Source organism: Saccopteryx leptura, chromosome X (genome assembly GCF_036850995.1).
Source record: "Saccopteryx leptura isolate mSacLep1 chromosome X, mSacLep1_pri_phased_curated, whole genome shotgun sequence".
Taxonomy (NCBI): Eukaryota; Metazoa; Chordata; class Mammalia; order Chiroptera; family Emballonuridae; genus Saccopteryx; species Saccopteryx leptura.
This window is the reverse complement of record NC_089516.1, coordinates 40,231,968-40,503,079: the sequence shown is the minus strand read 5'-3', so window position 1 is coordinate 40,503,079 and position 271,112 is coordinate 40,231,968. Positions and strand designations below refer to the sequence as shown.

Sequence of the window (271,112 nt, the reverse complement as noted above, 5' to 3'; positions counted from 1 at the left end):
TAATGCATTTTTCCTTGAAGTCTATTTATCTTCTATAATAGCACAAGCTTTTCTTCTTGTTAGGATTTATGTGATATATAATTTTCCATTCTTCTACTTTTCAACATTTTCATGCCTTTATGCTTTAATTGTATCTCTTGGGAATGGCATATAGCTGCACCTTTTTTTTTTTAAAGCTAATCCAATGACCTGCTTTTCTTTGTGTGTGTGACAGAGACAGAGAGAGACAGTGATAGGGACAGACAGGAAGGGAGAGAGATGAGAAGCATCAATTCCTCATTACGGCACCCTAGTTGTTCATTGATTGCGTTCTCATATGTGCCTTGACCGGGGGACTACAGCAGACCGAGTGACGTGACCCCTTGCCCAAGCCAGCAACCTTGGGCTCAAGCTGGTGAGCCTTGCTCAAACCAGATGAGCCTGTGCTCAAGCTGGTGACCTCGGGTTCTGAACCTGGGTCCTCCGTGTCCCAGTCTGACATTCTATCCACTGTGCCACTGCCTGGTCAGGCTGATGATCTGCTTTTTAACGGGCAAGTTTAAACTGTTTATATTTGTTGTGATATATTTGGACTTGTTTCTACCATCATACTTTTTTATTTCTATTTCCTACCACCATCTTTTCTAAGCTTCATTCTTTTCTTGCTTGCTTTTTTAGTTTTGAGATTTGTTGTTTGCTTCTTATTTGATCTTTTTCCTCCCTACATTTGGAATTTACATTTTTTTCCTATTTTTTCTGTGGTTATTCTTGAAATTTTACCATGCATGTTTAATTTATAAGTTCTAAAATTAAACAGTATTTTAACCTCCCTCTTGAAGAACACAGGAACCTTCCACTATAGACATTTATCTCTTGACCACATGCTCTTGTGTTGAGTTTGTTTGGTCTTTTTTTTTTTTTTCTAATCTCATAAATCTTATATCATTGTTAGTATTTTTGTGTTTGGATTTACATGCATACATTCTTGCATCTGAGACCATCATTCTGGGATCATTTTCCTTCGTTATGAATACAGTGTTTAGATTAGATGCTCTTGGTTTTAAATTCTCTCAGTCTTTGTTATATGTAAATGTTGTTTTATCCTCATTCTTTAAAAGTAGTTTATTATAGGTATTTTAGAAGTCTGCTATCAGACTAACTGCTGGTTTTTGTTTGTTTTTTAGTTTTAGATTTTATTCATTTTAGAGAGAGGAGACAGAGAGAGAGAGAGACAGAGAGAGAAGGTAGGGAGGAGCAGAAAGCATCAACTCCCATATGTGCCTTGACCAAGAAAGCCCGGGGTTTTGAACCGGCGACCTCAGTGTTCCAGGTCGATGCTTTTACCCACTGCGCCACCGCAGGTCAGGCTAACTGCTGGTTTTTGTAGATGTTTTTGTTTTCTTATATTCTGACTACCTTTAAGATCTTTTCTCTCTTTTTTGGGGGGGGATGTGCAGGGGGCTCTTCAGTTTTATTTTAAGATGTTTAGGCATATATTTCTTTTTCATTCTATTTTGGAAATGTGCTTGCTTCATCCCTCTGGATTTTTTTTTTCATAATTTCTAGAAAATTCTTCACCTTTCTTTATTTAAATGTTGCCTTCTCCCATTATTTATGTATTTTCTTTCTCAGAATCCAGTTATTCAGATTTTTTACCTCCTCATTATCTCCTCCATATCTTGTAACATCATTCTGATATTTTCTGTCTCCTCGTCTTCCCTCATATCATTCTGGGAAATTTCTTCAGATATATCATGAATTTATATAAAAATATATACAGCAAAGGATATATATCAGCTCAGACATAGCTGTTCAATCTGTCCACTGAGTTTTTTATTTACATTTTATACAATTTTTGTTCAACCAGTAATCACTGTTTGCATAAGTATGACATTGTAAATATTGTTCACATCTAAGCCACATAGTATACTCTGACTATATATCCTTTGCTGTATATATTTTTATTTTCCTATTAATTTTCTGGCTCTTTGCCTCATATTGTAATACCTATTAATAATTCTTCTCTGAAATTCTTTTTAAATTCTGTATCAGATGTTATCCCTTCTCCGCTCAAAATTCTCCCATGGTTCCCAGCTCCGTCAAAATAAAAGCCAAGCTCTCAGCATGCCCAAAAGGCTCTATACAGTCTGGTCCCCTTCCCCCTCTCTGACTTCATTTCCTGTTGTTCTCACATCGCCCACTCTTCTCCGGTCACACTGGCCTCCTTGCTGTGATTCAAGCATGTCAAGTACCCTCCCTCTTCAGAGGCTTTTTGTACATGTTGTTCTCACTGCCTGGAACGCTCTTCTTCCCAGGTATTCTGATGACTTGCCCACCCACGTCCAGTATGCTCAAATGCCACCTCCTTAGCAAAGCATTCCCTGACCGGCATATCTAAACTAGTTCCATTCACCAGCACTTTCTATCCCCTTATCTTACGTTTTGTCTTATGTTTTTCTAAAAAGCACTGATCACTGCCTGATGTATTTCGTATTTATTGTGATTAGTGTTTGTCCCTCTCTAATAAACTGTAAGCTCCTCAAAGCAGGGATTTTTGTTTTGTTCACTGTTGTATCCCAGTGCCAAAAGCAGTGTATAATAATATTTAGCAGATGCTCAATAAATAATTGATGAATAAACTGAATGAATTATTTAATGTGAATGTTAGAGAAATGCTTTGAGAATGAGGCTAGGCATGAAGGCCTTTCAGGCCATGCCAAGGAGCTTAGATGTCATTGTTCAGAAGGGTGGGGGGCTATGAAGAGGTAGTGAGGATAACTCCTGAGTTCTCTCAAGAAGCAAGTTCAGCCCTGGCTGGTTTGCTCAATGGATAGAGCATCAGCCTGACATATGGACGTCCTGGGTTCAATTCCCCATCAGGACACACAGGAGAAGCCACCATCTGCTTCTCCACCCCTCCCTCTTCCCCTTCTCTTCCTTTTCCTCTCTTGCAGCCAGTGGCTCTGTTCATTTGAGCACTTGCCCCGAGCTTCAGCTGGAGCATCAGCCAGAGCATTGGCCCTAGTGTCAGCCTGGGCGTGGAGATAGTTTGGTTGGAGCGTGGCAGCCTCAGGCGCTAAAATAACTCAGTTGATTCCAGCATCGCCCCAGACGGGGTTGCTGGATGGATCCCAGTCAGGGCGTGTGCAGGAGTCTGTCTTACTATCTCCCCTTTTCAAAAAAGAAAAAAAAAGGTAAAGAAAAAAGGAAAGAAACAAGTTCACAGTTGGTAGGCTGGTGACAAAGCCCAGGGTTTTCTATGACCTGATCTATACCCTGGAGCTCATGAAGCTGGACCTGCCTCTGTCTCAAACTGCCCTCAAACTGCGCCTCTGTAATGCCTGCCTGTTATTTGGTGAAAAGCAAAGCCTTCCGAGTCCAGTAGGATCCCCCTTTCTCCTGCCCTCTGAGGAACTGTTTCTTGATTCACAGACCAAAGAGATCACCCCATTATACATTTTCTGTGGTGCTTGGTGGGGGTGGGGTAAAGGAGCTGGTACAAAGCCTGGCACATAGTAAATGCTTTTTTTTTTTTAAAGATAACACTATATTTACTTAGTGGATATACAACTGTTAAAATACATTTCCCTGAAGACTTCAGAAACACCAGTCGATGTCTGATGTAAGCGTAAAGAGGAAAGAGGCTCTGGGATGCCAGGCGTACCCACACACACCGGGTGCCTACCAATGCCTGCGTCTATGCCTTCCTCACCATCAGAACCCCAGTTTGGTTGAGGAAGCCCATTTCCCAGACTCCCTTGCAGCTAGGGGTTGGTCCTAGGACACAATCCTGGCCAATGCAGGCAGGAGTCCTTGAATAGGCTGTCCAGGAAAGCTCTTTAGAAAGGAGCAGCTCTGTGGGCACATGTCTCTGTCTGTTGCTCTTCCTCTTCTTCCTGTCAGGAGGGATGCCAGGGGTGATACTGGAGGTAGGGCAGCCATCTTGGAACCATGAGGCACCTGCCCCGGGCTCCCCACAACACAACACCTCCAAGAGCCTCTGCGTCTGCATCTGCGTCAGCGTCAGCGGCGGAAGTCAAGCATCGTAAATGCTTTTATAATGATGGACACCGCAGGAAAGTACGTTTTAGCTTTAAAAACTTTTTTTCCACTGTTAAGGCTGCAACAGACTGTGAAGATAGTCCTGACTTTTCCCCTAAGGTCCTTGTGGACTAGCATGGCTCCAGTGTTTCTGCCTGTCCATGGCTGTTCGGATATTAATTTTGTTGTCTAACATATAACCTACTCCCATAGTTTTTTGTCACCCACTAATTTCATCAGAATGCCATCAATATATACAGGGCCCTATGGCACACCACTAGACATCTCCCTCTCCCGGCCAACATCAATTCATTAATCATTACTAGTGTAATCCAACTAGCTATAAGTTCAGTCGAACAAAATTATCCACCTATTATGTATCAGGCCTCCTGCTCTGCACTGAGGACACAGAGCTGAACAAGGTATGTTCCCAGACACAGAACCAGAATTTCAGTGTGGCTTGTGCAGGAACAGTGGTGGGCACAATAGACTATGGCCCTGGTCGGCAAACCGTGGCTCGCGAGCCACATGCAGCTCTTTGGCCCCTTGAGTGTGGCTCTTGCACAAAATACCATGTGCGGGCGCTACCTCAATAAGGAATGTACCTACCTATATAGTTTAAGTTTAAAAAATTTAGCTCTCAAAAGAAATTTCAATCGTTGTACTGTTGATACTTGGCTCTGTTGGCTAGTGAGTTTGCCGACCACTGGACTATGGGATCCCCTAAGAAAAATACAACCCACCTCGGGGCCAGGGAAGGTTTCTTAGAAGAGATGGCATATAAATTTAGTCTTAAAATGTGAGAAGTAGTCCTCTGGATGACAAACAAGGGGAGAAGATGGCAGTCCGTGAGCAAAGGCCCAAAGACAGAAAGCAGCATGGAGTACACCAACTTACCTCATTATACTCACCGCTTGCCTGTTTGTCTGTGAGTTCATCCTAGAAGACTCGGGCACATACCCAAAGCCAAGCATGAGTTTGTGGCCTCCCCTAATACGCTAATCTATTAATTCTTCAGAGGGGTAATGAAAAGTTGGACAGACATGACTGTCCATGATCTTGTTCACAGTGCTTTCAATGTCCCTGGCCATGGAGTTGATGTGACCTGTTTCCTTTAGACCTACCTAGGGCTGTGGTTCTGGAGGGTATGGAGTTTCCCTCAGCCCGACGTGTGGCGAGCTCCTTGTGGAGAGATGTTTCGCTGACTTCCAACACCGGCCATGGTGTAGAGAAGCTCATCTTTCAAGGAATGGACACGGCCTGCCCATCTTGTCCTCAGACACTGGTGTTCATCTCCTCTTGGCTCCATTCACACCATAATAATCTAGGACAAGTGAGCTGTGGAGTCCAGCAGGCCTGTTTTCAAAGCATGGTGCCCCTATGTCTTGGTTGTGTGACCTTAAAACCATCCTCTCTAGGCCCTGGCAGGTTGGCTTAGTGGTAGAGCGTTGGCCTGGCGTGCCGGGGACCCGGGTTCGATTCCCGGCCAGGGCACATAGGAGAAGGGCCCATTTGCTTCTCCACCCCCCCCTTCCTCTCTGTCTCTCTCTTCCCCTCCCGCAGCCGAGGCTACATTGGAGCAGGGATGGCCCGGGCGCTGGGGATGGCTCCTTGGCCACTGCCCCAGGCGCTAGAGTGGCTCTGGTCTCGGCAGAGCGACGCCCTGGAGGGGCAGAGCATCGAACCCTGGTGGGCAGAGCGTCGCTCCTGGTGGGCGTGCCGGGTGGATCCCGGTCGGGCACATGCGGGAGTCTGTCTGACTGTCTCTCCCCATTTCCAGCTTCAGAAAAATACAAAAAAAAAAAAAAAAAAAAAAAAAAAACCATCCTCTCTAAGCATCAGTTCTCTCAGTAACATGAGTCTAATGCCCACTTGAATGATTGTTGGAGCTGTTAAGAGTATTTGTAAAGTACCTGGCCTCTGGCCACCATTTACTGAACACCTACTGCTATCCCTATTAAAGGGAGAACAGCCTAGCGGTTAAGAACATGAGCTGTGGGCCCTGGCCAGCTGGCTCAGCAGTAGAGCATCAGCCTGGCATGTGGAAGTCCCAGGTTCGATTTCTGGTCAGGACACACAGAAGGGACCATCTGCTTCTGCACTCCTACCCCCTCTTCCTCTCCTCAGCCATGGCTCCAATAGTTCGAGCAAATTGGCCCTGGGTGCTGAGGATGGCCCCATGGCCTTGCCTCAGGCACTAAAATAGCTTGGTTGCAGAGCAATGGAGCAGCATCCCTAGATGGGTAGAACATCGCCCGAGTGGAGGCATGCTGGGTAGATTCCAGTGGGGGGTGCAGGTGGGGGTCTATCTCTCTGCCTCCCCACCTCTCATTTAATTTAAAAAAAAAAAAACATGAGCCAGACCAAACTCAATTTGAGATGGCAGCTAAACTACTTGCTAGTATTGTGACCTTGGTCAAGTTTCCTAACTACTTTTAGCTTTTGTTTTTTTTTTTTTTTTGTTTTGTTTTTGTTTTGTATTTTTCTGAAGCTGGAAACAGGGAGAGACAGTCAGACAGACTCCCGCATGCGCCCGACCGGGATCCACCCGGCACGCCCACCAGGGGCGACGCTCTGCCCACCAGGGGGCGATGCTCTGCCCCTCCGGGGCGTCTCTCTGCCGTGACCAGAGCCACTCTAGCGCCTGGGGCAGAGGCCAAGGAGCCATCCCAGCGCCCGGGCCATCTTTGCTCCAATGGAGCCTTGGCTGCGGGAGGGGAAGAGAGAGACAGAGAGGAAGGAGGGAGGGGGGTGGAGAAGCAAATGGGCGCTTCTCCTATGTGCCCTGGCCGGAAATCGAACCTGGTCCCCCGCACGCCAGGCCGACGCTCTACCGCTGAGCCAACCGGCCAGGGCAAAGCTTTTGTTTTAACATTTATAAAATGAGGTTAATGTGCCTATCTCAGAGTTGTGTATATTATTATAGCAATGTATTATATGTAAGGTGAGGGCCTTCACAGTCCTCAGGCCCTGCCCCAGCTTGCCCTCTCCAGAGACTCCCTTCCCCAGAGGACCTACCCTTTCCCAGCCTCCTCCTCTCTCTAAGATAGACAGGACTGAACTGCCCACTCAGAGTCACAGAGCCACCTTGTCATGGGAACTTTCTAATGTTAAACTACTCTTGCACCTGACCTGTGGTGGCGCAGTGGATAAAGCGTCAACCTGGAAACGCTGAGGTTGCCGGGTCAAAATCCTGGGCTTGCCTGGTCAAGGCACATATGGGAGTTGATGCTTCCTGCTCCTCCCCCCTTCTCTCTCTCTCTCTCTCTCTCTCTCTCTCTCTCCCCCCTCTCTATAATGAATAAATAAAATCTTTAAAAAAAAACAAATAAAAACAGGCCCTGGCCAGTTGGCTCAGTGGTAGAGCATTGGCCTGGTGTACAGGAGTCCCAGGTTCGATTCCCGGCCAGGGCACACAGGAGAAGCGCCCATCTGCTTCTCCACCCCTCCCCCTCTCCTTCCTCTCTGTCTCTCTCTTTCCCTTCCGCAGCCAAGGCTCCACTGGAGAAAAGTTGGCCCAGGCGCTGAGGATGGCTCTGTGGCCTCTGCCTCAGGCACTAGAATGGCTCTGGTTGCAACAGAGCAGTGCCCCTAATGGGCAGAGCTCGCCCCCTGGTGGGCGTGCCGGGTGGATCCCGGTCGGGAACATGCAGGAGTCTGTCTGACTGCCTCCCTGTTTCCAACTTCAGAAAAAGAAAAAAAAAACTACTCTTGCATTTCTGGAATTAGACCCCACATTTTCATGTTATATTAATTTTTTTCTACTCATCCTGGACTTGGTTTGCTAATAAATTGTTTAGGGTTTTCACATCGTTTGTCATCTATCTATTTGATCAAGATTTTAGTGGGCTCATCCAATAAATAAATGAATTTTCTAGGAATTAGTCCACTTCATCTAACTTTAAAATTAATTGTATCCTTATTTTAAATTTCTGCTATATATTTTACGTTGCTCATATTATTTACTTGTGCCTTTTTTCTTTTTCCTTGATTAGTCTCTCCAGAGATTTTTTTTAGTGGTTTGTCTTGAAATCTTGCCATACATATTTAAAAAGTTCAACATTATAATCCCCTAAACAAATAACATAAGGGCTTTATAAAACATTGTCTCCCAATTTACGTTATTATTGTCTACTCTTTTAGTTCTTTCTTTTCTTTTTTTTTGTTTTTTGTTTTTTGTTTGTATTTTTCTGAAGTTGGAAATGGGGAGGCAGTCAGACAGACTCCCTCCCGCATGCGCCCGACCGGGATCCACCCGGCATGCCCACCAGGGGGCGATGCTCTGCCCATCTGGGGTGTCACTCTGTTGCAACCAGGGCCATTCTAGCACCTGAGGCAGAGGCCACGGAGCCATCCTCAGCGCCTGGGCCAACTTTGCTCCAATGGAGCCTTGGCTGCGGGAGGGGAAGAGAGAGACAGAGAGGAAGGAGAGGGGGAGGGGTGGAGAAGCAGATGGGTGCTTCTCCTGTGTGCCCTGGCCAGGAATCGAACCCAGGACTCCTGCACGCCTACCATGATGCTCTACCACTGAGCCAACCAGCCAGGGCAGTTCTTTCTTTTCTAAGGAAGTCATTGACATACAAAGAAAATAGGCATTAATATTATTTTATGCAGACAGCATTTGTTTAATTTTAAATACTTGTTTACTATTTTATTTGTTCACCTTCTTATACCACAGACCTCATTTTTTGGGATGATTTTCTTTCTGGAAATACATACTTAGGAAGACCCTTTGGAGCATATGTCTTAACAGGAAACTGATTCAATCTATATTTATCTGTAAATACCTTTATTTCACTCTATTCTTAAAAGATAGGTTTGCTGGGTACTCAATTCTAAATTAGCCTTCTAAATAAGTTACCCTCTTTTGCTTAATAATTAGAAGATATTATGGCAATGTCTTCTGGTTTCCATTATTGCTGTTGAGAAGTCTGCTGCCATCTAATCGTTTGTTTTTATGGGTTTTTTTTTTTTTTTTTTTGCTGTTTGTTTTTTATTACAGAGACAGAGAGAGAGTCAGAGAGAGGGACAGATAGGAACAGAGAGGCAGGAATGGAGAGAGATTAGAAGCATCAATCATCAGTTTTTCATTGCGACACCTTAGTTGTTCATTGATTGCTTTCTCATATGTGCCTTGATCATGGGGCTACAGGCAGGCTGAGCCAGCGACCTTGAGTCCAAGCTGGTGAGCTTTGCTCAAACCAGATGAGCACGCGCTCAAGCTGGAAACCTTGGGGTCTCGAACCTGGGTCATCCGCATCCCAGTCCGACGCTCTCTCCACTGCGCCACCACCTGGTCGGGTGTGTTTTTTGGTGTGTTTTTTTTGTAGGTGTTCTTTTTCTCTGGCTGTTTTGAGGAGCCTTCTTTGATTATTGTTTGACTCTAAGAGCATTTTTTTGTTGTTGTTCTCTGAATGTTTCTGTTTGTAGCTTCCTGATCTTGCTTCATAAATGCTTTTTTTTTTTTTTTTTTTGGTCAATCTGAGGACAATAAGTGTTTTTTTTTAATGTGTTATTTTTCTTGCATAGTTTTTTAAAAATCTTTTTAACAAGTGAGAGGAGGGGAGATAGAGAGGTAGACTCCTGCATGCGCCCTAACCAGGATCCATCTGGGGTCATGCTTGCAACTGAGCTATTTTTAGCACCTGAGGTAGAGGCTCCACAGAGCCATCCTCAGCACCCAGGGTGATGTGCTCAAACCAATCAAGCAATGGCTGTGGGAGGGGAAGAGAGAGGGAGAAAGAGAGAGAAGAGGGGGTCAAGAAGCAGGTGGCCGCTTCTCCTGTGTGTCTTGACCAGGAATCAAACCTGGGACATCCACATACCGGGTCAATGCTCTACCACTGAGCCAACCAGCCAGGGCTCATAGTTTTGTTTCCAAATACATATATTTGGTTGTCAATATCAGTGAGAAACTCTCACTGATGCCAGATTTGGCCAAAGGCACCACAGATACAAAAGATATAACATATTCTGAAGCCTCAAGGTTTGTATAGATAGTGGGGATGAGGAGGACAGGGCTTTTCTACTAATGTGCAAGCAGGGGTCAGTGCTACACTGTACATGAGAGCAGGGTAGTGCAATGGACTCTGGAAATAGACTGCTTGGGTTCAAATCCAAGATCTGCCATTTCATCGCTGGGCAAGTCACTTCAGCTCCACAGTTCCTTAGTTTTATCTTCGGTAATAACGATAATAACAATAGCACTTATTTCACAGGGTGATTAAGGATATTAAATATGTTAATATATACTGCTCACAAAAATTAGGGGATACTGTATCGCTTCATATTCATTTTGAAATATCCCCTGATTTTTGTGAGCAGTATAAATAACATGTTTAGAATAGGGTCTGGCATGAAGTAAGCTCTCTATATTTGTTGTTAGCATTTTTACTTTTGTACTGACGGGATTGAAAGGAAAAGAGTTTCTGCAGTGCCATGCAGAAAGCACAGAGGAAGGCCATCCTTCCCTGTGTCTTCTCCCAATATCTTGGAAACAAAAGCCAATTATTTATTTATTTTTATTTTTTTGTATTTTTCTGAAGCTGGAAACGGGGAGAGACAGTCAGACAGACTCCCGCATGCGCCCGACCGGGATCCACCCGGCACGCCCACCAGGGGTGATGCTCTGCCCACCAGGGGGGATGCTCTGCCCCTCCGGGGCTTTGCTCTGTTGCAACCAGAGCCACTCTAGCGCCTGAGGCAGAGGCCAAGGAGCCATCCCCAGCGCCCGGGCCATCTTTGCTCCAATGGAGCCTTGGCTGCGGTAGGGGAAGAGAGAGACAGAGAGGAAGGGGGGGTGGAGAAGCAAATGGGCGCTTCTCCTATGTGCCCTGGCCGGGAATTGAACCCGGGTCCCCCGCACGCCAGGCCGACGCTCTACCGCTGAGCCAACCCACCAGGGCCAACAAAAGCCAATTATAATCTCTGTTCTAAATTCCCTTGGGTCCTTTCTGAGTTTGGAAAAAGTCCCAGCCTCAATAACCATCGCAGACATAATTCATAAGATCATTGCAATAAATGCAGAAAAGCATTTGACAAAATTAAATACCTTGTTCCTGATTTTAAAAAAGAAAATACCTCTTGGCAAACTAGGAATAGAAAGGAACTTCTTTGAGCTGACATACAAAAAGCCCACAGCTAACATATTTAGTGGTGAAGAGCTGAACATTCCCCATCTCTACCAAGATCAGAAACAAGACAGGAAGGACTGCTGTCACCGCTTCCATTCAGCATTGTACTGAAGGTTTTTGCCAGTTCAATCAGGCAAGAAAAGGAAATAAAATGCATCCAGACTGGTAAGGATGAAGGAAAACTGTATTTGAAGATGACATGATTATTTAAGTAGAAAATCCAATTAAATCTACCAAAAACAACAGCAACACCACCACTACAACTAACAAGTAAATCCAGCAAGTTGCAAGAAGGAAAATCAATATGCACCAAACAATTGTGTATATCAACTGTGTGTAACAATGAAAATTGGCCATAGAAAAAAATTTTAATTCCAGTTGTAATAACATCTAAAAATGTGAATTAAGAATAAACCTGGCAGGCCCTGGCCGGTTGGCTCAGCAGTAGAGCGTCGGCCTGGCGTGCGGAGGACCCGGGTTCGATTCCCGGCCAGGGTACATAGGAGAAGCGCCCATTTGCTTCTCCACCCCCGCCCCCCCTTCTTCCTCTCTGTCTCTCTCTTCCCCTCCCGCAGCCAAGGCTCCATTGGAGCAAAGATGGCCCGGGCGCTGGGGATGGCTCCTTGGCCTCTGCCCCAGGCGCTAGAGTGGCTCTGGTCGCAGCAGAGCGACGCCCTGGAGGGGCAGAGCATCACCCTCTGGTGGGCAGAGCGTCGCCCCTGGTGGGCGTGCCGGGTGGATCCCGGTCGGGCGCATGCGGGAGTCTGTCTGACTGTCTCTCCCCGTTTCCAGCTTCAGAAAAATACAAAAAAGAAAAAAAAAAAAAGAATAAATCTGGCAAAAATAAATCTGATAAGGTGACCCTAAAATTTATATGGAAATAATAGTGCTTTACACAGAGTTTGGAAGCCGGGTTAAGGGTCCAGCCTTTCCACAGAGTCAGGACTATCAGTGGAGCCCACATAGGAAGGAAAAACAGTAGGGAGGGGAACTCCACATATAGGTCTGCAAAGTATATGTACAAACAATTTCCTGAAGTAAAAAACCCAAAAAGCTAACAGGCATAAAAAAATAATGTTCAACGTGGGATCATAGACATGACCCTATGCTCTCTGGTTTGAAGCCCAAGGTTGTTGGCTTGGGCCCCAGGTCACTGGCTTGAGCAAGGGGTCACTGGCTCGGCTGTAGCCCCCTGGTTAAGGCACGTATGAGAAATCAATCCATGAACAACTAAAGTGCCACAACTATGAGTTGATGCTTCTCATCTCTCTCCCTTCCTTTCTGTCATCATCAAAAGATGCTCAAACGCATTGGTTATCAGAAAAACACAAAATAAAACTACAATGAGATTTCACTTTAGATCTTATCAATGAGCAAAATTTTAAAAAGTTGAATCATGCCAAGTCCTGTAACAGGAATGCGGTGGGCACAGGGAGCCCCCCGTGACCATTCCAGAGATGAATGTGGCGGTGTGTAGTTCAATTCAGTCTCCCCATGGACCCTCTGAAGAAGTTCTCACACAGATCCAGAAAGCGTCATGTAGGAAAATGTTGATTATGGTGTGGTGTGTAACAGTGGGGAGTTAGAGACATTTTGGGTGCCCATCACCAGGGGAGTGCACAGAGAAATAGCAAGGGACACACTCCATAGTCAGCCTTCCAGCACTTAGATCAGTGAGTGACATGTACACACAGTACCACTGATGATCTTTAGCAAATAGCACTGACCAAAAAAGAATAAGCTGTATACAAAACACTATTCACAGAACTTACAAATGCATGCTCATACACACCAGATAACTCAAACAAGGCCCTGGCCGGTTGGCTCAGTGGTAGAGCGTCGGCCTGGCGTGAAGAAGTCCCAGGTTCGATTCCCGGCCAGGGCACACAGGAGAAGCGCCCATCTGCTTCTCCACCCCTCCCCCTCTCCTTCCTCTCTGTCTCTCTCTTCCCCTCCCGCAGCCAAGGCTCCATTGGAGCAAAGATGGCCCGGGTGCTGGGGATGGCTCCTTGGCCTCTGCCCCAGGCGCTAGAGTGGCTCTGGTCGCAACAGAGCGACGCCCCGGAGGGGCAGAGCGTCGCTCCCTGGTGGGCAGAGCATCGCCCCCTGGTGGGCATGCCGGGTGGATCCCGGTCGGGTGCATGCGGGAGTCTGTCTGTCTCTCCCCGTTTCCAGCTTCAGAAAAATACAAAAAAAAAAAAAAAAGAAAGAAAAAAGAAAAAGAAAAGAACTCAAACAAAAGGATATAAGTTAAACATATTCAAAAACATACTTATATGGCAGAACTTGGGGAGGGATGATAATGTGGATAATGTGGAATAAGCAGAACATGAAAGGGAGAAAGAAAAAATAAAGTGTATATTCCCCTGTCTTAGGTCACCCATTCCATGATAGTCATCTTTTAGTACCTGCTCTTCGCTAAGGAGGAAACAGCCCCACCTGTCATCTGCTGACCTGAGGACAGAATGCCCAGGTGAGTCTGCCTCACAGTGTCTGTACTTGGCTAACCTTGATCACGCGCTGCCGAAGCTCCTGCAAGCCCTCCATTAAAGCACTGCAGCAGCCTGGACCGCGGAGGGACACACATTCCACCCCACAGAAGTTATCCGCTGTCATCTACTCTTGGCCGGCAGGGGGTCAGGGGTATTAGAAGTGGACAGAGGGGCCCACTCCTTATCAAACCGCACTGTTACCAGACAGCTCACTCCCGGTCCACACAATAGTCCTGCAGGTGCACTGACTGTGGGAGCCTCGTGTTTATTTCCCTGGACTCACACATGACCTCACCCACTGACTTCCCCAGAAGCAGCGCTCCTGAAGCCTTTGGGAAGCTGAAGCCAGACTAGGACTGAGAAACTCTGTTCAGCTGCTTGTCTCCTGGTCTTCACCTAAGAGTAACTTCAGTAACCAGTAGGCTGTGTGCTTGCTACTCAGGTTTTCAAAACAAAACCATTGGAGAGGGTTGGAAATGGGAGTGGAGAATGAGAGATGGAATCGATGAGTGAATAAAATATATACATTCTACTTATCAAAGAATAATGTGACCATGGAGAATAGTTTCCTCTTCCTTCTGCACCTGAATATTGAATGCGATAAATAAGCTGAGTTTCATTACATCAAATTGGTCCAAAACCAATAGGTGCAAAGCCAACTCGCATGACTACTCCTGAGATTATGATAATGAAGTAAGTGGTTGCTACAGAAGGTTTTCCAAGGTGGATGATTCTGAAGGCCCCACACAGTGGTCTTTTCTCCAAAGTTTCATCTGCCCAACATTCCTGAAGGATTACAAATGCAGCCCTTGGCTTATAGCTCATTTCACAATAAAACTCAAAAGCCAGTGGAGAGGTTACCATAGGGAAGGGGGTCTTGGGAGGTTGAAGAAGGTAAAGGAGGTCAAATATGTCTTGATGGAAGGAGACTAAACTTTGAGTGATGAGCACACAATGCAATATACAGATGATGTATTATAGAATTGTACACTTGGAACTTATAATAATCTTATTAACCAATGTCACCCCAATAAATTTAATTTAAAAAAAAACAGTGGAGAAAGCAGGACACTTAACTGGCATTCCTACAAGAGAAAAAGTTCAAATCCTCATACCTCAGAAGAAATACGGTCCCAGGTTTTTTTGTTTGTTTGTTCATTTTTTATTGTTTTTTTTTGGGGGGGGTAGCAAGAGAGAGAAAGAGAGAGGGACAGACAGGAAGGGAGAGAGATGAGAAGCATCAACTCATAATTGCGGCACCTTAGTTGTTCATTAATTGCTTTCTCATATGCCTTGATTGGAGGCCTCTAGCCAAGCCAGTGACCCCTTGCTCAAGCCAGCAACCTTAGGCTGCAAGACAGAGATCTTTGGGCACAAGCCAGTGACCATGGGGTCATGTTTGTGATCCCCATACTCAAGCCAGCAACCTTGCGCTCAAGCTGGTGATCCCGTGCTCAAGACGACCACCTCGGGGTTTCAAACCTGGGTCCTCAGCTTCCCAGGCCGATGCTCTATTCACTGTGCCACCACCTGGTCAGGCTGGAAACTGCCCCTATAGTTTAAAAACAAGAAACAAAAATCTAGCTGTTGGAAAAGTGAGTGCTTGGATAGATCTCAGCCATCCTCGGCCTGGAAAAGAATCAGAGGGTTTACACTGAGTCTACTCAGATCACCCCAGCCACACTATGCCTCCTTTTGTCCCCCAATCGTAGGCGTTCCTGTCTTTAGTGATGGGCAAGTGGACATCTCCTCTTCAACACAAAGACCATCCAACCCTCCCTGTCTCCCCATGCTGGGTTTGACTCATCAGATCTTGTAAATCACGATCAAGCCAAATTTCTCTTATTTTGTAAATGGCTCTCTATTACCATGGGATGCCTCAGTGAGATATGTGCCTTGCCTAACCCTTGTGTGTCTACTAACATATCAGGTAGAAATATTCCTTGCAAATTAAACATATTAATATGCTGTAGGCCAGCTGGAGTATAACTGGACTTCACCAGGCCATCTGTAACCACCTGGTTTGACCCACAATAGCCAACGTTCTGAGTTGGGCCTTTGCAGAAGTCCCAGTCAGCTTGTGCACAGGGGAGCTCCCTTAACAAGGGAGGCCAGCTGCTTCTGACATTCCCGTTAAAATCAAAATTTTATAGCACACGTTGCCACTTTCCTGTCCCAGTGTCCATTTTCAAAATTGGTGGAAGACAGAAGAGAATCTGTCTTCAATGTCCTCCTCAAACAGGGTATCTTAATGTGCACTCAAGAATCTATATAATGGTCCCATTCTCCTGGTAAGAAAGTCAGGCTAATTCATTTCTAAAAGCAGACAGTTCTGCCACCACGTTCAGGAACCATACCACATTAATATTAATGCATATGTCACTTCTTTATCCCAGAATTCTGAACCCACCATCATCAGGCTTCTTTGAAGTTGATCTAACTGACATGTTGTTTCTCTGTTCAAGCCACCCCCAATTCCTCCAGACTCTGTCTTCTCCCACCATCAGCAACAGATTATCTGAACTTTCCCTTTATGGACCCCACCATCTCTTAAGAAACTCGACAGTGCTTCAGGTCACCTGAGAGCAGTGAGTCTCAACTCATCAGACCCAATGTACCTTTTACTATCCCGACATGGGATTCAGTAGTAATGGCACCCACCTACTCAATAGTTCTTTTAAGAACTTCTTCCTTTTTTTTAGATTTTATTCTTTTATTTTTAGAGGAGAGAGAGAGAGAGCGAAGGGGGAGGAGGAGCAGGAAGCATCAACTCCCATATATGTCTTGACCAGGCAAGCCCAGGGTTTTGAACCGACAACCTCAGTGTTCCAGGTCGATGCTTTATCCACTGCGCCACCACAGGTCAGACCCATGATAGCTCTTAAAAATCAAGATAGTGCAATAACCTCAACATAAAGGGAATATATCAAGGGAATATCCCACGGTAATAGCCATTTCACAAAATAGGTGCTTTTCCTGTATCATTTGAGCTAATCTTGTGACTTATCCTTCAGATCATTTATATGGTAAGTTTTGACCATTGAACTATTATAACATTCTTATATTCCTGGTCATCATCTGCACTTTTGAATACAGTGTTAATGTCTGTTAGCTAACATTTTATTTGGAATTTCTTTTTCATACATGAAATGGCCTTAGGATTATTTTTCATGATTTCTTCTTATGTGGCTTTGCAACCCAGGTTACACTAGGCTCAAAAAATTAAATGGACAGGTTTTTCTCATTTGTTACTACAGTATGTACAAGATCAGAAACTTGAAAATTTGCTATAACTCACCTACAAAACTAACTGCGGTTTTAATGGAGGGAGTTCTTTGACTACCCTTTGTTTCCTTATTACTCACTGGTCTATTCAAGACCTTGCTTTGGCCTGACCAGGCAGTGGCGCAGTGGATAGAGCATAGGCCTGGGACACAGAGGACCCAGGTTCAAAACCCTGAGGTCACTGGCTTGAGTGCAGGCTCATACGACTTGCGTACAGGCTCACTAGCTTGAACACGGGGTTGCTGGCTTGAGCGTGGGATCACAGACATGAACCCATGGTCAATGGCTTGAGCCCAAGGTTGCTGGCTTGAGCCCAGTATGAGTTGATACTTCTCATCTCTCTCCCTTCCTGTCTGTTTGTCCCTGTCTGTTCCCTCACCCTCTCATTCTCTCTCTCTATCTCACTGTCTAATGCTTAAAAAAAAAAGATTTTAAGAATGAAATAAAGTACATATAAAACCCTAAAGTCTCAGTTAAAAAACTACTAGACCTGATAAATGCATTCAGCCAGGTGGCAGGATATAAAATCAATATTCGGTAATTAGTGGCATTTTTATACACCAATAATAAATGGTTGAAAGAAAAATTAAGGAAACAATCCCCTTCAGTATTGCAACAACAACAACAAAATAAAGTAACTAGGAATAAATTTAACCAAGGAGGTAAAAGATTTGCACTTGGAAAATTATAAGACATTGAAAAAAGAAATCAAGGAAGATATATGTACAATGAATGGGTATGTATTTTGCTTCCATATTTTGCCTACTGTAAATAATGCTGCAGTGAACATATGGATGCATATGTCTTTTCAAATTAGTGTTTTGGGTTTCTTCAGGTAAATATGCAGAAGTGTAATTGCTGGGTCCTTCTTTGTCTCTTGTTATCACCTCTGTTTTAAAGTCTATTTTGTCTGGTATAAGCATCACTATCCCAGCTTTTAAAAAATTTTTATTATTGTTTTTTTGGTTTTCATTTTCATGAAATATCTTTTTCATCCCTTTACTTTCAGTCTGTGTGTGTCTTTCAATCTGAAGTGAGTTTCTTGTGTACAGCATACATATGGATCTTTTTTTTATCCGTTCAGCCTCCATATGTCGTTTGATTGGAGCATTTTAATCCATTTGCATTTAAAGTAATTTTTGATTGACATGTACAAGGTGAGGCAAAAGTAGGTCTACAGTTGTGAGTATGCAAAACAGTTTATTCTTGTATTATTCTTTATTAATTATTGTTTTATGTTCCATAAGAACAACTGTGAACCTACTTTTTCCCCACCCTGTATTTATTGGCATTTTATTATTCATATTTTTATCATTTTCTTCTTAAAAGAGATACTTCTCTTTTATTATTATTAAGTGAGAGGTGGGAAGGCAGAGAAACAGTCTCCTGCATGTGCCCTGACCAGGATCCATCTGACATACCCCTTACCGATGATGCTCTGCCCATCTGGGACCGTTTCTCCGTTGCTTGGCAACCTAGCTATTTTAGTGCCTGAGACCGAGGCTATGGTGCCATTCTCAGCTCCAGGGGCCAACTTGCTCAAATGAGCCATGGCTGCAGGACAGGGTGTGGAGAGAAAGAGGAGAGAGAAGGGAAGGGGGAGGGGTGAAGAAGCAGATAGTCACTTCTGTGTGCCTTGACCGGGAATCGAACCCAGGACTTCCACACGCCAGGCTGATGCTCTACTGCTGAGCCAACCAGCCAGGGCAAAGGAGGCACTTTAACATTTTTTGTTGATGTTAAGTAAGTTAACTCATTTATTAAAGGCTAGCAGTGTTTCAAATAGTAAAGCCCCTACTGGTTGTTCAATTCCTTTAGTCTTCTGATGGCAGACTTGACTGTGACTGAAGAAGTGGTTTATATACGTTTAGGCACCAATAGCTCCTGTTTTCATGCAGGAACCACAAGGCCAAATTCTCATAGCTCATCTCTTCATCATGTTTTACCACAGAAGGAGCGAGTTTATTCAGTGTGACAGCTGATTTAAATTTTCTTCACCATTTTCTTAAGGGAAGTACCATAATGAGTTCCATTTTTGCCAACAGTCCCAACCTCCTTGCTGCATTAGCCATGCTGCTGCGAACCAGGTTGGAACCCAGAGAGCCCTTTACATTTCTTATAGTACTAGTTTAAGAGTGCTGAACTTCTTGAGCTTTTTCTTGTCTGGGAAGCTCATTTTCTGTCATTCAATTCAAATGACAGCTTTGCTGGGTAATTTTGGTTGTAGGTCCTTGCTTTTCACCACTTTGAATATTTTGTGCCAATCCCTTCTGGCCTATAAAGTTATTGTTGAGAAATCAGCTGACAGCCTTATGGGAGCTCCCATGTAGGTAATGAACTGCTTTTCTTCTTAAAGATTTTAATTATTGATTTTACAGACAGTAGAAACAGAGACAGACCAGGGGGAAGGAGTGGGAAGCATCAACTCATAGTAGTTGCTTCTCATGCGTGCCGTGACTGGGAAAGCCCAAAGTATTGAACCAGAAACCTCAGCGTTTCAGCTCGACCCTTTGTCCACTCTGCCACCACAGATCAGGCATAACTGCTTTTCTTTTGCTGCTTTTAAGATTCCCTCTTTGTGTTTAACCTGTGGGCCTCTTTGGGTTCATCTTGTTTGGGACTCTTTGTGCTTCTTGGAAAGTTTTCTGTAATTTTTTCAAATAGGTTTTCAATTGCTCTCTCTCTTCTCCTTTCATCATCCTCATGATGGAAGTGCTGGTACACTTGATGTCCCAGAGGCCCCTTCAACTATATATTTTTTGGATTCTTTTTGCTGCTCTGGGCGTTTTGTGCTGCCTTGTCTTCCAAATGACTAATCAGTCCTCTGGTTTGTCTAACCTACTGTTTATTCCTTGTATTGTAGTATTCATTTCAGCTATTGTATTTTTTATTTCTGATTGGTTCAATTTTTATGGTTTCTATGTTCTTTTTATTTTTTTTTAATTTTATTTATTTATTTATTTATTTATTCATTTTAGAGAAGAGAGAGAGAGAGAGAGAGAGAGAGAGAGAGAGAGAGAGAGAGAGAGAAGGAGGGAGGAGCAGGAAGCACCAACTCCCATATGTGCCTTGACCGGGTAAGCCCAGGGTTTTGAACCGGCGACCTCAGCATTCCAGGTCGACGCTTTAGCCACTGCGCCACCACAGGTCAGGCCATATATTCTTTTTCATGCTGTTAAAGTTCTCACTAAGTTCATTGAACATCTTTATAATCATTTTTTAAAAACTCTATTTCACTTAGCTTTTTCTCTGGATAAAACTTCAGAAAAGCATGAAGCCTGAGCGCCAGGAGAGCACTGAAGAGGAAGCAGTGGGGAAGCGAGGAGAAGGAGAGGTCCTTCTGTCCTACAGTGGCTTCTGTCAAGTGATGGCCATGGCCCTGGGGCTCCTCCAGAGTCTAGCCCCTCCCTCACCAGCTTTAGCTCCAAAACCCTTCCAGAATAGAATAGATTTTAAAGGTTAGCTCTTGGACCTCCCACCACGTTTCTCTCACACAGAGACTCCTGCATTTATCTTGGCTGCCTTTCTCTACTCCTGTTCTTTTTTTTTTTTTTTTTTTTTTTTTACAGGGACAGAGAGAGGGATAGATAGGGACAGACAGACAGGAATGGAGAGAGAGAGATGAGAAGCATCAATCATCAGTTTTTCGTTGCGACACCTTAGTTGTTCATTGATTGCTTTCTCATATGTGCCTTGACCGTGGGCCTTCAGCAGACCGAGTAACCCCTTCCTCGAGCCAGCGACCTTGGGTCTAAGCTGGTGAACTTTTGCTCAAACCAGATGAGCCTGCACTCAAGCTGGCGACCTTGGGGTCTCGAACCTGGGTCCTCAGCATCCCAGTCCGACGCTCTATCCACTGCGCCACCACCTGGTCAGGCTCTACTCCTGTTCTTATTTGAACCACTTCCATTCTCCCACCCCAGCACCCTACAACCTCCAGATCTAATCGTAGGTACTCTAGGGTATCTTTTCTGAGTCCAGGTCTCCTTCTCCTTCTCCAATTACCTTCTTTCCCAGGAGAGAAAGAAGAGACCTTTTTCCAAGTGCCTAAGGGGAGGAAGGTGGAGCTAGAGCATAAAGTGGAGGGGTGTCTGTTCACCTCAAAGGACTGAGTGTCCTGCAACACTGACCTGAAGCTGCCATCTTTCCGGAGGTCACCACGGCCCACAGAGCTCTCATGTCTGGGCTCTCTCACCCAACCCCAATGAGCCTGGCTCTGTAAAATATAAAGCCTTGCCCTGGCCGGTTGGCTCAGTGGTAGAGTGTTGGCCTGGCGTGCAGAAGTCCCAGGTTCGATTCCCAGCCAGGGCACACAGGAGAGGCGCCCATCTGCTTCTCCACCCCTCCCCCTCTCCTTCCTCTCTGTCTCTCTCTTCCCTTCCCTCGGCGAGGCTCCATTGGAGCAAAGATGGCCCGAATGCTGGGGATGGCTCCTTGGCCTCTGCCCCAGGCACTAGAGTGGCTCTGGTCGCGGCAGAGCGTCGCCCCCTGGTGGGCGTGCCGGGTGGATCCCGGTCGGGCGCATGTGGGAGTCTGCCTGACTGTCTCTCCCCATTTCCAACTTCAGAAAAAAAAAAAAAGCCTTGCACTTTCCCATTTTATCCCCCTCCTGCCCTACTTCTGGTGTCCCAATCTCTCCTAGTAGGACAAGCTGGACCCTGCTGTCTGGTCCCCGGGCTTTACGTCCTACTGACTCCCCCACATTGATTCTTCTTTTTCTCTTCATGATCTGGCAACTCCCGCTCTTCTCTTCACACAGCTCTTCACTACCTTCTCTATGGGTCTTCTATCACCCCTTCCCTCAGGCACAGGAAAGTGGAAATATTAACTATAAATATATATTTGTATATATCTATATACATATGAAATGAAAAACACAATAGATGGGTAAATAGTGGGTTGAATACAGGTGAAAAATGAATAAGTGAGTTGGAAGATCAGATAGAAGAATTTGCCTAGAAAGCAGCAGGAAAAAATAAAAAATATAGAAACAACTTAAAAACCAAGAGAAATGGAAAATAAAAATGCCAGTACCTTGATAATACTCTCGGAGAAAGCATAAGAATAAACAAATAAATAAATAAATGAAAGGGAAAAATTTATTTGAAGAATGGAGATAAGTATCCCAAGATATTGAAATGTACCATGATGTTTTTTTGTTTGTTTGTTTGTTTTTACATAGAGAGAAAGTCAGAGAGAGGGATAGATAGGGACAGACAGACAGGAATGGAGAGAGAGATGAGAAGCATCAATCATCAGTTTTTCATTGCGACACCTTAGTTGTTCATTGATTGCTTTCTCATATGTGCCTTGACCACAGGCCTTCAGCAGACCGAGTAACCCCTTGCTCAAGCCAGCGACCTTGGGTCCAAGCTGGTGAGCTTTGCTCAAACCAGATGAGCCCGCGCTCAAGCTGGAGACCTCGGGGTCTTGCACCTGGGTCCTTCCGCATCCCAGTCAGACACTTTATTCACTGCGCCACCGCCAGGCCAGGCAAAATGTACCATCTTTAGTGGGTACAAAATCAGTTTACAAAGATCACTGTATTTCTGTATACAAGCAGAAACAGTTAGAAAATTAAAATTTTTTGAATTGTCATTTAAATGCTATGAAAAATCAATCACTTAGAAGTCCTAGAAATAGATCTATCCAAGGACATGTAATGTAAGTCCTTTATAAAGAAAACTGTAATTTTTAAAAGAGAGATTAAAGAAGATGTGAATAGCACTGGCCAGTTTTCTCAATGGAAAGAACGTCGGTCTGGCGTGCAGGAGTCCTGGGTTCGATTCCCGGCCAGGGCACACAGGAGAAGTGCCCATCTGCTTCTCCACCCCTCCCCATCTCCTTCCTCTCTGTCTCTCTCTTCCCCTCCCGCAGCCGAGGCTGCATTGGAGCAAAGATGGCCCAGGCGCTGGGGATGGTTCTGTGGCCTCTGCTTCAGGCACTAGAATGCCTCTGGTTGCAACAGAGCGAGGTCCCAGATGGGCAGAGCATCGCCCCCTGGTGGGCATGCCGGGTGGATCCCGGTCGAGCGCATGCGGGGGAGTCTGTCTGACTGCCTCCCCGTTTCCAACTTCAGAAAAATACAAAATAAATAAATAAATAAATGCTCAACTTCTTTAGTTATCAGGGAAACACCAATTTATGCTACATGAAATATTTCACACTTCTCAGATTGGCATTAGTTCAAAATTAACTAGTACCAAGAATTGATAAGGATGTGAAACAACAGGGCCTCTCATACTCTGCTGACCCTAAAGTTGCTCTAAAAAAGTAAAATCTGTGTTAAAAAACAAAAAACAACAATCAAGAAATCTGTTTATTCATCTAGTTTCAGGACTGAGGTGATCTGAAACCAGACATGAAGGCAAACCCTGCAGGTTGAATTCACAAGATCTTGTGTGAAATCACAACGCCACCAAGTGGAAGAAGAGTGGGCCTTTGGGAACTGGAACAGGAACAGCAGGATTGCTTTGGTTAGATCAGAGTTCCTTGAACCCCAGACCCACAGAGCCTCTCCTGGCGGCAGAGGCGAGCCCTTCTTCCCCAGTCTAATGGAGCTGGATCGGTATGACTTGGGAAACCCTCTGATTTGGCTTATCATTCTCAAGATCCACTATAGCACCTTTTGATTCTTGCATACCCTTTACTGGATTCACTCAGATGCCTGCATGTCTCAGGGGAAGTAGAGTTGGGCCTGTGAAGAGAAAGCCTACAGATACACAAAAATGATGAGATGTAACAATTTATATTGGTAGAAACCTCAGTAATAACTGTAGTAATGGCTTCTACAGATGATATTATAGAGAGAAATAAAATGTAACTTTATGGCTCTACTGAGTAGCTCAGTCTTACTGCCCTAGGCTGAGGGTTTTATCCCCAGTCAGGGCACATACAAAAAGCAACTGATGAATATACAACTAGGTGGATCAACAGATGGATGGTTCTTTCTCCCTTCCTCTCTCTCTCTTTATTCTTTTTTATTTTTATGTTTTGTGACAGAGACAGAGAGGGACAGAGAGAGGGACAGATAGGGACAGACAGAAAGGAGGGGAGAGAGTTGAGAAGCATCAATTCTTTGTTGCAACACCTCAGCTGTTCATTGATTGCTTTCTCATATGTGCCTTGACCAGGGGCTACAGCAGACCGAGTAACCCCTTGCTCAAGCCAGCGACCTCGGGGTCTCAAACCTGGGCCCTCAGCATCCCAGTCCGATGCTCTATCCACTGCGCCACCACCTGGTCAGGGTCTCTCTCTCTCTTTAGATTTGAGCAAACTGTTTTTATTCTGTTAACATATATATAACATAAAATTTGCTATTTTAACCATTATTGGGTGTATAATTAAGTGGTATTAATGACATTCACACTGTTGTGCATCAGCATTATCTGATTCCAAATTTTTTTCATCATCCCAAACAGAAGCTCTGTACCCATGAAGTAACAGTTACCTATTTCTCCTCCCCCCAGCTCCTGGTAACCTCTAACCTACTTTCTATATCTATGAATTTGCCTATTCTAGATATTTCATAAAAGTAGAGTCATACAGTATTTGTCCTTTTGTGTTTGGATTATTTCACTGAAAATATTTTCAAGTTTTATCCACGTTGTAATATGTGTCTGAACTTTATTCCTTTCCATGGCTGAATAATATTTCAGTATACGTATATACCACATTTTGTCCACCTGTTAATGGACACTTCGGTTATTTCCACCTTTTGGTATTGTAAATAATGCTGCAATGAACATTGGTCTACAAGTATCTCTTTGAATTTCTGTTTTTAGTTCTCTTGGGTATGTATGTAGGAGTAGAGTTGCTAGATCATATGGTAGTTCTCTGCTTAAGTTTCTGGTAAGCTGTCAAAATGTTTTCCACAGTGACTGCACCATTTTACATTCCTACCTTCAATGTACAAAGGTTTCAATTTCTCTACATCCTTTCCAGTGTTGTTCTTGCTGTTACTGCCATCTAGCGGGTATGAAGTGGTACTTCATTGTGGTTTTGATCTTTATTTTCCTAATAATTAATGATGTTGAGCAATTTTTATTTGCTTGTTGGTCATTTGTATATTTTCTTTGGAGAACTGTCTTTTCAAATCTTTTTCCCATTGTTAATTGGGTTATTTGTCTTTTTGTCATTGAGTTGTATGAGTTCTTTATATATCCTGGATTTTAAACCCTTATCAGATATATGCTTTGCAATTTTCTTCCATTCTGTAAGTTGTCTTTTTACTTTATTGATAATGTTCTTTGATATACAGAGATTTTAGTTTTGGTGAAGTCCAGTTTATCTATTTTGTTGCTGTAGCTGTGGCTCATGCTTTTTGTGTCATACTTAATTATCTGTTGCCAAATTCAAGGTAATAAAGATTTACCCCTGTTTTCGTCTAAGAGTTTTATGAGTTTAGTTCTTGTTTTTACTCTGATGATCTATTTTGAGTTAATAGTATATAGTGTGAGGTAGGGGTCTAACTTTCTTCTTTTGCATGTAGTGATATAGTTGTTCCTGCACCATCTGTTGGAGAGTATCCTTTCCCCGTTAAATGGTCTTGGCAACTCTTGTCAAAAAACACTTGGCCATTTGACTTTGTTCTGCTTTTTCGAGATTGTTTTGGTTATTCAGGGCCCCTTGCAATTCATATTAATTTAACAATTGGCATTTCCACACTTTGTCAAAAAGGCTGTTGGAATTTTGTGTTAATCTGTAGATTGCTTTGGCTGGTATTGACATGTTAACAATATAAAATCTACCAATACGTAAACATAGAGTGTCTTTCCATTTATTTAGGTCTCCTTAAATTTCTTTCAGCAATGTATTATAGTTTTAAATTTTTGAACAGGTCTTTCACCTTCTTGGCTAAATTTATTGTTAGGTATTTCTTTTAGATGCTATTGTAAATAGAATTGCTTTTTAAAATTTTTAATTTTCTATTTCATTGCTAGTATATGAAAGCACATCTAATTTTTATGTTTCTCTTGTACCCTGCAACTTCGCTGAATTTATTAGCTCTATATGTTTTCTGTGGAAATGTCTTTTCTGCATCAACTGAGATGATTATGTAGGTTGTTTCCTTTGTTCTATTAAAAGTAGTGTGTAACTTTTGTTCAATTAAAGTAATGTATAACCTTGATCGATTTTTCTAATGTTGAACAAATATTGCATTCTGGGGATAAATCCCATTTGTTCACAGTGTATAATCCTTTTAATATGCTCTTAGGTTTGGTTTGCTGGAATTTTGTTAAGTATTTTTGCATCTATATTCATAAGGCATATTTGTCTATAATGTCTTTATCTGGTTTGGGTACAGCCAAACTTTTCAATATGGGTGCTGTAATCAGCAATTTTGATGTACTGTGTTAGTTGAAGCTACTAGGAGCATTTATAAGATTTATTCTATTGATTGAAACCTGGGCTCAACATGTGCATTGTAGAGAGAGGAATCCAAATGTTAGTGGTGTTGGTCATATATGGTAAGTGATATAGCCTTCCAAATGTTTAGGTTAATGAGAATGTTGGAATCAATTCATCATGTGCAACCCGTATATCTCACTCCCTAACTATGTGGACACTCCTTTCACAAGGGCTTTGAGAATATATTATGCAGTGTGGCAGAGACTGGCTAGGTGGTCACGAAGGCTGTTTTCTTTTCCTCCTCAGAACAAATTTAGACTACATTTCCCAGTGTTCCTGGTAGTTGGGTGTTCCCTCTGTCTGAGTTCTAGCTAATAGAATGTGAGCAGAAGTAATTCCCACTACATCCAGGCAAAGCTTATGGAAACCTCCCACATGGACTTTTCCTTTTTTGGTTGTCTGGGATGGAGATGACAAAAATACAATGGTGATGGTGTTTTGAAGATGGCAGACCTTAATCTAGACTCTAGACAGAAGGTGCTTAGGGCCCTGAGTTAGAAGAGGGAAGCCCAACTGTTAACACCTTTTTTGAAATATCACAGCAGCAAGAAGTAAACTTTATTGTTTTAATTAACAGAGTTTTGGGTTTGTTTTTTTGTTTGTTTGTTTTTTGGTTTCGGAAGCTAACTTTATTTATTTATTTATTTATTATTTATTTATTTTTGTATTTTTCTGAAGCTGGAAACGGGGAGAGACGGTCAGACAGACGGCCGCATGCGCCCGACCGGGATCCACCCGGCACGCCCACCAGGGGGTGACGCTCTGCCCACCAGGGGGCAATGCTCTGCCCCTCCGGGGCGTCGCTCTGCCGCGACCAGAGCCACTCTATCGCCTGGGGCAGAGGCCAAGGAGCCATCTCCAGCGCCCGGGCCATCTTTGCTCCAATGGAGCCATTGGAGCCCCGGCTGCGGGAGGAGAAGAGAGAGACAGAGAGGAAGGGGGGGGTGGAGAAGCTAATGGGCGCTTCTCCTATGTGCCCTGGTCCTATGTGCCCTGGCCGGGAATCGAACCCGGGTCCCCCGCACGCCAGGCCGACGCTCTACCGCTGAGCCAACCGGCCAGGGCGTAGTTTGTTTCTTTAAGTTTCAGAGATCTACAGGTGAGGAAAAATAGTACTTAAGGAACCATACTCAAGGAATACACCCAAGGAGCTTCGTTCACCCCTGAGATTCAGGACTTTGAGGAAATGCTGAAATAGAATGAGACTTTTACAGACCTTGGGAAGGGGTAAATGTATTTTGCATGTCATGTGGAAGGGACGTGAATCATTGGGGGCCGGAGAATGAAGAGTATCAGTCTCCAGGATGGCCCCCAATGACCCGCACCTCCCGGTAGTCACACCCATGTGTAATCCCCTCCCCTCAAGTGTGCTCTGGACCTGCTGACTTACTTCTAATGAGTAGAAAATTGCAAAAGTGATGGGATATAACTTCAGAGGTTGGCTTATAAAGACTGTGACTTCCACCTTGCCTTATGCACAATTCCCTTCTCTCTCCTCCCCACCTCTCTCTCTCCTCGTCTGACTGGTCTGATGAAGCAAGCAGCCATGTTGTGAGCTGCCTGATGGAAAGTTCCACATGACAAGGAAACTGAGGGTGACCTCCCACCAACAGGTAGAAAGAAACAGGCCCTCAGTCTAACAACCCACACGAATCTTGCCAACAGCCATATCAGTGAGTTTGGAAGCGGATCTTGACCCCCTGAGTGCAGCTTTTGAGAGATCCTGAGATGGAAGTCCAGCTAAGCTGTGCCCAGATTTGTGACCTACAGCAACTGTGGGATACTTGTTGTTTTGTGCCACTAAGTTCTTTAGAGTCATCTGTTACACAGCAATACATGAGTATAGGCCGGCATGGAGGTCATGCACAAGTGCAGGAATATGGAGTTGTTCTGCCTACCAAGGCCAATGTGGCTGTAGCACCACTGAGTTCCCACCTGCCGCGCAGACATCTCCACTGAGCCCTGCTGTGAGTGAGCCCTGCAGGCTCATTACTTTGGACCCTTCTGTTGCGCAGCACAGGCTGTAGGTTCACAGACACTTGGTGGGAATCTCAGCTCTGCCTGGCTGATACGCCTTGGCCAGGCCTGTTCTTCGAGGGGTCTGTTTCCTGCGTGTCTGACAGGAACCTCGTTAAATATATCACATGGAACGGCACCCAGGAGGGCTTTGCCAGAGGATCCTCCCTTCCCTTCCCTGGAATGCGAGTGTCCCGGGAGCAGGGGCCTTGTCTCTCTGCCTCTCAATACCTTTTCTCCCATCACACCAATTTCAGGACTTCTGGGAAGCATGGTCATTGTCCCTTCAGGACCCCAGTGACTACAGACCTCAGACCCTAGACCCCACTCCCATGGGGTGGCAACCTTGCCAATGAGCTTTATGCAACGCCAAGGGAACAGAGTTCCCATGCACAGTGTGGGGTTCCAATTGCTCTCCTGAGTGCCCCTTCTGAGCCCGGACTGTGCAGGCCCCTGGCTGGAGTGGAGACAGAAGACTGGGGCCTGGGCCTTGCCTTCCCTCCAGCAGCTCCCAGTACGCAGAGCTTGGGGGTGGGAGAGACAGACCTATTAGTCCTAGAGTGTTTCAGATGCCACATAAGGCACAGTGGAGGCACACGTGAGCGGGAAAGAAGGACTTGCTTGGGCTTGAGAAGTGGTTGGGAAAAGTCATTACAAGTGATGTCTCTTCCCATCCCCTTGTCACCTGCGACTCAGGAGCTAAGCTGGGGGGTGTGGCAAACTAAGAATGCAGCAGCAAGGTGGTGTCTATAGTAGACAGACTTGGAAGTGAAGGTACCCTCTGCTTCCTGACACTTCCTCCCCACCTCCCACTACCCGCTGCCCCTCCCCTCCATTCCAGCCGGTCACTCCTCTTTCTAGGGGTTTCTGGGGAAAAGGACCAGATCTGCAATCAGAGCATTTGACCTGGGTCTTGCAGGATGGGGACAGGGCCTCGCCTGCAGAGCTCATGGGAATGCATCTCCACTGTGCGGGTTGGGGCAAGGGCGTTGCCAAGATGGAAATGGCTAGACACTGCCGAGGGCTGGGTCCGTAACCTGGACCCCAGCACAAGCCCATGTAGCACTCCTTCAGCCTGGGAACTGCTACGTGTCGGAGACACCCTCTCTTCCTCCCGCCCAGCCACTTCTTCCTGCTTGCGGTGGGGAGTGGAAGTGAAGGGCTGCGCCTGAGCCCCTTCCTGTCCCCACTCTTATGCCTGTCTCTTTTTTTTTTTTTTTTTTTTTGTATTTTTCTGAAGCTGGAAATGGGGAGAGACAGTCAGACAGACTCCCGCATGCGCCTGACCAGGATCCACCCAGCACGCCCACCAGGGGCGTCACTGCCACAACCAGAGCCACTCTAGCGCCTGGGGCAGAGGCCAAGGAGCCATCCCCAGCGCCCGGGCCATCTTTGCTCCAATGGAGCCTTGGCTGCGGGAGGGGAAGAGAGAGAGAGGAAGGGGGGGTGGAGAAGCAAATGGGCGCTTCTCCTGTGTGCCCTGGCCGGAAATCGAACCCGGGTCCCCCACACACCAGGCCGACGCTCTACCGCTGAGCCAACCAGCCAGGGCCATGCCTGTCTGTTCTTAAAACATCTCCTCCAACCCCCTTTTCAGGATCAGTTCCATACAGGTGGGTATACGAAAGATGAGCTTTCTCCCCTGGACTGGGGCCTGGGGTCTAACTGGGCCCAGGACAGAATTGCCCAGGGATCCCTGCCCTCCTTACTTGTGCAGCCCGGTGCCTCTGGACAGTAAGATGGAGTAAGGCAGGGCTGAGTCCACGCTCCTGTCAGTCAAAGCTGCCAGAAGAGGTGAATTTTCTGTCATCACTAGGTTCCTATCACATGGAAATCAGGAATGGGAAGTGGAACAAAACCAGCCAAGCTGTCAGACGAGTAGGCAAAGTGGTAGTGCTGGGCTCCCGGGCTAGGTGGGCACCAGGGTCTGTCCTTTTGCTTTAAGCTCTCGAGTAGCAGCCCCTGTAAGACCAGGTGAGGCGGGAAGCGACGGGAAGCCAGGGGGCTGCCCCACAGAAGCAGCTTCAACGCTCCCATTTCCTCCTGTATCCTCATGCACAGACTGAACAGAGTATTCAGGACCACAGTGGTTTTTGCCTTTGGAGGGACAAGGGTCCCTTTATGAATCTGATGTGAGCTGGCTAGTGTTCCTGCCAGAAAAACATGCATGCAAACCCCCACAAATGTAAACTAACTCCTGTGACGATCCCTGACCTAGGCCAACACATTCACTCTGGGGCCCGGAAGGGGGAAAACAGTCTGCCCAATATAAAGGCACCATTAATACGTACATCTAAGTGACTTTGGCTTCAAACCATTATGCTAAGTGAAAGAACAGTCAGAAAGGATCACGTATTGTATGACTCCATTTATATAAAATATTCAAAATAGGTGAAATCCATGTAGATTAGTGGTGGCCTAGGAATGGGGACCTGGGAGAGCGGAGTGATGCCTAGGAATGTGGGTTTTTTACAATGATGAAAACATTCTAAAGTCTTTTGTGGTGATGGTTGCACAACTAGAATATACTACAAGCCATTGAACTGTATACTTTAAGTGGATGAATTGCGTATGTAAACTATATTGCAATAAAGCTATTTGTAAAAACTGCACTCCGGTTGCAAATGACCACACATCTGAGCTTTAGTCCCCATCTACAGAGGCAGAAAGAACCCTCGAGTGGAGAAAAACCAGGGAAGGCTCCGACTGGCATGATGGGACAGACAGAAAGCATTCTAGAAACAGCGAGATTATATAAATATATACTCTTGGTCTTCAGGGCAACAAAGCATCATGGACAGCTTTAAGCAACAGAGTGACATGATCAGATCTGCATTTTAGAAACAATTAGTTTACTGAATTGTACATTTAAAACAGGTCAATTTCATGGTATGTCAATTATACCTCAAGAAAGCCAAAAAATCACGCCCGAGGCTTGAGGATAGACAAGGGCTGCTGCAGGAGTCAGGGAGAGGGTCAGGGCCACCTGCGGAGAGGTGGGGAAGACTGCCGCGGGGGGTAGGAAGACTCAGGGCTGTCCGCCTCCAGTTAAGGAGAACCCGGGGCGGCTCCGGAGCCGAGCCCGAGCCCAGAGCCCAGAGCCCAGAGCCCAGAGCCCAGAGCCCAGAGCCTGAGCCCAGAGCCCGAGCCCAGAGCCCAGAGCCCAGAACCCAAGCCCAGAGCCCGAGCCCCGAACCCGAGCCCAGAGCCCGAGCCCCGAGCCCGAGCCCAGAGCCCCAAGCCCAGAGCCCGAGCCCAGAGCCCGAGCCCCGAGCCCAGAGCCCCGAGCCCGAGCCCAGAGCCCGAGGGCTTCAGCCCCAGTGCTCCTGGCAGCTGGTCCGCTGACAGGCGATGGAGGCACTCACTGTTCTCCCCCTTCGAAGAGAAATGCACTTCAGAAACATGTTTCCAAAAAATGTTGCTAAGGGTTTTATTTCTAACAAGAGGAAAATAATAAAATAAAATTAAAATAGGCTTCAGTTGGAACCAAGTTTCTTGTTTTGCTTTTTTTTTTTTTCTTTTGAACAAATTAATTACACACCAACAATCTTGTTTTATTACAACATGAACCCAGGAGGAGGAAAGGAGATAGGGCAGAACAGGGGGGAAGGTCCAGGTGGTTGTGAGGACAAGCACCGAAAGCTTTCTTCAGATTATGGGGAACCGTGGTCAGTTCCCCAACGAAACCATTTAAAAGAAACTGTGAGCACAGCTATGTGAAGTTTCCTCCTCCTGGGTGGACCAGTCAGGAGAAGGGAGGAGAAGGGAGAGGGAGGCAGGACGAGGGGAGAGGGGGAGTGAGGGTGGAGGTGAGGTTTGTGTAGCCCGGCCTGGCCACGGCTAGAACTGGGGCGAGGAAGAGGAGATTCCCCCAGTTTGCATACGCACTGGCCTTGTCTCTGGAATGGTGCTGGCCCAGGCCCAGTCACACCCGGCCCCCTGCCCATCATCCGTCTGTCTGTCTGCCTCAGGTATCTGGGAATGCTGGTTCGAGGCTACTAGGGAGGGGGACTCCAGGGGCCGGCCCCCAGGAGCTGAGGTCTGAACAATACCTTGGAGTCAGAATATAAAAGTCAAGGGACTCAGGGGTGGGCTGGGGTGGGGGGTGGCCATCCCCCCTACTCGCCCACCTCCCAAGAAGCAGGCTTGATGGTCAGAAAGAGGATCCTTGAGGCCAAGGGGGGTCTCTGTCGGGGTCTGTGCCAGGCTCAGCCATCGTCACGACTGTTGCTGAGGTGGCTGCTGTGGGCAGGGCACATGAAGCTGGGGAGTCAGAATGGAGAAGGGGGCCGAGGGGCCTGAACTGGCCTCTGGGGCTGGCTCCAAGCCATCCTGGCTCCCCTGGGTGCTGGGGCTGCCGGTGCTGGGCAACGGCTGGGCGGGGCCCTCAGCCACGGCCTCCTCCTCCAACTCCTCCTCCTCCTGGGCCTCCTGGGCCTCCTCGGCCTCCGGCCCTGAGCTCCGGACCCTCTTTGGCTCTAGCTCCTCTCGGACTGGGTCATCACCCTCCCCACCCCGATCCACCTTCCGCCGCCGACGCCTCTCCAACGCCCGGCCCCGGGCCCGGCTCCCATGGCGCTCTGCCTTCTCCAGCTGTGATCACAGATAGGCAGAAAAAGGTGCGGGCTGGTGGTCAGGCCTGGGCTCCTGCCTTGCCCGGCCTGACCTCCTGGCCCTGCCCACAATCCCTTCCTCACCTCTAGAAGTGTGCGGATCCGCTCCAGGTCTGGAGGCTGCCCAGCCTGTAGCAGCTGCCAGATGCTGTGGTTCTCATCCAGGGTAACCTCGAGTAGGTCCCCCTCCAACATGAGCTCCTCCAGGGGGGCCCGGGTTGCCTCGGGCAGCTCCAACATGGGGCCAGTTAACTGTGGCAACAGCGAGGACAGCAGCTCCAGGTCTGGGGGGTCGTGGAGACAGGCTGGGTTAGAGGCTCCGCCGGTTGCCTCCCCAGCACCACAGCAGAGCCAAGGACCGTGTGGGTCAACTCTGGTGACAGCCAATAAACAGCCTGCCCACATCTAGACCTACCTCTCTTACCTGAGCCTTCCCCTGGGGCTACCTTCTCAGGACTGGTCACGCTGTCTCCATTCTCTAGCAACCCTTGCACCTGCCAGAGAGCAAGAATGGGGAACGGTAACTGAAGAACCAAGCCCTGTTCTTCCCTCGAATCTGAGACTTGGAACTCCCCACCTCCTGAAGAAGGGCGGACAGGCTGCCAGCAGGGACCAATCTAGGAATCTGGACAGAATACAGAATGGGGCAGGGAGAGTGGGCCAAAGGAAATGGAAGGTCAGAGACCACAGAGAGGGCTGGAGCCTAACAGGGGTGGGGGCTGGGAGACAGGAATGTGAAGACAAGAGCTGGGCTGGGCAGCTCACCTTAGGCATATCCTTGCCACTGCCTTCTCTAAGAGGATCAGAGGCCGGGGCTGAAGGGTAAGTGGGCGGCTCCTCAGGCCTGGGTTCAGCCTGCAGCCTCTGGCGAAGTTCAGCCAGCCGTCCCAACAGAGCAGTCACATCCTCAGAGGCCAGAGCCTGCCTGGCGCGGCCTTGCCAGCTGATGGCCCTCTCTGTGAGGCACTGCAAGGCCTCGCCCTCGGGCAGCCGCACAGGCAGTCTCTGCAGGGCTACCAGCAGTGCCAGGATGGTCTCCAGGCGTGGGCGCCGCGAGCGCATGCACAGCGGACATAAGAATTTGGTGTCCCACTCCCACCAGGCCAGCAGTGGGGGTGAGGTGGGACTCGGCCTCGGGGAGCTGAGGAGGCGGGGCACCGACACGCATCGCCCATGGAACCAGTCCTGACACAAGTCACACTGCAGAGCTCCCACCCCGGCCGGCACCTGCCCACACACACAAATGGAGGTAGCAGACGAGGCCGTGGTCGATGATGCCAGTGGACTGGGCTTGGCGGAGTTGGTACGCCGTAGCTGCAGGATACCCTCCTTCTCCTTCTGTTCCCCTTCCTTGAAGGCCACGATCTGCCGTGCCCAGGATGGGGAAGAGGAGGTCAGCAGCCCATCTCTTTCCTTGTCTGGTGCCATAAACACCCCACCCCCAAACCAGCAGAGGTGAGGCCCAGGGAGCAAGTGATCTGCCCATGGTCACCCAGCTTAGACACTCCTGTCACCACTCTTCTCCCCATCTGGCCCATGCTCCTTACCACAGAGCCTGGGTCCCTGAGGTCCTGCGCAGACAGCCCCAGTAGCTCTGTGTCAGACTTGTACAACCCCAGCTCCTTCTCCATCCACCGGCTGCGCTTGGTGCTGTCGGAGCCAGCGTCTGCACACGGGCAGAGCACCTGAAGGCAGACAGAGGAGGGATGACAGGCTTCCCTACCAGCCACCATCTCTCCTCCCCTCCTCAGCACCCCCAAACCCTCACGTTTTTATATGAGCCATCTCACAATAGCCAGGCCACAGGCTGGAGAAGCTGAGGCTCAGGCCCCGCCCTCACCTCCAGCAGCGTGTAGCACGAATTCTTCTTGAGGAAGGTCTTGGAGGCCTTCTCCCTCCAGGAGTGCGCTGTCAGTACCTGCAGCTCTAGCTGTCTCAGCTCCTCCAACCCCACGGGGAGGTCCCGGCCTACGGCCACCAGACCCTCCAAGTCATCCAAGCAGGGGTAGTGGTCACCATTCTGGGACAGAGGCAGAGAAAGCTCAATTCAATAAGCCAACATCTAATGATGTTCCTCTGTGCCCAGCCCTGAGCTGGGAAGGCAGACTGGGCTCAACGATGAGGCAGAAATAAACAGGGATCGTCCTAAGCACACCCACCTGGCTCTCCCCGCAGTTCCTACATCCACTGGTTCAGGCCCCAGGTACCCAGTCAGTCTGCAGGCCCATCAGACAAGTTACTGTGCTGTGGTCTGCCCCTTCTTCGCTCCCTACCCCATTCTCACTCTCACCAGCACCCTCTCCTCCCTCTAGCCGCCTCACAAACCCTCCTCACGCTGCACATCGTGCGTCTTCCGAGTTGTGTCCCAGTCCTCCAGCCAAGCCAACCCAGCACAACCCAATGTCTGTTAGCTCCTCTGGCTGGACTGAAGGTATGGGATGGAGATGGGGGGGGCGGCCCAGGGTCCTCACTTGGATCTCATCCACATCAGCAATCCAGGCCCGGGCCTTAGCAAGAGCCTCCTTGAGAGCCTGGATGTTGGGCAGGTGAACAGGGATGTTTTCTGCCTCATGGATTATGGCCTCGAGTGTAGCTGGTGGATGCTTCTGCCTATAGGTAGGGAAAAAAGAAGCCTCAGTCTGGGGTGGTCTACCTGACCAGAAACCCAGCCTGACCACCAGATATATTGGCATGAGCCCCTGGGGCTGCCACGTGGGCCTACTTGCATGTATTCTGCCTACGGGTGGCTGCCAGTCACTGCTTGCTCCAGACTGCACGCACCCAACTTCTGCCAGAGCCCTCGAGCCTCTGCTTGTCCGCCAGTCTGTCAGCCTGCTGGCAGTGCCTACACACACAACCTGAGGTATTAATCCTGTGCTGCAGTTTGTCAGATTGCCCTGTGCGTAATGTCTTTCTACCAACATCTGTCCATCAGCCTGTTGTTACTTGTGCTCATGTATGTGCACACCTGTCAGCCTGTAGAGCTAGTCTTCTATACACCTCTGTATCTGTCCAGCTGTTTCCCCACAAGCCTGTCTCTGCTTCTATGTGTGTATGGAGTTTAAAAAAAAATAAGATAGGGAACAAGCAAGGGAAGGAGAGTCAACACACCCAACATGGGAGTCTGCTGCCCAAGCCACCCATGGGAATCATCTTCAGCTTCCCCACTAAATCTGAAGGTTGGGGTAGGGCAGGGAAGAGGCTACACTTACCTGGCCTCCAGGCAGAGGTGGGCCTTCTCCTCCCAGCGTTCAGCAATGGTCAGCAGCTCCTGTAGCTCGGCCCGGGCCTTATCCACAGCAGAGCTAGGGGCTACACTGGCACCCGCGACCAACAGTCCCCGCATGACAGCCAGGGTGCCCCTTCGGGCTGAGGGGGCCAACGTGCGTTTCACCTCATCCAGCCATCGCGCCTGTTCCACCTGCCGCTGGAGCTGCTGGGCCTCAGGCACCTCCACCCCCAGCTGCCGCCCCCTTTCCAACAGGGACTGCAGTAGCCCTGGACTGGAGGGCAGTGAGGCCAAGGCCTCACGGGCCTCAGCCTGGTAGGCCTCCACCTGTTCCAGAATACCCTACCAGGACACAGATGAAGAACAAACTCTTCAGCTGGGCCCACTCAGGTCCCACAACCAGATCCCCTTGCCCCACCTACCTTCCCCCCGTTCAGTATCTGGGCTCTCCTCCCTCACCATGCCCTAAGACCGTGGTTCCTAACATTTACTGCCTATTAGAATACCCTGCTGAACTTGTTAAAATGCAGGTTCCTGGTCCCCACTCCGAGAGATTCTTACTAGGGTTGGCCAGGAGTCTATGCTTTATTGAAGTCCCCAGAGGAGTCTGATGCATAGCAGCAGGACTCCCTCCATGCCCGGCTCTGCTTGGCCTTCTCACAAGCCCCTACACTCACACCAGTGTCCACGGCCTTTTCCACTCACTTCTCTACCTTCCTTAACTTGATTCAGCTTCCCAGGCCCACAAACACCCTTGTAACTTTTTCCTTTTCCTCTTTGACTCCATCAGGAAACATTCCCTTGACCGTGCCTCCTGTACTTACACCCTTGCCACCTGTCCCTCAAATACCATTTCTAAGATGCAGTCACAAGACCTTTGGCCTCCTCCCTCCCGTTCCTTTCTCACACGTGCATCCTGTCTTGCCTAAATATTCGACACTTTCTGAGGGAGCCAAGCGTTGCTCAGGTCCCCCAACCGCCCGGTCCCTCAGCAGCGCTCCAAGCCCACCTCTACTTACCTTAACATCCCCAATCTGGTGCATGGCACAAGGCAGGTTGTTCATCTGGTCCAGAAAGGCCTGGAGCTCAGCCAGGGTCATCTGAGGACCAGCTACCCTGTGGGGACTATGAAGTGCCACATGTGGGGTTTCAGGTCCAAACCCAGTCCCCACCTTCCCTGTCTGTCCTGAGACCCAACACCTTCGCTCACAACTTCCCACTTTGATCTCTCATGCTCCACAGTTCTCCCAGCCTCCCAGGGTAGAGGGGGGTTCTAAGATACAAGTACATTAATATAAGGGGAGAAAAAAAACCTGAGAAAAATATAGGATATATATGGGAAGGGGGGACTTAGAAATTAATTGACAGTGACAGAAAATGACTTTTCAATCTATCAGGTTTATGCTTCTATGTCCTTTTCTTGCCCCTAAACCTTCCACAACTCCTCCTTGCCCACAAAATCCTTCAGCCTGTCTAAACTCTCCTCTAGGTACTAATAAAAAAGACATTTCTTATGGACTCTAATTGATCAATGTCACCCTTTTAAATTTAATTTTCTAAATAATAAAATAAAACATTTCTAGCTTTCTTAGGACAGAGATACCTTCTCCACTATAGCTGCCTGGTCTCTGCCTTCCCCTGTGCCTCCCAGGCCACCTCACACTGCCGTGCTTGTCAGCTTCTTACCAATGTCATCTGCCCAAGGTATTCAGAGTCCACCCCTTGTTGTACTTTTCCTAGGTGCCGTCTCAATAAGCTACCCGTGCCAACACCTCATGCTGCCATACCCAGCTTCCTGGCCGCTGACCAGTCCCAGGGCCTGGGACACGCAAGCCTCTGCCTCGCTCAGGCAGCTCTTCAGTCGCTGCAGCAGCTCACTGTTAGGAAACCTCCGCTCGCGGGCCTCAGACTCTAGTGCTCTCAGCTCTTCAAGGCCTGGAGAGAGAATGAAAACAGCAAGGATTAGGCAGTATTGAGTCAAGCAGAGGAAGAGGGTGGGGGTACAGAAGAAAGGGGAGTAGAACTTGCCTGTGGAGTCCCTCCGTTCCCCCCCATCACTCACTGCGCTTCCGCCCATCCTCCACCTCCAGGGCCACTCGCACTTTGTTGGCCCAGGTGTCAAAGGACTCAGCCCGAACCTTCAGCTTATGCAGCATGGCAGGGAGCTCATCCAAGGTATACCGATACCTGGAGGAAGAGGGCAGGGAAGAGCACCTCTGGTCCAGCTCTTGCATCTCCCTCCTTGGCCCACTTCCTCCAGGTAGGCCCCCTGCTCACCGCAGGTACTGCCGGCTACTGGAGCACTTGCACAGGTCATTGATGTGGGAAAGGCAGACAAGGCCGTCTGGGCAGTCGTAGCAGGCCAGGGCTGAGAGGAAGCACGTGGTCTTACACTTGATGCACTGGCGCTCATCATCTGGGAGCAGCTCAAAAGCCTCTCGCTCAGCTTCCGTGATGCCCTGGGGGCGTTCGACCACGCACATTACATAGAACCAGAACAGGGACACAGACACCGCAGCTCAGCCACCACTGAGCCCCATGTTATTAACAAATCTGTGCTGAGAGCTGTGGGGGAGATCAAACTTCAAGGAGCACCCTGCCTCGATGAAGTCCAGACTCTCACAGCTCGCGCAATCACACGAACCAGGGCAAGATCATGTGGGCTGAGGAAGAAAATTAGCTACGATTCAGATCAGCTAAAAGGGTCTTTTGTGTGGGAGAAGGTAAGGTAAGTGGTGGACCGAGCACCAGAGGTGCGGCAGGGTGTGGGAGTAGCCAAGAGAAAAGCCATGTCGGAGAACAATGCAGGCTTCTAGTCACTGGGCGCCACTGTGCTCCAGGCACCGTGCTGGCTGCTTAGCAGGCAAGACACACTGTGTGCACATAGATAGTTACAGATATAAAACTATAGGCCCGTGTCTACTGTTTAAAGATACCATTACGTATATTTACACATAAATTTTTTTTTAACAAGATGGCTTCCAAACCTAAGCAATGACTTCATCTGCTGCTCAGATGAAATGGCAATCCATTCCTAAAGTGGAAGACAAGCTGGCTTTGTGGGAGGAACTGAAAGATAATACACTGCTACCACTATGGGCAAATTTGGGGATTTTAAAGGGATATTTTGAGTCTTAACAGTTTTTATCTGCTCTTTCGACTTTAACACCCAACCTCTGCATAAGATATGAGTCCAGTGCACATTACAAATCCCACTTCGCCACTTATTAGCTGTGTGATCTTGAATAAATAAATAAATAAATAATTTAAACCTCTCTAGGTTTTAGTTTTCCTACCTTGTAAAATGGAGATAATGGTACCATCCTCAATGGGTTGTTACAAGGATTAACAAAAGATAAAGCAACTAAGAACTCAGAAAAGTATCTTAACACTTACTTAGAATAAGTGGAACCACACAAGACCCAAATAGCCAAAGCAATCTTGTGAAAGAAGAACAAAGCTGGAGGTAATCACCCTTCTTGGTTACAAACTATACTACAAAGCTATAGTAATCAAAATACTATGTTACTGATATAAAAACAGACACACAGACCAATGGAACAGAATTGAGAGCCCAGAAATAAACCTCTACATATATTTGGTCAACTAATATTTGACAAGGGAGCTCAGACTACTCAATGAGGAAAGGATAGTCTCTTCAATAAATGGTACTTGGAAAAGTAGATAACGACTTGCAAAAGAATGAAACTGGACCCGTATCTCACAGCACGCACAAAAATTAACTTGAAATAAATTAAAGATGTAAACATAAGATCTGAAACCATAAAGCTCCTAGAAGAAAAAAAAGGAAAAAAACCTTGATAATGGTCTTGGCAATGACTTTTTTTTTGTATGACACCAAAATCACAAGCAAAAAGCAAAAACAAGCAAATGGGACTAAATCAAACTAAAAAGCTTCTGCACAAAAGGACAAAAAAAGAAAAGCCAACCTATAGAATGGGAGAAAATATTGTAAACCATGTATCTGACAAAGGGTTAATATCCAAAATATATAAAGATATAAATACATAACTAGCCTGACTAGTGGTGGCACAGTATAGTGTTGACCAGGGACACTGAAGTCACTGGCTTGAAACCCCGAGGTTGCAGACTTGAGTGTGTGCTCATCAGCTTATGTGCAGGGCAAAAGTTGCTAGCTTGAGCCCAAGGTTACTGGCTTGGCTTGAGCCCCCTGGTCAAGGCACAAACGAGAAGCAGTCAATGCACAACAAAAGTGAAGCAACAAGTTGATGCTTTTCACTCTCATCTCTTTCTCTCCTACCATTCCATTCTTGCTTCAAAAACAACAACAAAGCCCTGGCCGGTTGGCTCAGCGGTAGAGCGTCGGCTTGGCGTGTGGGGGACCCGGGTTTGATTCCCAGCCAGGGCACATAGGAGAAGCGCCCATTTGCTTCTCCACACACCCCCCCTTCTTCCTCCTCTGTCTCTCTCTTCCCCTCCCGCAGCCAAGGCTCCATTGGAGCAAAGATGGCCCGGGCGCTGGGGATGGCTCCTTGGCCTCTGCCCCAGGCGCTAGAGTGGTTCTGGTCGCAGCAGAGCGACGCCCCGGAGGGGCAGAGCATCGCCCCCTGGTGGGCAGAGCGTCGCCCACCCCGGTCAGGCGCATGCGGGAGTCTGTCTGACTGTCTCTCCCCGTTTCCAGCTTCAGAAAAATACAAAAAAAACCAACAACAACAAAAAAAAACCCCACACAAAAATTATATAACTCAATGACAATAAACAAACAATTCAATTTCAAAAATGGACAAAGGACCTGAATAGACATTATTTTAAAGGCATACAAATAGCCAAAAGATACATAAAAAGATGCTCAACATCATTAATCATTAAGGAAATACACAGCAAAACCACGATGAGATTATCACTTCACACCTGCTAGGATGACTATATAAAAGATTAAAGTATTGGTGGAAATAAGGAGAAAAGAAACCCTTTGTGCACTGTTGGTGGAAATATACACTGCTCACAAAAATTAGGGGATCAGGGAACGAGCAGATACTCTAATACTTTTAGCCTTTTGTATAGTGCATTTTCACCAACGAATAAAAGTTGGTTTTGCATCTCATCTGCATAATCAAACAACTTTCTTTGACTTGTTTGCTTTTCTGATATTCTTGTTTAATAAAAAATCAAATGCTTCTTTTTATCACTTCATCTTCATTTTGAAATATCCCCTAATTTTTGTGAGCAGTATAAAATGGTGCAGCCATTCTGGAGATTCCTCAGAAAATTAAAAATAGAGCCACCTTATGGTCCAGCAATCCCACTTCTGGGTATTTATTTGTCCAAAGCAATAAAAAACACTAATTCACAAAGACATATGCTCCCCTACGTTCATTACAGCACTACACTATCCAAGATATGGAAGCAACCTTTGAGTGATGAATGGATAAAGATGTATATACAGTTGAGCCTTAAAACATGGGTTTGAACTGCATGGGTCCACTTATGTGTTGATGTTTTTCAATAAGTATACAGTCAGCCCTCTGTATCCTTGGCTTCTGCATCTGCAGAGTCAGACAAATACCATGTGATTTCACTTATATGTAGAATCTAGAAAACAAACCAACCAACGGACAAAGCATAACAGAAACAAACTCACAGATAAAGAGAACTGATGGTTGCCAGATGGGAAGAGGTGTGGGGGTGGGTGCAAACTACCAGTTACAGAATAAGTCACAGGGATAAAATGTGCAGCACAGGGAACACAGGGGTGGGCAAAAGCAAGTTTACAGTTGAAATAGAAATAAGTAAAACAAGAATATATTTGTTTCGTGTACTCATAACTGTAAACCTACTTTTGCCTAATCACTATGTTGCACACCTGAAACTAATATAACATTGTATATCAAGTACTTTTAAAAATAAATTAGGCCCTGGCCGGTTGGCTCAGTGGTAGAGCGTCGGCCTGGCGTGCGGAAGTCCCGGGATCGATTCCTGGCCAGGGCACACAAGAGAGGCGCCCATCTGCTTCTCCACCCCTCCCCCTCTCCTTCCTCTCTGTCTCTCTCTTCCTCTCCTGCAGCCGAGGCTCCACTGGAGCAAAAAGATGGCCCGGGCGCTGGGGATGGCTCCTTGGCCTCTGCCCCAGGCGTTAGAGTGGCTCTGGTCATGACAGAGCGATGCCCCGGATGGGCAGAGCATTGCCCCCTGGTGGGCGTGCCAGGTGGATCCCGGTCGGGCGCATGAGGGAGTCTGTCTGACTGCCTCCCCGTTTCCAGCTTCAGAGAAATAATAAAAAAAAAATTAAAAAAATTTTTAAAAAAGGATAAAAAGTTGTTTTACATACACAATGGATTATTATTCAGCTATGATAAAGAAGGAAATCCTGCCATTTGTGACTACATAGAAAGATAATGAGGACATTACACTAAGTTAAATAATAATAGGATATCAATTATATGTGGAATTTTAAAAAGCTGAACTCATAGAAAGGGACAGTCCATTGGTGGCTGCCAGGGCTGGAAGGTGAAGGAAATGGGAAGATGTTGGTCAAAGTTAAAAGTTAGTTTTGGGGATCTAATGTTTAGTATTGTGACTATAGGGGAAAAAAAGAAGTGCTTCAACAAATATTTACTATGAGCTCTAATTTTCAGATAAGGGTAACTATATTTCACAGGCCTATGTCATTTGACTAAGGAGGAAGCTGAGTCTCAGAGAGAGTTACTACCTTACTCAATGTGAGGATCTGACTGCAGTCAATTTTGACTCCGAAGACAATGCTCTAAGGATGAGACCCCTAGGTATTTTTGGATCATGGACTTCTCTGAGAATTGGATGCCAACTATGAGCCCTCTCCTCAGAAAAGGGTGTGAGCGCGCGCACGCGCACACACACACACACACACAGTCTTTTATATAATGTCAAGACTGGGGGTCCAGAACAGTTCTCTAAGATAAGGGCCAAGTGTAAAGAAATCCGAGTGGCAGGATGAGAAGGGCTAGTCTTCCCACCTTGCTTTGGCCTCTTCCAGTAGTCTGGAACAGCCCCAGGGTCATCAGCTAACAACAGTGTTGAACAGAGAGAGAAAACCACGCCTGGAAACAACCAGGGGTCGCCGATGCCACAGAGTGATAGGCCCCAGACTTCTAACACTTACTGTTACTCCCATTCTTCTTACAGTCCATGCTCAGAACAAAGTTATAAATGAACTTTAAAACAAGAAAGGGTTACCCTAAATGGGCAGTAAGGGATCCCTTCAGGACTAGGATCCTTTGTAATTCTATGGAGGACTCTAAGTTAATACCTTAACTGGGCAAGTGTGGAGTTTTAAGAAGGCAGCTGAACTACAGTCATCTACACACAAAACTGACACATGCTTATGAGAGATCTATTAAGTAGGATTGCCTTCTACTTGGTAATATTATCTCAGTGTGAGCTACTCAACTATCTGAATGTTAAAAAATGGCATTCCCTAAGAAATGTGCCATAGTTCAATACTTTTTCTTCATGTATTAGTATTACCAATAGCAGCTGCTATGATGCAATGCAGTAATAGATGCTTTGACATTAATCATCTTACTCCAGTTTTACCACCGCGCAAGTTAAGTATTTATTTCCATTTTACAGAGAGGGAAAGTGAGACTATGAGAGGTTAAGTGACTTGAAAAGGTCATCCAGCTAATCCGCATATGCCAGTCTGCTTTGTTGGGTTATTTAAATAATAATGAATAGCAACTATACTAACAACTGCTATGGCTCAGTTACTTAATAAACATCTCAATTTACTCAACTATTCAAAAAGATAAGCACTATTATAATCCCAATTTTTCAGTCAGGAACACTGATATGCAATAAAGTAAATTAATTTGCTCGTAGTTGTCAGTAAATGGTAGAGCAGGGAACGGAATGTGGTTTCCCACCCAGATGCATCTATATAGTTCTTTTCTTTGTTCCCCAAGAAGAGAAGTTGCATCCACTTCTTGGGGCTGTCCCTTCCTCCTACCACCTCTGTCATGCTAGGGTGCCTGATCCAGGGCCCTCTCCCCATCACTCACCTTCTCCAGCAGAGCCTTTCGTAGACGCCGCTCCTCCTGCACCATAATGAACATCTCCTTATGCACAGCTGCCGCCAGGTTCAGGTCCAGCTTCTCTGGGCAGGCAGCCATCTTGCATATGAGCTCCTCATGGGAGAAGACACAGTATCTGCGAAGCCGGCGGTAGTGCTCAATGCACTGGCGCCCAGCTGGCAACTGTGGACAGGTTCAAAGTTGAGTTTGGCCAAGTCTGGAGGCCATGGTGCCTCAGCCTCTCCCTTCCAGCCCACCACATGCCAGACTCACCCAGTCAGCAGTGCAAAAGTTGACAGCTTCGGCAAAATTGTAGCCTTGGTTGAAGCCACTGTGGTAAGCACGAGGGAAAGTAATAACGAATTCTCCTGCACACTGGTTTGTGCGGACAACCTGAGGAAGAAAGGCCAAGGTCATTGAGACAGAGGTTTCCACAGTCTGCAGAAACCTGATCTAAGAGCAGGGTTCTTAAGGAGACAAAGGAAAACTTCAGGGAATAGCCTGATGAAAGATTCCCAGGCCCTCAAACTCTGAAAGATCATAGGTCTCTGCTCTCAAGGTTGTGTATTGACAGATGACAGTAAAATCTGAGTCAAAAGTAAGAAATGGACACACCAAAATATTTCAACTTCACTAGAAATTAATTTTTTTAGCGAGCAAGAGAGAAACAGACAGACAGGGAGAGATGAGAAGCATCAATTCGTAATTGTGTCACTTTAGTTGTTCACTGATTGCTTCTCATACATGCCTTGACGAGGAAAGGGGTGCTCTAGCTGAGTCAGTGACCCTTTGCTCAAGCCACTGACAACAGATTACTATGTCGATGATCCCATGCTCAAGCCAGCAATCCTGAACTCAAGCTGGTGAGCCTGCGCTCAAGCCAGCAACCTCAGAGTTTCGAATCTGGGACATCACCATCCCAGATCGATATTCTATCCACTGCACTACCACTGGTCAGGCTTCACTAGTAAGTTTTATAAAAATTTAAAATATCACCTTTCATTAAGCCAGTCGAGGTTTCTTCATCAATAATTATTTTTATCAGTCATACATGTTATTAAATCAGTAGGCCCTGTCATTCTCCACTCCTCAGAACCAATCACTTTAACCTCTTCCAATTATTTTGGCATTTACCTTAACACAGAGTAACATGCCCCTAGACTATATAGTAAAAGCAGCCTACTTCTCAATTTGCTTAATTTTCTATGCATGTATTAGTTACTTTAATCCCCACCTTTCGGACAAGTGCCAATTGTGTTATCAGTTTTCGCCTTTCTATACAGTCTCTCGTGGAGCCTTATGACGATCTGGACCAGCCATCCTCCCTAGATCACCTCTCCCGTGACAGAGCACCTGTGTTCCCAGATCCCATGTTTTCCTTTCTTGATTTATTCGTTTTGCAGTGCTTGAGCACAATTCTCTTAAGGCTTCCTGAGAAACAATGGGAAGACCTTTTTTTTTTAATTGCGTATAGAATTCTAAGTTGAAAATCATTTTGAAGGGATGTCTTTAGGCTTCTAGATTTCAACGTTGCTTTTGAAAAGTTTGAAGCCATTCTGATTTCTAAAGCTTTTAATTTAACCTGTTTTTTCTCTCTCAGGAGGATTGTAGGATATTCCTGGTGCCAGTGTTTTATAGGAAAATCCAGATATACCTTGGTGTGGAGCTATTTTCATTTGTGTTCTGGGTAGACCGTTTGATTCCAGACACTCAGTCTTTGATTCAGGGAAATGTTTTCCATTAATGATTTGATCCTTTCAGTTTTCATCAATTTTCTTTTCAGAATTCCTATTACTTGAATATTGAATCTACTAAAACAAATTCTCCATCTTTACCTTTTTATTCTATTTTTTTTCTGGGAGATTTCCTTAACTTTTCATCTTCTAACCTTTCTATATTTAAAAATTTTCAGTTTTGCTAGCATAATTTTACTTTCCAAGAGCTCTTTTTTGTTCTTTGTATGCTCTTCTAAAATAGTATTTGCTCTTGCCTGACCAGGTGGTGGCGCAGTGGATAGAGCGTCGGACTGCGATGCAGAGGAAGCAGGTTTAAAACCTGGGGTCATGCCTGACCAGGTGGTGGTGCAGTGGATAGAGCGTTGGATTGGGATGCGGAGGACCCAGGTTCGAGACCCCGAGGTCGCCAGCCTGAGCGTGAGCTCATCTGGTTTGAGCAAAAAGCTCACCAGCTTGGACTCAAGGTCGCTGGCTTGAGCAAGGGGTTACTCACTCTGCTAAAGGCCCACGGTCAAGGCACAAATGAGAAAGCAATCAATGAACAACTAAGGTGTGGCAAAACGCAACGAAAAACTGATGATTGATGCTTCTCATCTCTCTCCGTTCCTGTCTGTCCCTATCTGACTCTGACTCTCTCTGACTCTCTCTCTGTCTCTATAAAAAAACAAAAACCTGGGGTCACCAGCTCAGCTGAAGCTTTCCGGGTCAAGGCACATATGAGAAAGCAATCAATGAACCACTAAGGCGCTGCAACGAAGAACTGATACTTCTCATCTCTCTCCCTTCCTGTCTGTCCCCCCCTCTCTCTGTCTCTGTAATAAATAAATAAATAAATAAATAGTATTTCCTCTTATTTTATGTTTGCGACATATGCTCATCTCTGAGGGTATTGAGGTTACTGTTCCTTTCCTTTTTATATTTTTATTTTCATTTAATTTTTGAGAGAGGGAAGGGACAAAGGGAAAAGAGAGATGAGAGGTATCAACTCATAATTGCTTCCCTTCAGTTGTTCACTGATTGCTTTCTCTTATGTGCCTTGACCTGGGTATTCCAGCTGAGTCAATGACCTCTTGCTCAAGCCAGAGACCTTGGGATCATGTTGATGATCCCACGCTCAAGCTGAAAAGCCTGAGCTAAAGCTGGGGACCTTGGGGTTTCGAACCAGGGACCTGAGCGTCCTGGGTCAACCCTTTATCCATTGTGCCACCACTAGTGAGGCTCCTCTCCTTTTTTTTTTTTTTTTTTTTGTATTTTTCTGAAGCTGGAAACGGGGAGAGACAGTCAGACAGACTCCTGCATGCGCCCGACCGGGATCCACCCGGCACGCCCACCAGGGGCGAAGCTCTGCCCACCAGGGGGCGATGCTCTGCCCCTCCGGGGCATCACTCTGCCACGACCAGAGCCACTCTAGCACCTGGGGCAGAGGCCAAGGAGCCATCCCCAGCGCCCGGGCCATCTTTGCTCCAATGGAGCCTCAGCTGCGGGAGGGGAAGAGAGAGACAGAGAAGAAGGGGGGGGGTGGAGAAGCAAATGGGTGCTTCTCCTATGTGCCCTGGCCGGGAATCAAACCCGGGTCCCCCGCACGCCAGGCCGACGTTCTACTGCTGAGCCAACCGGCCAGGGCATCCTTTTTAAAGTTTATTTCTCCCTGTCTATGCTCTGTTTCTCCAAGCCGCTTTTTCTCCTGTTCGGTTCTGTTTTGTTTTCTATAGCTTCCTTGGTTGTATGTCAATTTATGGCTACTTATATTTAAAGAGTAAGAAATAAAAAAGATGAATAGAAACTGCAAAGGTGAAGTCTGTCAACTGTGAGCTTCACTGTAGGGTGATCCGATTGAGCCATTTAGTTTGGGAAACTCTAGGTTTTTCCTTTTGGGCCAGATTCCCCAAAGTCTCCCATTTTTTGCCTGAAGAAAAAAGGTCTGACTGCCAGTGTTCTCAGAGCCAGGTGGAGGAATATGACTGGGAACACTTCAGCACCCACAATAACGATTCCTACTATACTGCTCACAAAAATTAGGGGGATATTTCAAAATGAATATGAAGTGATAAAACATCCCCTAATTTTTGTGTGCATTTTCACTGTACCTCTACCCTCAACTATACCTAGAAGACCTCAATCTAGAGATCTTCTATTTTAACTTCTTCAAAAGTAAATTTCCAGTCTTCTGCTAGAGTGAGGAGGGTCATATTTTCAGCAGCCCAGCATGGGAGGGTATCTCACAGCTTTTTTTTTTTTTTTTTTTTTTTTTTTTTTACAGAGACAGAGAGAGAGTCAGAGACAGGGACAGACAGACAGGAACGGAGAGATGAAAAGCATCAATCATTAGTTTTTCGTTGCACATTGCGACACCTTAGTTGTTCATTGATTGCCTTCCCATATGTGCCTTGACCGCGGGCCTTCAGCAGACCGAGTAATCCCTTGCTCAAGCCAGCGACCTTGGGTCCAAGCTGGTGAGCTTTTGCTCAAACCAGATGAACTCAAGCTGGCGACCTCGGGTTCTTGAACCTGGGTCCTCGGCATCCCAGTCTGACGCTCTATCCACTGCGCCACCGCCTGGTCAGCTCTCACAGCTTCTTATATAGACATGAGCCAATCCTTATTTTCACTTCATTCTTCTTTATCCCCAGAAGGTCTGGTGCCACCAATTATATTAAACCTTTGGGGGATTCTGAGGTATATATCAGGCTGGTTCTCAGATGTACCAGTACTTGCTTAAGGTTCAGCTTTCTTACCGTTTTCTAGTTTCAAGCATTTTGTTTATCACTGCCTTTTCGTTTTTCCATCTCTGCTCTTTTACTTTAAAAAACAAAACAAAACCCTTTATGCCAATTTAGTGAAGTTTCAGTACTGAATGGAAGTATCCATGGGTATACTTAATTTTATATATGTGAAAACTGAGTCACAGAGAAGCCTCAAGTAGCAAAGTCAGAAATAGAACTCAATGCTCCTGTCTCAACCTACCCCCTCATTTTGGCAAGATCACCATTTTTACCGAGAAGTCTCATAAGTTTTCTAAGATGAATATTCAATGTTGATGAAGTCTAGGCAAAACAGGTACAGTGTCAAAAAGGGACCAATACCTTTACTCTCCAGAAAGCAAAACTGCTAATACATGTCAAGAACCTAAGATGTTTATAACCTTCAATCCAACGATTCCTCTGCTAAGATTATATATTAATGCAGTAAGAATTAACATCCTAACAGTACTCAATCTTCCCATTCATGAAAACATCTACACATTTATCATCCATCAACTCCCACCTCCAAAACAGTTTCTTCTCAAATCTATCCCTAATTAGAGGTAACATCAGCATTTCTTGCCTGTATTACTGCATTGAGCCCCATTACCAACCAGTAGAACTGTTTCCTAAAAATGCATATCTGAGCCCTGGTTGGATAGCTTGGCTGGTTAGAGCATCGTCCCAAAGTGAAGAGGTTGTCAGTTCGATCCCTGGTAGTAAGGACACATACAGGAACGAAGTGATGTTCCTGTCTTTCTCTCTCCCCCTTCCTCTCTCTCTAAAATAAAAAAATAAATATATATCTGACCCTACTGAGGAGTCCTCACATGAATCTCCAAGTGCACATGATAAAGTCATAGCCAGACAGGCAAACTCTACTCTTCCTTCCAGAGTCATTTCTGCAAATACTTTCTTGACAACTTCACACCCCTTCCTAAGGACCCAGTCTATTGTTCTTTTGTAACACCTCTAACATTTTATTCTAACTGTTCACTTACCTCTGTCCTCCACCCATCTGTCAAACCTGTAGGCAGGGACACGTTTATTTACCTTTAGGGTGATGACCAGAGACCTTGCACAGAAGGAGTTCTAGCAATATTTGTTGAATGATCTAGTTCCAGCCTTAATTTTATATATGTGAAAACTGAGTCACAGAGAAGCCTCAAGTAGCAAAGTCAGAAATAGAACTTAATGCCCCTGTCTCAACCTACCCCCTCATTTTGGCAAGATCACTTTACTGTATCCTACACAGTTACCGTATTTTAAAAAGCTCTCCTCACTTTCTGCAGCTGTTTAAAAAATGACCCAAATGTCCATCAACTGGTGAATAAACAAAATGTGGTCTACTCATACAATGGAAAATTATTCCATTATAAAAAGGAACGAAGGTCTGACACAGGCTGCAACATGGATGGACTTCGAAAACATTACGCTAAGTGAAAGCCAGACACAAAAGATCACATATTATCTAATTTTATGAACTGTCTACAAAAGGCCAATCTATAGAGACAGAAAGCAGATTAGTGGTTGTCTGGGACTAGGAGCTGGAATGGGAAGTGCCCGTAAAAAGGCACAAAGTACCTTTTTTGGGTGATGGAAATGTTCTAAAACTGGATTTTGGTGATGGTAGCACAATCATATAAATCTGCTGACTATATACTTAAAATGTGTGAATTTTACGGTATGTGAATTATACTGTAATAAAGCTGCTTTTTCAAAAGACTTGGTATTTTTTAAAAAGTGGTTATAAATAGTTCATAGTCAGGAAACAAAGATCATCCTAGACCAGCACTGTCCAGTATAATGCCAGCCACATATGCTCTTATAAATTCTCTAGTAGCCACATTAAAAAAGTAGAACAGGTACAATTAATTTCAATATATTTTATTTAACTCAATGTAGCCACAATATTATCATTTCAATGTGTAATTGTTATACAAAGGTATTAGTGAAATCTTTTATATTTTTTGTTTTGTACTAAATCTTGAAATTCAACATGTGTTTTACCTTTTAGCACATTTCAGTTAGGTCTAGCCATGCTTCAAGTGCTCAGTAGCCACAGGGGCTAGTGGCTACCAAAATGAACAGTGCCGTTCTAGCTCGTTAAACTTACAAAAGAGATTATAAAAATCCACATAGTGATTAATACTATGTCAAAATTTACATAGAAAAACAACAGGTGGAAACATTAAATGTGAAGGAAATTAGGATGACCTCTCTATTTCCATTTTTTGGAAAGGGGGCATTTTTCTTTTATAATGAAAATAATACTTATACTAGTATATATCTATAAAAAGAAATGGCCTTCTCTCACCAAAGATGAAGGAGGGGGCAGGCTAAAGATAGCTCTGGAGGAGCTCCAACTGGCTAAACTGCAGCCTGTCAACACGAGAATATGAAAATCACAGATGCCTTGGATTGAGGGATACTGCCATGAGCAAGAGAAATGCTGTGGAAGCAAAGAGCACATGTTTAAAAGTCTGCGATCAAGTTTTTAAAAAAGAGATAAGGACTAAACAGCTACGTATATATGCATTTTAGCTGTCTGAAGCTTAAGAATTCTCCTCTACTCCTACAATTTTCCTTGACATTGTAGGCAAGTTTTGAGGAAAGGTCAGACCTAATGTCTAATTGTGAAGAGAACTGGAAGGGCCCTTAATCATCTTAACATCTCAACTCCAGTAATTTTTAAATAGGGTGAGGTGGAGATGGAAAAGGATACTCCATCTCTAAGTGGAAGAAGGCTGCCTGTACTATTGCAGAATGCTTCCTCTAATTCCTTAGATATATCAATCCTTGGTTAAATACCACTAAAATGTATAATAAAAAATATAACTCAAAGGGTATATAGTATATCAAAACAAGGTGAAGACAAGAAGAAATTTGGCTGAGAATCACTGACCCAGTCCAAAGTCCTACCCAGGGATCTCAAGGAGACATTAATTCAGGAAACACTGACTGCCTATCATATCCCATGCATTAGACTAGGTGACAGGGCAGGTAAGGGTGGGGAGTGGAAGGGAGTAGGGAAGAGTACAAAATAAGACTCTAAGCAGAGGTGGTAAATGTACTGATCCCTTTTCCTACAGGACTGGTGATCAGGCTGTTTTAAGAGCCACACCAGGCCCTGGCCAGCTGGCTCAGTGGTAGAGTGTGGATGTCCTGGGTTTGATTCCTGGTCAGGGCACACAGGAGAAGCGACCATCTGCTTCTCCACCCCTCCCCCTCCCATTTCTCTCTCCCCCCTCTCTCTCTTGCTTCTCCTCCCATAGCCATGGTTTGATTGATTCAAGCACACTGGCCACAGGTGCTGAGAATAGCTCTGTGAAGCCTCTGCCTCAGGCACTAAAAATAGCTCGGTTGCAAGCATTGGCCCCAGACAGGGGTTGCTGGACGGTTCCTGGTCAGGACGCATGCAGAAATCTGTCTCACTATCTCCCCTCCTCTTACTTGGAAAAGAAGAAAAAAAGACCCACATTGGAAGCTAGCTGACTCTAATCAATGCTGGGAATTCCCAGGAATTTAAAGTCCCTTATAGGTAAAATGTTTTATAGGGTGGGAGATGTCCACAGAGGAGGATAGTATAAGCTAGGATTCTGGGTTCAACATTTTTTTTTTAATGTTGAAAGAGAACACTTTTTAAAAAGTTACTACCCTCTTCCGGCTTTACTGGGATACAAAACATCATGTAAGTTTAAGGTGTACAACAGATTGACTTGATAGACTTACAAAACACATATATACTGCAAAATAATTACCACCATTGAACTTTTGACCTGTTAAGTAAAAGATCTACACACTGCTCCAAGGGTTCTAGTATGGATAGTATGTCAGAGCCTCCTAGCTGTCCCGATATTCTCTCACCTTCTTTCATAATAATATGACCTCCAATTTGTACCTGGTACATAACCATCCAGAACAAAAATCACATTTCCCAGTTTTCCCTGCAGCTAGATGTGGACATGTGACTAAGTTGTGACTAAGAGGAAATGAATGGAAATGATGTCTTCTCTTAAAAGTAAGGAGATCTGTCTAGCCCTGTCCTTCCCCCATTTCCCTCTTCCACGGGCTAGAATGTAGATGTGATAAGAAACTATCCCTAAGGTGTTGCCCTCAAACACCTGGCTCAGAAGGTTCACCATCATATTGTATAATCACTATTATTTTGGGTCCCTGTTAAAGCTGTCAAACCGACAGCTCAACTGAGATACAACAGGAATGAGAAAGAGGGAGGAGTAAGTTCCAAACAATGACCATCACCACTACAAAAGACATCACTAAATCATTCCGACCCCTTGTCCGTGTTTCCTGGGGACTCACCGGCACGCCATGGGACATGAGGGTATTGGGATTCATGAGGGTAACAAGTTGGTGCAGGAGGTCAGGCTGGCTATCAAAGAGCTCAGGTGTCAGCTTCTTCATCACCTCCTCCAAATGTTCTGCTGCAAGTGAGGGTACTCCATACCAAGTCTTTGGTTCACCCCTGTCCAAGTCAAAGGGGAACATACAGAGTGGTCACACCTGTGGTCCTGAGGGAGTCCACCCTGCTTTCCTGGCTCCCTAGGGCCCCACTCACCAGTGGAGGTAGTTGATGGAGTAACTCCAGTGATCCTCAATATGCCAGCAAAAGGCTGAGAAGACCATGCCTACGTAGAGCCAGGGCACCTTCATGCCGGAGATATCTGCATTGATGTGGCACAGCACAGACTGTTCCAACACTGGCATCACATTCAGGTTCCAACCACTGGTAGCATACTCCTGTCAGATCAAGGATTTGTGGAAAGCAGATAAGGGTTATAAGGAGCTAAGATCTTGAGCCCAGGGAAAGTTTTGAGGTCACAGACTCTTTTGAAACATCTAAGAAACAGCATAGATATTCTTCTCTCCACAAAACTCATAGACACAAAACTGCAATTTAATTCAATTTCAGGAAGGCTGACAGATACACCCACCCACCAAAATACCTGTAAGTTAAAAGACCCTGCTCTGAACCAAAGTGCTTCCCCTTCCCTTGAGGCAGGCCTGGGCCTTCCTTCTTTGCTGCAAATACAATCTCAGTCCCTGAATATCTTATGAACGAGCCAGGTACCCTGCTAGGCATTTCACACACCTTCTCATTTAATTCTTATAACAAATCTGTAAGGCAGATACTATTCTCATTCTACAGACAAGGAAATAGCCAATCTCATGACTACAGTTGCCATGCCAGTATTAGGTTATGTTCTTTTTTTTTTTTTTTTGTATTTTTCCGAAGCTGGAAACGGGAAGAGACAGTCAGACAGACTCCCGCATGCGCCCGACTGAGATCCACCCAGCACACCCACCAGGGGGCGAAGCTCTGCCCCTCCGGGGCGTTGCTCTGTTGCTACCAGAGCCACTCCAGGCCCTGGGGCAGAGGCCAAGGAGCCATCCCCAGCGCCCGGGCCATCTTTGCTCCAATGGAGCCTCGCTGCGGGAGGGGAAGAGAGAGACAGAGAGGAAGGAGAGGGAGAGGGGTGGAGAAGCAGATGGACGCTTCTCCTGTGTGCCCTGACCGGGAATCGAACCCAGGACCCCTTGCACGCCAGGCCGATGCTCTACCACTGAGCCAACCGGCCAGGGCCTAGGCTATGTTCTTTACACAAGTATCATCTCATCTAAACCCCACAGCAACCACAAAAGGCAAACACATTTATCTGCATCCGACGGAGCCACTGAGTCTTTTAGACATTAAATGACTTGCCTAAGCTCACAGAGCTGACATATAATCATGACTCATCCACTCACCTCCTCTTCAGGGGTTAGGTGCCGCTTACTGTCACTGACAGGGAAACCGCTGCCAAATTCTTTGGAATGGATGTCAGCCCCGTACTCAACCGTCACATCTTCCTCGATGCTATTCACAAGCCGCCAGAACTCCTTCTCCACAAGTTCTGTGGGCACCATCTGGGGAACAAGGGGAGTGTATGACTGTGGCCCATCAGATCCTAGCCCCACTGACCTAGGAGAGCTAAGACCATCACCTATGACCCTAGCGCTGCCCCTGCCCCAGCCCTCCATCACCTACGTGCACAGGCATGTTGAAGTAATCGGCTTTAAAGGAGTCAGCCATCTCGCCAAAGCTCTGCAGAGTATATTCCCGGGTAGCCTGCTCAAAGCCAAAGGCTTCAGGAGGGCGCTTACACTCCTGAAACCCAAAGGAGAACATGTCACCAAGGCAGAGGTAAAGAGGTGGAGATGCCTCGAAAGCTGGAATCAGGGTAGGAGTAGGGAGGAAAAATAGGCCTAGGCCTGCATTCAAGGCCTCCGAGGCAGACCTCATTGATAACTCCACCTTTACTCCTAGCACTTCAGCTTAATTAGTCTTTTCATTTTCCATGTGCTCACTACCATGCTCTTCCTCTTTGCCTCCTTTTAGACTTTACTATCTAAACCATGGGCTCTGACTTTATGCTACTCTATGCTCTCCAGCCACCATTTTTTCTCTCAAGCTAAAATATGAGTTTATGCTATACAGGGTATTTAGGAAACTTATTTTTATGCCCAGACTGGAATTACAGGCCTGAGAAAACGGCAGTGAATATTCTAGTAGAGTGAAGGGTAGGAAACAAAGGCACTAGCTTTACAGTGCCAAACTCTACACTGTTCCTGTTCTTCAAATTGTCTCAGAAGACTGGATGCAGGTCAACCTCACTTTGTACCTACACTCACGGTTCTAGAGGAGAACTAGGTGTGCCCTATAGTCTGACACACACTCTTCTCATGTCTGAAAAACAAATGTCAACCTAGTCTGCTGACCTACAACCACTTAAGAGAGCCAAGCAGAGGCTGAGAGTCTTTGCCACCTATGATACTGTTGGTATCCAATGTACTCCCCAAAGGAATCTCCACCACTACCAAGGCCACTCATTATGCCCTGTCCCGGTCGCTTTCCTCGTCTGTGTATGTGCACATGCACACTTGGTCTCTACGACCACAGCTGAGTCTCTAAGATAAGGCTAGAGAGTCTATCAACATCTGCTTTCCAGAAACCCAGAGAGAAATGTAGATAGGCACCAAGAATTTGAGAGAAGGTGGGAAGCTCATGAAACCGACCTGGCACTTGCCAGGCCTCTTAGCCCTCACTGATGCTTTCGCTGCTCTCCTTACTGCCCCTCTTGCACCAGGTACATTCTCCCTAGACACCCCTGCTTCTGCATTCCCCCGCTCCCCAGTCTAGAACTCCTGCTCACTCTTCCAGGGAAAGTTTATATCACCGCAAAACAATTTAATTATCACAAGAGAAGACAAACAAATTTTATAACCGTATCATGGAACCCCTATAGGAGATAGTCATTAATAAATAATATAGAAAAATAATAAATAAAATTATACAATAAGATAACTAAACTTGTTAAAAATAATTATATATATGCAACAACAAAAAGATGAGAAGAAAATATACCAGACTATTAACAATGGTTGTCTCTATGTGGTGAGATAATAGGTGATTTATCTAGTTTCCAAGCTTTCTAAAAAAGACAAATAATAAAACCTTGAAAATCAAGAGAGTAATTTTTTTCTTCATATTCATGTCCTTCAAATCTACCCTTAGCCAATTTCCTCTCTTTAGAACTTCTATACCTCCAAGTTTCCAATACACAATTGAGCATTTGATTATACCTCATTACACAGTTCGTTTAACCAGTACTCTTATCTCCCCAGGTAGTCTGGGAGTTCCTAGAGGACACAAGCAAAAGCCGAGTCTCCTCCTCTTCCTTTTTCCCAAAACTCTTCCCAGCCTAGCCCCACCCCAAAGACCCGAAAACATAAAAATGTGGCTTAGCTAGGAAGCTGCTCTCAATAAAGCCAGATAAGGAAGGCAAGGATACCCTATACGGCAGACACGGACTACGGCTGGGGAGGCCTTACCGCCATGACACACTTTGGGCATCGCCAGACACCCTTGGGAATCTCAGGCAGAGGAGGCAGGAGGCAAAAGATATGGTAGTTGTCATCACAGCCATCACACAGCAGCAGTTTGTCGTCTTCATCCCCTCGGGAACACATCCGACATACATACGACTCGATCTGCCAGGGTAGAGAAGCAATAGTTCATCTATTTAAGCCCTGACCAGCCTTCATACAGAAGACTCCTCTGGAAAGGACCCAGGTTCCCAGAACTCTGCATCAGAAAGCCGCAGTACTTGCTAGCTGGACTGCTCATGGCGCTGTACAGGCTAATCACGCTAGGTCTGGAGTTAAACTGCATGTACACATCATCTCCCCAAATAAACCGGTCGACTTGTGAAAGTAGTCTTGATTATTCAATATTGAATCCTCCATTTTTATTCATTCACTAAGCACTTACTGAACACTTGTGTGTTCTACAGTAAGATGGCATGGCATCTGCCTCCTAAACACACACAGTACTCCAGAGACACGGGTTCATAAAAATAACAGGGCCGTGTATAAACTGCCAATAGTGGCCCGTAAAAGGTACTGTGGGAGCCTGACCTGGGTGGCGCAGTGGATGGGACACTGACCCGGAATGCTGAGGTCCCAAGTTCACAACCCTGGGCTTGCCAGGTCTAGGCACATACGAGAAGCAGAAGCAACTGCTGTGAGTTGATGCTTCCCGTCCCCCACCCCCTTCTCTCTCTCTCCTCTAAAATCAATAAATAAGATCTTTTAAAAAATTAAAAAATAGAGAGACTTAGGGTTTCTTTTCATTTTAAAGAAACAAAGAAATAAACAAATAAAAGGTGCTGTGGGAGCCTAGAGAAGGAAGCACTCAAATCAGCTGGAAACAAGGAGGGTCACCCTTAAGGAAGGACTTCACTGAAAAGATAACACTTGAAACTGGAACCTGAAAGCAAACCGCAATGGGGCAAAGTGCAGGGGGAAACTCTTCCAGGCACAAGAAACAGCATGTGCAAAGTATGGGGCAGCAAAGAGCATGGTGTGTCGGGGAAAACACACACACAAACACCTACAAGTAGTTCAGTGTGGCTATGGCAGAGGAGTGAGGGGGCAACGCTGCGGAATGAGGCTAGAGGCCAGCAGGGCCTGGATCATGCGTGGTAACGAGGAACTTGCTGGCCTTTATCCTGAAACAATGGAGGGAGTCTCCTTTTCTGGACCCTTCCGCACTTCATGTTGACAGTTTCACCACCCTTTCTTGTTCTCTGTTCCAGGTAAGCTGGCCTGTTTCTCCAATTCAGTGAGCTACCTGAGGGCAGGGCCCACCAGGCCCACACTTCCGTTTAATGCAACCTGGTCCAGTGCCATGCTGGGGAAACGCTTGTTGAAGAGTTAAGAAGCGGAGCATTAGGAAGTCAGGGATGGGTCCTTACAAACTGGGCATTGCTGTGGTTCCTCCGCAGCCTCATGGTCATCTTGGTGCAGGGCTCTGGGCTGTGACTCAGCTCCTCCTTGCTCTCTATGAAGGTCTTGGGTGAAGCTGACTCCACCTTCATGTCCCCGCCTGACTCCTCCTTCACCACTACCGTGGGGGGACACTCAGGCCCTTCCTTATCTGGAGAGAGCAGAACAGCTCTAAAGCACAGTTCTGGAACAGTCAGGGCCTCGCCTCCTCTCCCAGGTGGGGCCACCCTTCACACCGCCCCAGACTTTCAGGCCTCACCTTTCTTCCGCAGAGTCTTATCCTTGGCCATGAGGCCCAGACCCATCATCTTGGGGCCTGCCCCATAGATCTGTAGCTTCTTCAGCTCCGGATTCTTTTCAATGTCTTCCTCCGTGGGTTCCGGCTGGAAGAAAGAAGGAAATAAATCAAGACTGCTACCTGGGGCAGACTGCCCTATCCTGAAAGAACAATAGCTAAGAGCAGGCGTCCCCAAACTACGGCGGGCCGCAATGCTGCCCCCTGAGGCCATTTATCCAGCCCCCACTGCACCTCTTTCATTGGTGGTCAGTGAGAGGACCACTGTATTTGGCAGCCCTCCAATGGTCTGAGGGACAGTGAACTGGCCCCCTGTGTAAAAAGTTTGGAGACCCCTGGCTTAGAGTCTATATCATCTGAGCTTACGCCAGGGGCTGAAGCATAGGTGGGCTAGAGCAAGAATTCAGAGCTGCTTTTTGGAGACTGAGGGTAAGAAGGTCCCTCTCTTGGAAATGAATTAAGACAGGATCTCAATTTTCTCACCTCTAAAACTGAGAATGAGAATATTAACTCCTACCTTAAAGTTATAAGGGGGGGTTGGGGATTACAAAAAGAAAGAAATCTAACAGTGCTTGGCACTGCCAATAAATGGCAGTGACTAATAGGATCTGCTAAATAACATGCTTTGGTGAGTCCAGGGACAGTGTCTATCTTGTTCTCTGTTGCATTCCCAGTGCCGAGAAGAATGCCTGTCATGTACGCTTTGCCTGAAGCTGAGATACAGGTGTAAGGAGAAAGAACAGTGCTGCACCTAAGAGCAGAGTGCGTCAGGAAAACAACATGGCAGGCAAGAAGAGCAAACCTAGAAAAGATAACTGCATGGACAGACTAAGAGCCAGCTTAGAAGCTCAGCCGAAAGTGGAGGGAAGAACAAGAGCGAATTCAGAGAGAGGCACACTACTGTTCAGAACTAGAGAACCGAGAGAAGGGAGAGTGGAACAGATAACAGTCTTGGCCACAGGGAGGGAGAGGACTCTTTCTATCCCAAAGCCTTAAGTTAGAAGGAGGGAAGTACTCACATCAGGCTGCAGTCTCTTGGCCCGCCGGCCATAGCTGTTGAACTTGGAAGGCTGCACGGACTGTCGAAGGGGGATGCTGTGGGGTTTGTATTCCTTGTCCTTCTCCTCATTATCAAACGGACGTGTGTTACACTGCTGGGGACAAGTAACGAGTAGAGGTTAGGGCATGGTGTCCCAGCCCCCAACAGCAAAAACTTCCCTCTATCCTCACCCAGAGGCAACCAAAGCTGTGATTACACCTCCCTGACCCACACCAATAGGCCCTGCTCAACTGGTCTTTACCGCTTGACACCAGCATACACTTTGGGAATGCTTCTCATTCTTTTGTTTATGCCATTCCTCCTTCCAACCACCTCCCCGACTAAATCAGACTCCATCTCTTCCCAGACCTCTCTTGCCCAAAAGATCTCTCCCTTATCTGAATTCCTCTATCCGTTAAACCTTAGTCACATAACAGACAGTAGGCTGGCCCTGCAGATAACTAAAGGCACTCTGACCCTGGGCAGTGTGGGAAGAGAATAAGCACCATTAGAAAAAGATGAGTCTAGCTCCTAGGTCTCTAGTCCACTGAACCAGTTTCATTAAGAGCAAGTGTGAAAAATCTGTGTCTGGGGGGGAAGCCTCCTTCCACCGCGGCCTGGCATCCTTACCACCAGGTTGGCTCCAGACTGGTACATCTCATAGGGATAAACGATGCGTTCATAGTGGGAGCGTAGCAGGGAGCCAATGTTTTTGCCTGGTGGGTAGTTGAGGCGCTGGGCCACCCGGGCCCACCGACGGTCCTTGCAGATGGCTTCATAGCCACCTTCCTCCACCACGATCTGCAAGGACAAGCAGGAAGGGACGTGGATGTGCTGTGTGCATGTACATGAGGGAGTAGGCCTGCAGGAAAGGCATGAGGACAACTCCAGCCCCTCACTGCACTGAGGGCTACCCCCTCCTCCTACCACCACCACGAAGACTCAAATTTCAACAAGAGATGTCCAGAAGTTCTGATGACAGCTTGTGTGCTATCAGGCTGTGCCCTTCTATTGCAGTCTAGAGATACAATATCCAAACCAAGGGAGCCCCCAGAATACCAAGGATATTAACGTGTGGGGTAGGGAGGGTTTTGAGATAAACCTGTTCTTACTTTGCTGAGGCTGTAGAGGTCCAAGATCCGCCGTTCGACATTGGGAATCTTTAAGGAGGAGCCTTGGATTTCCCAGAATTTGGCAATCTGGTCCAAGTAGTTCAGTTTCACTCTCGTCTGGGCCTGGAAAAGAAATGGTTCAAAGAGGCTGACACTTCCACTTGACTTCTGTCTTCTGGACTAATCTTACGGGAGGAGGAAGGGTACAAAGTGGCTCACTACCCAGGGCCTCTCACAGTGACTGGATCTCAAACTCGAGGAAATGGTTAGCCCACCTCTCTCTCATCTCTGTCACCTTCTACTTATTAGGCTATGCCCAAGGTCCCAAAATGAAAAGGGTTCAGGTCACAACAGCCAAAACTTTACATATACTCATTCTCAATCTTTTGAGTATCATCACCTCTTTTATAGAGAACCTGTATTTCCTCATTCACAAAGCAGGCACCAACAGATCTGAACGTCAGTATAACAATACAATGATATACTATAACGTGTAATGGTATGTAACATAGTACCGCTACATCAGCAAAATGGTTTTTTTTTTTAATTTTTTATTTATTCATTTTAGAGAAGGGGGGAGAGAGAGGAGGGAGAGGAGCAGGAAGCATCAACTCCCATATGTGCCTTGACTGGGCAAGCCCAGGGTTTTGAACCGGCAACCTCAGCGTTCCAGGTCAACGCTTTATCCACTGGGCCACCACAGGTCAGGCCATCAGCAAAATGTTTTAATATATAAATGAATCTGGTAATATGCTGTGGGTACACCTTAAAACTTATACAATGTTACATGTCAAATTTACTCATAAAAAAGAGTGATCTGAATGTCAAATAACAAGTTTCAGCTTTTCCTCTGCTACTGATTTGCTGAACAGCCTCGAGAAATCAGTTTTATTCCCTGGATCTCCATTTCCTAATTATAAAAGGGAAATAAAGTAAGTGCTCCATCCATTTACTCCAGAAGGGTGAACCTATAAGAGGAACAATGATGGCCCTCTGGGAACTCCAAAATTCCACCTAAGCTCTAGGCATGTTCCAGAGAATGAAGGCACCAAAGGAGCACACTCATCTCTTCTACTGCACCACGAAACTTGTTTCATGGCAGCTGAAGGGTAACAGTGCATGCTGGAGACAGAATGGCCTCAAGAACAAAGAGATGGTGTACCAAAGAGCACTGGCACCCGGCCAATCCAGGACCCGAAGTGAGCCAAAGATCCTAGGAATAAAGCATGTATCATGCATCCCTGAAATCTCAGTGACCCAAGTCCATGACCACCTCACCCTGGTCAGAGGGCATGATTCTAGAGTGATCTAGATAAGTCACTACTATTTACTACCTTGCTCTGATCCTATTAAAGGAAACAGGGACAGGTCTACTTCATAGATGAGGAAAACTAAGGTCTATTTGTATAAAGAAACAGCCTATGGCTCCCTAGATGTTAGAACCCCTAGGAAGCCAGGAACTCTACTCCCTCCATTTCAATCCCTTAGCTTTCCAACCCTGGCCTCATCTCTGCTCTTCCCCCTCATTCGCCAGCACTATCTTTCTAGAAAACCTGCCTTTGTCCCGTATTAGGTGACAACTTGCCCTTGCTATGCCCCCACAGATCTGGTCAGATCCATTTCTCTAAAAAACCTGTATGCCTTATAACAGATGAGTTTTGCCTAATCTGAACAGTACCTAGATTGACCCTAGAACACTGATTCTCAATGAGGGGCAATTTTGCCCCCCAAAGCCACAGAGCAATGCCTGGAGATATTTTTGGTTGCCATACCTGGGAAAGGGTACTAATGGCATCAATGGGTAGAAGCCAGGGATGCTGATACACATCTTGCATTGCACAGGACAGTTCTCCATGACAAAAAAATTATCTGGGTCAAAATGTCAATAGTGCCAAGATTGAGGAACTATAGTCTAGAACAGTGGTCCCCAATGTTTTTTGGGCCACGGACCGGTTTAATGACAGAAAATATTTTCACAGACCGGCCTTTAGGGTGGGACGGATAAATGTATCATGTGACCGAGACAAGCATCAAGAGTGAGTCTTAGACGGATGTAACAGAGGGAATCTGGTCATTTTTAAAAAATAAAACATCATTCAGACTTAAATATAAATAAAACAGAAATAATGTAAGTTATTTATTCTTTCTCTGTGAACCGGTACCAAATGGCCCACGGACTGGTACCGGTCCACGGCCCGGGGGTTGGGGACCACTGGTCTAGAAGACAAGTAAGATTTTAAGTCATGGGTATTCAGCTGTGTCTAATATCCCCCCAGGACATTAATAAGAAGGGTGGTAGCACACTTCTAAACTACATCTGCCATGGGAAACTCTACGATCTTACCTGGAACTGGCTTCAGGGCACCCATTCATTTACCGTGGGGACAGTCTCAAGCCCCTAATGGAAAACCTCACTTACCTAAGCAAAGGGCTTGGACTTCCTGTACAGAATGAAAGTGAGAGGGAAAAGTCTACCTGCCTGACTCTCTGCACAAATCTGTAATCATATAGTCTCCACACAGACAAGTTTTTGTGTTGTTCCCACCCATCCACCCCATCAAACACCATGGAAGGAAGGTAGGATACACAGGGCTGTGGATGAATTGGATAATGAAGCCATATTCAGCTGGCCAAGCAAGAAAGGGTGTCAGCCAGCCCCACACTTCCCTTTTGTTAAGCCAGGTAGGGAAGGTCAGTTGATAGGGGAACTTCAGAAATAGCAAATCTTTATGGTTAAGGGAAATCCCCAGCATTTGGGCTACCATATCAGAAATGATAAATGCCTGTGTTCTTGGTTATATTCACAGTCCTAAAGGTTTCTCTATGCAACTTCACAGAAGAGAGAATAAAGGCCTAATCAGTAAAGTAACTTAGCCACAGAAAGTATCAGAGAAGAGGGATAAGAGCTCAGGTATTCATTCTCCCAACCCCATCACCAGCTCCTTAGTCTTCTCACCTCTAGTTCATTCAGCCTCTGGATTCGGGGAGTAAATCTGAAGTTGTCCACTTCTACAGCAAAGGGTGGCTGCCAGTCCTGAGGGGGCACAGAGGGGGAAGAGAATTAGGTTATTCCAGCATAGTGCAAGATACTCCATTCACACCTTCCCAGATCTTTAGCCACCCCAGACCTTTTAACCTGGCAAACACCCAGCCCACTACACCATACACAAACTCACAAGAAGTCCTGGCAGCCCCTCAAGTCCACCCTGAATGCCACATGCACAGGCCCTTGGAAACTTCTCCCAAGTCCCTCCCCACAGTTCAGTGCTCAGATTTCAAGAAAGAGAAAGATGGGGCTCAAAACAGTTGACCCCAAACTCTCCCTACACCCACATTAACCCTTCGCTCCCTTGCATGTGCTACAGGACACACAGTCTGAAAGCACCGGAAAGCACACAGGACTTGGGAGTCAGAAGACCTAGGTTCACGTTCTAGCCCCACCACTTACTACCTACAGGATTTTATCTTTCTGTACATATTTCTGCATCTATAAGGCAGAAATATAAACTCTTGCTCTGGCTTCCCAATAAGACCAACACGGAGAATTAAATTGGTTTTCAAATGGAAATGTTATTCAAAGCTGCCATCTTTAAGATTTGACATCCAAGGCTGACCCCAATACCAATACAGATGCAGGGTAGATCAGCTCTGATTCTGGCAGGATTTAAAGGTCTGGGCCTTAGTGTCCGCTTTCTCAGTTTAAAGGGTTTGAGACAGACACAGCAAGGAATAGGGAGCAAGAATCTACACCACTCACCTAGACGGCTCCTTGGGTCCTCCCTCAAATACCTACCTGGTACAGGAAAAGGCTGGGAAGGTGGCTTGGGGTTGGGTGGGGGGTAGGGCGGGGGTAGCATATAAGGGCAGGGATGTCCAACTACAGTAGTTGAGAATGGGAGGTTTGGGGATGAAGAAAGCCAGAGAAAGATAATAAAAGTGGGAAATGCTCTGCCCTGTCAAGCAGAGCTTGTTGTGTCCTGCCCAGAGTGGCTGTGGAAAGCCCTCTTCCTGGTGCCCTGCCATACAGTCCTCTCCTCCCCAAAGCCCTGGCTCTGCTGGGGTGGTGTCAAGAACCCAGAGAAGCCTAGACCAATGCCCTCATTTTACTAATGGGAAAGAAATGTGACTTCACCCAAAACCATATACTGAGTTAATGGTAGATCCAAGACTAGAACGTATGTGCTCTGACTGCCAGCCCAAGGCTCTCTGCAGGCTATCAGTGTTCATGTACACATGTATACGTATGGGGGAAGGGGCGAGGGATGGTAGAAGAAAAGAAAAAGCTGTGGGCCTCCTCTGCATGCACATTTCTAGAAAAGGAGTCAGAGGACTCATACTTGTACCCACACATACTCCCCCCACTCTCCAAGCAACTAGCAAACACCTAGGGCTCACTGAAGCAGGGGCAAAAAAAAAAAAAAAAGAAAAAAAAGAAAAAAAAAAAAGAAAAGAAAAGACTAAAATGTTATGGCTCAAGCCCAAACTTCCCATGCCCTCTTGCCTCCCATTAGCAGGACATTCCCTCAGTGCAGGTAATCCAGGTAGAAAGGTGCTCCAATCCCAGATTCCAGGCACCTTTTTTCCCTGTTAAATCAAATTCTAGATAACAGTAAGCACACCAAGCAACTGACAGGAGGAAATGGCAGAGCCAAAATCCTAGAGCAGGAGCTGTGGGTGCAACAGATAACTGGGGGGAAGGCCAGCAAGCCTCCCTGCCTGGCTCTTCCTGGACCTACGAGCTCCCTCATCCTGCCTTCAGTCCCACACTCCTGTATGCCAAATACTCAGTACGTCAGTATCACCAGGATGGTGCTAAAAAGGTTGGCTACCTGATGCAGGAAGCAAGACCCTCTCAAGGTCCCCTGGGTCTACTCCAGGATACCAACACTCTCCTCCAAACCCATGTTCCCCAAGAGTAATACACTGTTTGCAGAAGTTAGGGGATATCTTACCTCTTCATATTCATATTGAAATATCCCCTAATTTTTGTGAGCAGAGTTACCTGTTTAGCAATTCAGAACCCAATTCGCCCGTCCCCAGGCAAGACTCAGTTTCCAAGCACTCACCCATTACACAGGTTCCCACCCAGGGACCAAGCACCACTTGGGTAACTGCTTCAAATTCCAGCCAGAAGGCTTGGCTACCTAAAGGGGACCTGGGGGCAGCCTTAAATGAGGAAAAAAAACCCAGAACAAAACCAGAAAGTCAGGTCTCCTGAACTGAAGAGAAGCACACTGCTGAGGTAGAGAAGAGAGGCCTAACAAAGGATGCCCCCTCCACATGTCACACACAGACTAGGGACATGTCACTATTCCCCTTCTGCCCTCCTTCCCCAACAAAGAAGGGTAACAAAATCTGCATAAGGCCAGGCTGCCCAGACAAATCCAAGACAGAAAAAAATGGAAATTCAGGCCTCAATCACCCCGTATGTCATATGCTGCCCCCTTGAAGCTGCCCAGGAATCCTGCTTCTCCTTTCGGCTAGCCTTCCTGACCTTTCACTAACCACTGCCACTCCCTCATCATGGATTAGGATACCTCAGAGATCTGTGGCCAAGCTCCAACAAGGAAGAAATTAGCTTACCCAACACCTCCCAGAGGATCCATTTGAAACCAGCCTAGATCTGTGGCAGAGCACCAGAAAGCACCAAGTTGAATAAGGCTTGCGGTGCCCTCCTCAGGTGGCAGTGAGGCTTCCCAACCCACTTCGGCCAGAGACACCTACTCAAAAACACCCTATGCCAGACAAACTCAATTCCTGCCCTTAGAATCCCCAGTGGTGACTGAACACACATATCTCATTTCTCTTCTACACCAGCCTATCCTAGTCTTTGGGGGACTTCTGGCCTGAAGCCAGGCCTAGAAGCAAAGATATGCCCTTTGTCGCTGACCTCTGGGAATCAAGTGTTCCAAAGGAGGCAGACCTCCATAGTTCCATTCTGTTTCTGGGAGTCCAAGAATACCCTATCCTCTGGGACCTCCTACATCCTGGGACAGAGCTGAGTTAAATCCTCTGTGGACTCATACACACACACACACACACACACACACACACACACCCCCAGTCTGACTGGTCCAAGTCTCTCCATAGAAGTCAAATCTGGGAAGGGGTGGTGTGCAGGAGAGGCCTGGATACTGTTTTCAATTAAGAAAAGGGGACAATTCTCTGAACCCATCTCAGGGGAGCCAGATAGAGCATTCCCTGGGAGACTGATTTCCTAACTGATCTACCAAGCTAGGATATTATCATAGAAGGACTGGCCTGGCAGGGTGTGAGTAAATATGAGTCAACTCACAAAGAAGCAAACCAATGACTACATCAAACACCTTCGCAGTTACAATAATTACCACTTATCTAGTGTGTACTCCATATAGACTCTACCTACTTTAATCGAATTTTTGAAAGAACTATTAATGGGACCCATTTCACAGGCTTGGAAAAATTATGTTACTTGTCCAAGGTCACATAGCTGGAAAGGTGCAGAGTGGGGTTTTGAACTCAGGTCTGCCTCCCTTCAGAGATGTGATCTTCCAAATACAACACGCTGCCTGCCTTAAGAGAAGATGCCAGTAGATGGGAGAAAGACCTTATATAGTGCAACCTTAAGGGTGGTCCGGGGTAACTAAGAGATATGCATGTGCCTCTCTGTGAACTCTCCCCGGCCCAGTAGGCACCCCTGTCTAGATCCCTCCCAGAGGTGAATCGAAAAGGCGAGGTGGGATTGGGGGTGGGGTTCTGAACCCAGGTCACTTGGGGGCCTCACATCAGGAGAACCCCTGGCCCCAGCATCCTTTCTCAGACCCGCGCCGCATCTACAGCGGTCCCAGTCACCCCATTTCTCCACATCTAGAGCTGCCCGGAGCCCAAGACTCCCCCGCCGGCTACCCTAGTTTCTCATCCCCGGCCTCGCCGGCCCCGGGCCTTACCGCGGGTGGGCGGATCTTGCAAATCCCGGACTTCTCGGCGATGGGCCGGATTTTCGCGATGTAGCCAAGAGGGTCTCGGAACTCGGCCCAGCTAGGTTCGAACACAGGGCACTCCGGAGGCGGTAGGAAGTCGTCAGACCCCGGCTCCATGGTGGACCCTAGGACTGGAGGACTCGGACAGCCCTTAAGGACTCATGGCGGATGCCGCTGTACGAAACCGAGGGACTGCTCGGAGACTAGGCCCTAAGCGGGACGGCCGCCGCCCGCGGAGGGCTAAGGGGACGTGTGGAGTGCCGCGCTCTGAGAGACACAGGATGACGCTACTGCTGCCGCCTCTTAGTCCTGCTCCGTTCCTTCCAAACTCTGCCGCTGCCCCCCAACTCCTGCAGCCTTCACCACCACAGTTATTTCCCAGCCGCCGCGGCCTTCATCGCAGCCGCCGCCATCTTGGTTTGTCAGCGTCCTCCCCCTTCCCACACCACAACAAACCGGATCCCTCCGCGGGGTGTCCCTCCAAGCCTCATATATCTTGTGTGAGGCCAAGCCCAAGAAGGCCTTCACCCCGTGAAGACCGAGCAGAATCGGTAGGCGTAGGCTCCCTATTTAGAAGAGGGAACTCAAAAGTGGCTCTCAGACTGAGGTCAAATAGTTCCCCTCAGCTGCGGAGGAGCAAAATTGTAATTAAACTGCCGGATCCTTTTTTCCGGATGAACCAGCGGTGCACGTTTAAAGGCCAGTGGTGCGCATGCGCGCTATGAAGACAGACCGGAAGAGAAGCAGGGGTTGGTGGGCGGTATGCTGAAACTGGCACCCCTCCTTCTCGATGACCTCAGCCCTGGCGGGAGCCCCGCCTTAACATTCTCTTCTCCCGGGTCTTTTCGTTGTAGGCCATTGCGAGCGGCCACTTCTGTTATCCCGCGGGTTTTAGGGAGATGGAGTTTCCAGGTCTAGGTGCTAACACCTCTGGAGCTTTGAGAGAAGGAAGGCAGGAGGCTGCTCATTCCCAGGGATTATGGATTTTTAGAATCCTGGGACCCAATAAAAGGAAGAAAATGTTTATTTTGAACGCAGACTTGATGGGGTGGTGAACACACAATACAGTGTACAGAGGATGTGTTCTAGAATTGTGCATCTAAAATCTGTAATTTTTTATTGTGTCACCCCATAAATTCAATAAAAAGGAAAAAGTATATAACAAATAAAATGAAAAAATATTTATTTCATCCACAGTTATGCATAGAAGCCTCTCAAAGATGGGGCTTTCATTCTTACCCACAAAGAGTTGTAAGTCCGCATTTTAATGAACACTTTTCGACTGTTCTGTGTGTGCTTTTATTGTGTGCATATTTGTGGCATGTACTCCTACAAAATAAGCCTGAGTGTATATATGTATTTTAACTATTGGATATTTAGCAACAGTTTATTTATCTGTCACCTATCAGTCCCTCCCATATGAAACACTGTATTTGTGAGCTTACAGTGTACTTATCAAAAATCTGTAAAAGTGGGTTGTATTTATAGTGTATAGCCCCTGTCATATGCATTTGAATACCTACTCTGTGTACATCTACTCCTATTGTGTACATGTTCACTGAGCAGTTTTCTGAATAGGCTTATTGCAACTACTTCAAATGAGTATCAAACCAGTACTTTGCCCATATGTTAGGCATCTGCTGCATTTGAGGATCATCTTTGTTAGTCAACAATGGTGGGCTTACTGCATACAGTTTGAACACCTGCTGTGCGCATATTAGAGTACTTGTATACATGCTGATTAAGTGCTTGTTTGCATTGCCCCATCAGATTGAATTCCTTAAGGCAGTGGCCTTACAGATCCTTAACACTTAGCATAGCAAGCAGTAAATTAATGTTGAATAAATGAAAGAAAAATGAATGTATACTTCTGAGCAGCTTTAGTGTATATTGACTGAAAATAATATAAATTCTTTGCAAACACTTTCTGTGTATACTGTATAAAGCACCTGCTATATGCTTGAATATGTTTGAGAGGGATAGGGAATGGCATTCCTTCATTTAGTTAGTTGTTCCTAATCACATACCATGTTCCAGTTAGGTACATCATTCTGCATTCTTCAGGACTGAGCTAAGGGCAGCCTACCTGCAGGAGCTCACACTCCGGGGTCAAACAGGTCCAACTTCTAGCCCCACTAACTCTCTGCCATCTTCTAATTATGTAACTTTGGGCAAATCCTAACTTCTGAAACATGGATCTTATAATACCTACCTTGCAGGACTGTTGTACTGTACTTGGCACATAGAAGGCCCTTGGTATCTGTTAACTGTTATTTTTATTTCTGAGAGTCAACAACCAATATGTCAAATCTCATTAAGGATCTCTTTTGTTCCAGGCATTGTGCCTAGTGATTTTATACTTTTTATCACCTGAATCTTTATATTACCTTGAATGTTTGAAATCTTGATTTTCACTTGGCTTGTGAAGAAACTTGTCCCAAGTAATACAAATAGTAAGTGGCATCTTTCTAGTTTTCTAGGTGTCAGGAGAACCTCAGCCTCTTTCCACCAGAAACACAGGTGAATGACCCAAGTGAACAACTGTCTGAATGGGAAACAAAAGCTCGGTGAGGTGATACTAATAACAGCAAAATTACTAGCCTCTCATATGAGTAAACATCGAACAGCCGACATAGCTCTTTCATACCAACTATTTCCTCTAATCTTTGCAACGAACTTGGGAAAGATGTAGGTCAATTTACCCATTTTGTAGATGAAGAACCATGTTCCAGAAAGATTGAAAAAATTTGTTCGTTGTTACATAGGAAGTGCTGACTATTGGCCAAATGCTCTTCCTGTCATTTGCTCTCACCAGGAATAGAACTGGGCAGAAGAGTGAAGAGAATGAGGAAGATGGGAGAATATGCCAAAATCTAGGCTGAAGGAAGTTCAACCTTTCCATGTGGAGGCAGCTCAGTGAAGGACAAAGAGCATGAATCAGGAGTTGGGAGACCAGGTTTGATCCAATTCATTCATTCACAAATATTTATTAAATTCCTACTATGCACCAGACATTTTTCTGGGCCCTGGGAATGTAATGGTGACCAGGATAGTCGTGGTCTCTGCTTTCCTGAAGCTGACATTCACCCACTGAGATCGGCCAGGGAGTACCTCATCTCCCTGAACCTTGATTTTCTCATTTATCCAGTGAGGCACCATAATCCCTTCCTCACAGGGTAGTTATGATTAGAGGTAATGATTACTGTTATTCATCAATGGCCAGGTGCTGTTATCCGCGTTTTACAGATAAGGAGCCTGGAGCTCTGGGGTATAAACTTACCCAAGTCACATGGCTACTAAGCAGTAAAGCCCAAATTCAAACCCAAGTCTATCTGACTGCTATACTGCTATACAATTCTGTCTGTAAAAGTCTCAGATGGTGCCTACCCCCCCCCCCCCGACAGTAAGGTGCTCAGGAAATGCGTTCCTTTTCCAAGCCTTAGGTCTTGCTGAGGACCAACCCAAGTTGGGGCACTGCAGGGTTAAGAACTAGGAAGCACCAAGGAGCTCACCTTAAACTGGGGGCTGGACACCTCCCCCCAGGAGAGAGGGGCTGGCATGAAGCTGCTGCAGAGCTATAATTAAGGCTCAGTGGACTCTTGACCACACTCACCCCATTCGTGTTTTCTGGATGAACTGGATGAGTGTGACTTTAAGTCTTACTTTTTTGATTTTTAAATAGGGTATCTTCCAGTTCTGAAGTAGGTGTGAGCTATGAGTTCTGACTCCTAAGAGTTCTAGAATCCATTTCCTCCTGCCATGCCATTTTCTAATCTTCTTCCCCTGTGAGAATCATCTAGCCTGTATTAAAAGAGCCTCCTCAAGATATCAGGGTATCGGCCCTGGCCGGTTGGCTCAGCGGTAGAGTGTCGGCCTGGCGTGCAGGGGACCCGGGTTCGATTCCTGGCCAGGGCACGTAGGAGTAAGCGCCCATTTGCTTCTCCACTCCCACCCCCTCCTTCCTCTCTGTCTCTCTCTTCCCCTCCCGCAGCCGAGGCTCCATTGGAGCAAAGATGGCCCGGGCACAGGGGATGGCTCCTTGGCCTCTGCCCCAGGCGCTAGAGTGGCTCTGGTCGCGGCAGAGGGACGCCCCAGAGGGGCAGAGCATCGCCCCCTGGTGGGCGTGCCGGGTGGATCCCGGTCGGGCGCATGCGGGAGTCTGTCTGACTGTCTCTCCCCGTTTCCAGCTTCAGAAAAATACAAAAAAAAAAAAAAAAAAAAAAAAAAAAAAAAGATATCAGGGTATCTGTGTGAACTCATGATTGCATATATATGGAGAGAGAAAAAGAGGAGGGGAATATAGATGCATATTATGTGCTTAATATATACATATAACAAGAAAAAGATATATTCAAAATAATGATAATTTTAAATGAATTGTAATAGTGGAACAAAATTAAAATCCATAATGCCACACTGATATAAATAAATAAAATGAGGGAAAAGCTCTTTCTTAAAGGAATGATGGAGTTAGAAAATCATCAATAGATTCTCACTTTTTTCAAATGAAAAAGCAAACTTTTAAATCAGCTATAACACGTAGTGCCCAAATCTTGGTTCGCAAATGCTATTCTCAATCTAAAAGAACAAGGACTTCTTGGAAAAAATGGCTGATGCCAGGGCTTGGGCAGGGAAACAACAAGATGAGACTGGAACATCTTGTGGTGCCAACAGAAAAGCAAGTGTTCAGAGAAAAACTGGGTCCTGCCAAAAAGAGCACAGTAATCAGCTTGGAGCACCTCTGGATGGTCAAATGTGGAGCATTTAAACACCAAAATAAAGAATGATATTAACCTGACCAGGCGGTGGCACAGTGGACAGAGCATCAGACTGGGACGCAGAGGACTCAGGTTCGAAGCCCTGAGGTTGCCAGCTTGAGTGCAGGGTCACCGGCTTGAGCATGGGATCATAGACCCCATGATTGTTGGCTTGAAGCCCAAGGTCCCTGACTTGCACAAGAGGTCACTGGCTCGGCTGGAGCCCGCCACCCTGATCAAGCCATGTATGAGAAAGTAATCAATGAACAACTAAAGTGCCACAATTATGAGTTGATGCTTCTAATCTCTCACCCTTTCTGTCTGTCCCTGTCAGTCTTCCTCTCTAGCTCACTTGCTAACAAACAAACAAACAAACAAACAAACAATTCCCTGACCTAACCCACCCCACTCCAATTTGAGTTTCCCCCTTCTTTGTGCCCCCAAGCATGCTGTGCTTATTTCTGGGCCTGTACTTATTATAGTGTATTGGCATAGCATCACTAAGCTGTCCATGTGTGGCTATTTAAATTTAAAGGTAAAACTTTGCTTCCTCAATGGCACTAACCACATTTCAAGTAGCCACCTGTGACTAAGGGTTACCGTATTAAACAGTACAGTTACATGAACATCTCCACCATCACAGAAAGACCTATTGAACAGCACTGGTCTGGAACAAAGGTAAGAACTCTGATATTCTAAGACCTTTGTTCTTTGTTATGTGTTGTCCCTCCCCGTCCACATCCCTAAAGAGATTGGCAGTAAACCCTTTGATATGAGGACAGCCAATGGGCTTCTTGACTTCAGGTACTCAAAGAAATCAAGGGAGGAGCTGAACTACCCCTCCACAGTCTGAGGAATGAGCTTCCCAGGGAGAGGGGGAAGGCGAGGCAGGGATAGCCCAGTGCTAGGACTGCAATGAGGAGGGGAGGAAGAAAGCTGAAGGAAGCATGAGGATGTTCCAAAGGGTCCCAAAATGTTGGTATACAGGAGTATCAGTTAAGTCAACCAAAGATAAATTAGAAAGAACTACTCATTCATTCATTCATTCAAATTAGCCAAATTTTAGTGTCATTTGTGCTGTACTAAGCACTATGCCGGGCAATACTCTGGACAGAAATGATTCAGACCAGTGTCACCCTTGAGCCACTTATATAGCCTAGTGGGGGAGATAATGATGTGAGGGATCTCAGAAAATGTGACCAAGGGCACATTGTGTGAGGGATGGGTCCTTTAAGCCAGTGGTCCCCAACCCCCGAGCCGCGGACCAGTACTGGTCTGTGGGCCATTTGGTACCAGTCCACAGAGAAAGAATAAATAATTTACATTATTTCCGTTTTATTTATATTTAAGTCTGAACGATGTTTTATTTTAAAAAAAATGACCAGATTCCCTCTGTTACATCCATCTAAGACTCACTCTTGACGCTTGTCTTGGTCACGTGATACGTTTGTCCGTCCCACCCTAAAGGCCGGTCCGTGAAAATATTTTCTGATATTAAACCGGTCCGTGGCCCAAAAAAGGTTGGGAACCACTGCTTTAAGCCCATCTCACAAGAGTGAGAAAACCTTCATCAAGGATGTTGAGGATAGATAACCTATCTGGCAGGGGAAGGCACAGGTAAAATACAGTTGACGCTTGAACAATATGAGGGACAGGGGTAAGGGTGCTGACCTACTGCAGATCAGAAATTTGCATATAAGTGGACCCATGCAGTTAAACCCGTGCTGTTCAAGGCTCAACTGTAGCCTGACCTGTGGTGGAGCAGTGGGATAAAGCGTCAACCTGGAAATGCTGAGGTCGCCGGTTCGAAATCCTGGGCTTGCCTGGTCAAGGCACATATGGGAGTTGATGCTTCCTGCTCCTCCCCCCTTCTCTCTCTCTGTCTCTCCTCTCTCCCTCTCTCTCTGTCTCTCCCTCTCCTCTCTAAAATGAATAAACAAACAAACAAACGAACAAGGCTCAACTATACTGAGTTTGGAAATTACACACAGGCTTTTTCAGGGAACAGTGAATGGAAGTCCGACATGTGGGCATAAAATGAGTTAGGACTACAAGAAATCAGCTGGGGCCACATGGTCGAGAACCCCCAATGTCAAGACAAGGAGTTTACACTTCTTTCTGTAGGTGGCCGAAAACAGCTCATTGTGTGTCTGGCAGGAAGGAGGCATTCTACTCACAAGTGTGTATTAACAGTTGTCCTACAAGATTATTATCCTTATTTTACAGGTGAAAGACCAAGCTTTGAGGGGCTAGGTAACTTGCTAAAGGCAACACAATCAAGTCTGTGACTGAGCCAGGATTTGAGTGCTAGAATTGAGCTTTGGGAAGACAAAACCAGCATCAAACTGAAGGTGGAAGAAGTGGCAACTTAAGACAGTGAAGCTTGGTCTACCAGGGAAGAAACAAAAAAGTGCTGATTGGACTTAATTCCTGATTCTCTGGGTCTAACCTCTTCAAACACTTAGGTCTGGTCCTCAAGGAGGCATTAAATGCTTAGCTGGCCCCAGCTGATGCTTTTGCTCAAATGTGTCTATGAGGAAGGAAACAAACATTGGTTCAAGATGCTAAAGAGTAGGGCCATCCAAAGCATGCCCTTTCAAAAGCCATTCGAGACTCTTAAAAAGCACTAAAAATCTTGACTGCTGCTTCCAGGGGCCCTGCTGACCTTAGCCAAGAGTGATTGCTTTGCCCCATTCCTCTTGGTTCTTCCAAGGCCTAGGACATAATCAGTGGTGCTGGAAACATTTCCACTTCATAGGGAAGCTGTTTGTGTGACTGGAAAGGGACCTAGCCTAGAAGTCAGAAACCCCCATCCAGGCTCGCTCTGTGGCCTTGGGAAAGATCCTTCTCTTGTCTGGGCCTGTCCCTTCCTCTGTAAACTAAAGGGAGTTCAGCTGTTTGTTATCCAACTTTCTAATACTATACACAGAGCTTTTTTTTTGAAGCTGGAAATGGGGAGAGACAGTCAGACAGACTCCCGCATGCGCCCGACCGGGATCCACCCGGCACGCCCACCAGGGGCGACGCTCTGCCCACCAGGGGGCGATGCTCTGCCCCTCCGGGGCGTTGCTCTGCCGCGACCAGAGCCACTCTAGCGCCTGGGGCAGAGACCAAGGAGCCATCCCCAGCGCCCAGGCCATCTTTGCTCCAATGGAGCCTTGGCTGCGGGAGGGGAAGAGAGAGACAGAGAGGAAGGGGGGGGGGGGTGGAGAAGCAAATGGGTGCTTCTCCTATGTGCCCTGGCCGGGAATCGAACCCGGGTCCCCCGCACGCCAGGCCGACGCTCTACCGCTGAGCCAACCGGCCAGGGCCACACAGAGCTCTTATAATGTACCTAGTCCCTGGCTTTCTGGCCCAGTCCCCTCCCCCCAAGGACAGAAATATAGCCAGCTATGGAGAGGGGAGAGGACTCCAGGGCAAAGCCAGGCCAGCCACAGGAAGGGGAAGTATAGATGCCATAAGAGTAGAAGAAAGTACCCAGCCTGTGAACAGAAGAGAAGGGAACTACCTTGCTGAGCGCCTACTCCACACTGTCTGTTTGATGTTTGTTACTTCTGTGTGGCAACGGTTCATCACCCCAAGTTTTAAACTGAGACACCAAACTCAGAGAGGGTATCTTTCCCAAGTGCACATACCTAGCAAGGAAAAACCCACAGCCCAGAGCCTCCACACTCTTTCATGCAGACTGTTAATAAAATGATAGAAAAACCTCCCTCACCCCAAAGCATTCCACCAGTCCAGCTACCTGAGCTTCTCCCGTTAGTGCCTCCCCTCCCGGGGCTAAGGGCCTCTCTCTCCACAGGCTCCACCACGTCGGCGGGGGGCATAAGGAGGAGGCAGAGGCGGGAGGTGAGCACAAGGTCTTTTATGAGGCATCAAATATACATTCTTATATACATGGAGGAAAAAAGACAATGCCTGAACCCCAGCTCCTCTCGACACAGCCCCTCCCGCTGCTGCCCTCCCCTGCCCCCAGGCCCCACAGTCCCTGGCCCTTCATACGGCCAGTGTCTGTCAGTTTCTACTGTAATCCATGGTGGAGAGGGAGAAGGAGGCAGGAACTGAGAAAGGAGCTGGATACGTGGGGCAAGAAGAGGAGCTGGGGTTTGTAAAAAATATATTTATAATAAATAAACAGGGCTGTAAAGGGGCTGGAGAGGCAGCGGAGATTCTGATGGACAGAAGGATTCAGGCATCCTGGCTCCCAGCCCCCACTCTAATGGCTTCAATCTCTACCTCGGGAGGGGCATCGTGGGTTCATGGTGACCCTTTGGGAGCCTCTCACCTCAGGGCTGATGCTGGGTGCCCTGCCCCAGTGAAGTGTGTGTGGGTGATATCTGTAAAGTGCATCGCCTTCGGTTGTAAGTGGGGCAGGTATAAGGGAATGGGGGGCATGCAATATGGGTGAAGGAGGGCAGTGCCCTTCTCATCCCAGACCTGAGCCCCCCCCACCAAACCTGCGTGGACTTTGATGAGAATAAGAACGTTGCCAAGAGATGCAAGGTCCTGCAGCTGAAGAGGTCTGGGCTAGGGCACAGACTGGCTCCGAAGAGGAAACACTGCCCCCATCTGGGGGGCAGCATAAGTGGGGCCCACCCACATAATGCACGAACAGTCTACGTCCTCCGGCTGGCGGAGAGACACGTGGAAGTGTGTAGCCAGACCCTGAGATCAGAGAGAAGGCCGAGCCCTAAGGTTTGGCCACAACTCTACAGAGCTCCCTCTTAAGCCCCACATGGCCAGAGGCGCCCTCGGGAAGCCTTTGCCTTCACTCCATTTGATACCTGCCCTTCCCTACCAGCCAGAGCTGACAGGAAGCTCACACTGGCGCGGAGGTCTGAGGCTACCCCGTAGACCTAGGGTGTGGGGGGAGAGGATGAAGAAAGGAAAAAGAGGAGGATCTCCAAAAGGTCCTCACCACTCCCCAGGGCTCGAGCCCTGTGTCCAGGCTTCAAGTGTCAAGGATCCTCGAATCTGGAAGGAAACCCCATGGCAACTGTTGGGTTTAGAGGAGGGGTCCTGAGGCAGGGAGGAAGTGGGAAGGCGGATATTTGTATGTGTATATATATTTTGGAAAAACTGAGGAAGCAGAGATGGTGCAAGGCCCCTCTCCTGTGGATTTCCCAGACCTCTCTAGGCCTCAGCTCACTGTCTTCATTCATCAGACCACGGTGCTGATCCGACTTGGCTTGGCCTTAGGGTTTGCAGTGGGTGGGTTGGCCGTTCCGGCGGGCCCAGAGGCGTGCAGTGGGCCGTGGGGAGAGGTGGGCGGCAGGGGTGAGTGCGGGGTGTGGGGGGAGGGTGGGGGCAGAGGTGGGTAGGAGGGGTGTGGTGGAATGGGTGAGTGCGGTGACAATGGTGACTGAGGATGGTGGGGGTGGGAGTAGGAGCCCCCTGGTGGCCGAGATCCTGGGCCTCCAGAGGCCCCCGCTGCTGGCATCATCTGTGGGTGGTGGCTGAAGATGAAGTGCTTGGGACCTTGTTTGTGAGCTGGAGGGTGCTGGGGAGCAGGACTGTACAGGGGCAATGGGGATGTGGGCTGGTGCAGGGGGTGGCGGCCATGTGGCACAAACTGAGGGTGTCCTCCAGCCCCCCGTCTGGGAGCTCTGCCTGGCCGGCCCAAAGTATAGTGCTGGGGGCCTGGAAGTGGGCCATGGGTGTGGAAGTGGCGATGTGGCCCCACAGGTGGGGCTGAGGCGGGAGGTGGTGGAATGGAGCCCAGTTGAGGCAGGGGTGGGGGCTGCTGAGGAGGTGGGGGGAGAGATGGCTGCTGGGGTGGGAGGTAGGGTGGCGGGGCAGGGCCTGGTCCTTGGCAATACTGGGCATGCAGGGCCTGGAGCTTGGACTGCCCATCGGGCAGCACCCCCAGGCCACCGTGGCTGTGACCATGGTGGTGGTGGTGGTGGTGGTGGTGGTGGGTGGAAGAAGCAGATGAAGAGGAGGCAGAGGCCTGGCCTGTTGTTGGTGGTGGCATCTGGAAGGGCCCCTTGCCCCGCTTGCTTCCAAATAGGGACCCAAGGAAGGATGAGGAGTTGGAGATGGGCCTCTGGCTCTTGTACTCCTCTGGCGGCGGGGGTGGGGGCGGAGGTGGCATCCTCTGGTGAGGGCGTGGACTGCTAATAACGGACCCCTGGAAGGGGGAGGGCTGAAGTCAGGCCAGTGTGGACGTCCTAAATCCCCAACCCTAAACGCCCCCTGCACCCTGAGGACGGCAGCTGGGGAGACAGGAACCGGCACAGCATCGTGAGAACCGAGTCACAGTCCTGTACTTGTACACGAAGCTCCCCAGCTTGCAGAGCTCTGCTGTCACTTCTACTATCTCATCTGAGCCTCAGCTGGGGGAGGAGGATTAGCGCTCCCTCCTCCTCCTCCCCATTTTGCAGGCAGAGAGAATGTCAGGCCCAGACAGACAGAGTGATTCGCTCAGGCTCCAAGAGCAGGACTTGGAGGTAAGAGCTCCTGGTGGCTCAACTCCAAGGGCCTCACTACTCAGAGTCGGCCCAGGAGTTGAGAGGGGGCTCGAGAGAGTGGAAGACAGACTGAGAGACAGGCAGAGCGAGGACAGGCAGAGCTGAGGACAGATGGAGAGAGCGCTTGGCTGGGAGAGGGAGCTGCAGGGTTCCCACAGGGAAGGGGGGAGCAGGACCCCTCCTCCGGGGTCCACGGCAGGGCAGGGCTCATGCACAGGATGAGTTGGGCAGGAGCTGGCACTTACTTCGATGGTGCTGTCCAGCGATCCCACGCTGTTACGCCGCCCCCGCTTCCCTGCACCCACAAGCAAGGAGCCCAGCGTCAGAGTGGCAGCCCCCTCCCCACTCTGCTGGGCTCCAGAGCTGGGCCCCCGGCCTGGGCCACTCCCAGGGACAGACACCCTTATTCCCTTCCCTACCCCCCCCTGTTGAAGATGGGGGGTGGAGAAGAGGAGAGGTGGAGAAGGAGGAACAAAAGGAGGAAGAGATGGAGAAGGAGGAGAGGTGGTGCTGGAGAAACAGAAGAGGAAAGAGGAGGAGAGGGGAGCAGCAGAGATGAGCTCAGACTGCGGACCCACTTTCACACTCCTGGCCCAAACCCTGGGCTCCTCCTGTTCTGACCTGGCTCCCAGGCCCCTGCAGCCCAGCGCCCAGGGCTCTGGAGGAAGGCAGGGGCAAGCATGTGTGGCGGGTGCAGGGAAGGCTGCTGGTCAGTGGAAGGAGGCAAAGAGGACACAGGGCCCCCTGTCTCCCCAGCCAGGGCGGGGGCCCAGAACACTTGCCTGCATCCGAGAGGTCTCGCAGGGAACTGCTGAGCGCGCCCCGTTTGAGCCCGTCGCCTGCCCCGTAGGTGTCCTCCAGGCTGCTTCGGGCCAGCGTGCCGTTCACCGAGTCCTTGGTGCCTCCGGGCTGCGAAGCGTTTGGCCGCATCATGCCTTTCTGCTTCTCCAGCTCCGCTGGGTGGCAGTGGGGGGAGATAGGGGTCAAAGGTCAGAAACAGGGGCGAGAGGCCACCTGACTGACCCCAGCCCTCCGTGGGCCTTTCTCCTCCTGGCTCGCTCTGTTCCCAGAGCTTCTGCTTTGCCCCTTGGACCTCCAGCATGTCCCCACAACCTTCAGCTACATTTCCCAAGGCCCCTGCAGTGCCCTGCCCATCTGGCACCATCTCCTCTGGCGTGGTCTTCCCTTCCTCCGTCTTAGTGCCTGCTCCTCCTCCGCTCATCCTTCTTGCTTTCCCCTCCCCTGCTCACTCTCCGTTTGGTCTCCTAAACCAGCCCTGCCCTTCCAAACAGAGCTTCACTGTGACCAGTTCGCAGTCGGGGCACGAAGACCCTTCTCAACTATGGCAGAGGGCAGTTGTTCCAGAGTCCACTCAGTTCTCAGACACCTTGCTCCAGAGCAGACAGTTCCTGGAAGGACAGGAGCAGGAACCGGACAGGAATTGTGTCCTCTAGTATGTGCCAGCAATACGCTCGGAACTATGTATTCATGACCTCTCTCAATCCTCACAAGAGCTCGGAGGTAAATGGTATATCCACATTTTTCAGAAGAAGAAACTGAGAATCCAAGAAATCACAGAGCTTGCCTAGGGGCATACAACTGGAAAGGGGGGAACCGACATTCGGGAAGCCGGTCTGCCTGAGCCAAGAGGCTGCAGAGGCTATGGAGCTGTCTCTCTCCCTACCTTCATCTTGGTATACTTAGCCCTCTCTCTGAATGGCCCAGGGACTCAAGGGTCTAGTGAACTGGAATGTGTGACTCTGCCTTGCTGAGGAGTAGAGTAGACCCTGGAACTGTGAAGGCCTCACCAAAAAGCTATCTGCCACCTCTCTCTCTCTCTGTCTCTCTCTTTCTGCCTCTTTCTCCTTAACGACATGTTACTTATCTGGGACCGCTTAGTCTGGAGAAGGAAGAACTTGGACGGCATTGAGAAGAGTGAGATGTAATCACTATTTCCCATTATATATGATCAAAATGACTGGGTGTAGGCCCTGGGAGCTGGGAGGATGGGTCACTGGGGCTCAACTGAGGAACTGGCATGTGAGGAGAGGAGAGGAGACGCTGAGAAGAATAACATTTGCTGGTCACCCAGGATGTTCAACACTGGTGTCCTACTAGCATGAAGGACACGATGTTGGCCTTATCTCACTGAATCGCCACAACTCGGTGAAGGAGATTTCATCATCCCAATTCCACGGAGGAAGAAATTGGGACTCAGACAGTCAAACAACTTGCCCCAGCTTATCCAGATAATAAGTAGCATACCTGGGATCTGAAACTAAAGTCCTACCTCCAATACCCTGATTCTTCTCCCTGTTGCCTTTCATTAGAAAGAAGAGTTGCTCATAATTAGGGCTTGGAATAATAATCAGAGGTTGACAGGTAATGAGCCCTTTGTCACTGAAGGTATTCAAGAAGAGGTGGAAGCGTTCCTGAAATGAGGGTAGGAAGGTTGGGCAAGCTAACCCTCAACTCTGAGATTTTCAGAGGACAGGATTCTTGGTGTCGACAGGGCTCTGTATCAGGATGGGGGAAGGAGACATGGTGGGGTTACTCACACTCCACGCGGTATTTCTCCATCTCCTGCACCTCAGCGATGGACTCACGAAGGTCAGATGTGAAGCGCAGCCGATCCTGGAGGCTGGGAGCATTGAAGATGATGAGGACTTTTCGCTCCCCGCCAGGTACTGCAGACAGCAACTTGATCCCAAACTGGTAATCTGTGGGGCAAATGGGGGGGGGGGGGGGCTCTGTCAGGACTGAAGCAAGGTGGCTGAAATGCATAATAATTTTTCTAATGTTCAACTCTGATTGAGTCCCTTCTCTGCTCAAGCACCTTCAGTGGCTCCCCTTTGTTCCCAAAGTCCCCAAGAATGTCCTGGGAGTCATGGCCCTGTTACTCCCTCTTCTCTGGGATGTAAAGGTGCACTGAACTCGATCTGCTCCTACAGCCTCTTCCTTTACCACCTCTACCTCTACTCACATTGCTTCTTCTGCTCAGAAGTCCACCTAACAAAGCTCCTCTGGCTCAGTTCTTCAAAGCGCAATGTTATCACCACCAGAAAACGTCCTCTACCTTAGCCTGCCCTACATTCCAGAACCGAGTAGGTGACCTTAGCCCGGTTATAAAGGACTCCAAAACCTGGAGCTTGGTGCGGATGAAAGATGAGCATGGGGGCCATCACATAGACTGTTGAGACGGTGGGACCCAAGAAGGGACTCACATGAATTCTGGAAGAGCTGCATGTGCATCTCCACTAGGGGAAAGGACTGACGGAAGCTGTACGTCACCAAGATCTTCTTCTTCTGGAAAATTTTGGTGACCTTTGACAGGAGTGGGAAAAAGACAAGAGGCAGGGTTTTGGGTGGGGAATTTCCAAACGGCACCTATTTCTCATCACCCGCCCCCCCGCCCTCCCACTGCCACTAACAGACACATACACACAAACACACATGCCCACAAACTGGGGAGAACTGAGGCTTGAGGAGAACAGGAGAGGCAGGAGAAAATGCAAGTTCCTGATGTAATGATGACACACAAACAGGAGTTTACAATTTTCACAGAAAGTAACTGAATGCTGCTCCCTCCAGGAAGCCTGTCCTCACACTCCACACAGATCTACCCCCACCTCCCAGAGTGCTGGTCAGTGCCTTTCACCGTCAGGCTTGAGGAGAGTGCTCTGAGGCTGTGGTTGCCCGCTGAGGGACGGGTAGCCCCCAGAGGTAGGAGTCTGGTCTTCATGTATCACACCCACCCCCATGGGTCCCAGCATACAGTGGCAATCTTCGCTGAACCGATGTATACAGATAATGTATTCCTTTAACAACCCAATGTCTTTTTTTTTTTTTTCTTTTTCCGAAGCTGGAAACGGGGAGAGACAGTCAGACAGACTCCCGCATGCGCCCGACTGGGATCCACCCGGCACGCCCACCAGGGGCGACGCTCTGCCCACCAGGGGGCGATGCTCTGCCCCTCCGGGGCGTCGCTCTGCCGCGACCAGAGCCACTCTAGAGCCTGGGGCAGAGGCCAAGGAGCCATCCCCAGCGCCCAGGCCATCTTTGCTCCAATGGAGCCTCGGCTGTGGGAGGGGAAGAGAGAGACAGAGAGGAAGGAGTGGGGGTGGAGAAGCAAATGGGCGCTTCTCCTATGTACCCTGGCCGGGAATCGAACCCGGGTCCCCCGCACGCCAGGCCGACGCTCTACCACTGAGCCAACTGGCCAGGGCCAACAACCCAATGTCTTTATCAAGTACTTGGGCACTCTGGTCTCAACTAACATAGGTCAACACCTCAGTCAGTCTGTAAGTAGAGCAGTGTCTGCAATTTGCGTTTAAAATCAAATTACTTAATTTCAGGAGGGTTACAGTGTACAGTTAGGTAAAATACTTTTTTAGTTATTCAGACTGTGAGCTCCTCAAGAACAAGGACTGAGTGTCAGCCATCTCTGTTTACTTAGTGCTTAGCTTGGGGCTGGACGCAGACAAGGGTCAGTGCATGATGGGTGTTGAAACATTCATTCAGCAACTGTACGGGCAGGCACTCCTCTGGGTTAGGCTATTCTACAGCTCACCTCTTATTTCATCCTTAGGACAACTCTATGAGATGATAGTGAGTAGTCCCTTTTCACAGAGGAGAAAATGAAAGCTTAGAGAGGGCACTGGAAATGCTTTGTCTAAAGCAGTGATTCCCAACTGGGAGTGACTTTGCACCTACCCTAGGGGACATTTTGTAATGTCTGGAGACATTTTTTTTTTTTTTTGTATTTTTCTGAAGCTGGAAACGGGGAGAGACAGTCAGACAGACTCCCGCATGCGCCCGACTGGGATCCACCCGGCACGCCCACCAGGGGCGACGCTCTGCCCACCAGGGGGCGATGCTCTGCCCATCCTGGGCGTGGCTATGTTGCGACCAGAGCCACTCTAGCACCTGAGGCAGAGGCCAAGGAGCCATCTCCAGCGCCCGGGCCATCTTTGCTCCAATGGAGCCTTGGCTGCGGGAGGGGAAGAGAGAGACAGAGAGGAAGGAGGGGGGGTGGAGAAGCAAATGGGCGCCTCTCCTGTGTGCCCTGGCCAGGAATCGAACCCGGGACCTCTGCACACCAGGCCGATGCTCTACCACTGAGCCAACCGGCCAGGGCCCTGGAGACATTTTTGGTTGAAGAAGTGATACAGACATTTAGAAGGTAGAGATCATGGTGCTGCTAAATATCCTACAATGCACAGAACAGTTTCCACAACAAAGAATTATTCGGCCCCAAATGTCAATAGTGCTGAAGTTGAGAGATCCTGCTCTAAAGAAGAGAAGATCAAGGGGGACAAGTCACTATCCTCAAATCCCTGAGCAGAGGGAGAACTTGTTCTCTGTGATCCCAACGGTTGAGTGACAGTCGCTGGAGGAAATCCACTGGGAAACAACTTCTAGCAGTCAGAGCTGCCTGACTGGGAAACCGGCTGCCAAGGCAGCCTTCTATCCTCGCAGTCCTCCGAGCGGGGGCCACGCAGGAAGCTGGTTCTTGACCCAGTAAGAAACTGGACAGAACATCCTGAAATTCCCTCCCCACCTACAGGGTCCGTGGAGTCCCAGCTCCAAAAGACACATATTAACACTGGTGATGAGAATCGGTTTTTTGTTTGTTTGTTTTTGTATTTTTCTGAAGCTGGAAATGGGGAGAGACAGTCAGACAGACTCCCGCATGCGCCCGACCGGGATCCACCCGGCACGTCCACCAGGGGGCGATGCTCTGCCGCGACCAGAGCCACTCTAGCGCCTGGGGCGGAGGCCAAGGAGCCATCCCCAGGGCCCGGGCCATCTCTGCTCCAATGGAGCCTTGGCTGCGGGAGGGGAAGAGAGAGACAGAGAGGAAGGGTGGAGAAGCAGATGGGCGCTTCTCCTGTGTGCCCTGGCTGGGAATTGAACCCGGGACCTCTGCATGCCAGGCCGACGCTCTACCGCTGAGCCAACCGGCCAGGGCGATGAGAATCAGTTTTAACAATCACCTCAAGCACCCTGATCTTCCAAAGGTTTCACACTGACCCCAGAGTCACAGCTTTGCCTCCCTCCACTCAAGCTGTCAGTATATTGAGGTGGATGGGGACATTTCCTCCCACTCCCCAGGCTGTAAGCCTTTCATCTCCCTTGTTCCTCACACAGTGCTGTCTGCCTCCCTGTGGCTGTCACTACCTCCAAATGGATCTGGGAGGTAAAGCAGGGGCATGGGCGGTCCAAAGCTTGTCCAAGATCACACAGATCACATGGCAGAACACCGCAGCCACTATCTCTCCACCACTAATGTTAAAATGGTTGGCAGTTCACAGGGGCCCAGCTCATCACCACCTCTTCTCCATCTCCTCTCCCACAGTGCTCTTACCACGAGGAGGTCGTTGAAGAGAAAGACTTCCCGCTGATGCAATCCTAGCCTCTGGGGGCGGTTTGGATCTGGCACCTCATAGAGCTGGCAGCAGCAAACCAGTCTGCGGTGAGGAAGAGACAGGACCTAGATAGGCATGAAAAATAGGTGTCAGCAAGACCAGCTTCAAGCACCTTACTATGGACCGCAAAAGGACATTTACCTCTGATACATATCGTTTTCACTCAGACACAAGGAGCCTAAGAAACTAAGGCCCGGGCTTTCTGCTCCTTGCCTCTGTCTGGGTGACTCTTTCTGTCTGGAATGCCTTTCTTGCCCAGCTTCATAGGGTCACATTCTATTCTCCCTCCAAACCCAAGTTCCACCCTTATCTCTTCCAAGAAGCCATTCCTGCTCTCCATGGACTGAAAATGACTTCTCCCTCCTTTGTACTCCCCTATACTAACTGTAAGGCAGAAGTATTGTGTCTTTGTCTGACAGCCTCTCCTCCCTGTTCTGTGCGTGCCCCCAGGGACAGACACCATGTCTGATTCATCTGCATCCCTAGTGCCCAGTGAAATGCTGGGCTCAGTGGAAAGGCATTTGTCAATGTTTGTTGATTAAAAGACTAGGGGTATGTTCTTGACTTTGGTTATCAACTATTGGCTTGGCTCCTCACTTGGGACAGACAGGCAAAACCAGAGATGGGAAGGACGCTAAGATTCATACAGCACCCACTGATGCCTTGCAGGGTACTAGATGCATTCCCACAGGGCATCGAGCATCTCACTCAGTGTCCACGTGACCCCCAAGGAATGTATTACCACCCACTGCATTCAGCAAGTGAGGTGGGCCTAGGGCTCAGAGAGCGGCACTGACTTACCACTTAGTGGCAGAGGCAGACTCAAACCCTGTCCCCTCTGAAGTCTCACAAGTCACTTACTGGTTTCTTGCCCACAATCATGCGCTCCACAGCCTGCACCTGGGACACATGGTCATCGTTGGTCCGCAGTTCGCGCCCCTGGATGCGCTGGTAGATGCCCACCAGGAGGTCACGAGGGATGTCTTCACCATTGTCAACCCCTGGGTTGGGGGAGTAACAGAAATATACGGCATAAATGCGGAGAGTGTGTGGCAGGGGTTCCCCATAGCAACCAATGTGCAGGCCTGGGCCATAATAATGGCCAGGACTAGAAGGAGTGGGCACCCCGACCCCTCAGTCAGGATCAGCCAGGAAAGGCACCCTTCAACCACATAGCCAGTTGCTTTCCTCCCCAGCGTAGGGATTTTTTCTAAACAACTCAGATCATACTGTGATTAAAACAATCAGATACTTTTTGTTTTTGCCTTTCTGATTAGCAAAAATAATGTTAAATGATAATATCCAGTGTTAGTAAGAGTGTAAGGAAGTTGGCACTTATATGAACGTAACTGTTTTGGAAGGTAATTTAGAAAGAGCCTAAATATTCAGTGATTCCTCTTCTAGGAATCTGCCCTATGGATTACTCAAAAATATGTACAAAGACATACGCACAAGTGCTACTGAGGGAAAAAGCTAAGTAAAGCTGAGTATAGCTGTTTAATAAAATAATTTATAGCTATTAAAAACTTGATGTTTATAAAAAGCAGGAGAAAATTTCTGTAGCAGGTTAAGTGAAAAGAGCAGAATAAATTGCATATGTGATCTTTACCTTATAAAAAGTTACATAAGCATAGGAAAAAAGACTAGAATACACTAAAATATCAACCATGGTTGCCTCTAGGGGGCAGAATTTTGGGGGTGATGAAAAGAAATGTTCTAATTTTTTTTATATTTCCAAAAGTTCTGGAATGAAGCAGGTATTCATTTCGTTTATTTACTTAATAACCGGAGGGGAAATATATACATATATACACACATATACATATGTAGAGAAGGAGGGAGGGAGAATGAATGAGTGAACAAGTAACTAGTGATGGGATTCTGGGAAATGGCTCCAGATGGCCTCTGATCTGTTTCCCTCCTCCTGTCTGCCATCTTCCTCCACTCCTGACTGTCTTCTGAGCAAACCCACTGACTACCTTCTGCTGGAGAAAGTGTTTTCTCCTTTATAAATACCATGCCTTCTCCTCGGATAGGCGCTAAAAGAAAATCCTTCATCATACGTCATACCTCAGCTGGCAGAGGGCTTAAGCTCACTGATTATGAAAACCCTGGAGGTCAGCAAATATATCTCGTCTGTTTTCTTTTTCCACAATTCTATTTCCCTCTTTTGTTTCTGTTTCAATAATCCTAACATCTGTACCATTTTTAAGAGGCTGCTCTTTGATGAGAGGCAGGACCTGACATCAATACCATAAAACAAGAAAAAAAGTCAAGGTGACACCTTTAATCTGGCAGTCAAGGACCTTGTATATTGGTTCCAACTGACCTTTCCAACTGGATTGACTGCCCCATCTCGACTGCTCTCCAGACAACTTTATATTTTCCTACTTCTGTGCCTTTGTTATTCTGACTTCTAGATAAGCCCTACTTTATTGACATTCTGGCACATTATCTGTGCCTTAAAATGAATACTGCTTCCTCTAGGAAGTGTTGGAGGTGGGCTCTCCCTCCTCTGAGCTCTGTCTCATACTTCTGGCCCGATGACATTGTCGTCTGACATCACCCTTTTTTTTTCTGTTTTGTGTTGTCTCTGGTATTATAACCCAGTTTCTCCCACAACCAGGGAGCCCTCTTGGGGCAGAGACTATAGCAGACGTCCCTCCACTGTCCTTAGCACCCAGCATTGCACCTGGTACACATGAGGCACTTGGTGAGTGTCAAGTGGTTGGCTGGATGGTTGAGTTAAAAAATAAATGCGCCTGACCAGGAGGTGGCGCAGTGGATAGAGCGTCGGACTGGGATGCAGAAGACCCAGGTTCGAGACCCCGAGGTCGCCAGCTTGAGCGCGGGCTCATCTGGTTTGAGCAAGAGCCCACCAGCTTGAACCCAAGGTCGCTGGCTCCAGCAAGGGGTTGCTCGGTCTGCTGGAGGCCCACGGTCAAGGCACATGTGAGAAAGCAATCAGTGAACAACTAAGGTGTTGCAAAGCGCAATGAAAAACTAATAATTGATGCTTCTCATCTCTCTCTCTTCCTATCTGTTTGTCCCTGTCTATCCCTCTCTCTGACTCACTATCTGTCTCTGTAATTAATAAATAAATAAATAAATAAATAAATAAATGCATAAAGAGAGGAAAGGGTACTAAAACAATTGAGTTTTTATGGGCATAAATAAAGAAGAAAGAAAAGGAGGGAGTGCTGAGTGAACAGAATGGCTGGGTGAATTAGTATAAGCTCTGTAAGAATCAGGGCTTTTACCTCTCTTGTTTAGGACCTGCTCAGTCAACACTCAGTGCGGGAATGAGTGGATGGACAAACGCCTGAATGAATTAATAAGCGAACGCTCCTGGAACATCCAGCCTCAGCAGAAAGTGAGAGCATCACAGGTTCATTTCCAGGGAGCCTTCCCCACCCAATGCCTCACCCTGCCCACTTTCAGGACAGGAAAAGTTGATAGGGAGGTCTGGGGTTACCTCTCAGGTTCTTGATGAAATCATCTAGTTTCATCTTGCGTTCAGCCTTGACGCTGGGACTGTACATGTCAGTATTGAGAAGGATGATAGCAAAAGCAAGGATGAAGATGGTGTCTGGATTCCGGAACTGGCGCACGAGGGCTGGGTTACACACACAGTACCGCTGGCTGCAGGGCAGGGGAGGTAAAGGCCAGGGTCAGGTACCAGTAATCTCTGCCTACCCATCTTCTTCCCAATCAGGCACCAGCAACCCTCTCCTTCAAGGAGTACTTCCAAGCCCTTTAGGTCTGTCTTTTTTTCTTCACAGTTTCTCCAAGACTAGCATGTAAAATTCATAATCACTACCTTTTACTGAACTTTGCCAGAGGATTTATGTACATGTCTTATGTAATCCTCTCACAGTCCTGTAAGGTAGCTATTAGCAGCCCCATTTTACAGATGAAGTGACTGAGATCCCAAGTGGTAAGGTAATTTGCCCTAAGTAATAGAGCTGGTAAATGTGGAAACCAGAATGAAAATCGAAAGCTTTTTGACTGCAAAGCAAATCCTTCTCCCGTTAAGGGAAACAATTCTCAGCAACTTTCTTATTTCTCCTCTAAATACCCCCAAAGTGGTGAGGCTAGGATTTATATCCAAGTCTGCTTGATTCCCACAGCGTGCATAGTAGAGGATAAGAGTTAAGGCTCAGGGAGTCAGACACGCTTGAGTTCCAATCCTCCTTCCACAGCTTACTCACTGTGACTCTGAGCAAGTTACTTAACCTTTCTAAACTTCTAGTTTCTCATCGGCAAAATGGAAATAAATAATAGAAGCACCTACCTTATTGGGTTGTTGTATTTGGTGAAATAATCATATATAAGTGACCAGCTTGGCACATGATACCTGGTAAATCCTCAACAAACATTAGCTGTTGTTGCTGATGTTATCACTTATTAGAGGCCTATATTCCAGATGCTAAGCTAGATCGTTTATACACATTGCTTCTGATCCTCATAATTTAAATGCGTTGCAAGATAAGATTTATAATTGCCATTTTGTGATAAGGAAAGTGTGAGGCTCAGAGAGGTGATTTGCAAGCACACCATATTGCCCCCACCCCCCAAAATTGGGGAAGGCAGCTTCAGCACTGGGAAGCGGGCACACCTGAAGGCTTCGATGAGTCGCTCCACTTTCTGGGCCTCACCCTGAACCCGGATATGGGATTGGAACTTCCGGAGTGCATCATCCAAATCCATGGAAGAGAAATCCATCTCATCAACCACACAGCTGAGGAGTAAAGAACGGGTATGGCCCTCTCAATTCCTCTGCAGAAAACCTCTGACCAACCCTGACCTACTCAAATGGACAAACTCCTTCATTGATAGATGTCCATAAAATATAGACCCATGCCCCAAGTAAGGGGAACATATAAGGATGGAATGTTTCAAATTGAATCCACCCCAGAAAATCAGGTCCAGACACGTGGTTAGTAAGACCCACTTTTCATTGACCCACTCATTTCAGAGGTGGGAAAACTGAAGTCCAATGAAGCCCATAGGATAACCATGCCTTACCTGGGGCCACCCAGAAGACTTTAGGAATAGGGCCAAGAGACATCACACCTCTTTGAGGCAGAAGGGTATGGAAGCAGGAAAAGCTATCTATCCCGTTTTGCAAGACTATCTCAGCAGAAAGGACAGGCTGTCCCCTTTCTCCCCCCTGCCTTCCTTTTCCAAGAATCCCTGGCCCGGCCTGCCCTATTCCTGGGGTTCTCACTCCAACACGTCTCTGTTGAACTGCTTCTGCCGGTTCCCTAGGAATTCCCCTATCATCTGCCGGCTGAGGCCTTTCCGTTCCAGGATGAAGTGAGCCACTCCCACTGGTGTGTCGGACAGGAAGCCCCGCTCAATCAGATACTGGATACCCTTCTCTGGCTTCCTGCAGAAAGAGAGGAGGTAGATGAGATGACTGTCCTCCTAGAACTCTGCCTTCCATCGCATTGCTTGAACTAATTTTAGGCCCAATCATGACCTCAGAGAGCCACGGGAGTCAGATACATAATTTGGTTCAATCCCTTCATTGTACAGGTAAGAAAAGTGAGGCCCAAGGAGAGGAAGTCACTTTCCCATTTTACAGAGTTTCAAAATTCCAAGGCACCTCAACCCAACTTCCTCCTTCACTGGAACCATACTACAATTGAAAGAAAATTAAAATTTAGTGGGAGCCTCTCTATGCCGGTAGCACTGATACCCCAGCAGGCACTGAGGAATCCTGGGAGAGGACCCGAGCTCCAGGCTGAACTCTTCTTTCTGAGTGGCAGACCCTCGGAGTAGGAAAAAAAGTGAAGAGGTTACTTTGCTCCTTATCCCATTTCCCTCCTAGACAGGTATCACTCAGCCTCTGAAGTGTTTTCATAGACAAGGTACTCCACTAGGCCAAATCTGGGTCTGAGCTATCCCATATTTAGAATCCCAGAACCTTAGAACCCCACGAGACTAGAATTTGGAAGAGACTTGGGTGTGCCAGGAGTCTCAGACCCATCACTTACCGTGCATGACTCGGAACAATTCTTTACATCTTCAAGTCTCAGTTCCTTCTCTATAAAATAGGGACACTACCGCTCACTTTGCTGAGTTATTCTGAGAACTCAATAGAAGTGGAAGTGTCTAATAGGCTCCAGATGTAAGGCATTTATTTCCTGTTTTCCAATCAAATGTCATACTCCCACCCTACCCCTAAGCACCTGGTCCAGGACCAGGCATCTAGGAAGAGCTTGATCCTGGTTATTGACTAGTCCAGCACTTCCCCCTGCTCCCCCAGTACCTCAAATTTACACACCCTGATAGTCAATAGATAAAGCCCAAGGAAGGAACCCACCTTGCCCAGGGCTACACAGAGAGTCCGGCTGAAGTCTGGATAGGGTCCAGGTCTCCTGTTTCTCAGAGCAGGGCTATTTATGTACCACATGGGCTCCCCATCAAAAAGGGGAGGTGGGGGATCCCAGGTTCAGAATCCATTCTTTAGATAGCAAACTGGGGCCCAGAGAGGGGAGCATCTCACCCAAGATCACGCAGCCAGTCAGAGGCAGTACTAGGACTAGAAATGCCTCTAACAAGAGTGTTGGGGGACTTTCTACTCTGCCACCCTGTTGCCAATCCTCTGTTGAACAGCTGGCGAGAAACGCCATCCACAGAATGAGAAGACGGCAGAAGCAGATTGCTGCTTGGAGTTCAACCCCAGGGGTCGAAGTGCCCAGTGGCGGGGTAGGAAGGGGCGAGGGGGGCAGGACTGGGGATCACGTACTTATTGAAGAGGTTGAGGCCGATTCTGTAATGCCGCCTCTGGACCACGTCGTTGTTGAAGGCTGGTGAGTCCCAGCTGTGCCGGGTCTCTCGCTGGTATGTCTGCTTGCACAGGCCGGCGGCTGGGGGCTCCCTCAGGCTGTCCCTCGAAGAGGAGCCAGAGCTGCAGTTGATGGTCTCGTTGGAATTGCTGGAGCTCTCAAGGCTCTCGTTGTCTCCTCCATCAGAGTTCTCACCTGCTGCCTCGCACTTTCCCAACCTCCGACCCCCAGTCACGTTAGTGGGCCCAGTGCCACTGTTGGGGGCTGGTGGCAGGGGCCCTGGTGGGGCTGGGGCTGGGCCCTCTGGGGCTGGGTAGTGGCGGTGTGGGATCGGGGCCCTGCCTGGTGGCCCCTTGTGCTTCAGGGTCCCATGGGGGCTGCAGCCATCGGCCTCATACACCAGCTGGCGATGGACAGAGCCGCGATCTGAGCGGTCGCTCAGGTCCACAGAGCTATCGCTGGGAGGCTCAATGGTAAGCAGGGGAAGGTGGGCAGCCCGCAGCCGGAAATCCCGACATTCCAAGCATCCAGGCCCCCTTCGAGTGCTTTCCTCACGGTTACCATCTTCCCGGGTCCCTGGTGGTGCTGGTGGAGGAACTGGGGGGTGAGGGGCTGGTGCCCAGAACTCAGGTCGGCCCTGGGGTGGGGGCTCTGTGTTGGGCAGTCGTTCAGGGGATGGCTGGGGAACTGGGTCATCCAAGTAGAGGGGAAGGTCACTGAAGGATGTGGCTGAGCTGTCCTCTTGCTGTTCCTTCGGCTCTCGCTTCTCCAGTTGGGTTGACGCTGCCTCTTCAGACATTGGCCCGGATGGGTGGCAGTTCAGGGCCTCGTCAATGGATTCAGCCAAAGACTTTACCTGTGTTTGGAGGGAAAGGGGAGGAAGGAAAGGGAAAGAAGGGAAGGGGAAGGGAAGGGTGGTGGGATGGTAGAAGGGTGGGAATTAGGGAGGAAAGGAAGGAAATAGGGGGGACTTCCTGGTGGGTCAGCCAAGAAGCAGGATTTCTCTCCCCCACCTCCACAGGTTCTGTGCAGTACATAAAATAACTCCCAGGGAGCCATTGTGAGCTCACAGAAGCTGGTGCCCTAAGGTCCATGTAGACCCAAGCAGAATGCCCTGATTCAATCTACATTTATTTCTGCCTCCACCATCCCCTGGGTAAAATAAAATCCCATTTTCCTCTGTCTCATTTTATCTTATAAAATCGTATCATTTAGCCTGAAAATCCAGGCTATAGCTGGTAATTCTACCTCCCTGTGATATTCAACCTCTCAACTGGCACCCAATGATTCCTGCCTGCTGGTATTTACACCCTGTGTACCACTCCACTGTTCTGGAGCTGGGCTGTGGACTGATAGCATATGGCAGAAGTGATGTCACTTCAAGATTAGGCTATGAAAGACTACAGTGTCTGTCCTGAGACCTCTTACTTGCTTGTGCTTCTCTCTCTTAGACCCTTTGCTCTGGGGGAAGCGATGACATGAGCAATCCTATGGAGAGGCCCAGGTAGTGAGAACCGGAATACTCCTGCCAACAGCCAAGCAAGTGAGCTTGGAAGCAGACATGTCAGCCCCAGTCACGTCTTTGGAGATTGCAGTCCCACCCAAAAGCTCGATTATAGCCTCAGAACAGACCCTGAGCCAGAAACGCCAGCCAACCACTCCCAGATGCCTGGCCCTCAGAGATAACATTTGTTGTTTAAGCTCAGTCTTTAAATTCAGTTTTAAGCTATTAACTTTTGGGGTCATTTGTTATGCAGCAAGAGATAACTAATATACTTCCCCATCAGACCTGGATGGCACTGAGAGCTGGGCCTAGGTCTGGTTCTTTCATCTCCCCACCAGACTGTGAGCCCCTCCTCCCACCCTTGAAGGATGGGTCCAGGCCCAGTCTATCACTTTGTAACAAACACATTTCTTGACACAGAAGAGATATTCAATTAATTTTTTTTGTTGTTTGAGTAAGTAGATGACTGATTTAGATTTTTCTTTAATACTTATTATTTCCTTCTCTTTACCTCCCATCTTAACACACACCCAATCACTAGCTCCAGGGAGGCATGCCCAGGCTGATGGCAGGGCTAGATCAGAGGTTAGAGTGATTTTTTTCTCTTATAAAGCTCCATCCATCCATCCAACAGTTTATCCTCTTGGTTTTAGGATGTAAATTAACATGTATTTAATAGCTACCACATACTAGGTGTTTGTCTATATATTACCTAGCTCAGGGGTCCCCAAACTACGGCCCACAGGCTGCATGTGGCCCCCTGAGGCCATTTATCCGGCCCCCGCCACACTTCCAGAAGGGGCACCTCTTTCATTGGTGGTCAGTGAGAGGAGCACTGTATGTGGCGGCACTGCAAAGTGTGGCATCGCTCACGTACAGTACTACTTCCGGTGACGTGGGACGCATGCGTCACGGTTCCAGAAGCACATCATATCACTTGTTACAGCTAGCAGTGACAAATACGAAACTGGACATTGACCACCTCAAGCCAAAAGGAGGCCCATAGTTCCCACTGAAATACTGGTCAGTTTGTTGATTTAAGTTTACTTGTTCTTTATTTTAAATATTGTATTTGTTCTCATTTTGTTTTGTTTTGTTTTTTACTTTAAAATAAGATATGTGCAGTGTGCATAGGGATTTGTTCATAGTTGTTTTTTTTATAGTCTGGCCCTCCAACAGTCTGAGGGACAGTGAACTGGCCCCCTGTGTAAAAAGTTTGAGGACCCCTGACCTAGCTGAACTGAATCTCTAAGACAACTCTATAAAGAAAGTTTTATCGCCATTTTATTCATCATGTTTCAGTGAGGTTACACAGTTTGTCCAAGGTCACACAGCTGGGAAGTGGCAGAGCTGGAATCTGCACTGAGCACCTCTGCTGACACACACAAGCCTAAAATGATCTCCCAGTACCATCGGTGCCTGCTACTTTCCCACCCTTCCATGCTTTTGCTGATGCAACGGCTATGCAAGCAACACCCTGCCAACTAGCTCTAACTTGCTAAATCTTATTTGTCTGGTAAGGCCCAGCTCGACTGATATTTTCTCAAAGAAGCCTTCTCTGGTCCTCCCAGAAGAAAGTTTCTTCTTCCTCTTCAGGGGGCCCTTGGTACTATATGTGATCTTTTCTTCTGGCTCTGAGCAGCACACTGTATTTCAGGAAACAAAAATAGTCATGTGGGCCCTGGCCGGTTGGCTCAGCGGTAGAGCGTCGGCCTGGCGTGCGGGGGACCCAGGTTCGATTCCCGGCCAGGGCACATAGGAGAGGCGCCCATTTGCTTCTCCACCCCCCTCCTTCCTCTCTGTCTCTCTCTTCCCCTCCTGCAGCCGAGGCTCCATTGGAGCAAAGATGGCCCGGGCGCTGGGGATGGCTCCTTGGCCTCTGCCCCAGGCGCTGCTAGAGTGGCTCTGGTCGCGGCAGGGTGACGCTCTGGAGGGGCAGAGCATCGCCCCCTGGTGGGCAGAGCATCGCCCCTGGTGGGCACGCCAGGTGGGTCCTGGTCGGGCGCATGCGGGAGTCTGTCTAACTGTCTCTCCCCATTTCCAGCTTCAGAAAAAAAAAACAGTCATGTGCACGTGTGCCAGCCACTAGATCCCTGAGAGCTACTGGCCTGGGAGATGCTTGAGAACAAAGACTGTGGTGGTTCATCTGTGCACCTCTGGTGCCCTGCACAGAGCTGGGTTTATGGTTGTGTGCTGTTAGTGAAAGGGCGTGGGCTTTGGAACCAGAAGAGCTGGGTTCCAGTACAGTTGGGAAAAGTCACTTCGCCTTTTAAGGTCTCAGAGCCTTAGCCACCTCCTCTGTAGAGCTGTGGTAACCACCCGTCACATAGGCCGTTTGTTACGAGGCACGCGCAGTAGGTGCTCATCACTTCTTAGTTAGGCCTTAATTTGATAGTGAATTAAGTTCCAAAGAGTGAGAATTTTAATTTTTTTCATGTGTTCTATATACTCAGTTTTTTAACTTGCTTGTTTTAACTATGTAATTTTTTGTCTTGCCAATTCTTTCGCATTGTTCTCACAGTCCCTACTCATAGTAGCTAGTCGTTCTTCTGAAATGCTTGTCAGGCAACATCTTTTAGTTTGAACTATAGGTGAAATGTCTTAGGAGTAGCTGGAGCATAGGGGTGGGGAGGAAAGGCACTTTTCAGGGATGCTGACCTGTTTAGAGAAGGAATCCTCCAGCTCTGTGATGTCATTGGAAAACTCTCCAGACGTGGTGACAGAGCTTCCCCCACCATCAATGCCTCCTCCACAGGAGCCTCCGTATGGGAGCCCCCGTTCAAGCCGGTGGCTCCGGGCACCGGCCATGGCACCCTCGTCCAGCGAGGCAGGCTTGCCCTCGAAGTACGCGGGGTTCTGGGCCTTCTCATACTCCTCAAAGGAGAACTGCATCCGCATATTGGAAAGGATGATGCGTCGCGACATGCGGCTTTCTGAAGCTGAGCTGCGGAGCCGCTCAAAGTTCTTGTTCATGCGGTACTGGCGGAAGGCCGTCTGAATGGTCCTGGCGGCCCTGCGGCTCAGAAAGGAGCCCCCATACTTCCTCTCCAGCATTTCCACCTGGCAGAAGAGGGTTGAGGGGAATAAGGTCAGACACTCGCTGCAGCCCCATCTCTCTGGGCCTCAACCACACCACCACCAAGTCACAGCTAACTGCTCCCAGCTGCCCGGGTGCGCCAAGCTGCACTCCCAGTAGCGTCGTCTCACTATAATCTCGGGTAGCACTTGTGACACAGGACTGGATTGTGGTTTTCTCTTTTTTATTTATTTACAAGAAGTAAATAGTAAATATTCCAAAAAAGTTAGAAAAAAACAGAAAAGAAGGAAGGAAGGAGGTAGGGAAGAGACAGAGGGAAGGAAAGAATGAGAAAGGAAGGAAGGAAGGAAGGAAGGAAGGAAGGAAGGAAGGAAGGAAGGAAGGAAGGAAGGAAGGAAGGAAGGAAAGAAGGAAAGAAGGAAAGGAGGGAGGGAGGGAGGGAGGGAAAGGAGAGAGGGAGGGAGGGAGGGAGGGAGGGAAAGGAGAGAAGGAGAGAGGGAGGGAGGGAGGAAGGGAGGGAGGGAGGGAGGGAAAGGAGAGAGGGAGAGAGGGAGGGAGGGAGGAAGGGAGGGAGGGAGGGAGGGAAAGGAGAGAGGGAGGAGGGAGGAAGGGAGGGAGGGAGGGAAAGAGAGAGGAAGGAAGGAAGGAAGGAAGGAAGGAAGGAAGGAAGGAAGGAAGGAAGGAAGGGAGGGAGGGAGGAAGGAAAGGAGGGAGGAAGGAAAGGAGGGAGGGAGGGAGAGAGGGAAAGGAGAGAGGGAGGGAGGGAGGGGAGGGAGGAAGGGAGGGAGGGAGGGAGGGAGGGAGGGAAAGAGAGAAGAAGGAAGGAAGGAAGGAAATTGAGGGCAAGGGAGGAGAGGAAAAGAGAGGGGGAGAGAAAGGAGAAGAGGGAGGGAAGATGGTGAGAGCGAAAAGAGAAAAAGAAGGAAGGGAGGGAGGGAGGGAGGGAGGGAGGGAGGGAGGAAGGAAGGAAGGAAGGAAGGAAGGAAGGAAGGAAGGAAGGAAGGAAAGTTGGTTCACTTAAAGTCCCAACACCTAAGCATAACCACAATTATCATTTTGGCATTTGTCCTTCCAGTATCTTTTCTATAGGTCAGGGGTCCCCAAACTGTGGCCCCCTGAGGCCATTTATCCGGCCCCCACCGCACTTCCGGAAGGGGCACCTCTTTCATTGGTGGTCAGTGAGAGGAGCATAGTTTCCATTGAAATACTGGTCAGTTTGTTGATTTAAATTTACTTGTTCTTTATTTTAAATATTGTATTTGTTTCCATTCTGTTTTTTTACTTTAAAATAAGATATGTGCAGTGTGCATAGGGATTTGTTCATAGTTTTCTTTATAGTCCGGCCCTCCAACGGTCTGAGGGACAGTGAACTGGCCCCCTGTGTAAAAAGTTTGGGGACCCCTGCTATAGGTAGTATTTTGTGTCTCCCCTTTTAGCTAACAATATCTGTATGATATATGTGACATACTGTAGCACACTGTTCTGAAACTGTCAACTTATTTGTGAGGTTTTTGAGAACGGGGTCCAGGTCTCATTCAGTTTTACATCTCCAGTGCCTAACATGGAGATCAGTGATTGTTTGTTGAGGGCATTGAGACTTGGTGGGTAGATGCTGAATGTGTCCCTAGTGGGGTGAAGGGTCCTGGAGCCAGTCTTCTCTTGTTCCAATGTCACTATCCCACTATGCATACCACCCTCAAGTGCCACATCCAATCCCTTCCTTGGTTCTCTCAGTCCTCCATTCCTACTCCCATTCCCACTCCCATTCCCAGCCAGAGCCATCTTCTCTATACCTTCTTGTCCTGCAGGTCCGTGGAGAGTTCGTAGCTGTCTGATAGGGCCTTGGAGCGTTTTATCTCTTCTTCTTCCTGCTTCCTCAGGGCGACACTGGCTGGCTGGAGGCGAGCCCGCTGAGCCCAGGGAAGGCCCACCCCAGCAGGGGGGCCCCCCATGTGGCTGCTGGTGGGGGGCAGCTGGCTCAGCCGGTAGGGGGGTTGACTCCCAGGACTATCAACCGCTGTGCTCAGTTCACTGCCTGGGGCATCACCCTCCACACTGTGGGGATGAGATAAGATGAGCCAGGACGTGGGAACAAAGGACCAGCCTGCTGGGCCAGACTGAGTGGGTGGACCAGATCCTTTACTGCAACCCCATCCCTCTCAACTTCTTCACTGAGAAGCTGTATCTACAGGGACCCCGAGACTTAAAGGCCAGGAAAGAGTCCTATCCCCCAACCTGTCCCTCACTGCCCTCATGGTCCCTTCACTTCAGGACCCCTTGCCTTCACAGACCTACCCTCACTGCCCTCATGGTCCCTTCACTTCAGGACCCCTTGCCTTCACAGACCTACCCTCACTGCACTCAGCCCCATGTCCTCACAGCTCCAACCTGTAGACTCCTTTCCCTTACGGCTTGCTCTTCTCAGTTTATCCCCAGTCCCACCCGCCCCCCACTGCCTGCTCCCCTCATGGCCATGGCCCCCATAGACTTATTTCTAGGCTAGTTTCCTCTCTGTCTTGTCCCCACAAGCCCCTTTTCCGAATAGTCCTATCCTAATGGCTCCAACTCCAAATCCTCCTTCCCTTGATGGACCACCCTTTTAGCTCCACCCCTCCCACCCCGACCTCTTCCCCTCACAGTTCCATCCCTTGTGGCTCTGTTCTCAACGCAACATGTGCCTTGGTGTTCCTCCCTGCCTGATCCCCAGCACCACCCCAGATCAACCCTGTCCCCAGGCCCGAGGCCCATTCCTAGCATCCCGAGCATCCAGATCTCCTTTCCCTGCCCAGCACTGCCCCCTGCAGCCCCACCCACACCCCCTGAAGCCCCACCCCTGCCTTTAGGCGCCTGGACTTAGGCTTGGCCAGTTCCCAGGGTTCCCTGGCTGTGAGGACTCAGAGCTCAGTGACAGTGGGAGGAGCCTCCCATCCAGCATCCTCACAGGTAAAGAGCTGCCCTGCGGGGCAGCTTCCTTTTTCTCCTCATGGCCTCCTCTGCTCAGCTGGGGGAAGGAGACAAGGGTCTCAATGCTGAAGAATGGCAGGAGCCGGGTACTGGGCCTTGCCTGCCCTGGTTACCCAGAGCTGTTGTTCCACCAGACCTGCTCCCATGGTGTCATGGCAACCAGGCTGCCAGGGAACACACTGGCGACAGAGCCCAGAGGGCATGGTGAGGAGCCACAAAGGTGGGTGAACAGGGGAGGGAGTGGGGAGGGGAGGTCTGGTGAGGCCTGGGGGGTGGGGGTGGGAATGGGTGTGGCTGGGCCCAGGCAAAGGGCTTCTTGAGGCAGACACAGGTTCGAAGGGCCCTTGCTAGTGAGAAGGTTAAGGGGCTACTCCCCAGCCCCTCCTTGGCAAAGACCAGGGTGCGGGGCAGAGGAGAGCAGAGGGGGTGAAGGGAGGCTTCTTATCAGTACAGGAGCTGGAACTGCAACAGGCCTGCCAGCCTTGGAGCAGAGCCCTTGGAGCTGGGCGCTGGGCTCACTGGGGAAGCTGCGCCTGTGAGGCTGGGTCCTGAGTGCAGGGCTGCAGCTCTGCTCTGCCCCGGTGACAGCGCCCGCCCGCTGCTCACCTTCCACTGTCCCAACCTCAGTTATTAGTTTGCAACACTACTCAGAGCCAGGCAGAAGCAAACTGGGGGGCGGGCTGCCCTTCACCCCAAACTCTCTCTTCTCGTGAGCCTCAGGGGCCTGTGAAGCCCCCCCAGGAGTCAGACTCAGCCCAGCCCCTTGCCCCGACGCCAGGCATCTAAGATGCCCCTCTCCTCCCCAGTACACAGCTCCAGCTCAGTTTTGATCAACTGTCTCCTTTGTTCATGAACCATCCATAGCTCCCACTGCCCACAAGACAGAACCCAAATTCCTTCTTGTGGCGTTTGAAGCCTCTGCAAGATAATAATAGCTAATGCTTAGAGAGCACGCAGCATGTTCAGGCACTATTTTTACCACTTCACTTTTAATAATTTGATTATTCTTCAAAACATTGTTATTTATCTTCATTTTACACATAAACCGAGGTCCAGAGAAGTTAAGTAACATATCTATGATCACACGCAGCTATTAATGATAGAGCCAGAATCCAAATCCAGGCAGTGTGACTCCAGGCTTCACCATCTTAAATATTATACCATGCTGCCATCCCATCCACCCCTCTCTCCAGCCTGGGCTGGATCCTGTTTCTCCCCAAGACTCCTCTGCTTTCCACCTCCTCCACTGCTACCGTTCAGTGGAATGCAGTCCCTATCACTGCCGCCATCTGCAACTTGAGAAATCGCCCCCCCCGCGTTCTATCAAAATTCAGTCCGCATGCCACCACTACGAAGCCCGCCTCCAGCCAGAAACGATGCCTGATTCTGTTCTGAGCTCCCCCACACAGCGCGTCTGTCCTTTTAATGGCGCCTGTCAGCTTTGGCAAAGCGTGACAGCTCTTTGTGGTCATGACTCCCAGAATCCCAGCACAAGAAGAGAATTTGGCAATCTCCTAACTAATGCACAGCACAAGGCTTGGAGCAGAGTAGGCGCTCAACAAAAACTTCCAGAATCAGAGTCAATGAATGAGCTCTGGCGGGCTTATCAACTGAGAGAAGAGATAAGTCCTCTCACCCAAATTTTGACCATAGCGTCCAATCCATGCTCCATCCTGTGACCAGAGAGAGCTTTCTAAAGTACAAATCTGACTATTTTGCTCTCCCACTAAAACCTTTTCCCAGTTCCTCATGATTTATCCAGCAAACAACAATTGAGCACCTTCTCTGTGCAAGGCCCAGCGCTGCAAATGTAACAGTGAAGAAGACACATAAGATTTGTTCCCTCAGGGAGGTGACATTCTAGCGAGAGACGCGGACTATAAATATATACTATCATTTCAGGTGAAGATAAGTGCTAGGAAGAAAATTATAGCACAGTAATAAAAGGTGTTGCTTTAGATGTGGTGGTCTTTTTTGAAAAAAGTGGCATATAAGCAGAGCCCTGATGGAAGTGAAGAGCGAACTGTGTGGCTATCTAGGGCAAGAGCAGTGCAGACAGAAGGCAGAGCCAGTGCAAAGGTCCTGAGGTCAAACTATGCCTGACATAATTGAGGAACAGCGAGGAGACCAGTATAGCTGGAGCAGAGTGACTGAAAGGCAAGTGATAGGAGGTAAGATCAGAGTATGGAGACAAGATCAAAGGGTATGTTAATAAGGAGCCAAATCATGTAGGACATTGAGTCCACAGTAAAGACTGGCTTTTGCTATGATTGAGATAAGCAGAGGGGGGTATGATCTAACAGGTGTTTCAGGAATTATCGTCCATGAGATAACCTCCAACTTTGTTACCATAGCCACGGACGGCTCTTCTAAAGTGATCTCATGAGAGTGCAGTGGTTACCACGGGGAAGGAGATATAAGGGCAGGGAGGGGGTTTGGGGCAACGGTGTAAAGAGGAACAAATATAAGGTGATGGAAAATGATTTGAATTTGGGTGATGGATAGACACCATAATCAATTATTCAAATGATGTAGTGATGTTTACCTGAAATCTATATATACTTGTTGATCAATGTCACCCTGTTAAATTTAATTTTCTAAATAAAAATAAATAAACAAAAGTGATCTCAACCTCATATACCCTCTGCTCCAATACCCCAACCTGGCAACCTCCTGCTCACCTTTCAACATCTAGCTCAGGTGTGCCCTTCCACACCTGCCTGCCCTGTCAGCACAGGCTGGCTTACTGGCCCCCTCTCTGTGCTACCACGGGGCCCTCTAATCACCTTGATCCTTAAGCCAAGGACATTAATTAGTTCATTGAAGCCTTGCAACTTACTGAGGCAGGCACCATTAGCATCATTTTATAGATGAAAACACCGAGGCTCAGAGAGGTTATGTAAACTGGCTTAAGGCCACACAGTTATTAAAGTGAGAAAGTCAGGATGCAAATCCAGGGCCCTAGGATTTTCATGACATCTTGTCTCTCCCGCTCCTGGCTCTCCACTCTTCAGCAATCCCCCCCTCTGGAGCTCAACACCCTGTTTTGGTTGCAAAGGAAATAGTGGCAGAAGGTCAGGCTGTCAACTCAGGCTCCCCCTAGAGGGTCTGGCAAAAAGGACAGTGCTTGAGGGCGTTGCTCTCAATGCCAGACATATGTATGGGCTAAAGAAACGGGACTTGGGGACTTGAAATCCCTTAACTCAGAGCCCCCAAAACACTCAGGGACATGCTGATCAGATGGAAAACCTCTCTCTGTGTGTCTCTCTCCCTCTTTCTGTCTCTGTCTGTCTGTCTGTCTGTCTCTCTCTCTCTCTCTCTCTCTCTTACACACACACACACACACACACACACGCACACACACGTGCCCCATGTGCACTCTGCTGGGCTATTCTGTGGGGGAACTGAGAGCATCCTCTGTTTTGGGGAAAATGAACCATGTTACACAAATAACCACAGTACAAAGCTGAACGCTCTCAGGGCTGGGGAACAGAGGAAGTGTTGGGAGAGCTTGGGAGAGAGATTCCTTCTGCTTGGGGGTGGCTGAGCAGAACAAAAATAAACTCACATTTACACTGCACCTTCCCCAGGTCAGGCATTTTCTGCACATTATTTAATCTGCATGGCAAATGCGAAGAAAGAATTAGGATTCCTATTCTGCAGGTGAGGAAAAAGGTTCCAAAGGGGTAAGTGGCTGCCAAAGGTCTCAGCAAGTGGCGGAACAAGGACTCAAAGCTCAGAGCCCTGCTAGTTCCTCTGCCGCCTGAAGGCTTCCTAGGGGAGGAAGCTATTGAATGGGGCTTTGGTTAAGAGGATTATTAGAGATGAGGAACGAAAGACCTTGTGATTCAAGGTACTAAGATGGGGAGAAGCGGGGCAGGACGTTCTGTATGGATTCATGGTAGCCTGCCCATGGCAGAGTCACCAACCCTCCCTGGCTGCTGCTCCTAATGAGAAGTCTCTCTCCCTCCTTCCCTTTATTGGCACTGCCCGGAGCCAGACAGCCAGCAGGGGATGGGATCAGGCTGCAGTTGCCATGGAAATGGATGGGGGCTGTTGCTATAGATACCATAAGAAGAGGGCAAGAGGAAGCCAGGGATGTTGGGGAATATCCCCATGACAATTTGGGCTGGAACAGGGTAACCAGAAGTAAGAGACAAGAAAACAAGACGAGGAGGTCAGCGCACCTAGAGGAGGCCAGGGGCTCCGGGCTCCGGAGGAAGACTGGGCACGGAGACCAGACCCAACATGGGGTGGCGGCACTCCAGTTACCTCTGTCTTCTCCCACAGCTCTTCTGCAAACTGTTTGTGCTGCTGCCCAATACCAGAACCACAGAGGTTCCTAACCTGAAGGCAGCCTGGCTTGGCACAGGGGCTGGCAAAGGGGAAAGGAAGCCATCGAAGGGCTGACTGGGCAGAGGGCAGACACAGGCTGGCAAGCATGCACACCTGGGTTTGAATCCCAGCTCCGTTTTTTCTTGTTTGTTTGTTTGTTTGTTTGTTTTTGCAGCCCAAATGTAATAATAGTTGTCATTGATGGAGTATTTACTTTTTGCTAAGCCTAGCAATCCTGCAAGGTCTGAGTTGGTCTCCTGAAAGGGATAACACAGATGAGGAAACTCAGGTGCTGAGAGAGGAACTAGCTTGCCCATAGCCTCAAAGCTCAGCAGTGCTGGATCCAAGAGTCATATCAACGCTCTTGTTCTTACCACCCTGCACTGAGCAGCCCCTTCATGATGGAGTGCCTGCATTCTGCAGCTTCCCAGGTCTTCCCGCAGGGGCCTGCCCAGGGCCAGAGGCTGGGTAAATATTTGCGGAGTGTGGGAGCGAGAAGGCAGCCCAGGCGGAAACAGGGAAGTCTACGACGGGAAATCCAAAGTGCCTGTCTGCGAGAGCAATGGCCCATGGGTTTGGCTGGCTGAGGACAGAAGATGCACAGAACTGGGGTGGGCTTTAGGAGCCCTCCAACCCTTCAAATCCAAAATGAGGTCCCAACAGTCAAAGTGACTTGCCCAGGGTCACATAGGACGAGAGCCCAAGTCCCCTGCCTTCCAGACTAGTGTCTCCCTTTTAGCTATTTAGCTCAATCTGTCCAACCTCCCCCTCCCCAACCTTTAAGCTCCTAGATGTAGCCAGCAGCAAGCTACTTACTTGCACTTCCTAGCTGTGGCTAGCCGGTCTGCATCGCCATGCCTGTGCTCCTGCTCTTCCTTGCTTTCTTCTGCTTGGAACGCCCTCCCTCTACCCTTCACCCGCAGACTTCATTGGTCTGGGGAAGCTAATGTGTTACCTTGTAGCACTCTGGGCAGGCGAGCCCTCCTGGAGAATTAGTTCTGACTCAGAACCTGATAGGGCCAGCTACTCTCACCTGTGTCTTGTGCACACTGTGTGCAGGTGGTCCTCATCTCCAGCTAACTTGTGATTATTAAAGTATCCATCTCCCACCCTGCTCCTGTTTCCCAAGGGCAGCGGCTGATGTGATTCATTTCTGTGGACCCACCCAGGCCAAGGCCCAGCACACAGCAAGTGCTCAGCAGCCACTTTGGTACCCTAAGAGCACAGGTAGTAGTCATATGTGTTTATGTGACCATCCTGACTGACAACTATCACTCTAGAAGCCACCCACACCCAGTCTTGTGATTATCCCCACCAGGCACAGCAAGTCACCACCTCACAAAATTGACCTCACACACTCAGAATTCCCCACACCCAGCCTCACACACTCACATTCCCCCAGATGTAGACAAGTGCACAGTCTCTCACTCCGGTTAGACCTGCCAGCCTCATGCAAAGACACGCACCCAGATGGCACACACGTTTCCATCACAACTGATAGAAACCTTCCCCCTTTCCAAAGCGCAGGCCCTCAGCCAATTCAGTTGCCTACACAAGAGTCTACACCAGAGTTCCCACGATGCCCATTTGACCTCCATTTAGTTGGCCTGTGGGCTCCTACTTCCTTCTATCTTTAATCAAACTAAGAGCAGAATGTTCTCCCACTTCCCAGATACAGGTCACCTAGACCCACATACCGTGGAGAGCCAAGCAAACAGAACAATTTATGCACCATTCCCCAACACGAACCTGGAGCTCTTCGCCAGGATTTTGTCCGTTCTGTCTTTCTCTACCTTTGGGCACATATTCAAACCCTTCCTAGCCTTCCACTCTTGCCCCTCCTCCTCCAGCAAGCCCTCTTGGACATCACTCTTTGGCCCAACTTGATATTGCCCTCCTCTTTGGGTTAAGAACATACTTTGCTTATTACTGAAGCCATATATGCTCAATCATTTCAATATTTCACACACTACCCACTTTCCCAAAGGATTTCTCATCTCCCCTGAGAGATGGAGAACTCAGGAGAGAACACAGCCACTATCTTACTTTTGATCCCTCACAGTACTTAGCTTGACGCCTTGCACATAATAAGTGCTCAAGCAATGCCTTCTGGAACAATAAATAAAGGGAAGAGAGAAAGAGAGGGAGGGAGGGAAAGAAAACAAACCCAAGAGTTTGAATGAGTAAATGAGTAGATGAGTTGAGTGACTGAGGGAATCAATGAGTGAAGGAATGAAGGGAGCCTCTGAAAAAACTATGCGATCAATGTGATGCAGAGACTGAAGAGAAGGAGGAAAGAAAAGAGAGTAGAGACTCTCACCTGGGGCTTAATCAAAACAAGAGCCACCCAGCTTGAACCCAAGGTCACTGGTTCAAGCAAGGGGTTACTCCGTCTGCTGAAGGCCCGCGGTCAAGGCACATATGAGAAAGCAATCAATGAACAACTAAGGTGTCGCAACGAAAAACTGATGATTGATGCTTCTCATCTCTCTCCGTTCCTGTCTGTCTGTCCCTATCTATCCCTCTCTCTGACTCTCTCTCTGTCCCTGTAAAAAATAAACAAACAAACAAACAAACAAACAAGAGCCACGTACAGTGGATAGAGCATCCAATCTGTAACGCTGAGGTCACTGATTTGAAACCCTGGGCTTGCCTGGTCAAGGCACATATGGAAGCAACTACTATGAGTTGATTCTTCCCCCTCATCCCTAACCCATTTTCTCTCTATCTCTCTCTAAAAATCAATAAAGAAAATCTTTAAAAAAATATTAATAATAATAAAAAATACAAGAGCCACCAATCACTGTGCACGTGCCCAACTGCACATCAGACCCTATGCTGGGCTCCTGTGTTTTCTTGCTAACCTTCATGACAACCCAGAGAAGTCGATATATTCTCACTGTACTTGGGAGGAAAATGAAGCACAAGGAGAAGAAAATCCTTACTCTGGTTAACACTAAGAGTAAGTGGCAGAACCAGAGGGTAAACTCAGATTCCTCTAATGCCAAAGGTTCAGAGAGGGAAAGTTAGAGTATGAACACTCTTCAGGGTCTCCTGGCTTTGCTCCTAACACAGATACATGATAGAAGGTGTGGGCTCTACAGCCCACAAAGGACACCTTTCATCCTCTGGCTGACAGCTTCCAGGGATTCTTAGAACCAGCTTTAGACAGGTGCAGGAAACATTCAGGGTCATTGCATCTGGGGGAAATGGCTTCCTTTCAGATTCAGAGATCCCCAAAACTGTAGATACAGAATCTCGAAAGTACAGAATCAAGGGCTGTTAACATCTCAGAATATTAAAATCACACCATCAGAAATTTTTTGAAACAGTAGAATCATGAAATCTTAAAACCACAGGATCGGGGAATCCAAAAATTATGGTGGAAACAGAAACCAGAGGATTGCATAGAATGTATCACTGAATTAACATATCTTAAATTCATAGTTTCTTAAAACTGTAGCATCTCAGATTGAGAGAATGTCAGAGCTGGAGAAGCCCTTGAAGATCCTCTGGTCAAGCCTCCCTCCTCCTTCTACACACGGAGAAACTAGGTAGCAGAGGGACCAAGGGACACGTTCGAGTCAGCCAGCTCATGCTTCCTCTGGCTGACAAGCTGGAAGAGGCAACAGACTTGCGCTCGGTGAGAATGCCACACCATTCATCCATTTATTGGGTGTCTTGGGGTGTTGACAATACCATGAATTAAATCCTACTCTCTCTCGCAGCCTCCATTCCCAGCCCTAGTAAGAAAAGAGGAAAAGCCCTAGGGAGGACAGGGAGAGGAAAGCAGGGGTGGGGTGGAACATACATCAGACAGAGAGAAGAGATCAGCTTTTATTGATGGAAATTCCTTTGTACACAGCAACGCGCACTCTGAAAGGCCTTTTCCTCCTGATCATATTTACAGAGCACTATGGGTGTGGCAGAGGGCATGGGACAAGGCCTTCAAGCAGTGGAAGAGATGGCAGCAATGGCCACAGCAAGGGAACGAGCAATGGGGAACTAGGCAGGCTGGGGCCCGCCCCCGTCTGGTCCTCTGAGCCCTAGGCATCCTGCATCTCTGTTTGTGCTCACAGAGGACAAAGGTAGGTCCTTAGGATGTCATTTGGAGACCTCTCCAGGAGTGTCAGGCTCCAAGGTTCCTGGGAAGTGGGGTACTGGTGCGAGAGGGTCCGGGTTCCAAGCTCCAAGCTCTGCTGCTCTCACATTTTAGTCAGACCTAGGGCTCCAGCCTTTATAATTTGGGGACTGGAGTTCAGGGGAGACAGCAGCAGGGGTATAAATTCCAAGAAGGAGGTGCGGGAGGAAGGGGCACAATGCTTGCCCATCTGGTTCTTGAAGCAAGGATGGGGTCCTATGGGGGTTTGGGGGGCTGGTTAAGGCTTTTGCTTCTGCATAGAAAATGACCCTTGTCCTCTCAGTTACCGAGAGGAGGGACTGCTGCACTCGGAGGCTGGACAGCAGAACTGATGAGCGTCTTCCTCTTCCTCTTCCTCAGTCTCCTCCTCCTCCTCTTCCCTGGGACCAGGAAGGGCAGGGTAGAGGCCACAGGCGGCGGGTGACAGAGAGAGGCAGAGGCATTAGTTTGCAGAGCAGGGGAGATACGTGAAGGGCTGGAACCAGGGAGGTGGGGTAAGGATGGGGGTCAGAATGGGGAGGCCAGTGATGAATTATCCAAGGCCATACCCAACTAGGTCAGAGAAGCCTGTGGCTGGTCCCCTCCTAGGACAGCCCACCCCACACCCAGGCTGGACTCAGCCTTCAGGTCTTAAGCAAAGCACACAAACTCCACTTCTGACCTGACTGGGGCCCAACCTTCATTTGAATATAAATACAGTAGTAGCAACATGCTCTCTGGGGCACTTCGTATATATCATCTCATATAACTCCCCCCAACACACACACCTTGCAACAACTCTGCAACATTTTAGAGATGAGGGAATTGAAGCTCAGAGAGGGTAGTAACCTGCCCCAGGTCACCTACCTGGACGAGTGGGAGAGACAGGATTTAAACCTGGAATTCCTGGAGTTTCAAGTCTCAGACTCACCCTGCCAGGGTCTTTGGATGAACTTGGAACTAACTCCAGAAATCCACCCTATTCTTGAAGGACAAAGATTTGTATTTCCTGAAGGCTCGGGGTTGGGAAAATTGGAGATGTTTAGAAATGGAGTGTGGAAAGCCTACAGCTTTGGACGCAAATAGACCTGGGTTCCAATGCCAGCTCCACAAGTGCCTCCGGGCTACGTCCCCTGGCGTACTATCACCCCTCTTGGAGCCTCAGTTTTCTCATCTATAAACATGGGGCTCATATGCCAACCCCACTGGATTGTTGCAAGTACTGGAACGTATGTCAAGTGCTTGGCAAATGAGAGCAATGGGAACATGGTGGTGGCTATTGTTCACTGCTCATGAGCTGAATCTAATTTCCACATTGGCCTTCGCACCCACCCAGAAGCGCCACAGAGGCGGGGAGGAGTAGTTGCAGGAACAAATGCCTGTCCCTAGGGTACTGCACAGCGGTACCAGGGGCCAGTCTGCATGCGGCAGTCACTGGAGTTGTGCTACAGTTTCACAGGGAGGATGGGCAAATGGCAGGGCTGGGGGTGGTGGTAGAGGGACCAGGTGCCTTGAGAGTGAAGAGCCTGGTCTTCTGGGGAGAGCCAGCGAAACAGTATCACCCCACTTCCAGACCCCTTGGCTTGCAGGAGGCAGGAGGTATGGAATCCAGGAAAGTGGAGGATTGGGCAGAGGTGGGAAGGAAAGAGAACAGGCAAGGGAAAGCACCGCTGTCCGTCTCAGACAAACACGCGCACGCACGCACACACACGCACGCACGCACGCGCACGCACGCACACCCTTCTCATACTCAGAGTTCCCTCTGAACCCCTGAGTCAACAAAATCACATGAACCCGGGCTCAAGTCCTGGGCAAGTAGCTGCTCTTTTGAGTCTCCCATTCCTCATCTATAAAAGGAGAAGAAAACTCCACACTTCTCAAGGCTGTCATGAGGAACAAATAATCTTGCAGGCCCGCTGCTCACTTCCCTCATATCCAGGCCAGGCCTCTGCTACCCTTCACCCTGGCCCTGCAGCCGCCTAGGGCTTTCTTCTCCCTACCCTCTTGGACCACATTAGCTTTCCTGAAGCCCACCTTCACCAGGAACCTCTTCTGCTCAGACACCCACTTTGGCTCCCCATTGCTTCCTGGATAAAGTTCAGACTCCTCAGTTTGGCATTCAAGGCTCCCGCATATTATGGCTTCACCTGGCCCTTCCTGTCAGGTGAAAAGAGCAGGGGCTTTAGGGTCAGACAGACCTGGGTTTGAGTTATCAGCCCCACCACCTACCAGCTGGATGAACTGTGTCCATTTCTTCACCTCTCTACTACTTATTTTCCTTATCTGCAAAATGAGGAAATACCTATTCTGCAGGGCATGGTGGGATGAGATAAACTCAAGAATATAAAGCGCCTACTACAGGTTAGGTTTGGTGTTTCATACATGGTGACTGGTATTATTCCTGACACAATCAGTGGCATCAATGATACCCTGCTCACTCATGCCCAGCCTTCATCAAACTAGCTGGCTCATGGTTTCATCAGCCTGTCCAGCTTTTTCATGCCTCTCTGCCTTTGCTAACTCTGTTTCTTTCTTCTGCACAGATCCTCGCCCATTGGAATGCCATCTGAATTTCATGGCCCAGCTCAAATGTTGCTTCGTACAGGAAGCCCACCCTGACTCCCAACCAGAAGTTTTCTTTGTTTTCTCCTAGTTCCAGCACCCATGCCTTTCATCATGGATCTCCATTTATTGCTTTGAACTTTCCTGAAGCATTTCTTTCACCAAATCCCCTCAGTGCCCTTGTATTCCACCCCCCACTACCACCACCACCTCCACTCTCCTTCCCCGTGCTATTTAAGGCCAGTCTCTCTACCCAGGTTCTGGGGGCCCACCCCTGCTACCTCCTCCACAGCAATCATCCCCTCTCCCTCCTCTATTTCAACCTCTCCCTCTCTGTGCCTCCTTCCTACCGACATTTATAGAAGCTCAAGTCTCTCCCATCTGGGAATAAAAAACCCTCTATCTGCCCCCACATCTCCCTCTAGCACTCACTGCCCCTTTCTCTTCTTCACAGCTAAGCTTCTTTAGAAATTCGTCTACACTGGCCATCCCCATTTCAGTGCCTCCCACAAACTCTACAACCCACTGCAATCTGCCTCATGCAGCCACCTCGACACGGAGACTGTTCTTAGTAAGGTCACCCAGGACCTAGTGGTTAAAGCCAATAGACTCTCTTCCACCCTCATCTTGCTTCCCTGACTGTAACATTTGCCACTCTTAACAAGCCCCCCCCCCCCCCCCCCCCCCCCCCCGTGCACTGAGGGCTTTTTCCTTCCTCTGCTTCAGCGAGCCCACTCCCTGCTGGTTTTCCTCCTACTTCTCTGCCCACCCTCCGCTCCTCTTCCTCTCCCCACTCCTTATGTGTTAGTACCTCTTACCCATTTCTGCTCTGGCCCTCTTCTCTTTCACTCCACGCTCTGTCACTGATATCATTCCATTCCATAACTTCAGGTAGAGCTGAGGACTCCTGCTGCTCTCTTTCAAGCATGGTCTCTCTCCTGGGTTCCAGACCCATCATGCCTAATGTTTACTGGAAACTCCACCAGGATGGAATTCAGGGCCTTAAAGAGCTCACAGGAACCTCTAACTCACCATCTTACCACTACAAACTTCTCCTCCTGCATTTCCCACCTCAGTGAAAGGCACCGCCGCCCACTCGGTCACCAAAGCACAGAACACACCTGGGTATTACGCTAGATTCTTCCTGTTCCCTAAGCAATTCCAGTCATCAAATCCTGCTGATTCTACCTGCTAAATAGCTCCCAAAGGCTATATATACATCATCTTGCCTCTACTGCCTCCTTTTCTACTCTTCTCGCCCCTTGTTCCCTTTCTAATCATTCTGGTCTCTCTGATGTCCCTCAAACATAAAGGGCATGTTCTTGCCTCAGGGCTTTTCCACTGATCTTCCTTCCACGGACAGGTGTGGCATCAGACACAGTCCTTATATTTAGTTGTTTATGTATTGATTATCTGCCTGCTGTAAGAGCTATCAGGACAGGCATCTGTTTTGTTCGGTGCTATAGCTCTAATCCCCGGCACAGTGCCTGGGACTCAGCAAATATTTATTGAACGAATGAATACATTGACAGGTCTGAACATTGTAACTCACTGTGAACTCCACCCTCAGTCATCTCCGCTTCCCTCATCTTTTTATTTTTATTTATTTTATTTTTTTAAATTTTTATTTATTCATTTTTAGAGAGGAGAGAGAGAGAGAGGGAGAGAGAGAAACAGAGAGAGAGAAGGGGGGAGGAGCTGGAAGCATCAACTCCCATATGTGCCTTGACCAGGCAAGCCCAGGGTTTCGAACCGGCGACCTCAGCATTTCCAGGTCGACGCTTTATCCACTGCGCCACCACAGGTCAGGCTCCCTCATCTTTTTAGTATCTAACTACAACCCTCTGTTCCCCGCAATCTCCTCTTAAATTTCTCTTTTCTGCTCCATCCCCATGGCCACTACCTTTGCTTATCCCGCTCTTGGATCACTACAACAGCCTCCTCCCTAGTTTCCCTCCATTCTAAAGTGCTAATTTGATTATGTCACTTTCCTTACTCAAGAACTGCTCATGGTTCTCCAGCTGCTTACCACAAAAAAAGATGCCTGGGCCCTGGCCGGTTGGCTCAGCGGCAGAGCGTCGGCCTGGCGTGCGGGGGACCCGGGTTTGATTCCCGGCCAGGGCACATAGGAGAAGCGCCCATTTGCTTCTCCACCCCCCCCCCCTTCCTCTCTGTCTCTCTCTTCCCCTCCCGCAGCCAAGGCTCCACTGGAGCAAAGATGGCCTGGGCGCTGGGGATGGCTCCTTGGCCTCTGCCCCAGGCGCTAGAGTGGCTCTGGTCACGGCAGAGCGATGCCCCGGAGGGGCAAAGCATTGCCCCCTGGTGGGCGTGCTGGGTGGATCCCGGTCGGGCGTATGCGGGAGTCTGTCTGACTCTCCGTTTCCAGCTTCAGAAAAATACAAAAAAAAAAAAAAAAAAAAAAAAAAAAAGATGCCTGGGCTTCTCAGACAATTGTTTGAGACACGTCTGCTCTCTGCACACTCCAGTGCTTAGTGTCACCATTTCTCACCTCCAGGCTTTTGTTTACATTCTCAGAGCATCCTGTCTCTTCTCTCTCTCAGACTCTTTATGGACTTCGAATGACTGGCTCAAAAACTACTTTCTTCAGAAAACCCACAAACCGGAAGTAATTCCTCTCCAAAATCCACAGAGAAATAAGTATCTCCAATGTCTCTCAGGACCTTCGAGTGTCATGAGTAGGATGGAAGACAGTGATTACATCTGGGACCAAAGACTTTGGACACTGGGTAAGCACTAATAGGGGTTCCTCTTTCCTCCTGCACTATTACTCTGGACTCCTGGCCCTCTGGACCTTTGCTGACACTAAATCAGCCTTGCCTCCTCCCTGTTTTCACCTTCTACTGGATCTATCTCATTGATAGTTCTCAGAGGATTTAGATTCCATAACTTTTTAAAATTTTATTTATTTATTTATTCATTTTAGAGAGGAGAGAGAGAGAGAGAGAGAGAGAGAGAGAGAGAGAAAGGGGGAGGAGCAGGAAGCATCAACTCCCATATGTGCCTTGACCAGGCAAGCCCAGGGTTTTGAACTGGCAACCTCAGTGTTTCCAGGTCGACGCTTTATCCACTGTGCCACCACAGGTCAGGCTAGATTCCATAATTTGAAGTTAAAATGCTTCTCTGTGAATGGTGCCCACTGGAGCAGTGCAGCAGTAACCCTGCTCAGATCCATTTCTTCTGTGCTAACATTCTACGTTGGCCCTTCCAGCTGTCCTCTGTGCACAGAATCCATCTTTCATACTACTAATATGATATTTTTAAGTCACAAATTTTACCAAATACTCTCCTATTTATAATCCATTCACATGACATTTCATCATCAGAAACACTGGTTTTTACCTTTTGAGAGAAATGCAAAACCCTTTATGCATTTAATGAAAGTCATTGAATATCTCCCTGACCCCCCCCCAAAAAAAATCAATTTCAGGAGGTTCACGGGCAACTTGAAGCCCATCTGGGACTCATACACCCCAGGTTAAGAACCCGTGGCCCTACCCAGTAACACCCAGATTCTTTTGCATATGCTGTTCCTTCTGCTGGAATGTCTTCCACACTTCACCTTTTTGTCCCTGGTGGTTAACTCTTACTCATCTTCTAAGGCTCAGCTCTTAGTCTGAATTGACCGGCACCATATCTAGGCAAGGCCAGATCCCTTCTTCTAGGCTTGCACTGCCCCCTGTGTTCTTTTCTGTTATAGCCCTTCTCAGTCTCCCCAACTAACTAGGAGTTTGTGGAAGGCAAGAACCATCAGCAGCATAGGCCGTGGCCCTAGCAGAACTCCATAAGTGTCTACTGAAATGAATATCAATAACTTCTATGCTTTTCTTGAGTACTGAGGTGTGCCAGGCACTCAGCAAGGTGAATTCTATTTATGATCTCATCTATTCCTCCATAAATAGAAACCCCTTAAGTTGATGGTATTGTGTTCTTTTTAACAGATAAGGAGCTAGGCTCAGAAATGTGAAGTGAGTTGTTTAAGGTCACTCAGTTGGTGAGTGACAGAGTTGAGATTGAAACTGAGATGTAATGGTGCCAATGCAAGTATTGGTCCAGCATGCTTCTCTGCCCTGACCCGTGAGATTGAGAGATGGCATCATGAAAAAGACAGGATCAATAACTGAGACCAGAATGCCTTGCCTGGGTTCCATTTCCCAGAGCCCCCTACTTTGACTTTCCCTCCTGTGTCACCTTCACGCATGGCCAAGCACCTGGCTCCCTCATCTTTTTTTTAAATTATTTATTCTTTTTTTTTTTAGAGAGGAGAGAGAGAGGGAGAGAGAGATAGAAAGAGAGAAGGGGGGAGGAGCTGGAAGCATCAACTCCTATATGTACCTTGACCAGGCAAGCCCAGGTTTTTGAACCAGTGACCTCAGCATTTCCAGGTCGATGCTTTATCCACTGCGCCACCACAGGTCAGGCCTCCCTCATCTTTTGGTATCAGCCCCTCCATCTTATGTACGACTCTCTGCCTCCTCATCCCAAAGCCCCACTGTGGCCAGGTCCATCTCTTTCTCCAGAACCATCCCCAGACATGTACAGCTTTTATTTATTTCTTTTTATTTATTTATTTTTAGAGAGAGAGGAAGGGAGAGAGAGAGACAGAAACATCAGTGTGTTCCTGTATGTGCCCTGATCAGGGATCAAACCTGTAACCTTTGCATTTGGGGATTACGTTCTAACCAACTGAGCTATCCAGCCAGGGCTATTTATATTTTAACTGAATTTCTTAATGGTGTCACTAGTTAACATAATTATACAGGTTTCAGGTGCTCAATTCTACACCACACCTCTGTACACCATATTGTGTTAGTACATACAGCTTTTAGATCCAATCTAATTCAGTGCTACATACTTGGCCATGAGAAAAATCAGGCATAGATAGTCCCTGCCCTTCAAGAATTGATAGTCACCAGGAGTTACACATGTATCATCTCCAATTCTAAAATCATCCCTGAGAGGTGAGTAGGCATTATCCTCATTACACAGATGAGGAAACAGAGGCCCAGAGTTTAAATGGCTTGCCCAAAGTCATAGAGTTGGTAAGTGGCCCAACTTGGACTTGAATAAAAGTACTGACTCAACCATTTCCCCCACCCACATTAAGTCATCCTGTTTGGAAGAACCAAAAGTGGGCCACCGTTTTTGACAGGGCAGGGGGAAGAAGGAAAGCTGGTACTCTTCCATCATTCAATATACATGTCCCCTCCTGTAGGGGACAGATAGGGTTAAGTGCCCCTCCTCTGGCAGCCTTCTGAGTCTACTTCTGTCCCACCTCAAACTACACTATACTGTCATTGTCTATGTGTCTCTGTCCCTTCTAAACTTGAGCTCCCTAATGATAGAACCAGTTACAATTCATTCCCTATCGCACCAAGGTTCAGCACAAGGCCTAACCGAGAGCAGGCAGGACAAATGCTTGCTAATTGAATGGGGTGGTCTTTGACTTAGCTATTAAAAAGAAAAAGCAAGATCTAAACAGAGAATACAGGAAAATGACATAGAGGAGGAGGGAAATGAATTAGTAAAAGTAAGGAAATGGGACGAAAGAAATAGGCCAATACTTTTGAAACTGTGACAGCGTATGAAAAACACGCTGTCATTGTTGTTACGGGGATTTTGTTTTCCTTACAAGAATGGGACCATACCAGAAATCCTGTTCTGCAACTTGCTTTTTTTCATATAACAATAAATCTAAGGGGATCTCTCCATGCCAGTACACGGAGATAAATCTTTTTCTTTTGATACGCGACACAGTAATCCATGATAAGGATGGATCACGAAGGAAAAGTTGCTCCTTACTGATGGACATTTAGGTTGTTTTAATTTTTTGCTATTACAAACAATGCCGCAGTGAATATCTTTGCATGTGTCTGGAAGTAGTTTTGAAAAATAGGTTCCTAAAAATTGAATTGCTGGGCCAAAGGAATGCACATTTTGTTTAAAATGCAGATAAAAGTTATTTCTGTTGCTTTAACATCTTTACAGACTGGTTAAAAATAAAGAGTATTCCTACTCATATAATCCTGTTTTTATTTTGAGAAGCATACATCATCCGGCCCTTTCATTAAGAGTTGGTTAAGAATGCTATCCTACAAGGGCATATTTAAAGAGCTGCACAGTGTGACATGTTTGAAGTCGGGATTGAGGTGTTTCAGAAAAGGCCTTTGCTGGCCAAATTGGGGTCCACATAGTAGTAAAACCTTAGAGAAATCTCGCTTCAAGACGTGGTTTCTAGCTTAAAATGATGACATTTAGTGGTGGCAACTAAAAAATTGTCCCATTAAAAAATAAAAACAAAAAAACAATACCAGCTGACCTGTGGTGGCACAGTGGATGAAGTTTCATCCTGGAATGCTGAGGTCGCCAGTTTGAAACCCTGGGCTTGCCTGCTCAAGGCACATACGACAAGCAACCAATCAATGAAAAACTAAAGTGAAGCAACTGTGAGTTAATACTTGTTTCTCCCTGTCCTTCTCTCACCTCTCTCTGTAAAATCAATAAATAAAATCTTTAAAAAAATCTTTTTTAAGAAAAGGTACCAATTTGCACTCCAATCAAGGTAAGTGAGAGGGCTTCTCACAGCCCTTTCAATATTTTAAATTTTAGTACTTAAAAATTGATACTTCAGGCCCTGGCCGGTTGGCTCAGTGGTAGAGCATCGGCCTGGCGTGCGGGAGTCCCGGGTTCAATTCCCAGCTAGGGCACACAGGAGAAGTGCCCATCTGCTTCTCCACCCCTCCCCCTCTCCTTCCTCTCTGTCTCTCTCTTCCCCTCCCCCAGCCAAGGCTCCATTGGAGCAAAGATGGCCCGGGCACTGGGGATGGCTCCATGGCCTCTGCCTCAGGAGCTAGAATGGCTCTGGTTGCAACAGAGCAATGCCCCAGATGGGCGGAGCATCGCCCCCTGGTGGGCATGCCAGGTGGATCTCAGTCGGGCACATGCGGGAGTCTGTCTGACTGCCTCCCTGTTTCCAACAGAAAAATACAAAAAAAAAAATTGATACTTCATTGTTGTTTTAGCTTCATTTCTTTAGCTATTAGTAAGCGTGAGCATCCTTTCTTATTCATTAGTTAATTGTCTATTTCTTCCCTAAATTGGCAAATCATGTTATTTCTCCATTTTAAATGGGTTGCACACCTTTTTCTTATGGGAACTTGAAATATAGATTTGTTTCTAAACTCTCTATTTTGTTCCACTTATGTATTCTTCTATTTCTGCGATGATCTAATATTTCTAATTACTGCAGTTTTATGGCAAGTCTTTGTATCTAATAAGGCAAGTCCTCCCTTATTGTTCCTCTTCCAAATGGACTTCAAAATACAATTGCCCAATTCTCAAAGAAAATATCACTGAAATTTTAGCGAGAAATGCATTGAACCTTTTGACCAAATTGTGGGAGGGGGAATGTCATTTTTACCATGTTAAATCTTCCCATCGAAGAATAGGATAAGACTCTTGATTTATTCAACTCTCTTTACAGCCTTTGATGAGATTTTATTTCACATTTCTTGCAAATTCCTAGGAATTTTATAACTTTTTTGCTATTGTGATTGAAATCTTTATGTCTTCTAATTAGTTATTGCTAGTATTCAGAGAAGCTAATATGTAGTTTAGCTGTATATTTATCTGGTATCTATCCATGTCACTGAATTTTCTTATTAGTTCTAAAAATTTTTTTATTCTGTTTGAATAAGTACACATCCATATCATCTTCAAACCATGCTAACTCTTACTCTCTGTTTCTAATATTTATATCACTCATTTCTTTTTTTTAAATCCCATTGGTTAAACTTACAGAAAAACAATGGTTAATGACAGTGATAGCAGTCATCCTTATTTTGTTCCTGAATTTAATGGAAATTTATCTAGGACTTCCCTGTAACATTTGATGATTGTCTTTGGTTTCTGACAAATATTCTTTACCAAGTTAAGGAAGTTTTCATTAATTCCTAGCTTACTGTGCTAGTTATCTGTTGCTATGTAACAACTAACCTTGATGCAGCAGGAGATAACTAAGACACTTACTAAGAGTTTTAAAATCAAGAATAAATATGTAATTTTATCAAATGATTTTTCAGCATTTATGGAGATAGTATATGAGCTTTTCTCTTCAATCTATTGATGCAATTAATTACAATAACATCTTTCCTAGTGCACTACTGGGACAAACCTTCATTTGTCATGACACATTCTTCTCCTCTTTTTTTTTTAATGATTTTAGAAAGAGGAGAGAGAGAGAGAAAGAGAAAGGTGGCAGAGAGGAGTGGGAAGCATCAGCTCATAGTTGCTTCTCATATGTGTCTTGACCAGGCAAGCCTGGAGTTTCGAACATGCGACCTCAACATTCCAGGTCGTCACTTTACACACTCACTGCACCACCATAGGCCAGGTGACACGTACCTCTTTTATATACATTGATGGATTCAGTTTGAAAATTAAAATACTTGTTACTCTATTAATAATTAATATGTGAGATTAGGCTATAGTTTTCCTTTTTTATTTAATTAATTAATTTATTTTTTGTCTAAACCTGTCCAGTTATAGTAGCCTTCTGGAATGAACTGGGAAGCTGTCAATCTTTTCCTCCTATCCGATCTTTCAAGATTCAATAATAGAACTTCCATAATACCAGAATTTCCATAATACCAACTAGGCTTGGTACTATTTCTGAAAAGAAAATTGGGCCATCTTTTCAATTTCTTCTATACTGTTCTATTCTGGTCAGGTTTTCTGCCATTCCTTAAATCATTTGGTAATTAATATTTTCCTAGAAAACAACCCATCTCATCTATATTTTCATTTCACACTTATTGGTATAAAATTATACAAAGCATTTCTGCATTTCTTCTCTCTCTCTCTCTCTCTCTTTTTTTTTTTTTTTTAGTGAGAGAGAGAGACAGGAAGGGAGAGAGATGAGAAGCATCAACTCGTATTTGTAGTACCTTAGTTGTTCATTGACTGCTTTTCATATGTGCCTTGATCAGGGTGAGGGGGCTCCAGTCAAGCCAGTAACCCCTTGCTCAAGCCAATGACCTTGGGCTTCAAGCCAGCAACCATGGGATTATGTTGATGATCTCATGCTCAAAACAGCGATCTCGTGCTCAAGCCGGTGACCTAGGGGTTTTGAACCTGAGACCTCAGAGTCCCAGGTTGATGCTCTGTCCACTGTACCAACACCAATCAGGTGTATTTTCTTTTTCTTTTTAAATTTATTCATTTTTTTAGCGAGAGAGAGGAAGGGAGAGAGACAAAAACATCAACCTTTCCCTGTATGTGCCTGACCCAGGATCAAACCCACAATAGCTCTAACCAACTAAGCTATCTGGTCAGGGCTACAAAGCATTTTCTTATGACTTTTTTTTTTATCTCCTCAGAATCTGTGGTTAAAATCTTTTTTATAAACTTTATTTTATTTATGTTTTCTTGTCTTTTTCTCAGGCATATCTTTCATAAGATGGTCTGTCCAGTTTACTGGTCTTTAAAAAAAAAACTCAGTTTATCAAATCTTGTTTTCTATTTCGTTAATTTCTGGTTTTATCTGAGTAATTACTTATTCTGCTTTCTTTTGGTTGTTCATTTTCTACATTCTTGAATGGAATAATTACTTCATTTAATTTAAACTGTCTTGTTCTATAGTAAAAGCATTTAAGACTACAAATTTTCCTCTGGGAACACCACGGTCATATACCATTGGTTTTGTCATTTTTCTAAATAGTTCATAAATTCTATTCTTATTTCACCTTTAATATAATTAGTTGTAAACTTGCAAAAGGGCCTATGCTTTTTGCCATTGTTATTAATATTTCATTTTTGCATTGAAAAATGTAAAAGGTGTTTTCCAATTACCTTGGGAATAATGTTGGTCTCTAAAGGCATCGGGCAAATTGTTCCCTCTTCCTAAACACCCTTCTCCATCCTATCCAACTGGCAAACTCTTACTCACCCTTTACCAGGTCAAATGTTACATATTCTGGGGCCAACCACTCCTGTTTTTGGCAACAGGTATCTCGGGAAGAATTATTAAGGAAGGACACGACAGACAAGGTCTGAATGTCCTCTTTGGTCTTCTGATCTGGTCCTGGAGTCATTCACCTCACACGCTCAGACACCCATTCCACAATCATTCCAGGGGCTACAGGGAGATGGGGGAGGGTCTGGCAATGAATGATATTGCATATTTGTTTGGACAGGTGAAGGATCGAGGGAGGGATGTGGGTCTAGCTCTTACCTGCTCTCTGCCAGCCTGCCTGAGGGGGTAAGCTTCATGGAGTCAAGGACCTGAGTAGGACAGCAATACTGGTGTAGAGTATGAGACGCTGTGGACCTGAGAGACAGCAAGAGACAGAGAGAGAAAGAGAGACAGAGAGAGAGAGACTGGGAGGGAGGGGAGAGGCAGGGCAGGGAATAGGGACAAGGAGGTGAGAATGAAAGGGGGAAGGGGAAAGGGAAGACTGAGAGGAATGGGTGGTGGAGGATAGGGAATGGAAGAGGGAGGATGGGAGGCAGGGAGGTAAGAAGGAGGGAAGGGAGGGAAGAAACACAGAGAGGGAAGGAAGGAAAGAAGGAAGGAAGGAAGGAAGGAAGGAAGGAAGGAAGGAAGGAAGGAAGGAAGGAAGGAAGGAAGGAAGGAAGGAAGAAAAAAAAGAAAAAACCACAAAGTCAAGAAAGAGAGGACGGCACTCGAACCACAAACAGAACACAATGACAACAGGGGGCAGCAGAGACAAAAGAGCTGGGCTGGGCCTCCTGTGTTCCAGGTGACTCCGTGGGGACCTCGGCCACGAAGACACTGGCATACCACAGCAGGGAAGGGGGAAGGGAGCCCTCCTCACACCAGACGCCACACGAGTAGGGAAGGGGGGGAGTGGGGATGACAGAGAAAGGCAAAAGATGTAGGGGGGGCACCCCCTTATAGAATACTCCTCAGGAGAAAGGAGGGAGGGGTGGAGAAAGGAGAAGCTCTGGGTCCGATGAGGGGGAAAGAGCCCCGGCCAGGTGGATGGAGGAAACACTGTAGGAGGAGAGGGAGAGAGACAGCCAGAAACCGGAAAACACAAGGAAAGGGTGAGACAGAACTGGAGAGAGACAGAAAGAGGAAGACAGAGAAAGGGCCAGCGGACACAGAAAGAAGGCAGGGGGAGGCAGAAAGTGCCAGAGGAGAGGAGAGGAGAGCTGACAAGGTGTCAGTGGTCTTGGTGACAGGATGGGACTGGGGGGTGGCTGGGTGGGGGGGGCCCAGCTAGCCAAAGGACAGGGTAGTTCCCAGGACCAGAAGTTATGCTTTCAAGGCGGGTGCTTCACCCCCAGCCCAGGGCAGGACCCATGCTCCACCCCTCGGCGCTGTGTCCCCACCCCTAGTGCAGGGTCCAAAGGCTCCTCTGCCTCCTGCTTCCCATGATTGAAGTCCAGAGAATGGAAAGGGACAGGAGTGACAGCAGGGTAGTGCGGCCCGGGGCCTGGCCCCTCCCCTGCGCAGCACAGGATAGATGCTGGTAGTGGAGCTGGCTTGTCCAGTCAGCCAGCCCCTGTCCCCCACATGCCCCTGAAGGCAGGTTGGGTGAGGGCCTGGCATTCTAGAGCCCAAATAAAGGCCTGAGACGCCGCTGCAGGCCAGAGCAGCTGCCCACTATCTCCCCTGTTGCAAATTTGAGGAGATCTAAATCTTAGAACCTTTCAGAATCTTGGAATCTGACACTCTTCTTATCAGAGACTCTGAATTATCATCATCATCAGAACAACTGTTTCTCAACTGCCATCTATGTGCCAGTTACCAGCCCAAGTCCTTGACTCATTACCTCAATAAACCTGAGACTCAGAGACCCTAAGGCTGCTGGAATGTTGGTGTCAGCAAATCTTAGCTGCTACCTGGAACCCAGCAGTGCTGGGCCAGGGTAACACTCCAGAGCAGCCACCAATCACATCCCTCCCAGGCCACTGACAGCACTATTCAGCGCCCAGGGTCTTTATAGCGCTGTGCACCCTGATGCCCATGGCCTTACCCACTCCAGCTGGACCCCTCCCCCGAGCCAAAGGCCTCCAAGAGTCCAAGAGGGGAGCCAGGAACCAGGAAGCCGAGGCTGCTGAATCAGAAGCCCAGGGACTAGGTCCTGGCCTGAGCAGGGAGAGAGGGGGTCAGGCTGCAAGGCTTAGGGGGGGCCTAGGTTCCTACCTGCTACTCCTCCTGGGGGGTTCCATGGGTCTGGACCTGTCCCGAGGGCGGGCCCTCTGGGCAGTGCCTCCACTGTGTCACCAAACCCTCCTCCCCAGCCCTTCCCTAGAAGGAGGAACCAAGGGGCGGGGCCAGGCCAGCTGGGCCGTAGGCCAGACTGCAATTGGAAACTTTGCTCCTTCCCCTGCTCCTCCAGGAGGGCTGGGAAGTCCTCGTAAGAGGAAGCAGCTTTGAAAGCTCACTGTGACTCCTCTGGGCCAAACCACAAGCTGGCTGCCTATGTGCAGCTCCACTGGAATCGACCCAAGCACCCTGTCAAGTATGCGTCACTATCCCTATTCTCTCCTGAAGAGAAAATTGAGATGGAGAGTTGTGAGGCAACACGGCAGGTACCATAGCCAGTAAGTGGCAGAACCCCAAGACCTGAACCTGGTTTGGCCATTCCCAAGCCTGGAATCTGTCTTCTCGGCCATATTGCTGCCTTGTGAACAAAGTGGCCTTTCCATAGAAGCTTTGAGCAAACATCCTCATCTTCAGCACAACTAAAGAGACCATTTGGTGGTTGTTCTGGGATGCTCCACATCAAGTAAAAATTTAAATCACTCCTTTTGGAAAATCAAGATGAAGCCCTTGCCAAATATTCTTGACCGCTGCAATATGTTGTCACTCTATTCTGTGTTGTTTTCTGGACTGGCTGAGAGAAAAGCTCCCTGAAGAGAGGAGCAAAACTCAAAAGAAACGCCATTTACAATCAAGAAGCTGTTTTCCCCAGGAAATTGCCCTGCCTGATTTTACAGGTGGAGAAACTGAGTCCCAGAGAGGGGAGAAGTCTTACTGAAGTTCATACATTCAGTCAGGCTAGAATCTAGGTGCCCTGACTCCCCGACTACCTACCACAGCAAATCCTCTCTCCCCGTATGGGCGGGGCTGGTGAAAGGAGAGAATGTGGAGGACCTGAGTGATCTGGGGCTCCTGAAGAGCACCCCAGAACCATGTCAGAGCCTCCTTGTCCTTCCACGCCCCCAGAGCCCAGGCCTCTGGCTGTTCGGAGCAGAAGGCAGCCTTGGGAGGGGCCAGGGGGCCAGTGATCTAGAAAGAATAGGAGCTGACAGGCAACAGGCCAGCCTTCCTGCCTCCCTGCCGGGGCAGCTGGTTCCTCTCAAGAAAGCCAAAGCTGCTGAGAGAGATAGGTCCCCCAAACCACCACAAAGTTGGCAACTGCGGGTTCTTCGTGGCGTCCTCTGCTCACCCCCTGATGCCCCCTGGTCTGCAGGACCTTGGACTCAGCCTATGCTCCTTTCTCTCTCCTTCAGCAACTGTCCTAGTTTCTGCTGCAGCTGCATCTGGTGCCCATTTGCAGTTATTGCACCAAGAGCTGCATCTCTGGCCTAAACCTTCCTCTTGGCCTGGCAGGAGTTGTAAGTAACAGAAATTCCAGTCCTGGCCCAAAGCTTGACGCTGTGTGACCTTGGGCAAGCCTCTTCCTCTCTCTAGTGAGGCCAAGAGCCTTCACTTTGGCTCCTGGTAGAGCCAAGTACAAATCCCAGGTCGACCACTTTTCAGCTGGTAACCCCTCTGCGGCTCAGTTTCTTCATCTATAAAAAACAAGTGGCAATTCCTACCTCACAGGTTCTTGTGAGGATTCAGTGAGACAAATATGCACACGATGAAGTGTCTCAGCTGGAGCCTGAGAGAGTCTGACCTTTCCCCCAGAGAGGCAAGGGAGACCCATGGGAAAGCTGTTTGTTTCGGGCATGGGACAATTTCTAGGAAAATACCTCTTAATCTGGGCCACTCTTGGAATTCAGATTATCTGAGCATGCTGGGTAGACTCATGTAATGACCCACCAGAGGCTGAAGGAAAGAAGGAATTATGGGTGAAGAGCTTGACCTGGCCACAGAGCACTGGCTAGGTGTTTGTTCAGTTATTCACAGATCCTGCAGATCAGGCACTGGTCTGGGGGCTGGACACAGCAGTGACTAAGAGTAGTCAATGTCTTAATTTTATGGAGCCTATTGCCAAATAAAAGAAACAGATGTTCAACAACTAATGGAATTAAGCTGGGCAAAAGCGGAGGTAGCAGGAGAGAATGTCCCTGGCAGAGGAAACAACTTGGGCAAAGAATCTGAGGGGGTATTTCCAGGAACTGCAAAGAGGCCAAAGGGACTGAGTGGAAAACGCAAAGGGAAGAGAGGTGAGATTAGAGATGTGGGCGGGGCCTGACCAGACAGGGCCTCAAAAGCCACAGCAACATTTTAGTATTTATACTAAGAACAATTTGGCAGCCTGTGGTTCGTGGGTAGGCATAGGGGGTGTCTCTGAAGCCCCTGAAATTGCATGGCAAATATCAATGAGTAACAGCACATTTCTGGGGAGAGCATAACTTTCATCAGATTCTCAGACGGGTTTGTGATCCTAAAAGAATAGGGAAGTCCCTACCACGTCCGACTAGTCTAAACTCTCTCCCATCTTCACCCTGTGCTCCACCCAGACAGAAGTGCGTGCAATTCTCTGTCACGCTGCTGCCAGCCTATCGTTGCCTGTGCCATCCCTCTGCTCAGAAGGCCCTTCCTCACCACCCCGCTCCCACTGCTACCTCCCCACCTCTCCGGCTCCTCCTTGTTCTTTACAAGTCAGCTCAGAGGTTGTGTTCTTCTGGGAACCTGCTCTGACCCTCCTGTGTCCTTTCCACCTTGCGTTTCTCTCAGCTCTGTCTGTTGTTTCTTCTGGGCCAGGAGCTCTGTGGGACAGCGGCTAAGTCTTATTCATCTCAGTATCCCCAGCATCCAGCCCTGGACACCTAATCACACAGGTCCGTTAAGTGTTGGTAGGAGACACACAATCCACACTGAGGTGGAGACTGCAAGATGAGATGATGGACACTAGAGGGCACTGTGGCCACTGGAATCCCAGCCTGACGCTGGCCAGGCTGTGCCCCAGGGCCTCCTATGCAAACCAACTGTCTCCTGGAGTCCAGAGCCCAGAAGCACGGAAATTGCTCCTGGGTCCTGCAATTCTTCAGCTCCGGGCCCAATTGATTAGGGTCCCCATTCCAGCCTCCGAATTTACTTTCTGCCCCCTTTCCAGACCACTTGTCATGACAGTCGCATCCTACTGCATATACAGCTTTTGTAATTCACAAGGGCAAGCGGCAAAGACCCCTCCCACAGCCCTAGCATACATTTTTTCATCTACCTGCAACACTGTCCACTTCACCTCACGGCACCTGGCTAATTTCTACCTATCTTCAAACTCTCAGCTTAGATGTGAGCTTGGAGAAGTCACCCTGGCCCTCAGGATGGGCTGGGTGTACTTCGGGGCGCTCCCACAGCACCCTACACTTCCCGGAAATGGTCTGTTTCCTTACAAGACAGTGAGCTTCCTCAGAGCTTTCTGTTATTACTTATCATCATTATCAACCGCATTTAATTTAGCACATTAGCGTCTGGCACATCATCCTTGAGTGAGTGATTGAATAAATGGATGGATGAATGATGGGTGACCTCTAACAAGTTACTTTATCTCTCTAGTTTTGTTTCCTATTGGTAAAGTGGATATGACACCATTACTTGGCGAGACAGGAAAATTAACGATAATATGTGTCTAGTGCTCCCTAACAGTACCTGATACAGAGCAGACATTTTTGAAATCAAAGCAATTGTTAATATTTGGAATAGTGGGGGGAAAAAAAAAGGGAGGGGGAGGAACTGAAGGAGACTGCCATGAGTCTGGGATGATCGCCCATTCGGGTTGCTCATTTCCATGTGGAAGATGCCTTTAACAATAATAAGAAAAGTATCATTTTGATTAGAAATAACAATTGCACCTGCTATGTGCCAGACCAGAAACAAGAGGCTTCTGAGGAGGACGTGGGCAGGCTTTAGTCTCAGCCAGGGAATGTGAGGCTTGGGCTGAGGTCAGAGCTGTGGGCATTGCCCCTGAGTCTAGAGAACAGTCATTACAGGCACAGCTGGTTCCACTCTTTACTCAGAGGTGAAAATTTGTCTAAGGGGTCATTAATTCCCTCTTTAATTAATGTGAAAACTGCAGGCTTTGTATTAATGGAAAACTAAGCTCAAGCGTCAAGCTGATAATATTGATTAATGTGTTCTTGTAATTATATACCGCAGATAACTATAAATTCAGTCACTGCACTAATAAAATGCAAAAATTTCTGAGGCCACCAAGGACTTGGTAGCAGCTGTACCATGAGTAGCATTATGCCAATTGTTCCGAGTCTATGAAAATCACCACATACTGGGAGCAATAGCAATATTCACTCGGCACTTCAAAGCGGTTTTGGCATAAAATAAGGGGAAATTTTTAGATAAAATAGGGCATTTTGATGAAAGAGCTTGGAATTTGAAAGCACAGTGAGCAAAGGTCAATTTGCAAGACAGCAGGAACCAAAACCTTAATGAATGGGCAATCTTCTAGTCAAGGGTCTGTGAGCAGACTGCCACCTGGGCTTAGATCTCACTGTGGACACAGAAAAACTGTGGTCGCTGTAGAAGACCAAATGTCAAGTATTTGACCTCTCTAACCTCACCCACTTCGAAGAGTATCGGCTCCCACCTACAGCCTCTTGCTACCTCGTGTTACCATAGGCTAGACAGAAACGCTGCAGTTATATGGGGGTGGACCCTGAAGTTGGAAGGTCACGCTGCTTCCAGGTTGGTGGCCACATCAGGCCGTGTGAAAGCAGAGGAAGCGAGTCCAAGGAGAGAAGTCAGTGACAAAGAGATGACAGGGACCAGGCAAGTCATGAAACATAAGAGGTGAGACATGGGGCCCAGATATATATATCTGTCTGTCTGTCTCTCTCTCTCTCTGATATATATATATGAGAGAGAGAGAGAGAGAGCGCAATCTTGGTCCTTTGGGTCTTGACTTTTTGGTCCTTCTTCCAGTTGGCGTGAAGCCTGGCTATACTTCATTTACTATTCTTAGGTTCTGTGAGATGTAGCCTCACAATAGTTCCCCCACCCTTCATCCTTGAGTGAGTCTGAGTGGGTTTCTGTTCCCTGCAACCAACTGTACCCAGACTAAGACAAGGGAAATTTGGGGATATAGTGCAGGGCTTGTCTAAGTAAAAACACATAAAGATCACTTATGTTGCGAGGAGTGAATGGAAGTGTAAGGTGTTTGTGTTTGTTCACCCAAATGTTCCTTCATTGCCTGAAACTTTCTACCACAGACAAACACTAAAGCTACACACACACACACACACACACACACACACACACACACACACACACACTGACATCCAGTGGCACACAGAAACAAAGGCAGCAACAACCAGTGCGGACACCCTGACATGCACGGACATTCGCTAGCATGAAGTGCTGGCCCCGTGCTCCTCACACCCGCACGCCCGGATGTGGCCCGCCAGGGGCGGCAGGAGTGCACCCAAAGGCAGGAACGCAGTGGCGCTGCCCGCAAGGTTTGGGCCAGGAGTGGAGGTTTGACTGGGTGCTGCGCAGCCTCCCACCCCAGCTGCCAAGTGACTCATACCCAAGGCTGCTAATTAAAGCCAGGACAGAGGGGACAGAAGCAAGGGGAGGAGAAGAGAGAGAAGTTTATTTTGGTGTCAACCAGGCATGCCGCCAGCTTAGGGGTCACCTACTTTTGGAGCCAGGCCAGGCAGGGGCAAGGAAATGCAAACAGGAAGGGGACGGAGGACCCTCTTATCCCTTCTTGTCTCTTGTGAGCTTCCTGGAAAGTTACCTTCTTTGGGAAAATTATCCAAATTCCCCCACTTCCCTTCTCCTCTGTCCCACTGTCAGATTTCAACTCCACCCTGTCCGGACTCTTATCCTTACAACTGGCTTCTCCTTGGTGGCACAGTCCTATTTGGGACTGCCACTGGTGTCTGTACCTTGCTTCTGTCCCCCTCCCTTCTCGCCCCAAGGATCACACAACACAGGCCTGGCACATAGGGACATTCTGTGGTGCTTCTGGAATACGCCTGGGTTAACCCCGGTACAGCACAGCGTGCTGATGGCGACTCGGATGATCTGGGTTTCTAGGCCAGCTCTACCACTGGCAAAAACGATTTCAGCTCTCTAAGCTTCGGTTTCCTCATCTGTAAAATGACAAGAACATATACCCTATGGGACTATCGTGAGGATTAGAGGAGGGAATATAGGAAAGTGCCCAGCATGGTGTCCGGTGGCGTATAATATAGCTTTAGCCAGCACCCGGTAAGTATGGCTGCTAACAGCCACCTCAGGCCTGGGGTGGCAGCATTCACACAGAGTCAAGTTCCAGGCCTGTCTCCACCACACAGTACCCAAGGGACTGCAGACAAGTCATATAAGCTCTCAGAGCACTGTGTCGTATATAAAATGGGATTTGCGATATGACACCACAGATATACTGTAAAGATTTCAGCCTGTCAGGTGTTCTGTGTGGAGCGCAGCTCTTAGAAGCGTCTAGATAAGGTGCAGCAGTGATTACTAAGGATAGCGGGAGGAGCTCAGACCGCTGGAGCCAAAGAAGCCCAAGAGGTAAGAAGCAGGCAGGGAAGGCTTGCCAGGGTGGGCAGGACTGGAATTGGGTCCCTCAGAGTGCACTAGGCAGGCAGTAAGTGACAAGGTTCTAGGCAAAGGAAGGGATGGGAACAGACAGCTGGATGGGGTGGGCACCCAGGCTGCACCGAACAGGAGGCAGCATGGGAGGGAAGAGTCAATACAGCTGGGGCAGTTCTGGGGACTTGTGAGGTCTTAGACGTGTGAATGGAAGATCCATGGAAGGTCCTCTTTGAGGTCTCAGCCACCCGAGAGAACCAGGAGGTCAAAAGAAGGAAGAATTTTAGAGATTATCTAATCCAAACTCCTGTTGGACAAATGGGGGCACTGAGGCCCAGAGTGGGAGGCCTCTGCTGGGAGCAGAGCCAGCCATGGCTCCTCCTCCCACCTCTCCTCCCGAGATTGCAGTGGCTCCCGTTGCCATGGGGACATTCCTGGCTCCTCCGGTGTCAGCAGCTCCCCACCCCCTCCCTCCTTCCCTAGCAACAGGCCACCTCTTCCATCTCTCATCCTGTGTACCTAGCATCCCCAGCAAGGTCCCTGGTCCCCTCACTCCCCAGTTGCAGCCTGGCCCTAACTGTAGAGGCAGCGCCTCGAGGCCTGGGCTCCCTCCACTACTGGTGGCAGAGGTATTGGCTCCTCCTGCCCCTCGGTTTTCAAGTTCTACACCTCATATTTCTCAAGCTTGACTATTCAGCATATGACAATAGATTGGGTTAAGGGAGGGCAGAAGGTACTCCAATGTGTTAGCCATTCTTTCATGCTGAGCATTGCTTTACTGTAAATTCTCACATCAACCCACAGAGGTAAGAATTATCCTCATTTTACCGATGAGGAAACTAACAAGGATCGGAGAGGTGAAGTGGCTTCACAAAGAACACACAGCTAGAAAGCAGGCCCTGCTGAGAGCTTTCATGATGTTGAGCCATCACCAGTCCCTCTCTGGGCCTTGGCTGAAGGTGCCTGGAGGTTTGACAAGTTCTCACAGATCTGCAGGAAGTCCAGACACCTTTCTCTACCCACAGCCCTCCTGAAACACCAGCTGTTCAGCTCAAATTAGACTCCACACTTCTTCTGGCACCCCATACTTGGGAGCCCTCAGGCCTGGGCCTTGTCGCGGGGGTTTTCAATTCACCAATTCTGCTCAATCCTTGCTGTTTCACTTTCAACACAGCCACAGCCTTAACCCCTCTCCTTGATGTTCCTCCTACCCTTCTAATCTTCTCTCTCTCTCTCTCTCTCTCTCTCTCTCACACACACACACACACACACACACCACACCACAGACACACACACAGCACACCACAGACACACACACACACACACACCACACACCACACACACACACACCATACACCACACCACACACTACACCACACACACACACACACGTTCATTAGAGAAGGACACTGAGGCTCCAAGGGATGACTAGATTTGTCTAAAGTCATGTATCTGGAAAGTGGTCTAGCTATAAATGATGCCCTTCGCTTCCTTTGCCATGCCGCTGCGCCCAGCCTCTCCTCCAAATTTCCCCGGCTTCTCACTGATGACAGAAGGTGCCTGTGACCCAGCCCTAACCAGTGCTCCAATCTTTAGCATTTCAGCTTTTTCTGCCCAAATCTGCTTTAGCCCAACCAACAACCACCATCTCTAATCCCACCCTCAATTCCCGAGAACGTAGGTTCCACTTTCAGTGATGCCCAATGCCTGAGTCGGCCTGTCAGTCCTCCACAGCCCAGCTTATATGCTGCCTTCTCCTGGGAGCCGTCCCTGACCCCTAACTGAACTGAGCTACAGAATTTGCACACAGATACTGAGAGCATCCTCAGACAGCCCCACCTGTCCCTGGTCCCCAGTTAAGAGTCTTCCTAACACGATTGCAAGATCTTGCCCCAAAAGTGCTGTGTTTTAGGTCCCTTCCACAGCCCAAGTCTGACTCTTGCTTCTCTGATTGCTGAGTCCTCAAGGTGCCTGTAGCTTTGACTGTGGGCCCAGGATGGATATCGGGAAGCATGTCTCAGTAACCCAGATGCTGGCTTCGGAACCACAGAGCCCAGGGCATGAGTCAGAGTGATGCCACCAGCCCCATTGCTCTTCTGTCCTTGGGTAAGTCACTGACCTCTCGGGAACCTCATATTTCTCATCTGTAAATGACGGATCCGAATCCATGTCTAATTAGGGCTACTGTGAACAGTAAATAAGGACGTGTTCAGCGTTTTTAATATGTGAAGAGCAAACGATAACTGCAATTATTATTAATATTAGGATGAGGATGAGGATGATTACTATTATCTGTAAGGCTTCCAACAGCTCCCACAGGAATGGCGTGGGCCGGGCTCTGGGCTCTGTTCCAGGCAGTCCTGGGTTTGAATCTAGGCTCAGCCAAGTATTAGTTGCATGGCTGTGGGCAAACCAGGCTGAGTTTGCTCAACTGTAAAACAATGATGATAATGCTAGCCCAGGCTCCGCCCACAGTGTCACTGGGAGGATCAAACAAAAGAAAGTCCTTGACAACTTCAGTAAGTTATAAAAGTCCAACTTATTCACCATATGACTTATGATTATGATAATTACTAAATACCCTGAGCTACAGGTCCTAGGAACTCCCTTGCCGGGAAGAAGTCAGAGTTAGAGATCCTTCAATCTGTCCCTCAACAAGTGGCAGACATATCAACAGGAATGCCTGGGGCCTGTGCTAGGGGTCAGCCCAAATTATCTTTGTCTAAATCCACAGCAGGACAGTGGGACCCATGTCCTTTTTGAGACTAGTGCCTTCCTAAATGTTAGAACAGATTATGTCCATACTGTATCCTTCACTGCATGCATGGGCAAGGACTAATTGTGTCTTATTATATATACTGGGCCTTGAGTAAGTCACTGACCTCTCGGGAACTATGGCCATCACATTCCCCTTGATTTCCTCCTGGCCCAAGCGTGTTCCCGTTCCACAGTCCCTCCCTTAGCCCTGGGCATCAGTATGCTCACCCTACACCCTCTGCCTGGAATGTCAGGGCACAGTGTGTGTCACTATGCACCTCTGTCTGTATGCTAGGCTCCTATGCCCCCTCCCATATCCACTGCCTGGATGCCAGGACCTGGGCTGCTGCATATAGTTGGACAAGCTGTGCCCTGTACAAGGGTTCATAGCCAAGAGGGCAGGAGTGGCGGGTGGGGGCTGAATCCGACCTGTGCTCTGCTCACTGAGTCAGAAACCCTGGTGCTGGGCCACAGTGGCCCAGTGGAAAGGGAACAGTCCTCAACTGACCCACTCAGTGGCTTCTACTCTTCACGAAGGTGTTGTATATGCTAGCTGCAGCCCGGTCTGGGACCCAGTGTACCCCCATCCCATGCCTCTGTTGTCTAGGCCCATCTAATCTCAGAGGCCCTCAGCATCACCCCCGACCTGAACGCTAAAGCTAACAGGCCCTTCTCTGAGACCCCATCACTCCCACTGAGTCTTATACTTAACACATGTCTTCATGAAGGTTCTGATCAGTTAAGGCCAGGGAAATGCACCAATCGCCTTTGTTTCTAACCCAGTTGTACCCCCACCTCCTCCAGTGGCAGATTGAGCACACTCTGTAAACTTACTGAAGCTTGTACACCTTTTTCCCAAGCACGCAAAACAAACAAACAAAAAACCCTACGCGCACTTGTCACCTTACTGTATATCTCTTATATGTAGGTAGACTGTGTCACATCAAAAGACCATCCAAATCCCACTACTCAGGGCTAGAGTCATTCAGGTAGAGCATGAAAGCCAGACCAGGGAAGCCCCACATGTATTGCACCCTCTCCTCCTGGAAGGAGAAGGTTGAAGAGGTCCCAGGGCCGGAGATGAACTCTCTGCAGATCAGCTTTCCTACCTGGGCAGATCCCATGAACCCCTCTCGGGTTCAGCCCAAACCTCCAGTCAGCTAGGGTCAGAAATACTGTGAACAGTTCCCACAGCCTCCCCATGCCTGCCACAGTCACCCCAGCCCTCCCACCCCACTCCATATCCACCCTCAATACCACGGGGAATACCCCTGGAGCTAGCCGCCACCCCCCACAGATCCTGAAGTAACAAAACCAAAAGTCCCCCACCCCAGTCCCTGTCCCATCTCCCAACTACTATTAAAAAAAGGAAGTACTGACCTGACTGTTCTGGAATTCTCACCATCAGATCTGAAAGGGAAACAGAAACAAAACCCAACAGTCAGCGCATGCTCTCACCTCTGCTCCCTCTGCCCTACGCAGTGGCCTTGAAGCCTAACACATGTCATGAAAATGAGGAGGAAGGTATTTCAGGCACAGTGAAGAGCTGGTGCAAAGGGCTTGAAATGGCAAAGGGCCTGGCCAGTTGTTGGGTCAGGAAGGAGGACAGTGTGGCTGGTGTGGGGTGAGTGAGGGGAAGAGTGGTCAGAGGTGAAGTCAAAGAGGTGCCAAGTACCAACCACGTGGGCCTGGTGGGTCATGGTGAGGAGTGAGACCTTCCTCAGAGTGCTGAGTGGCAGTCTGCAGCTGCGGGCTGGGGTAAAATCCAAGCTTTGAAGACACACAGACCAAGCCTCAGATATCAGCTCTGCCACTTACCAGCCTTGGGACCCAGGCTAGTCACTTCCCCTCTTGGAATCTGAGCCTCAGTCTCCCTACTTGAAACACAAGGCCAATTCCCACAGGGCTGTTTGGGATGATTAAACCCTTTGCAATCCGGCAGACAAGCGCCAGGTATTATTACCAACATAGAAGAGGCTTTGCCAATTGCCTGGCTCAACCTGCTTATTTTCCAGATGAAGAGAACGAGGCTGAGAGGGTTAGTGAGTCAGCGGCTGAGCTCCTTTCTACGGCATTGGTCTGCCTTCTTCATTGTGAGGCCCCCTCAGAGGCAAAGGAAGGGCAACAAGACAAAAGAGAATGGGATGGGGGATAGCTTTGAAGGAAATGAGGGAATGAGTGAAATCTGAACCACACCCCTCTGCTGCTCTTCCCTAAGAGCTGTGTGTGTGTATGTGTGTGTGTGTGCACGCGCACGCGTGTGCATGTGCACGCATGCGTGCACACGCGCCATGCAGGGGAGGGGGTTAGGGAGTTAGAAAGGAATATGGTGCTGTGGGTGGGGAAGGGCAAGAAGAAGGACCAGAGAACTTGAAAGAAGTGGGAGAGTGTGGGAAGTGCCTTCCCCATCCCCTGTCATCTTCTTTCTCTTTCTTCACCCTCCTCCCCCAACCATGACACACTGCAGAGGGGACAGAGAGGAACACATTGCAGGCTCTGTCCTCAGGGGAGAGAACCATGATGCGACCTTTAGTGAGGGGAGCGTCATCTATAATGAGTACAAAATGAGAGGGACACACAGGAACCAGGTGGACCTCAGAAGAGAGTGTTTGGTGGAAGACTGAATGGAGCAGTCTGGTGAGGTGAGGTGGGAGCTGGAGCTCACATAGTGGGCAAGTACAGTACTTCCAGCTCTGCTCTTACTAGCCACATAATCCTGGGGAAGGCACTCCCCTCTGTCCAGCCTCAACTTTTTCACTTGTAAAATGAGGGTGAGGTGATGAGAATCCCTCCCCTTGTGTGCAGGGCTGTGAGGCTTGGCCTACCACAGTGCCTACCACAGTGCCTAGCACATGGTACATAGTGGCCTTGGCCCGGTAGCTCAGTTAGAGCATTGTCTCGATACAGCAAGGTTGCAGGTTTGATCCCGGGTCAGGGCACATACAAGAATCAGCCAATGAACGCACAAATAAGTGGAACAACAAATGGATGTTTCTCTCTCTCCTCCCCTCTCTCAAAATCAATTAAAAACAAAATAAAATAAAATAAAACAAAACAAAACCTTTAGCTTTCTCAGTCTCCTAAATGGACGGATGACCAGGGCCACAAAGCACCTTTTTACATTTATTAAAACTTTCGCCCTGGCCGGTTGGCTCAGCGGTAGAGCATCGGCCTAGCATGCGGAGGACCCGGGTTTGATTCCCGGCCAGGGCACATAGGAGAAGCGCCCATTTGCTTCTCCACCCCTCCGCCGCGCTTTCCTCTCTGTCTCTCTCTTCCCCTCCCGCAGCCAAGGCTCCATTGGAGCAAAGATGGCCCGGGCGCTGGGGATGGCTCTGTGGCCTCTGCCTCAGGCGCTAGAGTGGCTCTGGTCGCAATATGGCGACGCCCAGGATGGGCAGAGCATCGCCCCCTGGTGGGCAGAGCGTCGCCCCCTGGTGGGCGTGCCGGGTGGATCCCGGTCGGGCGCATGCGGGAGTCTGTCTGACTGTCTCTCCCCGTTTCCAGCTTCAGAAAAATGAAAAAAAAAAAAAAAAAAAAAAAAACTTTCCATCTGACTCTGCAGCAACAAGATTGCTTCAGAGGCCTGGCCCAGTTATTCACAGGTACCAGATTGGAGGGGCCTAACTTCAGTGACTCTCCAACCTCCAACATAATGGAAGCCACGCCCCCCCAGCCTCTCTCCCCAACATTAACCCTCTGTTCCAGGCAGGCTGGTCTCCTTGCTACCCCACCCCACCCCCACCCCCCAGCACACACTTATGCAGTCTACTGTAACCAGGTCCCAACCGGAATGCAAACCCTCAACTTGCTCACACACTGACCCCCTGCCCCAATCTACTTTAGATCAACATACATACTCATCTCCATTCTCATGTGAACAATCACTACACCTACCACATGCCGAGCCAAGTGTCAGGCTCTTTTTTGTACATTATCTCTTTTGATCTTGCAAAGTGGGAATAACCTATTCAATTTTAAGATGATGAAACTGAGACTAAGAAAAGGTAAAATGGTTTGCCCCATGTCACACAAGTAAGGGGAGCTTGGTGTGGACCCCAAACTTGTGCTTTTCCCACTAGACCCCACTGCACCAATAGCTCGGGGCTGGGCAGTTGCACATGGTTAAGGTGTCTTTCCTTATCCTGGTTCACCAATGTCAAGACAGACGCTTAATCTCTAGGGCGCTTTCTTCTGAAACATGCTACAGTCCTCAAGCTGACAGTTAAGGGGGGCAAAACAATCCGTTAGCTACTGATTTTTGCTAGTGTGGGGGTATGCAACATCATATAACCTTCCATGAGGGCTGCTTCCATCTTAGGGGCTTGTAGCCGCTTATGCACTTAGTATATTATTAATTACATATAGATAAAAATCATCACTATTAACACCTCTTTGGGGCTAATGCCCTGCCCAGTGATTGATCCATCTCTTAGTCCAGGAAGCTGGGCTGCCATTTTTTTGGGAGGCAGCATAGACTCGTGGAACGAATGCTTGGTTTTATTATGGCTCCTGCCCTAACTGGCAGTATACGGAGAGTTGGACAAGTCACAGCTCTCTGGACCTTGGTTCCTCATCTATAAAATAATGGGGTGCTGTTAGTTGAGTTCTGAACAACCTTCAGGCCTTAAAATATTTAGTTTCTTCAGAATCCCAGTTTCTCTTTTATCAACCAGGTTCATCTACCTACACAAAGAAGCAAAGACCCAGGTAGCAAGCCTCATTTTATCAATCCATGGCAGGAGAGGAGATGGATTTCTGCTAGTCCCACAGACTCCCCCTAATGAAAGGCTACTCAGGAGACCAGGTTTCTCAAAGGCTCAGCTATGCCAATTCCCATCCTCAGGAGTTATGCTCACTAAACAATAACGTTTTGAAGCCTGTGAGCATAGTTACTATTTCTGAACCAAAAACTCAGGCAAATAACCTGACCAAGGATTTTGATGTTGCTGCTTCCAGGTACTAGGGACAATCTAACAGATGGAAGAATAAATGGCAAAATACAGAAAGTTCCTGCATCTTTTGGGGACTTATGAGGACAACAGGGCAGAATAATTGAAAATGATATAAGCCCTCCATATCCATATGGGGGTTTGTGTCCTTGCCTTCCGACCAGATCCTCTGACTTTGGTTTTGACCCTCTAAGCAATCTATAAGCAGCATCTGGGGAAACTATTAGGCATCTCTCCCCAAGAACCTGAGATCAGATAAACAAGGTTATCCTCTGAGAACTAAACTATTTATTTTTAAGTGTAAAATACATCAGGAACAAGATAGGCAAAGTTACCTGAAAGAAACAGACTGGTCCTCAAGCCACAATTTAAGTAACAAGTTTAAAAAATCAGGTGTCCAACAGAAAGGAAATTGGATACCAATGAAAGTAATTTTTTTTAAGGAGACTTGAAAGGCAACTGTGAACAGGACTCCTCCCAGAAGTGTTTCAAGGAGAAAAAGGTGGGTACCCTGACCCAAGAGTCATAAAATCTTTAGATCTTACATGTCTGAGAATGTCTTTTCTTTTTTTAAGTGAGAGGAGGGGAGACAGTGAGACAGACTCTCGTATGCACCCCAACCGGGATCCACCTGGTAACCCTATCTGGGCTGATGCTTGAATCAACCAAGCTATTTTTAGCACCTGAAGTTGATGCACTCAGACCAGCCAAGCTATCCTCAGTGCCCAGGGACCGATGCTCAAACCACTCGAGCCACTGGCTGCAGGAGGGGAAGAGGGAGAAAAGGAGAAAGGAAGAAGGAGAGACGTAGACGGTTGCTTCCCTTGTGTGCCCTGACCCAGGATCAAATCTGGGATGTCAGCATGCTGGGCCAACATTCTGTCCACTGAGCCAGCTGGCCAGCGCCCTGAGAATGTTTTTATTACACCTTCAACTTTGATTGATACCAACTGACTTCTAGGTTGAAAATTATGTCCTCTCAGAATTTTAAGAACACTGCTTCATTGTCTCCTAGCTTCCAGTGTTACTGTTGAGAAGTCTGATGTCATTCTTTTTCTTGATCCTTTGTATATGACATGGTTTTTCTCTGGAAGCTTTTAGGATCTTCCCTTTATCCCTGGTATTTCATAGGAGCATACCTTGGTATGGGTCTTTTTATCATTTATTTTGCTGGTTACTCAGTGGGATTTTCACTCCATTAGTTCTGGACATATTCTTGTGTTGTCTTTGAATTTCCTTCCTGCTGTTTCCTCCGTTCTTTATTTCTGGAGCTCCTATTGTTGCATGTTGAAGTTCCCCAATTGATCTTCCAATTTTCTCATCTTCTCTGTTGTCCATCTCTTTGTCTTGTTATTCTGCTTCCTAGGACATTTCCTCACCTTTTATTTTCTAGTCCTTCTGTTGAAATCTTTATTTTGACTCTTACTGTCTTTCATCTCCCAGGTTCCTTCTAGGTTCTTTTTTATATTTGCTTGTTTGCTTGCTTGTTTTTTCGGTCATTCTTGCAGGTTGATGGTCTTCCTCAGATTACCTTATACTTAGCCAATCATCTCTAGCTATCTAAGGCTTGGGTGTTTTTTTTAATGTCAGTTTTATTGATGTTTAATTTACATGAAATGAAGTATATCTATTTTAAGTATCCTTGGATGGTGAACCTTGGCCATTGGCTCCCATGACACTAACAAGCTGATGGGAATCTCTGTGTGTAGATGGCACTTGCCAGGTTTTACTACAGAGTTACTGAGCTGGAAGCCTGTTCTTTTGTTGGAAGGCTGTTAAATGTCATCTTCTGGAGTCCTTTTTCTGGGGCCTTTCAGTTTCCCCAGAGAAAACTCTTTTTAGTATGGTCATAACTTTGGTGTCCTAGAATTAGGGGAGTAGAAGGAAGTTGGGGTCCCACTGTTCTAAAATGCAGACCCCTCTGCTTGAAGCCCTGTTTTACCCATTCTTCATTGTTTCTGGTGTCCCTAAGCGCAGAGGCTCTTTACTTCAATTTCTCCAAAGAATCAACCTTCAGCTACAGAGGAGGAGGTGTGGGAGTCTCTGAATGGATGGGGCTGGGGAAGGGCCAAGAGAGTCTGTTAACAGATTTTCAATATTCTCCCTGTTTTCAGCTCTGTACCTCACCCTGCTTTCTGGTTCATAGCAGCTATGAATCCTGAGCATTTATGAGGCTTTATGGGTGGAATAGTTTACTTCTGGCCAGCATTTCCAACCTTATGTATTTCTAACTTTTTTATTCATTTACTTATAGTTCAGTGGGATTTGGGGCAGCAACAAAGATAAATAAGTTTATTCAGTTTGTTGGGTTAACAGGAAGTTCCCTTTCTTATTTTGGCCAACTCTTATTCATCCTCCAATGACTTATTTAGTCAAGACCTCCTCCAGGAAGCCTGTCTCAATGTCCCTAGGCTGGATGAGGAGCCCTTCCTCTGTTCTCCTACAGGATCCTTTTCTTGGCTCTGTCACAGCCCTAAATCAAATTGTTCTGAAAATGTCCATTTACATGCCTGACTCTTCGTGTAGACTGAGAGTTCCTAGTGGTCTGAGGCTGTGTCTTAGTTGTGTCCATACCCTCAGTTACCACAGAGGTACAGAGCAAATATGTGGTGATGGAATGAATGAGTAAATGAATGACTATAAGAATGAATCAGAGCAGCCAGAGGGGATCATCTAGGAAGAGAAATAAGCTAAATGCAATTGTTCTTGTACAAGTACAGTTCCCTAAAAGTTGGAAGTTCCCTAAAAGCTGTATGTGCAAAGATGCCTGCTGTAGCATAATTTAAACCAGTAAAAGAAATGAGTCCGACTTCTATAACCTACATTCAGAGGACGGTTAAGTACATATGGTGCATTCTTGCCATTAAAAGTTATGCTTATGAAGAATATGCAATAACATGGAGAAATACTCAAACAAGAAAAAAAGAAAGACAAAATCATACGTGCTGTATCATTTCAACTAGATGAAAAAAATGCAGAGAACGAGGGAAATACATCAAATGTTCAGAGTAGCTACCTATGTGTGTTATAATGAGGGGTACTGTTTTTCTCCAAGTTTTTCTAAATGTTGTAATAGAAGACTACATTAAATGTATAATTTTTTAAAGCTCCTAAAAAAGGAAGATAAATATCCTGAGAGTGCTATGAACAAAATACTGTGAAGAGGACCTTAGGTCTGTGTGCACATCTACCAATGTGTGCTGGGAAGGCTCAGGTCTTCACTGGCCAGGGACCCTCAAAGCCCAGACCCATGGACCACCACCCTATCCTCACTGCAAAGCAGGATCTAGCCCAGGAAGCCAAAGGAGGCTCATGGAGCCCAGCCTAGGGCAAGTCACAATGACATAGGTTGTATTGGCAAACAGAGACCCCTACACTGAGTCCTACACTTCAGAGGCACTTCTCCATGAGCTGAAGGGTCTGTAGGGCAAAGGGAGCATGTCCATCAGGATATTTGGTTCTCTCTCTTACAGACTGCACTCCAGGTACCCAGAATCCCAGAATTCCCTGTCCAAAGTTCTTGAGCTTACTTGCAGGAATTGTATGTCTTATCCAGGTCCACCTGCTAGGCCCAACAGGTGGTCAAGGGGAAGGAGAAATAGATGGAGCTTGAATGAGGGCTAGGATGTCCACATACATCTCAAGGTTCCATATGAACCGTAAGTGGTAAGATTAGAGGGCCCATGACCTCAACTATACCAAACAATTGGGTACCAGAAATATCAACACAGGCAAGTCCACAGGTCGCTCCTAGCCCTGAGGGTTTGTAGAAAGGCCTAGCCCTGAGTATTGGACAAGTTTGGATTCAAATCCATTTATTTGTTGTGCAACCAAGGATAAGTCAATTTTCCTCTCTGAACCTAAGTTTTCCCAACTATAAAACAGGTATAATAATTCTAACCTCACAGAGTTGTTATGAGGCTTGCTGGGATCAGTGGCTTAGTGGTTGTGAGCATAGGCTGTGGGTCTGATAGGCCCAGGTTTAAATCTCAGCTCTGCCCCTCCTAACTATGTAATTTACATCTGTAAGGCACAGTTTATTGATCAATATATTAGAGGTAATAATACCACTAACCCAGAAATGGTGTTGGAAGGATTATAGTTAAAATAAATTTGTAATAAGATTGGGAACTGCTTAAATGAGAGAAGACTGCTTAGTAATGGTCTTGTGAACACTGGCTGTGGTGGGGCTGGCTGGGCCTCTGTGCTCCCCATCCTCCTGCCCAGCTTTCTTTTTCTCCATAGAACTTACCACTATTTGACATATTCTGTATCTTCTTGTTTCTTTTCTGTCCCTGCTCCCGACACTCACACACTAGAATGTCTTCTCCTTAGGCTAGAGGTCTTGTATGCTTTGTACACTGTTTCCCAGTGCCTGGAACTGTGAAGATGTTCTTCAGCAGTCAAGTAGATATCTGCCATGTAGACAGGAGTAAAAAGGCATTCTTGGCCAGAAGAATAGTAGGAACATAAGCATGGAAGCATAAAGAAGTCTGCTATGCTTAAGGAACCCCACGCAGTTCAGTACAACTTGAGTGCAAGGTCAAGAAGGGAACAGAGCCCTGGCCGGTTGGCTCAGCAGTACAGCGTCGACCTAGCATGTGGAGGACCCGGGTTCGATTCCCGGCCAGGGCACACAGGAGAAGCGCCCATTTGCTTCTCCACCCCTCCGCCGCGCCTTCCTCTCTGTCTCTCTCTTCCCCTCCCACAGCCAAGGCTCCATTGGAGCAAAGATGGCCCAGGCGCTGGGGATGGCTCTGTGGCCTCTGCCTCAGGTGCTAGAGTGGCTCTGGTCGCAACATGGCGACGCCCAGGATGGGCAGAGCATCGCCCCCTGGTGGGCAGAGCGTCGCCCCCTGGTGGGCGTGCCAGGTGGATCCCGGTCGGGCGCATGTGGGAGTCTGTCTGGCTGTCTCTCCCTGTTTCCAGCATCAGAAAAATGCAAAAAGAAAAAAAAAAAAAAGAAGGGAACAGAGTGGCTAGAAAGATGTGTGGAGTTATGGTCTGACCCAGAGGTGCATGCAATAAATGGTGTGGAGACTTACTTGTAATGGCCAGGAAGTGGAAAAGCACTAAGGGAAAAGCAAAGTTGTCTCCCAAGTTCAAGTGCCGCCTAAATCATGACTATGTGAAAAGAGAAAGTAAAAACCTTTTGAAAGATAATGCAGGTGGCAGACCCCTTTGTGAAGGGCCCATCTGAGCCAGGAATCAGACTTAGAAATGACAGATAGACAGGTATTGAAGTCAGATGGATGAGGTAATGGTGGCATGCAAGAAAATCTTATAAAGATTTATCAAAAGAGAAGAACAACTAGATGAACTACAGGAAAATCATAAAGCTCATTGGGTAATGTAACTGCTTTCAGAAGGCCACACAACATCAAGGCCAACATGGTGGTGGGGATGCAGAATGAAGGGCCTGGCGGTTTCAGCTGCTGGTTATCTTTTTGCTTCTGATTACTCTTTTTATAGTCCTTGTTTCTACTACCCATTGGACAAGTTCTGGGATGGTAAGGACGGTGATGATAATGATAATGATTGCTGCATATTTCAAAAGAAATATTTGGCTATTGCTTTTTAAATTTCTTTTCCAGGAAATACAGAGGCAAGTATCACTTCACATTTTTATTTTTAAAAATGCAGGCAGAAAAACATTTAAAAAACCCTGACCAGGTGGTGGTGCAGTGGACAGAGCATCGGTGTGGGATGCTGAAGACCCAGGTTAAAAACCCAAACATCGCCAGCTTGAGCGTGGAATCATAGACATGACCCCATGGTCACTGGCTTGAGCCCAGAGGTCGCTGGCTTGAGCAAGGAGTCACTTGCTCTACTGTAGCCCCCAGTGAAGGCACATATGAGAAAGCAATCAATGAACAACTAAGGTGCTGCAACTATGAATTGATGCTTTCCATCTCTCTCCCTTCCTGTCTGTCTGTCCCTATCTTTCCCACTCTCTCTCTCCCTCACTAAAAAAAAATACCGGCAGAGACTACAGCAAAGAGAGCCTTGAACATCAGGCAAGAGTGTGAACTTCATTCTATAATTACTAGGGAGCTTCTGGGGGGCTTGGCCCAAGGAGTGATAAGGTCAAGTGCTGTCTTCCCTAACCCCCAATTCCTTTCAATCACGAAATCAAGTTTTATTTGGTCCTTAGTATATTCTGCCTTCTAATAACCCAAAAAGAATAAAGTAACTATTTATTAAGCACCTACAATGGTCTGATATTTGTATTATCTTCATAACAGCTGTACAAGGTAGACAATACCCTTCTCATATAGATGGGAAAATCGAGGCTCAGAGTAGCAACGTGATTTACCTAGAGTCACACAGCTAATAAGTAATGCAGCTCATATTCAAGTCTGGGTTTGTCTGATTCCAAAACCGACGCTTTTAACTGCTACTGCTGTGGCTTCCTTCCGTCATGCCAGAGCTAAGCGGTACTTTGTCTCCCACACCAGAGGTAAGCTTGTTCTCTCTCCCTTGCCCGAGTCGATCTCCCCTCCACACACTGCAGCCCAAGGCTCCCACACCATGAGCACTCGGGGAGTGCTTTTGGAAGAAATAATCATTCAGGATGGAAGAGGGAAGCACCAGAAAGGGAAGGTAGGAGGTAGGGTTAGGCATAGGTATTGCAGGCCAGTTCAGCTCAGTACTATAACAGAGGGGGTGGGGAGAGAGAGGAAAATGGAACTGGCTTTCCAGCCCTCCCTTCCTGCCTCCCTCTGTTGGAGAAAGAGGGATGGAGGTTCAGCCATGATGAGAAAGAGTGGGTGGAAGGGGGAGCAGCAGCTACAGCAGCCCGCTGCTGCAGAAGCCTCAGCTCTGCCTCAAAGCCCCTTTCTGTGCATTTGGGGCCCATGTCTGGCCCACCGGATCCCCACTTCCTAAGCAAAGGAGGCTAGGCTGCTCTCCAAACATCCACCTAAATCCCGCCAAGGCACAGCTCACAGCAGACCCAGACCCTCTTCGATCACAGCAAGGGCTTCCTGAGAGCTGGAGGGGCCGACTCAGGGGCCAGAGGAAAGCAGGGCCAAGGCAGGGGCCAGAATGCAGGCCTCCAGTCCCTCAGCTGAGACCTCTCTTGACTGCACGGTCTCGGTGGCTGACGCTGAGGGAAAGGGGTGCTCTGAAGGCTTCAATGGCAATGCTCGTGGCAGGGCTGGAGCCAGAGGCAACCCGTGCCTAAGCAAGGCCATTCGAGCTTGGGGATTTGGGGATTTACTAATAATTTCCATTCTCAGAACGGATTGAGGGCCCCGGCCGGTTGGCTCAGCGGTAGAGCGTCGGCCTGGCGTGCGGGGGACCCAGGTTCGATTCCCGGCCAGGGCACATAGGAGAGGCGCCCATTTGCTTCTCCACCCCCCCTCCTTCCTCTCTGTCTCTCTCTTCCCCTCCCGCAGCCAAGGCTCCATTGGAGCAAAGATGGCCCGGGCGCTGGGGATGGCTCCTTGGCCTCTGCCCCAGGTGCTAGAGTGGCTCTGGTCGCGGCAGAGCGACGCCCCGGAGGGGCAGAGCGTCGCCCCTGGTGGGCGTGCCGGGTGGATCCCGGTCGGGCACATGCGGGAGTCTGTCTGTCTCTCCCCGTTTCCAGCTTCAGAAAAATACAAAAAAAAACCCAAAAAACAAACAAACAAAAAAAAAACGGATTGAGGAAACAAAACAACCATTTTAAAAGTAGTTTTAACCTTAGTTTGGGCTACAAGAGCACAAATGTTTATATCTCCCCTCTCTCCCAGGACCCGACTAACGTGAAAATGAAGGAATAAAATAAGGTACAAACTCATAACAGTGAAAAGGATGTGAGAGAGAGGGTGATGAGAAATGGCCGCAAATTTCTGAAAGCAAAAAACAAACTGAGGAGTGTTCACAGTGGGAGAGAGCCAGGGACACCACTCAGGGGACTGCAGCTGGCGAGGAAGCCAGTCAGGCCACCAGGGGTCCAAAGAGACTCCAGACTTTTAGATGGTACGTGTGAGGGAGGAGCTGAAAACATGGGGGATAAACTGAAGGTAAATATAGGAAATCCTCCCCTGTCCCCCAACCTGCAGACCCAGAGCACAAACTGCATGGCATTCACCCTCAGGCAAAATATCAGAGGGCTTTTGGCTAAAGAAATTAAACTACCCGGGATGAATTTGGGCACTGAGTGACATGTTGATGCCCCCCCCCAATAAAGTGCTTTTTATTCTGCCATTTAGGGGGACATCCATTATAACAGTCAGCTCCTTGTTGGCTCACCTGAAATAAAGCCAGTGAGTGAACACACTAGTCTGGATAGACAGACGTCTCAGTCAGACCTTCTATTAATTTGTTCATAAACTAGAAAATGGTCAATATGAGAGAAAAGGTGAGTGGCTTCGAGGATCAACCCAGGAAGTTCAACATCCAACTAACAGACATTCCAGAAAGAGAGCACAGAGAAATGAAAGGAAGGAAACTATCAGAGAAATTATGTAAGAAAAAACAAGGTGTATCAAATGGCAAGGGCTCACTGAGAACCAGGTGGGGTGAATGACAAACAGACCTTGAGCCGAGTGCTGGTTACATAAGGAACCTTCGGCTTGTAAAAATTGACCAAGTTATTTATTTGTGATGTGAGCATTTTTCTACGTGCATTTTATATTTCAGTGTGAAGTTAAAAAAAAAAACCACTCCTAGAAAATCTCTAAGTAAAATTTCCTAGAACATGTGTTCTGATTATCTTGTGGATTCAAGAACTCCACACAACAGTAAGCAACCAAGAAAATAAATAAGAGAGAAGGAGGGAAGGAGGGAGGGAGGGAGGCAGAAAGAAAGTCCTGGTCCAAATAAGAAACAAAATAAAAAGTGATGTGATTTTAGGCCACTTGTAGAGCATAAAAAAGGAAAATTCATTTGATCTTGACACTAGAAACATTTTTTTGGAAGAACGAAGTTTGTGACAGGGTATCTGTGGGAAGTGATGTGCAATTATAGTACATTGTTTGGTCTTGAGATGAAGAATATTGACAGTCATCATCACACAAACAGTGTCTTGGTGGTCAACTTTTGAAATCAATTTGTCAAGATAAAGCACTGGAAACCTAATTATTGTTACAGAACAAGATACAAATGTAGGCCCTGGCCGGTTGGCTCAGCGGCAGAGCGTCGGCCTGGAGTGCGGGGAACCCGGGTTCGATTCCCGGCCAGGGCACATAGGAGAAGCGCCCATTTGCTTCTCCACCCCTCCCTCCTTCCTCTCTGTCTCTCTCTTCCCCTCCCGCAGCCAAGGCTCCATTGGAGCAAAGATGGCCCGGGCGCTGGGGATGGCTCCTTGGCCTCTGCCCCAGGTGCTAGAGTGGCTCTGGTCGTGGCAGAGCGACGCCCCGGAGGGGCAGAGCATCGCCCCCTGGTGGGCGTGCCGGGTGGATCCCGGTGGGGCGCATGCGGGAGTCTGTCTGACTGTCTCTCCCCATTTCCAGCTTCAGAAAAATACAAAAGAAAAAAAAAGATACAAATGTAACCAGCCTCACTGGAGGCAAAATTACTGAATACAGAGAGGTTGGGAGGCAGAAGGACAGATGACAGATGGAGGGACCGATGGGGCACTAGTAACTACATCTCACACACTGACTGATCAAGGAAAACTGGGAAATTGATGGAATAAGAAATCACATTTCAAAGTAGTAGTTAAGAAAGTTACAAAGGTAACTAATAACTATATAGTTACATAGTACATAATTATATATATATATATATAGTAATATGATTATCAAAATTTAGGTGGGGCCAGAAAGAGCCAAGAGTTATAAATAAGCTAAATTCTCATTTGTCACAGTAGGAAGACTTCGACAGGTAATGTTTAATGTTAAAAATGAAGAAATAACCATTAGAGTATGTCATTTCGAGATAAGAAGTTAGCACCAGAAAACCTAAATGGTAAAAGTGTTCCTTCTGGGAGCTGAGAAGTGAGGGCAGGGCGACGTTGACGTCTTACCTTATAGGTTCTTCTTCTTTTTTTTTTTTTTGTATTTTTCTGAAGCTGGAAACGGGGAGACAGTCAGACAGACTCCCGCATGTGCCCGACCGGGACTCTGCCCCCCCGGGGCGTCGCTCTGCCGTGACCAGAGCCACTCTAGCGCCTGGGGCAGAGGCCAAGGAGCCATCCCCAGCGCCCGGGCCATCCCTGCTCCAATGGAGCCTCGGCTGGGCTGCGGGAGGGGAAGAGAGAGACAGAGAGGAAGGAGAGGGGGAGGGGTGGAGAAGCAGATGGGCGCTTCTCCTGTGTGCCCTGGCCGGGAACCGAACCCAGGACTTCCGCACGCCAGGCCAACGCTCTACCACTGAGCCAACCGGCCAGGGACCCATATAGGTTCTTGTGTACTATTATTTGCCTTTTTAACATTGTGTAAATGTGCTGCTTTGATTTAATTTGAAAAATAAGTCCCTCCTCCGTCTTTGGACTTGAGTCTCCCACATAGTACATGCAAAAGGAGGGAAGTTAATGATTCCAAGGGGGCGTTGACATGAGGACCTGTTCTTCAACCTATGCTTCTTTTTAGAGCAGGGGCAAGACAGGCGAGGGAAGGAAGGACTGGCTCCTCCCTAACCACCCTCAGTTCCCGGAAGACCATGGTGATCCACGCAGCGCAGCCTTCTCGGCTGCCCCACCCTACACACTCTCTGGTCCCCTTCAAACGCTACCATTCCCAGTCCAGCCTTTCCAACCTTCCATTCATTTAACTCTTTATGCCTGTTAGTTATTTATATCTACCTCTGTCACAAAGGATTGAAGTGGCTTACTCTAAAAATACAGGTAAGAAAAGAAGAAAAATTGAACTAGAAAATAAGAACTCAGGAAAAGGGTTCAACAAAGATACTGGGGCTGTCCTTCAAATTAACTGGTGGAGGAGGCAGAAAGCAAGATACAATCAGTTGTGACAGCCTCGTACTAGCAAGGAGGAAATAAACCAGTTTTCAGGAGAAGCAAATCTTTGCGGAGCACTGAATTCTTCCAGTCATTGTCTATTGGAGATTTCATGAATGAGAAGGAAATAACTATTTTTCTTTTGTTTTGCTTTGTTTTTCAACTTTGTCTAATTTTAATATGTTATTTAAATATCTGGATGAGTTGTCTCTTATAAAAACTGAAGAATACCTGGCAATATCATGATTATAAGATGAGGATTATGATTTGGTAAAATCACAGATTATTTCACTGGTGTACTTCCCCCCAAAAATGATTCTTTATTGAGAACACAAAAAGTACTAAGAAGTGCCATTCAAATGATCTTGGGTAATCTTGCAAATTGGACATTGTCTACCCATTTTACAAATGAAAAAACTAAGGCTCAAAGAAGGTAAAATGACCTAGCTGAGGTCATCCAGTGGGTTGAGGCAGAGCCTACATTCAAACTTTGGTCTGTCTGTCTCCAAAGCTCATTCTTTTTTGTATCATACCACAGGACCCCAAAACAAAGACACCCAGGCTGGAGACACCCTGCCCAAGGTAACGGGGACACAGGGATGACACACCCTCTCCCGTGAAAACAGAATAAGGGAGATGACAGGCCTGGCTAGGGGGCCAGAAACTGCCTCTGAGCTGCCTCAGTTTCATTAAAGGAGGATGTCCAAGGCAGAAAGCAGCAGAAAGCAGAAGAAAGGAGGCTGGGCTTGAGTTGAGGAAAGGAGACCGTGGGCCCCAGCTATGAATCTAGCAGAGCTAATCTCTGAGGGGATGAACCAGGGCAGAGGGTTTGGCTGCCAGGGAAGCAAGAGACCCTTTAAACCAGGGGTCAGGAACCTATGGCTCGTGAGCCAGATGTGGCTCTTTTGATGGCTGCATCTGGCTCACAGACAAATCTTTAATAAAAAAATAATGTTAAAAATATAAAACATTCTCATGTATTACAATCCATTCATTTCCTACCGCTCGTGTTCATGGTTGCAGGTGGCTGGAGCCAATCACAGCTGTCCTCCGGGACAACACCAAATTTTTATTGGATAATGCGTAAGGTACACGGGTCGTTGTATGGCTCTCACTGAATTACATTTTAAAATGTGTGGCGTTCATGGCTCTCTCAGCCAAAAAGGTTCCCAACCCCTGCTTCAAAGATGCCTTCTCTTTACTGCATCCTCCCCAAGTCACTCAGCCTCCTCGAGCCCTGGTTTTCTCATCTGTAGAACACAAAGATAATGATCTCCGCAACCTCCATGGGATTTCGAGACAGAAAATACTGTAGTTCATTTAAGCAATGGTGCTTTGATCACTGGCATTAATATGAAGGTGACTCTTCTAATCAGATCTCCTCTGCTCGCATGTTGAGTGGCCTTTTACAAGTCCTTTCTCTCTCTGGGCCTGAGTCTCCTCATCTATAAAATGAACAGCCTGAGCTGGATAATTTATAAGGGTCCTTCCAGCTCCAAGTTGCTTGCCTTTTCCGCTGGTATTAAAACCCTCCTGCTCATCAGCGGCTGCCACCCCACTAAGCTCCTGCGGGAGGCTGCGTTCCCCATCTCAGCGCTTGTCATTGTGTTGTCACTGCTTTTCTCCCCCCAGTAGATTATCTACTCCCACTGCCCGAGCTCGGGCCTTACCACCTCTTCCTTAGATGATCACATCTCCTCACTGGATGCCCTCCAAATTGTCTTCCAAATTGGCCTCTAGTGGGATTTCTCCAAAACATGGATCTCAATAGGTCACCTCATCTTCTACAAGGACCTCTTCCTTCACCTTAAAACCCTATGTTGCCTCCCAATTCCCAACAAGATAAAGCTCCTGAATCTACTATTCAAGTGGCCTCATGATCCGAGCTGGTCAGCTCCTCAGACTCTTCTCCAGACACACCCTGCTTGTGCTCTGCTTTGTACTGATTTGATAAAAGTACACTTTCCCTTCCAGTGCCCTGCTGCTTCTATGCCTCTGTATTTTTGCTCATGCTGCCCCCTCTGTCTTAACCTCCCTTTCGCCAATTGCAACCAACCCACATGACATCCTTCTTCTTCACCTAACTCTTGCGCATTCTCCAAGCCTCGGTTCAGGCATCACCTCCTCCAGGAAGCCCTTCCTGACAGGGTAGATGTTCCTCCATTGGGTACCCATGGTCCTCTAGCTCACCTCTGACACAGCACACAGAACATCATATTGCAATCATCTGTTTCCGTGACCACCTTCTTCATCCAACTGTGAGCACCCTGAAGCCAGGAACTGTATTATGTTAATCACGGAACACCCTGCCTGCAATACAAGGTGTGCCACATACTAGGCACACAATATTCACTGGACTGGCCTCTCTCTTGGAAGTGTGGTAAGTTCCCACACGACTTCGCTCTCCTGCCCTTCCATGGACTGAGTAAACACACACTACATGATGAACACTTCATATGCGTCCTCTTAAGTCTCACAACAATCACCATAAGATGGGTTATTCATGAATCGGTTGGTATACCAGATGTGTATAGTTGTGTGAGATGCCTCCCAGTTTTATAAGGAAACCTTGGGGAAGGAAGAAGTCGGGTATTTTTTATTCCAGTCTGGAATCCAGTAGGGAATTATAAGGCCCACACATGCAATCATAGTATCCCTTTTAAAAAGGCATAAAATCACAGTTACAAATACATGCATTTGATATTAGTGAAATGGCACATATTGAGTGACAACTGTGATAGATTTCCTCCTAAAATGTTAGAGGAATACTCTGATCGGCAGCGTGCCTCTGGCTTGTTTTGAAAAGGCTGTGTGTGATGCAATGATGCTAGCTGGGCTGTTTTGTTTGCTACAATCCACCTCCAGGGGGCAGGGCAGCCTCACATATTATTTCCCATCCTTGTCTCTCAGTTCTCCCTCTTGATCAGAAGCTTGATGGGTGTGCTAAGCAGCCAGTAAATTTTCTGAGACATTTTTGTAGAGGGCAACAAAAGTCTTACATATCAGAAAACACATTTTGATCCCCGTTTTCAACCTGAGAAAACAGAGGCTCTAGAATCACAAAAAGTCTTTTTCCCTCAGCACCACCACTCTTTCTTCGAATGCTAAGTTCCCAGACAGCTTCAGTTCCTAAGTGCTTGAGAACAGGCTTCCCCGTGTAAGTGCTCTCAACACACATGCTTGAAGAGAGACCCAATGCCACGAGGAACTGAGAGTAACTAGCAAATGATCTTGCCTGAAATGAATTACCTCAAAAGAGGAAATAAGTCATTTATGCGCCATTTTTCCCTGTGATAAGTGTTGATTATGTTTCCAGGCGATACATCAAGAAGTGAGCCAGAGAGGCTGAGTCTCATTCTGACTCCAAGACGCTGTGCCTGGCCCATAGTCTGAGCCTAGGATTTAATAAATAAATGAGTTCCCACTGCACTGGGAGCACTGACGGCACAGAGGTCCTATGCAGGCCTCTTTGCTCCTTTCAGAACAAAGTATTTCTTGCATTGAGGATCAAGACCATAGTATGACATGGCAACAGCATAAGACAAAGAGGTGACCATGAGTAGATAGGCCTAAATGTCTCCAAAGTCTGGTCTGACTCTGTTACCCTGACAGTCCATGAACTTGGAGACTGGTGTGTGTGAGGAGCACAGAGAGCAAAGGCCAAACAGCATCAGGGAGCATGAGGAAAGAGCCACATGGAAGCCAAGAGAATTCTGAAGTTGAGCCATCTCTCTATAGAAGTCCTGAATGAAGAACTCTTAGGCACCTGTGGCCATTAGTTTCCGGCGTTCATTTGTCTACTCAACATTTATCGAGCAGCTACTACGTGCTATGTTCTGTGTTTCCAAACCTCTAGCTCCTTCACTCATGCCCAGATCACCTAGCATCGATACAACATGCACTCAATACATGTCATTTAAATCGCAGTCTGAAGGGGCTCTCAATCTAGCAGAGAATACAAGATGTAAACAAATAACCGTCAAGGTATCAAAAGGGGCAAAGTGCTCAGTTCAAGGGTCAGCGATAGACCAAACACCAGGAGGGGCCAGCAAATGAACGTGGGAGAGACGGCAGCAGAGCTGAGCCTGGGAACTGAATGGAGCAGCCCAGGAGAAAGGAACAGCATCAGCAAAGACCCAGGGGCTATCAGAAGGTTGACTGGGCTAACAGTGGGGCACACAGGCCAGTCTGACTGGAGCATGGTCTGTGTGAAAGGGGCTGTAAAATGATGAGAGGAGAGCGGTAAGTTGGGGTCACATCCAAAAAGGATCGTGTATGGTGGGAAGAAGAATTTGAAACCCCTCTTGCAGGCAGAAGAGAAAGCAAAACCACAGGAGCCCTGCTGAACACTTGGTCCAGCTGCACTTTATCAGAGGCTTGGCGAAGGAAGAGCAGGAGAGGTATTTCATAGGGGACTATGGCAAAAATCTGCGAGGTGATCGGGAGAGGGAGCCGGACTGGGGCAGTGGTCCCTGGAGCTCTGCTGGGGAAAGCCCTGAGCGGCCCCTGCCTGCGAAGGCAACAGCGCGCCATAGGCTCAGGAGCCAGAGGGTTCTGGGCTCCGTGCGCTTGTGCAACCTCAGGCAGGTAACCACACCTCTCTGATCCTCATTACCTTGTCAAAAATTAGGGTAATTTTAATACCCACCTGGCAGGGACTCTGTGCAAACGAGATAAGAGGCAGCAGTGCCTGATGGGTAAGAACACTGCAGGTGGACCCTGGAGCCCGACCACCAGGGCTCTTTCTAGCTCCTTCTCAGTTCTTCCCTTTGTTCACTGAGTGACCTTGGGCAACTTATCTAATTTTTCTGGACCTTGATTTCCTCATCTGTAAAATGGGTTTAAGAACAATATCTACATCAAAGGATTCGAGTGAAGATCGAATAAATTTATACATGGAGAGTGCTTAGAACAAACTGCTTGGCACACAGTAAATGCAGTTAAAAAAAAAGTTAACTATTATTACATAAAACCACATAGTGTGGCACCTGGCATGAAGAAGGCTGAGACTCCCTCAGCACAGGCGTAGCCCCTTCTCCATGCTCCAGGCAGCAAATTCAGAAACCACAGCAGGAGAGGTGGGCCAGATTAAAGTGCAGCAGAGGGCAAGCCTGCATCTAATCTTCTTCCCACTACCCCTCCAGGAGACACCCACTCTTTTCAAAGCCACGTGCCTGGCTTCTGGTCCTCGACCGCTGGTCTGGCCTGCCCTGATCCCTCCTTCCACCGTGAATTTCTACTCCTCACCATCTTTGCTATCCATTTTGTCCTGGGCACTATCATGATGAGGAGCTGGCCTGAAACTCTGTGTTTGTGTTTCTGATGCGGGGAGAGCTATTAAGCAAAGAGAGCATGGTGTTGGCTCAGCCTGGTGGCCCCTCCTGCTGTGTGCACGCAGCTAAGAAATGTTTGTGGATGACAACAACCCCATTCTTGCCCCAGATCTAGACAGAGAAGGAAAACTCTTCCAATTCTCATTCAACTTGACATTATCATTTCCTCCCACACGAGTATAATGCTCCCAATACAGTAAGAGGAAGATAAATGGTTTTCCCTCCTGAGAAAAAAGAGAGACCACCCCTGGGAAAAGCACCCGAGACCCCACAGGAGACAGATTTCCTCAGCCCCCACCCCCCCGGCTCGCTCCCTCCCTCCCAATGCCCTCAGCCCCTGCGGGATGCACTCTGGCACTCCACCGCATGTGGCAGACAGCTGTGTGGCACACCAGATATTCCCCTGGCTGTCAAGAACACCAGGCCGGCCCTCTGGTTGCTGTCCCCCAATGTGAGCCAGCTTGTGGCGTAGGCAGGGGTTGGGGGCAGAGGATGGAGTGTTACCACCAAACCAGCTTCAGCCCACCACCGCCTACAATAGAGCCAGAGCTGGGCCTATGCACACGCATGGGAAACACAGCTCTCTCCAGCATGGAGTAGCTCAGCAGCCCTCCCTTCCCCCGCAACATGTCTGTAAATCATTCCAGGTGCCTGACCTGCAAGGGGAGCCAGGTCAAGATCAACAAAGAAAGAAGGGTTCTTCTCTGGTCATCTGGAAGGGGGGGCAACAATTCCAGGGGAAAACACTTGAGCATTAGGAGCAAACAGCAGATACTAAAAAAAAACCCACAAAAAACAAAAACGAGCAAAGCTCTCCCGTACTGTAGACCAGCGGCCAGAAGGAGGTCGGGCCTCATCTAGCTCTCTGCTGTACCAGAAAGGCCACACCCAGAGCACAGCAGAAGGCATACTGGCATCCGGGAATTTGTCCAGAAGAGACAGTGCAGGAGGATGTGGGAATCCTGGGGGGGGGATGACATGGGTGGGGGTGGACGTGACAGCTGTTATCAACTGCAGTAGAGGAAAAGTTCACAGTATCGGGAACCTGTCTTATGGGTAGTGTGATTTCTGCTGTGTCGCCTCACTTTCCTGAGCCCTCAGTTGCTTCAGCTGTAAAATGTGGATTGTGTTGACAGACGCACAGGGTCGCTGGGAGGACTCTGCAAGTCCCTAGGCGGGTGGGAGGGGGGGGGGGGGGCTCAACAAGCAGCAGCTGGGCCCAGGCCCCTCTCTCCCCTCTTCCTCCACCAGAGGGAGCCCAGGGACCAGGAGCGCCCAGCCTGTACTAGCATCTACCTATCCTCCCCCAATGCTGCAGCCTCTGCTGCTAAACTCCCACCCTGCCTGCCCTAGCTTTCAGCGGCAGCCTTCTCACCCACTCTACAAACCCAGCACAGGCCTGGCAGGGGAGTCGCTTGCAGCAACTGTGGTGGCAGCAATGGCTACTGCATCAACAGGCCCTCCTGATGCCTGGCCAGGAAGGAGAGTGGAAAGAAGAGACACACACAGTCTTCTTCCCTCCCCCATCAACTCCCCCCCCTCATCCCGAGTCATTTCCTCCTGCTCAAATCCTCCAGATACCTAAGATTCTCCTGGCCTCTCCCAGTTCACGACCCAGCCAGGTCCTGAGGCTGAGAGATTCCTGTGGGGTGGAAAGCTCTAGTAGAAAAACAGGCATCGAGACAGGTAGACTTGGGTTCTAGTCCCAGCTTCACTAGGAACTAGCAGCATAACCTTGAACAAGGTCTCTTCATCTTGGAGCCTCAGTTTCCTTACTTCTAAAATAGAGCTATTAATGCTCACTGCACGGGGCCTGTTGTGAGGACCAAAAGAGGAAATAATGGATGTGCAAATATTTAATATGTGGTTAGGAGAAATTCAAAGAACTATCTAAACCCCCTTATTAATCCAGCAGGAAATGTGAAGCCAGGAAATCCAAAAGAACTGGGAAGGATCAAGAGGTTGGCTTGTGTGGATGGCAGAACACAGAGCTCAAGAGCAAACGGGCTGCCAGCCAGCCAAGGGATTCAAAGCTATGTCTGTAGGATAGAGAATTTGAGCATCATGGAATCCTGGAATTGAGGGAGGCCCAGGTCATTTCACTGGGCTTTCCACTCGATTCAGGAATTGCTTTCTCCAGCTCTCCTCGACCCCACCGGGCTTCTGCTGGGCACATCCAGCCCGCCCCTGCTGCCACTGCAACACCAGACAACCAGGGTGGACAGTTCTTCCAGATTTATCCCACATTTCCACACTGTTCTTGGTTCTGCTCCCTGGGGCCACACATAATGAGGCTGCTTCCTCTGTTACAGGCCTGCTCACTCTAGAAAAGTCCCAGTCAGGCTTGGGGACCCCAATGCCCATCTAACCTACCTCTGCCCTCACCCTACCATGGCCTTCTCTTGAAAGAAGACCAAGTCTGTGCTTGCTTGACCCAGACCTTTCCTCCAGTGTGAGGCTGCAAGCTGTACGCAGTCAGTGCTCCAGGAATGGGCTCCCAACAGCCCATCTGGGTGGGAGAGCCCATGTCCCTTGCCCCCAGACTACTTTGGGACAGTCCACACCAAAACTCAGCTGAGGGTGCACTGCAGTGGAGCCCAGCCGGGTCCTCGAGCTGCAGCTGCTACTCCTGGGACCCAGCCATCTCAACCCAGCACCCCAGTCTGCTGCCTCACCACGGGGGAGTTGCAGAGAGCTGTCTCCCGGCAGATTTCCTGAAGCAGAAGGCTTCCCCACCCCCAGCCCAGCCTCCAGGAGACACTCCACTGGTTGTGGCACATGGTAGGACCAGCTGAGCAGTGAGAGGAGGGGGAAGGCTGTCCATTCGCTAGAGGACTTCAGACTTGCTCTGTAGTGTGGCCGGACTAGTCACAGAACCATCAGATTTAAGCTGGAGTGTCCCTTAAAGAGCATTCAAGGCAGACCTTGCCTTTGAAAAAGATATAGGGGAACTGATGGCCAGAGAGAGGAAGGGACTCACTCAAGGTCACAAAGCCAATCTGCAGCAGAGCTCAAAGGGGAACCCAGGTCTCCTAACTCCCAGTTCAGTGCTCTTTCCAATCCAGCAGAAGAGAAATCAAGAAACCTTTAGGGCAGCCCTGAGAGCCTGCATGCCCTTGACTGTCTCAGCCTGACATTTATCCGGCCAGCTTATGGTGGTATCTGCATGGAAGAAGTGGACCTAGCCCGTGTCCCACCAAGAGATAATGCCCAGGTGTCCCAAATCAGCCGCCACACAGACCCCAGCACAGAAAATGGCATCGACCCAAGAGGGAAGCTCTGTACACTTTTCTTCCTTGTACACTCTTTAACTGGGTGGTGCTTTTCTTGAAGGTGGAGAAGGGGTGGTCTTTGAGGAGCTAGGCAAGGGCCAGGTCAATATCTTTGCTCCCCCATCTTTGCTCCCCAGGCTGGGATGTGCTGCAGTTCCCCCTCAGATGAATGTCTTAGCCTCCAGCAGCCATTCTGGTCCCCACCTGCCTCTCTGGGAAAGGATGGAGCCGAGGCTGCCAGAGAAGACAAGACTAAGCCTGCACTCAGGACCTGCAGAGGAGAGACCCCAACAGGCACCAAAAAATGGAGGGGCTTTTTTTTGGGTGGGGGGGAGTCTGAGTTGGCACCTTCACAGACAGTAAACACATCCAAAATAAATAAATAGAAAGCCATCCTCTGGCAAGGATACAGCTGTAGGCTCTCACTGGCCATGTTTCTGAGAAAGAAGAGATGCCTGCTCTCATCGGGCCAACCCAGAATAAGGTGGCTATAGAAGGGGCGTCTGCTGCATGAGGGGAGCCCAGCTTCTCCTAACAGGTTGGGACTGGAGAGGAGGGACATGGAATCAGGCACCGGGTTCTTACTTTACCGGCTGCACAAGTTGGAGAGGGAACTAGAGAGACTAGCCGGAGATACAAACACACGTTCCTTACTTTCTCTGGAGGGTTGTGGCCGGGCTGGTGCTGGTACTGGTGCTGTGCCCTCCGCCAGCCCCGGGACTGGAGCTCCTGGATGCACCACGGCTCAGCTGGCCCCGCTCCCGAGGCGGCCGGGGTCCCACGCCCACCGCCGCCGAATAGCCGGCTTCCTTGTCGCGGCCCGGGTGTGCTGGTCCGGACTCCCGCCCGCCCCGCTCTCGACCCAGGGCTGGGTTCTCGTGGTGCAGGTGGCACTGGGCCACGTCGCGCTCTCGAGGTGGGTAACCCGTAGTGTCCTGGAGCGGGTAGGAGGTGTCCCGCTCCTTGTCCCGATACACCGCCTCCCGGTTCTGGTAGGCGCTGTCCCGGTTTGGGTACCCCACGTCCCGGGCCGCCTGGTGGAACTGGCTCTCTCGCAGCTCGCGGTGGTGGAGCTGGGTGTCTCGCAGGTTCTGGTACTGGCTCTCGCGGCTGGGGCTGTCCCGTGCGCCGTGGGGGTCCCTGTGGAGCTCCCCACGGTGCAGCTGGCTCTCCTCCCTCAGGTCGCGGTTCTCCTGGGTGAGCTGGTCCAGCTGCCCCTCCAGCTCCTCGATGCGCCGCCTCTGGGTCTCCAGCAGCTGCTGCTGGCTCTCTATGATGTTGTTCAGCTCCAGCAGGTACTCCACCGCCCGGTTGGGGCTCTCGGAGCCGGGGCCGCTCGGGGGCCCCGACCCCGCCTCCATCCTGGCTGCCCAGGGGCAGGGGAACGGGCAGGAGAGCCCAGTCCCCGCTCGCTCACGGCGCCACCCTCCCCCGGACCCAGCCGGGGGAGGGGGCCGGCGGGACGCAAGGGCGCGCACCGGGCTCGAGGGCCCGGGGGCCCGGGGGGGCCCGGGAGACAGCGCTGGGTCCGGCAGCACGGGGAGCAGGAGCTGAGGCTGCCGCCACCGCCACTGCCACGGCTCTGGAGGACGCGGCCCACGGCGCTCCGCCCGCTGCGGAGTCACTGCGCAGCGCGGCCGCGCGGGACCGCCCCGGCCGCCGGCCCGCCCCCCGCCCCCCGCCCCCCACCCCGTTGGCCCGGCCCTCCCTCTTGCGCCCCACCTGCCACAGCCACCAGTGCCCGAAGCGGGACCTGCGCCGGGCTCCCGAGCCAGCCCCAACGCAGGCTGCCAGAGATCGCTCCCGTCCACCGGTCCCAGGGTCCTCACTTAACTTAACTACCTAATCAAGCCCTCCATCCCAGTACGTTCCAATGTAGCCCGGGCCCCCCCAGGCCCAAGACGCTCATCTAAGATATCCCAAGCACCCCCATCCCAGGCGAACCCCAGGTCCATGCGCTCCACGGACTTCCCCATCCCCTTTGGGTCTTCCAATCCCAAGTGTCGTATATCCCCCAGGTTAGCCAGTGCCCGGGTCCTCCAACAAGGCAGTCCCAGGATCAAACATCATAAACAAGCCCTGGGATTCATCATTCAGACCGACTTCGGATCAAAACTCCATATATTCCTTCAACCCTCCTTTTCTGCTCTTCTTTGGAAATGCTCCCCTACATTCAGTCCATCACCTCCATCCAGTGAAACTGTACCCATCCTTCAAGACTTAAATGCAACCTTACTGAAACCAGCTCCGATTTCCCCAGCCGGAAGTGCTCACTTTTTCTCTCCACTTGACATCCCACTGCACTTCATCTACACTTCTCTTGCAGCATTTGTGGGACAAGTGGAACTCTGCTTTAGAGCACATTCATTTGTGTTCTTGTTTTATGTCCTCTGCCAGACTGAACTCCTTAAAGCCAGAAATATGTCTTCATTCATCTTTGTGAGTAGGTTGGGGTAGAGGAGGAAAAAAACTGGATTTAAATTCCATCTTCTCCTCTTTGAACTTTCTTTTTCCTATCAATAGCACCCACCTCACAAGGGTGGATTTAGATAAAAGCATGCAAAAACATTTGGCCCAAAAAAGACAACCCACAGAATGAGGGAAAATATGTACAAGTGATATATCTGCTAAGGATTTTTTGCCCAGAATATGTAAAGAACTCTTACAGGTCAACAACAAAAAACAACCACATTTCTCCAAAGAAGATGTTTAAATGATGACTAAGCACATGAAAAGATGCTCCACATCATTAGCCATCAGGGAAACGCAGCTCAAAACTACAAGGAGCTTTCTGTGCTACCCACAGGTGTTTTTCAGGGTTCCTGTTGTAACTGAAAAGGACACTTTCACAATGTCTGGAGCCCTTGCTGTTCTGCAGATGAAGGAGGAGGATGTCTTCAAATTTCTTGCAGCAGAAACCCACTTAGATGGCACCAACTTTGACTCCCAAATGGAACAGCAAACCTACAAAAGGAAAAGTGACGGCATCTACATCATAAATCTGAAGAGAACCTGGGAGAAGCTTCTGCTGGTGGCTCATGCCATTTATCGTCCAGTAATACTGGCCAGAGAGCTGGGCTGAAGTTTGCTGCTGCCACCAGGGCCACTATTATTGCTGGCTGCTTCATCCCTGGAAATTTTACTAACCAGACCCAGGCAGCCTTCCAGGACCCACGACTTCCAGTGGTTACTGATCCCAGGGTCGACCACCAGCCTTTCACAGAGGCATCTTATGTTAACCGGCTCACCATCACTTTGTGAAACGCAGATGCTCCTCTGCACCATGTGCACGTTGCCATCACATGCAACAACAAGGGGACTGATGTGACAGACACGGGCCCCGGAAGTTCTGTGCATGTGCAGGGCCATCTCATGGGAGCATCGTGGAAGGGCATGCTTGATCTCTACTTCTACACAGATTCTAAAGAGATTGAAAAGGAAGAGCAGGCTGCTGCTGAAAAGGCTGTGACCGAGAAGGAGTTTAAGGGTGAACGGGCTGCTTCTGCTCTGAATTTACTGCTGTGCAACCCAAGATCACTGAATGGGTAGTAACAACCAGTGGATGGTTGTTAAGGGTGGGGGGACACAAAGAAAACCAGATAGAAGGTGACGGAAGACAATTTGACTTTGGGTGAGGGGGTATGTAACATAATCAAATGTCAACATAACCTGGAGATGTTTTCTCTGAACCTATGTACCCTGATTGATTAATGTCACCCCATATAACTTAATTTAGAAAAAAACAATAAAAACCCCAAACTGGTCTTAAGTTGTTCTTCCATGGGCTCTTAAACGGAAAACGGAAATAAGGTTGTTGAAAAATAAATGCCCTGGCCGGTTGGCTCAGCGGTAGAGCGTCGGCCTGGCGTGCGGGGGACCCGGGTTCGATTCCCGGCCAGGGCACACAGGAGAAGCGCCCATTTGCTTCTTCACCCCCCTCTCCTTCCTCTCTGTCTCTCTCTTCCCCTCCCGCAGCCAAGGCTCCATTGGAGCAGAGATGGCCCGGGCGCTGGGGATGGCTCCTCGGCCTCTGCCCCAGGCGCTAGAGTGGCTCTGGTTGCGGCAGAGCGACGCCCGGGAGGGGCAGAGCATCGCACCCCGGTGGGAAGAGCATTGCCCCTGGTGGGCGTGCCAGGTGGATCCCGGTCGGGCACATGCGGGATTCTGTCTGACTCTCTCCCCGTTTCCAGCTTCAGAAAAAAAAAAGAAAAAAGAAAAAAGAAAAATAAGTATCAGTTCCTGCCTGGCCTGTGGTGGCGCAGTGGAGAAAGTGCTGACCTGGAATGTTAAGGTTGCTGGTTTGAAACCCCGGGTTTGCCCAGTCAAGGCACATACAAGAAGCAACTACTATGAGTTGATGTTTCCCACTCTTTCCCCCACCTTTCTCCCCTCCCCTTTTCTCTCTAAAATCAATAAAAAAATATTTTGAAAAAAGAAAAATATCAATTTCTTAAAACACATGTGTGTGCACACACACGCACACACACACGCACACACTGAGATACCACCTCACACCCACTATAATAGCGAAAATTAAAAGTGCAGACAAGGAGAAGTATGGGAGAGCATGTGAAGAAATTGAAACTCTAATTCTTTTCTGGTGGGAATGTAAAATGGTGAGGTCAATTTGGAAAACAATTTGTAAGTGTTTTAAAATGTTAAGCACAGAGTTCCCATATGACCGAAGAAGCCAAGAAAAATGTATGTCCACACAAAATCTTGTGCATGGATATTCATAGAAGAATGATTTATAATGGTCAAAATTTGGAAACAGTAAAATGTTCATCTGCTGATGAATGGGTAAACAAAATGTGGCATAGCCAAGCAGTAAAATATTATTTAGCTGTAAAAAAGAATGTAGTACTGCTGCATGCTAAAACAGATAAACCTTGAAAACATTATGCTAAAGAGACACAAAAGGGCACATAGTTTATGATTTTCTTTATATAAAATTACAGAATAGGCCCTGGCTGGTTGGCTCAGTGGTAGAGCGTCGGCCTGGCGTGCAGGAGTCCCAGGTTCGATTCCCGGCCAGGGCATACAGGAGAAGCGCCCATCTGCTTCTCCACCCCTCCCCCTCTCCTTCCTGTCTCTCTCTTCCCCTCCCGCAGTCAAGGCTCCATTGGAGCAAAGTTGGCCCGGGCGCTGAAGATGGCTCTGTGGCCTCTGCCTCAGGCGCTAGAGTGGCTCTGGTTGCAACAGAGTGACGCCCCAGATGGGCAGAGCATCGCCCCCTGGTGGGTGTGCAGGGTGGATCCCGGTTGGGCGCATGCGGGAGTCTGTCTGACTGCCTCCCCGTTTCCAACTTTAGAAAAATACACACACAAAAAAATATTCCAGAATAGGCCAATCCATAGAGACAAAATAATAAATTAGAGTAGTGATTTCCAGGGCTGGGGTATGGGATGGGGAGAGAGAACTGACTGCTAACAGGTAAGGCTTTGTGTTTTTTTTGTGGGGGTTTTTTTGAGGGAAAAGAAAAATGTTCCAAAATTAGATTATGATGATGGTTGCACAGCCCCGTTAATTAAAAACCACTGAGCTGTATATTTTTAAGGGGAGAATTTTATGGTATGTGAATTATATCTTGATAAAGCTGGCTTTTAAAAAAGCAGCTTGCACAGAGTCTAACACATAACAGCAGCCACAACAATAAAAACGAACACATCAAAAAACAAAACAACAACAACAACAAAAAAACGAACACATCTATAATGCTTACCATGTGACAGGCACTGTGCTAAGCTCTTTACATGTACAAATTCACATGACCCTCAGGACGATTCAGTGAGGTAGGCACTGTTAATACCTCCATCTTACAGATGAGAAAGTAAACCCAGGGATTGAATGACTTGCTCAAGAAGGTACAGGGGATAGCCAGGATGCTCATATGTTTCCTTCTCACTTCTTTATACCTTTCTTCATAACTTGTATAAGATTGGTGCTCCGTGTTAAATTAATATATCCATCAAACTTCTATTTATCCAGTGAACACTTACAGAGCATTTATTGTGTTCTAGCCAATTCTTGCGTTATTTCCTTATCCCTGTGTTTCTCATTCAGCTTCCCTGTGGGATAGGGGCAGATGAGTACAAAGATTCATTCACAAACATCACAAACTATTGCTGACTGTCTACTATATGCCAAGAACTGTGGTAGATGCTGAGAATATAGCAATGAACAAAATAGACAACAATCCCTAATCTCATAGAGCTCATAGGGAGAGATAGACAATAAATAGACTGTAGATAGCATGTTGGATGGTGTTCTGGGTTGGATAATATCCCCCAAAACTTGATGTCCACCCTGTAAATGTAACCTTATTGCAGGAGTAATCAAGTTAAGGTGAGGTCATATTCTATTGGTGTGGGTCCTAATTCAATGACTAGTGTCCTTATAAAAGAAGAGAAATTTGGACACGGACACACACACACACACACCCCACCAGAGGCAGCACACACACACACACACACACACCCCACCAGAGGCAGCACACACACACACACACACACACACACACACACACACACACACCACCAGAGGCAGACATTGGAGTCGCAATCCAAGGAATGCCAAGGATTTCCGGCAACCACTGAAGCTGGAAGCAGCAATGAAAGATTCTTCTCATAGGGCCTTCAGAGAGATCATGGCCGTGCCTACACCTTGATTTCAGACTTCTAGTCTCCAGAACTGAGAAAAAATTAATACTTGATGTCTTAAGCCACCCAATCTGTGGTACTTTGTTATGGCAGCCTTAGGAAACTAACACGAATGGAGAAAAACAAAACAGGGAAGGATGATGGAAAGCTTTGGGTGAATCAGACATAGCCCATTCCCAGGCTAGTCAGAGAGCTATATCCATAAGTCACAAACAGGACTAACAAGACAGAACATGCAAGTTGCTAGAGTGAATGTGCCAGGACAGTGGTGCTGGGATGTCTTTATGGAAGCGAAGGTATTTGAGCTGAGCTTAGGATTTCTACAGATGGAAGTGGTAGAGCTGAGAGATACCCATTAAAGGGAGCCATGTCCAGTGGGAAGAAAGGAACAGTGAGAAAAACAGTGTATGTTCAAGGAATCACATATAGTTTGGTTGAAGAGAGCATGAGACGTGTGTGTGTGTGTGTGTGTGTGTGTGTGTGTGTGTGTGTGTGTGTATTGTAAGGAATAAGAGGAGATGGGAAAACATGGCTTGATTCAATCTGGAGACAACTCATTGCAAAATGGGAATATCTGGACCTTCTCCTATAGACAGTGAAAAGTCATGGAAGGTTTTTGAGCAAGACAGTAATATGGTAAGAGGGGAGGGGTCCACATGGCTATTGTATGTACTGAATATTATACTCTATTGGTTCCTTGTTGTTTAGCAGAGACTGGCACTACCTTCTTTTCCTGCCTACTGCATCCTAGAGGCATTTCCCAGAAGCTTCGGTCCCTGGTGTAATTGCTTCAATCCCCTTTACTGTAGAGCCAGCTTTGCCAAAGAATCCGAAGCTAGAGCAGAAAGAACCCTGGAAAACACACCTCGCCACTGCCAGTATCCAATCAACAAGAATCTGCACGAGAACCATGAAATATTTTCCTCAGATGCAAAAGTGGCATCTGTTCAAATTAGTTTTTCCTATTGGATTCTCACAGCTCTTCTCAAAAGCAGATCTTTTGTACCTGTTAGCTACCAGACATGAAGTGGAAAAATCAAATTTAAGAAAAGATTTCAGGCCCTGGCCGATTGGCTCAGCAGTAGAGCATCGGCCTGGCATGTGGAAGTCCGGGGTTTGATTCCTGGTTGGGGCACACAGGAGAAGTGACCATCTGCTTCTCCACCCCCCGCCATCTCTTCCCTTCCCGCAGCCATAACTCAAATGTTTTAAGCAAGTTGGCCCCAGGGCGCTGAGGATGGCTCCATGGCCTCACCTCAGGTGCGAAAATAGCTCAGTGGCCCAGACAATGGAACAGTACCCCCAGATGGGCAGAGAATTGCCCGGTAGGGGGCTTGCCGGGTGGATCCCAGTTGGGGCACATGCAGGAGTCAGTCTGTCTGCCTCCCTGCCTCTCACTTAAAAAAGAAAGAAAGGAAAGAAGGCAGGCAGGAAGGAAGGAAGGAAGGAAGGGAGGGAGGGAGGGAGGGAGGGAGGGAGGGAGGGAGGGAGGGAGGGAGGGAGGGAAGAAAGAAGAAATCATTGATCTTTCTCTCAGAGTTTACAGTCCAGAATATTGGAGCTGAAATGTTCTTAGAGATGAACTCACTTTTCAGATGAGGACACCAAAGACCAGAGGGAAATAATTTGCACAGAAGTGCTGTGTGACCACTAAGCTACAATTTCTTACTTGGGCTAGTTGTTGAGGTCTGGTGTTCCAAAAGGTCTTAAGATTGCAGACTTTAAAGATCAGAATGGTAGGAAAGTGACCATCCATGAGAAATATAGGAGAAAAAAAAAGAAGGGAAAAGGAAGACTCTAATTTCTGTGGGGATCCCTAAGGAGATAGTGGTGCTTAAAACTGAGACAGCATTTGCCTAATTAATTAATTATCCTTCCAGTCCCTTTTCCCCTATTGGGGGAAGGGCCAAGACATAGCTGAAGTACCTGTCAGTCTTGAACAGTCAAGCAGAAAACCATCCTAATAGGCTAGTCTGGAATTTTGTTTTAGGAAAAATTTTCTCTCTGAAGATGATTTGTAAGCTCGATCCTGTCAGAACATAAAACCACATAACCCAATGTGTTTCCAATTTTGTCCTAGCTGCCATAAAACTTTGAGCCAAATTCAGAGTCCAATTATAATCCAGTTCATTTTAGGTACCTGGCAACATCTATTCGTGCTTTCTTTACATGGTCTTTGCTCTGTTTTCTTCCACATTTTTAGCCCTAATTGTCTTTCTTTCATATTGCAACTAATGAGTTGCCTAATATCCTCTTTAAAGTAAGCAGGATATAAATCTTACATAAACTAAACTGTATTTATAGATGCTAAGGGGATCTTTGAACCAATGAAAAAAAACACTAGAGGAACAAATAATATTTGGTCTAGAAGAAAGAAGGCTTATGAAGACGTGATTACTGACTTCAACTATCCAATAGGCTGTTGTGGGGGGGAAGGCAATGTAGTAGAATTATTCTGCTTAGGTACAACCAGAAGTGATGAATGAAAATTACAAGGAGACAGAGTCTAAAAGGGAAGAAACCTCTTACAGGCCAAGTTTAGTGAAGGTGGTGAGTTCCCCATCATTAGAGGTCTTCAGATAGTGGTCAGATGGCCTCGTTTGGAGGGTCTGTTGCACAGGGAGTATAAATACTGGATAAGATGATTTGAAGGGCTCTCTGAAGGGCTCTTCCGGATATATTCAAACCAGTTCTAGATGTAGAAGACTGGGGTGGAGTGGAAGAGGGCACAAGAAAATAAGAAAGAAAGGTACATCGAATGCTGGAACACTCTAACCCAAAGCAGTGAACCCTAACTGCTCTTGTAAAAGGACAAATGTTCCATAAACAGAACCCAAGCCTGCATTTCCCCAGTCCTAGTCCATGTGACTCGTGGAGAACAGGAGAAGTGGAAGCATCAGCTCTATTGTTCTCATTATCATCTAACTCGTTATTCAAGGAAGAGTAGGTCAAGACCGTCAGAGCTGGAAGGGGCCTTAGAGATCCCATAATCCCAACCCCTCGTTTTAGAACTGGAGAGAAAGAAGCCCAGAGAGTGGAAGGGGCCTATCTGTCAGCCACTCCACCTGACCGTGTGCTGTTGAAGGACAGTTTTGCTTACCTTGCAATTCCCCAACTGGGCCTAGCTCCAGGTCTTTGCACATGGGGTGCCCAGTAAGCAGTTGGAAAATTGGATTGAATTGCCTGAAAGAGTTGGAGCCAGAAGCTAGGCTTTTTGACCCCCAGTCTATGAAGCTTTCCATGACAAAATCTCATCCAATTCAATTCGACAGACATTTATTTGGCATCTCTGTGTGCCAGGCCTGGAGCTATAGCAAGAGATGAACAAGAGGCAGGCTGTGCCCTCAAGGAGGAATCAGCTCCTCCTGGGAGCTGGGTTCTTCCCCATTTGGGCCCTGTGCACCTGCTGTTCTTTTGGCGTGGGAAACTCTTTTCGCCGCCTACTTACCGCCTATTCATCCTTCAGATCTCAGTTCAAATGTCAATTCATCAGTAGCACCTTCTCTCACTCCCAGACAAGGCAGATCCCTCTGATATAGGCTCTCAGTGAGTCCTTCCTCTTCCTTGAACTTAGCAAGTGTGTAATTATATATTGATTTGTGCGGTTCTTTGTTTGCTTCTGTCCTGCCTCCTTCGCTAGACTGTTAGCTCTGCAAGGGCAGATGCTCCATCTCTTGTTCCCCACTGTAGCATGACTCTGGCAAAAAAGCTGGGACATGTTAGGTAAGCAATAAGCTATTCATGTTTGTTGAATACCTAAATCAACAATCTAATGGGGTACCTGGATAGGTAAATTATAACTACAATTTAATGTGATAAGGGGTGTGAGGTGATATAGAAATCAGTTCTCTGAGAAGGAAGAAGCCAGCTTCTTTATCAGTGGAGCTGGCCTTGCAGAATGTATACACTGCCAGACAATCAAAGCATGGGCCAAAAAGCACAGCCTTGGGAAAGTGCCTGCTGTGTTCAGACAAACCAAAGGTATGTGTCAGCATCCTTCTTTGTCCCCAGCCCCCTGAGGAGCAAGCCCCCTGAGAAGCAGGTCAGTTCTGCCACAGTGGGACAGACGGCACCTGAGTGCCAATTGGGGTTCAGGCACAGTTGGCAAAATCAGACCACATGAGGCTGGCAAGGCCAAAAGGAAGCTCCCGATATTCAAAATCCACAGCTCTCTCTGTTCCTCAGTGTTCTCCTCTACAAGAGAAAGACTGAGAGGATTGGTTGGTTCTGCAATGAGAGGACCTTTTGGGTGGGGTTAGATGAGGCATAAGAGAATGTTGCCCTCTAGTGGCAATTATAATGAGGATGATGATGGTAATGATAACGACACACTATCCTGCCCAGGACTGTTTCAGCACTGAAATTCTGCTACTGAGATGATTGGTCATCCTACCCCTTGATGACACCCGGTGCACCGTGCAAACACATGATCTCATTAGATGGCTCATAACTCCCAAGACCAGGAATCAGGACTCAGGCTCCATAGATCTGTAGAGCTATAGAGATCCAGCCCATTTTCCAAATGAGGAAAGAAAGCCCAAGCGAAGGCAGGTAACTTTCTTGTTCGACAGCACATTGCAAATTGATGGCAAAATTGGGATCTAGGTGTTCAGACCACTGCCTGTTTCCTCTGCCTGGCGTGCCACCGCTTACTTCATCATTTTGTCTACGTACCATATCCTCCTAGAAGCCTTGCCTAAACTACCCACTCCTTAATTCTTTCAGAAAGCCTCCCCCTCTGAAAGCTTGAAACACTAATTTGGCACTCAGCATGTGCTATAGGTACTGGGGAGGTTTTTTTTTTGTTTTGTTTTTGCTTTTTTTATCCTTTAAATGTATAATTAAGGTAAAAGGAAAGCTCCGCAGCTCTCCCCATCCCAATCCCCTCCGCCCCAGAGATACCGGAAAGGAAAGCAGCTTCTGGGTTGAAAAGTTTAAGGTGTGCCGTAGTTTGTCTGGGGCCTAAAAAAGGGGCACTTGGCATCGCAGAGAAAGGAAAGAAGCAAAAGAGAAGCTTTTGCAATCACCAGGTGGAATGGATTTGAGAGCCAAGAGCTGAGCAGAGGGAAAAAAAAGGCATCCCTGCAGCTTCTAAAGAAGAGAGTGAGAGCCTTCCTCACCCCACTGATACCATCAGGAAACAGATCCTGGCTTTCTTGCTACCAGAATTGCAGTGTCCTCCCATGTTCCCCTGGCCCCTGATGAAGACCCCCAAATCAGCTCTTGCCTCTCCCATCCACTGAGACAAATTTGCAAACTCCCACATCTCTGTGGAAACGGCAGAGAGCAGGAGAGAAGAAAAAAAGGAGAAAAATCCACCCACATGCCAACAAACTGGAAAAAAAATAACCCAGGCCTTGTCTCACTCAGCTGTTGGCTTGCTGCTCCCTCCCACTGTGGCGGCTGCTCCTGCCTCCTGGACAGGGACCTGGCTCTGTGCAGCTTCTCTTCCCATCCTGAGCTGGGTTTTGTCAATACCCCTCCTCCTGCCCCAGCTACAGGAGGAAGGGTCTTGGAGCCTAGGGGTAGGAAAGCTGTATGGAAGGACTGAAAGAGCCTCTAAATGCTGTGGCCAACCACAAACTCAGTTCCCATCACTGTCCCCAAACCATGCAAGGGACCAGCTCTCCTCCCATCCCAGGAAAAGAAGTCAAGGAGTTCTCTCCTGCCAGGCAACTTCTCCCTCAGAGATCATCCCCCGCCTGCCTCCACCCAGCCTCTCTCTACCACTTCATTTGTCTCTCTCGATCATTTCATTTGTCTCCCTCTACCATTTCATTTGTACGCTCTGTTTTCAGTCAAACTCCCTCTATTTTTTGTGCCCTATTTTTTCTTCACCTTATGTCTTGGTGAGGGGCACCATATAGCTTTAAAAAAAATAAAATAGAGTTTGTTGAAAGGAAAGGATGGCTTGGAAGTCATCATTATTAGAAACTGTTGAGACCTGACTAGTGGTGGCACAGTAGACAGAGCATAGACCTGGGAGGCTGAGGTCCCAGGTTTGAAAACCCAATGTCCCCGGATTTAGTGCAGGCTCATCTGGCTTGAGTGCTGGCTTGCCAGCTTGAGTGTAGAGTTGCCAGCTTGAGCGTTGGATCATCAACATGATCCAAAGGTCGCTGGCTTGAGACCAAAGTCTCTGGTTTGAGTAAGAGGTCACTGGCTCAGCTTGAGTGCCCCAGTCAAGGCACGTATGAGGAACAATCAATGAACAGCTAAAGTGCCACAACCACAAGTTGATGCTTCTCATCCTTCTCCCTCCCCTCCCTCTAAAAAAAAAATTGTGCTTGCTTCGGCAGCCCATATACTAAAAAAAATAAATAAAAGAAAGAAACTGTTGAGGGTCACCGTGATTCTTAGTCTATAGAAGAGAGGATGTAGACTCATAGAATCATAGCAGGACGGACCCACAAGGAGTTTTTAGAATAACCTCAGATGACTGAGGCTCAGAGAAGAAAGAATACTTGGGCTGTCACACAGAAGAGGGGATAGATTGCTCTGTTTGCTCTGGGAAACAGAAAGAAGACCAGTGGGTAAAAGATATGACAAAGTAGATTTAAATGACAGTTTAGTTTCTTCCTTCCAAATGCTTATTCCTTTTATTTGATTTTCTTCTCTTACTGTGCAGGATCTCCAGTTCAATGCTGAGCAAAAAGGAGTGATAAAGAAGAAGATAAAACCTGTCCTGTTACTTTTTATTTTAAGTGAGAGGAGGAGAGATAGTGAGACAAACTTCCATATGCGTCCCAAACAGGATCCACCTGGCAATCCCCATCTGGGGTCAATGCTTGAACCAACTGAGCTATCCTCAGTGCCAGAAGCTGATGCTGGAACCAACTGAGCCACTGGGTATGGGAGGGAAAGAGAAAGAGAAGGGGGAGACAGAGGGGAAGAGAAGAAGATGGTCGCTTCTCCTGTGTGCCCTGACTGGGGATAGAACCTGGGACATCCACACACCAGGCCAACGCTCTATCCACTGAGCCAACCAGTCAAGGCCCTGTTACTCATCTTAAAGGGAAAAGGTTCAATGTTTGATGTAGGATTTTGAAGGATGGTTTTTTATCATTTTAAGAAAACTTCCTTTTATTCCTAATGTGTTAATATATATATTTTTTGTCACAAACAGGAGTTAAATTTTAATGCTTCTTCAACATCTTTTGTAATAATCACAAGGTTTTTTTCTCCCTTAATCTGTTTATATGGTAAAAAAAAAAAAAAGCAATATTTAGCTCAAGAGAAAAATGAAATTTTAACATAAAAAACCATCCAAAGAAACATTGGCCACCTCTTGGGTCAAAGTAGGCAGCTAAAGTCACGGGAAATGTTCAAGCACAAGTATAGTCATTCAATAAATACGTAGGCTCTGTTCTGTGTACCAACGACTCAGTGTGGAAGAAAGTCCCTGCTCTTCTGGACTCTCATATTTTAGGGAGAGGATGACAGACACAAACAATCAACAAATACATGAACAAGATTACTTCAAAAAATCAAAAGTGGCCTGACCAGGCGGTGGCGCAGTGGATAGAGCATCAGACTGGGATGCGGAAGACCCAGGTTCGAGACCCCGAGGTTGCCAGTTTGAGCGTGGGCTCATCTGGCTTGAGCAAAAAGCTCGCCAGCTTGGACCCAAGGTCGCTGGCTCGAGCAAGGGGTTACTCGGTCTGCTGAAGGCCCATGGTCAAGGCACATATGAGAAAGCAATCAATGAACAACTAAGGTGTCGCAATGCGCAACGAAAAACTAATGATTGATGCTTCTCATCTCTCTGTTCCTGTCTGTCTGTCCCTGTCTATCCCTCACTCTGACTATCTCTCTGTCTCTGTAAAAAAAATTAATAAAAAAAAAATCAAAAGTGCTTTGAAAACAAATGGAAAAAAATGCAAAGGTAGTGTGATTAGGTGGGGGTGGGGATTAAGATTACATAGAGTGTAGTCAAGGAAGGTCTCACCAAGGAAGTAGCAGTTGTAGCGAGTTGAATGACAAGAAAAAGCCAGTAATTTTAGGAATATTTAGAGTCATGTCATTTCAGACAGGAGGAAATAAAAGGGTAAAGGCCCGAAGGTGGGAATGAGCTTGATGTATTCAAAAGACTTCAAGAAGAAGTGTGACTAAAGAGAGCAAGAAACACTGGTATTGAATGAAGTAGGAAAAAAATTCTGGAGCAAGACTGTGTAGGGCCAAGTCAGTCACAGGAAGGTGTTTAGATTTTATTCTAGGTACAATGAAAAGTCATTAGAAAGATTTGGGTTGGGAGTGACATGATCTATGATAGTTCTGTTTGATGTGTGGAGACTATATTATAGTGGGGGCAAAACTGGAAGTAGGTAGACCAGGTGGGAGGTCTAAGAAAGTTTGAGCTAAGATAATGATGATGGAGAAAGATAAGCAGACAGATTTGGGATATATTTTACCTGAACACTATCAGTCAATTTGACTGCATTGATATTTTTATACTATACCATCCAATAACAGCAGAAAACACATTCTTCTCAAGCTTACAGTGGATGCTCACCAAAACAGACCATATTGTAGACCATAAAACACATCTTAACAAATTCAGAACAGAAATCACACAAAGTATGTTCTAAGAACACAATGAAATTAAATTAAAAATCAGTAAGAAATAATTTGCTGAGAAATATTAAATGTTTAGAAATTAAACAACACATTTCCAAATAACATATTAGTCAAATAAGAAGTCTCAAGAGAAATTTTTTAATATTTTGAGTGAAACAAATAAAAATATAATTTATCAAAATTGGAAGGATTGTACAAAATCTCAATCTACAAAAAAAGGTCTTCTGTAACTAATGAGACTATATATAACAAGGTTGCTGAATACAATGTCAATACAAAAAAATCAATTGCTTTCCTATATACCAGCAATGAAAAATGAGAATTTGAAATTTTAAGAAAACAGTACTACTTACAATAGTTGCAAAACAATGAAATACTTAGGTATAAATATAGTAAATAAAAAATAAATACTTAGATATAAATATGACATAAAATATAAATATAATGAAAAAGTTAAGTATAAATATAGTACTTAGGATCCAAATGTGAAAAACTACAAAACACTAATGAAAGATATCAAAGAAGATCTAACTAAACTGAGATATTCCATGTTCGTGGACAGGAAGACTCAATACAGGTTAGAGCAAAAGTAAGTTTACAGGAGGAGAGACAAGATGGTGCTGGAGTAGGCGGACGTACCAACATCTACCTCCCAGAACCAAAGTGGATTACAAACTAATTTTAAGAAATATCATCTGGAAAACCCAACTTTGGGCTAAACTAAGAGGACTCTTCAACCAAGGAACACTGAAGAAGCCACACCGAGACTGCTTAGTGTATCCCAAGGATCTCTTTACCATGCCACAGTCGCAGAGCTCCAGGGAAAAGCAACCTGGTCTCATCTCTTCAGGCAGAGGAGAACAGAAACTCCATATCCACGCATGCTGCAAATGGCTTTTCCAGTCTATCTGAACCATTACCAGCTAGAAGCAGCAGTCATTGGGAATTGGACATGAGCTGCAAAGTATAGAATGGTGACAACAATTCCAGTGCCATGCGGACTTTGCCTGGATGTGGACTTTTCCTGGACTCCAGCTCCCCGTGACAGCTCCTAACAGACTGAACTGTGATTGGGTTGCATTTTTCAGGGATTTGGCATGGTGATGGGGCCAACTTGGACTTGGTGAACATGTTAAGGACACTACTCTTTTATGGATTCTTGCTGTATTGGCCAAGAGTTTGCTTAAAGGCTTTTAATCACTGTAAAAAAAAATAGAAGACTGGATACAGAAGATGGGACACACATACACCATGGTATACTATTCAGCTAGAAGAAATGATGACATCGGATCACTTACAGCAGAATGGTGGAATCTTGATAACATTATGCGGAGTGAAATAAGTGAATCAGAAAAAAACAAGAACTGCAGGATTCCATACATGCGTGGGACATAAAAGCGAGGCTAAGAGACATGGACAGGAGTGTGGTGGTTACGGGGGGGGGGGGGGGGGAGGGAGGGAGGGAGAGGGGGAGGGGGAGGGGGAGAGGTACAAAGAAAACTGGATAGAGGGTGATGGAGAACGATCTCTTTTTGGGTGATGGGTATGCAACAGAACTAAATGACAAGATAACCTGAAAATGTTTTCTTTGAATATATGTACCCTGATTTATTGATATCACCCCATTAAAATAAAAATTTATTTATAAAAAAAAAGAAAAGAAAAAAACCCTAATAATAATAACCTATGCTAGAGTATTAGAGAAGTGTGAGTGAAGAAATGGAGGAAACGAGATTGACTGGCTAGGATTTAGACATGCTGAAGCTGATACCTATGGGTTCATTATCTCATTTGCCCTACTTTTGTATATGTTAACATTTTTTAATGTTACAAATAAATTTAAATAAATAAACAAAGCAGCAAGACAAAAAAAAAGTAGGTTTACAGTTGTGAGTATGCAAAACATGAGTTTATTCTCGTGTTATTATTTAGTAATTATTGTATTATTTTCCATATGAACAACTGTAAACCTACTTTCGCCACACCCTGAACTGTAAAAATGTCAGTTCTTCCCAACTTGAGCTATAGATTCAAGGTAATTTCAATCAAAATCCTACCAAAGCTCTTTTGTATATGTAGACAAAGTGATTCCAAAGTTTATGTGCCAAGATTTTTAAATACAGTGTATTTTCCAGCTTCCCATCTTCACACTAAGATAAAGTATTGACATTCACACATACAAAAAAGGTATGTGGAAAAGCCAAAGACCCAGCACAAGCTAAATTATACTGAAGAAAAAGAACAAAATTGGAGGATTCACACTACCTAATTTCAAGACAGCCATGGTACTATAAAGCTACAGTACACAAGAGAGCCATATTGAAGAAAGAATATATTTGGAGGTAAAGCTAACAGAACCTGTTGAAGGATGAGGACATGGTAAGGAAAAGAAAGGTATCAAAAAGGACCATCTGTATGAGATGAAAGAAGATTGGGTTAGATGCTTTTAATTTTTTTTCCAAACTGTAAATTTTAATACAAAACTTGTAAAGTCTATGATTCCCTGACCGGACCCATATATTTCTCCTGACATATGACAGCTATACTTGGGGATAGGGTCTCCAAATTTACTGATCCAACACCTCTAAGCTCAAGTCCTCCATTCCCCTTTCCTCTTCTGTGGAGAGGATGCTGGAGACTCTTTGCTAGTGAGGATCAAAGAGCTGGATGAGTGCTGCCTCCAGTCTTGGTTTTAAGAGGTTTCAAGCGATGTGTGTCAAAGATCTGATTACCCTATAATTAGAGTGTTAATAAAGCATGACAGAGAAGCTGGGGAAGAAACAGAGGAAGGGAAGGAGAATGAGAAAAAGAGAGATGGAGAAGATTTAAAAAGAGATATGGAGAAGGGGAGAAAAAGAGAAAGAATGAATTATCAGTTTGCAAAAATAAGGGAGAGGAGTAGGCCACAGTGGCATAGAGAAGTCCCCTAGGGTATAGTGTATACAACCCTGCTAGCCTCAGCTCATATCCTCAGCAAAACTGTTCCTTATTTGCAGCCCTAAGAGAGCAAAGAGACTGTTATATGCAGATATAGTCCTTTGTAATGACTACATCTGGTCAGAGTGGGAAGATGGAAGAGAAATAAATGTAGTTAGAGCAACAGTGTTTAACTCCTGCATACTTTCCCAGAAAAATGCTAATATACACAATTATGCCAAATTTTGCCTACAATTCAGCATGTTTTGGATTCTTGGGAACCTTACAGGGTCCATGAACCCCTGTGCAGAATCTCTGAATAAGAGACTATTTAGGAGGTAAAAATCAACACAATTAGTGAATGGATTATGTGTGGTTGTTCAGAGAGTTAATCAATGTGGGAATGTAAACTGGTACAGCCATTATAGAAGACAGTATGGTGGTTCCTCAAAAAATTAAGAATAGAACTACCATATGACCAGCAATGCTTCTACTGGGTATCTATCTAAAAAACCTCAAAACCATTGGTACATAAAGACACATGCACCCCCATGTTCATCACAGTATTATTCACGGTGGCTAAGACATGGAAACAACCAAAGTGTCCCTTGATAGAGGCCTGGATAAAGATGATGTGGTACATATATACAATAGAATACTACTCAGCCATAATAAATGATGATATATTGTCATTTACAACAATGTGGATGAACCATGAGATCATTATACTGAGTGAAATAAGTAAATCAGGAAAAGCTAAGAACTGTATGATTTCATACATAGGTGGGATACAAAACTGAGACTCATAAAAGTGAAGTGGTTACCAGGGCAAGGGGATGTGAGAAAAGGGGTGGGGAGAAGGATGTAAAGAGAGACAAATATATGGTGACAGAAAACGATTTGGCTTTGGGTGATGAGCACACAACATAATCAACAGTTCCAATGCTATAGAAATGTTTACCTGAAACCTATGTACTCTTATTGATCAATGTCACCCCATTAAATTTAATTTGTAACTAAATCATTTTAAAAATTTAAAAAGAGAGTGAGTCAAAGAGGAAGCCAGGATTTATGGTTGAGGTGGTTGGGTTGGTGATGGTACTGAGACAGAGAACACCCCAAGAAGAACAGGTTTCAAAGAGAAAGTACTGGATTAAATTTAGACTTGCTGAGTTTAAAGAGCCTGTGAGATATCCAAGGGGAGATATTCAGGAAGCAGTTGGATTTTTGGCTCTGGTGTTCAGGAAAGAAATGTAAGCACGAATGATAGAGTTAAGAACCATCAGCATATTTACGGTTATTAAAACCATAAGCATGGATAAGATCACCCACTGAGACTGTACAGAGTGAGAAAAGGGCCTTGGGCACAACCTTATCAGACACTAACACTTAAGGAAAGGGTGGAGAAAGGAGGACAAAAGAGAGATGGAGAAATAGTGGCCAAACAGTAAACAATAAAACTTAGAAAGTGTAGTGTCACAAAAACCAAGGGTAGATCATCTTCTAAATGGAGGGAATGGTCAATGTGCCAACTACTACATAAAACAAAGTCCGAAAACCATTCACTAGATTAGCAGCAAGATCACTGGTAGTCTTGAAGGGAACATGGAGTGGTAGAGGTGAACAGCAAATTACAACAGGTTAAGGAGAAAGAAGTGGAAGGCAAAATGCAACGGGTTAAATGTTGACCAATGGAAAAAAAAGATAAATAAAAAGAAAGTGAACAAGAGGTGAGAAAATATGGACAGGAGTGCATACAACATTCTAAACCTTTTTGCCCATGACAGAGAGTAGAAAAATAGAGAAGCCAAAGTGCTAAAGCCCTGAAGCAGTATTGTTGTTGCTGTTTTAATTTATTTAATTTTTTGGTACAAGCTTTTAAGCTCTACTCTCTTAGTTAATTTCAATTATACAACATAGTGTTGTCAACTTTAGTCACTACGTTATTCATTAGATCTTCGGACTTCATTCAACTTGTAGCTAAAGTTTTGTACCCTTTTACCTACCTCTCCATCATTTCTCCCATCATCCCCAGCCTTCAGTAACCACTTTTTTATTGTTTCCATGAGTTTAACTTTTTCTTAGGTTCCATATAGAAGTGGAAATATTTGTCTTTCTCTGTCTGGCTTATTTCACTTAGCATAATGCCCTCAAGGTCTATCCACGTTGCTGCAAATGGCAGGACTTTTGCCTTTTTCATGGCTGAATAATATTTCATTGTATGTATGTATGGATAGATAGATAGATAGATAGATAGATGGTATGGAAAAGGTAGATTTATACTTGTGAGTACACAAAACAGTTTATTATTGTATTATTTATTAATTTTGTATTATTTTTCATATGAACAATTTTAAATCTACTTTTTCCCTACCTTCTATATATTTGTATGTCTCTATCATATCTTTTTATCCAGTCATCCACTGATGGACTTTTACATTGTTTCCATATCTTGGCTATTGTAAATAATGTTGGAATGAACATGTGAATGCAGATATCTCTTCAGGAATGTTCTCATTTCCTTCAGATGATGATGAAACCCACAAGTGAGATTGCTAAATCATATGCTAGTTCTAGTCTTAATTTTTTGAAGAACTTCCAAACTGTTTTCCATAGTGGCTGCACCAATAAACATCCTCACTGACAGTACACAAGGGTTCCTTATTCTTGACATCCACATCAACATTTGTTATCTCCTATCTTTATTATAATAGTCATTCTAAGGCAGGGGTCTCAAACTCAACTCAGCATGTGGGCCGCAGAGCAAGATCACAGCCGTTCGGCGGGCCGCACTAGGTCTACAAAAGGCAACTGTTACACAACACTTTTCTCACTGCAGTTGAAAACAAAAAAAAATCAGTACAACAAGCACAATCGTACATGCAGTTTCCTCAGTGTCACAAAAGACCAGAAACTGTAGTTCGCATCACAACTGCTGTTAACTAAGCTAATATCTAGCTAGGATGCTAGAGAAATGAAAAATACAAGTAGGCCCCTAGGCTTACTTAATTTTATCCAAAATATTTTGAACTTTGTGGATTAGTCTGTGGGCCGCACAAAATTGTTCGGTGGGCTGCGAGTTTGAGACCCCTGTTCTAAGGGGTGTGAGGAGATACTGTGTTTTTGATGTGCATTTCCCTAGTGATTAGTGATGTTAAGCCCCTTTCATGTACCTGCTGGTTATTTGTATGTTTTCTTTGGAAAGCAATCTATTCAGTTTCTTTATCCAGTTTTGAATCAAATTGTTTGGGGAGGGGTAGCTATTGAGTAGGGTGAGTTCTTTATGTATTTTCAACATTAACCCTATCAGAGATATATCGTGCAAATATTTTCTCCCATTCCATAGGTTGACTTTTCATTTGTTGAAGGTTTCTTTTGCTGTGCAGAAGCTTTTTAGTTTGATGCAGTCCTACTTGTTTACTTTTGTTTTTTCTGTGTTTGCTTTGATGTCATATTCAAAAAATCATTGGCAAGACCAATGAACATCAAAGAGCTTACTCTCTATGTTTTCTTCTAGGAGTTTTATGGTTTCAGGCCTTGTGTTCAAGCCTTTACTCTATTTTGAGTTTATTTTTGTGTGTGCTATAAGATGGGGATCCAGTTTCATGATTTTGTATGTATCTGTCCAGTTTTCTCAACAATATTTATTGAAGAGACTTTCATACTTTCCCCATTGTGTAGTCTTGGCTCCTCTGTGGTAAATTAATTGACCTATGCATGTTTTTATTTCTGGCCTCTCTATTCTCTTCCATTGATCAATGTGTCTGTATTCATACCAATACTATACTGGTTTTCCCAGTTTTATTGAGATATAATTGACATATAACACTGTAAGTTTAAGTTGTGCAGCATAATGCCTTGACATACATATATTGCAAAAGGATTATTGTCTCTTGGAGCACGCAGTGCGAGTAGCTTGTTCAACCATGGCCAAAATTAAGGCTCTAGACCTTCATGGCAAGAAGAAAGAGGAGCTGCTGAAACAGCTGGACAACTTGAAGGTGGAGCTGTCCCAACTGCATGTCACCAAAGTGACAGGTGGTGTGGCTTTCAAGCTTTCTAAAATCTGGGTTGTTCGCAAATCCATTGCCTCTGTTCTCACCCTCATTAACCAAACTCAGAAAGAGAACCTCAGGAAATTCTACAAGGGCAAGAAGTACAAGCCCCTAGATCTGCGGCCCCAAAAAATGCAGGCCATGCACTGCTGGCTCAACAAGCGCAAAGAGAGCCTGAAGACCAAGAAGCATCAGTGCAAGGAGTGGCTGTACCCACTGCAGAAGTACTCAGTAAAGGCCTGAGCCACATGCATCAATAAAGCAAACAAACTGGCTGACATTGAAAAAATAAAAGGATTATTATTCTAACTTTAGTTAACATCCATCACCTCTATAGTTACAATTTTTTTTCCTTGTGATGAGAACTTTTAGGATCTAACACTATATTGCTGTGATTATTACAGCTTTGTAATATAGTTTAAAATCAAGAGGTGTGACTCTCTCAGCTTTGTTCTTTCTCAAGATTGTTTTGGCTATTTAGGGCCCTTTATATTCCCAACAAAACTTAAGTTTCTTCTGTTTCTGTAAAAAGAAAGTGCCGTTGGAATGTTGATAACAATTACATTGAATCTGTATATTGTTTTGATAGTATGGACATTTTAATAATATTAATTCTTCCTGACAGTGGATTACAAACAACAGCTGATGCCAACCCAAAAAGACCTAGAAATAACACAACTGAAAATTGGAGGTGAACAACACCAAGCCTAGACTCAACGAGCCCTACAAACAACACACCCAAACACACAGACATAATGATAAGACAGAGAAGTGCAATCCAAATGAAACTACAAGATAAACTTCCAGAAAAGGAACTGAGTGATATGGAAATAACCAAACTACTAGATGCAGAGTTTAAAATAATGATTGTTAGGATGCTTAGGGATCTTAGAACAACAATGGATGGTCATTACGAACACCTAAATAAAGAGATAACAAGTATAAAAAAGGACATTGAAATATTAAAAAAGAATCCATCAGAGGTGACAAATACAATATCAGAAATGAAGACCACAGTGGAAGAAATTAAAAGCAGGGTTCATGAAGCTGAGGATCGAATCAGCAAGTTGGAGGACAAGATGAACAAAGGCATGGAAGCAGAGCAGAAAAAAGAAAAGAGACTAAAAAAGTCTGAGGAAACTCTAAGAGAGCTCTGTGCCAACATGAAGAGAAATAACATCTGCATCATAGAGGTTCCTGAAGAAGAAAAGAAAGAACAAGGGATAGAAATTTTATTCAATCAAATCATAGCTTAAAACTTCCCTAAATTGATGCAAGGAAGGGTCTCACAAGTTCAAGAAGCACAGAGCACTCCATTAAAGAGAACCCAAAGAAACCAACACCAAGTCACATCATAATTAAAATACCAAAGCTAAGTGATAAAGAGAAAATATTAAAAGCTGCTAGAGAAAAAAAGGCTATCACCTACAAAGGAGCCCTCATAAGGATGACATCTGACTTCTCAACAGAAACACTTGAGGCCAGAAGGGAATGGCAAGAAATATTCAAAGTAATGCAGAACAAGAGCCTACAACCAAGATTACTTTATCCAGCAAGGCTACCATTTAAAATTGAAGGAGAAATAAAAAGCTTCCCAGACCAAAAAAAAACTCAAGGAATTCATTACAACCAAACCAATGCTGCAGGAAATGTTAAGGAGCCTGTTGAAAACAGATCAAAGTGGGAAAAGAATATAGCAAAAGAGGAATACAGCTTTAAAGAATAAAATGGCAATAAACAACTACATATCAATAATAACCTTAAATGTAAAGAGATTAAATGATCCAATCAAAAGACATAGGATAGCTGCTTGGATAAGAAAACAGGACCCGTACATATGCTGTCTACAAGAGACACACCTTAAAACAAAAGATGCACATAGATTGAAGGTAAAAGGATGGAAAAAAACATTTCATGCAAATGGAAATGAAAAAAAAGCTGGGTAGCAATACTTATATCAGACAAAATGGACTTTAAAACCAAGGCTATAGTAAGAGATAAAGAAGGTCACTACGTAATGATAAAGGGAGCAATCCAACAGGAAGATATAACCATCATAAATATCTATGCACCTAATATAAGAGAACCTAAATATATAAAGCAGACTTTGATGGACATAAAGGGCAAGATCAACAGCAATACTATAATAGTAGGGGATATCAATACCCTACTAACATCACTAGATAGATCCACAAGAAAGAAAATTAACAAAGAAACAGCAGACTTAAAGGACACACTAGATCAACTCGATTTAATCGATATCTTTAGAATCTTTCACCCTAAGGCAGAAGAATATAAATTCTTTTCAAGTGCTCATGGTACATTCTCTAGGATAGACCACATGTTAGGACACAAAAGCAGTCTCAACAAATTTAAGAAGGTTGAAATCATATCAAGCATTTTCTCTGATCACAATGGCATGTAACTAGAAAACCACAACAGAAAAACTCAAAAATACTCAAACACATGGAAACTAAACAGCATGTTATTAAATAATGAATGGGTTAACAATGAAATAAAAAAAGAAATAAAAAATTCCTAGAAACAAATGATAATGAACATACAACAACTCAAAATTTATGGGAAACAGCAAAAGCAGTCCTGAGAAGGAAGTTCATAGCACTACAGGCATTCCTTAAGAAGCTTGAAAAAGCTCAAATAAACAACCTAACCCTTCAACTAAAAGAACTAGAAAAAGAACAGCAAGTAAGGCCCAGAGGTAGTAGAAGGAAGGAAATAATAAAGATCAGAGCATAAATAAATGACATAGAGTCTAAAGAAATAATACAGAGGATCAATGAAACCAAGAGCTGGTTCTTTGAAAGGGTAAACAAGATTGATGAACCTTTAACCAGACTCATCAAGAAAAGAAGAGAGAGGACTCAAATAAAGAAAGTTAGAAATGAGAGTGGAGAAATAATAACCAACACAACAGAAATACAAAATATTGTAAGAAAATACTATGAAGAACTGTATGCCAAAAAACTAAACAACCTAGGTGAAATGGACAAATTCCTTGAAACATATAATCTTCCAAAAATCAATCTGGAAGAATCTGAAAACCTAAACAGACTGATTATAACAAAAGAGATTGAAACAGTTATCAAAAAGCTCCCCAAAAACAAAACCCCTGGGCCCGATGGCTTCACTGGTGAATTCTACCAAATATTCAAAGAAGAACTAACTCCTATCCTTCTCAAGCTATTTCAAAAAATTCAAGAGGAAAGAACACTTCCAAGTTCCTTTTATGAGGCAAGCATAATTCTGATTCCAAAACCAAGCAAAGACAACACAAAGAAAGAAAATGATTCATCCCTGATGAATTTAGATGCTAAAATCCTCAACAAAATATTAGCAAACTGGATCCAGCAATACATGAAAAAAAAAATCATACATCATGATCAAGTGGGATTTATTCTGGGGAGGCAAAGATGGTACAACATTCATAAATCAATTAATGTAATTCACCACATAAACAAAAGGAAGGAGAAAAACCACATAATAATTTTAATAGATGCAGAAAAAGCATTTGATAAAATCCAGCACCCATTTATAATTAAAACTCTTAGCAAAGTGGGAATACAGGGAACAGACCTCACATGGTAAAGGCCATCTATGACAAACCCACAGCCAATATCATAATTAATGGACAAAAATTAAAAGCAATTTCCCTAAAATCAAGAACAAGGTAGGGGTGCCCCCTTTCACCACTCTTATTCAACATAGTCCTGGAAGTCCTAGCTACAGCAATCAGACAAGAAGAAGAAATAAAAGGCATCCAAATTGGAAAAGAAGAGGTAAAACTATCATTATTTGCAGATGATATGATACTGTATACAGAAAACCCTAAAGTCTCAGTCAAAAAACTACTGGACCTAATAAATAAATTCAGCAAGGTGGCAGGATATAAAATTAATACACAGAAATCAGAGGCATTTTTATACACGAACAATGAACTGTCAGAAAGAGAAATTAAAGAAACAATCCCCTTCACTATTGCAACAACAACAAAAAAATAAAGTACCTAGGAGTAAATTTAACCAAGGAGGTTAAAGACTTATACTCAGAAAATTATAAAACATTGATAAAAGAAATCCAGGAAGATACAAACAAGTGGAAGCATATACTGTGCTCATGGTAAGGGAGAATTAAGATCATTAAAATGTCTATATTACCTAAAGCAATTTATAAATTCAATGCAATACCAATTAAAATACTAACGACATACTTCAAAGATATAGAATACATATTCCAAAAATTTATATGGAACCAAAAAAAGAACACGAATAGCCTCAGCAATCTTGAAAAAGAAGAATAAAGTGGGAGGTATCGCACTTCCTGATATCAAGTTATACTACAAAGGCCATTGTACTCAAAACAGCTTGGTACTGGCGTAAGAACAGGCATATAGATCAATGGAACAGAACAGAGAACCCAGAAATAAACCCACATCTTTATGAACAATTGGTATTTGACAAAGGAGGTAAGAGCATACAGTGGAGTAAAGACAGTCTCTTTAAAAAATGGTGTTGGGAAAACTGGACAGCTACCTGCAAAAAAATGAAACTAGACCACCAACTTATACCATGCACAAAAATAAACTCAAAATGGATAAAGGACTTAAATGTAAATGGTGAACCATAAGCATCCTAGAAGAAAATATAGGCAGTAAGCTCGCCAACATCTATCGCAGCAATATATTTGCTGATTTATCTCCACAGGCAAATGAAATAAAAGACAGGATAAACAAATGGGACTATATCAAACTAAAAAGCTTTTGCACAGCTAAAGACAATATGAACAGAATAAAAAGACAAACCACATAATGGGAGAACATAGTCGACACAATATCTATCTGATAAGAGGTTAATAACCAAAATTTATAAAAAAAAAAATTGTAAAACTCAACACCAGGAAGACAAACAATCTAATCAAAAAATGGGCACAAGAAATGAATAGACATTTCTCCAAAGAGGACATACAGATGGCCAATAGACAAATGAAAAAATGTTCAGCATCACTAATCATTAGAGAAATACAAATTAAAACCACAATGAGATACCACCTCACACCAGTCAGAATGGCGCTCATTAACAAAACAGCACATGATAGTTGCTGGCGAGGATGTGGAGAAAAGGGAACCCTCCTGCACTGCTGGTGGGAATGCAGACTGGTGCAGCCACTGTGGAAAACAGTATGGAGATTCCTCAAAAAATTAGAAATGGAACTGCCTTTTGACCCAGCCATCCCACTTATAGAAATATATCCCAAGGACACCATATCACTGACTGAAAAAAAGAAATGCACCCCCATGTTTATGGCAGCATTGTTCACAATAGCAAAGATCTGGAAACAGCCCAAATGTCCGTCATTGGACGAGTGGATTAAAAAGCTATGGTACATATATACAATGGAACACTATGGGGCCATGAAAAAGAAGGAAATATTACCTTTTGCAACAATATGGAGGGACCTGGAAACTATTATGTTGAGTGAAATAAGCCAGGCAGAGAAAGAAAAATATCTTATGACCTCACTCATTTGAGGAATCCAAGGAACAATGAGAACTGAGGAACGGAATTGAGACAGAGGGATCAAAGAGACCAGAGGAAAAGAGGACAGAGGGAAAGGGGATGATAGGATGGGATAAATCTGAAGGAAAGGGGGGAGGGTGCTGTAGGGAGGGGGCAAGGGAGATGTTGAGAAGAATATGGGAGAGGGGGATGCATTCGGGGTGACCCTAGAATCTATGTAAACACAATTAATTAAATAAAAAAGAAATATATAAAAAAGGAGGACATGTAGGAGGACACTTTTCGAGGGAGGATGGAACTTACAAAGGAAGGACTGTCCTACCTAAAGGAGGACAGTTGGTCACCTTACTAGTAGTGCTATTAATAAATTCAAAGCTATGCTGATCTTCGTATACTTATAGAATTTTTTTCTTGATAGATGATAGACAATTCTCATATTTCCTAATATGTTTCACCATTGTTCTGGGTTTCTGGTAGGTCATTTAAATTTGTCAACTTCAATCCTTCACTTCTGGGAGGTTTTCTCCCCTCCCCTCCCTTCCCTTCTCTTCTATCTCTCCTTCCTTCCTTCCTTCCTTCCTTCCTTCCTTCCTTCCTTCCTTCCTTCCTTCCTTCCTTCCTTCCTTCCTTCCTTCCTTCCTTTCTTCCTTCTCTCCCTCCCTCCCTCCCTCCCTCCCTCCCTCCCTCCCTCCCTCCCTCCCTCCCTTCCTTCCTTCCTTCCTTCCTTCCTTCCTTCCTTCCTTCCTTCCTTCCTTCCTTCCTTCCTTCCTTCCTTCCTTCCTTCCTTCCTTCCTGATTCTTCTCTTTTCCTCTGCTTTCCCTGGAGCTGCTATTGTTTATATTTTGTAACTGCTGGACTAGTCCTCTAATTTTCTTCTCTTTTCTATTTTCTATCCCTTTTGTCTTTGCCTTCTTTCTTCAACTTTGCCTTCTATTCTTCTACTGAATTTTTCATTTCCACTGTGATGCTTTTAATTCTCCAGAGCACTTGTTTTTGTCCTCTGAATGTTCTTTTCCCTAATCACCTCTCCTTGTCCTATGGTTCCAATATCTCCTCTTGTATCTCTGAGGATATTAGTTGTAGCCTTTTTTTGAGTTTTCTTTTCAAATCAACTTTGTTTCCTTTAAGTTGCTTTTTCCCTTACTTGTTCATCTGGACCTCTTTCATGTTGTAGCTTTCCGCATGTGTCTGGAGATCTTTGTTTGAGTCCTCAAGGGGATGTAAAAAACAACTAATTGGGAGCTCTACCTATGAGAGTAGAAATTGTCCGCAGATGATCAATATCAGTATCTTGATGTTTTTCTTCTTGAGCTGGTCGGAATTGTTTCCAGTCTTGAGGGCAAATGCCTGTGCCCAAGGGATCCTGGAGAGAGCTCTGAGCCTCAGTCGGCAGTGCACATGTATATACTTGCTAATGCTCTGGCTTTCAGTAGAAGACTCCCACCCTCAACTACCTGGTGGTCCCCAGTCTGGAGACCTCCTGTTTGCTCCTCTCCAGAGAATAAACCTTCAGCCTTCTTTCACAGAGGCCGGCAGTCGCCTAGCTGAGCAGAGCTGGGAAGCAATCTGAGAATCTGTGTCTTGTGCAGAGTTTTGACTATTTTAGCCCCATTTCCCCCTTTATTGCAAAGATAACTCATGAATGCCACCCTTTTTAGAGCCTTTGGAGAGTTCTATCATTTAATCACATTACTTCTTGAATTTTTCCACTGTTGACCTAGAATTCAGCCTTCTCAGTCCCGACACTGTTGGGCTCTGAGTGGGCTGCAAGGAGGACTAGACAGGATCCCCAACTTCACAGAGCATACCGCCACTGGGAGGCAGGTCTAGGCTCAGACCATGATAGGAAAAAAAAATTAATTCTTCAAATCCATGAACATAGAATATCTTTCCATTTATTTGTGTCTTTTTCAATTTCTTTCACAATTTTCATTGTGCAGATCTTCCACTTCCGTGGTTAAATTTATTCTTCAGAATTTTATTCTTTTTGATGTAATTGTAAGTAGAATTGATTTCTTAATTTCTATTTCTGATAGTTCATTGTTAGTGTATAAAAATACAACTGGGCCCTGGCTGGTTGGCTCAGTGGTAGAGCGTCGGCCTGGTGTGCAGGAGTCCCAGGTTCGATTCCTGGCCAGGGCACACAGGAGAAGCGCCCATCTGCTTCTCCACCCCTCCCCCTCTCCTTCCTGTCTGTCTCTCTCTTCCCCTCCCGCAGCTGAGGCTCCATTAAAGCAAAGTTGGCCCGGGCGCTGGGGATGGCTCTGTGACCTCTGCCTCAGGCGCTAGAATGGCTCTGGTTGCAACAAGAGCGATGCCCCAGATGGGCAGAGCATCGCCCCCTGGTGGGCATGCCGGGTGGATCCCGGTTGGGCGCATGCAGGAGTCTGTCTGACTGCCTCCCCGTTTCCAACTTCAGAAAAATACAAAAAACAAACAAACAAAAAAAATACAACTGGTTTTTGTATATTGATTTTGTATCCTGCAACTTTACATAATTTCTTGATGAGTTCTAATAGTCTTTTGGTGGGTTTGTTAGGGTTTGCTATATATAATATCATGTCATCTGCAAACAGAGACAGTTTTACTTTTCCCTTTATAATATAGATATTTTTATTTCTTTTTATTACCTAATTTCTTAAGCTAGGACTTTTAGTACCACGTTGTCTTAATCCGGATCTTAGAGGAAAAGCTTTCATCTTTTCATCATTGAATATTGATGTTAGCTGTGAGCTTGCCATTTAGGGCCTTTATTATGTTGAGGTACATTTCTTTTAAAGATACCCAGTTTGTTAAAAGCTTTTTATTTATTAATAAATGTTGAATTTTGTCAAATGCTTTTTCTGTATCTATTAGAACAGGGGTCGGGAACCTTTTTGGCTGAGAGAGCCATGAACGCCACATATTTTAAAATGTAATTCTGTGAGAGCCATTCAATATGCTTAACACTAAATAAAAGTAAATGTGTGCATTTTATGTAAGACCAAGACTTTTAAAGTACAATAAGTCTCTGAATTCTTTTTAATAACGTTGTTATGCTGTTGCTAACCAATGATGAATAAAATACTTCTTACCATTAATGCGACTTCCAGTGCTGCATGGTTTTGCTGATGGCTTTGTAGCCTGGTTGGTACGTGGTGAGGTTAAGCTTCATGTAGGCGTTGAGACTTCCATCCATTAAACGTGATCGTAGATTGGACTAATGTTCTTTAGATGTGAGAAAGACTGCTCACATGCATACATAGAGCCTAACATTGTCAGTACAGCAATACTCACATGCTGCAGTGTGCGGTATGTGATGGGAAGCACGTTCCAAGTTTTGACAGTCAGCTGGTCTGCGGGTTGAAGTTTTTTTATTTCTCCCCACTTGTGTTTGCTCGCCAACTCTGCTTGCTGTCATGCAGGTCTTTCCAAATCTTCATTCAGTGACTTGAACTTATTCACTCACATGTCTGAGGCCTTCAGATCAGCAGCTTGTAGCTCAAAATCTCTGATGGAAACACCGGGAATGTAACTCAGGTTGGCGCTGTCCACTGCACACTCGTATGGATGGGTGATGAACTTAAGAAGACGAATGCGCTCACGAAATTCTCCAAAGCGTGCTTAGAATGACTGCAGGAGATTAGATGTGAAGCCCACTAGCTGCTGGAGATCAAGATGTTGAGCAGGGTCACTTGCTGTGCATGCATCTTTAAACTCTCCCAGTTTTTCAAAGTGTAGTAAACGACCTGTTTCAATGTCGGCAACGAAGAGTTCCAGCTTGTTTTCAAATGCAAACACTGCTTGTTGAAGGGATAAGACTGTATTTCCAATGCCTTGCATTTTCACATTGAGCTGGTTCAGATGTTCAGTCATGTCCACAAGATAGTAGAACTTCAGGAGCCACTCAGTGTTAGCTAACTCAGGATGCTCGACGTTTTTTATTTCAAGAAAAGTCCGAATTTCGCTCAGACAAGCCAGGAAATGGCTGAGCACCTTCCCTCCTGACAACCAACTCACATTGCTGTGCAGAAGCAGACCAGGATAATTATTCCCAACTTCATCCAGCAGTGTTTTAAACTGGCGATCATTTAAAGCTTGGCCAACAATAAAGTTGACCACCCAAATGACCAGCGACATCACCTCACCAAGCTGCTCGCCTCCCGATGTAGTGAAAACTTAGGGTGAGTCTCTTTTCATGTTCGTGAAGAAGTGCTACGAATCCTCTGTTTTTCCCCACCATGCACGGAGCACCATCAGTCCACATCGAAATAAGTTTATCCATTGGTAGATTTTTTTCTTTAGCGAACTCAGTGAAAGACTTGAATAAATCCTCCCCTCTTGTTGTCTCTTTCATAGGCAAAACGGCAAGACTTTTCTCATGTAGTGTGTCACTGACAGCATACTTTGCAATCACACTGAACTGGGATAAATGGCTTACGTCTGTAGAATCATCCAAAGTGAGAGAAAAGAATGGTGCTGCACTTATGTCCTTCACTTGTATTGCCTCAATTTGATTTGCCATCATGATGGTATAATCATGAACAGTTCTTGCTGACAGAGGCTTGTCTTTTATTCATTTGATTATCTTGTCTTTATCCGAAAAGTCGTCAAAAAGTTCATTGGCAACATCAAGCATGAATGTTTTGGCATACTCCCCATCTGTGAATGGCTTTCCGTTTCTCACAATTGCTAAAGCACCAGCAAAGCTAGCCGAATTCAAGTCACCTTGTTGGGTCCAAACATGGAGTTGCTGCTGACTAGCTTGCACTCTGCACAGTAGCTCTTGACATGCTTTCTTCCTGCTGTCCCCCGCTGGATATTTCGATGCAAATGTAGTATGGTGTGCGTCAAAGTGCTGCTTTATATTTGATAGTTTCATCGATGCAATTTTATCATTGCATATTAAACACACTGCAGAACCTGCTCTCTCCACAAAGGTTAATTCCTCTGTCCATTCCTGCTGAAAAGTACGATACTCCTCATCTTTTTTTATTTTAGCCATCTTCTTCATCAAAAGGGTTTCTACAATTAGCTAGCTGACTACTTGATTAAAAGGAGGGAAGTTTACTTCCTGACCTCACAATGGCCCATAAACGTTAAGCATTATCCAATAAAAATCTGGTGTTGTCCTGGAGGACAGCTGTGATTAGCTCCAGCCACCCGCAACCATGAACACGAGTGGTAGGAAATGAATGGATTGTAATACATGAGAATGTTTTATATTTTTAACATTATTATTTTTTTATTAAAGATTTGTCTGCGAGTCAGATGCAGCCATCAGAAGAGCCGCATCTGGCTCGCGAGCCATAGGTTCCCGACCCCTATATTAGAATGATTATATCATTTTTATCCTTCATTTTGTTAATGTGGTGCATCACATTGATTGGTTTGTGGATGTTGGATCACCTTTACATTCCTTGAATAAATCCTACTTGATCATTTCATATGAACTTTTTAATATATTGTTGAATTCAGGATATTGGTCTGTAATTTTCCTTTCTTATAGCACCCTTATCTGGTTTTCACAGTCTAATGCTGGCCTGAGAGTGGAAGTGTTTCCTGCTGTTATATTTTTTTGGAAGAATTTGAGAAAGACGTATTTATTTTTAAAAGTTTGGTAGAATTCACCAGTGAAGCCATCTAGTCCTGGACTCCTCTTTGCTGGGAGGTTTTTGACTATCGATTTAATCTTCTTGTTGGTTATTGGTCTGTTCTGATTTTTTTATTTCTTCATGATTCAGTCTTGGTAAGGTGTATGTTTCTAGGAATTTATCTATTCTTCTAGGTTGTTCAATTTGTTGGCATATAATTATTCATACTAGTCTCTTAGGACCCTTTGTATTTGTGTAGTATGAATTGAAATGACTCCTATTTTGTTTCTAATTTTATTTATTTGGATCCTCTCTCTTTCTTGATAAGTCTAGCTAAATGCTTATCTATTTTGTTTATCTTTTAAAAAGAACAGCTCTTAGTTTTATTGATCTCTTCTATTGTAGTTTTAGGCTCTATTTCATTTATTTCCACTTGATGTTTGTTCTTTCCTTCTTTCTACTAACTTTGGACTTAGTTTGGCCTTTTTTTTCTAGTTTCTTGAGGTGTAATGTTAGGTTGTTTATTTGAGATCTTTCTTTTTCTTAATGTAGGTGTTTATTGCTATGAATTTCTTTCTTAGAAATGCTTTTGCAGCATCCCATAAGATTTAGTATGTTGTATTTCCATTTTCATTTGTCTCAAGATTTTTTTTTATTTCTTTTTTCTTTTAAGATTTTATTTATTCATTTTAGAAAGGAGAGAGACAGAGAGAAGGGGGGAGGAGCAGGAAGCATCAACTCTCATATATGCTTTGACTGGGTAAGCCCAGGGTTTCAAACCAGCAACCTCAGCATTCTGGGTCGATGCTTATCCACTGCGCCACCACAGGTCAGGTTGTCTCAAGATTTTTTAAAATTTGTTTTGATTTCTTCTTTGACCCATTGGTTGTTAAATAGCATGTTGTCTAATCTTCATACATTTGTGAATTTTTCAGTTTTTTTCTTCTAATTGCTTTTTCGTTTCATAAAATTGGAGTTGGAAAAGATGCTTAATATGATCTCAGTCTTCTTAAATTTATTAAAACTTGCTTTGTGGTCTAACATATGACCTATTTGCCTACTTTAAGTATACAACTCAATTAATTTTAATGTATTTACAGAATTGTGAAACTTTCATCACATTCACTTGTAGAATACTTCCATCTCCCTAAAAAGATCCTAGCCTGACCAGGCAGTGGCGCAGTGGATAGAGCGTCGAACTGGGATGCCAAGGACCCAGGTTCGAGACCCCGAGGTGCCAGCTTGAACGTGAGCTCATCTGGTTTGAGCAAAAGCTCACCAACTTGGATCCAAGGTTGCTGGCTCGAGCAAGGGGTTACTCGGTCTGCTGAAGGCCCACGGTCAAGGCACATATGAGAAAGCAATCAATGAACAACTATGTGTCGCAATGTGCAACGAAAAACTAATGATTGATGCTTCTCATCTCTCCATTCCTGTCTGTCTGTCCCTGTCTATCCCTCTCTCTGACTCTCTCTCTGTTTCTGTTAAAAAAAAAAGATCCTAGATGCCCATTAGTAGTTACCCCCCAGTGCCACCCCCAGCTCCAGGCAAACAGTAATCTACTTCCTATCTATATAGATTTGAGATTTTTGGAAATTTTATATACATGATTCATAATAAGTGGTTTTTGTGTGTCTGTTTTCTTTCATTGAGCAAAATGTTTCTGAAACTTATACATGGTATAGCATGTATCAGTATTTCATTGTTTTTTATCGCCAAATAGTATGGATATATCACATTTTGCTTATGCATTCATCAGTTGGTGGACATTTGTATTGTTCCCATCAATTCATTATTATAAATAATGTTGGCATAACCATCCAAGCACAATTTTTATATGCAGACATGTGTTTTTATTCCTTCTGGCAAATACCTAGGAGTGGAATTTCTGAGTCACATAATAAATAACTTTAAATTTTTAAGAAACGGAGGCAATTTTTTAAATTGGAGTAAAATTTATAAAATATAGAAGTAACCATTGTAAAACAAACAATTCAGTGGCATTTAGTACATACATAATGTTATGCAACCATTATTTCTATCTGAATACAAGACACTTTCATCATTGCAGAAGGAAACCATGCACCCAGTCATCAGCCACTCCCTATTCCCCTCCTGTGCCCAGTCCCTGGAAGCAAACGATATGCTTTCTGTTTGTATGAATTTTTTTCTGAACATTTCATGTAAGTAGAATCATATAATATGTGACCTATTGTGTCTGCCTTTTTTGCATTTAGCATGTTTTCAAGTTTCATCTGTGTTGTAGCATGTGTTAGTACTTCATTCTTTTTTATGGCTGAATAATATTCCTTATATGGATATACTAATTTTGTTTATCCACTCATCAGTTGAGGGGCATTTGGGCTGTTTTTACCTTTGGGTTTTTTTTAATAGTACTATTATGAACATTTGTGTACAACTATTTGTTTGAATACCTGTTTCTAAACTTTCAAGTATATATTTAAAAGTAGAATTGCTGGGTTATATAGCAATTCTATGTTTATCATTTTGAGAAAATGCCAAACTAATTTCCACAGTGGTTTCCCATATTACATTTCCATCAGCAATGTACACAGGTTCTAATTTCTCCATATCTCTGTCAACACTTATTTTCTTATTTTTAATTATAGTTCTTTTCAGGGATATAAAGTGGTATCTGATTGTGGTTTTGATTTCCATATCACTGATGATATAGAGCATTTTTATATACTTCATGCTCATTTGTATATATGTATATATGTATACTTATATATATATATTATTTTAAGAGTGAGAGAATGACAGGAAGGGTGAGAAACAAGAAGGGAGATAGGTGAGAAGCATCAACTCGTAGTTGTGTCACTTTAGTTGTTCAATGTTTCTCATTTGCGCCATGACTGAGGGGCTCAAGCTGAGCCAGTGACGCCTTGATCAAGTGACCTCTGGTTTCAAGCCAGAGACCTTGAGATCATGTAGATGGTCTCATGCTCAAGCTGGTGAGCCCAAACACAAGCCAGGTAAGCTCGCAGTCAAGCCAGTGATCTTGGGGTTTTGAACCTAGGATTTCAGCATCTTAGGTTGACACTCTATCCACTGCACCACCACTGGTCATGCATGTATATATGTTTTCAAGAAATTTTTATTTAAGTAATTTGCCAATTTTCCAATTGCGTTGTTTGTCTTTTTGTTGTTGAATTGTAGGAATTCTTTATATATTCTAGATGCAAGTCCCTTATCAAATATGTGATTTGAAAATATTTTTCTCCTATTCTGTAGCTTATCTTTTCACTTTGCTGATGATATCTTTTGATGTACAAAATATTTTTCTAAAGTCCAATGTATCTCTGTTTTTTGTTGTTGTTGTAGTTGCTTCTGTTTTTAGTGTCATACACAAGAATCCATTGCCAAATCTAAGGTCATGAAAATTTACCCCTGTTTTCTTCTAAAAATGTTATTGTCTTAATCCTTTCATTTAAGTTTTTGATCTATTTTGAGTTAATTTTTGTATATAGTGTGAAGTAAAGGTTTCAACTTCACTTTTTTGAATGTGTTATCCAGTTATCCTAATATCATTGTTAAAGACGTTATTCTTTCCCTAATGAGTGATCTTGGCACCTTTGTTGAAAATCAATTGACCATAGATATTTGGGTTTATATTGGTCTCTATGTTCTATTTCACTTAACTGTATGTCTCTCCTTATCCCAGCAGTACACTGTTTTCATTACTTTGGCTTTATAGTAAGTTACAAAACTGGGAAGTGTGAGCCTGCCAATCTTGTTTTCCTCTTTTAAGATTGTTTTGGCTGTGTGAGGTCCCTTGCAATTCCATATGAATGTTAAGCTCAACATTTCCATTCTGAAAAAAAGATCCTTGGAATTTTGACAGGGATTACATTCAATCTGTAGATATCTCTAGATAGAACTTTCATACTAACAACAGTAAATCTTCCAACCTATGAACATGGAGTGTCTTTCCATTTATTTATGTCTTTTTAATTTTCTTCTGTAATGTTTTGTAGTTTTCAGTATACAATTCTTTCTTTTCCTTGGTTAAATTTATTCCTAAGTATTTTATTCTTTTTGATGTTATTGTAAATAAGGTATTGGGTGTTTGTAAGATGCAAGAAATTTGAATACATTTAAAGTCTGAGTCAGTAAAAGAGAAGAGACTGAAAGTACATGGAAGAGGAAAATGATAGATCAAGATTCTTGAAGAAGTAGTGGGAAATGGGACATGGAGCACCAGCTGGAAGGATCAGTCAATAAGAAAAAGGGCACCTCTAGCACTGTGACAGGAGGGAAATAGCAAGAATTGATCAGGTGAGGGTGCTTATGAATTTCCAGGTAGTTTGTGGCAAAGAGTTGAGACCACTGTTGTCTGAGGTCTTCTAGTTTAAGTGCAGTTGAAGGTGAAGTGGGGAGGAAGGGAGGAGGAGGTGTAGGAGGGCTGCAGAAGAGAGGATTTGGCAAAGGTGCCGGGGAGTTTTGGAGAATTGACCAGGGAAACAGGACAGCCAGAGGGCACAGAGGACGCAGATGAGTTTGCAGACCATGCCTTTTTAGTGGCTCCCATCTGAGCAATTGTATGAGACTGAGATTGACATAAAGAAGGTGGAAAGTTGAATTCATCCAGGGTTAGGCTGGATGGAAGGATGACAAAACATATAATTGAGGATATTATTGGCTGAAGAATGGCAGATGGAGCAAATCTCTACTTTTCAAGGGAGAGGCAAGTTTCAGTAAAGTCAAGGAAGCGAAAGAACAGTAGGTACAGTAAGTGAATGAGCGGGAGACTGGAGTGAACATTCGTACTTTGGCTGTTCAGCATTCAGACACTTGGTATTTGGTGAGAATCCAAGATAGGTTTGGAGGCAGGGCCCCCCCATGCACTACTGGAACCAGGGCGGGGGTCACATATTTCTTCTACCCATGCCCTGGTAGCTAGTGTGTGGGTATGTGACCTCAGCATGGCAAATCACGTAATCGTGCCTGGACCTTTGAATGTTGAGGGAGTGATAAAAGGTGTGCAGGGTCAATTAGTGATATTTCTTTTTTTTTTTTTTTTTTTTTTGGTATTTTTCCGAAGGTGGAAACGGGAAGAGACAGTCAGACAGACTCCCACATGCGCCCGACCGGGATCCACCCGGCACGCCCACCAGGGGGCGACGCTCTGCCCACCAGGGGGGATGCTCTGCTCCTCCAGGACGTCGCCCTGTCGCGACCAGAGCCACTCTAGTGCCTGGGGCAGAGGCCAAGGAGCCATCCCCAGCGCCCGGGCCATCTTTGCTCCAATGGAGCCTCGGCTGCGGGAGGGGAAGAGAGAGACAGAGAGGAAGGAGAGGGGGAGGGGTGGAGAAGCAGATGGGCGCTTCTCCTGTGTGCCCTGGCCGGGAATCGAACCCGGGACCCCTTGCACGCCAGGCCGATGCTCTACCACTGAGCCAACCAGCCAGGGCAATTAGTGATATTTCAAGGCAGCTACTGCAGAGTCAAAAATCTGAAAGAACAGCAATAGTGGCAAATGTTAGTTGGCAATGGGGGCAAAAACATCGTCCTATCAGTCCATGCCCCCAGCAAACTCTTTGCTCTGTTGTCATTGTCACCCTTGGTTCCTAAGCACACTTGTTTCTCCAGGCTTCTCCTGGATCCCGTGGATTACCTGACATTCTTTTCTATTAGTCATAATAGAGTAACTTATGCTTTGATAATAAGTAAACTCCACATCTCAATGATTTCCACATACAAGTTTATTTCTTGCTCATGCAAAATCTACTGCAAGTCCAGTGGCTTTTCAATACAGCTCCTTTCCAAGTGGTAACTCAGGGATACAGGCTGATATCTTGTGGCTCTCTAACCTAGCACCTGAGTCCTCCTTAGTTGCCATAGCAAAGGGAAAGAGAGCAAAAAGATTGAGCATCAGTTCTTAAATGCACAGCACATTGGCCAGAACTAGCCACATGGCTCCATTTAACTATGAGGGCTGAGCAATGTGGGCATTTAGCAAACACTAAGTGACTCTGCCACACCTTTCAATCATTTCATTTTCTGCTACAATTAATCAAAGTCATCACTGATGTTTCCTTTCAAGAACCTTGATGAATAAAAAATACAGAGTTTACAGTATTTTAAAATATATACCTTTAAAAATTTATTATAAAGTGATACATACAGTTTATAAAAATCTGAATATTTCATAAATATTTAATGTAGAATGTGAAAAGTCTCTCATGATACCACATCCCCCAAGACAACTATTATCAATAGTTCGTTATACAGTCTTTCTCTGTATATTTTATGCCAATAGTAATGTTTTATCAAAAATAGAATCACACTGCAGTTACTATTTTGCCAGTGATTTCTTCACTTAACACTATATATTTGACATTGTTCCACGTTGTATAGATCTATATTTTTCTTGGTTTGCCCATTTTTATTTTTAATAATTTTTAATTACACAAATAATATATGAATAGGTTATCCTTTAAAAATTGTTAAAGCTTTAAGGTGAGGTTGAAGTTCTTTTTGACCATTTCCTCCCTGACTTTGCAGGTGTATGAATGATGGCATAGTATTCCATTACATGACTCCAACATAATTTACTTGAGAAATTCAATACCATGGACAATCACCTTTTCCTTTTCATTGGGTGTTGCATGCAAATATTTTCCCAAGTTTATCCTTTGATTTTATTTATAGTGTCATTAGCTAAACTGAAGTTAAATTTTCATACAATTAAGTTTATCTATCCATCTATTGTTACTTGTGAGGGGCAAAGAAGTATATATAGTATATTACTCTTTGTTTAAGAAAGGAGGAAATGAGAATAAATATTTGTATTTGCTCATATTGGCACAAAGAAGCATTGGATGAACAGAATGTTAATAATAGTTGTCCTTTATATGGTTCAAGGAGCAACAGGTAGATGGGGACAAGCAATATAACTCAGTGTACACCTATTTACACAGTTTTGATCTTTTTAACTGTATGCATTAGATTTCCTATGGCTGTTATAAAATACTACCACAAACTTACAGGCTTAAAATGACACAAATTTATTATCTTATACTCAGAAGTCTGAAATGAGGCTTAAGGAGCTAAAATCAAAGACTGCATTCCTTCTGGAGACTTTAGGGGAGAATTCAATTCCTTGGCTTTTCCAGCTGTGGAGGCCACCTGCATTCCTTAGCTCACGGTCCCTTCTCCATCTACAAGGCCAGCAGCTAGCATCTTTAAATCTCTCTCTTTGACCTGTGTGTGGTCCCATCTCCTTGTCTGACTCTGATATCCTTCCCCCTTGTCATTACATTGAATCTAACCAAATAACCAGGACAATCCCTCCACATCAAGTTCTTAGTTCATCTATTTTTAGTGCTGAATAATATTCCAACCTATGGCTGTATGATATTTTGTTTATCCATTCCCTGTTAATGGGCATTGGGGCTGTATCCAGTTTTTTTTTGTGATAGTGAATGAAATATGCATTGTTTCTGAACATTAATATTTTTCATTCATCTAGAATTTGTTTTGGTATAAGAAATGAGATAGAGATCCAACTTCATTTTTTGCCAAAACACAAGCCAATTATCTCAACATTGTTTATTGCATAATTCATCTTTTCATCGATGAATTGAAATATCCTCTTTCAATATGTTAAATTCTCTATAGAATGAATGTTTTTTTCTGACCTGGTTGTCAGGTTTGAGCCAGTACTACGGTATTTTAACTCCTATAGTCTTACAATATGTTAAGTAAGTGGTAACACTGGTTGGTACTTGCCATTCTCCTTTTTCAGAATTTTCCTGGTCAATTCTGAATGTTTATTCATCTATATATTTTCTATGCTAATAACATTGTTCTAAAGGGGTACAATTTAGAAATGTAATGTAAATTAAAAATTATTTTGGATGTAGTCAATTTATAAATTAATTTGAATCTGCCTATCTAGAAATCAAATATGTCTCTTTGTTTATTCAAATATTTTATATCCAAAATGGGAGCTTGTTATGGTTTTGGAGGAGGAGAGGTAGTTCAAAGTTGGCTCAAAGTAGGGAAAGTACAGAGTTGTATGAAATATAAGAAAGAATAGGTGATTAGAAGAGCTTATATAAAAGATGAGTATTGCCCTGGCTGGTTGGCTCAGCGGTAGAGTGTCTGCCAGGAGTCTTCAAGTCCCTGGGTTGATTCCCGGCCAGGGGATACAGGAAAAGCGCCCATCTGCTTCTCCACCCTTCCCTCTTTTCTTTCTCTCTATCTCTCTCTTCCCCTCCCATAGCCAAGGCTCCATTGGAGCAAAATTGACCCCATGCGCTGAGAATGGTTTTTGGGCTCCGCTTCAGGCGCTAGAATGGCTCTGATTGCAGTGGAGTAATGCCCCAGAGGCGCTGAGCATAAGCCCCTAGTGGGCATGCTGGGTGGATCCCCATCTGGCACATGCAGGAGTCTGTCTGTCTGTCTCCTTCCTCCACCCCCCCCCCCCCGCTTCTCACTTTGGAAAAATACAAAAAAGAGGGGGGTATTGTGCTAGTTATCTGTTGCTCGGGAAAAAACTAAACACAAACTTAGTGTCTGAAAACATTTATTCATCTCATGGTTTCTGTGGGCTTAGCTGGGAGAAGGTCGTCTGCTGGGTCCTCTGTTTCAGGGTCTCTCACAAGACTGCAATCAAGGTGTTAGCCAGGGCTGGTGCCTTACCTGAGGGTTTGATAGAGGACGGATCCACTTCTAAGATCACCTGGTTTGTTGACAGATTTTCAGTTTCTCAAGTACTGTTGAACTGAGCAACTCAGTTCCTGGATGAATGTTGGCCATCACTTACGGGACACATGGACTTCCCTAATGTGGCAACATACTTCATCAAAGGCAGCAAGGGAGAAAGCCTACTAGCAAGATGGAAGTCACCATTTTATGTAGCCAAATACTTACGTGATATCAATCACCTTTGTCCCATTCTGTCAGAAGTAAGACCCCAAGTCAGCCTATATTCAAAGGGAGGGGATTACACAAGGGTATGAATACTGAGTCAATGATCATTGTGGGGGTATATCTTAGAGGGTACCTTTCACAGTTGTTAAGAAATGTAGGTTACGGTAGGTTTGGTAGCATTAGCTAACTCAAAGTTTGCCAAAAGAATGTCCTAGAAGCCCCTTGGCACATGGGGATAAGGAAGGACATGGGTCTTCAGGGTTTTCCTGTAACCCAGATAAGACTGGTTGCATTTCAAAAAGAATTGTGGTCCCTGGTGGAAGAGGATTCTCCAGACTCATTAGGCTGGGTAAATAATAACCATTTCATATGTGTAGCTCTTCAGAGTTTACAAATCTGCTTTTAGAGCCATTAGTTTGATTTTAGTAATAACCTTGTAAGGTAGCCAGGCAATGAAACTAAGGTTCAAAGAGGCTACATGGCCATCTGCGATCTCGCAGTCAATGGGTGCCAGAGCCGATACCAGGGCCTCAGTCTTCAAATTCCTCGCCTATTTCACCGAGTGCTTTTCCCCTTCGGAGGCCTCTCCCACCATTGTCGCATCTCTCTGGGTTTTTCCGGTGGCTCAGTTTTACTAGCTAGTCAGTCCACCTCAGTGCACCTTCCAGAATTACTACAGGATCAGAGATAATGTTTGTAAATCTCACAGACCACTGTACGGCACGCAGTAAGTTCTCACTAAACGGAAGTTATTAGCCATTATTACTCCTTCTAATCAAGCTAGCTTCATTGCTACTCCTCTTCAAATCTGTTCCTTCCCCTTAATCTTTGTGGTACAACAATCCCAAGATACAACCTGCTTTCAAAAGACACAAATACCCAACAACTGTTATAGGCAGACACTGTCCATCATCCAACACTCCAGCAAAGAGCATTTGGTTGTCAGTGGTGCACTCTTTCTACTTATTAAAAAGAAGTTTGCTGTGAAGCAGTATGCCTGGTAGGTAGGCAGCAGCTTCATATATCTCGAGTTTGCCATATCTCTTGATTACATTATTTTCTCTTGTGTTTGATTTAATTTTGTGTTGTTTTATACAGTAACACGCTGCACAGGCTTGTACCCTAGGAGCAATGACCTACACCATATAGCCTAGGTGTGCAGCAGGCTATACCATGTAGCTTTGTGTCAGTGTACTCTATGACGTTCACACAATGATGAAATTGCCTAATGGCACATTTCTCAGAATGCGTCCCTTTGTTAAGCGGTGCATGACTGTGTATTCTCTCTCTGTGTGATATATCACAGGCGGAGACCTATAGCCGGTGTTTTGGTCCAGGGTGGAATGAGGCTGGGCTTATCCTTTGTGCAACAACATTGGCATTGGCAGGAAGACACACATACATATTCTCTCTCTCTCTCTCTCTCTCTCTATATATATATATATATATATATATATATCACATATAGAGAAAATATATACATTTATGTAAAATAAACATATCATATATTAATATATTATATTTACTCTTTAGCAAGAGAGAGAGAAAGAGTCAAGGACAGACAGACAGGAAGGGAGAGAGATGAGAAGCATCAGTTCATAGTTGTGGCACTTTAGTTGTTCATTAATTGCTTTCTCACATGTGCCTTGACTGGAGGCTCCCGCTGAGCCAGTGACCTTGGGATTCAAACCAATGACCTTTGGACTCAAGCCAGAGACCACGAGATCATGTCTATGATCGCATGCTCTAGCCATCTATACCCGCTAAAGCTGGTGAACCCGTGCTTAAGCTAGATGAGCTCGTGCTCACGCCGGTGACCTCGGAGTTTCAAACCTGGGTCCTTAGTGTCCCAGGTCGACACTCTATCCATTGCACCACCACCTGGTCAGGCTATTATATTTACTTTTAATACAGAGTGCCCTGTCTGGGCCTGACATATTAGCTCTGTGTCTTCCATGGCCAAATTCCACCCTTTCTTTCAAATCACGGCCCTCACCAGTGCCTTCTGTAGCCAGGTCACTCTCACCCAGCCACTCTTGCCCCACCCTCGTGCAGAAGCCCAGATCCAACTTGCATCTGAGCCTTTGCTCCTCCCCTTTCATTGTGGAGCCTGATACATCTATTTCAGTCCTGCCCTTGCTGCTTATTAGGTGCCTAAACTTATATAAATCACTCTTTCTTTAAGAGTCTCAGTTTTTCAGAGAATAAATGGGATATTAATAATTTCCACATCAAGGGGCTGCTTTGAATGTTGAAAGGTTATGTATAGAGAGTCTTGAGCAAATAATAGAAAGAACTTCATTACATGTTTAAGCTCCATTTCCTGCCCCCCCTTCTCCTTGGTGTCTCCACAGCACAAAGTCACAGTAGGTGTTCAGAATATAATTTCTTCTCTCTTCTGCTTTGACAATTGTTACTTTAAGACCCTGGTTTGAGGAGAGACTACCATTAACTACCACAAACCTGTTCTCTAAAGAGAATGTGGGGAAAGCTTGGAACAATGTAGAAAATGACTTCAAGTTGATCAGATTTGTAGTCTGACTGTGACCTTACTTAGCTGTGTGGCTTTGTCAAGTAATAAAAGCCTCCCTGTACCTCAGTTCTCTCATCTGTAAAGGAGGGAAGAATTAATAACACCTACCTCAGTGGGCACCCTCACTGTCTGCCTCTCACTGCACCCCTTCTCATCCACCTCCCTGCACCTCCCTGCTCATGACTTGACTGGTTGGCCCTCACTCACTCTGTGTCAGTTGACCCCTGACCCAAGGCACACCACATCTTGAAGAATTCATGCCCCGGAGCAGATAAAAGCCTGGCAGGCAACAACTGATATCACACAAGCCCTTTTGGGCAGCAGTATACAAGGACAGAGTTGAACCCAACCATTCATGCACCTGAATCCCTCCAATGAATATTCACTGACCCTTCCTCTGGGACTAGCCAGGTGCTGAGGTTTGCTGGAGACAGAGGCCCTGTCCTTAGGGAGCTTTAAATCTGATAGGGGAGAGAACTCCAGCTGTCAACTGTACATGGGCAGGGACAGGGGGAAGCTCTGGGGGCTGTGGAAGCCCAGAGGACAAGATCAAGGTAGCTACTTAGATAAAGTGACACTTGAGTTGAGTTCATCATATTTGGGGAGTTGTTGTGAAGGGCCTTCCATGCAGAACACATTGCAAAGACACCGAGACAAGAGAGAGCTGAGTACATTGTAGGAACCACTTGCGGTTAGTGTTTCAATGGTCAGAACCCAGTGTGTCAGACCAAGGGTGGCAAAAGATGGCTTGAGAAGTTTGGTGAGGCTGGAACTGTGGGTGGCCTTAATTGCTAAAGAAGGTGCTAGAACTTTACCCTTGTGGGGCTGGGGTGTCACAGAAGGAAGTTGTGTTGACTTCTGCGCCAGTGCCGTCTCACTGCTGGTGTGCAGAAGGGTAAGCTGAAGATGGCCCGTTTGGCAGCCGAGAGCCAGGAACCGGACTAGGGGTCATTTATGTGAGGGGTGTTGAGGATAGAGCAGTGCAGTGGCAGAAGATGTGGAAAGAAGCTGGGTTTGAGAGACAGAAAGGAGAATCATCGGGACTTGGTGACGATGGGCTACGAGGAGAGAAGGGGAGCTTTGGCTGCACATAAGGTGAGTGACACAGAAGAAACCGTATTGCACAGTGCCAAGGAGGTGACTAAGGCAAAGATAATGGTGGGAAGAACTCTGAGTGCTGTGAACCAGTGTGGAATAGAAGGGGCAGAAACACTATGCTGGAGGTGGAGGAGTTCAGGCTAGGACACCGTGTGACCTTGGGCCAAACACTTCTTCTGGTCCTTTAGGCTTCTATCTGATAAATTGGGAGACAAAAAAAAAAAAAAAAAGATGATTGTGAAAAATAAATTACATAAAAGAATGTCCAAGAAGTGCTCAGCCCAGTGGGTGATTTGAAGGCGGAGACCTGTGGCAGGTGTTTTGGTCCAGGGTGGAGTGAGGCTGGGCTATCCTTTGAGCAACAGCATTGGCATTGGCAGGAGGACGCACACACTTGCAGCAGAAGGTGTATGGAGAGGGGTAATGTGACCTGAGTACATGGTTGTTGGATTTGAGGGTGGGATCAAAGGCCATGGAGTCAAATCCATTTTACCCTGGGAGGCCCTACCTTGGCAGTTGGCAGTGAGGGGCTTCTCTGAGCTGTGAACTCTAGACTGCTACTTCCTCAGGAAGTACCCAGGCGTCTGCGTTCTGATCTCAAGTCAGCATCTGAGTTGCTGTGTGACCGAGTCAGTTCAAACCCACCTGGATCTCAGGTTTGCCGTATGAGCAGCGACAACAATAAAAGCCTGTGTTGGTGGAGTGCTGCATGGAATGTTTCCAAAGGTCCTCTCCAGGTTTACTGTGCTTCACTTCTATGACCCTGACTCTTTTTTAAAAGCAGCTAGTCCTGTCTCTGTTCCCAACTTCCTCTGTGGCCTTGAGCCAACTACTGGAACTCTCTGGATGTGTTTGCACATCTGGAATACCAGGAGATTGTGCAGGAGAGGCTCCACCGTCCAGTAATTCGCCCTGGAGGACGTTCACCCTCATCTCCCCTGAATGGTTCACACAAATTAGAGGAAAGTGAGGCGCTGGTCACAGACGACCCCCCCCCCACCTTCCAAATCTTCTGTCTTCTCCTACTGCCCTCCCTTCCTTACTGTCAGGAGCTTGCAGCACTGGCTCACTTGCCAAACTTGTTGCTATGACAACGGTTACAAATAACTCAGATGCAGACAAAGATTTTAACCCAAGAGCTGCTGGGCCAAAGCTTCTTCCTTCCGCTCCACACCCAACTGAAGGAACAATCTGACAAATTCTTTGAAATTAAGTCACTTCCCTCCTCACAAGCCTGCCAGGCTTCCTCAGTGTCACGAGACTAAGCCCTGGCATCCGAGGCCTTCCTAAAACCAGATTCAGATGTTTCCAATCACATTTCCCACTTGTTCCCATTAAAAAGTGATCACTCCAGTTTTGAGTACCTACTGTCTGCCAAGCCCTGTCTGAGTGCTTTACATATAGTAGCTAAGGAAATCTCCCCGGAACGCTATCAAATAGACATATGATGCCCATTTTGTGGAAGAGAAAATTGAGTAAGGAGGTCAGAGAGTCAGAATTCAAACTCAAATCCATGAGAATCCCAACCCAGGCTTTTCCATTGCCAGTGGTTTACCTATATAATCTTATTAATCAATTTCACCTCAATAAATTTAATTTTTAAATAATAAAAAAGGTGGAATACATCTGTCTTCTCTAACTGCTGACACTCCATAATATAAGAGTAAAGGAATCAGCATATACATTTCCATCTCCAGAGAAACTGGAGGAGATCCCATAAATGAGGAAGAGACTTCAACAACTCCCTGGCAAGCAGAAAGGGACTGGAGGGATGGTAACTGAGAAATCAGGGCTGGGAAGTTAGAGGCAAAGTCCACATGTGGGAGCGGATCTGCGTGAAGAACGTTGGTCTGTCTTGCAAAAATCCTGGTGAGGCTCTGGCGCAGAAAAGGTATCCTGACAGTGAGAGTGAGATGTGGAGACCCAACAGGGGGAGAATTGAAAGCACATGTCAGAACACTTGACCGTCCCACCCTCTGTACTTATGTGTAGAAATCACAAGAGCCAAGCATCTACCCTTGAGCAAAATACAGTGCGTTTCCCAAAGGAATCAAACAGTCTCAGAGCAAAGCCTTCACTTTCTGGACTCAGGGGTCCCCCAGAGAATGTGCAGGTCCACACCCAGTCACCTGAAAGGGGAGGCTAGTAGTGAACTTGACAAACCCCTACCCCTTACACAGGTTCCCAACCAATCAACTTTTTACTGGTTTCTTCTTTAATCAATGAGCTGAGAGGTTTGAATATTTGTGAAAATATATGCAAACTGTTGAAGAAGCTAATAAAGCAAATGGGAAACATTAAGTCTGGGCACATTTCAAGGGGAAAAACCAAGCAATTATTAAAATCAAGAAAATAAAAAAGCCCTACAGAAATGATAATTATAATATATTTCTTGGCTCTGTAGCAACTACTGATTTCCTAGGAATTATGACATAAACATAGTGGAAGAATGACAGAACGGACAACAGGTTGTGTGTACAGAGGATAGAAAAAAGGTAAATCATCCTGACCAGGCGGTGGCGCAGTGAATAGAGTGTTGACCTGGGACGCTAAGGACCCGGGTTTGAAACCCTGAGTTCTTCGGCTTGAGTAGGAGCTCACCAGCTTGAGCGTGGATTTGCCAGCTTGACTGTGGGATCATAGCCATGACCCCATGGTCATGGCATGAGCCCTAAGGTCCCTGGCTTGAAGCTCAAGGTTGCTGGTTTGAACCCAAGGTTGCTGACTTGAGCAAGGCGTCACTGGCTTGGCTGCAGCCCCCTGTCAAGGCACATATGAGAAAGCAATCACTAAACAACTAAGGTGCCAAAACGAGTTGATGCTTCTCGTCTCTCTCCCTCCTGTCTGTCTGTCCCTGTCTGTCTCTTTCTCTCTCTCACATACTCTCTTGCTAAAAAAAAAAAAAAAAGAAAGTAATTTTCTATCATAACAAGATGTGAAGAGATAATGTCTCAAAGTGCTAAGTTAAGAAATAGCATAAGCATATTATGTGGAAACATGCATACCATCAGTTAAAAATCTTTTTCAGCTACAGGTAACATAAAACCCAATGGACAGTGGCTGAAACACATAAGGCTTTCTTTTCTTTTTCCTCCCTTCTTCCCTTCCTCCCTCCCTTCTTCCTTCCTCTCTTCTTCCTCCCTTCCTCCCTTCCCCTCTCCCTCCTTCCCTCCCTCCCTCCCTCCCTCCCTTCCTTCCTTCCTTCCTTTCTTCCTTCCATCCTCCTTCCTTCCTGTTAGTTTATCATTAACAAAAGTGTGGCATGTGTTCAGTTCCTCATGATGCCATTAAGAAACCAAGCTCTTCCTAACTTTTTCTTCCTTAATGTGTGGAGTCTTCATTATCATTCTCATCCTCTCTAGGTCACAAGACTGTTATCACAGCTCCAGGCAGCATGACTATATTCAAGGCAGAAAGAAGAAGGAAGGGGACAATGTCAGCCATGTGTGTCTCAGGAAAGGCACATCCTTTTCAGAAGGTCCCCAGAAAACACCTCACGGCCACAACTGGGACACATAGCCATCTCTAGCTGCAAGGGAGGCTAAGAGCGCGTCTGGCTCTTCAGCTTCTGGGTGGGAGACGGCCAGGGAGAAGGGGATCGGGAGTGGCGAGTGCCAGGAGAAACAGCCGGAGACTGGGAAGCTGATTTCAAGTAGCTGCCTCTAAGGAGCAGCACTTGTAGTTGGAGTGGGACAGGATAGTGCCTGACTTTTATTATGAGCTCTTTAGCATTGTTTTATTTTTTAAAGTGTGTTCAAGTATTACTTTGATGAAAAATTAAAATTTAGAAATAAAGTGTTTTGGTTTCTTGAGAAAACATTTTAAAATAAAAGCTAGTATCAATTCTCTGTCTCCAGAACAAAGGACATCAGTTCAGTTGGAAGCAAACTAATCAAAATAGGCTGTTTACTTAAATTAAGGGACCTCAGGTATCCACCTACCCACTTATCCTAGAGAAGATTGTGCTATCGCCATTAACCTGGATATGGCTGGTAGAAGCCAGTACAGTAATTGTAGCACTTATGTGGGCTGGCTGTGGTTTGATAGTGCTGGTACAATTTCCTGTGTGCCATTTATGAGCTCTGTGACCCTGGGCGAGTGACACCTCGGAGCTTCGCGTTCCTTCTTTATGAAATGAAGGTAATTCAACTACCTGGCACGGAGTTAGCACTCAGCAAATGCTAGACACTCTGACTAAAATGTCAACTGTTCTGAGCAATGCCCTAATTCGGGTGTACTTTAACTCAGCTTCCAGTGAGTTCATTTTTTATAATAAATGTGGGTCTGGACTGGATTGTCCCTGAAATTTATTATTTCTTCTTGAGAGATGTGTGTATATAATTTGTCCCAAGCCTTTGCTCACAGAGATACTCAGGTTGAACCACATCAAGAGATATGCAGCCCTGGCCAGATAGCTCGGTTGCTTAGAGCATTGTCCGGAAGCACAGAGGTTGCTGGTTCAATCCCTGGTCAGGGCACATGCAGGAGTATATTGATGTTCCTCTCTCTCTCTCTCTCTCCCTTCCTCTCTCACTAAAATCAAGAAATAAAAATTTAAAACAAAAGTATACAGGCTTGGATAGCTGTTGACTCCTGTTGGAGGAAAGGTTGTAAAAAAGAACTGGAGTAGATTGTTGTTTCCACTGTTTATAAGTTATTTAACATTAAAAACAATCCATTCTGCGAAATGTGCTGCTGATTATTGTGATTGTCTCAGGTGGGCCATGGGGGCCAGGTCAGCATGATGGGAGGCAGGTATGAGAATGTCCAAGGAAGGAGATAGTTATGCAATGTGTTATGCTGGAGCAGAAAATACAGCTGGCCTGGGAAACAGCACAATCACCTCCCTTCTCTAACGTCAAGGTGAAAGCTGAGATCTGGAGTCCAGGTAGAAAGCACATGGCCAAAAACCATCCACAGTGGTACCTTGAGATACGAATTTAATTCATTCTGTAACCGAGCTCGTAAGTCAGTCAACTCATATATCAAACTGACGATACTGGACCCTTGCATCAACATGCCAACTAGCAGCAGCTTCCTGAATCACATATCTCGGAATTTTGCTCGGATCTCGAACAAAAATACGGACCGAGTTGCAGCTTGTATCTTAGAGAAAAATTTGCATGTTGGTCTGTTCGTATCTCAAGGTACCACTGCAATTGGTACACAATCATCTTTCCCACAGTCAGTATCATACTAGGGGGGCTAAGGAGAGGGCCCATCAATAGGCAACTGTCTTCAGAAGGGCACGGTGACATTCTCTTAGAGAAGTAATATCTGATATCCATTTAAAATTTTCCTTTCTGGCCTAGTTATTGTCATCTATTATCTTCAGGACTCCAGTAAAGTTCTATTAGGCACACATACACAAAAGATATTGCATCCATTTAAAAAAAAAAAAAGGATGCTATGAAAAAGGCACCCTTGGAGAATAAGAAAGATGGTTTAAATTTTTAAAATGACTGCAAAAATTTAAAAAAAGCTCAATCGAAGTTAAAATCAAGAAAATGTTCCAGAATACAGAATAATAATAAAAAAAAAGACATGGGAAATTTGAGAGAAAATAAAAAGACAAAGACAGTCATTCAGGAGATCCAAATCTAATTAATAAGAGGTCCAGAAAGAGAACAGAGAAAATAAAGGAGAGAAAATTAGCACAGAAATAGAACAATGATTTCTCAAAATAAAAGAACATGATTCTTCTGATTGAAAGGGCTCAACCACCAAGTGTCCAGCTAAACAGATGGAGGAAAAACACTTCTGGGCTCATCATTGTGATATTTCAAAACACTAAGTATAAAAAGAAAAAAAATATATAAGTTTCGAGAGATGGGAAAAACAGGTTGTTACAAAGGAGTGAGGATAGTATTAGCACCTGACATCTAATCAGTAACAACACACTAAAGCAATGCCTTCAAAAGTCAAAGGAAAAAAAATATTTTAACATAGCATTCTAAAGATAAACTATTATTCAAATATGAAAGTAAAATAATGCTGCATTTTCAGACATGCAAAGACCCCAAAATTTACCTTTAACAAGTAACTTGAGGATGTTTTCCAACAAAATGGAATGTACCTGTCCAGATTTGCGATATAAGTAACAGAAACTGACTCTAGTTAATTCAAGCAGGAAAGGGATTTATTGCAAGGTTATCATGTAATTCACAGAAGTCTGGAGAATTGGGCAGGAGAAGCCACACTAAGGCCACACTGTGTTAGCATCTGGGTTAGAGTGCTGCTACTGGTACTTCTATGCCTACTGCCACAACCCAGGGACATCATCTGACCATCACAAGTCCCTACAGTTGAACGTTAGCCATCTTCCTTTCTGTTCTTGATTTGTGTCAACTTTGGGATTGTGTTACTCCTGCTCTTCAAATCATGGCATATTATTTTCCTTTCTTTTCTTTTTCTTTGACAGAGATAGAGAGAGTTAAAGAGAGAGAGGGACAGATAGGGACAGATAGACCGAAAGGGAGAGAGATGAAAAGCATCAATCCTTCGTTGCAGCACCTTAGTTGTTCATTGATTGCTTTCTCATATGTGTCTTCACTGGGGGCTACAGTAGAGCAAGTGATTCCTTGCTCAAGCCAGTGACCTTGGTCTTCAAGCCAGCAATCATGAGGTCAGGTCTTTTATCTTACGCTGAAGCCAGTGAGCCCGCGCTCAAGCTGGCGACCTTGGGGTTTCAAACCTGGGTCCTCGGTGTCCCAGTCCAATGCTCTATCCACTGTGTCACTGCCTGGTCATGCATGGCATAGTATTTTCCTCAGTCCATTGGAGGCTCCTCTTTTGTTGTATTTCATTGTATTATTACTCTTCCTTGTCAGTCCTCGTCTCCACTTCCATTCTCCTGCCCACCTTAGTGAGCTATACTCAAGTATATTTCATATCTATACACTTCCTCCAATCCGTCTTCCACATGTTTATTTAGATAATGCATATCCTTGAAAATATACAGTGTTGTTTTATATTTATATAAATGGCATTATGCTGTAAATATCATTGTTTTATATACCTTTTTCACTCAATACTAGGTTTTAAAGACTTATCTATGTGGCTGTAGTAAATTTGGTAATTTCTTTTGATTGTTTAATATTTTCCATCCTATGAATATACCACAGTTTGCTTATCCAGTCCCATGGTGATGGACACCTGGGTTGCTTCCAATCAATTCTTTACTAACACAAACAATGCTAGAACAAACAGTCCAAACTGTATTTCCTTAAGGACCTGTGTGAGAATTTTTCTGGACTATATACACAGGGACACAATTGCTAGATTGTAGAATAGACATAGACAGTAAGTTCTCACTTAATGTCATTAATAGGTTCTGAGACTTTAAGTAAAATGACATATAAGGAAACCAATTTTACCATAGGCTAATTGATATTAACAAGAGTTAAGATCCTATAACATCTCATCAACACTTCAACAAAATGGTTCTGAACAAAAACAATGTTACTTGAGGAACTGCTCTACTTACTTCCAGTTGGTACTACCAAGTTTCTCTGTGGAATATCTGTATCAGTTTACACTCCCACGCACGGTTTTCCTTTTTCCTCACACCCTCTTCAACACTTGATAGTGTCTGACTTTCTACATCTTGCCATTCTTATAGGATTTCTCACTCTTATTTTAATTTTCCTAATTATCAGCAGAGTTGAAAATCTGTTAATATATTTGTTTCCGCTTGTGTAAATTCAAGTTTCTCCTTCTGCTAATTACTCTTCATATCCTTTCCTCATTTTCCTATTGGTTTACTGTCTTCTTTTTTTGTTATTAATATTTTGCCAGTTTTCTGACCTGTGGTGGCGCAGTGGATAAAGCGTCGACCTGGAAATGCTGAGGTCGCCGGTTCGAAACCCTGGGCTTGCCTGGTCAAGGCACATATGGGAGTTGATGCTTCCTGCTCCTCCCCCCTTCTCTCTCTGTCTCTCTCCTCTCTCTCTCTCCTTTCTAAAATGAATAAATAAAATAAAAAAATTAAAAAAATATTTTGCCAGTTTTTCACATTGCAACTATATTCTCCTAATTTATCGACCACCTGTTAATTTTGTATAATCCTGTCTCTGTGTTGCTGACTCTGGATTCAAAGTCACAGAGTATTCTGCCTTTGCTGTGTGATGGGCAGGGAAAGGAAGTTTCTGAACTATTCCAGTTTCCATACTTGGAAATAAGGTCCTGTCTCTTAATAAGATTCACACTAGCAGGAAATCCTCCCAAACAGGATAAGTATTTAGATGTTAAGCAGCTATTATAGTTTACTCCTTTGGGTGTTCAACATCCACATTTACCCTTCTTCCCATACTTTCTCTTAAAAAAAAAGCAATGCTTCCACCATTCCCTCTCTAAAGGGAGACAGAAAAAAGTGTATTAGAATACGTTCAGGTGCAAGCATTATAAAACCTAACTCAAGCTGGCTTAAATAATAAATGGAACTTATTGGCTCCCTTAACTAGAAGGGCATAAGCAGGGCATACCTCAGGTAGGCTATGATCAGAGCTGTGGTTCCATTTTTCTGTGATTCTCTTGGCTCTGCCTCCTCCATCCTCCATTCTCTTGCCTCAGCTCCACCCTCAGGTAGGCCTCCTGCATGTTTAAAAGATGGCTAACAGCGGTGACCAGGCTACAGATTTCTCTCTTCGTATCCAAAGCAAGAGGCTACATCTTCCCTCAAAAACGAAACAAAAGTCTTTTTTTATTATTTTTTAAAGATTTTTTTCAACATTTTTTTATTTATTCATTTTTAGAGAGGAGAGAAAGAGGGAGAGAGAGAGAGAGAGAGAGAGAGCGAGAGAAGAGGGAAGGAGCAGGAAGCATCAACTCCCATATGTGCCTTGAGCAGGCAGGCCCAGGGTTATGAACCAGTGACCTCCATGTTTCCAGGTCAATGCTTTATCCACTGCGCCACCACAGGTCAGGCTTAAACAAAAGTCTTAAGCTTCAATGTGATTGGATCATTTTTGAACCAGTCATCACTGTGGCAAGCAAGATTATTCAGATGGGTTTATATCAATAAAGGTCTTTACCTAGAGCAGGAGGTGAAGTTAATTCCACTCTCATTGCATAATTGGTATACAACAGGGAAGGAGAGGGATGGATATTGAAGAAAAATCACAGTCTACTACAAAGGTGTAATCTAAGAAAAAGGAAGATATGAGGTCCAGAAAAGATTGGGTCAAACCCAGAAGAGCATTGAAGGGATGCCCCAGGGTGACAGTTGTGCCACAGGCCTACAGAGCAATCAGTTCAAATTGGAGCAGGAATATGAATGGCTCCAGGAGAAAGGTATCTTGGAAAAAGGGATTAAAATTATTTAATACTTTTCTTTGAGGATTTGGAAAACTTAAGAAGGAAATAAGTTGGACAATGCAAAAAAAAAAAAAAAGCAATTACAAACTCCAGGGAGAAAAAACTGCATAAGAAAAATAATGTAACCCTTGTACACTAACTGGAGCTTTAGGGAACAACACTTACATAATTGTCACAACATAAACACTCTGTTGATTTTAAACTTTTAGAATGACCTGTCGGCAAAGTATGGATGACTTAATTATGGTTATAGAACAAAATTTAAAGGTTATTAATCTTGTTAATGTAAAAGCACAAGTATAAATGATAGAAGTTAAGAGATTGAAAGGGAGGATAAGTCTATTATTTAAAGATACAAAGGTAAGAAATAGAGGATATATAATTAATGATATGGCTGTATGAGGACATGGAAGGAGGACAGTTGGGTTGTATAAATAGCAGAAAGACAAAAGATAATGTCTAAAAGTGATAAATAAATTTACAAATAGAAAAATCTGTCTATTATTTACAGATATAAAGATAACTACCAACATGATTAAGTTGACTAGCAGATTTCTAGGTCAAGATGGCAGACTTACCACATGTTTACCTCCCCTCCCACCTGAAACCTTGCTAAAATGATAGAAAAAGAATAAACAAAGGTATGAAAACACAATGATGAAGAGAATGGGAGCAGGTCCATCAGCAAAAGAGATATTTCAACAAATTTGAGGAAGATGGGAAGTCAATGAAGGAATGGTGACTAATGAAGCATGGTGGAGGAAGCCATAACTGGGGATACGCACGGAGGTGACGCCACCAGGGAAGGAACTGATGTTTCTCTGCAGAAACTTGAAGTGTCTTGGGTATTAACAATACCAGGTATAATGTAAAGTGGGAATGAGATGCAGGGCTGAAAATAGGGAGATTAATTGGAAGGCTGTGAATCAAACTGTTAACCCAACCCCTTGAGTTCAAATAACAGCAGCAAGGTGCCTATCATTATGTAAAACCCAGAGGGCTCTTATCTAAGGAAATTCACAGGAGTGAAATCTTTGCAGTCTGGCATTTGGGACTCTGCAGCACAGTAGTTGGTTCTCCCTCAATCATCCTCAAAGAAAGCCACTAGCACCTAGCCCTGTCCCCCATACACAGAGCTTCCAATCAGATTTTTATTGCTACATTCTTAAATATGAGTAAACAACCATGGGCCATCAGCTATTTGAGAAAAGTCTGCAAATTGAAAGAGACCAAAATAAGCAAACAAGGAAAACCAAACCCAAGGAAATTGATGTTTCAAAGAAAAGGAGCCTGACCAATGGTGGCATGGTGGATAGAGCATCGACCCAGAATGCTGAGGTACTCAGCTTGAGCCTAAGATCATCAAAATGATCCCAAGGTCTCTGGCTTGAGCTCAAGGTCATTGGCTTGAGCAAGGGGTCACTGTCTTGGCTTCAGACCCCCAGTTAAGGCACATATGAGAAGCAATCAGTGAACAACTAAAGTGAAGCAACTATGAGTTGATGCTTTTCATCTCTTTCCTCTCTTTAAAAAAAAAGAAATATAAAAATACCTCTATTTTTTTACCAGAAAGATACAAGATAATAGTGCATCCATTTAACAAGAATAGGATACTATAGATACAGATACCAAGTCAGCACATCTCAGAGGGAAGGGGGGAGGGAGGGAGGTGGAGGTGGGCAAAGGGGGTGCAATGGGGGACACGGGGGTGGGGGTGAGGGTGTTATATTGAGTGGGACACTTGAATCCATGTTAACACAATAAATTAAAATTAATAAAATTTTTAAGAAAGGAAAAGTAAACATGAATGGCTATTTGGAAATTTAAATGGGATTAAGCAAAGAAAAAAATTTATAGACACAGCCAACACTGTAGCAATTGCAGGAGGGAAAGGGGAGTTAGTGGAAGTGGAAGATAGAGGCAGGGTAGATGGTGATGGAGGGAGACTTGACTTGGGGAGGTGAACACACAATGCAATATACAGATGATGTGTTGTAGAATTGTGCACCTGAAACCTATATAATTTTATTAACCAATGTCAACCCAATAAATTCTCCCACCCAGTGCTAACAATTGCCAACATTTTCATGTACATCTTTACAGATCTGTTTCTACACATTCATATATATATGTATGAATATTCAAAAGTAGGATCACACTGTTTTGTAATCTGCTCTTATATATCTCATTATATTGTGGACCTCTTTTCATGTCAATAAATGTTTGTCTCCTCCAAAAAAAAAATATGTGTCAAAATGGAAAGAAATACAATAGGAGAGTTGGAAGATAAAATTAAGTCTTCTCCTAGATAGAAAACAAAAACAAAAGGAAGAGGTGGAGAACTAGGAAGGTAGAGGTGAGGTAGGAAGAGAGGGAAGTAGAGAACAAATAAAAACTGCACTGGTCAATTCAAAAGGCCTAACATCCAAGGTTAAAGAGTTCCAGGAGAGAACAAAGGACACAGAAGAGAAGAATGTATCAAAGAAATAAGATCAGAAAAGTTCCCAGAGTTAAAGAATTTCAAAATGAAGGGAGCTAACCAATGACCAGCACTGTGAATGACAAATCCCCAAACCTAAATACGTAACTATAAAATTTCAGAATGAGAATACAATTAAAAAATAACAACTATTTAAAGATTGGGGTGGATAGAGTAGAAGTACTTTCCCCTATTCCTCTCCCCAAGTACAGCTAAAATCCTTGAACATTATATGTAAACAAAAGAAGACTCTGAGAGGTGGAGAGAAGAAGGCAAACTTGCTGGGGACCTTGACAGTACAGAAGTGACAAGGTGGTGAGTTCCCTGGATTTGCATTTTACCTCACATATACAAGACTTGGTGCTGGAGAAGGTAGCAATTAGATAATAACCACTCTATGCCAGCCAAACACCACAGAAAAAAAGGGTGGCCCCACCAACAAAAGCAAAGTGGGAAGCCTAGACTTCCACCCTCACTGGCTATAAGGAGTCACTCCACCCCCTGCCTGCTGGGGTGGTGTCAGAGTAGGTTGAGTGGAGAGCTGGAACTCCCATTCTCCACCTAAGGGTAATGAGGAAACCCTCTCCTTGGGGTGTTAATAGAGACTGAGTGGGGTGTAACAAGGCAGTCTCCCTTCTTTTGCTGCCAGAACAATGTCTGAGGAGGCAAGCTAAAACAGAATATCTAAATAAGATCCAGAGTCTGAAAACACAATACCCCAAAGTCCCAGTTTCAATAGAAAATCACTCATGATACCAAGAATCAAGAAAATCTCAACTTTAATGAGAAGAGACACTCAACAGACTCCAACACCAAGATTACAGAAATGTTAAAGATTATCTGACAAGGATTTCTAAGGGGCCATCATAAAAATGCCTCAATATATTAATACAATTAGGAACATGGTTAAAACAAAGAAATACAAGATACAAAGAACCAAATGGAAATTTTAAAAGTGAAAAATACAAAAACAAAAAGGTCAATGGATGGGCTAACAGAAAAATGGAGAGGACAGAGGAAAGACTCAGTAAACTTGAAGATAGAACAACAGAAATTACCCAATCTAGAAAATGGAGAACTAATAGACTAGAAAAAAAGTGAACAGAGCCTTAGTGACTGGTGAGACTATAACAAAAGATCTAACATTCATATCACTGGGGGTTCAGAGGACAGAAGAAAAAGAGATGAGAAAAGTCACCTATAACACACTAAGACTCAGACCGATACCGGATTTCTTATCATAAAAAATGGATGTTAGAAGAAAATAGAGCAATGCCTTCAAAGTTCTATAAGAAAATGTTATTGAACCTCACACTTTATAGCCAAGTGTAAGGATGGAATAGATATTTTCAGACATGCAAAGACTCAGGAAGTCTACCTCCTATAGCCTTTCTGAGAAAGTTGAGGATGTGCATTACCAAAACAATGAAAAAATTGGGCCCTGGCCAGTTGGCTCAGTGGTGGAGCATTGGCCCAGCATGTGAATGTCTTGGGTTCAATTCCCAATCAGGGCACATAGGAGAAGCGATCATCTGCCTCTCCATCCCTCTCTCCCCCTCCTCTCTCTATTCCTCCCACAGCCATGGCTAGATTAGTTTGAGTGCATTGGCTCTGGCTGCTGAGGATGGCTCCGTGGAGCCTCTGCCTCAGGTGCCAAAAATAGCTCGGTTGCGAGCATGGCCCAATATAGGCAGAGCATTAGCCCCAGATGGGGGTTGCCAGGTGGATCCCAGTTGGGTTGCATGTGGGAGTTTCTCTTTTTATCTCCCCTCCTCTCACTTGGAAAAGAAGAAGAAGAAGCAAAAAAAAAAAAAAAAAAAAAAAAAAAAAAAAAAAAAAAAAACAATGAAAAAAGTACTCTAGCCGGAGAGCTCGGTTGGTTACTGCACCATCCCAAAGTGCAGAGGTAGCTGGCTCAATCCCTGGTCAGGGCGCACACAGTAACAGACATTCCTGTCTCTTTTCTGCTCTTTCCCTTACTCTCTTAAAAATCAATAAAATAAACATTTCAAAAAATGGAAAAAGTAACTAAAACAAAAACCTTGGGAACCAGTAAAGAGCAGATGTAACCAAGGAAATCAGAGATAGAAAGTCCCAAAATGATACTCATGCATCAGGCTTAGAGAGTGACTAAGTCTAGATTTGAGGAAGGGACTTCAGAAAGATCTCCTGGAAGAAAAAAAAAAAAAAAAAACTAGCTTAATGAAATACTTAATGTAATAAAGATTTTGAAAAGAAAAAATGGAATATATGATAACATAAAATAAGAAAAGAGGAAAAAAGAAACTTGAGGAAAAATTAAAAACAGCTAAGAAAAACTAAGAGAAAATTACAAAAGTATGTTAATTGGCTCTATAATATTTATAGTTGTATCAATATAATAACTTTATTGCTTTCCAAATTTTTAGCAAGTGAACTTGACTCGAAGGAACCACTGAGCTAAAGCCAGCCCCCTAACTTTTAAAATCAAACTATCAAACTATGGACAAAACACAAAACACACACACACAAACTTAATTATGACTACAGAATTCAACGTTATCAACTTTGACAGTATAAAAGACCAGATGACAGAAGTTGGGAGGTTGGTTGTTTAGGAAGATGGCAATAGGAAAATATATTCTCATTTAACAAAGTTCTGGTCAAGAAAGATTGTCTCTAGTTTGTGGAACAAGAAATAAAGGTATTACTTAAGTTCAGGAGGTATCTACTAGAAAAACTAAATTATATTAGAAGTAGAAAGGACTAGAGTTGAACTTAATACAAAATGATCTAAACCCTTATCTGTCATAGCAGGACACCAATGAGTAATGTCTGCAATTGATAAAAGAAAAATGCTCACATAGCATAATATTTATACAGTATATGGATAACAATCAAAAGTTATAAAAGTGGTTAGTAATAACTAAAAGTGGCAGACTGGCCAGGCAGTAGTGCAGTGGATAGAGCATCAACCTGGGATACAGAGGACCCAGGTTTGAAACCCCGAGGTTGCTGGCTTGAGCACAGGGTCACTGGCTTGAGCATGGGATCATAGGCATGACCCCATGGTCACTAGCTTGAACCCAAAGGTCTCTAGCTTGAAGCCCAAGATCATTGGCTTGACTAGGGGGTCACTGGCTCGGCTATAGCCCCTCGGTCAAGGCACATATGAGAAAGCAATCAATGAACAACTGAAGTGCTGCAACAAAGAATGAATGCTTCTTATCTCTCCCTTCCTGTCTGTCTGTCCCTATCTGTCCCTCTCTCTGTCTGTCTCTCTCTCTTGCTAAAAAAAAAATAATAATAGAGTGAGGCCCTGGACAGTTTGCTTAGTGGTAGAGTGTTGGGCAGCATGTGGATGTCCTAGGTTCAATTCCTGGTCAGGGAACAAAGGAGAAGCAACCATCTGCTTCTCCACCCCTCTCCCTTCTCTCTCTCTCTCTCTTCTCCTCCCACAGCCATGGCTCAGTTGGTTTGAGCATCGGCCCCTGACGCCGAGGATGGCTCCATGGAGCCTCCACTTCAGGTGCTAAAAATATTTTGGTTGCTGAGTAACGGCCCTAGATAGGCAGAGCATCGCCTATAGGGGACTTGCTGGGTGGATCCCAGTAGGGGTTGCATGCAGGAGGCTGTCTCTTTGTCTCCCCTCCTCTCACTTAAAAAGAAAAAAAGAGAAAAAAGTTGTAGAGTGAGGGTGAGAATGTGTGGGACAGCCTTTCGTAATGTCCTTTTATACTGATTCAAGTTTATCGTTTTCTAAATAACATTCATGCACTACTTTTATTTTTAAAGAAATATGTATTCAAAATTGATTTAAAAAACATCCTGCCCACCACTTACCCCCTCCCCTCAAATTTCCTCATCCCTGCAAAACTAATAGCAGCAGAATATAGAAAACTTTGGAAAACCTTCAGCCTCTCCGTCAAATGCAGGTCTGGCTGCAGTCAAACTGGAATATTTGTAAACCCAAATTTGCCATATTTACAACCATCACCTTGCTTGTTACCCTGTCTCCCAGGCCTGGAAAACCCTGACTCCTTACCTCCACCAGTTGGGATCCTCCCTATTCTTCAAGGCTCAGCTCAAATTCCACCTCCCCCCAAATGTTCCTCAGTCCTTTGGTAGAACTTCTTCCTCCCTCCTCCCAGACTCCCAAGTCTTTGTACCTTCTTCTAATGACACGTTTTTCTCCAAGTACATTATTTAGGTCAGTGCTTCATGTCCCCAACCATCTACAAAAATGATCTTCCTAAAATACCATTCTAGCTCTGTCACTCCCCTGCTTCAAATCCTTCAATGGCTTCCCATTGTCCGAGGGTCAAAAATAAGCTTGATTGCCTGGCTTCTGACACCTTTTCTATGGCAGGGGACAATGTCGGCTCCCCCACCCCACAGACTTTCACGCTCTTCACATTAACTTTACTTAGGCAGTTCCACTGCTTGGAATGTTTTCTCCCCTTTCCACATGGTAAACACTAACTCTACCTTCAAGACTCAATTGAAGCGTCCCCTTCTCTACAAAGGCTCTCCTTAGTACTCCTCCCTTCCCACTCCACCCAGGAAGAACCATCCAGCGGCACTGTATTCTCTCACTATGTCTCATCTAGATTTCTGTATCTCATCCATCACACGTGGTGCACTTAGCTGCCTACTTACTGGAGTCCTCAATTAACTGAATTCCTGGAGTTCAAGGAGTACATCTTATCCCCAGAACCTAGCACAGGGCCAGACGCAAAGCAGGAACTCAATGTGTATGACTAAGCGAATACAGGAAAGAACAAGTGAGCAAACGAATAAGTGCTTATAGTAGGGCATGAATGAGTAAGTGAATGAGCTATGCATAAATAAATAAATGGCAAGTGGGTAAATAAATGAAAAAAGTGCCAGTAAGTACATGAATGAAGAGTGCCGGTGACAGTGAGGGTATGAGAGAATGAGTGAATCCCCACGTCTGTGTTTTGGTTCAAACCCTCCTTCAAACCTGCCCTGCTCTCCACCCACCTAAAGTGCACAGCACAGTGTTAACACATTCAGGTTAGAGGCAGAGGTTTATTGACACATTCACAATAGGGAAGTCAAAAACAGCTACACAGGCAGCCTCATAGAACAGAAACTGGAAAATGGTTCATGATCCAAAGTAGCTAGAGCCTGGCTTATCTTGTCACCCCCTAAGCCGCAGACATCTGTTGCTCCTTTCTCTAGTGCTTCCCAACATGGTGACTCAACTTTCTGGCTCCATTTATACTCCTACTGCCACTACCTTCATCCTGCTCCCCTCCTCGCTTCTCCAAGGCATTCGGGGCCTCACAGCTTCCTGCCTTCTGGGGCTTCAGTTCCAAATAGTCCAGGGCTTATCTGTGTTTGGAGTATAAGGGACTCACCCTAGTGTTCGCCAATGGGCCCTAAGGATGCTGCTCAGAGCCAGCTTCCTTTTGAAAACACACCCTGGTGTGTGCTCTCCTTGAGCACAGCCTTCACTGAGCACACGTTGCCTGTGATGACATGGGGCAGTGTGACACAATGGGAAGGTGCTGGGCAAGCAGAGACGTATAGGCTCCGACACTGAAACACTTGGATCACTGACCTACGATCCGATCCTCAGGATGTAAGTGTTCCTGCGTTCCAGGGCCTTAGCCCAAGGTACATGTAATCCCTTCCACCCTGTGAGGTAGGAATTCGCTATCTCAACCAGTGATTTTTAACTGGTGCCGCAAGAATTTTTAAAACATGCATTACCTATTTAGTCAAGGGCACTGACCTCTTTTCCCTTAGACTGTCAAATAAAAAAATTGGCAACAGCCAACAAAATATTTTTTGGTGTGCCATAGAATTTTAGTAATTAGTAGTGTGTTGTGAGATGAAAAAGGTTGCCTGTCACTGATCTAGATTAGCCACAGCCTACCGAATGAAGTTTCCGGGGGCAGCGCCAGAACAAGGAGCTCCATAGAACTCTGGCTGTGGAGGTGCAGGAAGCAATTGCTGCTTTTGATTATAAGCCGTCGGTACTACTTTATTTTCCAACATGTGTATGTATTGCTTTGACTTATAAAAAAGAAGCTTCACAAGTGATTCAAGTGCAAAGTCAAGGTTGATAACCACCCTCAACGTAAAGAAACCTCAAGACTGAATCGGAGGGCCCGTATTCAAACCGTGATCTGGTAGCTGGGTCACTTACCCTTCCTGGGCCTCTTTCTTCATCTGTAAATGAGCAGAATAGCAATTGCTTCCTTTAAAGGCCTGTGATAATCTGTGCCAGCCAAATTTCTTCAAACTTATTTCATTTCATCCTACCTACACTGCTGCAAAGGGGGCCTCTATTACCTTCTTTCCTAAATGAGGGAACTGGCGCTCACGCGGCTAAAATAATAGGGCTCCAGTTTCTACAGCTGGGATTTGAAGCAGGGTGACTCCCAAATCGTGCTCTTCCAGATATGGCAGTACTTCTCAAACTCGGCACCTGTTCCACTAGGAGCATGGGACTTCTTTGATTGAACACAGACAAATTTATTTTGATAGTTATTCCTTTTAATATGCATTAAAAGAACAAACTCTGTGGTTTCATGAATATTGTATGAAATTGAAGTAGACAATGATGTTAAACCTAAGACAACCTGAAAAAAAATATTAAGTAGTACAGAAGGGCAATTTGGAAGTATCTATTAAAAACAAAAATATAAATAGTCTATGACTTCCAATTCAAATTCTAGGAATCAATCATAGTTAAACTTTCACATACACACGCCCGCGCACACACACACACGATGATCCTATGTAGTAATTTGTAATATCAAACACAGAAAAGTGTATCACAAGAGAAATGGGTAAAATGTGAGTCATATGATGGTAATCTATACAGCAATTACAAAGAATGACCTGAATCTACTAACAACATGCATAGATCTCAAAAACATTAAGCCAAGAAAGCAAACTGTAAAACGTTTCCATATATCATCTGCATTAAACAGAGTAACATTTCCAATGAATTCATATATGTAAAAGTCTTAAAAGTCTAGATAGATGTACAACAGAACAGCATTTAAAGGAGGGAGGAATGGTAATTAAACGAGGCTAGCTTTTCTTTATAATAATCTAATTTCTTAAAAAGAATTAATTCATGCATTATTTGAGTAATTACAACTGAGTTAAGTCTTTAAAAACAAAAATGCAGTATATAGTTAGGGACATGATGGTCTGACGGAGCATCAACAAGCAGAGGCTGACCTCGTGGCAGCGGGCTATGCCGTCTCTGCACGGCCCCTGCAGCTAATGTGGTTAGTTCCCCCAAACAAACATCACACGTGCTTGGCTGCAGTATGGTCCAGGCTACCTCTCCCCTACACTTCCTCATGATTCACGTTGGGGTGCAGGCACCTGGTTATCCTACATGATTGAAGCTACAGGATTCCTTAGGCCCTCCACTGACCAGGGAAACCCCACCATGTCCTAAAACTTTCCTAGTAACCAGAGCATTCAGCATCGCCCAGATATGGAGGCTTCTTCTGTCCCTCACTGGGGTGAGAAGCCTTCAGGGATCCAGGCGTGAGAAGGCTGTATGCTGAGGGTCCAGCACCTAGTGGGCTCCAGGCAGGGATAAGGCCTCCAGTGAGAAGCTTGGCATCTTTGAATCCTATGAGGTAGGTAAGATAGCTAGCCCCGTTTTACAAATGAAGAAACAGGCACAGGTCAAATGACTTGCCCAATGTCAAACTAGTGAGTGACTAAAATGGAACGAGAACCTGTAACGGTCTGTTCCCAGAGCCCAGGCGTAGTTCCTAAGTGCCCAGGCTGTTCCTAGTGCTCGACCAAACCCTACCAATTCATCAAGGTCCAGCTCGACTGTGACCTTCTCCAGGAAGTACGGAGGTGGTCATCCTCTTCTCAAATTCAAAGTGCCTATCCGTGAGTCAGTAACCACAGGGACTCAGGAACCCATTGCATCTCCTAAGAGGGTTCATATCTGATTCAGCTCTGCATTCCTATCAGAGAGCCTGACAAATAGAGTTCAGTATGTGCTTGATAAATACACGAATAAAAGAAAACACAAATAAGTAAATGCAGGCAGTTTCTTCTGACTGCCTGAGTCCTTCCTATAAGGTCCTGAACATCTTTGCCCAGCTCTGAGGTGTGGTCATACTAAACTCTCTTGGAGTTAAATCCTACCTAGGTTCTGTCTAAAATGTGTCTCCAATGTCTTTACTATTTTGCAAACATACCCACATGCACATACGGACACACACATACACACTTCATACCCACACACAAGTAAAATGCAAGGGGTCCCACAGACCCATGATTATAGGTGATGGAAAAGGAAGTTAGGGAGGGGAGGAGGCGGGATGGACAGATGGCCCTGCAGTTCAGTTCACCTCAGCACCTCCTTCCAGAGGCCAGGATACTCCCTGTAGGTCTGGAGTTTTTGTTCCAGACCTATTATCACCTCTGTTCCTCTTTGTGCTCGAGAGCAGTGCCTAAATCCCATGACTATAGCAAACAGGGGAGGAGATGGGGGAAGGTCGGGAGCCAAACATCCAGGGACTGGGAATAAGCAGCTCATGATTCAGGTTGGGGTCCAGGCACCTGGGATCCAGAGTGAGCAGGAGGGCAGAACTGCTACTGCTCATTGGGGTTGGGGTTGGCATCCGGGTACTTGGTGAGGTCAAAGGTCAGGACTTTGCTGATCACACAGTCCCCTTGCTGGAGGAGGGAGAGAAAGAGAAATGAAATTGTAAGGAGAGGATTAAGAGGGGTCTAGTGTCCCAGGACCGGGGCCTCAAACCCTCCTGCCTATATACGTGCCCAAAGCCCAGGCAATGCTTGTCTCGCAGTGAGAGAGGATGTGCTCAGTCCCACATGCCTTCTCTCCTGCCTGCCTCTGCACACACCTTTCTCTGCTATCTGGCTGCCTCTGCCTGGCCTTTCTACCTGGCCCCAAATGCAGTGGCCCTACCCAGCTGGGCGGGGTAACCCTCCAGGGCAGGGCTCCAACAAGCCCAGATGGCTGTTCCGGACTGTTTCCCCAGCCCTGCGCCCTGCCACTGCGGCCCGCCCTACCTCGGGGTAAACTCCAATAAGGCTCTCAGCCTTGGTGTAGAACTCCTCCTTGAGAGAGATGACGATGGCCTGGAAATTGCAAGTCGACTGCTCCTTGATATAATTGGCCACCTGTGGGAGGGGCCACCAACAGTTAGCAGGGCTCAAACCCAAGCACCGTCTTGTTTTCCAGTCAGAACCAGAGGCAGAGAAGGTAGCGTGGGGGAAGAGATACTGAGAAGAGCCCGCTGACTAGCACGGCCTGAAAGACCCTGGGCCCAGCTTCCCCAGCAGAGAACAAGCTGCAGGAACAGCTGGGGTGCACGCAGGAGTTGCCCCCAAACCCAGCCCCACCTAGAGGCCCCGTATTCCCTGCACCCACCTTGCCAATGTTGGTGTTGTCCAGGGCAGCATCGATCTCATCCAGGACAAAGAAGGGGGCTGGCTTGTAACTGGGAAGGAACCAGTAGGTGAGCTGACACTAATGGGGCAGGGGCAGAACAGGACACCCACAGGGCCCGTCTCATAGGCCAGCTTCCCATCCGCTTCTTCAGTGACCAAAAAACTCAGACCTTAGTGTTCCCTGAGCCCGAAGGCCAACAGACCAAGCAAGCCTTCCTCTGCATGCAGCCCTGTGCTCCTGGCTCCTTACCAACCAGAAGACATGGTCCTCTCCAGAGCTTCCAGGCTGCTTGGGAAGATACACTGTCCTTGGCACTGGCCATACCGACCAAGCTACCTAGAGGTCTGCCCCACCCACCTGCACCACACGGTTGTTTCCCTGCCAGTACACATGCTACGCCCTCTGCCTGAAATGCCTACTGGCCGATTTCTACTCATTCTTTACATTTCCTACTAACGTGTTCCTTACCCTACCTTTGAAAGTCCTCCCTGGCCACCCACACCCTACTCCAGACTGGGTCGGTACACCCACAGCACACACGCTCACCTGGTTGCAACACTTAGCTCACTGTCTGTTTACACCTCTGGCTTCCACTATACCATGGGCACCTTGAGGACAGAGACCATGTCTGACTCATCTTTGTCTCTAATTCCCTCAGTGTCTGGTATAGAGCAGCCCTCAAGAAATGTTTGCTGAATGGCATGGTACAATCAAGCAGTAAGCTGTGGGGGTAAGATTCAAGTACTACTGGCATTCAGGAGGGGAAGGTCAGGGTATGTCACAGTGGTCAAAGCAGGCTTCCTAGAGGAACAGAAGGAAAATGAGACAGGAAACAGTGGTAGGTGACTGTCAAGTTAGACTTGCATGGAAAGGGCTGGTTGCCAGCAACCATGTGAGCAAAAGCTTGGGGGTAGGATTGAACACGTGCGGGGTTCAGTGAGGGCATGCTGCGGGGATGAAGGTGGATGGGGAAGACCAGTCTAGGAAAGCCAGGCCAGAAACGTTGTAGTAGGGAAACATGGACACAACCCATTTTCCACCAGAACACCTTCACCTCTGCAGATCTCTGTATATCCTTGGGCCCCAGAGCCTCCAGTGGCCTCAGTTCAGTCTCTCCGCCAACTTCCCTGGAGGGCACAGTCTTACCTATGAATGGCAAAGAGCAGGGCCAGAGCTGCCACTGTTTTCTCCCCCCCTGACAAGTTATCCATAGGCCGGAAGCGTTTGCCAGGGGCCACACAGTTGTAGTTGATGCCATCCAAATAGGGCTCCTCAGGGTTTTCAGGGCCCAGGAATGCCTAGGGGGAAGGCAGATGGGTGAGGGTCAGGGTCTAGACGGGGACAGGAAACCTAGAGGGAAGGACAACCGAGGATGACAGGGACTGGTTGGGCAGGGGGCTCCAGCCTACCTGGGCACTGCTGTTGCGGGACAGAGCCTTATAGATTTCATCAATATTGGTGGCCACAGATTCAAAACAAGCATTGAAGCGGTCGAAGCGCTCCTTCTTGATCTGTTCAAAGGCCTGCTTGGCCTTCTTGGCTCGCTTTCGGGCTGCCTCAAACTCTGTCACAAGGGAAAGACACCTCAGTGCCCGGCTTCGGCCAAGGCTGAGGAGCATGTACTGTCTGACAAGAATGACCTGCAAATAACAATCCTCAGAGTAGGCACATCCCACAGCAGGAGGGATGAGTGCCTGGGGAGAGTCCCAGGAAGACGGTCCTGCAACCAGCTGTAGCCAATGGGCTGGGCACATGGTACAAAGGACAAAACACAAGCATGGAGCCACATAAACATGGACCCCGGGCTCTACCAGCAACCAGCTGTGTAACCTTGGCAGGAATTCACCCTCTCAGCAGTTTTCCACTCGACAGAACAGGTGTGATAAGCCCTACTATTTATGCCTTTTGGGTGTTTCAAGTAAAAAAGCACGTAAAACCAGGAACTGTTGGGATATATAACTGTTGGGAGGCCCTTACCACACCTCCAGTCTCCTGTCTTCAGCTTAGGCCCAAGTAAAAGGGGGAAATCCTACCATCTGAGGTCTCCTGGAACTTGTCTCGGACACTTTCCAGCTTTTCCATGGCCTTCATGTTGGGGGCAGCAATACGCTGCAGCACACTCTGCTGCTCATTTAGCTTCTGCTGCAGTGTGTTCATCTCCTGCTTGATCTCCTCCTCGGCCTGGGCATCCTGTAAACCCCAGGCCCAACAACATCAAGGAGGGCCAGCCCACGCCTGACTGCATGGGGACCTGCTTCTGAGTAGAAGGCAGGTTCTTTCCCAGTCGATTCTTTCCATAGTAATCATTCCCACCGTCCCTGGAAATTACAGGCTGATGCTGCTTTCTCGTCTCTAGCCCTTCCCCCAAGCACTGTCAACTTCTCCATCTCTCAGGAGGAGCAGCTGGTGGTGCCCCTCCCTGGCTCTCCGCCCAGGCCATGAGCCAGCACCAGCCCAGGGTGACCTCGAGGCTCCCACATAGGCTGGGTTGGACTCTCTAATAAATAAGGTAACTCATATTTTCTGTCCAGGTCATTACGTCTGAGCCAATTTTACTTGAGTTTGGTTTTAGATTTTATGGATATTGCAATGCATGTATGGGCCTGTGCCTTTCTGCCACTTTTAGTCAATAAATATTTACTGAATGTCTTCCAAGTGCCAGGTACTGGGGCCCTCAGATCCTGTGAGCCACAGCTTCTGTGCTCACAGAGCTTGCAGACTAACAGAGGAATGCCTATAAGTAAATAATCAGAATACTATATGTTGATTCCAAAACTATGACAAACAGACATGTTGGGTCAGTACACAGAAGGTCACCTAACTCAGATTCTGGGGCTAGGGCAGGCTTCTAGGAATATGTTAAGCTCAGGCCTACAGGATGAATAGTGAGGTCAGAGAGAAGAAACAGGCTTCTAGGCAGACTGGAATATTATATGTAAAACCAGGCGTTCGCTCATGGTTCATTCGAGAAATTCAAAGCAATTCAAGGGTAATCAACCTTAATAAACTTCAAAAGCACTGCACTGCACAGAAAAAGGCAATTCAATATGGCAAAAGTAGCCACTGTGTGTGTATGTGTGTGTGCACAAGTGCATGTGTGTTAGGGAAAGAGACAAGGCTGGAGGCACATGTGCAACCCAGATGATGAAGGGCTTTTTGGTCTTGTAAGAAGTTTCAACTTTATCCAAAAGAGGTGAGGCTCACTGAATGACTTTAAGCAGAGAAACAACATGAAGAATAAAATGTGTGTGTGTGTGTGTGTGTGTGTGTGTGTGTGTGTGTATATATATATATATGTATATATATATATATATTAGAAATAAATATAAATACATATATTTATTTCAGAAAATGTCTTCTGAAGATCTCTATATACTGGTGTTAACATGGTCTCCAGGATATGATATAAGTGAAATATGAAAAATACACAATACATGCTATCTTTTATCTGAGAGAAGAAATATGAATATGTTTGTATACATCTGTATTTGTATTTTAAAGGTACAAAAGCAAACAAAAGATAACCCCAAACTAATTAAACGGGTCACACATAGAGGAAGAGAGGTGAAGGGGACGGGAAAGGAAGCTAAACTCTCTACATGTTCCTTGTACTATACCTTTGGTTTTAGAACCATCTGAAGACTACATAATTATAAGACAAAATGAAATAAAAAATGTGAAAAACACTGGGTAAAAAAAACAGTTGAGGAACAAGACATTCACAAGATGCCAAATAATCAGCCTAAAGATTGCTAGCTATTTACAAAGGTAAATTATATGTTTAATGTTGAGACATCAGGCAACTGATAACTTAACTGAGGACCAAATTTAGCATCACGAATATGGGCCACCCTGACATGATGTGCCTATGGCATAATGCAATACAAAGTAAAACACATCATCAATGAAATTCTCTTGCCAAAATATTACATAGTTAACCCAAATCCATCAAGCCTCCAGACTAGATCAAACTTCCAACTCCCAGGAAGAACAAGTTAAGCAATAACGAAAACAAATTAACATATCCATAATATAGCCATTCTTAAAACAACCCATAAACAAAAAAGATCACACACAGGCTCTTCAAATGACCAGTCATGAAAAAAAGATGAGGGGAATGTTTCACATTAAAAGAAACTCCAGAGACAGAACAACCAAAAGCAATTCAGGCTTGGATCATAGTAAAAAACAAAACAAACAAATAAACAAACAAAACAACTGTAAAAGACACTTGGAACAACTAGGGTGATCTGAATATAGCCAGAATATTAAATATGAAATTACCAGTACTTTTCTTAGGTGTAATATGGAACTATGGTTATAGAGCAGAATCCCTTGTTCTCAGCATGCTGAAGTATTTCAAGTTGAAGTGTGCAACTTCCTTCAAATAGTTCAGCAAAAACAAAAAAGTATACTGCAGAGGGAGGGAATCAAGATGAGAGAAAGCACACTGAAAAAATATTGACTACTGAATTTAAGATGAAAGGCATATGGATGCTCACTAAATTAAAATGCTAAAAAAAACTGAAAACTAAACAAAGAAACCTGACTATATATTAAGTTGGTTAACTACTCAGAGAATTCTTTAAATTACATTAAACCAGCCTGCCCTGTGGTGGCGCAGTGGATATAAAGCGTCGACCTGGAATGCCAAGGTCACCGGTTCAAAACCCCAGGCTTGCCAGGTCAAGGCACTTATACAGGAAGCAACTACAGTGAGCTGATGTTTCCTGTCTGTCCCCACTTCTCTCTCTCTCTGTCCAAAATCAGTCAATAAAAAAGTTTTTTTAAGCTATGTTAAAACAGAAACACGACTGTAATTACCCAATGAGCTATCAGCTTAACAGAAAAAAAAACCTCAAAAAAAATCTAAACAGCATTCAAATAATTAAACTGTTATTAATAGTATCAATGTAATTTCCAAACTATTACAGAATAAGATAAACATGTTACTATGTTCGCATTGCTGGGAACCAAGACCTTTAGCAAGAATAACTGGAGCCTCAAACATAAAAACAATGTTGTGGAACTGTAGGGATTACAATTTTAATTGGAAGTATCAATATAAACTCATGATACAGTTTCTTTCAAAATAAAAAATGCCCAGTCTACCAAAAAGTTCTAGAAGTACCAAGCAACCCAGCTGTCAGGAGCACTCCAGTGTTTAATGGGATATAATAGCATTGCCCATTAAAAGAAGCCAGAGCTTCTCAGAGAAATGGCTAATTCCATGTTTCGGAGGACGAAATGGAGAGGATGAGCCTGGAAGTACCAGGAAGCAAGGAAGCGATCAAAGACTACAAGGGTTGTGTCAGAATGATTCAGAAGCCAACTTGTATGAGTTCCCATTAGCCAAAGATGCAATAACTTGATCAAAAAGGATAACCACCAGAGTACAACACACTGAACGTGTTTAAACCCATAATTTCATAATGATAAGAAAACAATCCAGTGGACAAATCTTGAGAATGCCACATAAACTCATTATTTTATAATATGGTAATAAAGGGAAAGAATCAAGTGTACATATTCTGGCTTTCCTATACAGACCAGGCCCAGTATAACCAAATAATGGTGACAGGAAATCTCATTTATAATATTCCAACTAATATAGAAATTCTCTCTTTTACAGATACATCCTGAAATATATATTTACAATGGAATGACATGATCTCCAGAATTTATGTTTAAACAACCTGGGTATGGGAAAGGAGAAAGGAGCGCATGGGGTGCACATGAAACACTGATAACTACTGAAGTGCCCATGGCAACATGAAATAGCACTGTATTATTTTACTTTTGCATATAAAATTTTCCATTAAAAATCTAAAAATAAGGACATAAACAAAAATCGACTTTAAGTGGCTCCCAATGACCAAGGATAGAACAATCTGAACATCAAACAAGAAAACAACTCCTGTAGACTGAAACAGATCAAAACACATTTAAACAGTTATGTTTATAGTAAATACAAATTAACAACCTTATCGGTTACCTTTAAAGGTTACAATAGAAGCTGACTCATTCTAAGAGCTGGTAAATAGAGGGAAAAAATTAAGTATCCTACCTTTTCTATACTAACTGCATCTCAAGGGAACTAAATATTTGATGTGAGGAAGTTCTTTTTAGGTAGTCAATTAATAAGTGGAGGAGGAATTAAAGAATTAGAAAATTACCATTTTGAAACCTTTAGGGATCTAGGCAATGATCATGAAGAGCTGCTAAAATCAACTAGTGAAAGGCTGATAGAGAACATCATAAAAATTGATAGGGCTAACACCTGAACCTAGTAATCATGATTGTTTTTCTTTTTTCAAACGTACCAAAAAATGCAGACTATAATGAACTCCTGTGTACCTATTACCTGGCTTCAAAAATTCCCAACTCATGGCAAATATTCTGCCATCTATATCCAATTTGTTACTAAATTCAATTATTTTAAAACAAATCTCAGACATATCATCTCATCCATAAATACTTCAATATGGGCCCTGGCCGGTTGGCTCAGTGGTAGAGCATCAGCCTGGTGTGCAGGAGTCCCGGGTTCGATTCCCAGCCAGGGCACACAGGAGAAGCGCCCATCTGCTTCTCCACCCCTCCCCCTCTCCTTCCTCTCTGTCTCTCTCTTCCCCTCCCGCAGCCAAGGCTCCATTGGAGCAAAGTTGGCCCAGGCGCTGAGGATGGCTCTATGGCCTCTGCCTCAGGTGCTAGAATGGCTCTGGTTGCAACAGAGCAACGCCCCAGATGGGCAGAGCATCGCCCCCTGGTGGGCATGCCTGGTGGATCCCGGTCGGGCGCATGCAGGAGTCTGTCTGACTGCCTCCCCGTTTCCAGCTTCGAAAAAATGCAAAAAAAAAAAAAAAAAAAAAGAAAAGAAAAAAATACTTCAATATGTATCTCTAAAACAGGGTTTCTAAATCTCAGCACTACTGATATTTTGGGCCAGATGAATTGTTTCTGGGGGGCCTGTCCTATGCACTGAAGATGTTTGGCAGCATCCCAGACACCGGTAGTAACCTCCATCCCAGTTGTGACAAGTCCGTGTGACAAGTATCTCCAGACATTACCGAATGTCCCCTCGGGATACTAAATCCACCTCCTCCACCCCACCCTGCCGCCCCATTTTGAACTACTGTTGTAGAAGACAGGATGGTTTAAAATAAAACCCAATACCATCAACTCACCTAAAAACACTAATAGCAACTCCTAAACATCATAAATTATCTGGTTAGTGTTCAAATCGTCCTGATTGTTTTATAAAAAAATTTTGTACAGGTTTTTCAAAGCAAGTTCCAAATAAGGTGTACACATTGCAACTGGCTGAAAAGTCTCTTAAATCTCATTTAATCTATAGATTCCCCCTCTTCTCTTTTCTTTGCAATGGATTCAAGGGAGGGTGACATATTTCAATTGGTTGAATTGTCTCCTATAGTCTATAAAAGTTATCCCTCTGTATTTATTTTCTTTCTTCCCATTTATGGAAAAGAACAGGTCTTTTGTCCTGTAGTTTCCCAGTCTGGACTTGGCTGAATGCATCCCTGAGCTTTGATTTCACATGTTCCTTGGGTACCAGTGCTTCTTATAATTGGTGGATATTAATCAGATCCTTGAGTTTTTGGCAAGAATGTTACATAAGCAATATTGAATATCAATCTTTATCATTACAAAGACAGGACTTACATTCAGTGTCCACTAATGTTACACAAAAGGAAGTTCACCAGTACAGAGCACCACATATGACATTTTCTTGTCAAAAGTAAAAAATGAATCTGAATCCAATCAAACCCTAGATTTAACTACCAGTTTACAGGAAATACCAGGGATGGAAGAACATGTTAAATAACATCATGGGACATAAGCAGCCAAATTTGGAATGTAGAAAATTTGTGCAAGTCCAATGACCCAGTTTCTTCCATAAATAGGAAGAAAAAAAATACAAAGGGATAAGAAAATGTTATGGACTAGAAGAGACCAATTCTAACATATGGACCTCACTTGAATCCTGATTTAAACACACAAACTGTGAGCCAAAAAAGAAAAAAAAAAAAAAAAAGAAAGAAAAGAAATCATGGGATGTTCATGGAAATCTAAACATTTACTAATAAGTATTTGATGATATTACAGAGTTTTGGTTAAAATTATTTTTGGAACAACATGGTTACATTTTTTAAAATGTCCCTCTATAAATGGAATATCTGGAATTTAATTTAAATAAAGCAGGCCAATGGGGAGAAGGAGGGATATAAGAAAACAAGACTGACCATGTTGCTAACTGCTGAAGCTGGGTGATGGGCACCTGGGGCTCATTACAGCATCCTCTATACTTCTGTATGTATTTGAAAATTTCCATGATTAAAAAGTTTTTACAAAAATCAAGTCCCTCCTGGCTATAATGATGAATTAGAAAGCATCAGAAACTATTTAGGAGGCTTATGCAGGAGTCCATATGAGAGGTGAAAGCAGCCTATACTAGTAGGAACAGAATAAAAGAGAATTCAATCCATATTTTAGGGGACAGAACAGATAGGACTTGGTAATCCGTTGAATAGGCGAAGTGAGAGAGGAAATCAAAGACACGGTTCAGATTTCTGGTTTGAACCTGTGGCTGGCTCTCAGGAGGAGCAGAGCTGGGAGGAGGGCCGGGGTTTGAGGTATCTGTGGGGCCCAGCGCAGAGATGGCAGCTGAAGGCAGGGGAGTGAAAGACATAGGATGAGAAAGCCACTGAGAAGGCGCACTGAGGAACCCGTGCGCCTGTTCAGAGCCTGTTCAGGTTAAAATTATTTTGGTTGTCAACAGAGTTGTCTGTTCAGGAGCCTGTCCTCTGTGCGCACCAGGGCTGAGACTTGTACATGCACGGAAGGGGAGGAAGATGGGCAGGTCTCTGTGTGCGCACACAGGGGGAGACCCTGGATCACAACTCGACCCTTCTTGCCAGCTTGCCTTTCTGGCTCTGGTCTCCAGAGGGCCCCCAGATGAACTGACTCTCTCTCTGGACAGCCGAGATGTCCCCCACCACCCAAGGTCGATCCTCACCTTCAGATCCTCACACAGGTCACCGTAGTCAATCTCGATGAGGGCCTCTCGTGCATAGATATTGGAAGTTCGCTGGGAACCACTCACTGAATCCTCCCCCTGGGAGCTGCCCTGCAATGGCAATGGGGAGTGGAATGGAGCAGACCAGCAGAGAGGACCCCTCCAGCAGGGCTTGAGGATCCCCTGCAGGCTGCAATCACTGAGAAAGCACGTTGTGGCAAGATAGCAGCTTTGAAGGCAGAAAGAGCTGAATTCAAAATGGGGCTCATCACTGCCTAAGGGTGTGATCCTGCGCCAGTCATGCTGTCTGTCGGATCCAAGTTCTTTCATTGGTAACATGGGGCAATGCCTGCCTGGCAAAGCTGTGATCCAGATTAGGAGTAGTTATGTCGTGTGATACCATGAGGCCTGGTGCATTTATAGTGTTCAAAATATCTTGCTGAATTGAACTGCAATGTTCTTTTGAAAGAAGGGAGGGAGAAAGACACGTGGGACTGAGATGCATGTCTAGGTAGGAAGAAGAGAAGAGGCACACAAACCTCCCATCAACACTCCTGCTCCTTGTACCCGTCTTCACTTCCAGTGGACAAAATGCCTTTGCTCTTTATCAGCTAGTGTTCCTCCTTTTCCTATAACTAAGCTTTGTCACCTCTGCATTGCTGATGTCCCTTACCTAACCCTCTCCTGGCCAACCTCCCTCACTGCAGCTAAGCTATCATCCCTCCAGTCCTCCAGCTTCTGTCTTCCTTTACTCTTGGCTAATGTCCCACTAGTATCTATCACCTGCTGACGCTAACTTAGCTCAAGTCCTAAGGTTAATGAATGATTTCATTTTCTCACGGCTTACCTGCCTCACCACTTACTGACATACAGCTCTACCCCCAATGCAACTTTCCTCTCACACCAGGCTATTACCTTTCACCTCACTTGCCTTCACGGCCTCCCCCTGCCACCCCTCCTATGTCCCTCACTCTGTGCCCCCCATCCTTCTCTCTCTCTCATTGCTGCCCTCCCTGGCCAGTTTCACCCCACCCCAAGTTACTGCCGCTCATAGCCCACCCCCAGCACCAGACATGATACTCACTTCTTCCTGACTAATGTCATCCATGGTGCCCTTAGACAGTGGCAACTTGATGTCCTGCATCTTGCAGGCCTGTAGCAGGTTGTGGCGGTCACTGCGCTTTTGTTCAAGCTTGGTCTCAATGGCCGTCACCTCCTTCTGTAAATGGGTCATTTCCCTAAGATCCAGAGAGAGAGGTCAGACCCAAATCCAGCAGGCTGCTTGCTCTACCTACTTGCCCCAGCCCCAGGCCTGAACCCACTCACTTGTTGGCGCCCCCCAGTTTCTTACGAATCTCCTCCATCTCGTGATTCTTGTCATTCACCTCTGACTTCTTGGCCAGGTGCTGATTCTTTAGATCTTGTAGTTGGGCCATGGTCTCATCTATGATCTTCATGTGTCTTTGCTCCTCCTGGTCCCAGCAGGGGGAACAGGACAAGAGGTGAAGCGCTCCTTATCTCACCTTAGGATCTTCTGCCTTTGCCCCTACCCTTTCCACTAGTTTGTTGGGGCCTCGCTTCAATGACCTCTGCTTTCACAAACCTCCATCACCCTTCAAACTCCTTTTACTATTCTAAATTACCCGATTGCCCCCATTTTACAAGTTGCCTACTGTAGAAAAGTTCAAAGTATAGAAAAAGTATGGAACGGGGGAGACAAATCATTTATAAACGCACCAGCTAGAGATAACCAATTAATATTTTAGCCTATTTCCTCCCAGCATTACTTATAGACAGCTCTACATAGTTGAGACTAGACTCTTAATTAAAACTCGATATTCTGACTAAATGTTATACTTGAGCATCTTTTCCACATCAAAACTATCATTGTGAACATTAATTTTCTAAAAAAACCCACACAAACAATATGGTCTGTTTTTTTCTGTGAGTTCACATATACAAATGTAGAAGTATTTAATACCTGCAGCTCTAGAAGAATACACATTCCATGGAGTTAACCCCAGAAAGAGTACTTATAATGTTCTGAATGTTTAAAATGAGGATGTTTTGTTTTCATTTTGATCTTCAATTCACATAAAGAGGATGTATTGGCAACTTACTCTCAAATGGCTCATAAAAAATAATATGCATACAGAGAGAACATGCATACAGAGAGAGAACATGCACACAGGGAGAACATGCACACACAGAGAACATACAAACAGAGAACATACAAACAGAGAACATGCACACAGAGAGAACATGTACACACAGAGAACATGCACACACAGAGAATATGCACACACAGAGAACATGCATACAGAGAGAATATGCAGAGAACATACACAGAGAACATACACAGAGAACATGCACACACAGAACATGCATACAGGGAGAATATGCAGAGAACATACACACAGAGAACATACATAGAGAACATGCACACACAGAGAACATGCATACACAGAGAACGCACATAGAAAATACGCACACAGAGAACATACATAGAGAACATGCACACAGAGAGAATATGTATAGAGAATATGCACACAGAGAATATGCAGAGAGAACATACATAGAGAATATGCAGAGTACTAGAGAACATGCACACACAGAGAACATGCATACAGAGAATATACAGAGAACATGCACACAGAGAGAATATGCATAGAGAATATGCACACACAGAGAACATGCATACAGAGAATATACAGAGAACATGCACACAGAGAGAATATGCATAGAGAATATGCACACACAGAGAACATGCAGAGAGAACATACATAGAGAATATGCACAGAGTACTAGAGAACATGCACACACAGAGAACATGCACACAGAGAGAATATGCATAGAGAATATGCACACACAGAGAACATGCAGAGAGAACATACATAGAGAATATGCACAGAGTACTAGAGAACATGCACACACAGAGAACATGCACACAGAGAGAATATGCATACAGAGAATATACAGAGAACATGCACACAGAGAGAATATGCATACAGAGAATATGCACACACAGAGAACATGCACAGAGAGAACATACAGAGAATATGCACAGAGTACTAGAGAACATGCACAGAGAGAACATGCATACAGAGAATATACAGAGAATATGCACAGAGAACATGCAGAGAGAATATGCATACAGAGAACATGCAAACAGAGAGAATATGCATACAGAGAACATGCACACACAGAGAACATGCACAGAGAGAATATACAGAGAATATGTACACAGAGAATATACAAAATAGAGAACATGCACACACACAGAGAACACGCATAGAGAACATACATACAGAGAGAACATGCAAAAACAAATACAGCAACATGTTAATGACTGATGAACCTTGGTGACAGGTAGATGGCAGCTGTTTGTATTATTTTTGCAACTTTCTGCCAAGTTTAAAATGATTTCAAATTAAAGTGTCAAAAAGTCATAGAAATCTATGATTCTGGAACATCCAGATGCACACCTAGTCCTGCCCCAGCATTTTACTGCCCAATCTGCATTGGCACTTAAGATTCTAGTGAAACCAAATAGGATAAACTACTTTAACCACTGAGGTTTAATGAAAAAAAAAAAAAAACGAAAACAAAAACAAACCCCACAAACCAACAACATAGGCAGACAGAAGTCATAATACGTTCAAACCAAGTGAGGACCAAAGCACCTCAGTAAGTAATGCTATGAGGGGCAAAGATTTCACAGGAATTTAATTTAAAGAGAAGGGGTGTGGGAAATGTGAGTCATCAGGCCATACCCAGGGGCACAGGCACGCTCAACTAATAGGACTGGAGCCATGGCAGCTAGCAGCACATGTACTGTAGAAAGGGACTCGGTTTCGGCAAAACACCATCCTCTGTTGCACTGAATGTGGCTAACTACAAAATTCAATTTGTAACTGCCTTGCCTTTCTGCTCAAGTGTTCTAACTACACAGGGTGGGGCAAACATAGGTTCAGTTGTGAATACACAAAACACAGAGTTTATTCTTGTATTTTTTTTTTTTACTATTGTAGTTTCCATACGAACAGCTATAAACCTATGTTTGCCCCATCCTGTATGTTTGTATATATTTAAACAATCTTAAGAATTTTTAAAGGCCAATACTGGAGATCTTGGGAAAAGCCCTTTAAAGGGGGTCCATGTATTACTAAAATTTGAAGAGCATTAAACTATATATATATACTTGTATAAATGCAATATAATTTTCTAAATTTCTAATTCCCAGGGGGCATTGGATAGCTTCCCATATGGAACTACAAATGCTTGCAATAAACATCAACCTGTGTGTACAAAGCTGTGCCAGCACTTTGGATTTGCTCAGGTATTACTGAGTTTGAGGGGCTAAACATATTCTCAAGACTCTCAATGAGGCCCTGGCCGGTTGGCTCAGTGGTAGAGCATCGGCCTGGCGAGCAGGAGTCCCGGGTTCGATTCCTGGCCAGGGCACACAGGAGAAGCGCCCATCTGCTTCTCCACCCCTCCCCCTCTCCTTCCTCTCTGTCTCTCTCTTCCCCTCCTGCAGCCAAGGCTCCATTGGAGCAGAGTTGGCCAGGGCACTGAGGATGGCTCTGTGGCCTCTGCCTCAGGCCCTAGAATGGCTCTGGTTGTGGCAGAACGATGCCCGCTGGTGGGCGTGCCGGGTGGATCCCAGTCGGGTGCATGCAGGAGTCTGTCTGACTGCCTCCCCGTTTCCAACTTCAGAAAAATACAAAAAAAAAAAAAAAAAGACTCAATGAATGGTGCTATATGGCTTGAGAATGCTGGTCTCGTGTACGTGGCCAGTACTAAGTATGTATTATCCTTTTTTAAAAAATCATGGGCAATGTGATAGGAAACAAATTATACCTGATTCTTGCTTTAATTTGCATTTCTCCAATTTCTAGTAACTAAATTATGTGTATGTTTTTATGGGCTATTTGAACCTCTTCTTGAACTGTTTCTGTCACATACCCCATTTTATTTTCTATTTAGAGTTGGGCGTTTTTTCGATTTCGACTGGAGCTTTATAAATGATGGGTATCACCCCTTTATTATCTCTTCCAATTTTTCTCCCAGTTTTCAGTCTGTCTTTTCATGCTGTCCTTCCTTACCTTCTTGAGCTTTTCGATCTCATTTTCATCCTTTTTCACGGTTTGCTCCCACATGTGTACTTTATCCTGGTCCTCCTTCAGTTGGTTCTTTTCAAAATCCAACTGGATGCCCAAGCGAGTCTTCTGATTCTCAAACTCCAAACTGTGGGGAGAGAGGAGAACTAGGCCCAGGGCAGAGGGACCCAGGGTTACTGCTGGATTTCATTCACCACTCAGCTCATTCGTCTATAACCACATACAAGAGTTCCCTGAAGTTGGAGAACTAAGGTGCTCAGCCTCGCCTTGTGGAGACAGATGGCACAAGGCGAGGGAGATTGGGCCAAAACCCATTAGACCCCCCTTAAATACTGGAGGACCTGCCGACTTCCTAGATAGAAGCATAAAAGGTCCACCTGAACCCACCAGCTATGGTAATTCCTATTTATTAAGCTTTTGTATACTTTATATACATTACTTCTAGTCCTCTAATCAACAGTTCCACAAGTAGGATTGTCCTGCTTTTTCAAATGAGGAAACTTGGGCCAAGAGGTAAAAGACTTTGCTCAAGGTCACAGAGCTAGTAAATGGCAAATGTTACACTGAAACCCAGGTCTAACACCAAACCTGGGCTCCTTCTATGGCAGTGGTCCCCAACCCCCGGGCTGCGGACTGGTACCGGTCCACAGAGAAAGAATAAATAACTTACATTATTTCCATTTTATTTATATTTAAGTCTGAACGATGTTTTATTTTTAAAAAATGACCAGATTCCCTCTGTTACATCCGTCTAAGACTCACTCTTGATGCTTGTCTCGGTCACATGATACATTTATCCGTCCCACCCTAAAGGCCGGCCCGTGAAAATATTTTCTGACATTAAACGGGTCCGTGGCCCAAAAAAGGTTGGGGAGCACTGGTCTATGGCATCAGTGTAGCACAATGTGGTGGGATGAAAGGGTTGGTATCCCAACCTGACCATTTACTAGCCGTGTACTCTTGGGCAAGTTAGTTATCCTCTCCATGCCTGTTCCTCTTCTGTAAAATGGAAATAATAGTAGTACTTACCCTGAAGTTACTGGGAGTTGTTTTAATGAGTTAATATGTATAATGTCCTTAGAACCATACCTGGCACCTAGCAAGTACTCAGTAAATTTTAGTTACCATCATTATTGCTAGGTATTCAGGTCATATCAACTTTTTCCTACTATTATCTTCACCTCAAGATTCCAGAACTTGTAAAGGGCAGAGCTTAGGTAGTAAAAACTATGGAGAAAATATTAGATTCCTGTTACTGCCTTCCTCCCCATCTCTTCAGAAATTCAAAGAGTATGCAATCAGCATACAGATACTAGTAGGCCACGCAGAGCTAACTTCCAACTGCCTTATACTCTCAAGATGGTGTGACAGATGCTGCCAGATGTCACGCTAGCAGTTTAAACCTGTTAGTCACTATAATCCAAATAGAATGCAATTAACGATACAATTTTGAGCTATGCAATTTTAAGTCCAATTTCCTAAGCATGACTCATAAAGCCGCCTGTGATCTGGCCCCCGCTCACCTCTCCACCATCCCTGCCTTCCACTTGACTCTGTTTCTATGCTCCTGACAGTAAACACTCTTTAGTTTACAAAACAAGGCACGGCCTCTCACACCTCTGAGCACGCTATTCATACTATCTGGGACTCTTAGCTGCCTGGCTGGCTGAATCCTACTTACTCTACAGGTCTCCAGTTTATTATTCCTTGTTCTGTAAAACCTTTCCTGAAAGCTGTGAGCAGGTTCCTAGTTTCTACTACACTTTGTTGGGTTTCTCCCTTTTAGGCTCAATTGAGTTAATCACACCCCACAGTTCCTAAGACACTTATGACTATTTTCTGTGCAAGACCCCTCCTTTGTCTCCTTTGGATCAATCCCTGATTTTCATTCCCATTATCTTCCTTACAGTGAGCCTGTAAGGATGTGACATAGACACACACACATTTGTATACAGCCTTAAAAAGCATATCATTGTAAAAAGTCATTTTGTTTTTAAATATACACAAATGCACAGTGCTATAAATATATCCATGGTACTGCCCATAAATCTAGTTCTTGTTTTAAAATGCTATACAGTATTCAATAATCCGTATATTCATCACATTTAATTTTACTTTCCCCCAGTAATGGCTGTCTACATTGCCACCAACACCCTACTGCCCCAAACTGTCTTACACCATTTCCTAACCCCCTCCAATGCGTAGCACAGGACAACTTGGCATAGCATAGGTACTCAAGAAAGGAGTGTTGAACAAAGGAATAAACTGAAGTGGGGAAGAGAGGAAAAACTATTTTGTTTTTACTATTCTTCCAACCTAGAACATTGTTCCTCCTCCTCTGCACTGCCCATCAGGATAATGATAATAAAAGTATACATTTATGGCTTAGGAAATGCTCAATATTATGCTAAATATTTTATAAGGATTATTTCACCTGATTTGCCCAACAATGCCATGAGACAGGTGTCATTAATATCCCATTTTATAAAGAAACAAGGAATCAAGAGAACAAGTCACTGTCCAATATAATGAGTTGTGGGGCTGGGATTTTTTTTTTCTGTATTTTTCCGAAGCCGGAAATGGGGAGAGACAGTCAGACAGACTCCCGCATGCGCCCGACCGGGATCCACCCGGCACGCCCACCAGGGGCGACGCTCTGCCCACCAGGGGGCAATGCTCTGCCCCTCCGGGGCGTCGCTCTGCTGCGACCAGAGCCACTCTAGCGCCTGGGGCAGAGGCCAAGGAGCCATCCCCAGCGCCCGGGCCATCTTTGCTCCAATGGAGCCTTGGCTGTGGGAGGGGAAGAGAGAGACAGAGAGGAAGGAGGGGTGGGGGTGGAGAAGCAAATGGGCGCTTCTCCTATGTGCCCTGGCCGGGAATCGAACCCGGGTCCCCCGCACGCCAGGCCGACGCTCTACCGCTGAGCCAACCAGCCAGGGCTGTGGGGCTGGGATTTTTAACCCAGGCAAACCACTTTTTTAAGTGTGTGTGTGTGTGTGTGTGTGTGTGAGAGAGAGAGAGAGAGAGAGAGAGAGAGAGAGAGAGAGAAACAGGAAAGGAGAGAGATGAGAAGCATTTACCTGTAGTCACATCACTTTACTTGTTCACTGGTTGCTTCTCATATGTGCCTTGACCGGGGTGCTCAAGCCAAGCCAGTGACTGCATGCTCAAGCCAGCGACCTTAGGATCATGTCGATGATCCTGTGCTCCAGCTGGCAAGCCTGTGCTCAAGCCAGACAAGCCCACATTCAAGCCCCACGACCTCAGGGTTCTGAATCAGAGACCTCAGTGTCCCAGGCTGACGCTCTATGCACTGTGCCACCACCAGTCAGGCCTAGGTAAACCACTTTTAAAGTTAGCACTCTTAACTGCTAGACTATGCAACACTACCTCCCTAGTGTCCCTGTTCTCTAAAACTGACCTACAATAAATGCCTATCTTTGTAAGAGTTGCTCCCTGTCTTATGATGGCATCTGACCTTCCAGGATATCAGGCTGGGGGTGTTAAAGGAATTGTAGCCTCTACACTTCCACTTACCGCTTCTTGGCTATTTCATTCTGTCTCTTCACCTTCTCTTCCTCAAACTCCCGAATGTTACGCACACCAATCTCCCGACAAAACTCTTCAAATACCTCGTCCTCTACCTGAGAGAAGCAAAGGAGGGCAGAGGTCCTTTGGGTCAGAGTGCTGCTTCCAGTCCCCGTCCCACCTGGATACACAAGCAGATGTGGCTCACCCCCCACCAACCTGGTTCATCTTCTCCTTCAAGTCTTTCATCTCTCTCTCTCGGCTCTGGATAATTCTCTTGATGTCATTGATGCGAGGCCCAAAGTTGGCTAGCTCACTCTCCAGCTTGGACTTTTCCTACAGGAAATGGGGTTGAAAGGGTAAAAAGAGACCAGACTCCTTGGAGGAAAAGAGCCACCCTGAGCACACTGGGCCGCCCACGGACGTGAAGGGCTGGCTTTCCACAAGCTGAGAGCGTGACTCAGCTCAAGTCAAAGCTCCACCGTCTCTTGAACTACCACACAGCTTCCTCCCTGGCCTCCAGTCAGCCCACTTCAATCCACAGGCTGGGCACACAGTAAACATGCTCCCTGATCTATAAACCTTGTAGCCAGATGTTTTAGAATTCAGACTTTTTCATTTTAGAAAAAAGCAAATACCACACACACACACACACACACAACCAATTTACATGATACCTCCGGGTCATCTGGGGAAGCACCTCATAATTGAACACATTAACATATTTAGAAGCATACTCCCACCCAGAGACTGAAGAGCACGTAGCTTACTTTCAACTCACTTTTAAAAGCTCAAATATTTATTAAATGAATTATACTAAAAATAGCACCTAACATTTACTAAACATTTACTGGGTGCCAAGAAATCAGTCTAAGCACTTAATTATTAACGCATTCAATCTTCACAATGGCCCTATAAAGCAGGTAGTATTCTAACTCCCATTTTACAGATAACAATAAGAAAATGAACATTGAGAGGTTAAGTAATTTGCATAAGGCCCTACAGAGCCAAGATATGAATCCCTGGTGGCTCTATGCTATGCTTGGTTCCCTGGAGCAGCCCGGGAGGAGAGAGAAGTGGGACAAGTTCTCTACCCCCAGAGAAACCCAGGCCAGGACTAGAGAGGTCGTCTTTAGAAAACAGGGCTGAGCCAGATGGGCAGAGCATCGCCCCCTGGTGGGCATGCCGGGTGGATCCCGGTCGGACGCATATGGGAGTCTGTCTGACTGCCTCCCCGTTTCCAGCTTCAGAAAAATACAAAAAAAAAAAAAAAGAAAAGAAAAAAAAAGAAAACAGGGCTGAGGCCAGACCCCCACCTGCAGATTCAGGGCCAGATGTCGTGTCTTGGTCTGTTCTAAGTCACTCTGGGAGTACTTGAGCCGCATCTGCAGGCCATGGGCTTGAGACTGTACCTGACGTAGCTCTGCCTCTTTCCGCTTTGCTTTCATCTGCTCCTGAAGTGGACAGAAAGCAGGGTAGAGTGGTAAGAAGGTGGTTGGCCTGAGCTTAGGACCTCTACTCCTAGGGACAGTGCTCCCCAGGGCTTACTTTCAGTTCCTCTGTCAACCGCTCCTTCTTCTCCTTCAACTTGTCTACTGCTTTCTCATCCCAGCGCCTCGCCTTGGCCTTCAGGTCGCTGGCCCCACCAGAGATCACGCCTGACTTCTGGAACAGGGTCCCATCCAGCGCCACTGTCTACACAGAGGAGAGAAGGAGAAGGTGAAGAGAGGACTCTCCAGTGCTAAGCCTGTCTAGTTCCAATCTGGGCAAGGAAAGCCGTACCTTGTGGCGCTGGTGACCTCCAAAGGCAATGCGGCGGGCATCCTCCACATTGTCACAGACAAGGGCATTACCACAAGCATACTGTAGGGCCTTTTTGATGTGAGGTGGCTCATAGCGAATCACATCAATCACCAGCTTGGCCCCCTTCAGCTCCCGGAGTTTCTCATCCGTAGGCTTCACCTGCAGGAGAAGCCCAGTAGGTGGCAGAACATGCAGAGCTAGGAAGAGGGGCCTTCACACACTGTCCTGACCCATCCCTGCCGGCCTCACCTCCAGGTAGTCAAGAGGCAAGAAGGTCTCAGGCTCCCCACGCTGCTCCTTGATATACTGAATACAGTCCCGGCCTGTTTTCTCCGAGTCCACAATAATGGCATCCATGTTCTTGCCCAAAACCTTGGTTACAGCTATCTGATACTTCTTTTGTGTGGGCTGGCAGAGGTCAATGAGGCGGCCATACTGAGGAAGTCAGAAGAGAAAATTAAAGCATAAGGTTTTGGGAGCTGACTCAGAAACCCAAATTCCCAGCTTGGGCAGACCAGAATCTGTACTAGGAACACAGCCCCCAGGCTATGAAGAAAAAGCCTACTCTGACCCCCAAAGCAACAGTGTCTTTAAGCAGTCATGTCTGAATCCAAAATCAACTTTCTAAACCTCTTTTACCACTTCACAGACCACGGCCACCCCAGACACTATACCAGACACCCTACACACATTATCTCAAATCCTCACAAGCACCCGCAAAAGAAATCCCTTTTCGAAGTTCATTCCTCCCATTCCTCCCAAACCAACCATGGTCCCTTAAGAACTATCAGGTAAAGGGAAGATCTTCAAGGGCAGGGACCAAGCCTAACGCACCCACATAAACTCCCAGCAGCATCTAGAGGAGAGGGCAGGAAGTATTTATGGAACCAAATTGAGCTGAATCCAGCAATGGAATTAGAGCAACAGAGGGATAATATTCAACTGGGCTCTCAAGATATGGTTCAAGCAGCCAAGAGATCTGATAAAACCTGGAGAATGAGTCAGTTGGTGTGCGAAGGGAGTTCATACTGAAGCCTGCAGAGAGCTACTTCTGGGGAGAATTTCTGACCCCTGGCCTCTCCTCCCTTCCAAGGGCCTCTCTTGTTTTCCTGCCTCCCACAGAAGAGCAGACACAACAAGACAAAACCTTCAGGAAGATGCAATTGGTGTGATAAAAAAGAACATGAGGTTAAGAGTCAGAACAAGTTATGTGTGAATTGCAGTTCTTCTGCTCATAAGTTGTGCTCTTCTGGGCAAGTCAATATAACCTCTCTGAGTTTGTTTTCCCAGCTGTAGAAACAGAATTAGCAATCCTGTCCTCACAGGGTTGCTGGGAAAATAACCAGACAGTGAGTGTGAAAGTAAGTGTGAAAGTAAGCTCTCTCCCCACTCTTACCACAGAGCCAGGATACAGACGTTTGATGCTCTCCATAATCTCCGCCTTCCGCTGCTGGCGGCTGCTCTCCTGGCGGTCAATGCGGGCGTCCCCCAGCTGCTCCATCACCTGGTTCAGCTCCTTATTGATCTCATCAATACGCCGCTTGGCCATCTCCACTTCCTCTGTCAGCTCCCCCTCTAGCTTCTTCTGCTCCTCTAGGGACTGCCTACCAAGTATGGGGACACAAGGGTCAGGAAGTGCTCTGGGCTGAGAGGGCCTCTGAGGGTCCTGCCCAGGGAGGTCCGGATAGGAAGGGGTCACAGGAACAGGCCCGGAAGTAAGAGGGAAGGCTGTGGAGCCACATACTTGCTAGTTGTGATGTACTCTTCCAGTTTCTCAATCCGCTTCTGATTCTCCTCAATCTCCCGCAGCTTTTGCTTGATCTTGGCCTGGGAGAGAGACAAATATACTCCATCACAGGGGCTAAGCAAGTTAACTCCAAGACCACGGAGCCCAGGTTTACAGCCACTATGTGCCTGCTTACCCAAGAGCCCAACAATCTAGGACCACCTGTCACTATTGCAGGAGGCCTACTAAAAAGCAGACCCAGACAGTGTTCGGTGTGGCTCAGCTAACTGATTTCATCTTCCAGGGCCCGCTAAGAGCCTCTCACAGTGTTCTACCCAGCCCGGGCTATCTTCCTCACCACTCGGGGAGGTTCAAACCAAGGCCAAGTAAAGCTTCCTGGGCCTTTCTGTGCCTGTTTCTCTCATCTGTAAAATGTAGGTAACCTCCTTTTGAAAAATACATATTAAGTGCTTAATATTGGGTAGTTACTGGTATTAATACCTACTGCCAAAAGTGCTTAGCAGAATACCTGGAACACTGTAAGCTCTTGGGATACTATAACAATTTTCTATTATTATCATCTTACTGGTTACAAGTGTGGGCTTTAGAGCCCTACTCAGAATCAAATCCTGATTCTGCCACTTGATAATGAGGTGACCTTAGGCAAATGACTTCGCCTCTGTGCTCTAGCTTCCTCATTTGGAAAAAGAGAAATAAAGTGAATGAATACATGTGTGGAGCCCACCACAGTCAGCGCTGGCTCCACATCAGCTATCACCAGTACAGTTAAGATTATCATGACTTCTTTCTCTCTAGACCATCATCCTCATCCCTGGAACGCATGTCCACCTCTGTCTCGACTTTTTTCCGCTCTTCCAAATCCAGCCGGTCCTGGTCAGCTTTCTGGTCTCTATTGAACTTCTCCAGCTCCTGGGCCAGGGTAGCTGCTCTCTTGCTGGCTTCTTCTTTCAACCGGTGGTATTTCTTCACCTGTGTTAGAGACAGGGAAGGAGGACACAGAGAACGGGTCGGTCCATGCCAGCCCAGCAAGCTCTCCATATCCCGCCCCACCAACTCTCCCAGAGCTTACCTGATTCTCCTCCAGGGTCAAGTCTCTGCCCTGACTCTGACTCTCCTCTTCCATCCGTTCCTCAAACTCCTGCCGGGCTTTCTCCACGGACAGCATCTCCTTTTCCAGCTCATCCATGTCACCTTTACGTTTCTTGTAATGTTTCTGAGCATTCTGTAGGGACTTCTTGGCTGCCTCCAGCTTCTTGATTTTGTGGGAGGTATTCTCCTTGGCTTTGATGTACTGAGGCCGTTTCTGGTTCAATTCTGAATCTTTTTCCCTTTTGCCAGAGGGTAGGGGGGAAAACAGCACTGTTTGAGAAAGGAGGGTTCCTAGGCTTTTAACCCAAAGGGGGGGTGTCTGAGTCCCCACCCCCATGGCCAACCTCAGGAAATTGCCTAAAACAAGAACCTGATGCCCCAGAACAGGGGTTCCCAAACTTTTTACACAGGGGGCCAGTTCACTGTCCTTCAGACCATTGGAGGGCTGGACTATAAAATAAACATGAACAAATTCCCTATGCACACTGCACATATCTTATTTTAAAGTAAGAAAACAAAACGGGAACAAATACAATATTTAAAATAAAGAACAAGTAAATTTAAATCAACAAAGTGACCAATATTTCAATGGGAACTATGGGCCTGCTTTTGGCTAATGAGATGGTCAATGTGCTCCTCTCACTGACCACCAATGAAAGAGGTGCCCCTTCCGGAAGTGTGGCAGGGGCTGGATAAATGGCCTCAGGGGGCCGCATGCAGCCCATGGGCCATAGTTTGGGGACCCCTGCCCCAGAGCCTCAAAAAAGGGGAAGTCTGACAACTACCTGTAATCTTCAGCCTGACATTCCAGGCACTCCATAAGGTAAAGCTACCACCCTAGCCTCAAGCAGCCAGGCCAGAACTCTCAGTAACAACACCAATAATTATCCCATGTTCATTTAGCTGTCCCCCATTTGATCTAATCTTTTAAAATCCCTGTTCCTTAAACTTCTAGCACCAATTTTACTCTTCTAGGAAGGCATTCCCAACCACTCCAGTACCAGGGATTCTCATTGCTTCCTCTTGCTTGGCAAGTCACCACCCCATTCAAGTTTGACTCTTTTGAGTACCTGTCTACCCAGAGCCTGAGTAAACACTCCGTTTATCTAAAATGCAAGTCAAGAAATGTACCTGGTACTGGCCAAAGCAAGTCAAGGGGAAAATAGAGAAACAATACGGGCACCAGACTCCAGGCTCAGACAAGCCCTAGGAAACAGGACAGCTTCTTGGTTTCCCACAGATTACAGGCCCAGGCCTGCCTCTTACTTGATCTCCTTCTCAATCTGCTGCTGCTCCCGCATCATTTTGCCCAGTTCCTTCTTCTTCTCCTTCAGCTCATCCTCTACCTTGTCCATACGCTTCTTGTCCTTCTCGATCTCCTTATTCTTAGAGGCCAGTTCTTTATTGAGTTTCTCGATTTCCACTTCATTGTGATAAAGCTTAAAGAGCTGTAGCTGTACCTGAGCTCGCACCACCTCATCCTTCAGGCGCTGGTAGCGGTCAGCCTGCGCAAATAGGGACGTGGAGGCGAGGCGTGCACGGGTGAGACACTGAGCTCCTGATCCTGGCTTCTCAGGGCCCAGAGGTAACCCGACCACCTACCTCTTCTTTCTCTTGTTTGGCCTCCTTGCGTTCAGCAGCAATATTTTTCTTACGATGGTAATTAAATTGTGTATCCTCTTCAGCTTTCACCATTTCCTTTTTTCGCTTGTCATACTCCTGGGCCAGCTCTCCAGAGCGACTGATCTCTTCAAATAGAGCTGTCCTCTCTTTGGGGTTCTTCATGGCAATAGACTCCACAGCACCCTAGTAAAGGTCAAAACACTCTCTCCACTTAGACCCTTGCCAGCCCAGTTCTTCCTACCCACTCCTACTCAATCATTCAGATGTCTTCACACCGGGTGCTGCATTTCATACTGGGCTTTGAGGACACATTCCCGGTCTTTTGAGATAAGTGAGGAGCAGAACAGACAGAAGCAAAGCCAACATCATGTATTATATGCAGTGACAGAAGCAGCACAGAAAAGGACTAAATGAAGCCTGGGGGTAGGAGACTGATAGGAGTGTCTGCATGGAAGGCTTCTCAAAGGTGACATCTAAACTGAGTTTGGAAGATGGGGAAGAATTAACCAAGAAAGGGAGAGATGAGGTTAATTCACTTAGAGGAAAAGTTAATGTGCAAAGGCCTGCAGGCCAAAGCAAGCAGGTGAATTTGGGGAACTGTAAATGGTTTAATTAGGCTGGAGTGCAGGGTTGGAGGGTAAGAGCATTTGCAGATGAGCCTAGTGAGGTAGGCAAGAGCCAAAGGATGGTGTTTCCAGAATGAGAGCAATTTGGATTTCATGCTAAGGTAGTGGTTCTCAAACTTTAGTGTGTACAATCATGACCTGGAGAACTTGGGGAAAACACACCTTGCTGGGCTCCACCCCACAGTCTCTGAGTCTGTAGGTCTAGGACGGAGCCGGAGAATGTGCATTTTTAATATGTCCCGAGTTAATGCTGATCAGGAGATCAAAGGCCAGACTAGTTAGAAAGCTCAGTGAGGAAGCTGCTACATTAGTTCAGGGCAGAAGTGAAGCCAGAGATGGAGCAGGCCTAAGAGTTGGCAAAAAGAAGAGAGCCAATCATTGTTAAAAACGCCCACCTGAACTGAAATATAAAACTGAGACTCATGGACATAGACGAAAGTAAAGTGGTTACCAGAGAAAGATGAGAGGGGAGGGTGAGGGAGGGGAGTAAAGAAGGACAAATATACTGTATGGGGATGAAAAATGATCTGACTTTGGGTGATGGGCACACAATGCAATGAATGGGTTCAAATGCTATAGAGGTGTTTACCTGAAACCTATGTGTTATTATGGACCAATGTCACCCCATTCAATTTAATTTGTTAAATAAAAAAAAAAAGCATGACTGTGGTGCCACAGGGGATAGGATGTTGACCTGGAGCACTGAGATCACCAGTTTGAAACACCGAGCTTGCCAGTCATGGCACATACAAGAAGCAACTACTACAAGTTCATGTTTCCCATTTACCCCCCCCCCCCAAATCAATAAATAAAATATTTTTTAAAATGCCCACCTGGAAGACAAGGAAGTTACGAGCTTTGATGAGAATTCCCAACTTCTCTAATTCCTCACTGTACTCGTGTAGCTGGACCACTTTGTTGTTGATCTTGTACTCAGAGGAACCCCCTACAAGACAATGTGTAAGTTGGCCAAGGGTCAGGTCTCCCTCTCACCCAAGCCAACAAATCTAGCCACTCCCAGGACCCAAGCAAAGACTTCTGGCCAGCCTCACCCACCAACAATAACCCGGGCAAAGGTGCGGTCTTCAGCGCCCTCTTCAGAGTAGACCATGCTGACGAAGGCCCGGTTGGCAGCTGGCTTGCCCACAGGAGCTCCATGGATCAGATCCCTCAGGGTCTTTACACGCAGGTTGCTGGTTTTTTCGCCCAATACAAAACTGATGGCATCCATGAGATTTGACTTACCTAAGGGAGGAGGGAAAGTCAGGTAGGGAAGAAGGTATAAAGGAGACATTGAGAGGAACAGGAATGTTCCCTAAGCATTCAGTTCTGACTCATGGGAGGAAACAATACTTTCCTACCCCCCAAAAGACTAAGCCAACCAAAGTCCTGGGTCAAAAGCTTAGGAAAATGGTCCCTTTGCAGTTATTACTTATAGCAGCCAAAAACTAGAACCCCATCGAAGGAAAAAGTATATTTACAAAGTAGACTGTTCTACAACCTTTAATAACCATAATAGGTAAATGCCCACAATAGGAAAAACAAGCAAGATATAAAACCAAACAGTTTCTTAACCAAGTTTAAAAAAAAAGGGGGGGGGGACTGGCCCTGGCCAGTTTACTCAGTGGTAGAGCATCAGCCCGGGGTGTGGATGTCCCAGGTTCAATTCCCAGTCAGGGCACACAGGAGAAGCGCTCATCTGCTTCTCCACCCTTCCCCCTCTCCCTTTTCTCTCTCAATCTCTCTCTTCTCCCGCAGTCATGGCTCAAAATGGTTCAAGTAAGTTGGCTCCAGGTGCTGAGGATGTCTCCATGGCCTCACCTCAGGCCCTAAAACAGCTAGGTTGCCCAGCAAAAGAGCAACGCCCCAGATGGGCAGAGAGTCGCCTGGTAGGGGGCTTGCAGGATGGATCCCAGGTCGGGGTACATGAGGGAGTCTATCTCTCTGCCTCTCCTCTCCTCACTTAAAAAAAGGGGTGCCGAGGAAAGGGGAAATGGGGTGTTATTTTATGGGTATAGTGCTTCAGTTTTGCAAGATGAAAAAGTTCAGGAGACTGGTTGCACAGCAATGTGAATATACTTAATACTATTGAACTATATACTTAAAAGAAGTGACAATGCTGTTTTATGTTGTGTATTTTATTTTACAATTAAAAAAAAGTATATTTCTATTGTGATACAATATGAAGGACACAGTATCATCTATGAATTATCTTGTCAAAAATATTTAATCTGATTTTAAACAAGTCTTTAGACGTTGTTTCCGGTTGACAGGAAATAGAGCAGTTAGAGGAACACGGTAAATGACACCAGGAGGAAACCTTAAGACAAACAGAATGTGGGATGTTCTAAAGACAACTGGCATGGGATTTTTAAAAAGTCAGTGTCAAAAACGGTTAGGAGAACCATTTCAGAACACTAGATTACTGAAACATAAGCAAAGGGAGTTCATGAACTTTGATTGGATTTTGGTTCCAAAAAATCCCCAAAAGACATTTTAGAGAGCAATCAGAGAAGCCTGAATTTGAACTGGATGATTGATGACAAGAGGAAATTAACTTTCTTAGGTGTGATAATGGTATATTGGTAACACAGGAGAATGGTTTTAGGAAATGAATGCTGAATCCCTTAGGGGTGAATGTCATTAAGTCTACAATTTACTTACAAATGACTAAGCAAAACGCACATGTATGTTTGAAAGTTTTCATAATAAAAACTTGGAAAGAGGAAAAGACAGAGGAAAAAATACATGAAAATGTAGTTTAACAGTAGTCACTTCTGGGAAGGAAAGAAAGTAATAGGTCAGGGAAGAGATGGAGTCTTCTTTTTACTGTATATCCTTTGGGATTTTTTTTATTTTGTACCATGTGTATTTATTAGCTATTGAAATAAGTATGATTTTTAACATTAAGAGCAGTTATCTGTTCAGTAAAGACGTCACAAATATTAACTTTCTTCAGTTTAGACTCAGAAAAAAAAATATTTTTAAAAATTTAGACTGGGGTTGGGGGTGGGGAACAGTTTAATCTATATAAATCCTATCTCAAGATTCTCCCCAGACATGTTATATGACTATAAACTGAGGATCTGACTTCCAACACCTACCTACTACCCAACTATAAAAATGATAGCCCAGGTCCTTCCACAGCAGCAGTACAATACAGAGATTAAGAGCTTGGATTGTAATCTTAGTTTCATTACTTCTTAGCTGATCTTCCATTCCCTCACCTGGAAAACGTGGAAATCCATGACTCGTGGGTAAAAGATCTACAACAATGCCTGGCATCCAGTTATCTGTTGGGAGTGGCAGGAGCACAGGTCTTGACAGACATGGGTTCTGATCCTGGCTCTGAGAATCAGTGTGCAAGTGATCACAACTCTTCGCGTCTCAGTTTCTTCATATACAAACATAGATAATGGGATCTCCCTCCTAGGGTCATTGTAAGACTTTCAATGTAAAATGTCCCAAAAAATAAAGCACTCAACACACACAGTAGGTGCTCAATAAATGGTGATCCTATTCTTACCGGTCTGGACTCAATAATGTCTCCCTCATCACAGAAGAACTAGCACTTCGTGCAGACCAGGAGTCAGCCCTTTAGGCACCCACTTCCAACTTTTGGGCTTCTCCCATGCTCTCCAGAGGCAGTAGGAACATCTCAAACCAAGGACCTCCCTACTCACAATCATTCAATATTACAAGGGGTTTTATAACATGCATTATAAGCTGAACAGTGATAAAACATTTAATGAAATGTCTTCCTAAAAGAAATGAAATAAATAAATAAATAAATGTATGTCTTCTTTGGGACACTCAGAGACCAGTGATGAACATACAAAAACATATACCAGGCCCTGGCCGGTTGGCTCAGTGGTAGAGCGTCGGCCTGGCGTGCAGGAGTCCCGGGTTTGATTCTCGGCCAGGGCACACAGGAGAAGCACCCATCTGCTTCTCCACCCCTACCCCTCTCCTTCCTCTCTGTCTCTCTCTTCCCCTCCCACAGCCAAGGCTCCATTGGAGCAAAGTTGGCTGAGGATGGCTCCGTGGCCTCTGCCTCAGGCGCTAAAATGGCTCTGGTTGCGGCAGAGCGACGCCCCAGATGGGCAGAGCATCGCCCGCTGGTGGGCATGCCGGGTGGATCCCGGTTGGGCGCATGTGGGAGTCTGTCTGACTGCTTCCCCATTTCCAGCTTCAGGAAAATACAAAAAAAAAATCCAAAAAACAAACAAAAAAACCCACAAAAATATATACCATAAATACAAGACAGAAGAAAATAAATGTTAATGTGTACCAAGTGTCTATTGTGTGCCAGAGGAGAACAACTCAGTGAGGGGAACTGAGTAATGCCTTTATGGAGGTGGGCATTGAAGAATGGGGGTAAGGGGGGCAGTCAGACCAAGTGTCTTTTCAGAAGAGCTGGGTATACAAATCTACCCATGTTGAGGAGACTAAATGCCAAAAGGTTCTGCCTCTTTCCACACCAAAATCCTAAGAAATTGGAGTGCAACTTCAAGCATTAGCCATCTAGACCAATGGCTCTCAAGACGTTGGGAGGGGGAATAATTTTGCACCCGCCCCCACCCGGGGGGACATCTAGCAATGTTTGTCATGCCTGGGGGGGGGGGGTGCTACTGTCATCTAGTGGCTAGAAGCCAAGGAAGCTGCTAAACATCCTACAGTGCACAGGACCAACCCCACAGCAAAGAATTACCTTGCTGGAAATGTCAATAGGGCCAGAGAGCCAAACTCAGCAAGACTCTAAGCAAGGCCAGGCAGCCACCTAGGGAAATAACAGCTAGAACAACTCTGAGGTGGTAAAGCACAGCAGGATTCCAAATAAACCCTTGAGGGCATTAGATGGGAGGAAACGATGGTGTGTCAGTTAGAGATGGAGAGTTAAGATATGAAATAGCGGCCTGACCCGACCCCTTTTCATCCCCCCCAGCTTTATTGAAATATAACTCGCATATTAGTTTTAGGTGTACATGATTCCATATTAGTATATATTGCAAAATGATCACAATAAGTTTAGTTAACATCCATCACCTCACGTTAATTACAATTTTTTTCTTGTGATGAGAACGTTTAAGATCTATTTACTCTCTTACAAACTTTAAATATACAATACAGTATTGTTAACTACTGACACCACTCAATTACTCTATCACATCAACCTGTCATTTCCTGCACAGCACTTATCACAGTCGAAAATTATCTTATTTTCTCCTTTACTGTTTGTTGTCTTTCTACTCTGGAATGTAAATTCCCTGGGAGTGTAGCTTAATCTATTCTTGGCTGTTTCCACAGCACCTTGCATTAGTACTCCTTATAAAACAGTAAGCATTCAACTGCTCTGGTGAGCGAATAAGTTCTGATTTTCAATGGTTTCAGTGCTAGCATATGGAAGAGTTAGAGGCAGCCCCCCTCTGAGATAAGGGGGGCCGGGAGTGGAGTCGAGACCCCAAGCACTATGGAGACGCGAGCTGGGTGTCAAATTCAAAATTGCCCGCCTCCAAAGGACAGCTTAAAAAGAGAGAGAGACTGACAGAGAAACTGGAGCATACCAATGTGAAGCAGTGCGGGTTAAGTGTACCGTTTGGAACCGGAGGCCACAGGAGGGCTACCAGCAGTCCCACATCTTCCAGAGGGTTCATACAAGACGGGGAATCCGGCTGGCAACGGACTTTGACCGCCACTTTTGGCGGGAGGGGGCAGAGGAAGGGGTAACGTACAATCCGGAGCGTACCACTCAGGCCCGAGGGGGGGCCGCCCGAAGAATGGGCAACTGACACCTAGGGAAGAGGTTCAAGTCAAAAGCCCCCGAGCACAGAAAGCGGGTTTGGGCAGAACTCTCTAAGGAGGGGCAAGGAACCTGTTACGGTTCACGACATTTCAGGTGGCTGGGTTACACCAGTTTGCCGGATAAAGGTCTAGGGCCGGACGTGCTCAAGGCCGCAGCGGGGTTTATCTCACCAGAGCCATTGGGTCCAATGATGGCGGTGAACCTCTGAAATGGTCCGATAATCTGTCGACCCTTGTACGACTTAAAGTTCTCGATCTCTATCAGTTTCAGGAATCCCATATTGGCGGCGGCCCGACGACGGTACGAATGGCCGCGCCGTACGCCGGGAACTAGAGTACCCTGCGCGGGAAACACCGCAGTGCAGGCCGGGCGGATAGCAAACCTCGCGAGAATAAGTCCAGTCCGAACGGGATTTCCGGCTTCCAGCGTGGGCGGGAGCCAGGGGCGGGGCTTTCTAGCTGTCATAAAAGTTTTGTTGTTCCGTTGCCAGGACGCAAGCTTTGGACAAGCGTTTGGGTCCCGCCCCCTTCCTTGTTGCATGGCAACACAGAACGCCGCCGCTGTCTACCCAATCACGAAGGTAGGTAGCTGTTCCTGGAGCACTGAGAAAATCTGGGGATTGGAGTAAACACGAGTTAGAAGTCACAGTGTGGCTACGCCCTCCAGGGCAGGAGAAAGGTGGGAGATTGGCTGTGGCTTTACCCTGGCCAGTTAAGTCTCAAACAAGAGTGGGGTCGGGAATTGGGAGGACCCCGAGGAGCGGAGGGCTGGGTAAAGAGGGCCAGCGGGAGGATTCGGCGTTAGGTGAGCTAAGGCTTTGATGTGAATGGAGGCGGAACAGGTTGAAGTTAGAGGTGGGATGGGGTGTGAAGGGAGATGAGGGTACTCTGGAGCGACAGGTATATGGGCTGGGGAAAGCTGTGACCAGAGGTTCTGCCCCTATCCCCTGTCTCCCTCCTTTTCCTCCAAGAAGAGTTCAGAGACTGGCTCTGTAGCCGAAGGAGCAGTCGTGGACCTGAGCCACTTGGTAACTTGAACCTAGAAGCCAGCTAGGAGCTTCAAAATTGGGACTCCTTGCAGAGAAAGGTCTTTTGTGTGAACTGTTGGGAGTCAGAGTCCCTAGGCCAATGTTCTTCACCTTTAACCTTTATCCTTCTTCCCTTCTCCCCATTTCCTATCTCTCTTGTCATGCTTCACCTCCCAACCCATTCCCTCCTCTCCAGCCCCCTCTGCCCCAACCCTTGCCTCCCCCTTCCTCTTCTCTCTCTGCTCTCTGTCTTCCACTCCCATCAATTGTCCTGTTGCCCTCCTTCCTCTTTCCCCTTACTATATATCCCTCTTTTATATCCCTCTCCTTCATCCCATCATCCCCTTATCACTTTATACCTACTTATTACTAAGGTCATGGCCTTAGCAGTCCAAGAAACTTAAATGTGGAATCTTCCCCTTCACAAGGACTCAGATTTTTTTTTTATCACTTATGCTCCTTGTTATCTCCTGATGCTTAAGAGTATCTGACAGTAGGCACTCTGCAAATATTTGTTAAATGATAGAATGAACATGAGTGAAAAAAGCAAGGTGTAGAATAATACATACTTCATGACATTTTATAAAGTTCCAAGACAAGAAAATGTTTTAAAATATTGTTCAGCAAATGGTACACATAGTATATTAATGCATATTAGTAAGGGAGTGGTAACATTTTAGACAATGTTTATCTTTCAGGATAAGGATGAGGGAGAAAAGATACAGGATACTTAAAAGTATTGATCATGTTCTATTTCTTAAGTTGGAGAGCTGCTTCATGGATCTCTATTTTATCATGCTTCCTACCTTATGTATGGGTTATATATATTCTCCTGTATGAATCTAATATTTCACAATCACAAAATTATTTTATTTTTTATTTTTGTATTTTTCTGAAGTTGGAAACAGGGAGGCAGTCAGACAGACTCCCGCATGCACCTGACCAGGATCCACCCAGCATGCCCACCAGGGGGCAATGCTCTGCCCATTTGGGGCATCGCTCTGTTGCCACCAGGGCCATTCTAGCGCCTGAGGCAGAGGCCATGGAGCCATCCTCAGCGCCCGAGCCAACTTTGCTCCAATGGAGCCTTGGCTGCAGGAGGGGAAGAGAGAGACAGAGAGGAAGGAGAGGGGGAGGGGTGGAGAAGCAGATGGGCGCTTCTCCTGTGTGCCCTGGCCAGGAATCGAACCCGGGACTCCTGCATGCCATGCCGACGCTCTACCACTGAGCCAACTGGCCAGGGCCACAAAATAATTTAAAAAAAATAGGAAGTAGCTGTAGAAGGAGTTGAGGAATGGTGTTCCAAACAAAAGAATGGTTGTGTATAAGGCCCTGAGGTGGAAAGGTGTTTATTGCAGGACTTGATACCAGTGTGCCTAGAGCACTGTAAGTAAACAAGGGAGCAGGTGGCATGAGATGAACTGAAGAGGTATACAGGAACTGGATCTTGAAAGCCTACGATTAGGAATTTGGATCTGACTCTAAGTACAGTGGGAAGGCAGGGGAGGGTTTTAAGCAGGCGAAAGAAATAAGATTTATGTTTGCACAAGTGTTTTGACTGTGGCTTTAACTGGCTCACATGCCAAAAGTCAGCTTCCCAACACATGAAGGAACACAGGCAAATGTTAGCCTTTAGTTTGACTACAGAATAATAAAAATAAATAAAGGGGAAATGGTAGAGCTGATTACCGAAATGAAGAAAACTTAATAAAGCATAATGTGAAAGTGAGAGTGCTGTAAATGAGTTTGGAACTTGGAAAGGTGAGATCATGGAGACATCCTTATAAATATAGCAGATGGGGGTAGACTTCATCTTGTAAACACCAGGAAGCCATTTGCTTTAAAGCTGCTTTTTAAAGATTTGAAGATGAGGGGTGCAATGGTCAGATTCACTTTCAGAAGGATCACTCTGGTAAGCAGTGCAGGGGAAGAAACAGGGTAACACTATAGCAAGTGAGGCCAGTGAGGCTTCTGGAAATATTGCCTGGCACCAGATTATAAGACCTGAATTAGATTGGTGACAGCAGAGATGAAGGACACAAATATGAAATATAACAGAACGCCTGATCTGTGGTGGCGCAGTGGATAAAGCATTGACCTAGAATGCTGAGGTCGCCAGTTTGAAACCCTGGGCTTGCCTGTCAAGGCACACATGAGAAACAACTAATACAAGTGGATACTTTCCACTTCTTCCTTGCTCTCTCTCTCTCTCTCTCTCTCTCCCCTCTCTAAAAAATTAATAAAATCTTTAAAAATAAAGAAATACATAACAGGAAATTAAAATCAGTAGGCATCAATAACGTGAGGTGCTGCGGGGAGAAAAGAAGGGGGGTGGGTTATAGCACTAACGGGCCATCCCACTTCACCCTTTCTCCAGATGTTTCACCTAAACCCGCCACCGGATCCCAAGGAGATGGCAGCCATTGAGGCTAGAAGAAATCGAGAAAAGGAGCGGCAGAAACGATTCTTTGATGTGCGGACCCGAGTTATGGGGGTGAGTGGGTAGCAGTGATTTTCTTGAGAGCCAGAGCCACCTCACATTTTGTACTTGGAGAAAAACATAGCAGCACCTGGTAGAGCCCCTCCCTGATTTGAGCAGGCCCTAGAGCTGGAGAGGAAGGAGAGAGGGAAAAGGCGCCCGCCCCCAGGCGTGCAAAGGCCTAGGAAGGAGGTTGAGGCTCCAGGGGGAAAGACTGGGCGAAGAGAAGCCGGTGACAGCTGACTCCTCTCCAGTCAGTTCTGGGCCAAGTGGCCGGGTTCTTGAGGGACAAACAATGTGGAGCCAAATGAAATCTAAAGGGTATTTGATACTGTATATGCCTAAACTCTCTCTGGAAGACTACATAAGAAACTGTTGACCAGGCTGAGGGGCAGAGGTGGGAGGGACACTGAGTCTTCACTAAGCTCTATCCTCCTTTACATGATTTTGAAACGTTTTAAATGGATGAATGGGTAATTTTAAAAAAAAAAAAAAAAAAGAGAAAATATTGACAGTTTACAAAAAAATAGTAGATTGCTGGGTGGGGGTGGATCAAGGGAGGATGCATCCTGGTATTCTGGAAGACTCCACACCTGTGCTCAAGGGCCAGGTCTGCTCTTTACGGGATGCCTGCATGAGTCACGTGTCTTCTGAGCTTCAAGCTCCTCCTCAGTAGAATGAGGCTAAAAGGAAATGTTGAGGTATTAACTTATGGTGGTGTCTCTGGAAACCAGAGCAGAGTGCCTGACACAAGCAAGCAGTTGGATGAGGGGTGACTGGGGTGATTGAGATCCACTTGGCAAGTGTTTCCTAGGGCCTGCTCTGTGCCAAGCACTGGTTTGCACAGTAGAAGTACAAAAGTAAGGCCCGGTCTCAGCCCTTAATGGGCTCACATTGTGGTAAACATCATGATAGAGGCAAACTTCAATATAATGTGGGCAGTGGGTCCTATATCCTGTGGGAGTAGCACCTTCCAGAGGGGTCGGGAAAGTGACATCTGAGTTTGAGGGACAAATAAGTTTCAGTAAAGAGGAAAGGAAGAGTGTTCCAAGTGGAAGGAGTGGCTGGAGCAAAAACTGTTGGTGTGAAACAGCTTAAGATATGCATAGAGTGGCCCTGGCCGGTTGGCTCAGCGGTGGAGCGTCGACCTGGAGTGCAGGAGACCCGGGTTCGATTCCCGGCCAGGGCACATAGGAGAAGCACCCATTTGCTTCTCCACCCCCCCCTCCTTCCTCTCTGTCTCTCTCTTCACCTCCCGCAGCCAAGGCTCCATTGGAGCAAAGATGGCCCGGGCGCTGGGGATGGCTCCTTGGCCTCTGCCCCAGGCGCTAGAGTGGCTCTAGTCGCGGCAGAGCGACGCCCCGGAGGGGCAGAGCATCGCCCCCTGGTGGGCAGAGCTTAGCCCCTGGTGGGCGTTCCGGGTGGATCTCGGTCGGGCGCATGCGGGAGTCTGACTGTCTCTCCCCATTTCCAGCTTCAGAAAAATACAAAAAAAAAAAAAAAAAAGATATGCATAGAACTGCTGAGGGCAGAACAGGGGAAGAGGGTATGGAGATGAGGTTGCGGAGCGAGGCAGAAGCTAGGGGATTATAAACCATGCCGAGACGGTGGAACGTTATCCAGAAGGTACTGGGGATCCATATGAGGAGTTTGAAGTGGGATTTCTGAGCAGTTTAAGGCATGCTGCTGGGCCCTACCACGATTTAGCTCATTTCTTTGGAATCAGGTGGATGTTGAAGCTTTGGACAGGCAGGTGGAAGAGCGGAAGCTTCGGGAGGCAACAGAGAAGAGCAAGGAGGCAGTTTATGGTAAAAGCCCAAGGCCAGAGGCCTGTAAAGGAGGGTCAAGTAAGGGACTGAGTGGGCTGATAGGGCAGTTCTGCCTTGGGGCGGGGCCTGAGGCCTGGGCGGGGCTGTGCTGGAACAAACCAGATGGGCCCTGGGAGCAAGGCTGTGCTGAGTGGTTGCTGTCCTTCCTATGGGGGCCTTCCCCACGTCCCTGTCTGCCACTCCCAGGTACCAACCAACTGAAGTATGATGTGGTAGCCCAGATGCTAGAGAGGGAAGAGGCAGAACGGGCACGTCGGCTGTCCAGAAAAGTCCAGGACTTTCGGGAGCAGAAGCAACAGCTCCAGCATAGTCATGATTTTGACCTTTGGGAGCAAAACCATCTGTGGAATGAGTTTCCAGCCCATCCTGGGAACAATAATCCCTACTGTGGCCCATCCAGCCTGCAGTGCTTCTCCGAGGAGTACCTGGACCAGGCCGCATGCCTGAGAATGGAACAGGAGCGGTTTAGGTACAGCCTGGAGAAGCAAATGCAGGAGAAACAGCAAGCCAGGGCTGAAGAGATGCATATAGGTAAGCGGCTGGGCCCTCCAGGGTGAGACCTGAGGCCTGGGGGGAGGGGGGATTGTCCTGAGTCGGGTACAGCACCCAGGACACCAGAACTGTGGGAGGAGGTCCAATTACTCATAGGCTGCTGCTAAGAGACTGATCAGACCGCAACCTTCCCAACTTCCTTCAGTAACTGACAGTATAGCCATTGGTCCCCATCAGCCTGTCATTCCATTACCTGGAGGCAGTACAGTGAAGGCAGACCTACTAGCTCTGCTGCTTACTAACTGGTTTGGGCAAATGAATCTTCCTCTGTGCCTCAGTTTCCTCATCTTTAAAATGGCAGTAATAATCCACACCACACAGAGCTCACATGTGAATGAAATGAGATTCTGTATGTGAGTACAATCTGTAGCACTGGGTCTGTGAATGGTCTTCTGGTTTAGGATACACACAGTTTAGCTCAGTGCAGCCCAGGGTTGAGGGTTTAGAGGAAGAGAAAACTAACACCAAACTAAGCAATTGTGACTTTACTGTGTAGGCAGTAGGTAACCACTTAAGGGTTTTAAGCAGAGGGGTAACAAATCCATTTCAGTATTCAGCAAATATTAAGCTACGTACCTTGTGTCTAGCACAGTGAACGAAAAGAAAAATCCTTTTTTATTTTATTTTATTTTGAAAGACAGGAAGGGAAAGAGAGTGACTGTGCGATACTGGCCTTCTCTTACTCTCCATGAGAAAGTGGGGCCTCAGAGGCCAAGAGAGAAACTTCGGAGGGAGTTGTCCAGTTGTCCAGTACTGTCAATGCCCTGGAGCAGTTCAGACAGGAACGGAGACCTGTGTAAGATTTGGAAATTCGGAGGAGTTGCTGATTTGTCAGAGCAGTTGTAGTGGCCCTGTGGGGCCAGCAGCCTGATGGCCGAGGCAGGGGTGTGAGAAGGCAGCGGGGCGCAGGATCAGCACTGTGCCGAGTGCGAGCCCACGCAGCGGGATGGAAAGAGTATGGGCCGATTCCTCCAGAGACCTGGATTCAAATTCCAACCTGCTACTTGCCGACTGTGTAAGTCGGAGTGTTTTTATTCACCTCTGACCTCTCTGTGTCCCCATCTGGAAAATGGGGCTGGTCTTTTTCTCTCCGGGTTGCTGTGAAGAGTGAAATGAAATGGTGGACCCACTCTCCTCACCCCCAGCCCTTCAGTCTCTGAAGTCCATGTCACTGTGCGTCTTCAAAGCCAAGCCTTCAGCCTGTGCTGCAGACCCCATCTTCCCTGCCCTGCCGCTCAGGCCGTGCTTCCTCAGAGGGCCCTCCCACTCCTCCTCCCCCGTGTTCTCAGCACTTCCCCTTCCAGTGGTCCCTTCTGCGCAGGCTGTAAACATGCTCACCTCTAAATCGTCTTAAAGAAAACCTGCTTTTACAACCGTACTTTTCGTAAACTGTTTCCTCTTGTCTCTTCTTCCTAACTTCCCAGCCACACCTCAACCCCCTCAGATCTCGTTTCTCCCCACAAGTTCACTGCCACTTCTCTTACTAAAACCACCGAGGCCTTTGGTGTTGTCAGGTCCACGAGGCTGTTTACTTTCCTCCTTGATTGGATCTTTCTTGCTACACTTGACTCTGGTTACATCTTCCTTCTTGAACCGCTCTCTTCCTTGGCTTCTGTGACAGCACATTCTGCTCGTACCTTTCTGACCATCCTTCTCTGTCTGCCCTTTGTGGGTCCCCCTTCCTTCTACTCCTTCCTTCTTGACACTTTGTCCCTAGCACATTGCTCTCCCTCCCCTGCATACTTACCTCAGGTGTCCTCAGCTCTCATTCTGGTATCAGCTGCCATGTCATCACTTCTGTGCTGACTCTATCTGCAGAATCAGATATCTAGATGTCTGCTGACCACCTCCAACTCAACTTCCTAAACAGAATATTTATCAGTGCCCCTTAACCTGCTCTTCATTCTGTAGCTTCTACTTCTGGTGGTGGCCACACCATGCACCCAGCCATCTAAGTCAGCACCTGCGAAGGACCCCTGAGTCTTTTCTCCTTTACTCCCTCATCCACGCACTGCTGAGATAACCTCCTAAATACTTCCCTTCTACCCTTTCCATCACTTCGAGTCCTCCCAACTGGCCAAGTGCTAGCCTCCAAGACGGCTTCCCTGTCTCCATTGTCTACCAGAAGGAGATTTCTAAAATGCAAGTCTAACCATGTCACCTCCTTGCTTAAAATCCTCCCATGTTCCCCACCACCCTCCGGTGAAGTTTCTGGCCGTTAGTCTGGTCCCTGAAAAACTCTTTAGCCGCTTGCATTTTATGTTCCATAGTAGGTGCTCAATAAATATTTGTCAAATGAATTCATTGTGTACCTACTATGTGCCAGGCTCCGATCTAGGTGCTAGCACATGGTAGTGAATGAAACAGAAGAAAACCCTTCCCTCACAAAGATTACCTTCTAGTGAGAAGAGAGACAGTCAACAGAAAATAATTTTACATACAGAATATATTGGGTGCTGGCAAATGCCAGGGAGAAAAATTCAGGGGAGATAAATGTTGGAGGCAGACAGGTTGCAATTTTAGGTAGGAGAGAGAGGGAAGGCCTCACTGAAGTAGAAACGTTTGAGCAAAGACCTGAGGGAAGCAAGAAAGCTGAGCCAAGACTAACTAACATCTATTACAAGTCAATGAGGTAGGAGTGTCTGGCATGTTCAAGAAGAAGCAAAACCAGCACAGCTGCCCTGTGTCAATATCTCCGCTCATATTATGCCTGTGGCCTGGAATTCCCTTTGCTCTTTCTGCCTGTATGCAACAGGACCACCTCCTCCTGGAAGCCTTCCTCTCACTCACCATCCAGAGCTCTCATAATGCCCTGTATACATCTCTGTTAATGACCTTACCACATTGTGGTACGATGATCTATGTTTATCTATCCCCACACTAGACAGGGAGCTCTTTGAGGACAGGATCTAATTCCATGGTGTTCTCAGAACCCAACACATGGTTCTTAGACTGAAGCTCCGAGAGACAGAATGATCCCTAAGGTCACACAGCTTAGAAGCAACAGAGCTGGCATTGGGATCCACTGGAGGCATCTTTTGGTTAGGCACTTGAGAAATTCTGTTACTGCCACTTTGGCTTTCCTTAGCCACACAGAGTCGCTCTTTCCACATCCCTACAGTTAGGATATTACCCCCATTCTGAAACATACACACACACCAACAATGCTTGTTGCACACATGGCTGAATGAGTGAACCCGGAGTGGAGCAGGCCAGTACAGTACCTTGGCTATATTTCTCTGTGTAGATGAGCTCAGCAACCAGCTGCGCCTAGCAGCGGACATGCAGGCTGCCCAGATGGCCAGGCTGGAGGAGTCCTGTCGCAAAGCCATCAAGTGTGCCATAGCCAACGCCAACAGAGCCAAGGTATGGCCTGAGCTATCCAGTGCTCTGGGCTCTCCCTAACTCCCTGAACAAAGTCCTGGCGAACCTTATCCACATCTTTCCCCCCAAAATACTTCTTGAATCAACACCAGCCCTTTCATCTACCTGAGGGCTTCCCCCTTTACCCACGGGCCCTCTTGGGGTGGAAGATGCCATTCCTCACCTCTGGATTCAGCAGGACTTGAGAACAAAACACTGCCTTCCCTCCCCCAGCTGCTCAGTCTAAGGGCTTCTAGAGGGCAGGGAAGTTCCCTCTCTTCCACCCCTTCCCCACCTTAGGTCATTCAAGGCCTATGCAATACCTGTTCCTAATATCCCTGAGATGGAGGAAAGTAGGGCCATGTCTCCTCCTTCCCTCTGACTGAGAGTTCCTTGAGGTTGGGCACCCAAATGCTCACATTCAGGGATCCCACCAGGCAGCTGAGGTAGCCGAGAGAAAGCGCCGAGAACGTCAGTGGGAACAGGAGGCAAACATGAGTGAGATCCAGTACCAGATCAGGAGTGACCTACTGACTGAGAATCCTCAGGCTGCCCAAAGCTCTGTAGATCCCCACCGGGTCCAGCCCCAGTGCTGGAAGGGCATGACTCCAGAGCAGCGAACTGCCATCAACAAAGCCCAGGAAGCACAACGTCATGAAAAGAAGGCACAGCGCCAGGCCGAACAAGAACTAGATGCCAAATGGGGAAGCCAGGCCATAAGCCTGGCCCAAGCAACTATGGAGCTAGAAGAACAGGAGAGGGAACTGTGTGCTGAATTTCGGAGAGGGCTGGGCTCCTTCAACCAGGAGCTGGCTAATGAGCAAAGCACCCAGTGAGTTCTAGGGGGTGGCAGCAGGGATGGCTGCCAAGGGGTGGGGAGGAATGGTGAGGGCTAGGGAGAGAGGAAAAGCCCATCAGTTGATGCCTCTGGACTTCTTTCACAGCCAGAATTACCTGAATTCAATGATCTACACCAATCAGCCTACAACCCAATATCATCTACAGTTCAACACTAGCAGCCGCTGAGCTCAAGGTGGTCGGCTCTTCTTCCCCCCACCTCCATCAAGCTCACAGAACCTAGGAATCAAAGAGGAAAATGTTGCAGACTCCTTACAATCCAGTCCGCAGAGGAAGAACTGAGCCAGTTACCCCCACCTTCAAGCCTCGATAATAAAGTTGTTCACTAAAATCAAGACCATGTGTTGTAATAGGACACAAAAGGTGTGACGTAATGCTTTGCACTTGCCACCCCTGGGATCTATGCATCGACCCTGTCAGTCTTCACCCACTCACCTTTCTGCCCCGTGTCAGTTCCCCCAGCACACAGAGCTGCCCACTTCCTATAAGAAATAGAGACTCTACCTGACTGGTGGTGGCACAGTGGATAGTGTTGACCTGGGACACTGAGGTCCCAGGTTCAAGATGCTCACCAGCTTGAGCACGGGGTCACCAGCTTGAGCCCCTAGATCAAGGCACGTATGAGAGGCAATCAGTGAACAACTAAAGTGACGTAGTTATGAGCTGATGCTTCTCATCTCTCTCACTTAAAAAAAAAAAAGAGAGAAAAGAAAAGAAATAGAGACTTTATTAGGCACAGAGGGTGACTAGTAGGCAGAGTTACAAAATGGTCACCGGGCTTCCTCTCAAGCTGGAGTTCAGTATGCCGGGACAAGGAGGTGGAAGAGTGTGTTTTCTCTGCTCTCTCCCTCAAGGCTGCATGCGGATGGCCCCATCCAGCCGGATGACCTCTCCATTGATGAATGGATTCTCCACAATGAACTGTACCAGATGAGCATATTCAGCAGGGTCGCCCAGTCGGCTGGGGAAGGGCACCTGGCTGGCCAGGAAGTTGCGCACTTTCTCTGGGAGGCTGGTCAGCAGTGGGGTGCCAAATAGGCCTAGACAAGAGAGCCAGAGTGAAAGCCCCACCCTCACTTTCATGTTTACGCAATCCCCCCTCACCTTATCCCTAGTTGTAGTGCTTCCCTATGCCCAGAATGGAAGGCTACTGCTGCTTAGATGGTAGATACTTCCCTCTCAATTGGCCGTGTATCCCACCCAAACCCAGGTGTGGCAGGGAGGGGATATGTCTACCTGGAGCAATGGTCATCACCCGGATGCCCATGGGAGCCAGATCTCGAGCAATGGGCAATGTCATGCCCACTATGCCCCCCTTGGAAGCAGAGTATGCAGCTTGTCCCACCTGGAGAAAGAGTGGAGGTCATAGGTGGAAGGGTACCAGTAGTCACTGAGGAAGGACAAGCCTTGCCCTGCTCACACACCTGGCCCTCAAATGCAGCCACACTGGCGGTGTTGATGATAACTCCACGGTGGCCTCCCTGGTCTGGTTCATTCTGGCCCATCTCACCAGCCACAAGGCGGATCACATTGAAGGTGCCTATTAGATTCACCTGGAGTACCAGTAGAAAGATAGTTAGGAGGCAGAGGCAGCCTTTTGTCCCCTAAAAGTTTTGGGGGCACCCACAGCCAAACACCTCTTATTCCTACCCTTGGAGAACCTCCAAAGCCTCACATTGATAACTCGCTGGAAGTCCTCCAAGGTATGGGCCTGCTTCTTCTTTAAGTTGTATGTCTTGATGGCCACTGCAATGCCTGCACAATTGACTGCCACGTCCACACGGCCAAACTTTTCTTTTGCTAGAGTGAGGGCTCCTTGCACGTCCTTCTCTGAGGTCACCTTTAGAGGGAAAAGTGGAGAAGGTATTCATCACCCAACACACACACACACACACACACACACACACACACACACACCCCTAAACCTATGGGAGGGAAGTGCAGAATTATGTAAGCAAGGGAGAGACCAAGAAAAGTTCAAGTCGGATAAAGCTGAAAATGTTATGTACTACAGAACAGTGTTTCAAAACATTTTTCAAATGTATGCCTTCTTTTGATAAATTCACACACCAGTGGAGATTCTCAATCGCTGTAGATCAGAGCACTGTTTCAGATTTAGTGTATGAATATAGACTAGCTTTTTTTTTGTACCCCCCCACCTGCTAAGATGACTGCATCAAGCTTTAGTGTCTGTAGTTTGTTTCGTGAAGTTTTTCAACTTTGTAAATATAAAATTACAGGGAAGCATATGAATTTTCAAACTATACATACCCCTCTTGGAGATGCTGATATGTCCAACCCCCATCCTCATTGTTGTGAAGGGAAAAGGAGATGCGTCTACAGCTCACATAGACAGTACCCTATGGGAGGGGCGGGACCCCATGAGTTCCCAGGCGGGTATCCTGGGGAGACTTGAAGTGACTCCACTTACATCAGCTGGGGCGAAGGCGCAGTTCTTCCCCAACTTCTTGGCCTGGGCCTCTCCCTGCGAGCTGGGCAGGTCCAGAAGAACAGCAGAAGCCCCGTGTCCCACCAGCCGCTCTGCTGTGGCCAGGCCTAGGCCCGAGGAGCCTCCGGTTACTATGGCGACCAGGCCCTGTAAAGAGGGCAAGGTCAACGGCTACACTGTGCAACCCTTTCAACTGCCTGTTCTCCAGGCTTCTGCAAGGGAAGGTCCTGGTTACTGCTGCAGAATGACACAGGTGTGCCTCTTCTCCTTACTGACGGCACCTCTAGGTTTCTCATCCCCGGACAGTCCACCCAGTCACCCCACATACATGTGCTGTGGAGAGCTGACCTTCACCCCCGAGCCCCACCGCCGCAATACCAGGCCCAGATACGTGTGACCAATTTCTCCCAGCACCGATCTCTTTCCCCTAGTTCCACGGCCGCAACGGTCCCAGCAGATGCAGCAGGACAAGCCGCAGGGGCGAGAACCTGAATACCTTAACGCTCCGACACACCGCAGCCATTTTCCGGAACCCTCTTCTTCCTACCGCTGTGATGCTCTCTTATTGGCGAAGACGCGGGGCGTGACCGACGGAGTGGGCGGGGCTTCCCGGCGTCTGCTTACTGGCCCCGCCCTCTGTGGTGAAGGTTAGGCCGCCAGAAGGTGCTTTCAAAGAGTTCTGTCTCCTGGGGAAAGAACCTAAGAGCTACAGCGCAATGCTACACCCTCCACCCCACTCTCTAACTGGCTCGAGGGCAGGCGGCCAGCCCTGCGGGAGAGGGCGGGGAGGAGGGAGGCAGGAGATTGAGAGAGTGTTCCTTTTTCCTCGGAAAAATCCTTCATTCAAGTATAAACGTATCTGAGAGACTCTTACATGCTAGGCTTTGTGCGGGACACGGGATACCAAGAGGAATAATAAAGGGTTCATGCCTTCCAGGAAAGCACAGTTGCATTGGAAAAGAGATAATTACAGTACAGGCACAGACCAAGGAAGGTAAGAGAACCAGATTCTGGGACTCAGACATGAATATCCAAAGGTAGAGATTCTGAGAGCCACGTAGAGAGGGATGTGTTGAGGAAGAGATTGAAGGAACAAAGCTGCCAGGAGAGATAACATAGATGGGCAGGGGCGGATTTAACAGCAGGCACACCGGGCGCGCGCCCTGGGCCCCGACTTCTGAAGAGCCCCGCAAAACCCCAACTTTACACTTTTTTTCTAATGACATCAAGTTTGGTTTCATATGTTCAATTTTAACATTAATAGTACATAATATTTTTTTTTAATTTTAAAATATGGTTAGCATGTATTCTTATTTTCTCTGTCTCTCTCTTTTTTTTAAGGGGCCCAATATTTTCTTCTGTTCCCAGGGCCAAACCGACCTTAATCCGCCTCTGCAGATAGGGATGTGTAAGAGACACAGAAGCTAGGAGACAGACATTTGAAGACAGAGCTGCTGAGAAACACAAGTACAGAGAGGCATAAATAAAGAAGCAAAAACATCTTTTACCAGTTCAACCTTTGCTACTGTCCTCTGTGTCTAACAGATTTTGAACCCAAAAGTCCAGATCACACATTGTGGATTGGAGCTCAACGAGAGTCTGTCATTTAAGATTCAGGTATTTGGTCATCCTAGAACAACCAGCATCCCAATTAGAATCTTGAGTCCATCTAACCTACCTAATCTGACTTCCTTCTATACTTTTCCCCAAAGTCTTCAGGCAATAAATCTTACTCTACATTTTAAACCCTGTTCGGCTTTCTGTTTCCTCTATCTACACTCCCCATGTGCTTTTCCACTGAGGAAGACCTCCTAGTTTTTGACAACTGCCACATTCATGGTCCCTACACCATATTTGTCAAAAGATTTAGTACTATACTCACAATCTTTCTGACTACCTGAAGTCCTTCCAGCAATTTATAGTTCCTCACCAGGCCCAATACACTCCAGCCACAGTGGCCTCTTTGTGTTCATCTTTGCATTAGCTGTTGCTTCTGCTTGGAATGCTCTCCCCCGGATCTTTGCACTACTGCCTTTCGCATGGTTTGCTTAACTGTCAACCCCCCTCTCTGATCTCTCAAGCTGTAGCCACCTAGTTACTATCCCATTGTGTTGGAAGAGGTCATCAAGCAGATGTGACTTTCAGTTGTCCTGCTAGCTGGAACCAAGCAATTGATGCCTTCTTACCCACACCCCTATCCTTGGAATATACACTCTACTCACCATTCCCACAGCCGGAACTGTTTCAAGGACACAGCTTTGAGAAAGTAATGTGTTGTTGAGACCATCTGTGACTGAACCCAGTTAAGGCCACTGTATAAACTTTTATAATTCTGGCAGTGATGCTCTGACCGATGGCTCGGTTGGTTGAATCATCATTTTGATATGCAAAGGTTCCGGGTTTGATAGGTTCCGGTTTGATGTGCCTGGTCAGGGCGCATACAGGAACAGGTCAATGTTTCTGTCTCTCTCTCTTTCCCTTCCTCTCCCTATAAAAATCAATCAATCAATAAATTAAAAAAAATAAAATTCTGACAGTGGGTACAGAGATGTACTTATATTGTGGCCACCCAAGACAAGCGTCATATGTAAGTTCCCTGCCACCTACCCATCTGGAGTGGTCTGCCTCATTCTTCCATCTTTCCTTGCCTTGTGTGCACAGTAGCTGGTTTGCAAACAAGCACATTGCATATTTAAATTTTCTGCATAGCACTTACAGGTCCATAATCTTTTTTCCAACCTTGGGGCCAAATATGTTTTGGAATTCAGAAGTTTTTCAATTTTAGAAAGGAAGACGTACTCAATATTACATAACTCTATATACTGCGTATACTCTATATTATATAACTACCGAGAAAGGTCTGGAGCATCACTTAAAATTGAACATTACTATTTCTAGAGTGAAAAGTATGAAAATTTACACTAAGTGTGAATCAAGATTATAAATAGCCATATACTACTTCAGGTCAGGTTTAGTCAACTAGTGAGTTTGGACTCCAAAGTATGATAAAACAGCCTATGCTTTTCAGAACTTCTGGCATTGTGAATTGTGCCTAAAAGCTTTTAAGCCTTGTTTACCTAGACCTTGTGTGTGTGTGTGTGTGTGTGTGTGTGTGTGTGTAAGGCTGGTGGCCATGGCCTTGCAGATTTGCATTGATTTTGTGCAGACAGTAAAGGAACTGTGGAGCCGAAAAACGGTGAGCCATACAAATTTATTGGAGGCTTGCAAAGACAGGTAAGCCAAAAGAAGGAAAAAAAGAAAAAAAAAGGAAAAGGAAAACCTGCTTTTCGCGGTTTTGTTCGCAAGAGATCAGGAAACAAACTGCACCTGCTAGTGGTGGGCTGCAATCTGATCTCATCACCCTGAGGCGAAGCGCTTACATCCTTAGAATAATGTTGTCACGTGCTCATGCACTAATTTCACAAAGTGCTTGCACCTGGTAAACCAGCAAGTAAGCCTAACACAGCTGTTTTCCCCAGTGCGTGTTTGTGTAGTTCTTCCCCTGATGGAAAGTAAGCTCATGATGGTAGCAGAGTCTTGTCCTGCTAGTTCATCTCCTGGCTACCCAATGCTAAGAACACTGACTATACTAGACACTCAGTACAAATGCATGCATGAATGAATGAATGAATGAATGAATGAATGAGTCAATCAACCAATCAATCTTGGGAGAATGTGCAGGTCCAGCTTCATGATTCCTTATCTACTCAACTTTAGGGAACTTCACCTCCTCAACTTTAGGGCCCTTTACCTCCCTCTACTTTAAATTTCTTTTTTAAAAAAATGTTTAGAGAGAGAGAGAAAGGAAAACATCAATTTGCTGTCCCACTCGTCTATGCATTCATTAGTTGCTTCCTGTATGTGCCCTGACTGGGGATCAAACTCACAACCTAGGGATAATGCTCTATCCAACTGAGTTACCCAGCCAGGGCACCTCCTCTCTATTTTAACCATCTCTGTTTAGCCACATTATTAACCTTGGAATGACTCCCTCATGTCCCCAGCGTCTACACACCACCATCTCTCATTCTGACCATGTTCTCTCACTCATCTCAGATCTCCTCCCCTCTACCACTTCTTTAATCTCCATAAACCCTGTTGTTCTGTGGGCCTTTCTATTTCCTTTCAGCCCAGTAGCCTCTTCCTACCTTTCTTCTGGCCAGAATACACCCCTTTTTTTTTTTACAGAGACAGAGAGAGAGTCAGAGAGAGGGATAGACAGGGACAGACAGACAGGAACGGAGAGAGATGAGAAGCATCAATCATCAGTTTTTGGTTGCGACACCTTAGTTGTTCATTGATTGCTCTCTCATATGTGCCTTGACCACAGGCCTTCAGCAGACCGAGTAACCCCTTGCTCAAGCCAGCGACCTTGGATCCAAGCTGGTGAGCTTTGCTCAAACCAGATGAACCCACGCTCAAGCTGGTGACCTTGGGGTCTCAAACTTGGGATAGAGCATCCCAGTCTGACGCTCTATCCACTGCGTCACCGCCTGGTCAGGCAATACCACTCTCTCTTTACCTATTCTCACCTCAACCTCAAACCATGTGCCCCTTGACATTCTCCCAGTTCAAGTCCTGATACTTTAGCACAGGTTCTGAAGCCAAAAGGCCTGGGTTTGAATCTCAGCTCCATCACTTACTAGTTGAACGACCTTGGGCCAATTACTTAACTGTTGTGCCTCAGTTTCCTCTTCTGTAAAATGGACATAATCAAAGCACCTACCTTGTCAGATTGTTAGGAATAAATGAGTTAACAACTAAGAAAAA

At 46.1% G+C, this 271,112-nt stretch overlaps 6 protein-coding genes and 2 pseudogenes across 17 annotated transcripts; 3 read left to right on the top strand and 5 right to left on the bottom strand.

The window, feature by feature from the left end:
• Nucleotides 1-18,724: 18,724 nt before the first annotated feature.
• LOC136386316 (large ribosomal subunit protein eL43-like) lies at nucleotides 18,725-30,167 on the bottom strand (annotated as a pseudogene).
• Nucleotides 30,168-31,762: 1,595 nt separating this feature from the next.
• KDM5C (lysine demethylase 5C) lies at nucleotides 31,763-67,940 on the bottom strand. 5 transcript variants are annotated; one of them, XM_066357533.1, is made up of 26 exons: nucleotides 67,427-67,940; nucleotides 63,457-63,534; nucleotides 60,501-60,623; nucleotides 60,019-60,189; nucleotides 59,369-59,500; nucleotides 58,314-58,437; nucleotides 58,024-58,205; nucleotides 56,600-56,758; nucleotides 54,756-54,875; nucleotides 54,476-54,634; nucleotides 53,286-53,467; nucleotides 53,030-53,192; nucleotides 44,503-44,622; nucleotides 44,218-44,412; nucleotides 38,477-38,658; nucleotides 38,262-38,386; nucleotides 37,987-38,134; nucleotides 37,219-37,324; nucleotides 36,183-36,541; nucleotides 35,442-35,580; nucleotides 34,811-34,990; nucleotides 34,518-34,655; nucleotides 33,736-34,335; nucleotides 33,386-33,464; nucleotides 33,055-33,254; nucleotides 31,763-32,950 (listed from the first exon to the last, which is right to left on the bottom strand). In XM_066357533.1, exons 1-26 carry the CDS (start codon nucleotides 67,574-67,576, stop codon nucleotides 32,576-32,578), a joined length of 4,689 nt encoding a protein of 1,562 aa, XP_066213630.1. In that variant the 5' UTR covers nucleotides 67,577-67,940; the 3' UTR covers nucleotides 31,763-32,575. The 5 variants fall into 5 exon arrangements, with proteins under 5 accessions (XP_066213630.1, XP_066213629.1, XP_066213633.1 ...); XM_066357532.1 differs by having other exon boundaries at nucleotides 59,369-59,503; nucleotides 67,427-67,937; XM_066357536.1 differs by having other exon boundaries at nucleotides 33,395-33,464; nucleotides 67,427-67,937.
• An 8,142-nt stretch (nucleotides 67,941-76,082) lies between these two features.
• Nucleotides 76,083-157,902, bottom strand: IQSEC2 (IQ motif and Sec7 domain ArfGEF 2). 7 transcript variants are annotated; one of them, XM_066356342.1, is made up of 16 exons: nucleotides 157,008-157,902; nucleotides 133,292-133,321; nucleotides 120,683-120,778; nucleotides 98,246-98,507; nucleotides 96,074-96,475; nucleotides 91,872-92,767; nucleotides 90,345-90,506; nucleotides 89,733-89,855; nucleotides 88,590-88,756; nucleotides 85,976-86,115; nucleotides 85,054-85,179; nucleotides 81,911-82,010; nucleotides 81,245-81,406; nucleotides 79,469-79,642; nucleotides 78,932-78,981; nucleotides 76,083-78,346 (listed from the first exon to the last, which is right to left on the bottom strand). In XM_066356342.1, exons 1-16 carry the CDS (start codon nucleotides 157,712-157,714, stop codon nucleotides 77,378-77,380), a joined length of 4,566 nt encoding a protein of 1,521 aa, XP_066212439.1. In that variant the 5' UTR covers nucleotides 157,715-157,902; the 3' UTR covers nucleotides 76,083-77,377. The 7 variants fall into 7 exon arrangements, with proteins under 7 accessions (XP_066212439.1, XP_066212440.1, XP_066212441.1 ...); XM_066356343.1 differs by lacking the exon at nucleotides 120,683-120,778; XM_066356344.1 differs by lacking the exons at nucleotides 133,292-133,321; nucleotides 157,008-157,902 and adding an exon at nucleotides 122,624-122,709.
• A 1,302-nt stretch (nucleotides 157,903-159,204) lies between these two features.
• Nucleotides 159,205-159,988, top strand: LOC136386315 (small ribosomal subunit protein uS2 pseudogene; annotated as a pseudogene).
• Nucleotides 159,989-178,410: 18,422 nt separating this feature from the next.
• LOC136385691 (large ribosomal subunit protein uL29-like) lies at nucleotides 178,411-178,818 on the top strand. The gene has a single exon (XM_066356856.1). It carries the CDS (start codon nucleotides 178,432-178,434, stop codon nucleotides 178,801-178,803), a length of 372 nt encoding a protein of 123 aa, XP_066212953.1. The 5' UTR covers nucleotides 178,411-178,431; the 3' UTR covers nucleotides 178,804-178,818.
• Nucleotides 178,819-220,486: 41,668 nt separating this feature from the next.
• On the bottom strand, nucleotides 220,487-254,143 carry SMC1A (structural maintenance of chromosomes 1A). Its single transcript, XM_066356068.1, has 25 exons — nucleotides 253,956-254,143; nucleotides 249,039-249,227; nucleotides 248,816-248,928; nucleotides 247,336-247,539; nucleotides 247,000-247,238; nucleotides 245,714-245,972; nucleotides 245,473-245,613; nucleotides 244,642-244,724; nucleotides 244,294-244,501; nucleotides 243,147-243,332; nucleotides 242,877-243,056; nucleotides 242,643-242,789; nucleotides 242,411-242,548; nucleotides 241,314-241,430; nucleotides 241,104-241,210; nucleotides 237,552-237,693; nucleotides 233,770-233,915; nucleotides 233,528-233,681; nucleotides 232,444-232,554; nucleotides 225,443-225,599; nucleotides 224,819-224,973; nucleotides 224,556-224,707; nucleotides 223,389-223,458; nucleotides 223,028-223,138; nucleotides 220,487-222,670 (listed from the first exon to the last, which is right to left on the bottom strand). The coding sequence occupies exons 1-25, from the start codon at nucleotides 254,062-254,064 to the stop codon at nucleotides 222,587-222,589; spliced, it is 3,702 nt and encodes a 1,233-aa protein (XP_066212165.1). The 5' UTR covers nucleotides 254,065-254,143; the 3' UTR covers nucleotides 220,487-222,586.
• Nucleotides 254,144-254,236: 93 nt separating this feature from the next.
• On the top strand, nucleotides 254,237-264,204 carry RIBC1 (RIB43A domain with coiled-coils 1). 2 transcript variants are annotated; one of them, XM_066356568.1, is made up of 7 exons: nucleotides 254,237-254,365; nucleotides 257,190-257,306; nucleotides 259,018-259,099; nucleotides 259,307-259,651; nucleotides 262,920-263,038; nucleotides 263,473-263,867; nucleotides 263,980-264,204. In XM_066356568.1, exons 1-7 carry the CDS (start codon nucleotides 254,324-254,326, stop codon nucleotides 264,059-264,061), a joined length of 1,182 nt encoding a protein of 393 aa, XP_066212665.1. In that variant the 5' UTR covers nucleotides 254,237-254,323; the 3' UTR covers nucleotides 264,062-264,204. The 2 variants fall into 2 exon arrangements, with proteins under 2 accessions (XP_066212665.1, XP_066212666.1); XM_066356569.1 differs by lacking the exon at nucleotides 254,237-254,365 and adding an exon at nucleotides 254,400-254,463.
• A 398-nt stretch (nucleotides 264,205-264,602) lies between these two features.
• HSD17B10 (hydroxysteroid 17-beta dehydrogenase 10) lies at nucleotides 264,603-266,956 on the bottom strand. Its single transcript, XM_066356227.1, has 6 exons — nucleotides 266,839-266,956; nucleotides 266,325-266,489; nucleotides 265,569-265,733; nucleotides 265,318-265,446; nucleotides 265,130-265,238; nucleotides 264,603-264,933 (listed from the first exon to the last, which is right to left on the bottom strand). The coding sequence occupies exons 1-6, from the start codon at nucleotides 266,863-266,865 to the stop codon at nucleotides 264,743-264,745; spliced, it is 786 nt and encodes a 261-aa protein (XP_066212324.1). The 5' UTR covers nucleotides 266,866-266,956; the 3' UTR covers nucleotides 264,603-264,742.
• Between the last annotated feature and the right edge of the window lie 4,156 nt (nucleotides 266,957-271,112).

Bases quoted from the DNA above. Each gene is read 5' to 3' on its own strand.
- KDM5C (XM_066357532.1), bottom strand. From the start codon at position 67,576: ATGGAGCCGGGGTCTGACGACTTCCTACCGCCTCCGGAGTGCCCTGTG. The intron at 58,438-59,368 runs GTGAGTACTTCC...TCTTTCTTCCAG, and splicing joins CCAAGAGACTGCAGCCTGAT to CCGGAACCCACGGAGGAAGA. The intron at 37,325-37,986 runs GTATGGCAGCAT...GGCACTTCATAG, and splicing joins GTCAGCGGCCAGGAAGCTGG to TCCCCACAGGGTAGCTGGTC.
- IQSEC2 (XM_066356342.1), bottom strand. From the start codon at position 157,714: ATGGAGGCGGGGTCGGGGCCCCCGAGCGGCCCCGGCTCCGAGAGCCCC. The intron at 90,507-91,871 runs GTACGTGATCCC...CTCTTTCTGCAG, and splicing joins GGCCTCAACCTCTTCAATAA to GAAGCCAGAGAAGGGTATCC. The intron at 79,643-81,244 runs GTGAGTAACCCC...ACTGCCACCCAG, and splicing joins GGAGAAATACCGCGTGGAGT to CGGAGCTGGAGAAGCAGAAA.
- LOC136385691 (XM_066356856.1), top strand. From the start codon at position 178,432: ATGGCCAAAATTAAGGCTCTAGACCTTCATGGCAAGAAGAAAGAGGAG.
- SMC1A (XM_066356068.1), bottom strand. From the start codon at position 254,064: ATGGGATTCCTGAAACTGATAGAGATCGAGAACTTTAAGTCGTACAAG. The intron at 241,431-242,410 runs GTGGGGGTCTGG...CATTTCCTGTAG, and splicing joins ATCTGGCCCTGAATCTGCAG to GAAAAGTCCAAGCTGGAGAG. The intron at 237,694-241,103 runs GTAAGTGGAAGT...CTCTCCCCACAG, and splicing joins AATGAAATAGCCAAGAAGCG to TTTGGAGTTTGAGAATCAGA.
- RIBC1 (XM_066356568.1), top strand. From the start codon at position 254,324: ATGGCAACACAGAACGCCGCCGCTGTCTACCCAATCACGAAG. The intron at 259,100-259,306 runs GTAAAAGCCCAA...TGCCACTCCCAG, and splicing joins GAGCAAGGAGGCAGTTTATG to GTACCAACCAACTGAAGTAT. The intron at 263,868-263,979 runs GTGAGTTCTAGG...CTTCTTTCACAG, and splicing joins GCTAATGAGCAAAGCACCCA to CCAGAATTACCTGAATTCAA.
- HSD17B10 (XM_066356227.1), bottom strand. From the start codon at position 266,865: ATGGCTGCGGTGTGTCGGAGCGTTAAG. The intron at 266,490-266,838 runs GTATTCAGGTTC...CCCTCTTTACAG, and splicing joins CGGTGTGTCGGAGCGTTAAG to GGCCTGGTCGCCATAGTAAC. The intron at 264,934-265,129 runs GTAGACATATCC...TCTCTTGTCTAG, and splicing joins GGTGATGACCATTGCTCCAG to GCCTATTTGGCACCCCACTG.